This window comes from Amphiura filiformis, chromosome 8 (assembly GCF_039555335.1).
Source record: "Amphiura filiformis chromosome 8, Afil_fr2py, whole genome shotgun sequence".
Taxonomy (NCBI): domain Eukaryota; kingdom Metazoa; phylum Echinodermata; class Ophiuroidea; order Amphilepidida; family Amphiuridae; genus Amphiura; species Amphiura filiformis.
In genome coordinates this window covers 44,646,121-44,934,478 of record NC_092635.1, presented here as the reverse complement: position 1 = coordinate 44,934,478, position 288,358 = coordinate 44,646,121, and the positions used below count along the sequence as shown (strand labels likewise).

Below are 288,358 nucleotides of genomic sequence, written 5' to 3'. Positions count from 1 at the left end.
TGAAGTCAAAAAAACAAACAAACATATATTGATTTATGCAACAAAAAAAGAAAAGAAAAAGAAAAGCACGCCCAAGCTTTGAGACATACTATCATTTGCCCTTCTTCCCATCATGCACTATTCCAGGGGGTATGACGTAGTCCATCAACCTCATAGATCGTGTGCATCCGATGGTCTTGGCAATTGAATATTATGAATACAAAACCCACCCAAGTCCATACTTTGGCCAAATTGAGTTAAGCATGGGAAATTGTTGCTATACATAGGCCTGTCATATGAAAGATCAACTCAAATTCATCCTCTGTGTCTATTGAGCATGTGAATAATAGCATGTATGAAAGAAACACCCAATTCCATGATTTGAGTCTTGTAACACATTGATTGAAATCCAGTATGTATAAAAGTCCACTTGTAACACATTCAATGCTGGAGAGTGCCTTTTGAAATAAAACATGGGTTTAATAAAGGAAAGTGCGTGGTTTATATTACATGGCAGAATGCCTATCAACATTATACATACCTTTGTGCTTTATTTTGTATTATCTTACTAGTGGTAAACTCATTCTAACATTGTTGTCTTTGTATATGATTCAAAAAAACCAAAAAAAAAGTCCAGCATTTAAAATGAACCCCACGAAGTCCCTGAAATGCTAATCGTCATACCTAATACAGTTCAATCCACTCATTTGCACGTAAAACTTACCATATTGACCAGGTAAATCTAACTAAAGGAATTAAAATGATACACAGTTTTTTCTCTCAAAATCACTTCACATGGACTTGGGTGGGTTTTGTATTCATGTATTCAATTGTTTTGTCTTAATATGGGCATACTGGTTCCATATATGTGAATTTTTGTAAAGGCCATCGATGTTACTAATGAATTATTAAATACACGGGTGACAAAGATATAGAGCGATGTAGAACATCTGTGGAAGAGATTGTTGTTTACGTATTTGTTTTTCATCTCTGAAAAAATGAAACGGACGCCGGCCGTATATGATCACTGCGTGCCCCGTCATTAGTTTTTTTACCTCTAGGTTTATAAAACGTGTTAAAGGTTAGTAGGTTTCAATAAGAGGAAACTTTTTTTCCCGACGACCCCATGTTAGTAACTCCCCCAAAATGTATTAGTGATCGTGCGCCATTATTCGTGATTACTTTTTCTGAAGACGGCACCAACCAAAATGTCCACATTCCAGAATGTAATGAACAGAACTCTGTACACCCGCGGGAGATGGCGTGTTTTGCGACACCCTACAGGCGGAAGTACCCCCTGGAATAGTGCATGACGGGAAAGAGGGTAAAAGGTCTATATGTAGCGGTGGATCATTGCGCTCGGGCGCAGAGAATCCACTGTTGGAGTTTCTGCGTTCGGAAGCAAAATAACATATTTTCTTAGTATATGTAGCGGTGGATCTACGGCGCGTTAAAAACAATAAACACTAACCGCGAAATGTTGATATAAAACTAGTTTGCCCCGCAGGGCTACAAAGAGCCGCTAAACGCGAAATATGGATATCCAACAAGCTTAAACTATAAATTAGCCCCCGATAGAGGGCAGGGCCTGAAAAATGAGGTAAGAAAAAGATAACTTGAAATGTAAAAATGGGTGACGGGCTGTCTATACTGGGTGAAGTCAGCAAAGATAAGCATTAATAACCTGTGATACTTAAATTAACGCTGCTTTTTCAAGCAAGCGTCCAAATAAACCTTCAAAATCTCGAAATGTGCCAATTTTGTCATATCAGCCATTTGTGGCAGGTTTTATTCCATTTACGAGCATCTTTAAATTGACACTACATCACAATGCATTGACCAGGGATACCCTGCATTGACCGATTTCAATTCCGTTTTTTAAATTTTCATGCTTTAGTAAAGCTCATTCATGTAGAAACATTAAATAACGTGTGTCTGCTGCGCTTATTTTTGAGGTGATATGCCTACTTATAGTGTTGAGGACTGTTGACACTCATATGGATTTTTGGTTTTGGGGTTTAAGTCCCAGGTCCGTTCTCCCTGATCAGGAGGGCTCCAATGAGTTGACCTCCAGATCACATTTGACCTCAACTCTTGCAAGAAACATATTACTTTTATCACGTAATTTGGAACAAAAGTAGCATTTTTAAAGATATTCACAAAATGAATCCCTATAACCCCTACATGACCTTGGGCCATTCGTTATTCTACCCAGGTTTGGTTATCATACTATGTAAATTAGAGTAGTATATCTCAGAGTATCATAGTATTTATATTTTTTTTATAAACTGACCTAATATGTGACCATCCAGCACAACTGAGCCCTGAAGTCGCCAATCTTCATTTTTGAGATATTCAACCAAAATATTCTGCTTAAAATTAGCTTTAAAATAATGTATATCATGTCTAATTTTATTGTCTATAGTACTTGACATTTAAGTAGTGAAAAATCAATAAAACAGTCAATAAATCCTTTGTTTCCTATTGTTTATTGTTAAGTTCAATGGAGCATATCTCAATAGTGGCACTGGAGACATCCGGGCTCACTTGTGGTGGATGGTCACATATCTCCCACATGCCTTTTGACCCTTATTTGTTTACATCGCATATGAAGCTTTAGTCAGTGGTTTTTCTGACCAACTTTGGTCAACTTGAAAATTGGCTGAAGCGTTTGCTACAAGTAGCATCTTATAAGAGGGTAGATAAGAATCAGATGTAGGTAAATTCGATAAGCCTTTGCGAGTACACCTGAGAACTCGTCATTTGACGTCATGCCGACTTGCAATGCGCAGTAACGATGTTCAATAAACGATGTGCGCATCGGTGCAGATCGGCGTGACGTCAGTAGTAAATACGCCTTCCAGGACATCTTCCGGGTCACGAGGTCAAAGGTCAAATCAGGTCAAAGGCCACGAGGCCACTTCCGGGTCGTAGGTCATGAGGTCAACCGGAAGTGATCAAAGGTCAACAGGAAATGCTGCCATTTTGAATCGAGAAAAAAATATCAAAAAAAAAATCAAAAAAAGGGGATAAATAGGAGAACCGGTTTTATCCGGTTCTAAATATTGTTGTCCAGATTGTGATAAAATGCGTTTAATATTATCAAGAATCAATACTGAGATTTCACTGTAACTATCAAATTGAATCAATTGACAGTTTCCACATTAAGGTACAGATATGGACTGTTCAAGGTACCACAGGGCAATACTGAAATGACGCGCATGTGAATGACATTTTGTAAAAGATGGGCTAGTGCAACTTTTAAAATATGGTCAAATCTTGTTCAACTGCTCTTAACATGGGATAACAAACAGCGCACAATGCTTTAAGTGTTAAAAATCCACGGATTAAGTTTAGATAAATGACTATAGGGTTTTAAATTGTCGTTATTTGTGACAGCATCAATGGATTCGCACAATTTTAACATTGAATATACCCAACACGCCAACTGTGTTTTTGAATTTTTAAATTCGGTTGAAAATATATTGATTTATGGAAATATGAAAGAAAGAAAGAAAGAAAGAAAGAAAGAAAGAAAGAAAGAAAGAAAGAAAGAAAGAAAGAAAGAAAGAAAGAAAGAAAGAAAGAAAGAAAGAAAGAAAGAAAGAACTTGAAGGGAAGAGAGAGAAGGGGAGCGAGGGAGTGATAAAGTTAGTGTAGGCCTAGGAAAGAATAAGTACAGAGAAAGAAAAGAAAGGAATGATAAATAAATGTAATAATAATTATTATAGAAATTAAACACATAACAGCACTAAGCAGACATTCGATGACATCAATGCCGTTATGCGTTACATAATTAAAACACCCAGTCAGATGTATTTCGCACCTGCCAAACACAAGTCACCCAATTTCGAAAACTGGACGTTGAATGTACACTCTCATGAATATTGATTAGCAACATTTTCCAATATGTCAGCGCTCTAATCGGAACCAATAGAACAATAAACCCTGCAGAGCGTTGGCCTCAATGGTATCGTACGTTGGTATCAGAAAAACTTCAAACATAGGAATATTCCATACCTGTGCTCTCTAAGCGTACTTGAATTCAGCTGACGCCGGTACAGCGTTCAGACCTTGCGACAACACTCATCTCACGCGCGAAGTTTCCGACTTTTGTACACTGACGCTCACGCTATTTGTGTTATTTTTGAGTTTGCTCACGCGGTACCTGATTAATAGCGTCGATCCCCATAGGCAACATGCCATGTTTCCGCGGTATAAGAAAAACGAAGATTATAGTGCATCGAATACCGCCCAGCGCTGGTTTTTGACAAATCCACGAGTGGGAAAAACCCTTTGTAAGCGTTGATCATGCAAAGTTATGAAAAGAATTCACTAAATCAAGTTAACCGTTGAACTTGATCAATGATCCGTCTAAGCAAATAGACCTACCAGAGGAGCTCAGAGACCAAAGTGTTAACAAAATAATCAAAATCCCAAAACTTGTTTCAATGTTTTGGCGATTTTTCAGTTGTATTTTATTAAACCGTGCCGTACTGTACACGTTGTAAGCCTGGGGTTGTATTAAAGCATACATTATTCGAGACCACATGGCCACACATGTTCCGTCAAGTTCAAAACTGGTATAGGTATGTAGTAATCATGATATTTAATCATTAATACATGTATGTATTGGTAAACGATACAAAAAAGATTCAGACGAGCGGTTATATTAATTTTCATGTTGTGATTGTCCGGGGTGATACGCAGGCTTTTCACATATATTTGATGCAATCAAAAACGGCTTACTCCGGTGCTCATAGCACTCAGTGCTCATAGTAAATTTGTTTGTTTCTTTAAGGGATCTAAAATGAGCGTTTATTGTGTTTCGACAGTATTTTTTGTGGGACATGAGAGCACCTCAGACCTATCGAAGTGCATTCTGAATACGAAGCATGTCTTTCTGATATCAAATAATTTTCATTTTTTTGAACATTACAATATAATACAAATTTTATGACAAATTATAAAAATTGATATTTTTCAAATTTTTGATATATAACAGTCCTCGAAGTAAATTATATAAATCTAATGATATATTCTTAAAGTGTATGTAGCAGGAAGGAAAAGCCGACAGTCAATTGAAAATTTTGACCTTTCATATTGAAGATATGGATTTTTTCCCAAAAAGACCTATTTTTTTTTTGGTGTTTTGGGAAAAAAATCCATATCTTCAATACGAAAGGTCAAAATTTTCAATTGATCGTCGGCTTTTCATCCCACCTACATACACTTTAAGTATAAATCATCAGATTTATAAAGTTACCTTCAAGTACTGTTAAATATCAAAAATATCAATTTTAATGATTTGCCATAAAATGTGTATTAAATTGCGAATTTCAAAAATCAAAATTATTTGATATCAGAATGACATTCTTCGTATTCAGAATGCAATTCGATATGTCTGATGTGCTCTAATGTCCCAAAATAAATACTGTCCAAACGTTCATACCCCAGCCCTTAATATTTATTCGCTCTATGTGGAGAGACATTTGCAGTGGCATGGGTCCAACTTTTACAGGAGTCTGTATATACCGCACGGGTTAGAAATTTATTGGCGTGTGTGTGAAGGTGGTGTCAAATGGTGTCAAATAATTTTTGATGGAAAATGTGCTTTCCTTGAGTTTAATATGGCGCTCATAATGTAGTGAATTAGTCCCGGGGGGCACTCAACTTTGGAAGTGACGGTATGTGCCTGTCAATAGGCCCCCTCTTTTGAAGTCGACTATACCCGATGACCCCCTTTTTAAAAAGTCATACCCGATGACGTCCCTTTTTTTAATTGCGGCTACCCAATGACCCCCTTTTTTGGTTGCGGCTACCCAATGACCCCCTTTTTTTGGTTGCGGCTACCCAATGACAACAAAATAATGCCGAAACTTTCAAATTTTGCTCCATTTTTTCAAAATTATGCCGAAACTTTCAGAATTTTGCTCAATTTTTTCAAAATTTTCTACCCGATGATGACCCTTTTAAAAAAAATCTGATACTCAATGACCCCCTTTTTTCAAAATATTATACCCAATGACCCCTTTTTGATTTTGTTTGTACCCAATGACCCCCTTTTTAAAGTAACGCTTTGTTACCGATATGCCCCTACTTCGCGACACCGGTAGGCACATACCCGTCACTTCTAAAGTTGAGTGCCCCCCCCCCCCGGAATTAGTCTAAGACTAGTATGGTTGGTTTCTTAATTTCTGAATTTGGGCAACATTACTCTGATCCAGACTTGACATTTATTATGGACTATTTTTTTCACAAATTCCAAGACTGGTCTGGAAGGGGTCTGCATAAACCGCACGGGCTAAATATTAATTGGGGTGTGTCGGCAGATGATGTAAAATAATTGTTTCATAGAAAATGTGCTTTCCAAGAGTTTACATTATGGCGCTGATAATTTAGTGGATTAGTTTAAACTAGCGGATTTAAGGAGACTGAATTTGACTTTTGTTGGGGTAAAATTTCCGAATTTTAGCAAGATTATTGTGATATTGTCAAATTTATTGAGGTTTGAGGTGATATTTACTGAATCTTAATACCAATAAGTGTTCGTCAGAACTGAAATATAATGCACGTGTAATCTACCAGTTCTGAAAGTGGGAGGAGCTTTAATTAAAAAATATGAATCTTAAAGGTAGACACTCTACATTCAAAAAAATTCAGACTGTTGAGTTCGGTTTGACCAATATGTGACCGGGGTTACTTAGATTTAAATATAGCACACCATTTTATTTTGAGTGATTTGAAGTTTGTTTTTAAGCCGTTGACTGAGTCCGGAATAAGAAGATGAATAATAAAACTGAGATTGAATTAAAGCCGAACACATAATTTTGCGGCAGTTTTGGATGAGACAGCAGCCATTGCGATACATGAATTTCATCCTGGAATTTGCCTTTTGAATAATACTGTTTGCAATTGCTTCCCCAGACACAGATTAGTCAATGTTAATACCCAGATATTTCACAGACTCCTGGCCTTTGATAATCTAGCCAGAACATTCAACAGAAAAATTTTTCAACATTTTTTATTTTCCTTTTGGAGCCGAAGATATAATACATTCAGTTTTACCGAGATGTAAAGACAGTTTTTTGTCTACCAGCCACTTGCTGCAAGACTCAAGAACTTGGCCTAATTTTTGTGATATGGCTGTTGTTTTTAAGAGACCTAATTTTGACAGTTTTGTGGGTGCCGATTTGCCCTTTGCTGGTTTTTCTAGTGCAAAAAATAAGGAAGTAGTCACTTAAGCCTGTACAAATAATACCAAAATGACATATTCTTTCCCTGGAATTGACAAGAATATGATCGATTATTGTTGAAGAAGTATCTGTAACACGTGTTGGTGAAACTATCAACTGTTTCAGATCAAACAAATTCAAAACATCAATATAATTCTTATCTTATAGAGATACTATATTTATTACACTTAAGGCTGTGGCAATGGGGCATCTGTGGCCATCAATCACCGAATAGCTTTCATATAATACAGTTCCTGTGTCTATATTTAATATCCTGTATATATTATTATTATTACTATTTTTATTACATTTAAGGGCTGGGGTATGAACGTCTGGACGGTATTTATTTTGGGACATTAGAGCACATCAGACATATCGAATTGCATTCTGAATACGAAGAATGTCATTCTGATATCAAAGAATTTTGATTTTTTGAAATTCGCAATTTAATACACATTTTATGGCAAATCATTAAAAATTGATATTTTTGATATTTAACAGTACTTGAAGTGAACTTTATAAATCTGATGATTTATACTTAAAGTGTATGTAGGTGGGATGAAAAGCCGACGATCAATTGAAAATTTTGACCTTTCGTATTGAAGATATGGATTTTTTCCCAAAACACACAAAAAAAATAGGTCTTTTTGGGAAAAAATCCATATCTTCAATATGAAAGGTCAAAATTTTCAATTGACCGTCGGCTTTTCCTCCTGCTACATACACTTTAAGAATATATCATTAGATTTATATAATTCACTTCGAGGACTGTTATATATCTAAAATTTGAAAAATATCAAATTTTTATAATTTGTCATAAAATTTGTATTATATTGTGATTTTCAAAAAATGAAAATTATTTGATATCAGAAAGACATGCTTCGTATTCAGAATGCAATTGGATAGGTCTGAGGTGCTGCTCTCATGTCCCACAAAAAATACTGTCGAAACGCAATAAACGCTCATTTTAGATCCCTTAAAGCTGTGGCAATGGGGCATCTGTGGCCATCACCGAATAGCTTTCATATAACACAGTTCCTGTGTCTATATTTAATATTTAATATACAATATATATTATTATTAATATTTTTTTTACACTTAGGGCTGGGGCAATGGGGCATTTGTGGCCACCACCGAATAGCTTTTATATAGTACAGCTCCTGTGTCTATATTTAATATCATATACATATTATTATTATTACTATTTTTATTACATTGAAGGCTGTGGCAATGGGGCATCTGTGGCCACCACCGAATAGCTTTCATATAGTACAGTTCCCGTGTCTATATTTAATATCCTGTATATATTATTATTATTATTATTTTTATCGAGCAATCTGTTGTTGATAGGGTAACTCAAAAAAGACTCTGCTACTTTGGTCACATCCAAAGAATGACACCATCACGTTATGACACCATCACCATCACCATCACCATATCTTTAACATAGTACTATTCCTGTGTCCAAATTTAATATACGATATATATTATTATTGCTATTTTTATTACATTTAGGGCTGGGGCAATGGGGGCATCTGTGGCAACCACCGAATAGCTATCAATAGTAATGTTCCTGTGTCAATATTTAATATACAATATAATTATATTTTCATTACTATTTTTATTACATTTATGGCTGGGGCATTAGGGCATCTGTGGCAACCACCGAATAGCTTTCACATAGTACTATTCCTGTCTCAATATTTAATATACAATATAAATTATAATTACTATTACATTTAGGGCTGGGGCATTGGGGCATCTATCGCAACCACCGAATAGTTTTCACATAGTACTATTCCTGTGTCAATAATTAATATACAATATATTATAATTACTTTTTTTATTACATTTAGGGCTGGGGCAATGGGGCATCTCTGGCAACCACCGAATAGCTTTCACATAGCACTATTTCTGTCTCAATATTTAATATACAATATATATATTATAATTACTATTACATTTAGGGCTGGGGCATTACGGCATCTGTGGCAACCACCGAATAGCTTTCACATAGTACTATTCCTGTGTCAATATTTAATATACAATATATATTATTATTACTAATTTTATTACATTTAGGGCTGGGGCAATGGGGCATCTGTGGCAACCACCGAATAGCTTTAACATATTAATGTTGCTGACCATAAAAATATCTGTTTCAAAATTCCTAATATTGTATTTTTGTTTTGCTATTTTTATACAATATCGACAGATTTCGCTGATCCGATAGTACGCTTGATAACATCATTGCAACAATGGCGGAATCATCGAACACATGCTTCAACGAACAATGCGCCATATGCCACAGTGAATATCACCAACCTAAACTTTTGAACTGCCTGCACAGTTTCTGTCAGCGATGTCTTGTGGACAAAGGAACTGCAACCGTTGAAGGTCGAAATCAAGAAATCCTCTGTCCACTATGCAAAGAAAAAACTTTGGTTCCAGAGAGAAAAGTAGAACTAGAGCTAATTGCGCATACACATATACGCGACCTTAGCAATAGCTAATTAACTAGGCCTATAGCTAATTAGCCCAGCTATATAGCATGAATGCATAAGCAGTAGTATATTATGGTGATTTTACTGAGAGATCTTTTTTGAAATGCACTAAAACTTTGGAATTTGGCTAGAGACCAAGGTTAATTCCATAGCTCACCTATAGCATGTCTGAGTTCAAAAGGTCCAGCAATGTATAATTCATTGGAATATACATGTATTACTATTAGTTTGTAGTATTATAATTATAATCATAAATTATATTACATTATTATTTTCCATAATATTACAGTATGTGAAATCATTTTGATAAGGCCAAGTAAAATAAAAAACATGTTTCAAAAAAGGAGGAAGAGGGGCTTTTTATTTTTATCGTAAAATTGTTGCAAATACCCATAATTAGAACTGTTTTAGCGCACACAATAATGCCCGAAAAAAGGAGGAGGCCTCTTTTTATATCTTGTTCAAAGAGATAGGCCTCCTCTAATTATCACAAAACCTTCCAAAAGTGTTTCTTGTATATTAGCAAGGCTATAGAAAGCATCTTTACTCCCTAGAAAGTTATAACTGAATTTCAAAAAATAAAAATATAATTGAAGAAACCTCAAAAAAGGAAGCGGGAGAAGACGCAAAACATGATTATTTTTTTATTTGGCCTAACCAAAATTATTCAATATATTCATGTAAATATTTCTGTGCAACTTTGGTCATGCGCTATTATAGTGTATTTTGCTACATACTGGAAGTAATACCTACATGACCTTTGACCCCAATGACCTTTGACCCAATGACCTTTGACCCCAATGGATGTATGCAAGTAATGTCATGTTATATTATAATTTGTGGAATGACTTAGAATTTGTAGTAACAGAACAGAAAATCACATCAGCCATAATGACCTTCGTATGACCTTTGACCTCAAGGCTAATGCACGTGTCAAGTGACATCATCTTGCTGTGTAATTCGTGTAAGGATTAGTAGTTTTAGTAAAAATAATAGGAAATAACATTTTCGGTCATAATGACCTTTCCATGACCTTTGACCTTGAGTTGGTCATGTGACATTTGTGTCAGCAGCTATTGGTCCTGATGACCACGTAACATTGTTGTACTATATATATTTGCGACAGCAGCAGCATGTTAGGGTATTTGGTCATATACCGGAAGTATCCCCTTAATGACCTTTGACCCCGATTCTGGACAATAACTTTTAGACACTGGGTATAGCTGATGCATGTACCAAAGTGCCATCATCGTGCTGTGTAATTTGTGGAAGGAGTAGCGTTTTTAGTGAAATCACGTTTTTGGCCATTGACCGGAAGTGGATGACCTTTGACCTGAAGTTGATCATGTTTCATTTGTCCCCCCACCCAATGGTCCTAATGACCAACTATGGTCAACATGGCTCAAAGCATATGGCTACAGTGGCTCATTATAAGATTGACAGAAAGAAAGAAAGAAAGAAAGAAAGAACTAGACTTAGCTGTGGTCTAAGACCACGAACACAGCCGTGTTTTGACGCCTTAATGACCTTTGACCTCAAAATATATAAAACGCCCATAGACATTGGCTAATGTCAATGTATGGGTGCAAGTGGCACCACTTTGCTATGTTATTTGTGGCAGAAGGGGGAATTTTGAAGGTTTTTCGTTTCAGACCGGAAGTGACCCCTTAATGACCGTTGACCCCAAATGAAAAAATACCACATGTACAATAGGTAAACACAATTTACGTGTGAATATACCATCACCCTCCAATGTTTTTCTTAGCAAATAAAAAATTTTGAAGGTTTTTCGTTTTATACCGGAAGTGACCCCTTAATGACCTTTGATTGAAAATTTGTGAGGACCCCATAGACACTGGGTAATAACAATGCATGTGTGCAAGTGGCGTCACTGTCATACGTAATTTGTGGAAGAAGAAGCATTTTAAAGGAATTTCGTTTTATACCGGAAGAAGCCCCTTAATGACCTTTGACCCTAAATGAAAAAATACCACAAATGCACAGAGTAACTACAATTTATTTGTGAACATACCGTTACTGTCCTATGTTTTTCTTAGCAAATAAAATTTTTTAAAGGTTTTTCGTTTTATACCGGAAGTGACCCCTTAATGACCTTTGACCCCAAATCTGTGAGGACCCCATAGACACTGGCTAATAACAATGCATGTGTGCAAGTGGTGTCACTCTCCTACGTAATCTGTGAGAGAAGAAGCATTTTGAGTTGAAATCACGTTTTTGACCCCTATGACCCCTGTTTGACCTTTGACCCCACGAGTTTCATGTGACATGTAGGGGCATGGTCAATGATCATTGTGACCAAGTTAGGCCAAAATCGGTGCAAGCATGTAAGTGCTAGAGCAAATGTAGTGGTCGGCAGAAGAAAGAAGAAGAAGAAAGAACCTGTAAGAAAAAAGACACAGCCGTGACTAACGTCACGGCTGTGTAACTAGATTAAGCTGTGGTCTAACCCACGAACACAGCCGTGTTGTTATCCCTAACGACCTTTGACCCCAAAATATATGAAAACGGCCATAGACATTGGCTAATGTCAATGCATGGGTGCATGTAGCACCACTTTGCTATGTTACTTGTGGCAGAAGGGCATTTTGAAGGTTTTTCGTCTCAGACCGGAAGTGACCCCTTAATGACATTTGACCCCATATAAAAAAATACCACATATGAATTGGGTACCCACAATTCATGTGTGAACATACCGTTACTGTCCTATGTTTTTCTAAGCAAATAAAACATTTTGACGGTTTTTCGTTTTATACCGGAAGTGACCCCTTAATGACATTTGACCCCAAATAAAAAAATACCACATATGAATTGGGTACCCACAATTCATGTGTGAACATACCGTTACTGTCCTATGATTTTCTTAGCAAATAAAAAAAATTGAAGGTTTTTCGTTTTATACCGGAAGTGACCCTTAATGACCTTTGACCCCAAATCTGTGAGGACCCCATAGACACTGGATAATAACAATGCATGTATGCAAGTGGTGTTACTGTTCTACGTAATTTGTGGGAGAAGAAGCATTTTAAAGGTATTTCGTTTTATACCGGAAGTGGCCCCTTAATGACCTTTGACCCTAAATTAAAAAATACCACATATACACAGTGTAACTACAATTTATGTGTGAACATACCGTTACTGTCCTATGTTTTTCTTAGCAAATAAAAAAATTTGAAGTTTTTTCGTTTTATACCGGAAGTGACCCCTTAATGACCTTTGACACCAAATCTGTGAGGACCCCATAGACACAAGATAATAACAATGCATGTGTGCAAGTGGTGTCACTGTCCTACGTAATCTGTGAGAGAAGAAGCATTTTGAGTTGAAATCACGTTTTTGACCCCTATGACCCCTGCGTGACCTTTGACCCCACGAGTTTCATATGACATGTAGGGGCATGGTCAATGATGGTTGTGACAAAGTTAGGTCAAAATCGGTGTAAGCATGTAAGTGCTAGAGCAAATGTAGTGGTCGGCAGAAAGAAGAAGAATAAGCTGTGGTCTAACCCACGAACACAGCCGTGTTGTTACCCCTAATGACCTTTGACCCCAAAATATATGAAAACGGCCCGTAGACATTGGCTAATGTCAATGCATGGGTGCATGTGGCACCACTTTGCTACGTTACTTGTGGCAGAAGGGGCATTTTGAAGGTTTTTCGTCTCAGACCGGAAGTTACCCCTTAATGACATTTGACCCCAAATAAAAAAATACCACATATGAATTGGGTACCCGCAATTCATGTGTGAACATACCGTTACTGTCCTATGTTTTTCTTAGCAAATAAAAAACATTGAAGGTTTTTTCGTTTTATACCGGAAGTGACCCCTTAATGACCTTTGACCCCAAATCTGTGAGGACCCCATAGACACTGGGTAATAACAATGCATGTATGCAAGTGGTGTTACTGTCCTACGTAATTTGTGGGAGAAGAAGCATTTTAAAGGTATTTCGTTTTGTACCGGAAGTGGCCCCTTAATGACCTTTGACCCTTAATAAAAAAATACCACATATACACAGGGTAACTACAATTTATGTGTGAACATACCGTTACTGTCCTATGTTTTTCTTAGCAAATAAAAATTTTTGAAGATTTTTCGTTTTATACCGGAAGTGACCCTTTAATGACCTTTGACCCCAAATCTGTGAGGACCCCATAGACACGGGATAATAACAATTCATGTGTGCAAGTGGTGTCACCGTCCTATGTAATCTGTGAGAGAAGAAGCATTTTGAGTTGAAATCACGTTTTTGACCCCTATGACCCCTGCGTGACCTTTGACCCCACGAGTTTCATATGACATGTAGGGGCATGGTCAATGATGGTTATGACCAAGTTAGGTCAAAATCGGTGTAAGCATGTAAGTGCTAGAGCAAATGAAGTGGTCGGCAGAAAGAAGAAGAACTAGACTTAGCTGTGGTCTAAGACCACGAACACAGCCGTGTTGTGGTGACCCCTTAATGACCTTTGACCCCAGAATATATGAAAACGCCCATAGACATTGGCTAATGTCAATGCATGGGTGCACGTGGCACCACTTTGCTATGTTATTTGTGGCAGAAGGGGCATTTTGAAGGTTTTTTGTCTCAGACCGGAAGTGACCCCTTAATGACCTTTGACACAAATAAAAAAAATACCACATATGAATTGGGTAACCACAATTCATGTGTGATCATACCGTTACTGTCCTATGTTTTTCTTAGCAAATACAAATTTTTGAAGGTTTTTCGTTTTATACCAGAAGTGACCCCTTAATGACCTTTGACCCCAAATATGTGAGGACCACATAGACACTGGGTAATAACAATGCATGTGTGCAAGTGGTGTCACTGTCCTACGTAATTTGTGGGAGAAGAAGCATTTTAAATTTATTTCGTTTTATACCGGAAGTGGCCCCTTAATGACCTTTGACCCTAAATATAAAAATACCATATATACACAGGGTAACTACAATTTATGTGTGAACATACCGTTACTCTCCTATGTTTTTCTTAGCAAATAAAAAATTTTGAAAGTTTTTCGTTTTATACCGGAAGTGACACCTTAATGACCTTTGACCCCAAATCTGTGAGTACCCTATAGACACTGGATAATAACAATGCATGTGTGCAAGTGGTGTCACTGTCCTACGTAATCTGTGAGAGAAGAAGCATTTTGAGTTGAAATCACGTTTTTGACCCCTATGACCCCTACGTGACCTTTGACCCCACAAGTTTCATATGACATGCAGGGGCATGGTCAATGATGGTTGTGACCAAGTTAGGTCAAAATCGGTGTAAGCATGTAAGTGCTAGAGCAAATGTAGTGGTCGGCAGAAAGAAAGAAAGAAAGAACCTGTAAGAAAAAAGACACAGCCGTGACTAACGTCACGGCTGTGTAACTAGACTAAGCTGTGGTCTAACCCACGAACACAGCCGTGTTGTTACCCCTAATGACCTTTGACCCCAAAATATATGAAAACGGCCATAGACATTGGCTAATGTCAATGCATGCGTGCATGTGGCACCACTTTGCTATGTTACTTGTGACAGAAGGGGCATTTTGAAGGTTTTTCGTCTCAGACCGGAAGTGCCCCCTTAATGACATTTGACCCCAAATAAAAAATACCATATATGAATTGGGTACCCACAATTCATGTGTGAACATACCGTTACTGTCCTATGTTTTTCTTAGCAAATAAAATTTTTTGACGGTTTTTCGTTTTATACCGGAAGTGACCCCTTAATGTCCTTTGACCCTAAATAAAAAAAATACCACATATACACAGGGTAACCGCAATTCATGTGTGAACATACCGTTACTGTCCTATGTTTTTCTTAGCAAATAAAATTTTTGAAGGTTTTTCGTTTTATACCGGAAGTGACCCCTTAATGACCTTTGACCACAAATCTGTGAGGACCCCATAGACACTGGGTAATAACAATGCATGTGTGCAAGTGGTGTCACTGTCCTACGTAATTTGTGGGAGAAGAAGCATTTTAAAGGTATTTAGTTTTATACCAGAAGTGGCCCTTACTGACCTTTGACCCTAAATAGAAAAATACCACATATACACAGGGTAACCACAATTTATGTGTGAACATACCGTTACTGTCCTATGTTTTTCTTAGCAAATAAAATTTTTGAAGGTTTTTCGTTTTATACCGGAAGTGACCCCTTAATGACCTTTGACCCCAAATCTGTGAGGACCCCATAGACACTGGGTAATAACAATGTATGTGTGCGAGTGGCGTCACTGTCCTACGTAATCTGTGGGAGAAGAAGCATTTTGAGTTAAAATCACGTTTTTGACCCTTATGACCCCTACGTGACCTGTGACCCCACGAGTTTCATGTGACATGTAGGGGCATGTGCAATGATGGTTGTGACCAAGTTAGGTCAAAATCGGTGTACGCATGTGAGTGCTAGAGCAAATGTAATGGTCGGCAGAAGAAGAAGAAGAAGAAAGAACCTGTAAGAAAAAAGACACAGCCGTGACTAACGTCACGGCTGTGTAACTAGACTAAGCTGTGGTCTAACCCACGAACACAGCCGTGTTGTTACCCCTAATGACCTTTGACCCCAAAATATATGAAAACGGCCATAGACATTGACTAATGTCAATGCATGGGTGCATGTGGCACCACTTTGCTATGTTACTTGTGGCAGAAGGGGCATTTTGAAGGTTTTTCGTCTCAGACCGGCAGAGACCCCTTACTGACATTTGACCCCAACTAAAAAAATACCACATATGAATTGGGTACCCACAATTCATGTGTGAACATACCGTTACTGTCCAATGTTTTTCTTAGCAAATAAAATAATTTGACGGTTTTTCGTTTTATACCGGAAGTGACCCCTTAATGACATTTGACCCCAAATAATAAATACCACATATGAATTGGGTACCCACAATTCATGTGTGAACATACCGTTACTGTCCTATGTTTTTCTTAGCAAATAAAAAAATTTGAAGGTTTTCGTTTTATACCGGAAGTGACCCCTTAATGACCTTTGATCCCAAATCTGTGAGGACCCCATAGACACTGGGTAATAACAATGCATGTGTGCAAGTGGTGTCACTGTCCTACGTAATTTGTGGGAGAAGAAGCATTTTAAACGTATTTCGTATTATACCGGAAGTGGCCCTTAATGACCTTTGACCCTAAATATAAAAATACCACATATACACAGGATAACTACAATTTATGTGTGAACATACCGTTACTGTCCTATGTTTGTCTTAGCAAATAAAAAATTTGAAAGTTTTTCGTTTTATACCGGAAGTGACCCCTTAATGACCTTTGACCCAAAATCTGTGAGGACCCTATAGACACTGGATAATAACAATGCATGTGTGCAAGTGGTGTCACTGTCCTACGTAATCTGTGAGAGAAGAAGCATTTTTAGTTGAAATCACGTTTTTGACCCCTATGACCTCTGCGTGACCTTTGACCCCACGAGTTTCATATGACATGTAGGGGCATGGTCAATGATGGTTGTGACCAAGTAAGGTCAAAATCGGTGTAAGCATGTAAGTGCTAGAGCAAATGAAGTGGTCGGCAGAAAGAAGAAGAAAGAAAGAACTAGACTTAGCTGTGGTCTAAGACCACGAACACAGCCGTGTTGTGACCCCTAATGACCTTTAACCCCAAAATATATGAAAACGCCCATAGACATTGGCTAATGTCAATGCATGGGTGCACGTGGCACAACTTTGCTATGTTATTTGTGGCAGAAGGGCATTTTGAAGGTTTTTCGTCTCAGACCGGAAGTGACCCCTTAATGACCTTTGACCCCAAATAAAAAATACCACATATGAATTGGGTAACCACAATTCATGTGTGAACATAACGTTACTGTCCTATGTTTTTCTTAGCAAATAAAATTGTTTGAAGGTTTTTTGTTTTATACCGGAGTGACCCCTTAATGACCTTTGACCCCAAATCTGTGAGGACCCCATAGACACTGGGTAATAACAATGCATGTGTGCAAGTGGTGTCACTGTCCTACGTAATTTGTGGCAGAAGAAGCATTTTAAAGGTATTTCGTTTTATACCGGAAGTGGCCCCTTAATGACCTTTGACCCTAAATAAAAAATACCACATATACACAGGGTAACTACAATTTATGTGTGAACATACCGTTACTGTCCTATGTTTTTCTTAGCAAATAAAAAAATTTGAATTTTTTTCGTTTTATACCGGAAGTGACCCCTTAATGACCTTTGACCCCAAATCTGTGAGGACCCTATAGACATTGGGTAATAACAATGCATGTGTGCAAATTGCGTCACTTTCCTACGTAATCGATGGGAGAAGAAGCATTTTGAGTTCAAATCACGTTTTTGACCCCTATGACCCCTGCGTGACCTTTGACCCCATGAGTTTCATGTGACATGTAGGGGCATGGACAATGATGATGGCTGTGACCAAGTCAGGTCAAAATCGGTCCAAGCATGTGAGTGCTAGAGCAAATGTAATGGTCGGCAGAAGAAGAAAGAAGAACTAGACTAAGCTGTGGTCTAACCCACGAACACAGCCGTGTTGTTACCCCTAATGACCTTTGACCACAAAATATATGAAAACGGCCAAAGACATTGGCTAATGTCAATGCATGGGTGCATGTGGCACCACTTTGCTATGTTACTTGTGGCAGAAGGGGCATTTTGAAGGTTTTTCGTCTCAGACCGGAAGTGACCCCTTAATGACATTTGACCCCAAATAAAAAAATACCACATATGAATTGGGTACCCATAATTCATGTGTGAACATACCGTTACTGTCCTATGTTTTTCTTAGCAAATAAAAAAAAAAAATTGAAGGTTTTTCGTTTTATACCGGAAGTGATCCCTTAATGACCTTTGACCCCAAATCTGTGAGGACCCCATAGACACTGGGTAATAACAATGCATGTATGCAAGTGGTGTTACTGTCCTACGTAATTTGTGGGAGAAGAAGCATTTAAAAGGTATTTCGTTTTGTACCGGAAGTGGCCCCTTAATGACCTTTGACACTTAATAAAAAAATACCACATATACACAGGGTAACTACAATGTATGTGTGAACATACCGTTACTGTCCTATGTTTTTCTTAGCAAATAAAAAATTTTGAAGGTTTTTCGTTTTATACCGGAAGTGACCCCTTAATGACCTTTGACCCCAAATCTGTGAGGACCCCATAGACACTTGGCAATCACAATGCATGTGTGCAAGTGCTGTCACTGTCCTACGTAATTTGTCGGAGAAGAAGCATTTTAAAGGTATTTCGTTTTATACCGGAAGTAGCCCTTAATGACCTTTGACCCTAAATAAAAAAATACCACATATACACAGGGTAAATACAATTTATGTGTGAACATACCGTTACTGTCCTATGTTTTTCTTAGCAAATAAAAATTTTTGAAGATTTTTCGTTTTATACCGGAAGTGACCCTTTAATGACCTTTGACCCCAAATCTGTGAGGACCCCATAGACACGGGATAATAACAATTCATGTGTGCAAGTGGTGTCACCGTCCTATGTAATCTGTGAGAGAAGAAGCATTTTGAGTTGAAATCACGTTTTTGACCCCTATGACCCCTGCGTGACCTTTGACCCCACGAGTTTCATATGACATGTAGGGGCATGGTCAATGATGGTTATGACCAAGTTAGGTCAAAATCGGTGTAAGCATGTAAGTGCTAGAGCAAATGAAGTGGTCGGCAGAAAGAAGAAGAACTAGACTAAGCTGTGGTCTAACCCACGAACACAGCCGTGTTGTTACCCCTAATGACCTTTGACCCCAAAATATATGAAAACGGCCATAGATATTGGCTAATGTAAATGCATGGGTGCATGCGGCACCACTTTGCTATGTTACTTGTGGCAGAAGGGGCATTTTGAAGGTTTTTCGTCTCAGACCGGAAGTGACCCCTTAATGACATTTGACCCCAAATAAAAAAATACCACATATGAATTGGGTACCCACAATTCATGTGTGAACATACCGTTACTGTCCTATGTTTTTCTTAGCAAATAAAAAATTTTGACGGTTTTTCGTTTTATACCGGAAGTGACCCCTTAATGACATTTGACCCCAAATAAAAAAATACCACATATGAATTGGGTACCCACAATTCATGTATGAACATACCGTTACTGTCCTATGTTTTTCTTAGCAAATAAAACATTTTGACGGTTTTTCGTTTTATACCGGAAGTGACCCCTTAATGACCTTTGACCCCAAATCTGTGAGGACCCCATAGACACTGCGTAATAACAATGCATTTATGCAAGTGGCGTTACTGTCCTACGTAATTTGTGGGAGAAGAAGCATTTTAAAGGTATTTCGTTTTGTACCGGAAGTGGCCCCTTAATGACCTTTGACCCTAAATAAAAATACCACATATACACATGGTAACTACAATTTATGTGTGAACATACCGTTACTGTCCTATGTTTTTCTTAGCAAATAAAAAAAATTGAAGGTTTTTCGTTTTATACCGGAAGTGACCCCTTAATGACCTTTGACCCCAAATCTGTGAGGACCCCATAGACACTGGATAATCACAATGCATGTGTGCAAGTGGTGTCACTGTCCTACGTAATCTGTGAGAGAAGAAGCATTTTGAGTTGAAATCACGTTTTTGACCCCTATGACCCCTGCGTGACCTTTGACCCCACGAGTTTCATGTGACATGTAGGGGCATGGTCAATGATGGTTGTGACTAAGTTACGTCAAAATCGGTGTAAGTATGTAAGTGCTAGAGCAAATGTAGTGGTCGGCAGAAGAAGAAGAAAGAAGAAAGAACCTGTAAGAAAAAAGACACAGCCGTGACTAACGTCACGGCTGTGTAACTAGACTTAGCTGTGGTCTAAGACCACGAACACAGCCGTGTTTTGACGCCTTAATGACCTTTGACCTCAAAATATATAAAACGCCCATAGACATTGGCTAATGTCAATGTATGGGTGCAAGTGGCACCACTTTGCTATGTTATTTGTGGCAGAAAGGGGCATTTTGAAGGTTTTTAGTCTCAGACCGGAAGTGACCCCTTAATGACCTTTGACCCCAAAAAAAAAAAATACCACATGTACAATAGGTAAACACAATTCACGTGTGAATATACCATCACCCTCCAATGTTTTTCTTAGCAAATAAACAATTTTGAAGGTTTTTCGTTTTATACCGGAAGTGACCCCTTAATGACCTTTGATTCCAAATTTGTGAGGACCCCATAGACACTGGGTAATAACAATGCATGTGTGCAAGTGGCGTCACTGTCATACGTAATTTGTGGAAGAAGAAGCATTTTAAAGGAATTTCGTTTTATACCGGAAGTAGCCCCTTAATGACCTTTGACCTTAAATGAAAAAATACCACAAATGCACAGAGTAACTACAATTTATTTGTAAACATACCGTTACTGTCCTATGTTTTTCTTAACAAATAAAAAATTTTGAAGGTTTTTCGTTTTATACCGGAAGTGACCCCTTAATGACCTTTGACCCAAAATCTGTGAGGACCCCATAGACACTGGCTAATAACAATGCATGTGTGCAAATGGTGTCACTCTCCTACGTAATCTGTGAGAGAAGAAGCATTTTGAGTTGAAATCACGTTTTTGACCCCTATGACCTCTGTTTGACCTTTGACCCCACGAGTTTCATGTGACATGTAGGGGCATGGTCAATGATGGTTGTGACCAAGGTAGGTCAAAATTCGTGCAAGCATGTAAGTGCTAGAGCAAATGTAGTGGTCGGCAGAAGAAAGAAGAAAGAAAGAAAGAACCTGTAAGAAAAAAGACACAGCCGTGACTAACGTCACGGCTGTGTAACTAGACTAAGCTGTGGTCTAACCCACGAACACAGCCGTGTTGTTATCCCTAACGACCTTTGACCCCAAAATATATGAAAACGGCCATAGACATTGGCTAATGTCAATGCATGGGTGCATGTAGCACCACTTTGCTATGTTACTTGTGGCAGAAGGGGCATTTTGAAGGTTTTTCGTCTCAGACCGGAAGTGACCCCTTAATGACATTTGACCCCATATAAAAAATACCACATATGAATTGGGTACCCACAATTCATGTGTGAACATACCGTTACTGTCCTATGTTTTTCTAAGCAAATAAAACATTTTGACGGTTTTTCGTTTTATACCGGAAGTGACCCCTTAATGACATTTGACCCCAAATAAAAAAATACCACATATGAATTGGGTACCCACAATTCATGTGTGAACATACCGTTACTGTCCTATGATTTTCTTAGCAAATACAAAAAATTGAAGGTTTTTCGTTTTATACCGGAAGTGACCCCTTAATGACCTTTGACCCCAAATCTGTGAGGACCCCATAGACACTGGGTAATAACAATGCATGTATGCAAGTGGTGTTACTGTTCTACGTAATTTGTGGGAGAAGAAGCATTTTAAAGGTATTTCGTTTTATACCGGAAGTGGCCCTTAATGACCTTTGACCCTAAATTAAAAAATACCACATATACACAGGGTAACTACAATTTATGTGTGAACATACCGTTACTGTCCTATGTTTTTCTTAGCAAATAAAAAAAATTGAAGTTTTTTCGTTTTATACCGGAAGTGACCCCTTAATGACCTTTGACACCAAATCTGTGAGGACCCCATAGACACAAGATAATAACAATGCATGTGTGCAAGTGGTGTCACTGTCCTACGTAATCTGTGAGAGAAGAAGCATTTTGAGTTGAAATCACGTTTTTGACCCCTATGACCCCTGCGTGACCTTTGACCCCACGAGTTTCATATGACATGTAGGGGCATGGTCAATGATGGTTGTGACAAAGTTATGTCAAAATCGGTGTAAGCATGTAAGTGCTAGAGCAAATGTAGTGGTCGGCAGAAAGAAGAAAGAAAGAAGAAAGAAAGAAGAAAGAAAGAAGAAAGAACCTGTAAGAAAAAAGACACAGCCGTGACTAACGTCACGGCTGTGTAAAGAAAGAAGAAAGAAGAAAGAACCTGTAAGAAAAAAGACACAGCCGTGACTAACGTCACGGCTGTGTAAAAAAAAAGAAGAAAGAACCTGTAAGAAAAAAGACACAGCCGTGACTAACGTCACGGCTGTGTAAAGAAAGAAAGAACTTGACAGAAACAGACCTTAGCAATTTTGCAAATTGCTAAGGAACTACTTCCCAGCAATCCATTTCTCAAATCCAGTTCGAGTCAGCAAAAGTTCAAATCACTTATCATGATAGCGCGGGGTGACGTTCAACAATGCCAATCGTGTCCAAAGAAAGGTGCAATTCGAGCCAGATGTCTGGATTGCAAACATTTCCTGTGCGCAACTTGTGAGAACGCTCATAGAGATATGTTTATATTTCGACATCACAATGTGATACCGAAAAGTATCGAAAAAGAGCAGCTCGTCTGCGCGAAAATGTTCCAAACATCCTGGGTTATCGCTGGTATTTTATTGTAAGTTGTGCTTGCATGTGATATGTCAACGGTGTAAAGAATCGGACCACTTAACACATCACCATCACATAACCAAACTAGCTTTGAAGCAACGTATTCCAAACCTAAAGCAAGTTGGCATGGAATTTAGACACGCAGCCGCTCTCGCTGAGCAGACGGCAAATCGCGCGTACAATGCTCATGTCATGTCGCAACTTTTGTTGGAATCAGATAACTGTGTGTTTATGAATCTTTATCCTACAATTCACACTGCAGTTGATAAGTTAACTTCAAGCAAACCTGGTGCATTATCGAGAGTTCATAATGCTATAGAACATCAAGAAGTAGAAGAAGAAGAAGAAACTGGCGAGGAAGAGAATGGTGATAACGAAATTGAACATAAAGAATCAGATGAAGAGTCTGACAGCAATGAAGAGTATGTAGATGAGGATAATGAAGGAACTTTTCAGTCTTCTACTCAAGAAAAGCCTTCATCGAATGATACCTCGGAAATGTCGTCATCATCTGAGAGTGTAAAATCATTAGCTGATGCATACAATACTGCTGCTGCTGCTGACGATGGTGATGAATACGATTCTGAAGACGACGACGTAGCACTTTCATCTGTTTGGTCGAAAATGCGCGACGAATCGTTTGCTACAAACTATACTCAAGCAATTTGGCGCAAAGTGGGAGAAATTGGCAAAAGTAATCCATTCAGAAACGCAGGGGGAGTGAGCATAAGTCCTATCAACGGATATGTTGCGATCGCCGATCATACCAACAATAAAGTAGACGTATCTTCCCAAGGTGGGGACTTTAAGTTTACTGTACGAAGTCAGAAACCCCGCAAAGGAAAGGCCAAAGGTAAATATTTCTACCGCAATGCAGAGGATGTTGCATTCAATTCAAGCGGACATTTGTTTGTAGTGGACCAGACTAAATTCATTCAGAAATTTAGTATTACAGGTGTGTATATGGATAAGTTTAGCATTCTGGAGGAAGACACCCTACCCACAACGAAAGTGTGTGTGTCTTGCATTGTGATTGATTGCAAAGATTGGATCTATGTTGGAGATTGTGCACGCTCCGTAGTGTCGGTGCTTAACGACAGTGGAATACATATGCGCACCGTGAAAGTGTCGGTACCGCCAATGTTTCTGGCAGTCAACCAAAACATGGAAGTGCTTGTCACTCAAGGTCGAAAAAGTTCTACAGTTCTTCTCCTTCCGATGAGTACAGTGGACGGTCCAACGCGATTGATTCATGTAGCAAATGCCGCCAATATCATGGGGGTCGTTTGGGACAACAACGGAACGGGCTTCTTTGTTGCATCTCAACAAGAAAAACGCGGGAATGGACAGGTTCATTATTACGGTAACAACGGTAACTTTGTGATCTCTATCGTTGACAAACTAATCAACCCACTAGGATTGGCGCTATCATCAACCGATATACTCGTTGTTGCTGATTTACTGAACGTGAAGATATATCACTTAAAGGAACCCGAGTAGAGCCAGTCATAATAATAGCAAAGACGCAATTACAGTTTCTGTCAAAGAATGACGGCACTTGTTTTCATTTTCAGAGCGAGCGTAAACACTGAAGTGGGGTTCTGAGTGGCTGATTCAATCGTCTGACAATCATAACAACAGACGCGGTAATCTGATTGGCCGATTACGCGTCAAAACGTTGGTCGGCGCAAACAGGGCGCTCGCGTCAATCTGAGCAAGGGACTGCCGTTCTTATCTGAAACCGAGTGTACGTGTAGGGATTTTCTTGACTACCCTCAATTCTTTTTTAAATACCCCTCAAGGAACTTTTTTTTTTACGCCTCAGTGGACTTGAATATACTTCAGCTAATACAAATTTTCCTGGTAAAGCCTTTCCGGCAATGGGACGGCTCGGAAAGTTTGGATGAAAACCTTTCAAAACGTATTGAAATCTTTTGGTCGTTAGTACACTAACAATATTATTCTACGTCTTCCTCCCCCTTCCCCATCTTAAAAAGCTGGCTACTTTTATTAAACTTTATTGTTGTAGTTCTCAGCAGACTTGACTCGGATTTTTAAATTTTCCCCATAGAGATTGTACAGTGACTCGAGTCATTTCACTCGACTCGACTCGAGATATTGCTAGAAATGACTCGAATCGACCATGAAATGACTTGACTCGTTACAACTCTGGTTCACAGTAATGTTCTTTGACATACAGGATGGTTTTCAAGGATACATGTGGATAGTCCGAAGATTCATTTACCCGAAAAACCAATAACTTGCCAATTAACTCTTGCCAATTAACTCTTTACATATAAATATAAACGACCCTTGTATTGAGATCGACAAATAAGCTACCGTTAGTTCATCGACAAACTATGAATCAGGGCAAGCCTGCTTTGAATGTTAATGAGAGCAAAACGCCCTCTGAGAAGATCACTGCACACTGGAAACGGAGAGATCAGAGATTTGGTTTTCGCAGAGAAAGTCTACTAATTTGATAATGGAATGACTATATATTTGCAATAGGAATATTGAACTTAAGATTTATTTTCAATAATAAGAAGGAAAGGCTCGACAGGTATGATATAATGTTACAGTATGCAGAAAACATTGACCTTCCATACGTGAACCTGGCAGCATGGCATCAGATTCGTTTGTTCGTGGTCATGAACTTCATTTCCTCGTGTGATTAGTTATCAATTTACACTAATCGAACCTAATTGTTGCATGGCTACCAGGCTTTGCAGCATGATTGTTTTTAAAAGTATATAAATAAGAACAAGGGAAGAGGCTTACGCATCATATACACCGGAACATGGAAACATTCAAACATTACAAACTAGCGCACGAGATCAAATTAATGATGCTTAATCGTTATTCTTAATATATCAATATAAAAGGGGAAAGAAGAAAAGGCGCCTCGCACACTGGCACAATTAAACATGAATTTACAAATGGAAACATAACATGCATAGGCAGATATACCAGAGTAAAAAGTCCAGACATACCTACCTGTGCGGCCGGACTTGAACCCCAGACATCTCGCATCTCTACCACTGAGCTACACAGATTGTCCCTGCTAAACAGGACACAAGGGCTCTGGTATGAACGTTTCGACAGTATGTTTTGTGGGACATGAGAGCACACCTATACTTTTGTACATAGCCAGAATTTCCCAAATTTGCATGGGCGCCCTCACATTATGACGTCATAGCGATTATGTGGGGAATGTTTGTACTTATTTTGGTATCACTTGATAGATGAGACGCATAGCTATACATTACTATCAAAATTATAATGGTATATGACGTTTATAACTGAAAATTGCAACAACCTCCTCTTCGTAGTTCGTGTTGCAAAATATGGCTCAGTATAGTTCTAGGGTTAATATTTATATTTTTACTAATTTTTCATAACACTTTGTGAACTTGAGTTTAAAAAAAAACAACAATTACAAGTAGAATTTGTATTGTATTAGAATTAGAAGGTAATTTAACAGTAATTATTTCTTATTGGTAATATGTTAAAATATCATTCCTTGAAAAACAATAAAATACATAAGAATGATTTGTAATTGAATGGAAAATAGCTAAAATATTACCATTTGTTCGTCATCTGTTTCACTTCAACCAGTCGTAACCCCGGAAGACATCATCCTATCTTGATGGGTTAAACTTAATTGTGTAGCTAAGGGGCTGTTCAATAATTATGTGTACCCCCGGGGTGGTGAATTTTCAAAATGGTCTGCCAAAATCGCTTGCCCCCCCCCCCTTTGGCCGAGACAAAAAACGTGTGCTCCCCCCTTTCGACTTGCCAAAAACCTTTGCCCCCCCTTTTGACGTGCCAAAAAACCGTTGCCCCCCCCCTTACACATGCAAGATTTTGGGGAACACGAGCAGGAAATTTTGCATATTTGAATGTGTTCTGAACGTTCTCCTACACCTTTTTAGGGCGTAATATAGAAATGGTGCCGAAAATATTTGTGCCAAAAATTGCTTGCTCCCCCCTTTCGACCTGCCAAAATTGCTTGCCCCCCCTTTCCCTGCCAAAAATGCTTCCCCCTTTTGGCTTGCCAAAAATCTTTGCCCGCCCCCTATAATTCACCAGACCGGGGTACACATAATTATTGCACCACCCCTAAAACTTATGCTTCGTTTAAGGGAAGGGGTGAACGTTTTGACAGTATTTATTGTGGGTCAATTGATCGTCGGCTTTTCCTCCCAACTACATACAATTTAAGACTATATCATTAAATTTATAAAATTTACTTCGAGGACTGTTATATCTCCAAAATGTGAAAAATTTGTATTATATCGTGAATTTCATAAAATGAAAATTATTTGATATCAGAAAGACATTCTTTGTATTCAGAATGCAATTCGATAGGTCTGATGTGCTCTCATGTCCCACAAAAAATGCTGTCGAAACGCTCAAAACGCTCATTCCAGTTCCCTTAAGGCAGTAAAAATCTGAAAATGCATATTTTTACTTATTTCAAAGCAAATGGCCCTTTAAATGTTTTCAGTAAAATGCCAAATGTGTGGGACCAATAAGTTAATACCAGTTGCTGTTTTCGTAAGTTTTACTACATCAATGTGAAACCTAGTGACCAAAAGAAAATCGAAACTAAAAATCAAGAATGTGAAAAGGCCATAGACACTCATCTGGTATCAAGCAAGCTCAGATTATCACGAGTACCGTCCAACACTAATTTGGGAAGCCCTTGACCTTCAGCTACACCACATTTCGCCATACTGCATTTTAGAAACGCTTGCTGTTAGAATAAGAAAAATTTTAATGCTAATTTATTGCACATTCTAGGGAAGCGTGGTTACCGTTTTAAAATAACCGAGTGAAATGGTTTTCAAGAAAATATTTTTCCTGTCAAAACTGAAGCATCCTCTGTACAAAAGAAAATATGAATATTAACTGCACATCATATATAACGATTCGTGATACCCAATTGTGGCACATTTGATGTCGTTTATGAGGCAGAGAATTTTATTTCAATTTTATATACGCCAAAATATTTTTTAATTGAGCGAGAATGGCGATAGAAAAACGTTGAAAATTCCATGTATAAATTACATTAGACCCCACCAATGATTACTGTTTCGTTTTTATGGTAATCTAATCTTTTATTTCCTGAAATAAAATTAGGGGTCTAATGTAGATTAATTGTATAATTGATGAAAACATCGACGTGTAAAAAAGAAGCTGCAAGAAAAATGGTAGGCCACGCCACATTGATAATCTATGCTTTTAGTATACGGCGAGTTCGTAGCGCACGTGTGAATCTAAATCGATATACTATTGTGCGTGTATATAGCCTCATTTATTGTCCTATTTCTGTATATAAAACACGCAGTTATCAACAATTGAGCATTAATGTTTTTAAACAAATTCCAAAATATGGTACGTTTTCTGTCTTTGCTTGTCACGTGGTATGTTGAAGTAGTGAAGTTGCGATTATATTTTTAAATTTTCATCATGACACCGTCAAGCCATGATAGCCGAGCGGTCTAAGGCGCTGGTGTTATGTCAATATTGTATATGGGTACATTATAGCGGCTCAGTGCAGCGTGGGTTCGAACCCCGCCGGCGCCTCTGACAAAATATTTTTTTTTTAAATTTCATATTATGTTAGGGAAATGTGGCTGGGAGAATGTATGTATGGCGAAGAGTGGTGTGACCTTCAGCATTGATAATACGGTAATCCATATATTCAAACCGTGCAAGGTATCTATGAATAATTGATCAGGTGACGTATTTACCATTTTTTATCAACTCTAAGGATGTAGTGTTTCGCCTGTTTTGACGAATGCAACCATGTTTGAATAACATTCTTATTTTCATAAAATGATATATTGTTCAATTATTATTATTATTGTAAATAATGTAATGATAGGCCTCATATGTTTCAATAAATGTTTCATCGAAGGTATAAAGTATATAAATCATCCAACTTTAGCTGTGCCAAAAAATCTTTTCCCCCTCCCTTTTTGACGTGCCACCCCCTCCCCTTTACGAATGTAAGTGTTTGGGAATGCATATTTAAAACATAAATTGTCTTACCATATAATGCAAGCAAGGAATCTTACATATTTTATATATATGTTCCTAGTGTTTTCATATTTTTGTCCATTTTAGGGCGTAATATAGAAACGGTGCCCCAAATATCTCTGTCAACCCCCCCCCCCCCCCTTTAATTAGCCAAAATATGCTTCCCCCTCCCGGTGTACACATATATTTGGCACCCCTAAATTAGTCAATTAATCTAGCTGGCCATGCGTCAAAAGTTGGGCACTTAAATAGATTGGAGTTGTGACATTTTACATGATAATTTAGTACCAAGGTTGATGAACAATGATCATATAGCAATTAAATAATTAAGTAGTTTGCGTAATGTCACTAGCCAAATCGGCATTGGAAGTTTGCAATGCATTGTGGGACAGTTTTTGCAGTTTTGGGACATAATCATTACAGCAATTTCCCCGATATGTCAGAGGTCAAAGTGTCCAAAAAAACCCGGAAGTTACAATAGTGATTAGCTTATTCATTAATTAAACTAATGAGCTGGTTTTTGGGTCACTACATCTTTTTCCATATAGACTTTATTAATGTAGCAACAAGTAATTAGTAATTTTTAATTGTCTAATTAACAAATACTGAGGCAATGAATGCTAAACATGATATCACTTGGCTGAGATCAAGTACAGAAACAAGTAGAAATCCATCAATAATGTTTATTGAGACAATAGTGTACTAAATCACCATTGTACAACATTGTGATCCTCCGCCACATGATCCTCCGCCATATGAGCCACCCCTGACTAATTAGACTTAACGAGTTACAGTAATTAATACAAATGAAAATCATTAATTTTTGTTTCAGAAATTGAAAGGCCAATGTCTAAGGAAAAAAATAATACTAAACAAGCTCATAATAAATATCAAATAAACAAACTACATGCATGTAAATGCGTCTTGATGAGTAAGAATGCAACAAAGCCACCCTTTTTAGGTGCCCAGTATAAAAAACATGACCCTAGATGCAAAACAGTTGATTTTCAGAAAGTGTCAAATGAATAGATAATTTGTACTCTTCCTTGATTTATGATTATTTGTGACTTAAACTAGTTAATGAAAGTATTTTAACCAGCTAATTAGCAATAATTTATATTTTTGAATGATTAATTGAGTATAATAATAACGAAATGTTGATCACCCTGTATACATAAAGGAAGCATCGCTCTCTCCCGCGCACCCTATACAAACTATATTATTTTCTGGTGGGCATTTTCAAGCCCTGTTTGATTTTGACCTCCTCAGATTGTAAAAGTGCTCCTGAAAAGAAATTAGCGATTCAAAACTATACAACTAAAAAGTTAATTGGTTCACCCTGTATATCTTCTCGCACACCCTGAATAGTCATGTTCAGGTCATTGTAATCTATATTATGTTCTCAGGTTCTTTATGCTTTCCAGCAATGGTATACTTTTACATACCTGATTTGGTACATAAAATGTTACAACCATTTATCTCAAAACTCGTGTTTTCACCCATGAAAATAGCATGACACACATTAGGGTCCCAATTTATGACATTATTATGTTTTGTTGAATCCAAGTGTGTAAAAATATTGGATCCAAAACATAATAATGATAAAATTGATGCTTTACGCCCAATATTTATTGGTCTCGCTATGAGTTTTAAATATTGGACTCGACTACGTCTCGTCCAATATTTTAAAACTCATAGCTCGACCAATAAATATGGGCTCAATCGATCCAATTTTATATCACACATGGCCAGCTATCAGCCAATCATCAACCAAGGAATCAATCCAAAAGGCCGGCGGGGCAATGCAGGGGTAAGACTTCTCGGGCAGGTTACCCAATCCATTTCCAATCAAGTAATCAATATAAATAATGAATATCTACGAATCAATTAAATAATTCACCAAGTATTCAATATGAATTGATCAACCGAGGTCAATTACTAGTAGTAAATTATGATTTTCATTGTTAGTAGTAAAATTAGTAAAATATTATGAATGTAATGATATTCAAACATAATTATTTTGGTTTTTATTGACAAATCAGGCGAAACACCAAGTCCTTAAAGTTGGTAAATACGTCAGTTGATGAATTATTCATAGTACCTTGAACGGTTGGAATATATGATAATACAATGTACCGTGCAGAATTCATATCCGTTGAACTTGATCAACAAACAGTAGACCTACTCCCGGGACCTACTATTAAAGTGTTAGGAGTTCAGAGTCCAAAGCGAAAACAAATAATTGCACTATGCATGCTATAACGTGTTATTCGGGATTCCGAATGGTTTGACGATTTGTACATTCAAGTGTACTTCAACTATATCGTACTGTAACTGTGTGTTCTAGGGCAATCGTTGTGAGGAAGTTCTGTCAAGTTCAAAACTGTTAAATGGTAGGTAGTCATGGTAGTGTAGTATTAATTTTGTCACGATATGTATTCATTGCTAGTATAGAGGTCGTCGAGCCTTTTCAAGCGTAACTTATAACAATAGTGCTTGGTATATGATTGTACGCATACACCATTGTTCATTCACTGCCAGGTATGTTTGAACTCCCACGTAGGCCTATTGTTAGAGTCTATACATGATATAGTGATTTCGATTTTTGGCTCTATTTAGCGCCGAGAGTTTGCACCAGTGCTTGGCCAATGCTGATAACGCTAATTAGCAATAAGCTATTATGGGTAATTAATAGTGTTATAGTTGTATACCATAAGGCCGTATAAAATTAATGTTTTGGTTCTCGTCCAGAGGATTTTCATGAATTGATGAGGGAGGGAGGTGTTTTTTTTTTTTTTCAATGTATAATTAGCATTGTCAGTAGTTTTCGGTCTTCTCCAACAGTGCTCGAGGAAACGATGAGGCCCTTTTTTTTTTTTTTTTTTTTTTCTGAGGGATAAACCCCTAAACTACCACAAAAAGACTTGGCAGTGATGCTTGTTCTCTAATAAACTTATTTATATGTATGACGATTTCATAAATCATTCCAAAGTCTAAAAAAATTGAAAAATCTAAAAAAAAAAAAAATCTGACAAATCCCAGAAATTGAGGAGGGAGGGACGAGAACCAAAATATTAATTTTACACGGCCTAATGGCCCCGGGATATTGGCTCACCCAGAGGCGTAGCAAGCGAGTGGACAGGGTGGGCCCTGATGATTCAGGGGCCCGAGCAAAGGCGAAAATGACATAAGTGCTGATAAAGGAGTCATTAAAGGGCCCCGCACAGCTCCTTGTCCACTGGCTCGGAGTCAGAAAAATTTGCAAAATATAGGTCACAAACACCCATTACCCCTCATTTCACTCATTTTATCATTTTTTAACTTCACCTAGGATTATTGGGGGGGGGGGGGGTGGGCTGAATGGTATTCCAGCCCCTGCACCAATAATCAGTACTCCCATATTATCCACAAACCCACATCCACATGCACAGGACCACCCCTACACACCTCTCACACAACACACTCAGCCCACACCTCCTCTAACACAAAAACACACGCACACTCCATTCTACCAAACCCTACATCCACACGAACAAACTCACCCCATGCTTACACACCCCCACATCCACACACGCACCCCGCACGGCCAAACACACACCTACAAACTTAAAATAAAATGAAAATAATCTTTATCGTGATGATATTTTGTGCGCATTGAGCTTTACGGAATTATAAATATCAACACAAAATAAAATTCAAATAACAACCAAATTTATAATAAACATCGATCAAAATACTATTAGCAAATTAAAGTGTACCGCCTAACCTTTTGGATGCTGTTCCACCATTGGTCATAGGGAGTGTCCCTTTGGAGGTGACGCGTAAGTAGAGGTGTTAAGACCCCCTTTTCAGCATCGCTGTCACCCAAAGACCCCACATTGTTTTCCAAACAAATGCTCACATTTTTCCATTTTGATGTACCACCCAATGGCATTTCCATTATTTGAACGTCAACTTTCATTTATCACTGATTTGAAAAAACAAAGTTATTTAGAACTGCAAATCCTAAAAGTGTCATTATGGTCCCCTAATTTAGGTCCAAACGGTCCGTCTCTCACCCAATGACCCCATATTTTGCACATTTTGTTCTCCCCGAATGCCCCTTTAAATACTGTGAAAGTGTCAGCCCTACACCTATATCAATTTCATAATGAACTGTCCCCCGGGAGGTACCTTCTTTGTTCCTCAAGGTGAGGTAACAATAAAAAATAAAATTTCGCGACCTTGAGCAATGAGCATGTTGAGCTAAATTAGTCAATAGCAGGTAAACAAAGTACCCTTTAAAAAAACCCCAATATCTCAGCAACTAAATCAGCAACCTAATGCCAAAATTAAACATGCTCTCTGACCCAATGACCCCATATTTTGTATATTTTACTCTCCCCGAATGCACCTTTCTGTCAGCCCTATACCTATATCCATTTCATACTGAACTGTCCCCCGGAGCTAAATTAGTCAATAGCAGGTCACTAAACAAAGTACCCTTTAAAAAAAACCAATATCTCAGCAACTAAATCAGCAACCTAATGCCAAAATTAAACATACTCTCTGCCCCAATGAACCCATATTTTGTATATTTTACTCTCCCCGAATGTACCTTACTGTGAAAGTGTCAGCCCTATACCTATATCCATTTCATATTGAACTGTCCCCCGGGAGGTACCTTCTTTGCTCCCAATGGTAAGGTCACAATAAAAGAAATTCGCGACTTGGAGCATGTTCAGCTAAATTAGTCAATAGCAGGTCACTAAACAAAGTACCCTTTTTAAAAAACAATATCTCAGCAACTAAATCAGCTATGACCTTCTTATGATATACCGTAAAATTCCGTCTACAAGCATATATATGCCTCTAAACGAGGTTTTTTTGACACAAGAGACAAGAGGCAGACACTCTCAACAAAAACGTTATTTGGAGTTTGAACAACTATATTACTGATTAAGGCGGCTGTACAAACATGTATATTTGTAAGACCAATCTATTGCAATGTTTTTGAGAAGGGTATTGGCCTTTCATATCTTTCGTTAAAAAACCCTCGTTTAGAGGCATATATGCTTCTAGACGGAATTCTACGGTAGGCTAATAAACCAACTGGTTATAAATGGGTTGTATCAAAAACAATAGATATTTGAATTTTGTTTCAGTTTTAGAGGGGTCAATGTCAGACCTTTGTGCTGTTGAAAAAAATAGTTCCATTTTCAACATGTTCAAGGACCAATGTGGATGTAAATTGTAACTATCTGTCAATGTCTATGATTCAGTCAAAAAAGACTTGCAGCCCCTCGGTATAATGAAAGACACCCCTATTTCCAATAATGTGGTCCTGCCACAAAAATTTCACAAACCTTGACGGCCCGGTTCATGATGTGTACAAAAGATAGAGAAATATATTTGTTACATCTGAATTCCGAAAGAGTGTATTTTGAAATAATTATTAAAAGCGATAGAATTTTTTTTTGATTTTATAGTTTGACTTTACAAATAACATCAGAAAAAGGGTAACAAAATCATACTTTAACATGTTTACGTAGATACTGGTTAGGGCTACAAAGTACCCCTTTTAAAGGCTAATATCTCATCAATTAAATCAACTATGATCTTCTATGGTGCTACAGACCACGTACCTATATTACTTATAGGGAGATATCTACTAGGAACCACGCATTCTTGGAAACCTCGCTACGCTCGCTATTCGAGGGCCATTTTGCGACTCAATCGTGAGTAGTTTTTTCGCTCGCTATTATGTGGGCCATCGTGGTTTGCGACTCAATAGTGAGTAGTCTTTAACAAAGACTAAATGTGTAGTAGCAACAAAATTGGATTGTTTCTTTCCGTTTTGACTTCCGGAAGGTCACCCTGGGTCCCTGAGAATGGAAACAATAGCACGGGTTACCGATTCTAACCCCCGTGAAGTCATGGCAAAATACAAATATCTAATTTTGTTGCTACTATTGATTAAAGACTTGGCTATTTAGTGTCATTATGGAATTAAAAAAAAAGTCATAGCTGATTTAGTCGTTGAGATATTGCCCTTTGAAAATGGTACTTTGTATACCCTTACCAGAATAATGCATTAACCTATGATTTTATCACTCTTTTTCTATGCAATTTCGAAATTATTACTAATAACTTCAAAATGAACTCTTTCAGATGCAGATAAAAATATACTGCTCTATCCTAGCTTTGTGCACCTCATGTACCGGGCCGTTGAGGTTTGTGAAATTTAGACGACTTTTGTGGCAGGACCAAATACAGGGTCTGGCATTTTGCAGATAATACATTTTGAGTATTAAAAATCCCTTAAATTGAATGAAAACATCCCCATTGGACCGTGAAAGTTGGAAAATATTTTCGTTAACCGAAAGAAGGTTTGACATTGACCCCTCTGAAACTAAAACAAAATACAAATATCCAACTGTTTTTGATACTACTCATTTATGAGCAGTTGGTATCAGTCATGTATTCACTATTTATAAATAGCAATATATAAATTCTTGATAGAGAGCAATGGAGGTTGCCATTATTCTAGCACAGTGGGTTGTCTTCCTGTACTTTTCAATGGTAAGGCAGTTGACTTCAGCAACTTGTCGCTCAAAATTTGGTGTGTTTTACCGAATAAAAACCATTATAAAATAAATGGCGCTCGGTAAATTTTTAAATGCTTTCGGTAACTTTTCTCTAAAATCAGTTTGTCATAACATATGCAAGTTACGTGATCCCCAATCTTCAGATTTTTGGCACATGCCATTTTTGTGAAAATTCATGAATACCGACATCTTGTTTTCCTATTCATTTGTATGGAGTGAATGCTTATCTAGATATTCTTTGCTGATACGATGTTGTGTAATGGCTGCGCGCGCCAATGTACCCTATGGTGATTTATAAATAGCTATATAAAAATAGTGAATACAGGACTGTTTATAGCCTATCCATAGGTCATAGCTGATTTAGTTGCTAAGATATTGTCATATACAAAGGGTAAAGTGACCTGCTACTGACCAATTAATTTAGCTGAACATGCTTCAGGTCGCAAAATTGAATTTGTTTCTTGTGGTCTTGGGAAGCACAACAGGTACCCATGACCAATGGTTAAACACCAATCAAGAGGTTGGATGTACACTCAGTCTCTTTTAAACTAGCATGGAATGACCCGTTTGTGAATTTGGCCGCCATCTTGGACTCAAGTACAATTTGGTAGTGACCCCAGATCTAATTTGGCCATCATGCTTCAATGAACATACAAGCACTTTTGAAGTTTTACAAGTTGTACCCCGGGAGTTGTAATGACTCATCATCATGGATTCATTGTGTCATTTCATCATTTGTTTCAAAGTAGTCAAGAGTGTCATTTTGGGTCATATGGTGAGTAGGTTTAATGTATTACCTATATTTTGTTAAATAAAGTATTATAATTTTTCTGAGACTGTAAATAATTATTCTCTAAACTGTACATTTGTGTGCAAAGTGAGGGCGCTATTTACACATATTTTAAATTTAAATTAGTAATGTGACTTATTCTGAACATTTAATGAACAAAATTCTTGAAAATTTCCTTGCCATTTGTTAGCATTTTTCTGATGTTCTAATACCATTATACAAGTGTCTGCACATTGTAAAGATGCAAATAACATTTAAGATAAAAGGGGACGGACCCGTACGAGCCCGAACTTTACCAACACAATTTCTCTTTTTTCAGGAGAAATACGCATAAAAAATTGCAACGAGTGTCAACTTGTAATGTAATAATTATTCTTTTCGAATGGAGTTAAACTTGTTTTTGCAATAGATATGCCCTTTAATGTTATTTCAATGAGCCAGTTTAAATCCATACAACCTTTATTTCAAACAATCAAAATTATTTGATATCAGAAGGACATTCCTCGTATTTAGAATGCAATTCGATATGTCTGGTGTACTCTCAGCTCCCACAAAAAATACTATGCAAACGTTAATATCCGATTCCTTAAGCAACCATACATATATCTGTTTTATGTCATTTTAACAATATATTTGTCTGCTTTTTATACACACTTTACAGATTTGACTAAGCTGATAATTCTTTTGCTAGCATCGTTCCAATGGAGGAATCATTGAACACAAGCTTGAATGAACATTGTACCATATGCCACGGAGAATATCACCAACCTAAATTACTGAATTGTCTGCACAGTTTCTGCCAACGATGTCTTGTGGACAAAGTATCTGGAACCGTTGAAGGTCAAAATCAAGAAATCCTCTGTCCACTATGCGGAGAAAAAACTTTGGTATCAAATGGAAGGATAGAACTACTTCCCAGCAATGAATTTCTGCAGACTAGGTCGAGTCAGCAGAAGGTTCTCGTCTTGATTGCTCGCAGTGAGGTCACCCAATGCCAATCGTGTCTAAAGAAAGCTGAAATTCGAGCCAGATGTCTACATCAGGATTGCAAACATTTCCTGTGCGCAACTTGCGAGAAAGCTCATAGAGATATGGTCGTATTTCGAAATCACAATGTCGTGACGCTGAAAGATATCGAAAAAGGTAGCTCGTCGTCGTTGCGAAATTGTTCAAAACATCCTGCGCTACCGCTGGTATTATATTGTGAGCCATGCTTACAGGTGATATGTCAACGGTGCAAGGTGTCGAGCCATTCAAAACGTGGCCATCATGTAGTCAGACTAACAGGGTCGATAAAGAGTCAAAGGAAGGCTTTGAAACAACGGATACCCAAACTGAAACATGTTGGGACGCAATTCAGACGTGCAACAGCTTTCGCTAGGCAGACCCAACAGCGGATTGAGCGTTATAGAAAGAACTCGGAGCAGATGGCAAGTCGTGTGGTAATTGCTGATGTAATGTCGCAGCTTTTGTTAGAATCAGATGATTGTGTGTTTATGAAACTGTATCCGAATGTCAACTGTGCCATTAATAAGATAACTGCATGCAAGCCAGGTGAATTGCCATGTGTTCATAATGGCACAGAAAATAAGGTTTCTCATATCAACATGCATCAACCAGAAAATCAGGATAACGGTTGGCTCTCTAATAATGAAAGAGATGCAAATATTAACAGAGATGTGGAAAGGAGAAATGGGCTAACATCGGCCAGGTACAGTGATGAGGAATCAGTTGAGCAAATACCGGTGGTGTCCATTGATGGAGAGTCGGATGAAGCATCTGTAAAGGATGACGAGTATGCAGGTGATGATGATAATGATGATGATGATGATGATGATGATGATGATGATGATGATGATGATGATGATGATGATGATGAGGAGGAGGAGGAGGAGGAGGAGGAGGAGGAGCAGCAGCAGCAGCAGCAGCAGCAGGAGGAGGAGCAGGACGAAGAGGAGGTGGTGGCGGAGGTGATGGTGGAGGAGGCGGAGGAGATGGAGGAGGATCATGGTGCTCTCCAGTCTTCTATGGAAGAGAATAACAAAAGGGCTTCAAAATCGTTGAAATCGGTATCATTTAATGATACCGCGAACATAAACACATATGACTTAATAAGCGATGACGATGACGGTGTTGGTGATGATCACGACGATAATAATGCTAGTGATGGTGATGATGAGGATGATGACAATGACGATGATGTGACATGCGACCAATCGTTTGCTACTGCAGAACATACTCACACAGTTTGGCATAGAGTAGGAAAGATCGGAAAGACTTTTGAATTCAACAACGCAGGTGGAGTTAGCGTAAGTCCTATCAACGGAGATGTTGCGATCGCTGATCATACTAATAGCAGAGTCGATGTATTTTCACTAGTCGGGAACTTTAAGTTTACCGTACGAAGTCAGAAACCACTTACAGGAAAAGGGAAAGGAAAAGGTCCCTACCGCATGGCAGAGGATGTTGCATTCAACTCAAGTGGACATTTGTTTGTCGTGGACCAGTCTAAATTCGTTCAGAAATTTGGTATTGACGGTGCGTACATGGATATGTTTAACGTTCTAGACGAAGACATCCCTCCCAGAACGAAAGTCTGTTCATCTTGCATTGCTATCGACACCAAAGATCGGATATATATCGGAGATTATGTACGTTCCTTAGTGTCAGTTTTTACTGTCAATGGAAGACATATTCGCACCGTGGAAGTGTCGATACCGCCCATGTTTCTGGCAGTAAACAAAAACATGGAAATACTAGTCACTCAAGGACATAAGAGCTGTACAGTTCTTTCCGTGCAGATGAGCACAGATAATGTCCGGACGCGGAAGTTTCATGTAGCAGATGTCGCCACTGTCACGGGGGTCGTTTGGGACAATCAAGCAACGGGCTTCTTTGTCGCATCCCAAGAAAAGCAGCGCAGAAAAGGACAGGTTCATTATTACGCCAGCAATGGTAACTATGTGAAATCTATCGCAGACAAACTCATCAACCCACTAGGATTGGCGCTGTCATCAACCGATATACTCGTCATTGCTGATTTGCTTAGCGTAAAGTTTTACCATTTTAAGGAATCCGAGTAGAGCATGTCTAGCAAAAAGGATTATTCAACTCATTACCGGAAAAGAGGTGCAAAGAGTAACTGAGATATTGCTTTATGAGATAACTATCGACAATAATACATTTGTGAGATATTGCTTTATGAGATAACTATCGACAATAATACATTTGTGAGATATTGCTTTATGAGATAACTATCGACAATACCGTAATACATTTGTGAGATATTGCTTTATGAGATAACTATCGACAATACCGTAATACATTTGTGAGATATTGCTTTATGAGATAACTATCGACAATACCGTAATACATTTGTGAGATATTGCTTTATGAGATAGCTATCGACAATACCGTAATACATTTGTGAGATATTGCTTTATGAGATAGCTATCGACAATACCGTAATACATTTGTGAGATATTGCTTTATGAGATAGCTATCGACAATACCGTTATACATTTGTGAGATATTGCTTTATGAGATAACTATCGACAATACCGTAATACATTTGTGAGATATTGCTTTATGAGATAACTATCGACAATACCGTAATACATTTGTGAGATATTGCTTTATGAGATAGCTATCGACAATACCGTAATACATTTGTGAGATATTGCTTTATGAGATTACTATCGACAATACCGTAATACATTTGTGAGATATTGCTTTATGAGATAACTATCGACAATATTACATTTGTAGGAAACGCACAGATTTGTGTGGCGGGGGACACTTAAGGTTAGCAACTATTTTAAACAGTTGCGATTTGGTAGTTCACAGCATCTTGTGAATGGTAGTGAGCTTTGGCAAAAATTGCATTGATCATTTCATAGCGAGTGTGTAGAAGAATTCAAATATCATAGACATATTTTTGTAGGTGGTCTTGAATTATGTTGTAAAGGGGGCTTAAACAACAATTTTGTAAAACGTACATAACTTATTAACAACAATAAATCAAGAAAGTTTTCAAAGTATATGATTTATAGAATGAACTTTTGCAAAACATCAAAGTGTTATTTTTCAATAATATATTGATTTTGATAATAGAAAATTATTTTTTGGCTGCTTCGACCAAGAATACCTCGTCTACCCTTAACAAAAAGATCAAAAAGAAATAAGTAAAAACCAGTTATACAGGGTGAGTCAAAAAAACTGCAATAGAGCAAAGAATCGATATTTATGTAAGAACCAAATCGAACTTTCCCAATATTGAAAGATTATATAAATGCTACACTCAATAGCCACCTTCTGTGAAAATATGAAGTGAATCGCAACTACCGTTGAATTTTGATGAGTCCTTTTGCTGCGATACCCAATTTCGTTTTTGTCCACGAGGTACCATGTATTTTGAATGAGAGCAAACAGTGCGCGATAAAGGCACCATATCTGAAACTGACTTTAACTTAAATAAGGTTGATTTTTGCGTTATTTTGATTTCTTTTTTCTGTTCAAACAAACTTTCTAACATTACTTTAAGTCCTTCATACCTCACTCGACTCCAGCTCCAGTTTTTTTAATCCCAATATGTCCAACTTACTGAATATTTTTGTAATTCACTCCATTTCAATTTGCGCGCATTTCATTTTGACATTTGAAAAACCCGCCTACAAATTTGTATGTTTTTGATAGAGAACAAACATCTTTAAAGTAAAGGAAAAATTAAAATAACAATAAATAATGTTTCTTCTCCTTAAACAGGACCAAGGGCAATAACACTTTGGGTGCTCCATTTTATTTTAATGCCAACGAGGTTAAGAAAATGGCAGTTGTTCCAAATCTACCTTACACAGAGTGGGCTGACATTCAAATTTTAGATGTCTCGTGGACAAACATTAAATTTGGGTAGCGCTATAAAATTTGTCATAAAAACAAAACGGTTAATGTTAATTCCTCAATTTTTCCACACAAGGTTACTGATGGATATACCATATATAAAATGTTTTCAAACCTAAAAAGTTCAACTCGGTTCTTAAGTAAAAATGGATTCTTTTCTCTATTGCACTTTTTTTGACTCACCCTGTATATGACATTGTGATGGGCACCCTTTTAATTATGCAATAAAGAGAAAACCCTCTTTCTTTTGCAAGAAACTTATCTTGATCAAAGGTTGGAAAATGCTTTGAGGAAAGAGTGGGCGATAGAATCTTTTAGTTCGTTTGGAACATTTCACAGTAGAGGGGTATCAATCGTCTATAGAAAAGACTTAGATGTAAAAATCGAAAATAGTCATATTGCTGACGATGGTAGAAAAATTTTGTTGAATATGCTAATCCGTAAAAAACCTTGCACTTTAATCAATCTATATGCACCAACGAAACAAAAATACAAAGATATTTTCTTCAAGAAAACATTTCATTGGATTAAAAGAAATGCTAAGTACAATGTTATTATTGGTGGTGATTTAAATTGTACTCAAAACCATAATAAAGATACTAAAAACATGAAAAGGAAAAATGTACCATGTAAATATCTGCAAAAATTATTAAACATTGTAATTTAATTGATATCTGGAGGCATAGATGGCCAGAAAAACGTCAATTCACATGGAGACAAATATCACTTGGTTTATTTTCTAGGCTAGATTATTGGCTGATTCACAAAGAGTTCATCGATGTTGTTAAAACTACTGATATTAGACCCTCTGTAAAATCAGATCATAATGCTATTTCATTAAAGTTACAAATGGGAAAAACAAATACTGGACCAGGTTTTTGGAAATTTAATTCTTCACTCACAAATGATAATAACTACAAAAAAGAGATTCGTGAAGTTATTTGTTCTTGCCAAAAGGATTGTACCCGGCAAAAATTATCCAATCAACTTACTTGGGAATTATGTAAAAGAAATATAAAAGATTTCACTGTAAAATACTGTAAAAAAAAGGCCCGATGTAAAAAAAAGCTTTTGGAGAAATTAGAAAATGATGTTAAAGAATTAGAAGAGAAAATGGATAATGTTGGAAATGTATTTAAGAACAGATATATTGCAGCAAAGTCAAAACTAGAAAAGCTGTATAAAGAAACTACTAAAGGAGCTATAATAAGGTCAAGAGTCAAGTGGTTTGAGGAGGGTGAAACCAATTCTAAATATTTCATGGGGCTCGAAAAACACAAAGCAACTAGAAATTCAATTACAGAACTTAAGTTAAAAACGGTAAAAAATATCACAGACACAGATGACATTCTAAATGAATCTGTAGATTATTATACTAATCTGTATAAATCAAAAGAAATAGAAGATAAAGATATTGATGCCTACATTAACAAAACTCGTGTAGAAACATTATCAAATGAAGAAACAATCGAATGTGAAGGGCTACTAACAATTGAAGAATGTACAAAAGCAGTACAAACACTTAAACTTAATCGATCACCCGGAATTGACGGATTAACTCCCGAATTTTATAAATGTTTTTGGTCTGATATAAAGGAAATGGTTACGAACTCCCTAAATGAAGGTTTTGAAAGAGGTACATTGTCTTTCTCTCAGAGACGAGGGATTATCAACCTACTTTACAAAAAGGTGATAAAAACAATTTGGATAATTTTCGACCTATAACTTTGTTAAATTATGATTATAAAATATGTACTGCTGTGCTCTCAAATCGTGTCCAAAATATTCTTAAAAAGATTATAAGTGAAGAACAATGTGGATATGTTAAGGGTCGTTTCATTGGACAAAACATAAGAATTATTGAGGATGTTATTGAATATTGTAATGGTAAGAATAATGAATGCGCTATATTATTTATTGATTTCCAAAAGGCTTTCGATTCGTTGGAAATAAATTTTCTGTTGAAGTGTCTAAAAAGATTTGGTTTTGGCTCGCAATTTTTAAAATGGATAAAAACCATTTATGCTAATATAAATAGCTGCATTTCAATGAATGGATGGTTATCAAGATCATTTGAATTAAAAAGAGGTATTCGTCAAGGCTGTCCATTATCGGCCTTATTATTTATTATGGCGGCGGAATTTATGTCAATAAATATTAAAGATAATGTAGATATTAAGGGTGTCTCTTTCAAAGAGGAACCAGACCTACAAATTAAAATTGTTCAACTAGCAGATGACACCACTGTATTTGTAAATGATATGGATTCTGTTAAAAATGTTATGGAAGAAATGGAGAAGTTCAGTTTTCTTTCAGGAATAAGTATTAACAAACAAAAACTGAGGGAATGTGGCTGGGAATAAATAAACCCTCGAATTTAATTCCAGATTTTAAATGGACCGAAGGTCCAGTGAAATGTCTTGGTTTATATTTTGGGAAGGATAAGAAGATTACTGAGGACCTTAACTGGAAACCGAAATTGACCAAATTGCAAAAAACCTTAATTAGCTGGAAAGCGAGAAAACTAACATATTATGGTAAAATAACGATTATCAAAACGTTGGGTATCTCACAAATACTTTATAATGCCAGCAATCTAAATGTACCAGAGTATGTTGTTAAGAACGTAAACAAACAAATTTTTAATTTCCTTTGGGGTTCAGAAAGAGAAAAGGTTAAAAGAAAAACAATAACAGGTTATATGGAATATGGTGGTTTGAAGATGATAAACTTAGAGCATCAAATAGCTGCTTTAAAAATAAAATGGATTGCTAGAATTTTAGATGGAAATAACAATAACGCTATATGGAAGAAAATATCACAGCATTGGTTCAAACAGCTTGGTGGCTTGTCTTTAATACTCGAGTTTAATTGTAATGCGAAAGACATAAAAGAAATCGTGTATGACAAAATGCCTCTGTTCTATAAAGAGGTTTTAAAAGCTTGGTATACACTGCAAAACAGACAAAGGAAAAACATTTCTGTAAACAATAATACTGTATTATGGGGCAATACAAATATAAGACATAAAAATAAAGTTCTTTTCTTTAAGGAATGGATTGATGCAGGTGTAATACGCATGAAAGACATTGTTATAAATAATAGGTTTTAAATTTAAATGAACTATCTCAAGTTATCAAAAATCCACTGAACATGTTCTTATTTCACAAATTAATTCATGCGATTCCGGAAAACTGGAAAAAAGAGGTCAGGAGTAATTCTATGCCCTCCTGTAAAGAAAAATCGTTCACTATTTTTGAAATTCAGAATAAGCAATTTAAACATATATCCATTCTTGAAACGAAAGAAATTTATAGTATGTTAAATACTGATCTGGAGAAGCCTGTGTGTATTCAGTATTGGGAAAAACATGGTGTGTATGCAAGAGTGTGGGAAAAGGTATTTCAATTTAAAATTCGAAACAGAATTGAAAATAGATTGGGGCAATTCCAATTTAATGTGTTATACAATCTTATTCCATGTAAAAGGAATTTGTATTTATGGAAACTTAGTAATTCAGATACATGTGACTTTTGTAATAGTACAGATAATTTGGAACATTTCTTTATGTGTTCAAATAACAACGTATTCTGGATTAAATTTTCAAACTTTATTTGTCAAATGGAAAATTGCAACTTGTTTAAAATAAACCTGGAAAACATTTTATGTGGGTGGGATATTGAAAATAATGAAAAACATTTAGCTAATATTTTAATTGTTTTGGGGTGTTTTGCTATTTACAAATCTAGAATAATATACAATGATACTGGAAAATCTGTACCTATATTGATGTTATTTATTCAGGAAATAAAAAGAATTGATCAAATAATGTTGAATACAAAACGAAAACTGAGGATAAATATAGATAAAGAAAAATGGAATTATAGTAAAATATATTGGAATATTAAGTAATGATACTACATTTATAATAATGGTAAGAAGAAAGAAAAAGAGAAAGAAAGAATATAGAAAATTTCATAAATAAAGGCGTAAGCTAGACAATTTATTTGTCAAAGATAAAAAAAAAAGAGAAAACCCTTATACCCTTGATTGTGTACAATAACATAATAAGTCAGATCTATTTTTGTTCTGAGAAATCATAATCTCAGGTCAATTCTACCAGGCAGTGCTGCAATGTCAAATGGTGATGTATTTGATTATTATTCCAGTTTACTGTTTACTATAAAACTAATAATAAAAGCTGAATGAAAACAACATTTGGGCTGCAGTTCTTTACGAGAAACACGGGGGGAAAGCACTGTAATAAAGTGCTCTCAAATATAGAACAATTGAAGATATGGATATTGTACATAAAGGGGGTCTCCGGCAATCATAACATTATGCCTTATATGTTAGAAAAATAATTATCAAGCACGAATCACGTGGTTTTATTTAAAACAAACTCATATTGATCATAAAACAGTCGGCTCTCAACACGCGATATTCAAAATTCCCGCGCCGAAATAGTCTAAGTGCAATGACGTAATGGTTGTTTGTGCTCAATTGTCGTCAGCCTTCATTGTATTACTGGGACGTCATTGCACTCGACAATTTCGGAGCCCGGGAATTTTGAATATCGCGTGTTAAGAGACCGATGTTTTTATTCGTTTTTATGGTCACTATGAGTTTGTTTTAAATAAAACCATTAAATAATGTTGGTATGGTTTATAACTCAATTTGAACAACTTTGATTTTTTTCCCTGTATAAAGTTCGATGACCTCTATGGCGGCCATATTGGACAAAATATTTTTGGCCCTCCCCCCAGAATTGTTCACCAGACTGAATTCGGTCGTGCGTCTTGAATTCGCCATCCAAAAAAAGGTGGCGATGTTACGTTTTTCCAAAGTCGACTCAAATTAAATGATGATACCTCTGCCAAGCAAGATGTTATTGTCATGCTTGTGGTCTCATTTTATTTAAGAAATAAAGGGTAATGCATTATCCTTTACGCAAATAATGTGTCCGAGGCAGTAAAAACGTAAATAATGGGTGAGGCGCAGCCAAACCCATTATTTAAACGTTTTTACTGCCGAGGACACATTATTTGCGTGTAAAGGATAAAGCTGCACCCTTTATTTCTATTCTATTACCACAAAATAGTGCGATTTAAAGAGAAAATATCATATTTTTTGCCCAAATATTTCAAGTTATTTACCTCAAGGTGGAGCGCCTAAGCGTAGCCAAAGCGTAAGTGATAGCGAGTATTGCAGAACGCGTAACCAAGCGTAATGCTTTGCGTAGAATGCGTAACGACGCTAATATACTGCATCGCGCTTTGCTGTGCGCTTTGATGCGTAAAGAACATAAAGTTCGTTGCCCTGGCCACTTTATTGTTAATTAATGTTCATACATACACGCTATGTAACGGCGCGTGTGATTGGTCGAGAGCCGGGCATAAACAGCGTTTATGCCCGGTGTCCCGGATGTGCGATCGCCGGGTAGGAAAAATGAAGGAAAATCATGACTTTTAATAATGTTACTTGTAATTTTTTGTTATTATTTTGATGAAATAAGAATTACAAAATGTTCTTGCATGTATGAACGGGGTTCATTCATATATTTTCATGACTAAACGGTTGTTTATGCCCTCGGGCCGCAAGCGGCCCCTCAGGCATAAACAACCGTTTAGTCATGAAAATATATGAATGAACCCCTAAGTCTTTCACGTGACGCGTTTCAACAAATCACTGTGCGCGATTTTGAATAATGGGTCGTGGGGATAATAGAATGCTAAATAAAATGCACTTTCAAACCTGTAAAAAGAAATTCTTCAGCCTTTGTAATACTGACACTGTGCTTCATAGGATTCAGAATGGGCAGGGTGGCGGAGGTGGGGGATGTGGTACACATAAACTCTATGGGATTGATATTTTTAGTGCATAATCTGCTTCTGTAAAGGCTGTAAATTGGATTTTGATTCTATTTAGCATCTAAAAGACTCATGATCTTACAGCTAAACAATTCTACTAATAGTTTTTAATCATTTATGATTGGTTTAGTCCAGAAAATGCAAAGTTTTCCATACAAAACTACCCGTTTTCATATTAAACACTGTAGTAAGTAATGCCGATGTCTTCAAAATCTAAAAGTTACTGTAAAATCTTAATTACTTATCCTATCATAGTCGAAGTATAGATTTTCTGAAGGGAAATTTAATGAGGAATCTAAATATGGACTTATTTTTTCTGTATGGTTTAGGGGCAAAATGTTTCAGTTCAAAATATGTTGAATTGTAAAAAATTCTAACATACTTTGGGACACCCTGTATTCAGAGATTACTAAGCAGTTGTGATTTTGGTTTCTTCCAAAGTCAGTAGCCTCCCCCTATCCTCTAACCAAATGAATGTTGTTTCCTTCCAATTTATTACTGCAAGTTGGCAATAAGCAATGCATTTTTTATCCGAATCTTTTTTATTCCACCTTGTATAACTTGAAGGTCACCCTGTATAATGAGTTGAAATGTATATTGCTTATGCCTTCAGCTTTCCAAAAATGTTTACTTTTGCTAGTTTAGGGTTGATAATTGTGGAGATAATCTAATTAGAAACTCGATTGGTATAAAAATTCAATTATTTGCGATGTAACGCTAAGGGTGGCGAGTTTAGGACACGCGGCCATACTACATCTGAGCCAAATTTCACACTTTTCACAAAAATTTAACAATTGTTTTGCTATGATTCACTATTATGCAGCACTATAATAGTATACCGTTTGCGCGCGCTCTATTCCGTAAACAGTAAGTATAATAAATAGACTGCTTTCTAGCACAACCACTTGTAGCATAGTGTGTAGTGCCTCGACTATGGATCGATAGGTTGCTGGTTCGAACCCCGGTCGATCCCAGGTAGAATTTTAAATCTAACTTGATTCGATTCTTTTTATTAAGTAAGAGGAAATAATAGTAGCCTAGTTAGTAGTAACTCCAACGGAACGCAACACAACGCTAGTAAGCATTTCGTAAGGTATGAAGAGGCACGATTCGTAGCGCTTGTTCGGGTACCCGTCGGATATCGTGAAAGTGTGACAAGAGGCTGCAGGTTCATAAAATTTGTCTCAAAGTACATGTATTCTATAGACGAATCCAACGAGCCAAGTCATGGTCAGTATTTGGTCGGCCATGACCGGTTCCCCGCAGCACCAAACTGGTGTTGTGACTGCCCAATTCGGTGGATTAAAGCCGCTTAAAATTCGATGTTAGATTCTTTTGTGTTGTAAACTGTCATAATTTTTTTTGTCTACGTGTAACACGGGTGATAGAATGCAGTTTAAAATATCCTCCGTGAAATTGGATTCGTCTATACAATCATTTTGTGTGACTATACAGGGTGTCACAGAATGATCTATACCGAATATGGAATTACTGATGAAACATTTTAATATGTGTTCAGATATTTGGGTTAAAAAACATACTTTTATGCAATTTTTACGACAATTTTTACCCAAAAATGTCATTAGTACAGAGAATATAACTTCCTCAAGGATCCTCCGCAGTCAATTTTAATCTTCTCCGTTACGTAGCTGCCAATATACTGTGGACATAAATATATGCTACGACACTAAGGACATACATTCTCTATACTTTTATGACAAATCCATCTTTGCCGGCATTTAAAATGATGAAACTCAGACACCACAACAGTTATCTTCAAAACTGCCAACAAAGAAACAATAGTATAAGATCAAGCGTAACAAATCCTTTATTTCATACAAGGATTACTTCGTAATATCATAAATAATGGATAGATATCGACTAGTTAGGAAAGTAAGAACAAAAGTACCTGCATAACATTTTCCAAATAACTGAACAGTTAGTAATTTTACAGATATTTTCAAAATGGGTTGTTTTGTGAAAACCCTAAATTCACCATTTTTACGCAATGTCCTGTAACTTATATTAGAAACGTCCAATTGCTAAAATCTAAAATTTCTAAGAAAGCTAAATATATGTAAATCTTAGAATTGAAAACAATACCGCCAATAATAATGCTCTTCATACCTAAAAATTAAACTTTCCTGGTATAGATCATTCTGGGACACCCTGTAGAAAGAGTCCTCACTAGTTGATGAACTTATTGATTCTTACTGATATTTCTGCGCAAGATACGGTACTATATTCACGATGTCAATATCAGCAAATGGTTCCTAATTTCAATGACTTTTATCTTTAGTCAAATTAAAACAAAAACAAAAATAAATCATTTTTGATTTGTTGATTTGTTAAAACTTGAAAAGTTGAAAAAATGAAGAAAAAAAAAAGATATCCTTGGATTGTCTGATTTAATGAATTAGTTTTGAGCCGACCCTGCTTCATCTTTATTATATTCTAATCTTACACTATTCATCAATGATGCATTTTGAAAATAGAATAAAATGGTAATTAGGCCTACCTGAAGGCTACTTTTCTTGAATAATTTTACCTTGCAATAGAAAGGTACAATAGAGGTTATCCACTTCACTCATGTGTGACTTCTAACAAAAGGCCCTGGTTCCCGTAGTATTCCTCATTCAAACCAATTTAACGCATGACCTTGGAGTTATCTGCATGACTTAGGCGGGCTATTTTGAAACAGTTATGGTTGCACATGCAGGTACTTCTTTTGAAAGTCCTACACAAGGTATAGCAGTCGCTGATAGGATATGCAACTTATAGAACACGGATAACCTCTATTCTAGGAATTCTAGGAATAGAATTTATAGCTACAACCTTGAAAGAAGTAAAAATGTTCTAACATCTTCTCTGATCAAGCGTATGACAAAATTAACAAAAGTAATGTTCATCAATACAGTCTGCCACGTCCAGTCTGCCAGTCTGCATAATAATAGGAACTGCTTTTACTAGGTGCTTCTCACTAGCGTTCTGACTGACTAGGTAACTCATAGTCATAAAGAGAAGACAAAGAGACTAGCTCGTTATAGATCCAGTTATCAAATGTTTCATATAAAAACGTCTCTATACTTGCACACACACTATACACTATACTGTTCATCAATTTGTCAATGGCCGAATTAAATGAAAACTACGTGGTTTGCGAGTACGAAAGAGGAACTACTAGACGTGATTTTATTCGGGAAAAAGTTGAGTATCCGGAGGACCGACAGGTGAGGCATTTTGTGTGTTTTTTTCCCGTTTCATTCTGCGTGTTAAATGTATGCTAGATATAAAAGATTCTATCAGTGTTTCGCTAAATCAGAAAATCAAAATTCAAAAATCTGATATTTGCATTTTTGTGAAGAGAATGGGACGGTGGTGTACTACAGGCTGTATCAAAGAAGTCATTGGTACCCATTAGTTTTTGGTGTTTGTTGACAATGCTGCTGCTTCAATAATATATGCGAAATTGGATCCTCATGAAATGCTCAGAATTTACGAAATTTTTATGACCTTTTATAAAATTCATCTATAAATAAGACAGCTCCTATATATGCAGGGCCGGATTTACCATTGGGCCAGATGGGCCCGGGCCCAGGGCTCCCAAATTTTGGGGCCCCCAAAACTGCACTGTGCAGTGTTTTCTACACAATGAGTTGAAACTGGATTTATCTACATAAATTGTGAAATTTATGACTTGTTATCAATCCTGATGAATCTATTCCAAGAGGCAAGTGTAGCTAACAATCGGGCTTATCACCCTGATCGGAACCGACTGTAACGAGGTCTTTAATAATGGGTCATCTGCCCTGCCTTTACCAGATCGATGAGCCACGGGGAGAGTGGAATTCGATTTTTCTTTTGGTCCTGCGGGGAATTGAACCAGGGACCTTTCGCACCAAAGGATAAGACCTTAACCAATGGACCATGACAATTAATTTCTTTGAGTAATTTTATAGTGTTTTTATGTATATTTTATATGTTTTTTATGTCTTTTAATGTAAACAATGCAAATGTAATATTTCATGTAATTTGGCCTTCGGGCCACGAATTTGAAATAAATTTAATCTGAATCTGAAACCCTAATGAAAATAAGGTCCATATTTTGGTGCTATAAACATACATCTCATCAAATGTTTTTAGCATACTTAAATTGTAATGTTCAATATAATATTTTAAATGTATACGGTATATCAATGTGATATTTTTCAATTGTTGCAACATTGTATTTTCAAAGCCTTGGGTTTTTCATTGTTAATGTGGATAATGCTGCATTAACTTGCAATTAAAACAGCTGCACTCGTTTTGTAAATAAAACATTTCCTCGAATTCATATAGGGCCTATGCCTCATTCCAAACATCACAAACAAAAACATACGTAATATCTACGTTTTATCTATTGCACTTTGCATCGCCAATAACAATAAATGAAACCTACAAAGAAACCAAAAGTACAAACAAATAAAATCTACAAAAATGAAATTTATTTGCTACTCTCATTTTAGTACATTTGGAACTGCGATTTATCAAACAGTTTGGGTATTTCAAGTATAACAAACAAAATAAAGAAGAAAAGAACTAGAGGGCTTTATATTTGTACACAAATACGGCTATACCCGCATTTTATCGGTGTAGACAAACTTATAGTCCTTATTTGCTTCGGACTTAAAATAAAGAAATTGTACAAAATCGGCCAATTGGGCAGAAAATGTGTAAAAAGTGAATGTCCAAGTCACAAACTTTAATTTAATGTAGGCTGCGCTCTCGTATAACTTAAAATAAAGAAATTGTAAAAAAGTCGCCCAATTGGGCGAAAAATTGTGTAAAAAGTGAAAGTCCAATTCACAAACTTTAATTTGACGTAGGTTGCACTCTCGTAGCATTTAAAATAAAGACATTTTTATAAGTCGCCCAATTGGGTGGACAATGTGCAAAAAGTGAAACTCCAATTCACAAGCTTTAATTTAATGTAGGTTGCACTCTCGTAGCATTTAAAATAGAGAAATGGTTAAAAGTCGCCCAAGTGCAAAAAGTGAATGTCCAAGTCACAAGCTTTAATTTGACGTAGGTTGCACTTTCGAATAACTTAAAATAAAGAAATTTTTATAAGTCGGCCAATTGGGTGGAAAATGTGCAAAAAGTGAAACTCCAATTCACAAGCTTTAATTTAATGTAGGTTGCCCTCTCGTAGCACTTAAAATAAAGAAATTGTAAAAAGTCGCCCAATTGGGTGGAAAATGTGTAAAAGTGAAAGTCCAATTCACAAACTTTAATTTGACGTAGGTTGCACTTTCGAATAACTTCAAACAAAGAAATTTTTATAAGTCCCCCAATTGGGTGGAAAATGTGTAAAAAGTGAAACTCCAATTCACAAGCTTTAATTTAATGTAGGTTGCACTCTCGTAGCACATAAAATAAAGAAATGGTTAAAAGTCGCCCAATGGGGAGGAAAGGTGTAAAAACCGAAACTCCAATTCACAAGCTTTAATTTAATGTAGATAGTACTCTCGTAGTACTTAAAATAAACAAATTGTAAATAGTCGCCCAATTGTAAAAAGTGAAAGTCCAATTCACAAACTTTAATTTGACGTAGGTGGCACTCTCGAATAACTTCAAATAAAGAACTTGTAAAAAGTCGCCTAATTGGGTGAAAAATGTGTAAAAAGTGAAAGTCCAATTCACAAACGTTAATTTGACGTAACTTCAAATAAAGAAATGGTTAAAAGTCGCCCAATTGGGAGGAAAAGGTGTAAAAACTAAAACTCCAATTCACAAGCTTTAATTTGACGTAGGTTGCACTCAAGAATAACTATATGCCTATTTTTCAATAGATCTCACACATCTCTTATGATGCTATGCACTCAACCGTGTAGTATAAACACAGACTGCGTAGAGGCTAGACTTAATCCATAATTTTACAAATCTACCTTATCATATTATTACAACACTTTATTTTGGTGCTCTATCCCAAGGCGTCTTCAGGGCCGGATTTGCCATTGGGCCAGATGGGCCCGGACACAGGGCCCCAAATTTTGGGGCCCCCAGAACTGCACTGTGCATCTTCCTTTTTAGCCCGAAAAAGATCATGTTTTGGGCCAAAATAGCGTAAAATTGCAAAATTTGCGCGCTTCGCACGCACTTGCCAATTGTATAGCAAAATTCACCTTCATTTTGGGCGAAAATAGTCTGAAATTAAAAAAATATATCCTAGACAAATTTATGATCGTCTCCCTCTAACTTGTAATGCTCCCGCGGCCACTGTCGATCTTATACCTAAACCAAAACTTGGCCACTTGAGTACACATGCCTTCCTCACAGTTAGTTTGGGGCCTCCAAATTTTGGTCTGGCCCAGGGTCGCCAAAAAGATAAATCCGGCCAATATGTTCCATTTTGATGTGTCAGTCTTCTCTATAATCTCTGGAAACTGATGGGTACCAATCATTTTGATACACACTGTGCAAACGTAAGTTGCAAGTGATAAGATGGAAAATGAACTATTATTGGGTCAAATTTCACAGTTTGTCCATACGCACACTTGTAACTTCATATATTTTGAATAAATTTTGAATCAATTTATTTGATGTATAATAGTAGCCTAAGCCTTGAAAGTTCTTTAACAATTAAAACCAAAAGGAACTGTTTTGGGGTCACTATGTTTGAAAACAATCATTGTAATTAACAAAAGTTTTAGCTTCGGATATACTCAAAAATGGCATTTTGCTGGATTTAATTAAAAATTCATAATTAAAAGAGTAAATGAGACTATATTTCAATTTTTCTTTTTGATTTTGAAACCATTAGTCAAGTTACATTAAGAGGTTTGTTGCAAAAGCCCTTACATCCACGAAAGGCGCGATATAAGAGAAATAATAAAACAAATAGGAAGGCTTGAAACTTGTACCAAACATATTCCTATGCCTACTTTTTTAAAGACTAGGAAATTTACTGCAGTAAGTTTATTTGGCGCGCGATCTCAGTTAGTCATTTTCTGATGGCTGTGCCTCTTGCAGACTCCCTCCATCTGGAATCCAAACCACCGTTCGCTCTCTTCACATCCCTTAATAATGGTTTTCTCAGCAATCCTATTGATATGTCTCGTGGAATTTTCCAAGGCTGTCCATTTCACCTTTTTTGTTTCTTTTTGCTATTGAAATTTTAGTCCGTAGTAATAATAAAATCAAAGGGCTCAAAGTTGGCAATATTGAAAAGAAAATTAATTTGCTTGCAGATGATACAACCTGTTTTTTACAAGGGGACTTGGAATCTATAGAAGTTCTTTTCAGCTGCACCCTTGATAAATTTGCATCATTTTCAGGTTGTAAACTTAACATGTCAAAATCAAAAGCCATTCACATTGGAAGTTTGAAAGGCACTAATTTCCATCCACTTGAGAATGTAGTGCTGAAATGGATGGTCAATACCTCAATTTTAGCCCTAAGCTTCGTCAAATTGAGCAAACCATGAAACATGTTGCTTCCACAACTGCATTGGCTTAGGAAGATTTTCAACATGGGATGCCGGGAGGGGGGGGCTGAAAATTGAAAAATATTTGGTGGGCAAGCCTGGGGATGTCCAAGGAGGTCCTCCCCCCTCTGAGGCAGAAAAGTTAGGAAAAATATAGGTCACAAACACCCATTTTCCCTTTATCTTATCACAATTTGTTAATCTAGAAAGGTATTTCAGCCCCCGCACCAAAATTATTGAGGGGGCTGAACCCCCCCCCCAGCCCCCGGTTCCTAAGCCTATGATTACAGTTGTTTTTATTTTCTGTGCTTTGTACCCTGTTCCAGCACTCCGTGTATCAGCGGGTACTAATGCTCGTCGAACATTTCGCGAAATTAGGGGTATTTTCAGATAAAGAAACGCGATTTGTGAAACACCAAAAAAAAGGGTAATTTTTCATACCACTTGTTCGCCAAATGGATAAAAGAGTGCTCGTTATTTACGTATCACATGTATATAAATCATCGTAATTTCATTATTCTTTATTTTACGAATCCTATGCACAACTCATCTCAGTTTCATTATTCCGTTTGGCGCACATTACACATCACATCACATCAATACGACGCATGCAACCGCGAGTACCGTGCGCGCGTGCAACCCAACCTATACGCGTCAGAAAGGGATACCGTATATCAGAAATGTCTTTCGCGTTTTGGCAAAACATTCGTGAAATCGTTCAAAATAGGAGTATTTTTATACTGAAAAAAGGGAGTGTTTTCAGAGTTCACAGATAAGCATGAGTACCCGCGGATACACGGAGTGCCGGAACCGGAAACTGAACAGTATGTTTTACAAGTTCATATGGAATGGAGTTTGCACCGAAGAGCCAGTTTGGCGCGTCGATTTGTCAGTAAATTATAAACTCACTCTCAGGGGTCGTATTTAAGGAGTTTGCGCGTCCAGGGACTCCTTATTTTTTTGATTTTGGCCATTTTGGACTCCTTAAATCACAAGTTGAAAGTGACCAAAGGGTCCTATAAAAACTGTATGGACTCCTTAATTTTACGATGCACGGAGGCATAAATCAGTAAAAGAATAGAATTTCGGACAGATGGACTCCGTAAATTCTCATTGGACCCCTTAAATGTTGGTTTTGCAGGTACCAAAGGGTCCAGAAAAATTAAATTGGACCCCTTGATTTTTTGTGCTCGCGCTATCCCTGCTCACTCTAACTTGTTCATCAAACTAATCTAGAGGTCCTTAAAGAACCATGCACTTAGACGCTTCCGTAATATGCTGCATTGTACGTATAAATCGCCACAAAAGATGAAAAAAGTGCACGGGAATAGTTGTTACATGTTAACTTACGGCACTAATCATAAATCTGTTCAAGGTAACCTCTGACCTGACCAGGGGAAGGTTAGTAGTCTCCAAGCCAGTACGTAGTGACGTAGTGCTCACGCAAAACATAGACTGGGTAAACTTCCGGTCTATAACAGACTGCCCTAATCGCTTGTGATTTACGGCTTTTTTTTCCGGGGATTTTGACACTCACTGCACTGGATCGTAATAATTACAATTTCAAGCATAGACGTTTAGGTAAGAGGTACAACAACCCGTATAATTAATAATATTATGACAAACATGCAGCTATTTAAGGGTAGAGACAATAGAAATTTTTACCAAAGGAACATATTCTTGTTTATACCATGATATTGTTGCATCTCAATACTATCACAACTTCAGTTGTGTAACTTACCTAAAAAGTGGTTCTTTTGATTAAAAATACAATAAATAAAATCACTCTGCGCATTTAGTACTGACCAGACTATAGTAATATTTTTTTTCTGTGTACACTATAGAAACATGGACGAAATAGAGCACGACTTGCAACTCCGTTTACCGACGTGAGGACAGTGACAAGAAATAAGTCCTTATATAAATACGCGATTTACGTAGCCTATATCACTAGCTATCGTTGGTGGCAGCAGCATTTTTCTGTAATTATATATTCATATATTCATAATGTATCAAGATGGCGGTCGAGTCCCGGTTCTCTGTCTCTAATTCTGTGGTGGCAGCAATATTTTTCTTCAATCACGTGATAATGGCACCGGTGATTATACACGGGGGAAGCCGATGGTGTCCCCACTTACTTGCATTGCGCTGGTATATGAGTTGCAACGGCCTGATAGAAAACGCTTTACAATATTATGCAATACTAGCAGCTATTAATCATGCTTCAGTGGGCAAGTACCTCTCAATTTAAATGGTATTGAAATTTGTCTTGTCCGGGGGAGCTCAGTGGCGTTTTTTTCTAGGGTATATGGTGAAGGTGACTGATGCGTAGTAGGCCTATGTTGGGCTGTAAAAAACCTGTTCAGTGATTTCATCCGGAGAATGTAGAAATCCATGAATCAGCAAAATTTAGATTTTAGCACCTTGCCCAGCACCTTTGTTAGTTTCGATGTGCAAACATTAAGCCCTTTATTAAAGATAAAATAAGTTATTTTACATGAATCTGTAATTTCTCTACTTAGTAGAAATTAGCTACATGCATTTGAACGGGCGGGGCTTCAACTGTATCAATACTGCTGCTTTCCTCGGTTCTTGCCAAAACGTTTTAAAATATCTAATGACAATGATTTATCCTTCACTTTTGGGCATTTTATATACAATTTAAATTTGTTTTACCATTTTATACTTTCGCTGGGATCACTGAATAACCCTTAAATTAAGACCCTCTTTTCGCTATCACCCAGAACACATGGTTTGTCATCCACCACCCTCTCGCCTCCCACATACACACTTTTTCCCATTGGATCTATCGTCATCCTGATTCAGACGCTTTTATTGTTTCATTTACAACTTTTATTATATTTATCCCTGATGATGTTGCCGAATAGTCTTTTGAAATTAGTAGGCCATGATGCAGTCATGGTCCATGGCACACCACTCCACGCCATACATAAATTCTCCCAATCACATTTCCCCAATATGAAATTTTTAAAAAGTAAAATTTTAATTTTAATTCTTTTAAAGTTTGGCAGAGGCGGGGTTCGAACTCACGGCTCACCGCTTTGGCTAGTATCACGTATACCATACGTCCAGCGCCTTAGACCGCTCGACCACGAAGAACTTGATAGTGCCATCGTGAAAATTTATACCTATAATATTAATAAATCGCAACTTCATTACTGCATCATATTTTGGAATTTTATCTGCTTAAAACATTAATGTGTATTATAATAAAGCTACCATTATTTATATTGTTGAATTCTCAAGCGCATAGAGACAATTAATACGAGGGTCCTATGAATAGGCCTACATACACAATACATAAAATCGATTTTGATATCGGCCATGTGCTCTGCTGTGCATGTGGTTTCCCGCAGTGGCGGAAGTTGTATTACGAAGTGCATCCGAACTCCATTTTGAAGCAAATGATTTTGACAAGGCATTGGATTGTTCCAGTTTGCATCCTAAATCCACATTAGACCCCTAATTTTATTTACAAAATCAAAAGATTAGATTATCATAACAACAAAACGGTAATCTTTTGTCGGGTCTAATGTGAAAATTACATTAAAAAAATGCAGTTTTTACAGAATTAATTTTCACTTAATTCAAAAAAAAAAATGGCGTATATAAGATTGAAATAAATTCTCTACCTTCTATACTAGATCAATTGTGACGCAAGTTGTTATCAAAAATTGTTGTGATAGATGTACAGTTAATATTCATATTATCCATTACCTATCTGATGGTACAGTTTTTACACAGAAAATATTTATTTGAAAAACCTGCCACTCGGCTTTTTCCGGAAAGGTCACAGGGTCGCCGTGACCTGTGCAATAATTACAATTAAAATTATTCTTATTCCAACAGCAAGCGTTTCTAAAATATATTATGGCGAAATGTGGTGTAGGTCCATGGCAAAGGCGATTCGACCTTTGTGGCATTAAACCCAGTTAACAGGAAATTAATCCAGTAAATCGATTCAGTAAAGCAAATAAGCTCATGCATTCGATCACTAACGGCAACCAGCTTCGGTCGATTACCCCAGCTGCAGCGTGTGTAAACTCTAATTTGCATAGAGGCTGTACGTGAAATTATTGATTGGCTCCAAACAAAGGATTTGAACCGGTGCACGTAATCATGGCGCAGTGCAGTCCATTCAATCAAATGTTGTCATCAACCTATTTGATCGCAGTGCATTGTTATGTGTGTGAGACGAACTGTCGCGGTTGATTGCAATCAAACAAACGATGTCTTATGTATTACTTTGTTCCGTGATGAAAATCGTGATGTTTTATTTAATCACTCTCGAAAAATGTATTTCTTTTGTAGGCCTATTACTTTGTTTTGTGATGAAAATCGTGATGTTTTATTTCATCACGCTTTAAAACAAACGATTTCTCATGTATTACTTTGTTTCGTGATGACAATTTTGATGTTTTATTTCATCACTCACGAAAAATTGATTTCTAAGGCTGCGTTCACATAGAAGTATACGGTATACGGTATTCGCTATACGAAATACGCTCATTCGATCAGGCTGAGTTCATAGAGGAGTATACTATGTGAACTCAGCCTGATCGAATGAGCGTATTTCGTATAGCGATTAGCGAGATAGGCATGATAGGTCAGTTTACCAATTTTCTTCCTCTAATCAAATGCTTGTAACTTTACTTCTTGAGGTCACATTGCATTCAATGAGGTGTCATAATGTGCAGAATTAGATAGTGCATCTATTTAAATAAAAATGAATTTACCCATTTATGGTTTAGTTTTAAAATTAGGACGGTATACGCTGCACTAAAATCGAACACGCACGATTCCCACTATACTACTATACGCAGGTATACGGCATTTCGAATAGTCTGAATAGTGCCCTCTTATGTGACCCGGTACTATGAAATTACCTTGCTCGATTTAAGCTATACGCGTACACCTGCAAAACGTGCACCGTATACCCGAATAGTATACTTCTATGTGATCGTAGCCTTATGTGACCCGGTACTATGAAATTGCCTTGCTCGATTTAAGCTATACGCGTGCATCTGCAAAACGTGCACCGTATACCCGAATAGTATACTTCTATGTGAACGCAGCCTTATGTATTACTTTGTTTCGGGATGAAAATCGTGATGTTTTATTTCATCATCACGCTCTAAAACAAACGATTTCTTATGCATTATATTTGTTTTGTGATGAAAATCGTGATGTTTTATTTCATCACGCTCTAAACAATAATTATAGTTACATGCATTTCAAGAAAAAATCTTATTAAAACGGTAGGCCCTATGTTGTTTAGAAAAAATGTAGAAAGTGATGATGATGATGATGTCGATGATGATGATGATGATGATGATGATGATGATGATGATGATGATGATGATGATGATGATGATGATGATGTCTCCAAAAGTGTCCCGGTTTGTTTTTTCTTGCCCTAAATCGTGCGTATCTATTAATAAGGCCCTTCAATAATCAATAATCAGTCCCGTGACGGCCTCCACTAACTAGCTACTAACTTGGGTTTATGGGCGCTGATATTTCATGTTCACTGTCACTTATTTATCAGAAAAGTGCGACCCTTTGTCAATCACCTACAGTACCCAATTTCGGCATACTATATAAGAAACTCATCATGATTGCCAGAGAATAGTTAAGATGTAGCTTGTACCGTTTTTTTGTGGCATCCTTCAGAAGTGAGCGGTCCGATACCAATATTTTCAGTCAAATCTCCATTCAATTAACACGGGGAGTTGGCTAGCTATGCCTTGCCCTCACTCATATTTTACAAAAGTGCGACTATTTCTGAACATCTAACCTAGCTGTAATTTTAGGTCATGTTAGAGAAATATATTTGCTAGAAGTTTGGAGAATAGCTAACATATTGGCTGGTTATTTTTCACACAGTGATGTTAACTAGGCAAGTGCCCATTCTTGCAACGTACATCATTTGTAGGGGTCACGCGTCAATGGTGAGAGCACTGTGTATTGTGTATAGGAAAACGGACAGTAACTGCAGTATGCCTCATTAGTAGATCTCATATAATTGAAGTGCTCCCCCGAATAGCAAGATAATGGCATGCTTATGCTTAGTTTTGACATGTAAGAATACAAAATGATTTCCTGAGTTCTTAATGGGGAGTTATAAGCTCCATTGCAAAGTGAAAGCAGAGCGTGGTGTGTGGATGTGAGGGGCATGTGTTGTGTTTATGGCCCAGGGTTTATGGGGGAGGGGTGGGTTAGGCAATTAACAGCTGCCTGGTATCATTCAACATTTCTGATACTGTTACGGCTTGAAATTTGAAGGCAGCGGGACTTAAGATGCTCTCAGGAACAACTTTTACCACCTGATGAACAATCTCAAATGCTCTACTTTGCACCAACATGACAGTATAGATTAGGCCCATGAAAGTCAATTCCGAGTTTATCGTCCTTTTTTCCAGGTTGGTGAGGTGACTTTTTCATTTTTCACTATTTCATCAGATTTCATTATTGACCTATAAAATGCGTGTTGATTTAAAGCCAAACTCATACATGTGATTTATGACATGTTTTTATATGGGTAAGGACTAGGAAAGTTAGAAAAGAGCCTGGTTTTGCTTCCAAGTTATGAATATATGTTTTACAAACAAAAATATATGTTTCCAATTGCTAAAACTGGTGAAAACACTGATCCTTTGGAAATAATGAATTATTTTGGCATTTTTGAAAATTTGACGCGGGTATTTTTGGTTTCCAAAAAGTGACGCGGGCGGGGGACGATAAACTCGGAATCGACTTTCACGCGCCTTATAGGAAATATATTCCATAAGTTAATGGTTTTATAGTTTATTATTTCGGTTTACCAAAAGTGAAGAAATAATATCAGTAATAACTGTAAAAAATGGTTTATGTCCATTTGAAGCCAAAATAATGGGATGAATTAAAAAAAATAAAACGCACTATATATTATATCTTGGAGCTGTGCATAGTGATAAACTAAACCAAAAAACATATATAACTCACGATAATAAACTCTCTTTATTTCCCATTCATTTATCTAATGTAAATAACAAAGAGACGCTTATTATACGACAGACTGAGCACTGCTGTTGCACAATTGATCAAGATCCATAAACTTCTGAACACATTACAGTAGAATCAAGGACGTTGGTTCGAATCAATTGTTTCAAATCAATAGGAAAGAATCTGAATTCCAATACGCTTACGGCATTCTGTCAAAATCGGAAAGTACAACATGACACGTTGTAACTACAATCCCCTGCACTACAAGCAGGTTGCACCCATCACCTGTGTATGTCTACAATCATAGATTTAATACAATAGCGCTCTTTTCAAACATACTAATCTTACAGTACAGATGTGAGTGATCAGCATGATATAGTTCAATGCATAGGTACCGCGTGAAAAATTGTCCATGACTATTTATTAATAGATAGGCTATGATGTGGGCACAAAATAAAACAACTCATCTTTTATTTAGGTAGTGGTCAAATAATTCTTTTGTACTCCATCCATTTGCATATCTTCTGGAGCGTGCCTATAGAGGAGATGATTTGAACTAATGACCTATGTGCAAGCACTCTATAATACTTATGAAACGTATGAAACTTGAACGTGGGTGGGGGGGTTATCTTACAATTGCTATAGTGCCCATATTCATGACCTTTAAAGATGTCCGGATCTATGTTTGTCTTTATTACAATTTAAAACAAAAACAATCAATTATCATGCCATAGATAAATTAGGGTTTTAAAACTTATTTTCGTGCTTCACAATGTCAATTGTCATGAATACAGAAGAATAGTTTATCTTACAATTGCTATAGTGCCCATATTCATAACCTTTAAAGATGTCCGGATCTATTTGTGTCTTTATTACAATTTTAAAAAATCAATTATCATGCCATAGATAAATTAGGGTTTTAAAACTTATTTTCGTGTTTCACAATGTCAATTGTCATGAATACAGAAGAATAGTTTACTGGTTTGAATAAGTCACACACACAAAAAAAAAAAAAAAAAGGTGAAACTGTTGGGGCTCGAACCACTAGCCTTTCGTTTCACCGTCTGAAGTACTGTCCATTACACCACGCTGTCATGTTGAAATAATTACGGGATTCCGTGATATATGGGTGCGCATTGCATTCTCGTGATTATGAAAGTGGTAAATCTCTACAGACGATTTACATTTGCTAAAATCAGTCAAATGTAAATAATGTTAGAGCTAACAAAACGTAAAATAGTAAAATTAGATGTAGTTTTTAACAAGCTTTCAAACAAAACACTTTAAAAATAAAAGTTGACACCAAATCGGCCTCAATTATGAATTTTGTCAACGGTTTACCATTTCTAAATTAAAGAAACTCCTTGTATTAATATTCAGTATTAGACTAGGGTAAACCGTCAAATCACTATGTGATTCAATGGGACGATTTACAATCGCACTTTACCATTTCACGCAAATAAAATGATCAATTTTAAAGATATCTCTGCATGAGTAGGCCTACTTCATAAGCGTACTAATGCGATTTTTTTATTGGTTCGTTTTGTTTTGTTTTTTGCTTGGGGGGAGGGCGTTGGTCTGAAAAAGGTGAAAAAGGTCGTTTTTGACTATATTGCCCTGCACTGCAGCGTTCACGCGATACCTATGCATTGAACTATATCATGCTGATCACTCACATCTGTAAGATTAGTATGTTTGAAAAGAGCGCTATTGTATTCAATCTATGATTGTAGATATACACAGGTGATGGGTGCAACCTACTTGTAGTGCAGGGCGATATAGTCAAAATTGATACAATTAGTTGTTTTATTTTATACTCACATCATAGCTTATGCACTAACGAATATTCATTGCAAATTTGGAGTGATTCTATCAAGTAGTTTTAAAGTTATAGCCAAAAGATTAAAAACAGATGTTAATTTTAGCGATTGCCTCAGACAATCCCCGAAATATGTCTTGAAACATTAAAGCGTCTTTAGGGGAAAATAAGTCCCCCACTCCCCCGTGCAATGTTGAAACGTGCAAATGTGTTCAGCGTGTCTCCAAAGTGTCGCAACATTGAATGATGGGGGGTGGGGAAGGAAAAAGTGTTAATTGATGGCCCAGCTTTCTTCTAATTCCAAATATTGAACATTTTTATCCACATTACAAATACACTTTTGATTTCATTCAAGATGCCTAAAGCGTTTCAAGGACATTTTTCGGGGATTGTAGATGTTAAAGTATGGCTGGTGGAGTAGTCAGTTTTGCAATATTTTCGCCATTTTACAAAATACAAATATGCTCATAAGTTTGCCAATAGCAAAGATCAAGGATCTGGAATAAGTCATAGTCGAACCGGAATATATTTGCCAACTATGTTCTACGTTTGAGGTAAGTTCATAATGTTCTTCATAGCAAGAACAGAAAAATCACTGGCAAAAATGCAACTTTTTACTAAAACGCCATATTCCGCGATAGTCCATATTTACATGACTTTGGCGAACACTTTTGGTTCTCGTTTAAATTCTACCGATAGCACAGTCGATCTAATGTTATCTGCGGTTAGAGGACAGTTTAGAGAACTCTTTTTGCTGGTTGTTTGGTTAAAAAAACCATAATTTTTAAAATATCAGGATTCAAGCAGGCGACCCGCATGGTGTGCAAAAGACGTTGCAAATTGTCAATGAAAGAGCTTATAAATTAAAATCACGGACATTAAGCTCCACAATAGGCATCTACATTCCAAGCGGAAACGCTTTTCAGAAATATACCCGTCTTTTTCAGCAATCGCTGAAACCTAAATATGCAATTCCAGGCGATTTGTAAAAAATAGCGTCAGCATATTTTACTATGAATTTGGGACACCGAAACAAATGCTTGCATTGGTGCCAGACCTATTATAATGATACGTAGTCAGTTTTGCAATATTTTCGCCATTTTACAAAATACAAATATGCTCATAAGTTTGCCAATAGCAAAGATCAAGGATCTGGAATAAGTCATAGTCGAACCGGAATATATTTGCCAACTATGTTCTACGTTTGAGGTAAGTTCATAATGTTCTTCATAGCAAGAACAGAAAAATCACTGGCAAAAATGCAACTTTTTACTAAAACGCCATATTCCGCGATAGTCCATATTTACATGACTTTGGCGAACACTTTTGGTTCTCGTTTAAATTCTACCGATAGCACAGTCGATCTAATGTTATCTGCGGTTAGAGGACAGTTTAGAGAACTCTTTTTGCTGGTTGTTTGGTTAAAAAAAAACATAATTTTTAAAATATCGGGATTCAAGCAGGCGACCCGCATGGTGTGCAAAAGACGTTGCAAATTGTCAATGAAAGAGCTTATAAATTAAAATCACGGACATTAAGCTCCACAATAGGCATCTACATTCCAAGCGGAAACGCTTTTCAGAAATATACCCGTCTTTTTTCAGCAATCGCTGAAACCTAAATATGCAATTTCACGGCGATTTGTAAAAAATAGCGTCAGCATATTTTACTATGAATTTGGGACACCGAAACAAATGCTTGCATTGGTGCCAGACCTATTATAATGATACGATAATTAGGCCCCCAATAATGGCTTTCATTTTAACCGTTATTTATTAAACTGAGATTTTTACTTTTTGAGAAATTAATGAATTTATCGAAAAACTTTTCGGAGAACGCTACTTGAATGATCCCATGAGCCTTGTACTCTGTTGTACTGTTTACAAGCTCTAATTGAAATTACGTTGCACTAGCTTTTTGTATCATGGTCCAAAGTTTATATTAAGATGTAGAACCATTTCAGATTTGACCCCTAGTGACCTCTAGAGGTCACGAAAGGTCACATAGGGGTAAAAATGTAAAAATGCTCCAATCTTGTCGACAGATACAACAAATTATTTGTCTGATCACAAGGATTTCAAAAATGTACTATCTACGACCTATCGTTACAGAGTTATTCTACAAAAACCTCATTTTTGGGTAAAAATGACACATTTTGGTTGTAAATTTCAGCATAGAAATCTTAGTTTCAATGCTGAAAGCAAAGGAAAACTTAGACTCCATTATAAGAAATGGACCATTGATCTTGATGCTCATTACACAGCCGTGACGTTAGTCACGGCTGTGTCTTTTTTCTTACAGGTTCTTCTTCTTCTTTCTTTCTTCTTTCTGTCAACCATTAAATTTGCTCTAGCACTCACATGCTTACATCGATTTTGACCTAACTTGGTCACAATGATCATTGACTGTGCCCCTACATGTCACATGAAACTTGTGGGGTCAAAGGTCACGTAGGGGTCATAGGGGTCAAAAACGTGATTTCAACTCAAAATGCATCTTCTCCTACAAATTACGTAGGACAGTGACGTCACTTGCACACATCCATTGTTATTATCCAGTGTCTATATGGTGTACACAGATTTGGGGTCAAAGGTCATTAAAGGGTCACTTCCGGTATAAAACGAAATATCTTCAAAACATTTTATTAGCTAAGAAAAACATAGGACAGTGATGGTATGTTCACACATGAATTGTTTTTAACCAATGTATATGTTGTATTTTTTGTTTGGGGTCAAAGGTCATTAAGGGGTCACTTCCGGAATAAAACGAAATACCTTTAAAATGCATCTTCTCCCACAAATTACGTAGGACAGTGACACCACTTGCACACATGCATTGTTATTACCCAGTGTCAATGTGGTGTACACAGATTTGGGGTCAAAGGTCATTAAGGGGCCACTTCCGGTATAAATCGAAATATCTTCAAAACATTTTATTAGCTAAGAAAAACATAGGACAGTGATGGTATGTTCACACATGAATTGTTTTTAACCAATGTATATATGGTATTTTTTATTTGGGGTCAAAGGTCATTAAGGGGTCATTTCCGGTATAAAACGAAATACCTTTAAAATGCATCTTCTCCCACAAATTACGCAGGACAGTAATGCCACTTACACACATGCATTGTTATTACCCAGTGTCCATGGGGTGTACACAGATTTGGGGTCAAAGGTCATTAAAGGGTCACTTCCGGTCTGAGACGAAAAACATTCAAAATGTCCCTTCTGCCACAAATAACATGGCAAAGTAATGCCACGTGCACGCATACATTGACATTAGCCAATGCCTATGGGGTTTTCATATATTTTGGGGTCAAAGGTCAGTAAGGGGTCACAACACGGCTGTGTTCGTGGTCTTAGACCACAGCTAAGTCTAGTTCCTATTTTTTTCCTTCATTTTTATTGATTAAATTAAATTTCTCAAGCCAGTCATATGAATTCTGTTCATGGCAGTTTCAAGATTGTGATTTGTTTGTGTGTCTGGGTGTTTTGTTGGTCCTTGTCACGGTCTTCCTGTTCACTGTCTTTTGTGTTTTGCTTTGTTTCTTGAAAAGTTGAAAAAATAAAATGACAAAAAAACGCTGGTATGTCCCATTATTCATTTTTTTCTTTTAGGAGCGTGATGATGGTTTCCTTGTGTTTGACTTTGGAGACGTCATTGCCAAGCATAGGAAATGGAAAGAGTTGCTTCCACGAGTCAGACCATTTTATGGTAAGAATGATTTATTTACGACGTAGCCTTACATTAAAAATCCTTCATTTGTTTTGTTCGTCATGTCCCGGTCGTTTAAGAAAATGCCCAAAAAGATCAACAGCTTACCTTGTTGTCAGCTTCATGTAAAATGTCATATTTTGTCTTGAATGGACGTCTTTTGGCAAACCACTAACTAATTAGCACATCTATACTAAAAAGGTGTAAAATCTTGAATTTGGATGATTTTATGATATAATCCGAATGAGAAAATCGCTGCATATGCCTTTAATTTGACGTTAATAAATCATGCAAACTATAACCACTCCCCCTGCGATATGCCCCATGGGGCATTAGGCCGCATCTCCCCCAGCCCCCTCATTACGGGAAATTCCACCGTTGCCTAAGGGGCTATGCAATATTTATGAGCCCTGGTGGGATAGTATGTTCGTCAGTCGCTCGCAAGTATTTGATCAAAATGCTACAGTATTTTTTCGCATTTTAACATAGGCTGTCAGCAATGAGAAAACAAATGTTCGTTCTCGATCTTAACATAAACTACCAAATCACAGAAAATTTCATCAAGGTGGTGCATAGCATTTTGCTATAATTTTACCTGTAATTTTAGCCGAATTGTGGTTGTCAACAGCTTACGTGACTGTGAGACGAGAACAACTATTGGGAATCGTTTGTAAGAACCAATTTCAACCAAAAATGTGACATACTTCCCTTCAGTGTCTTAAACAATTCAAATGAGTTTGAAATGCAGCTACTCAAAAGCACAATAAAGAATGGCTCTACCGTGTCTATTGACACGATGGAATTCCACAACAAAATCCCACAACTATAAAATTTGCGAGAACACTGAGACACGAACCAAGTTTGTATTTTCTTTTTTTGGCGTATTTAAATCCTGAAGCCTATTTGCTCAAGTCTACCATTCAAATAGCAGAATTGTCAAGCCCCTGCACACCGACATCGCCCGGTTAATAATTACATTATACAGCAGAGACACTGAAATGAAGACCCGGGATTGATAAACGTGAATGTGCTACGCACGATTTGATATTAGACGATAAATCTTTGGATACCGGGGTAGAAAATGATGAATATCTCCGTAATTGATTTCGTCTAAAGAAGCCAGATTTGGTTCCTTGCACTTGAATATACGTGTTCAATGGATATGATAGTCGTTAGCTAGCGTCTTGAGAAAGAAGCGTGCGTCTTGAACTCAAAAACTTACAAAAATATTCTGATTTTATATGTGCCGAACTATAGTGCAGCGTAGGCTAGCTGCACTCACTCGTGCAAGCAGTCTAAAAGCATATGACCACTGACCTCATCAATGGCGTGTACATGCTCACTCACACACAGAGAGGTCAATTACCAGGCTATTGTCAGTAGCCTTAGTCGGAGTCCCTCGACTCATTATGCGTCTCAAAGGTCGGAACAAAATGGCCATGCGTGACTGTGGATTCAACCTACCATGGCGATTTCTGCCATGAAGATATCGGGGCGATGACACTGTGCCCCGTCGCCTGATCAAAAAGTAAATGGTTTATGTGGATGCTTAAACACGTACGTGTACTGTAATACTATGCAAAGACAATCTGGTTTGGGACCGGGATGCCAACGTACGTGACCCGTTTCCACAAAACCCGGAACATTTCGGTAGACCTATTTTGAGAGTCATGCCTTCCTTCGGGAGATCTATCACCACCATGTTTTTAGTTAGCCCCTCGGCTATCAAAATATGTTGGTTTGTCATTCATCTGGTGGTGGGTATGACTGTGGGGATCAATGTGTGCTCTCATGTCCCAAAGTAATACTGTGCAAAGGAAGGAGACCGAGCCCTTAAAAGCGAATATCGAATTCGAATTCATGGGGTTGTGTTTGAGTAGAGAATCATTAATATGGGAACACACGATCAACAAGTATTATAAAAGTGTCATGAAACTTTTTATTTGTTGCATTTTATTCTATTATAAGGGCTCGGATAGCAACGTTAGCTCAGTATTTTTGTGGTACATGAGGGCACATCGGACACATCAAATTTCACATTTAGAATGTAATTTGGTGTGTCCGATGTGCTTTCAGGTCCCACTAAAAAAACTGTGCAAACGTTGATATCCACTTCTGTAAATTGAACAAATGAGATCTTTCTATCACTGACTTCATGATGTACTCTTTTGTTCCACAGCCGTTAAATGTAGACCGTATACACCTATCCTGAAAGTTATGAATGCTTTGGATATCGGGTTTGACTGTGCGAGTAAGGTAGGCTATTATAATATTCTACACATCGTCAAGTATTTTTTTCAGGTAACAGTCGGTCATAAAAGTATACTATTTCAAACTTCATATTGGCAGTGCGAAAGCGGCGTAATGATAGGGAATGGTGCATTGGTATGGGCTTCGTTCGACTGATGATCGTCAGTTTGAGGGTTCGAACCCCAGTGACACCATCGTTTTATGCACGCATAAGCAAGAGTCATTACCAAGAGTACCTCCATTCACCTAGGTGTATTAATGGGTATGTTGTGCGTGACGCGTGGCGGATCCCATATTTTATATTATACCACATCATAACCGAAGAGAAGCCAGATCCAAACGTTTCGAAAAGAGATGGTCGCGTATTCAGTTTGCGAAATGAAGTTTTCTGTTTTTTTGTTCTAAAAGGTTATAACAACCAAATATCTACAAATTGATACCAAAAGGAATTCATTATAATGAGTAACAGTTGAGTTATGGTGGTTTGTATATTCCATACCTCTTATTATTTTCATATTTTACGCTGTTACGCATGGAAAATTAACATTTTTTCACATTGTATGCCTATCTACCTGACAACTAATGGTGTAAATGCTTTTAAAATAACACTAGAAATTTAGAGTATTCAATTAGCTACATACTGATACCAAAATGAATTCATTTTCATCAGTAAAACTTGTGTTTTGGTGATTTGTAGTAAATACACTATTAAATCACAGCGAGATGTAAATTGGGTGATGTTATAGCTCATTAAAGTTTATCACTAGGTGTATTGCAACTTGTTGTAATGGATCGACAGACTGTCGCGCATTGACGATAAATTTTGTGGAAAAAAGTATACTTTTTATGGAAATATTACAATATTGCTTTTTAAGGCAGCAGGTTGTTACCTGTTGCTTAAAAATATTTATGTAAAGATAAATATTAATTAATGATCGTTGGGAACTGGTGGCTGGTTCAATGTGTATGTCTTTTCTCCCGCTACCAGTTCCAATCGCAGGGAATTTTAAAAAAGCAGGATGTTCTAGGCACCGAGTACATTCATCTGAACAAGTCACGCAAGTTATCCTGATTTATTTTAATTTTTTCCTCCCCAGCTTGAAATTGAGAGTGTTTTAAACATAGGAGTAGATCCGAATCGCATCGTGTATTCGCATACCAGGAAGCAAGTGTCGACCTTGGAATATGCAGCCAATAATAATGTTGATCTTGTTACATTTGACGATGAAAATGAGTTGATGAAAATCAAACGAGTGTTTCCGAGTGCGAGGTAAATAAAAGTTAACGACCATTTTAAGAATATGCACAAAAAAACAACAAAAAAACAAAAAACCTCTCAGTGCTTCAAACAACTCATCTCACAATATTGAATATTGTGTTCATTCAAGAGCATAACAATAATTACTCGTTTGCTTTGAAAGCACATAAATAATATTTTTAACTTAAAGCAAACTATTTAAAGGCACTTAACACTTAAGGCGGATATTACCTTGCGGTTTTTGCCCTTAAACATTGAGACAAAGAAAGCGGACACACAATAGGAATGGTATCATGCGTGCGGTTTTTGCCCTTAAACATTGAGACAAAGAAAGCGGACACACAATAGGAATAGTATCATGCGTGGGTTATATAAAGGAGGCCCCGAGTCTTGATATAAGGGGTGTAATTTCCACCCCATGTGCATGATTTTACTCGGAGGTAGAAACACTTAAATCTTTCGTTTTGATACATTACCAGGCTAGCGGCACTCTGTACAAATTGCCTATACCGATCCCGACGACACGATCTGTGGCACAGTCGCATCCCCTGCTTTGTACGTGTTTACCCAGGTCACGGTCTGTCTACGTGACAAACAGTCAGGGTCAGAGGACAGCGCAATATGTCTGCTGCCATACCGTAATAGATATATCAGTCACCATTTTGTATCGTTCGCAGAGCGTGACGTCTGCACAACAACATCCTAATATGGGCATAATGGCTCCGCCCAATGAACCATATACGGCGCTGTCAATCATCCTTTTCGTAGCTATGTCACATTATTATCTCATTCATATCATTACATATTCACAATCACCTTTGTCGAACAGACTCTTACGCAGGTACCGAGCTCACGCTGTCCTCACTTATCGAAGTAGCGCCTCTCTTAATTTAGTACTCTCAGACATTACTGGCCTTACCTCAAGAACCGAATGATGCGATTATTGGCTTCCTTGACTCATTTGACTCGCCTACAAAATCAAAATACAATGCCGTATTGGCTACAACTGGAAACATTTGTTTCCTGCCATCCCACCCACCTTATAAAGTGGGCTGTTCTTGAATCGGTCAGTTTTGAACCGGTATGGTTTGAATTGGTCTCGTTTCCGGAGTTGCATACTTGACCGAAAAACAGAGCAGGGGAATCACCTTGAGAATTTCTCAGAGCTGGTAGCTTTGTTGATAGCAAATTCCTTGCAGATATGAATTCTGCGGTCCACAAGATCGAGAGACTGAGACTTTTAACGCATCAGAGTAGGTTGTATAATCTGAGGAAAGGATGCACATGGGCGGACATAACCTTTGTAAACTGTAAGGAGATCTTCTTTGTCTAGCCCGGCTCCTTTCAGTTTTCTGAGCATGAACAGCTTTCTGTTGGCCTGTTATAGCCTATGTAATTGAATAGTTGTAATGATTACTATAGTCATTCACCTTCGTTTTTCGTTTAACAGGCTTCTTCTTAGGTTTGCTCTTTATGACCCCACGGCCAAGTATCCACAAGGTCTAAAATATGGTTGCAAACGAGAAACGGCATTGATACTACTACAACTTGCTAAGACATTGAAACTTAATGTTGTCGGAATCCAGTGAGTATTTTAAGACTTTCGTTCATCTGTTCTTAAGGGATGTACTACTCACCATAAAATTCGGGTTATAGCTTGATCATCCAGTAGTTAAACGTATTTTAGCTCACTGCGACGACGAATCCGGCTCAAACGGACCTACATTAAACCTCATCTATAGGAGACATTGGATCTTAAAGCCATAATGTACGATCTATATATGAAATTGGTTTGTTTTTTCCAAACCTGATTTTTTGACATATATGTTTACACATGTCCCAACTTGTTTGTAGGTCAACAGCGCAAAGTTCGACATAAAGTCATAATTTCATGAATTATGTCCTCCCATAGAACTGCATGTTCAACGGCCAAAATAACCAATAGGGTTTCTTTCACTTTAACCTGTTTATTTCAGCTCAAAATGGACAGAAACCCTTCCAATTATTATTACTAGTATTATTAATTTCAGCATTTTGAGTATAAAATAACAAATTTAAAATTTGAAGGAAGTCGTACATTTTGGCAGTAAGGATCTTTTAAAAGGGGCAGTGCGGGACTATATGAAAACTATAAATTGTGCACTTTAAATTCCCAACTCCGTTTATTGTATATAGTTTTTATGATTTGCCGATTTGCATATAACTCGAAAATATATTATGTTTGTAAATGGACCAAATTTTTCATACACATTGGGCGGCAAAGGTTGTGAATGACTCTGGGAACAATATTCTAGCGTTGAGTTGAAATTCTCTTATTTTGTTCATTCCATCTGTTCAGGTGTCAATAATTTCATAATACATGTATTACTGGGACGTGTGTTTTACTCTTAAAATAATATTAATATAATAAAGGTATTGCTTTTAGCCGCCTTCATGCATCTATTGTCTCGTAAACACGGGCGATCGACAATTAAATTTAAATTAAATCCTACATTTTACAAGGAATTACCCGGGGCTTAGAATCGATCAGTCCTGTTGGTTCAAATAGCGAGTACGAGTATCGCGTCGAAGCGCACGAGCTGTACCGTGTTATATCGTGTCATATCACACGACTAACATTAGCTAAGAACCAATCAGATTGCAGGAACTTTCTAAAATGTTAAATAATTGTTCATCCACCTGTCTGAATCGTGTTCTGAATCAATAATCGTTTTAGTCAATTGAGATCACTTTTTTTTGCAAAAATTATATTTTTTTAAACTTAGTTTTCACATAGGAACTGAAAGCAAAAAACCTTCCAATTACCAAGAAGCTATTGCATATTCAAGGGAATTGTTTGATGTCGCCGAAAAGATTGGGTTCCAAATGTCTATATTAGACATAGGCGGAGGATTTCCGGGGCACGCAACTTCAACAGGCAAATTTAACGACGTAAGTAATCGGAATTTTTTCTTAACATTATGAATACATATCATTAGCATAATAATTATACACTCTTAGACTATTATGCAGAGGATGATTTAAGGAAGCCCCATCATGCACTGCAGACGTGTTATCACTAGAGTTTCAACTGCCACTTTACTTTTCAAATCCCATTGAATTCTGTGCAAAAGATGTTGTTTAAGAATTGTGCGTGTGTCATTATTACTTGGTCGATTTCAGAACAAAAGTGATGTATGCATAAAGGATAATTCACACCTTCTGTAGGTAACATAAAATGTGAAATCGACTAGCATTTTGAATGCGTTTTTATTGTAAATATATCAGTCCAAATTCAAATTTAACCATGCCCGTCAATGCAATGTGCGAGCAGTGGTGTCATGTTCACATCCCAGCCAGAGGATGATTCACGCCACTGTGTTGACTTGCGGTTAGCACAGCTGTGTGAGTGAACATGACAGCTAGGATTTTAGGAAATTGTAAAAAAAACCAAAAGTGTTCTTTCGTAATTATTTTTAGTTCTTCATAGAACTATTTATTATGAAGCTAATCTAGAGAACTACTCTAAGGGAAGGCAGAGAGAGATACCGGACTTGGAGTCCCAGAGGAGGAGGAATAAGGAACGGGAAAGGGAATGACTAACACGTAATGAACCAGATGAAACAGAATTCCGATATGAAATTTATTGTGATTTTACATCGTCAGATACACGGATCAAAATAATTAATGTGTGTATTAATAATAATAAGCCTTACCCGTGTTAATATATTGCTGGATAACCGAGTTTGATACACTCGCTCATTATGACAACAGTAAACTCGTTGTCATAAACCAAATAAGTCATAAGCCTAAACACCAGGAAACGAGAGGATTGCGTCCACACGGTTGGGAGAGCCAACAAGAAGTGATATATTTATCTAAACATGGGCAATACATCGCCCCACGTCTTGCAATTGATGGACGAATAATACGGCGTGCAATCGATGCACGGGCATCATGGCTTACGGTCATTATGACCATGCATAGACGAATTATCGTCACAACACATTTTAAGGTTCAACGCATTGGACAGCCGAAGGTTCTACTTGGAACCCTTTTCCCACAAAAAAATACTGTGCAAACGTTGCTATCCGATTCTTTAAATGATATGCAGCATAATCAAAATGATTAATAGCCATCATGATGTTTGATGGAACTAATTGAAATGACCAGAACATAGCGTTTTAGCACATATTATTGTTGTGACGATTATTCATTCGATAATTGAATATTGATCATAGTGCAGTAAGCCATGATAACCATTCATCAAGTGAACGTTTTTATATCCGTGCATCAATTGCACTGACTGAAGCGATGTTTTGTTTGTGCTTTGATAAAGACTTCACTCCTTGTTAACCCTGCAACCAAGACAGACGTGCCCAGGATTGGCTCATGATGATTAGTTAGATTGGTCAACATGATGACGAATATATTGTCATCATGTCTTGCACGTGAATCATTGTTCAATTATACTTATGCTACGATGTAACTCTGGTAAGACTTATTAACACACACCTGATGTATTTTGATCAGTTTGTATGATGATGTAAATTCATAATAAATTCTTAAACTTAATTTCTGTTTCATTTGGTTCATTTCGTGTTACTGTTAGTCATTCCCGTTCCCGTTCATTCTCTCATCCCTTGGGACTCCAAATCCGGTACCTCGCTCTGCTTTCCCCTTGGACTAATTCCCCAATTTAGATTCATAACAATATCGTTCGGAGTTCAAGTTACGCATAAATTATTTTTGAATTAGCAGACAGGGGATAAACGCTTTACCCATAAAGTGCAGCGTATCAATTTTTTAACGGTGCAACTGATAATATACCAGTAATGATAGAATTATAGGTTAATGAACGCGTATTACTTGTTGGGAGAGAAATTAGACAAAATAATGCACGCGCGCTGATGTTGAAGGGGGGAGTGCATTAGACGCATCAACATCAGCGCAAGTGCATTATTTTGTCTAATTTCTCGAGCAATAAGTAATACAAGTTTATTAATTTATTTCATACACGAGAAGAAAAAAGCACGTGATTTTTACTTTTTTATATAACAAATTATCACTAAAAATGTTGGAAAACAGGACCAAATATAAATGCATCAACCCGCCCGAAAAATGAATCAATCCTACGCGACGCGAACGCGCGCGAAACACTGCGCGTAGTACGCGGAGTGCACAATATACACAATCAATGCATGTTTCGTACTTTTCTAACAGCTTTTCTGATTGGCTAAAGGAGTGTATGAATGTGCATTAATATCTGCGAATCTCTTGTTGATGTACTAAATTACTACTATTCTTTTCTTAATGTAGTACGCAAAGGCCGTATCAGAGGCAATTGACGAATACTTTCCAGAAAGCTGTAAGGTTGACATTATGGCTGAGCCAGGCACTTATTACATGAAATCAGCTGTGACTGTGGTGGCGTGCATTATTGGTAAAAGACAGAGAACAGAAGAGGATGCTGGTACATCTTTAATTGTAAATGGTATTAATAATTAATGTTCTCCAATTTGAAGCTGGTTAACCTAAACATTGGGAAGCTAACATGTAAACAATATTGTACAAAGCAAATTCAGAAACAACAAAATTGGGTCACTGGAACAACATGGCCATTTCCATGATTTCGAACAACATGATCGGAACTTCTGAACCTGGCGCAAGTTTTCCTTCATAAATCAACTGATTTGTTCATCGTACATTTCCTCAAAATTAAGCAGGCCTCAGCTCCAAAACCTGAGAAATTCACTGCAGGTACTGATTTGGTAGGCGTCTACATTATGTGGACCAGTGTAACATTTTAAGATTTCGGATCTGAATGGCCCTTTTCAAAATATTTAATTATTTCGGGCACTGTATTTGATCTAGCTTTCAATATAATTCTACAAATAATGCTCAATGAAATTCCTGCTGTTTGCAAAATGTTTTTAATTTTAGCTGTTTATTTCTTTGACAATTTAGTTGTATTTGCCTAACCTAGTCTCTCTAATACCCAGTCTATATTGCACTGAATCACATTCGATATTCAGTCTATATCACACTGAATATATGACATTAATAGCGCCCCTGTTGGTACAATGTTACATTACGGTTACCGTTAGTCAATATTATTATATTGGAGTCTCACTTGGAGTCCCGTTTGGAGTGTTTAGTCGTCGTATGGGAGTCGCCGGCCTAGTATCAACAAAAAGCAAGGCCGCTGGGCCGGCGCCCCCATACGACGACTAAACACTTTATGTCATACATTTTATTTATTTTTTACTTTTTATCCCATAATTTCCATCATTCTTCAGGCCCTGTCCTCTATCGGGAGCTAATTCATAGTTTAAGGGGGTACTACACCCCTGGTCAATTTTGAGCCTATTTTTGCATTTTTCTCAAAAATTACAGCACATTGGTGACAGGTAAGATATGTATATTATAGGGGCAAGGACTACAACTGCTGTACTGAAAATTCAGCAACTCAAAGCATGTAGTTATTGATTTATTGATCAAATATTGGTTTTCCCTCATTTTTGACTGTAACTCCACAACTGTTGTCTGTGCTGAAATAAAATTTCAAGTGCAGTAATTGTAGGCCTTGCCCCTATAATATACATATGTTACTTGTCCTCAATACGCTACAATTTTTGAGAAAAATGCAAAAATAGGCACAAAATTGGGCAGGGGTGTAGTACCCCCTTAAAGCTTGTTGGATATCCATATTTCGCGGTTAGTGGTTCTTGTTTTAACGCCCCGTAGCCACCCAGCTAGCCTCATACCTCATCCAGCTATTTTACTTACCAAAATACTAGTTTCTACTATTCTATGTTGTCAAATATTAACGTTTATTCTTAGTCAGTGGGAGTGGTCTAGTTCGTAGACACATTTCTGATTGGACAATCGCATGATTTCGGGTGCCGTCTATCAGGCCGTAGACGACCCCACGTCATCATGCGTCTTGATAATGCGTAACACGCGTGTAGAGGTGCGAGTATGTATCGCGCTGGATGCGTAGACTAGTGCGGAATACGCGAACGCGCTAGCAGTACGCGCAACAGAATACGTGAAGTTGTAAACAAGTTTTGTTCATTTTATAATGAGGGGAGTTTTTATGACGGTAACTTAGTTTTTGCTTTAAAAAATTGTTTACAGTTATTAAAATAATATTTAACTGACTAAGAATGAGAATAAACGATAGGAATTTTTATTTTGCCTATCCTCTACCTATGATAGACGACAGGCAGGTCCAAAATTTTTATCGTAGTGGATACCGGCTGCGCCGGCATCCACTACTCAAAATATTGGACCTGCCTGTCGTCTATCACACGGTAGAGGATAGGCAAAATAAAAATTCCTATCGTTTATTCTCTAAATAGCGGAACCCCATAGTTCAATTATGGTACGAGAACCGCTCTAGTACAACAGAGGGCACTATTTATGCTGTATATTCAGTGCAATATAGACTGAATATCAAATGTGATTCCGAGCGATAAAGAATAAATATTAGAGAGACCCCAGACAAACGAGAACAATCGGGGGCAAACATAATAAATGAGGGGGCAGGAATCCAGCACCTTTTGGTATGTCTATGAGAGAGACCAGGTTGATTTGTCGCACTTAAAAGTCCACCGCGAATTTCTTAAACGTACAAACATCAAAGAAAGTAAATCCTGGCCCGGCAATCATGGCAATACGTCTTAAAGCAATAACATTTACTGATTAAGACAACCTAATTGTCAAAATTCAATTCAGAGTTTTAATTCATTCGATTGAAATTATGGCGTTACCTCATGTTAGCATCACGAGATTTGTATATCCCTAACCCTAACCCTATCCCTTACACCCTAACCCTAACCCTATCCCTTATACCCTAACACTAAACCTATAACCCTAAACTCTGGCCTTCAACCCTATAACCCTAACTATAAACCCTAACCGTAAACCATATAACCCTAAATTCTAGCCATAAATTAATCAAACTCTCCTATGGCAGAGATTTCTCGTTGCGTGTGTGAATCTATTAGATGTCCATAACATATTGAGCCGATCGGCATCATTACTAATTACTACCATCGACTAAGGCCCGCTACAGACTTCGATTATAGACCTTTTTCCCTATTTCCCATCATGCACTATTCCAAGGGTACTTCCGCCTATTGGGTGTCGCAAAACACATAATCTCCCCGCGGGTTGACAGAGTTCTGTTCATTATATTCTGGAATACGGGCATTTCGGCTGGTGCCGTCGTCGGAAAAAGGAATCACGAATAATGGTGCACGATCACTAATATACATTTGGGGGGGGGGGGGAACAACATTTCTATGAGTTATTGACATGGTGTCGTCGGGAAAAAAGTTTCCTCTTATTGCAACCTAACCTTTAACACGTTGACCTAGAGGTGAAACACTACAGTGCAACAGAGCATAAATGCCCAAAACAGCAATTTTGGACAGATTGGCACATAATTTAAAATCTAGGTTAAAGTGAAAGATGTCACTTACAACATTTTTTGATCAAACTCTGATCTTCAATAAGACTGCAAAATTTGACACGTTTTCGTACATTTTCATATAATTAGCATAATAAAAAGAAATGTATGAAAAAAATGAATTTATTTTTTATTGTCAAAAGTAAATATGTTATAAGAATCAAACTTACAAGAAAGAGTGATTCTTGTCAAATCCTGCAATCTGTCAGAGAAAATCTGCATATTTGTATTAATTTTTTGAATTAATGGACATAATTGATTAATTAATAAACATTTTTTTAATGATTTACCATAACTCCAAACATGTCAAGCAATATGTCAAATTAAAGCTAATGAAATGCTTTATAAATTGGTCAGAGCACATTTTGCAAAATGCATTTAGTATTTTAGATACAAAATTCCAAACATTCTATTTCAATTTTTTGCTATACACGCACAGGGGCTGTACTTTTAAAATATGCGCCTAATCAACAATGAGTCTTTCACTCCATTGTTAAAGTACTGTGCTCCCTGTAGCATTATGGAGTGACCATGTCCTAGAGTGTGATGGTTTTGTAGCAGATGACAGTGCTCATTCAAGCCTATCAAGGTCAGTTAGTAGCCACTTGCTGAATGGCTGGGCATTATCAGCTATCAAAGAGATGCATTATGCAGCTGCCAATCACAATAGAGGTTTGATAACATTTTGCTAAAAACCCAAAAGTGATATAAGGACATGGCTGTGCATGTTGGTACTTGATTGTTTGGATTCTTACATGTTGAAAATCCCTTGTAGTAGTATTTTTATGTATATATAGTGTATATTGTTCATAAATTATGTAGCTTTTAAATTTTGGGCATTTATGCTCTGTTGCACTGTAATGACGGGACACGCAGTGATATACGGCCGGTGTCCGTTTCATTTTTTTTTTTCAGAGATGAAAAACAAATATGTAAACAACAATCTCTTACACAGATGTTCTACATCGCTTTATATCTGTATCACCCGTGTATTTAATAATTACATAATTAGTAACATCGATGCCCTTTACAAAAATTCATATATGGAATCAGTATGCCCATATTAAGACAAAATAACTGCCAAGACCATCGGATGCACACGATCATACCCCCCTGGAATATTTCATTTCATTTCATTTCATTTCATTTTATTTTATTTAACACTCAATATACATCAAAAATTGCAAGCAAAAAGAAAATACAATAGATTGCACATCATGGATAAAATACATTAAAATCTACTGTACATGTATGTAATTCAGGGTACCAGAATAAACTATTGCACGAGTTGATAATGGAAGAAATACCAATGAGTACCAAGGATAGCCAAAAAAGCCTTCCGAAGAAAGCTTAATTCCATTGGGGTCCTTAGTGCATGATGGGAAGAAGGGATAAAGTCTATTCAACGTAGAATATCCAATGTAACATATCTTCGTTAATCAATCTTTTCCCATTCTATTTCCAGTAAAAGTTCTAACGAATGTTTGATGGCGTAAAATCGATAACATGTTATATAGAATGTCTGGTGGAGATATAATAGCATGAATTGAACTTTTTCCCTCTATCCCACAATGCACTATTCCAGGTCGGCATGACGTAGTTCATCAACCTCATAGATCGTGTGCATCCGATGGTCTTTGCCAGGCCTTTGCAATTATTTTGTCTTAATATGAGCATACTGGTTCCATATATTATGCGGATTATCGTAAAGGCCATCGATGTTACTAATTATGCAATTATTGAATACACGAGTGATGCAGTTACGGAGTGATGCAGAACATCTGTGTAAGAGATTTTGTTTTACGTTTTATTTTCATCTCCGAAAAAAAGTGAAACGGACGCCGACAAAATATCACTGCGTGTCCCGTCATTAGTGTTTCACCATTAGGTCTATAAAATGTATACAAAGTTAGGTTTCAAAAACAGGAAACTTTTTTTGGCGACGACACCAAGTCAATAAGGCATAGAAATGTTGCTTTTTCCCCCCGAAAGGTATTATAATTTGGTTCATCTCAAGTTTGGAAGTGACGTACGTGCGTATTTTGTTCGCCACAGTATCGAATCGCGCGCGTTAAGTTAAACGCCCTGAGTGTACACGCACGCGTACAGGAGCGATTTGTCGGCACGCCTGCGGCGCAACCGCGAAAGAGTATTGACGTCACTACCAAACTTGAGGTGAACCAAATTATAGTGATCGTGCGCCATTATCATGATTATCGGGGATTCCTTTTCTGTGATGAAGGCACCAGTCGAAATATCCGTATTCCAGAATGTAATGAACATAAATCTGTACTCCCCCGGGGAGATGATGTATTTTGCGGCACTCATACCCCCCTGGAATAGTGCATGATGGGAAAGAGGGGATATTATCGAACATTCGTTAAAACTTAAACGTTACTGGAAATAGAATGGGAATAGATTAAATACCGAAGACATGTAACATCGAATATTCTACATCCACTAAAAAGGCTGTATGGGCTTTTATTCTTGCCATTTTCTTTTAATTTTGTCAAAATTAAAAGGGCACATATAGTGAAAACTAATATTTTGTGGGAACAAAAATAAAACTGATATTGCTTTAATTATTAGTTTGTTTATTGTTATATGCCTTTGTCTAGGATCGTCAACATGGTCAAACAAATTGAATGCAACCATAGATTCTGAAGTATATGATAAAACACAGACTTACTACGACTACTATCTGAATGAAGGCCGATACACATCGTTTTGTAATGCTGTCTATGAGCCAATACAAACTCCACAGCCAGTAAAGGTAAATATCTAGGAAGAACATGCATTACACAGTGTCATCGCCCCGATATCTTCTGGGCAGAAATCCCCATGATGGTAGGTCGAATCCACTAGTTCTTCAATAGCCACGCATGGCCATTTTGTTCCGACCTGTTTAATAGTTTCGAGACTATGGGCCAAGGGACCTCCGACTAAGACTATTGACAATAGCCTGGTTCGTTTCTTCCCCACTACGCATGTGCGGCAGCCCCTCATCTGCTTGTTTTTGTTCTGCGCATATAAAATCCGAATTTTTGTAATTTTCAATATACAGGCTTGGTTTTCAATACGCAGACTGACGATTACCATGTTCTTTCAACACATTCATGTGCAAGCCTTACAAATAGTTTTTAAAGAAACCAAAAACAACCGGAGATATTCATTATTTTCTACCCCGGTATTCAAAGATCTATCGTCTGAATATCAAATAGCAGATACACCACTCTACGCCATGCACAACAGCGAGCGCGAGCAATCAAATCATTGCAACCATGTGGTCTAATCGTTCAGGAATTCTATAGAGACAGTGAGACACTGCTTTTTTATTGTCCCCCTCAACAATAGGATTTACTAACAATAGGGTAGTTACCATTGATTAGGAGCGAATTGGAAAGGCAACTCCATTTTGGCGATTAGTGGTGTGATATCATACAGGGCGTATTTCTATTGGTTAGTTTACTGCCTGTACTAAAATCATTATTTACCCGGTGTTGACGCTGTGCATTATCATTTGCAAGTCGACGAGATTTTACATTCGTCATTGAAATTATGTAAATTACCTAAATGGAAATAACCTTTAAAGTGTTTCCGTGAGAGTAAATGCAATATATCGTTATTATATTTATATACAAGCAAAATAGAGAGGATTTACTTAGTCCTTCAATTATAAGACCAGATATTACAAAAGTCTTTCAAATGCGTCAAACGCATTTCAGATGAATTTCATAATTGTAGGCTATCTTGTGTGAGTGGTTAATGTTATACGCGTGTTTGTGGTTTTTTTAAATCAATATTACTATTATTGTGATTAATTACGAATAAACATACTTTCTGTCATTTTAAGGACATTTCAGATAAACCTACGTATAGTGGTACTATATATGGTTATACATGTTGTGAAACAGATGTCATAATACTGAAGACTTCTCTTCCTGAAATGGACGAAGGCGATTGGTTGTTATTTAAAGGTCTGTAAAATTGGTATATTTATTTGTTTATTATCTTTGTAAAAAAGAGTAAAGTAGAAAAGGTTCTTTTTCAGATCCAATTATGCTGGTACCTACTCAGAAATATATCAATTCATATCAGGAATCTTGATCACTCTGTTTGATGAAACGGCAACACTGTTTGGTCTTGACGACGTTTCCAAACTTCCTGGTTGCCGTTTATTGATGAGTTGATCGTAGATTTTGTCAAGTTTGTAAGTCCCCTCGTCTTTGTTCGTGGTGTTCTGCATCCTACTTCTTATCCAGATTGCCTCCTTCAGCCAGCGTGTTGTTTTGTCTGCTTCCTGGTCAATGATCTGTGTTCTGTTATTGCTGATTTATGAATTTAGGTGTCATCAAACATATAGAAACACCGCAACAGAGTGATCCTGATAGGAATTGAAATATCTCTGAGTAGGTACCAGCCTAATTGGATCTGAAAAAGAACCTTGATTGAACTATGAACGATCCTGATGAATATGTTTCAAGAAAAAATAGCAATTTATTCAACGGATTCAAGGGAATTTTGTTCCCTCTCAGTCCTCATCCAGATGGCTTTTCCATGCTTAACAAACGCGTGGCTCAAGTCCATATCAGGACGTCATATTAATTATATATTTCCGAAGAGCTCCATAGCTTGTCCGCTCCAAGGCAGATTGTTGAATTGTATATAGGAAGCTTACTGAAATGTTGAAATATTTTATATGCATGTTTGATTGTTTGTTTGTTTCCTGTTGCTTGTTTTGGATTATTTCAGATCTTGGTAACTACACGCATCTAGTGACGTATTTCAATGGATTTAAGCGCCCATTTTGTTACTATGCGATACCGGATAATTGCAGGTACGATAATGTAAGATGTATACGTAGATACTCTAGCTGAATTAAACACAGACTAACTTAATTCTACATTCTTTGGATAATAATTGTTAATAGGGTAAAACAGTGAGGTTTCAAAATACTTTTTTTATCGGCTAGTCTGCATGAGTGACTGAAAAGCGACATTTCTCAGTCGTCAATTGAGAATTGTTTCTTGCCAATGAGTATGCTGAAGCGGGTCAATGAGACAGAGAGAAAAGTCTGATATAGAAAGAATTCTCGAACGACACCAATGTTTCTACTAAAGTCTATCATTGTTTGCATATTTTGATAAAGTAGCATTAATAAGCATATCTTTAAAAAACAAAACAAATGGGTTTCTCATTTTATCTAGACAATTGCGTCACGTCATCGAAGACAACGTTACCAACCACAACGAAGCGTTCAATGGAAATGATCTGCTGCCCGAGGACCTAAGCCTTCTTGAATAATTCTTAAAAGACTCGGATTTTGTATAGAATGGTGTACACACAGCTGGGCGTAGCTCATACGCGAACTGCGCTTTGCGTATTACGTGGCTGACGCGCGCTTTTGTGAATTTACGCGAGCGTAAGGTTGGACTTTATGGACTCGAGCAGTAACAATAAAAATTCCTTTAAAAAAGGAATGTGGCGCCCAATGTGAACTTGGACGTGATATGGTGAATTCCATGGTGTGTAGATTTGGTATTATAATGATTTTTCTAGGGAAGAGTAGAAGATGATCAAATGCAAGAGAAATGTGTTTGATTGGGGAAGGTGTTCTGACAATCCAAATATAAAGTTAGTCCACCTCAAATGACCTGTAACAATTTGTGATTGACATTACTTAATTCACCTCGGATGACTTTGATCTGACATTCAACATTTTCGCGCTTACACCAATCATATCCATAACATTTAACTCTTACAACCTCCTGTCAACTCTCTAATTTAAAACTCTAAATTTCTGTCTGTTTGCCTTTTCTGTCTTATTTAGTACACTACAGTTTGATAAGCAAACATTGCTGGGTAGATAACAGGATTTAGTTATTTACTTAATCCAATCATGGAGGTAGTAGCTAGATTCTATGGTAATTAGCAAACAAAAGCCATCAGTTTAAGATCTTATCACTATGGACCACAAGAGTCTCATCCCAATGGCATAGTCCAATAACCTCAATTACATAATCATAGTGCAAAATTTGACCTCAAGTTGCAGAGTATGAGTTTGTGGAGAAAGGATGAATGTACAAATGTATTAGGGTTTAAGAACTGTTCCCATGATAGATGAGCATGTTGTGGATCCTAGTGTATGGTCAAATGTCACCGTCTATCGGGTTCTAAGGCACACGGTAAACTGGTTGAACGCATACAAAGGTCAGGATTTATTTGGTGTTTTTATAAATCCTAATTTTGTATTTTAAACAAAGTATATACGCTCACCATTTTATCCCGTGTATATCAGAAAACAATAATAAAATAAAATCCAAGCAAATTGTGGTTTTATTTCTGAGGTGGGCATAATTTTAGCAAAACAATTGCGAAGTCAATCTAGCAAGAGTGAAATTAAAAGCTTTTCACAAAGTAATGCCTATATTGTGGCGCGCCTCCGTAGAGGGCGCCACAAAAACCGAATAATTCTTGCCTATTACGAGATGATCATAGTATAAGGGTCGATACTATCACCAGACAAAATCAGATATTACAGTCAGGCGATAGGTGCGACCAGCAAGTTTTAAAAATAAACGACTGATAAAAAAATAATACTAATGCTAATACTAATACTGATATCGAGAATTTTTGAAGACTTGAAAAAATTACTTTCGCACTGCTTTTCTTGTTGAATATTCTAAGACACCCTTCATGCAAATTCTTGGCTCCATTTGCCAAAAATCAAGTTTTTCACAATTTTTTTAATTCTCTCCGGGAATAAATGATTAAATTGTTACACCTTACCTACCCCATTGTATAGTCTGGATTGTAGCTCTTGGAATACTTTCACAAGAGCGAAATGAAATGGTCATCTTTGATGGCCGGTCCTACCCCGGGGAATGTACTGGGTAAAATTTTATCACTAAAATGAGCGCAAAGAATGGATCTACGATTAGCTTAGGTCGTTTGGGCGTGAAACGCGTGCGTTGTTTTTTTATGACTGATAAAAAATCTTGGGGAGATTAGTACAACCCCCTTCGTAGTTTTAGGGTTAATAAAGATTGACATGATGAAATGAAAACTAGAGCGATAACCGCACCATAGATGAACCATGTGGCTTCGGCAGTATATTGTGGTAGGCCTATACCACTGCCACCCGGAGTCTGTAATGGACATAATCTCGAAATGCTACGAAGGTATGACCGCCCGAGTTACCGCCCGAGTGGTGTTAATGAAAGAGGAAAAGTAAAGAATATAAACTAAACTAGAGCAACTGTGCCCTTTGCAAGGGCATGAGGTAAGTTAGGCGGATGACTGTGATGATCTGATCAAGCAGCAATACTGTGCTGGATAGTATTAATTTTAATAAGACTGTTTCATTAATTGCCGTTTTAATGGCTGGCATTTTGAAAACTACACCACATTTCGCAATAATACATTCTAGAAACGCTTGCTGTTAGAATAAGAACAATTTTAATGCTAATTTATTGCACAATTTAGGGAAGCGTGGTTACCTTTTTAAAATAACCGAGTGAGAGGGTTTTCAAGAAAATATTTTTCCTGTCAAAACTGAAGCATCCTCTGTATAAAGGAAAATATGAATATTAACTGCACATCATATATAACGATTCGTGATACCCAATTGTGGCACATTTGATGTCGTTTAAGAAGCAGAGAATTTTATTTCAATTTTATATACGCCAAAATTTTTTTTAATTGAGCAAGAATAAGGATAGAAAAAACGTTGAAAATCCTATGTGAATATTACATTAGACCCAACCAAAGATTACTGTTTCGTTTTTATGGTAATCTAATCTTTTATTTCCTGAAAAAACATTTTGGGTCTAATGTCGAATATTCACATACTTGATCAAAACATCGAACGCTATAGTATTTGACTGACCATGTAAATGTACTGAGACACAAGCACGTGTCAAAATCGATATAATGTATTGTCCATATAGACGCCCAGTTATCATGTTTATTGTTGGATTTTTTTTGTATAAAACACGCAGTTAACAATAATTGAGCGCTAATAATACACATAAATGTTTTTAGGCAAATAAAATTCCAAAATATGGTACGTTTTCTGCCTTTGCTTGCCACGTGGTAGGCCTATGTTGAAGTTGCGATTATATCTTCAAATAAGTTTCAAATGAATTCCAACAAGACAAGTGGCCGAGTGGTCTAAGGCGCTGGGTTCATAGTGTGTCCAAAGCAGTCCGCCGCCGTGAGTTCGAACCCGCCTCCGCCAAACTTTAATGAAGTAAAATTAAAATTAAAATTTTACTTTAAAAAAATTTCATATTGGGGAAATGTGACTGGCAGAATTTATGTATGGCGTGGAGTGGTGTGTTTGAAAACTTGACTTTTGACCTCTTTATGACCCCCTTAATAACCTAAAATGAATTTTAAAATATTTAAAACATGTTAAGAATGTCATAAGGATCATTGCATTTAAATTTCAGCTCAATTGAAGCATTTTGAAAACTTGACCTTTGACCCCCTTTATGACCCCCTTAATGGCCTTAAATGAATCTTAAAATGTTTTTAAAATGTTTAGAATGTCATAAGGATCATTGCATATAAATTTCAGCTCAATTGGAGCATTTTGAAAACCTTGACCTTTGCCCCCTTTATGACCCCTTAATGACCTTAAATAAATTTTTTAATGTTTTAAACATGTTTAGAATGTCATAAGGATCATAGCATTTAAATTTAAGCTCAATCGGAGCATTTTCGGTTAAAATGATCTTTTTTGACCCCTGGATGACCTCTGACGTTTGGAAATATTTTTATTATATTCTTTATGTTTTCCTCTTTCATATGACACCACTCATGGGGTCATACCTTCGTGGCATTTAGAGATATGTCCATTTCAGACCAAATGGTTAGTCAGTTAGTAAGCTAGTAAGCTAGTAAGTAAGCTAGTAACATTTACTCATAGGCTGATACCATTTCATGGTTCAGCAAAAATATGATCAAATAAGATGCTACCTATTTATTTACCAGGTCACGTAGGGTACTTGCTCAATACTATACATGTATAGATTATGCCCATATCATTTTCCCATTGAAAAGACAACATTTATTTTCAATATACCAGTTATTTCATTTGTGGCGGGATGGCCGATTGCCAAAAAGGAACAGGACGAGCCTTTGTTTTTATTAAAACTGTCTCAATGAGTATCTTAAAATGAAATAGACTGGAATTTGATTATGAAAGTCAGGTGGCCGGGTTGACACCAGTTCCTTAACAGGAACACGAAAAGTTTTGTATGAGACGTGGGCAAGTCGTGGGGGCAGAACCCCACCGTCAGAGTATCTTTTACAAACAGAAGTGCATCTAAATAATCCTCCACGTAGGTCGTTCCAATTTAACTTCAACAGTACTTTATTTACTTATTTCCAGACTTCAACATACAAGACAAGTCACACCCCTATCCTATACTTTAGCTTCCTACTCCTACCACTACCTCTGCAATACTACACAGCTAGCACCCTCTCTCATCTGCACAGCAAGGACGAGAATCAATAGGAAAAAATCCGGGGAAAAAATGTGTTAAAATGTTATTTCGGTACCAAATGAAAATGTTGGCATAATAGCTCAGCGCATGCTAATAGTAACGACACTTGCAAACACATGGCACGCATGTATTGGCAAGGTATCATCATAAAATTTATCAAATATCATATAAACACAACTTCTTTTTGCCAAATGAAAATTTGGGCAGCATGCCTCCCCTCTAGGTGCTGACCGGATTTTCAATAATACATAAAAAATGTCACACCTGCGGTATGCATCTTTATGTATCATCACCATTTTAAGATTACAACATAATAAGACAATATGATTCCAGCAGACTGTGTTATAACAAAATATAATACAAACCATTAGGCCCCCATCATCAGGCCTCCGGTTGGTCACTCCTCTGTACTACAAATAATAACTCGCCAAAATAATATCCTCTCTAATACCACAGTACTCCTCAGACTTAGTTGATGTATCTCTAAGGAATACTACTCTATATTAGTTGACACTCCACACAGGATTAACCCCGGGAACTCGCAGGGCCGGCGTTAATCCTTACTACTCCATATTAGTTGCTACTCCACTAAGGATTAACCCAGGGAACCGCAGGGCCGGCGTTAATCCCTACTACTCCATATTAGTTGATACTCCACTCAGGATTAACCCCGGGAACCGCAGGACCGGCGTTAATCCATACTACTCCATATTAGTTGATACTCCACTCAGGATTAACCCCGGGAACCGCAGGGCCGGCGTTAATCCCTACTACTCCATATTAGTTGATACTCCACTCAGGATTAACCCCGGGAACCGCAGGGCCGGCGTTAATCCATACTACTCCATATTAGTTGCTACTCCACTCAGGATTAACCCCGGGAACCGCAGGGCCGGCGTTAATCCCTACTACTCCATATTAGTTGATACTCCACTCAGGATTAACCCCGGGAACCGCAGGGCCGGCGTTAATCCCTACCACTCCATATTAGTTGATACTCCACTCAGGATTAACCCCGGGAACCGCAGGGCCGGCGTTAATCCCTACTACTCCATATTAGTTGATACTCACTCAGGATTAACCCCGGGAACCGCAGGACCGGCGTTAATCCATACTACTCCATATTAGTTGATACTCCACTCAGGATTACCCCGGGAACCGCAGGGCTGGCGTTAATCCATACTACTCCATATTAGTTGATACTCACTCCGGATTAACCCCGGGAACCGCAGGACCGGCGTTAATCCATACTACTCCATATTAGTTGATACTCACTCCGGATTAACCCGGGAACCGCAGGGCCGGCGTTCATCCCTACTACTCCATATTAGTTGCTACTCCACTCAGGATTAACCCCGGGAACCGCAGGGCCGGCGTTAATCCATACTACTCCATATTAGTTGATACTCCACTCAGGATTAACCCCGGGAACCGCAGGGCCGGCGTTAATCCCTACTACTCCATATTAGTTGATACTCCACTCAGGATTACCCCGGGAACCGCAGGGCTGGCGTTAATCCATACTACTCCATATTAGTTGATACTCCACTCAGGATTAACCCCGGGAACCGCAGGACCGGCGTTAATCCATACTACTCCATATTAGTTGATACTCCACTCCGGATTAACCCCGGGAACCGCAGGGCCGGCGTTAATCCCTACTACTCCATATTAGTTGTTACTCCACTCAGGATTAACCCCGGGAACCGCAGGGCCGGCGTTAATCCCTACTACTCCATATTAGTTGATACTCCACTCAGGATTACCCCGGGAACCGCAGGGCCGGCGTTAATCCCTACTACTCCATATTAGTTGATACTCCACTCAGGATTAACCCGGGAACCGCAGGGCCGGCGTTAATCCCTACTACCCCATACTAGTTGGTATTTCACTCAGGATTAACCCCGGGAACCGCAGGGCCGGCGTTAATCCATACTACTCCATATTAGTTGATACTCGACTCCACTCAGGATTATCCCCGGGAACCGCAGGGCCGGCGTTAATCCCTACTACTCCATATTAGTTGATACTCCACTCCGGATTAACCCCGGGAACCGCAGGGCCGGCGTTAATCGCTACTACTCCATAGTACTAGTTGATACTCAGGCCTGTAGGCCCATGTATATCCTACTGAAAGCAAACACATGCACAAAGTCCGTTGGAATCAATAAAATAAAATAAAATTAATAAATAATAAATATTGCCCATCACTTACCACGTCTTTCCGTGAACGCTTAATATTCACATAAATATATATGAATATTTAAATATACTTTTTCACACAACGCATAGGCCTAAATAAGATTATAGGCCCTGTACATGACAATCTAATAATAAAAACCTAACTATCCTGAAGTAGCATTTGGGTGTGACTTGTACATAAATACTATGATCTAAATGTTAAAGCCTCTATGATTTGAAACAAATTGTAATTTCGTTATAAAGACTGCTTTTGGTTGAGGCCAATGTTTGTATACTAAATAATAAGCATGAATAATGTCAAAGGTCAGGCAACATTGCAAACACGTAATAATTTGTGAAAAGTGAGAGAGAGAGTGTGAGTATTATTTTCCAAACGAAAATAATACAACGCGAAAATATAGTGATCCCTATTAATTATGCACAACATGCCGCGTCTAAAATAATTAATTGAATTCCAGATCCGAAAATATAGCACATGTACATTGTATATGCACTCCTAGTAATGCACCTGTAACTGTACACGCACCTTTGACCTCGAAGACATTAGCCTGCACGTAATCCATGTCGCCGCGCAAGCACCCACACAATGATGGAAACCATATTTAAAGGGCATTTCGTGATCCACAGCCTCATCCCCCACTTTTCTCAAAAAAAGTTGAGATTTTTATATCACTGGAAACCTCTGGCTACATAATGTTTATGTACAAAATATTTCTTGCAGATTAATTCGTTTAGCAAAGATATCGTGAAATTCGAATTTCGTTCTGGTGCACCAGAACGAAATTACAACGCATTGTCTATGGAGCAGTGTAATACACATAATCATGCATAACTCGCGAACGCAAAATCGGAATCAACTGAAATTTTGGGAATAGGTTTTTTACTTGGATATCTAATGAAAAATGACATAAATAGAGGATGCTAGGATCACGAAATACTCCTTTAATTACACAAATAAAATAATTCACAACACCAAACTAATCCAGCTCTTTCTCACTTTCCACTTTACCTAGAAAGCTGAATTGCACACCATAGTAAGGGCAAAGGTATGCTGTCTTGTTTAGGACCTGCGATTATAAAATACTATAATGACAAATCATGATTTTAGAGGTGCATTTGAAACCATAAACAACAAGAAATTTGCCTGGATGCGTACTGCATACCGTATACACGTGCGAGACAACATGACAAAATCACTAAACTTACGTATGATGAAAATCGTCCAAAACACATTTTAAAATTGATTTCACGATCTCAAAACCACCTTTACGCGTTCTATACACAATATCCTAACGTAATGTGGAACGATTAAATTCCGAAAACATTTTAATACTTTAAAAATAATGAATTTAAAAATACGACTAAGAAAAACTGTGTATAATTACCTGCACAGCAAGGACGAGAATGACATGCGGGAGCCCAGCCAGCTAGCACGTACGGCGCGCTGATTGGCTGACGGTTTAATTGTTTGAATGGAGCATGGGCAGAACGCCCATTAGATGACGTAATGCAGAAATGAAATTTAAAGGAGTACTACGCGATTTGGGTAGGAAAATGAAATGGGGATTACCTAAAAATAATATTATGTGTTGACTTGATTTACCAATACCGTTTCACATTAATAACATTTTCAATACTTTTTATACACAAAACAATACAGGATAGGATAGGATATTATCTTTGACTCGCTGCGCTCGCAACATGATACAAAACCATTTAAGGATTGGAAATTGGGATCCTAACAATTTTGCACACTTTTGGACATTTTACCCCCAGCGCTCATAATTATTGCACAGCCCATAAGTATGTCCAAATAATTTAGCCCAATCAAATTATGAAATCAATGTTGGTCAAATCATGTTAAAACCCATACTAATGTATTCTTGTATAGTTTCACCAATTTCCGATGTACAGCAGGAAAAAGGTCATTAATAACAATAATTCGGATATTTCAAGGGACAAAAATTGAAAATTTTGATTTCGATGAAAATGGTCTCAGATTGCACCGCTTGCAAAAACATTTAAAACTAGTATTTTACAATACTCAGGTAGTTTACCTTTATCAATGTAAAATTTATTGAGCCCTGTTGACCTTGACCTATTTTGTGATTTGTACACGAAGTCCAATGCCTGATTTTGTCCTAAAACAATAAAACAGATAAGTAATGATTATTTTATTTGTCTAAGATCGTGCAAATAAATTACTATATACTACTACATAGTATTTATCATCATCATTTTATAGCTAGGTTCATGCTATTCTCTCATTTCCACGAAGTTCCTGCAGGAGTACGGCGGGTCTAAATTAAATGAAGTATTTGTTAAGTAATTATTGTGTCTACATACCGTTTTTAACTGGCTGGTTGGTCGGTTTTTATGACACTTAAGGGATCGGATAGACATGAGAGTACATCAGGCATATCGAATCGTATTCTGAATAAGAGGAATGTACTTCTGATATCAATATAATTTTGATTTTTTTTTTTCCTTTTAAATGGGCGATATAATATAAAACACATTTTAGGCCCTGTGGCAAATTATTAAAAATGTATTTGATTTCTTTTAAATTTTTCATATTTAACAGTCCTCGAAGTAAAATTTTTGACCTTTCGTATTGAAGATACAATTCGATATGTGTGGTGTGCTCTCATATCCCACAAAAATACTGTGCAAACGTTGCTATCCGAGCCCTTAAGGAATTAACAGTATATAAAACTAGCATTTTGTAGAGACTGCTGACAGGTTTACGCAGTGGCTGTGCAGTATTTTTTTTTCTGGGCAGTTCGGGGAAAAGTGAAATTGGGAGCAAAAATTGGAAAAACTGCCTACACTGGCGATTTTAGCCCCAAATAGGGCCGATTGGGCCTAAAATAAGGAATGCTTTTTGTCCTGAACATGCTTTTTGTCCTGAACATGCTGAAGGGGTGTGGGGGCTACGAGGTTAAAGAAAAATTGGGGACAACGTCCCTTTCAATTACTCAGGGCTAGGGTACATAGCAGTATTATAGTTATGATATTTCAGCTTATTTATCCAATTTGTTGATGTCATTAATGCTCTACGTGCTAGCCGTAGGTTCTGGAAGCCCCGCCAGAGCAGTTCTTCAGGGGTGAACCAAACCTGCCTGGTTATCAAATTAATCAGTGACAAGGTTATGTCTGAATTTTACAGGTGCTACTTGATGCAATAACATTAAAGCATCAATTAGCCCCTTTCAAATTCAGAGATAACCTTGTCACTGATTAGTTTGATAACCAGTCGGGTTTGGTTCACCCCAGAAGACCTGCTCTGGTGGGGCTTCCTCTTTAATATCAAGAGCTATCTCAAGTAAGAACCACTGAACCAATATTAGGCTTGTTTGTAGTCGTTTTAATGCACTTTTCATGCTGCTTTTGAATATAGTCATGAAAATGTGCAACTCTGAAATTTTAAAGAAAATTTGAAACTTGTCATCTGCTGTCGACGACATGCGTGGAGAGGGTTAAATATCCACTTTGTGCCACAGACTCGTGGCATCTCCGGGGACATCTCACGGTTCGTTAGGACAGTGGAGCGGTTCAAATCTTTCGTAATGTATTTGTAACGTATTTTGTAATTCCCATTGTTATATGGTTCCGTGCAGGCTTAGACGAAACCCACTGGATTACTTGCATGCTACACTCCATAAACTTTGTTTAGGCATTCAACACCTTCTTGCCTTCAACTTATAACCTGTCTAGAAGTTAAACGTTATGTATCAAAACAGTATCCATCAATACCATAAAACATGATTAACATCGAAAATGTGTTTAGAAATGTGTTTCAATGCTATTAAAATGCTGTTTTTACAGTGTATTGATTTGCTCCGAATGACCTTGATTTTGATAATTTCAGCTCTGAAAGACCCCCGAAATTGCTCATTCTCACATTTTTGTTTTTAGGCGATTTTGAACGAGAAAACCAAGAAAGACCCTTGATATGACTGTTTGCAGACATCCTTTTACTTGTTTGCAACTCCAAAAGACTCCCTTTTACCGGTTCGCCCAGCTCCCAAAAACCCCACCACCTCAAAATTCTAGGGGAGCATACTCACCAAAAATTATGATGTGCCCCCCCCCCCCCGGTATTCTAAACATCAATCAGTCCTCGATTTCTAAACACTGTTTTGCGGTGTATTGGACAATGCAATCCAACATTAGTTCTGGTCCCACAACGCATTGAACCAATTATGGCACCAAAGGCTTGCCATAGACTCCTTATTGAGTTACGGTATGGGATCAAAGGTGGGCTGCAGTGTTTATAATTGAATGGTTCAAGTTTAGGTAGCGCGTAATTAGAGACTGTCTGGTACTAGCCGCAGAGGAGTTTTTGATATAGCTTAAAACTTCTATATTTGCATAATATACACAATTTACTTACAGGTAGACCACCGAAAATGGACGAATTAAATGAAGACTGCCTGGTTTGCGAGTACGAAAGAGGAACTGCTAAACGTGATTTTATTCGGGAAAAAGTTGAGCATCCGAAAGACCGACAGGTGAGCATTTTATTCTGCATGTGAATGTATCAAATCAGAAAATCTAAAAAAAAAAAAAAAAATCCGATATATGTCTATTTTTGTGAAGAGAATAGGACGGTAGAACGAAGTGGTAAAACGGAAAACGACCTATTTTAGGGTATCATTTCATTTTTAGTATTAAAGTACTATGGAAGTTGTCCATACGCACACTTGTAGCTACAAAAGGGTGGTGCAATATATATATAATTATGTCTACCCCGGGGTGGCGAATTATAGGGGGTGGGGCAAAGACTATTGTTTTGCTGGTCGAAAGGGGGGGACAATCGATTTTTGGCAGGTCGAAAGGGTGCAAGCGATTTTTGGCACAGATCATGTTTTTGGTACTGTTGCTATGTTACGCCCTATAAAAGGTGTAGGAAAACATTAGGAACACGTTCAAATGCACAATTAAAGACAAATTAAGATTTTAAATTTAGGTTTCCCAAAATCTTGTATATATAGGGGGGGGGGAGATTTTTTGGCATGTCAAAAGGGGGCAAAGATGTTTTGGCACGTCGGAAAGGGGAGAGAGTTTTAGCAGACCATTTTGAGAATTCACCATCCCTGGCTGGGGGTACACATAATTATTGCACCTCCCCTCAGCTACATCCCAAGAGCCCCATGTACACTGTGAGCCCCATGTATTTGGATGGCGCTTCATATGTATCTACACCTGTCGTTTCATTCGTTTTTGTCATGCATTTTTATACGAAAAAGGGCCTACCTGACCATTGACTGCAAATTTTTTTTTTTTTTTACGCTGGGATCGCTACTAGCTGCTACTAGTGGTCCACGGTGATACTCACATACTGTTCAAACATAAGACAAGTTAAATGGCGTACTTTGACCACACTGGTCAACTTAAGCAGAAATTTGCTATTGTATTATGTTGAAATAGGAAGGTAAATATACGCGGGGCAAATACCAGAGCGAATACCTTGGTGACTGTTTTGTTTAAACTCTTCAAGAACCATAAACTAAATACGATTCAAACATGAAATTTTATATCAGAGAAAATATTTCATTCACCTTTGATTAACTTCTGAAAAAAAACACCCAGGCATGTAACTGAATTCACTTAAGGTTAGCAACTATTTTAAACTGTTGCGATTTATTAGTTCACAGCATATTGCGAATGGTAGTGAGTTTGGCAAAAACTGCATTTATCATTTCATAGCGAGTGTGTAGAAGAATTCAAATATCACAGATATATTTTTGTAGGTCCTATGGTTTTTGAGTGATGTTGTAAAGAGGGCTGAAACAACAACACTATTGTAAAATGTACTCATTAGCTCTCATTAACCACAATAAATCGACCAACAATACCGAGTCTACCCTTAAACCTACTTTAAAGGGCATATATAATATATTATATATTGCTCGGACAACAATCATCCTAGGTATGGATGGTCATTTACTTCTTCCAGTTCTTCTCCGCAGAAGTTGAACTATTATACGCCCTAAAAGTGCAGGAAAACGTCAAGAACACGTTCAAATAATTTATGCAAAATGTTGTGCTCGCTGCCCTTGCGTTATACGATTAAGGTGAAGTTTGGTTTCCTAAAATTCTTGCATCTGTAAAGTGGGGGAGGGGGGGGGAAGATTTTTTTGGCACGGCCAAAGGGGGGAATCGATTTTGGCATACCAAATTCACAACTCTGGGGGTACGCATAAATATTGCACAGCCCCTAAATATCGGGTTATACAGAGGTTATGTGTCATATGAAAAAAACACAAATCACTATTAAAAATGAGCTATATAGATCTTTATCCTTTCTTCCCATCATGCACTATTCCAGGGTGATATGACGTAGCACAACCATAAGGCCAATAACAGATCTATGGTTTTGCGACACTATGGCAGAATACGGCGGAAGTACTCTGGAACAGTGCATGATGGGAAGTAGGGAACAGGTCTTTGTATCATCATATCTCTGATATCGCGAAGTCGAGTTCTAGGCATTCTTGAATGGGCAACGCAGAAGTCATTCAAAATCAAAAATGTAAACATTGCATTTACTTTCACCTCTCAAAAGTGAAAATGATTTGGCTTATGTGATATTTGTCCAGGAAAAGCATTCCTGCACACACCAGGTATTTAGCTTTTGCCTAATTTATATGTAGCCCATATAATACGTGATACAGTATAGGCTATACTTTTACAGCAGTTTTCGGAATGTCCCATTATTCATTTTCTTCTTTTAGGAGCGTGATGATGGTTTCATTGTGTTTGATTTTGGAGATGTCATTGCAAAGCATAAGAAGTGGAAAGAGTTGCTTCCACGAGTCAGACCATTTTATGGTAAGAAGGTTTTATTATAGCCTAGGTCCACAAACATTAACGACGTACATTAAAAAATCCTTAATTTTTATGTTGTTACTTGATTTAGCTTGATTCGTTTCTTATATTTTAATTTTTTTTTTCGTTCCGGTCGTTTAAGAAAATGCCCAAAGAGTTCAACAGCTTTGTTGTTAGTAGAAATATCACAGCTTCATGTAAAATGTCTTTGAATGGACGTCTTTTGGCAAAACTACTAAGGCTAGCTAGCACATCTATACTAAAAATGTGCAAAAATATGAATTTGGATGATATTTTCATGATTTTTGATCACCCGAATTAACAAATCACTGAACGCTCCTTTCATTTGGTTATTATAGTGAGCCTTATTGTAAATGTGAAGGCAAAATGTTCAATAGCGCCATCATATCATAAACTTGATAAAGCATCGTCCATCATCGCAGTGCGACGTCAGTGAGAATTACTAGCTATTACTATGTTCGTCATTCGCAAGCATCAATCAATTTTGTGTTTATTTGCCCAAAATGCTACAGTATTTTTTCGCTATTTTAGCATAGCTGTTAGCTGTCATCAATGAGTAAACAAATGTTCCGCTTAAGTTTAATATATCGAGTGTCAACATGCGATCGAACGTGACTCCCGACATGAGAGAGACGAGAGGAATTATATAAATGGAATAATTGTAAAGACAAAATTTATGATTACTTATCTCCCTTCAGTGTCTTAAAAGGCGGCACATTAAAGGGATCAGCCGGTCATGATATGTTTTGCCCTATTATCATTGTTAATGAATTAGTAAACATACCTGGTTCATTTAAAGTACAAAAAAAGTACAACAAACCTCTCCGTTATATTAAAGAAATAAAATCAAAATATCTTTAAATTTCACGGTATCGGGGCGGCCATTTTCGATCATTTCTTGACGTCACTACAGCCCAAGTATCGATACAGCCGAGCGGGCAATGTGTGACTTTTAACAAAAGGAGCTGATTCCGTGGTATTCCTTATTCAAACCAATTCAATGCATGACCTCGGAGTTACCTGCATGACTTTGGCGGGCTATTTTGAAACAGTCATGGTTACACAACACATGTATACTGTTTTCGATTTTCTTGTTCCGTTTCGCGCTGATTTCCGTGTTGCCAATATCAATTATCACACGACCTAAGCGCTCACCCAATGTGTGCAATGTGACGTCACTACAGCCCAAGTATCGAAACATGGCGACTTCCACTGATGACTTTAATTAATTACACTAATTAGCAAAAGTGTTTGATTCTAACAATACCGTCAATGTAACTAGAAAGGCAAGTACTACAATATGTCCTTTTGAAAAATATCGTCCGGCTGTTTCCTTTAAGGGGGTACTACTCAAAAAATAATAACACTCTGGTAACAAAAGTTATGTATATTATTGGGGCAAGGAATCCAATTACTTCACTGAAATTTCAGTGATTCAAGACTAGCGGTTCAGTATATATGATAGGAAATGAGGTACATCCTAGCGGTACCTTATCATAAATAACGAACCGCTTGTCTTGGGTCACTGAAATTCCAGTGTAGTAATTGGATGCCTTGCCCCTATAAAATACATAACTTTTGTTACCAGTGTGTTATTAGTTTTTGAGAAAAATGCAAAAATAGACACAAATTTATTAAGGGGTGTAGTACCCCCTTAAGAATGGCTTTATACAAAATGATGTAAAATCCCACAACTATCAAATTTGCGTGAAACTGAGACACGTACCAAGTTTGTTTTCTTTTTTGGCGTAATTCTGAAGCCTATTTGCTCAAGTCTACGATTCAGTCTCAAATGTTCAAATAATAGAAATGTTCAAGCCCCTGGCGCCTGATCAAGGAGTAAATGGTTATGTGGATGCTTATACGTGTAATATAATACTATGCAAAAACAATCTGGTTTGGGAGCGGGGTACCAACATTATATATACGTGTCCCGTTCCCACAAAACCCCGAACATTTTGGCAGACCTACTTTTGAGATTCATGCCTTTATAGACATAATCTGTTTGTTTGCTATTAATCTGGTGGTGGGTGTGACTGTAGGGGTCAATCAAAGGTCAAGACTGGGGTCAAATTTCAAACTGGCTCTTTATAAAGTATAGTTTGACTCATCTGCAAAAGGTTAAAGCCGGGGGATGAGGTAGACAATGAAAGCGCTCCGATTTCATAGAAAGTTATCTCTAATTGTTCGCCATGTAAAATAAAGCCAAATAAGGAATAGTTTGCGCTGTCTTAAAAAAAATTGAGCAAGTTTAAAATTTGACCCGTGTATTGACCTTTAATTGACCTCTGCGCTAAAAACCCACCACTGTCCTGTTATAATAATCTGCTTGTTTGCCATTAATCTGGAAAACGGTTACGGTTCGCTATCTCTAAGGTTCGCTATCTCTAAGGTTCGCTATCTCTAAGGTTCGTTATCACTAATTACGAAAAAGGTCCGCTATACCTAAGGTTCGATATCACTAATTTTGAAAAAGGTTCGGTATTTCTAAGGTTCGATATCACTAATTTTAAATAAGGTTCGCTATCTCTAATTTTAAATAAGGTCCGCTATCACTAATTTATTTAAGGTTCGCTATCTCTAAGGTTCGCTATCACTAATTTAAAATAAGGTCCGCTATCTCTAATTTTAACAATCCCGGTATCCCTAAGGTTCGCTATCTCTAATTTTAAATAAGGTCCGCTATCTCTAAGGTTCGTTATATCTCTAAGGTTCGTTATCTCTAAGGTTCGCTATCACTAATTTCAAATAAGGTTCGCTATCTCTAATTTTAAAAAAGGTTCGCTATCTCTAATTTTAAATAAGGTTCGCTATCTCTAATTTCAAATAAGGTTCGCTATAGGTCCTTATTTAAAATTAGAGATAGCGGACCTTATTTGAAATTAGAGATAGCGGACCTTATTTAAAATTAGAGATAGTGGACCTTATTTAAGATTAGTGATAACGAACCTTAGGTATAGCGAACCTTAATCGAAATTAGTGATAACGAACCTTAGAGATAGCGAACCTTAATTAATTAGGGATAGCGAACCTTAAACAAAATTAGTGATAGCGAACCTTAGGTATAGCGGACCTTTATTGGAATTAGTGATAACGAACCTTAGAGATAGCGAACCTTCAATAAATTAGTGATAGCGGACCTTATTCAAAATTAGTGATAGCGAACCTTATTTTTAATTAGTGATAGCGAACCTTATTTTAAATTAGTGATATCGAACCTTAGAACTAGCGAACCTTATTCTAAATTAGTGATATCGAACCTTAGAAGTAGCGGACCTTTTTTTAGGTATAGCGAACCTTTTCTCTATTAGAGATAGCGGGATTCTGATTTCCATAGACTTTACACGTTAGTGATAGCGAACCTTAGAGATAGCGAACCTTAGAGATAGCGGACCTTAGAGATAGCGGGATGTCACCTGGCCAATCTCAATGTTCAAAAATAGCCTATAGGACTATAATTATACACGGTACAAAAATGGCTGTCATTTTGATAGTTTATTTAATTACTTAATCTTAGTAAAATAATTTTATGATTATAAGAAGAGTAATTTTATTACCATTTCCCTGGTTTTGTGGAAATGGGTCGCAACTTTACTGCAATACGGGAGCGAAAATGTTCTTAACAGCATTGGTTTTGATGTCAGTGAACTTTCACATGGTAGCCTTTTCATGATTGTTATAACATCCTTAACTTCCCAGACTTAAGGAACATTTCTCATAAACATACATTGCAAAAACCGCAGAACAACACATAATAAACACTTGAACACGTTAATGGCTAAGGCTTGTACTGTACAATGAATGAAGGTACTACTCTCTATTCCAGAAAAATACAGCACTATTTTTGGGAATTAAAAAAATATTATCTTGTTTTCCTAAATGAAACCTAATCCTAATCGTTCAAATTTTAATAGTTGGACAATTTGAGGAAAATCGGCCAAAAGATGCAACTTTGCATTTTTTTCTTATTATTGTAGTCACAAAATTATAAGACTTGGAGCAAGTCTAAGTACTCAAAATCTGGATTATAGGCTAAGAGTGAGCTCAAAATTTTAATATTTTGTGTTATTTTTGATAATTGGTTATGGAAAATATTAGAAAATGTGTTTTCCAAAAGTTAAAATGCATAACTTGAAATTAGACTTTGTAAAGTCTTAACGAGCAATTTGAGACCATATTTGCGTTTAAATCGGAACATTTTTCAATTTTGGCCCATTTTAAGCCCATTGCTTATGACTCAAGAACGGTATGTCGCAGTTGAGTCAAACTATACTTTTTCTGAATCCTTGAAATAGGAATAATTTGGTGTGCTTTTTAACCAGATTTGAACAATTTTGAAATTTGACGACCACTGTGTTGACCCTTGACCTTGAATATGGCCGGATTTTTGAATGTGTTATAATACCATAAAAGGAAGCTAAAAGGTTTGGTAAGTCCAGTATATACCAGGGTTTAAAACCCTTGATATATACTGGACTTAAAACCGTTTGGCCGTATACACGCGCGTTTTTCATGACGGATAAAAAAACCTTAGGGGGAATATCGAATTCGAATTCATGGTGTTTTTTTAGTGGAGAATCAGTTATGGGAACACATGATCAACAAGTAGTATAAAAGTGTCATGAAACTTTTTATTTGTTGCATTTGTTCTATTTTAAGGGATCGAAAAGCAACGTTTGCATAGTATTTTGGTGAGACACGAGGGCGCATCAGACACATCAAATTTGCCCATTTAAAATGTAATCTGGTGTGTCGGATGTGCTCTCAGTTCCCACAAAAAATAATGTGCAAACGTTGATATCCAATTCCTTTTAAAAGAACGCCAAGTCTGTAAACTGAGCAAATAATCTTTCTATTACTGACTTCATGATGTACTCTTTTGTTCCACAGCCGTTAAATGTAGACCATATACACCTATCTTGAAAGTTATGAATGCTTTGGATATTGGTTTTGACTGTGCGAGTAAGGTAGGCTATATAATGTTCCACACATCGTCAACTAATTCTTTCTTCTTCAGGTAATAATCAAATTTGAAACCTACATTTAGCAGTAGGAAAGTGGCATAATTTTAGAGCATTAAAGAGGAAAGTGGTGCATTGGTATGGGCTTCGTTCGACTCATGGCCAAACCCCAGTGATATACCATCGTTATGTGCGCTTATAGGCAGGATTCCTTACTTAGAATGCCTCTCTCCACCCAGGTGTATAAATGGGTACGTATAACCACATCTGGATGGTTGTGGCTAATCCAGGCCAATTTTAGGACAAAATTACCAAATTGACCCAAGCTAGAAAATCCTTAGAGGGAGCACTGGTTGACATAGATTTTATCTTGTCAAACCCAGATACATGAAATTGAAAAGTCGCAAAAATACCGTCAGGCAAACTATGCAAACCCATTTGAAATATTGATTAAGTGCAAGGTAAATAAAAGCTACCTTTTGCACAGCAAGCTATGGCAATATGTACAAATACTGTCTCCTTTTGATGGTCATGCAGGTACACCGAGGGCATTTCCGTATTTCGGGGGCATATGAGTATGTACAAGCTTGCAAGAATTTTTCACAGAGGGTTTTCTTTTTGAGAAAAAAAATCAAACCTTCACCTATTTTTGTACACACTCTGAATTTGATAAACTTAAACTCCATTTCTGACAAACGACCGCGTGGTACCATACGTGGTACCATTTGCACTTTGTCTAATCAGTGATCAGATAAACACTCTTTTCTGAGTAATCAATTCTTAGGTGAATAAGAGGCATCCTAATGTAAAACAACTCTTTTTAGAGCCACCAAATAGAAAATGCCAGAGCTATTAATCGAGATGAATATGTGTTTGTCACCAGTTAATCCTTGAAAAATGTAGCTGTCTTACATTAAAACTAGCAGCACATTGCAAGTATTGCCATGCAACACAAATAAGTTAAAAAGTTTTCAGTGTCTCTATTGCTAAATCCCAGATTTGATCATTTGGTTAAATTAAGCTGAGAAACTTAAGAGCAATATAATTATTGTAACATTTGCTGAGGAGGATGCCCTCAATTTGCTTGTCAAAATTCTGATTTTTACACAATTGTAACCTACTTTAATGAACTTTAATACCTCCAAAAATACACGCCTTGAGTGATGTATTTGTAACAAAATTTTAAATAAAATCACCAAACGCGAAATTTGATTCATGTGATCGAAATATAAATCGCACTTACGCACGGCTGAAATAACTCGTTGGGTTGAATGAGTCGATGGACCTCCGATAGCTTTCGACTAACTGACACGCATTGACGATAGCGCCAGAATGGAGTAGGCCATTTATTGTTTAGCTGAAAATGAAAAGGGCACATAGTGAAAACTAACATTTTGTGGAAAATGTATGGGGAATAATTATAGTTTATTGAAATGTTGCAATATTGCTTTAAAAAATGCAGGGTGTTCTATGCTTGTTTGTTTGTTTGTTTGTTTGTTTGTTTTATTTCTTATTTTGCCTGGGTTACTCATTCAGTGGATGTTTTAAGGTATCCTCTGTTCTTCCTTGAGGCCCAGGGGCCTCCGGCCTCACCGCGCCGGTACTACAGAGTGCATACATCTCAACAAGTTATCCTGATTCATTTTATTTTTTTCCTTCCTAGCCTGAAATTGAGAGTGTTTTAAACCTAGGAGTAGATCCGAAACGTATCGTGTATTCACATACCAGGAAGCAAGTGTCGACCTTGGAATATGCAGCCAATAATAATGTTGATCTTGTTACATTTGACGATGAAAATGAGTTGATGAAAATCAAACGAGTGTTTCCGAGTGCGAGGTAAATAAAAGTTAACGACCATTTTAAATTATGCAAAAAAACTCTCAGTGCTTCAAACAATTCACCTCACAATATTGAATATTGTGTTCAGTGAAGAACATTACAATTATTTTAAAACCTTCCGCTTCAAAAGTACATAAATAATACATAAGGTCGAAGCAAACTTACTTTTAAAAGCACTTATTACTTGAAAAGTCGGAGGGAACCATGAACTTGCGGTGGTTGTACTTAAATATTGAGACAAAGAAAGTTGACACACATTAGGAAAGGCATGGGTTCTATGAGATCCCAGGGTTTCATATAAAGGATGTAATTTCCATTCCATGTGCATGACTTTTCTTGGGAGGCCGAAAACATTTTGAATATGGGCCACAACTCACGAACCGCTACACCCACGGATTCCGTAATATAAATGCGAATATGGCTTCCTTGAATCTTTTCCTGAAACATTAAGTAATACACTGCAGAGTTTTAGTTAGTGTTAACTAAAAAACGTGGATCCTATAATAAACTATATAATAGTTGTAAAATCATTATAAGTACTTCGTCCGTATAAGTCAAACATTTGTTTCTCGTTTCACAGGCTTCTTCTTAGATTTGCTATTTACGATTCCACGGCCATGTATCCACAGGGTCTAAAATATGGTTGCAAACGAGAAACGGCGTTAATACTACTACAACTTGCTAAGAGATTGAAACTTAACGTTGTCGGAATCCAGTGAGTATTATAAGACTTTTTTCATTTGAGGGATAGACTACTCATCACACAATTCGGGTTAGATAACTTAGATTGATCATCTAGTAGGTATTATTTTTTCAAATCACTGCGACGATCCGGCTCCATTAAACCTCATCGATGGGGACATTGATTTTTAGGATCTTTTAAAAAGGGCAGAGCGAGAGCTTCCTCGGTCTTATATTTCAGGACTAAGGACAAATATAAATTGTACCAAAATTTAAATCTGTAAATATCAGCTACAATTTATGTATTTTTTTATGATTATACAAGTTGTGTCATTCGAAAATAATTATACTAATTATACTATGTTTGCAAATGAAGTGTTTGTCATACACAGTGGCTCTGAGTACAATTCTAGTGTTGAGTTGAAATTCTCGTATTTTGTTCATTCCATCTGTACAATTATCAATAATTTTACTGGGACGTGCGTTTTACTCTTAAAGTAATATTTGTTCATCCACCCGTCCGTGACCCTGTCGTATATGATACTGAATCAATAATCGTTTTAGTCAATTGAAATCACGTTTTTCTTCTTTCAAAAAACGGACATATTTTTTTAAATTCAGTTTTCACATAGGAAGTGAAAGCAAGAAACCTTCAAATTACCAAGAAGCTATCGCCTATTCAAGGGAATTATTTGATGTCGCCGAAAAGATTGGGTTCCAAATGTCTATATTAGACATAGGCGGAGGATTTCCGGGGCATGCACTTTCAACAGGCAAATTTAACGACGTAAGTGATCGGAATTTTATCTTAATAATTATGATCATATATCAATTATACACTCTTAGGAAAAAGGTTTGGTGGTCCTACAGATAGGACATCAGCACGGATTTAAGTAAATTGCATTGCAAGAACCCCAAGATTGGTCTATCTGGCCTAGTTTACAGAACTTGTTTTTATGTCTAAAATGATTTATTTTCCTGGCCTCTTTTTAGTTCTTCATAATAACTATTTAACTCTCTCCACGCGGGTGTCGACTGCAGACGACAAGTTTCAATGTTTTTAATAAAACTTAAAAATGTAAATTTTCATGATCATATGTGGAATCAACATGAAAAATGCATTCAAATGAGTACAAACAAGCCTAGTATTGGTTCAGTGGTTCTTAAGATAGCTCTTGATATTTTGAGAAAATATTTCAAAACTTGGACTTATTATGTTGAAGCTTATGGCTATCACACAGAGCAGATTCTAAGCACTGGACAGCTGAACTGAAGAACCTGTTTTAGGTTATATTGAAGTATTGAATATTGTTTAAATCTAGTTAATTTATCTATTTTCTGTTTTTATAAACAGTCAAATAACTCACATTCTGACAACACCTGTCTAAATGGTGCATCCTTCGTGTAAGAGAGCACCAAACAAATCCTAACTCTAATCCTAACCCTAACCTTTTCTCAAATGGCATATGTTTACCTCATTACCTTAAATGATATGAAACATAATCAAAATGATTAATTGCCATCAGTTTATGATTATGATATTTGATGAAACTAATTGAAATGACCAGAACATACCGTTTTAGCACATGTTAGGTGCATGTTATAAACTCCTCAACAAAATCTGTATTTCAGATTATTTGTGACAGATCACATCGTGCTGTATATCCATGGACAGCTAATTTATTCCCCTTTACAATGACACCACATTTAAAACAACCACCTTTTTCCCGGCTGGGGTCTCAATCAGAATGTGCCAAATTGGCCATTATTCTGTGGTCAAACAACACCAGTCACTAACCTCAATAGTGGGTGGAAATCATACGCAGCCACAACAGCCTGGCACCTCCTCCTCATGCTGCTCACCAGCCTGGTCACACGTTGCTGTGGGATGGCATTTCATTCTTCAACCAAGATTCGTGGCAGGTCATTCAATGTGGTTGCATTGGCTACTCTGGTATCACTCATGGGATGATGGCAGAAATTGATATACTGCCCTCTATAGGTATAGCAAATTCAAAAATAATTTATGCGTAACATGAATATACCAAACGGCGAATACGGATTCGACTGTCTGCCGAACTCATATTGAATATAGTATAGTGCATTTTGATGCGCTATGTTATTGGGCATAATCGCTGAAACTGATAAGTACCAGTAATTTTGAAAGAATGTGCAGAAATATCTGCGCATCTCATGTTAAATGTTGACATACTAAATTAATGCTCTTTTTACTAACAACTCTTCTTTTAATAATATAGTACGCAAAGGCCGTATCAGAGGCAATTGACGAATACTTTCCAGAAAGCTGTAAGGTTGGCATTATGGCCGAGCCAGGCACATTTTACATGAAATCAGCTGTGACTGTGGTGGCTTGCATTATTGGTAAAAGACAGAGAACAGACGACGATGCTACTACGTCTTTAATTGCAAATGGTATTAATCTTTTGTCAATACAATCTTCTTCAATTGAAGATGGTTAAACGAAATATTGAAAAGTTAACGTGTAAACAATAATTGAAATACAATTGTATTTTTTTGGTATAAAATGTTAGTTTTCACTGTCAGATAATTATGTCCTCTTTTAATTTGTGGCCCAAACAGACGAGCCAATACAAAGAAAATCGCTATTTAAAACGCATATGTCGCCAAGGCGAGCCACTCATTCGAATGATGCGACTCGAGTCGGTTCTTAGTCACGACTGTCTGCACGCCATGTACGTACTGTGTTATGCACATCGTGCACGCGTTCGACTAACATTTCCATCGTAATAATTTACCGTCTTATTATGACGGTTTATTCAAACTCTCGGATTTTAACAAATCAAGTCTTGATTTTTGCAGGTTATGTTAGTGTACTATAAAAGTACATAACAATCGTGTAAGAAACAGAATTTTGTGAAAATATTGAGGGCGTCCTCCTCAACAAATGTTATAATATGGCTGTAAGGCGGGATAGAGCGGAGTCATGGGGTAGAGTTCTGGCTCATTTTATGACAAATCTATTATGTTGTAGCTGAGATTATGATCTTACTAATTCCATAGATTGTTATCCATATACCATGATACTTGGATGAGGATGACAAACATACAAAACTTTCCACGTTTTTGAGATCCATCCATAAAGTCATATTTTCTCGAGCAACAAAAAGTCCACCGCCATTTTTCCACTACAAATACTAAAGAAAGTAAATCCTGGGTACGGCCCGGACTTCATCCGCAATAATGTAGCACTTGCCAAAAATCAAAGAGAAGCTATTCACTTTGCTCATGTGTGACTTCTAACAAAAGGTAATATATCATTCAAACCAATTAAATGCATGACCTCGGTATTACCTACATGATTTTTGGGGGCTATTTTGAAATAGTCATGGTTGCACATGCAGGTACCTAAACAAGGAATAGCAGTCGCTGATAGGATATGCAACTTATAGAGCACGGATAACCTCTATTCATTCTAAATTAGTCAAACTGAAATTTCTCGTTACGCGCGTAAATCTATGGTATGTCAATAACATATTTAGCCGATCGGCATCATTGACCGTCATCCGACTTATACTTGCATTCACGATCTAGACGCTGGAATGAAGAAATTAAAACGGCACAAATCCGATAGTGACAACTAACATTATGTGGAAAAAAATATAATCGATTTTTCCAGAAATCTTGCATTATTACTTTAACTGTTGTATTGTTTATTTCATATATCTTTATCTAGAATCGTCCAACAAACTGAATGCAACAATGACTTCCTACGACTACTACTTGAATGAAGGCCGATACACATCGTTTATTAATTCAGTCTATGAGCCAATACAAACTCCACAGCCAGTAAAGGTAAATACCTAGGAAGAACATGCATTATGATTTGCAAGTCAATGAGGTTTTACATTCGTCAGTGAATTATGGAAATTACCTAAATGGAAATTACCATTAAAGTGTTTCCGTGAAAGTCCTAAGTTACGCAAGATATTGCCATTATACAAGCAAGAAGAGGGGATTTACTTGGTCCGTCAATTATTAGACCAGACATTACTAAAGTCTTTCAAATGCGTCAAATGCATTTCAGATGAATTTCATATAGGCTGTATTAGTAGAATTCAAAGACTTATGATCTGTGTGTGGATTTTATTTTATTTTCGTGTTTTGCTTTTTGTATGCGGGCGTGTGGGTGTGCCCATGTGGATGTGTATAAAGTTATGTAAAATTGATTCATTTTAAAGAAAAGTTGAACAATGGTGGCGCTATTTATCTTAAATCTGGTTTCCATCTTTACAAGGGGTAGACACTTGTAAAATGGTATTAGAGTATCAGCAAACAGACTAACAAATGACGAGGGCATTTCACTTTTTATCATGAAATGTAAGGTATTGCTCATATTATTTGGCTGATTTAAATTTAAAATATATGTATATAGCGCCCTCAATTTGCACACAAATGTACAGTTTATAGAATAAAAATTACCACAAAAAAGCAGAAAAAGATGAATAATTTGATATAGAAACGAAAATCTATGTTAAAATTTGCTACAAAATATAATTGTATATACAGTTTATTAGTGTGATAGATATTGGTATAATTCAGGTCTAGAATTGAACATTAATTTTGTTAGAAAAATTAATAAATGATCACATCAAACAACCGAAAAAGTAGGTTTAAAAAAAACAACCAACCAAGCAGTCACAAGAGATCATTTCTCTATTTTCAGCCAGCATGTATATAGAATGCTCTTGTGTGGTGGGTTGTAAGTGGATAGACGGGGTTGTGTAAGTGTAATTAACACTATGCGTGTGTGCTTTGGTTTTTGAATCATTGTTCTTATTATTGTGGTAATTACGACAATAACAACATTGACGCAGAAACGAATGCGGTTGGTACTTCTTGAAACCGTGAAACAACATACTTTTTGTAATTTTAAAGGAAATTTCAGATAAACCTACGTATAGTGGTGCTGTATATGGCTATACATGTTGTGAAACAGATGTTATAATACCAAAGACTTTTCTTCCTGAATTGGACGAAGGCGATTGGGTGTTCTTTAAAGGTCTGTAAAATTGGTATATTTATTTGTTTATTATCTTTGTAAAAAAATGCTACTTTATTCACTAGCAAGGAATGTCGGTTATTTACCTTTTTCAAAAGCTAGAGTTTCAACGGATTCATCCTCTGTGATTAAGGGACCTTTATTCAGCCCCAGTCCTCATCCAGATGGCTTTTCCATGCTTAACAAAGGCGTATCTCACATCCATATCACGACGTCATATATATTTCCCTGGAGTTCCATAGGTTGTCCGCTAGCAGTCATGGGAGTAAGGCAGATTGTCTAGGAAGCTTACTGAAATGTTGAAATATTTTATTTGCATGTTTGATTGTTTGTTTCCTTTTGTGTATGTTTGATTGTTTTGGATTTCTTCAGATTTTGGTAACTACACGCATCTAGTAACTTATTTCAATGGATTTAAACGCCCATTTTGTTACTATGCGATACCGGATAATTGCAGGTACGATAATGTAAGATGTACAGGTATAGATACTCTATAATAACCACAAACTAATTTAATACTACACTCTTGGGATAATAATTGTTAATAGAGTAAAACAGTGAGGTTTTAAAATAATTCCAGGATACGTTTTTATCGGTTAGTCTGCATGAGTGGCTGAAACGCAACATTTCTCAGTCGACAATTGAGAATTATTGCTTGCCAATGAGTATGATGAGCGGGTCAATAAGACAGAGAGAAAAGTTCTGATATAGAAAGAATTCTCGAACGACACCAATATTTCTACTAAATTCTATCAGTTGTTTACATGTTTTGATAAAGTAGCATTAATTAAAGCATGTCTTTAAAAATCAAAACAAATGGGTTTCTCATTTTATCTAGACAATTGCGTCACGTCATCGAAGACAAAGTCACCAACCACGAAGAAGAAGAATTCAATGGCAATGATCTGATACCCGAGGACATAAGCCTTCTTGAATAATTCTTAAAAGACTCGGATTTTAAGGATCGATATGTTACCAGACAAATCAGATATTTAGCCTTTGCACATTAATTGGTCAGAGTATTATATACATGTATTGTTTTCAAAATTTGTCAGTATGTAAAAGACGACAATTGTTCACTGAAATGTAGACTTCTCCGTAGTCCACTTGCCAATTGTGCATACTCTGGCTATTGCATTTAAGCTTAAAACTCTGATTCAATTGATTTGTGCACAATTAATAGATTTTCACATCTGATCTTTTCAGTCACCGTACTCCCTCTGTTTGTTAGCTTAACTCGGGCTTTCGCGGTTAATAAACGGGCAGATGCTGAAATTAGAATTGTTCAGTATTAAAGTACCATTATAGTTATAACTTATATGTCATTATGATATGTTGTATTCAATAATAACAAGCCTACGTATACTTTACTTTTATTGTCACAAATATAATTATATAAACTTTTACATAACCATTTTATACTAGTATTTTGATATAATAAATATCAGTATAATTTCGAGTTCAACTGAATGCGTTCATCATGATTAATAACATATTTTTATTTATCAAAAATTGACTATGGCATAGTCTAACGGAAATGAAGTTCATGCATCGACCCTCTTGTATTACTGTAACATCAATAAGAAAGAAAGACCAGCTTACAATCTCAAAGTGTTACCATTAAATAAAACAACAAATAAACACAAATACCGACCGGCACACAACCCAACTTGAAAAAAAAACCCAAGGGAATGTGCCAGCTTGGGATTCGAACCCACGACCTTCCTATCTCTAGACGGATGCCCTATCAATTAGGCTACGAGCTCCCACTGATAAACGGTAGTTGAAACTGGGTACTGATGTAGGGAGTTGAGGTATACATACAAAGAAATAATACCAAGGACATAAGTACAGGAGATCATTACTGATGCTGAATCGTTTCCCCAGCATTATAATGGCGCTACGCATCCTGCACACACAATGTGGAACACGATAGCTCGCTACAAGAGGAAACTGAATATAATTAATAAGAAAGAAAGAACAGTTTACCAAGCCACAATATGTGATGCGATCAAGCAAAATCAGTCGGAACTCGGCAATAATAAATTTTCAGTTTTTTATAGGATAGCAAAAAGGATTCACAAACCTGGATTTTGCAGAAAACCCCATTGAAATTGAACATCCAGTTCCAGCGATATGAGCAATTAAGGAGTCTCCAAAACAAGAGGAAACAAAAGAAAATATTTCCTTTGTTTGGCTATATCTCAAAATCAAAATTTCCGAGTTCCGACTGATTTTGCTTGATCGCATCACATATTACAATAAGCAAGACAAGTAAACACAAATCCCGACCGGCGCACATCCCAACTTGAAAAAAAATCAAGGGAATGAGCCGGTATGGGATTCAAACCTCCCAGCAAACACAAAAACGTTTTAAAAACATTTTTAATAAGTTATATTTTGGCTTTTGGTTTAGGTAAAAACGTTTTAATAACATTAAAATGTCGGGTTATATAAAGGTCATGATAACGTTTTAAAACGTTTTGTATGAAAACACACTACAACAATATTTTTAAATGTTTTCAAAAAATGTTATTGTAAACTATTTTTGCAAACATTTTTGCCAAATATTGTGTCAATACTTAAATAACATTATGTTAAAATATTTGAACCCAGCAAACACAGAAATGTTCTTAAAATGTTTTTTCAAAACCTTTTAATAACCTTTAAATGTCGGGTTATATAAAGGTCATGAAAACGTTTTTAAAACGTTATTGAAAATATTTTGGGGAAACATTTTTCGCAAAATATTTTTTCAACCCCAAAATAACATTCTGTTTAGAATGTTTTGTATCAAGTTTTCAAGAATGTTTTTGGAATGTTATTAAAACGTTTTTATACCCTTGATATAACCCGACATTTAAACGTTTTCTGTAAAACATTTTTGTTTGCTGAGCAGTAGATTATCAAAAATGTTTTTAAGGTTATGAAAACGTTTTATACTCTTAATATACCCTTTATATAACCCGACATTTAAACGTTTTCTGACAACCTTTTATAACTTTTTGCGAATGATGTCGAAAACGTTTTGTGTTTGCTGGGCTACGACCTTCCGATCTCCAGACGGATGACCTATCCGTTAGGCTACCAGCTCCCACTGATAAACTGTGGTTGAAACATCAATCTAAACATCATTAAAGCACATTTTTGATGAACAATCATTAAAGTTGAATAATTGAACCCTGTAAAGATTGCTTTATAGCACCCCCGTTGATGCTTAGCTGCTTTTGCCTGTATAAAATTGTATTAAAAGATGACAATTTCAAAGAGTAAATTCGTTTGTTGCAATGATCCGCATAATCCACCACCTACAGTCTTTCGTAGGGTATTAACTTGTAAGTGAAGGTGTAAGTTTTGATCGATCTTATCGTTTCACAAAGACTTACAAATGATCTTACTTTTGATAAAACGTAGGAACGTTAAAAGTTGGACTCTGCTAAAAATTAAGGTTTGAGCCAAAGTAGCGCATCATATGACAGTATTAAAACAGAGCTTCGAATAGTGATGTATACAATGTAACTTAATTAATTTGGACTTGTGTTGATACAGGTCAGCCACATTACTTTACAGATCTGTGCCACAGGGCCACACTCACCAGAGGCACATAACCATATAATGTAACTTATTTTGTTTAACTTACGAGTATTTGACAATTTGCCGTTGTCGATTAATAAAAACTGCTCTTCGTCGGATTTACTGGCAGATCAAATGCAAAATGAATATAAGCGTAATCCCAGCAGTGCACGCTATAACAAATGTTTTGCAGATCGACACCGTAAGTACAGGGTGAGTCAAAAAAGTGCAATAGAGAAAAGAATCCATTTTTATTTAAGAACCGATTTGAACCTTTTAGGTTTTAAAACTTTTTATAAATGATATATCCATTAGTGACCTTGTGTGAAAAAACCGAGGAATTAGCATTTACCATTTTGTTTTTATGACACATTCTATAGCGATACCCAATTTTAATGTTTGTCCAAGAAACATCTAAAATTTGAATGTCATCCCACTCTGTGTAAGGTAGATTTGGAACACCTGCCATTTTCTTAACCTCATTGCATTGAAATAAAATGGAGCACCCAAATTGTCATTGTCATTGGTCTAGTTTAAGGAGAAGAAACATTATTTGTTGTTATTTTCATTTTACCTTTACTTTAAAGATGTTTATTCTCTATCAAAAACATACACATTTGTAGGCTGATTTTTTCAAATGTCGAAATGAAATGCGCGCAAATTGAAGTGGAGTGGATTATAAAATATCCAGTAAGTTGGACATATTGGGGTTTAAAAAAACTGGAGTTGGAGTCGAGTGAGGTATGAGGAACTTTAAGAAATGTTAGAAAGTTTGTTTGAACAGAAAAAAATTAAAATAACGCAAAAATCAACCTCATTTAAGTTAAAGTCAGTTTCAGAGCTGGTGCCTTTATCGTGCATTGTGTGCTCTCATTCCAAATACATGGTACCTCGTGGACAAATAATGAAATTAGGTGTCGTAGCAAAAGGACTCATAAAAATTAAACGGCAGATGTGATTGACTTCATTTTTTCACAACAGGTGACTATTGAGTGTGGCATCTATAGACATTTTCAATAATTGGAAAGTTCAACGTGGTTCTTACATAAATATCGATTCTTTGCTCTATTGCACTTTTTTGACTCACCCTGTAAATAAGCCTTGTTTTGTGAACAATGTGTATTTCCCATTAGAGATTCCCATTACATGTGATATTCAAGCTTAAATCCCTTAGTCTTTACCTGGATAATTTGAGTGTCTTGCTTGACACATCGGTAGGCTGTCAACTTCTTACATTCGTCTAAACCTTGCTATTTGCCTATTTCCCGTGGTCTCCTGTGGGGTTAGATCCTTTAATTTGACGTATCAGGTACACGGTAAACTTACAAATTGAAAGACAAGATTCTATGGCAATAAACTCATTTGTCTCTTTGGCGAACAATCGTGTTTCAGTATCTTTATCTCCTGGAAAGCACAGAAGGTTTGGATTTAGCATTTTTTTTATGTAATTGTGGATTCTATAATCTTTTTCAGTTAGAAAATTAGAAACGCCCCCGGGAAACGCCTCAACGGTTGGAATGTGGGAACATTTTAGGACCATTTACAAAACTGTGTGTGTATAAAACATTATAATGAGTGCCAAAAAATTAATAACGAGAATTAGAAAAAGGAGGAGAGAGACAGGCAAAGACAGACAGAGACACAGGCAGGGGAGACAAAGATGAATAACATTTATATTAACGATGGATTTGTTTGCATTTTACATTGCTTGGCATATCTGATATCAAAATTACGCGGTTTTAATTGTTTAAAGTCAGCTTTGCAATCGAAAGAAAAAACATTTTCAATCAACTGCCTTTGCCTTGAAGTAGGCATATTCTCCGTTAAACAGTATTAAATTGATAAGAAATCACCATTTTTCTATGACTTTGTAGAATGGCAATTTTGCATGTTAAGAATGCCTCGTGGCCTCGCGGCTAGGATCCAGGAATATTAAAGCGCTGAATGTGTTTGTCTTTCCTTAGCTACGGAGCGTACAGAATGCCACCGCTTTCGGAGAAACTTTAAAAAAAAACAATTCACAAAATTGTGACAAAGGGATTAATGGCTATACACCCTTATTGCTAAGGAAATATTTGAACACATCGTTATTCGTGGAAATGAGCAAACTAATTGATATATTCAATGTTTATATTATACTAAATTTCGTAGGCTACATAAAACTCGATAATTTTCAAATATGATATAAAATTCTACGACAGTTAAAAATGAAATTTGAGTAGCGTAACTTGAGACACATATTATTGCATATAGAACTGTCCATTTTCAATCAACGATGACACGGCTGTAATAAATACTCGCAATATACTGTTGTTAGAGCAATTATTTGTCGTTTATTGGAAACCAGTTCAGTGTACCGGAAGCAGTATTATTATATATTACAATATTTCAATTGTGGCCATTTTCTTTCTTTTGACAGTTATACCCATCTTTCCGTGCATTACCGGTATGTGATGTTTCTTTGCTTTTGCTCTTTGGTTTCTAAGTATTAATAATTCATGAAACGTTGATTCAACTTGGTTGAAAGGGAGCTGAAGGGGTTTTCATGAAAAGCGTCTCGAAATATTTGGACAACATTTGACACAAACTTGCAATGTGCAGCTTCTTGCTGTTTCAGACAAATCTTCAATCCTCTTTGGATACCTTTAGCATTACAATCATACATTTTGGAGTATATTTGTCCTGCTAAATTCATTCTGGCGTAATATCTCCTTCCTTGGAAATTGCCATTCTTGTGTATCAACTCCTACTTCCCACGCACGACTACTGACTGGAACATCCTGACGGAAGACATCACGACAGCACCAACTCTGCACAGTTTCAAGAGGCGGCTCGCAAAGTAATTTTTTTCGCACACTCTCACATTATTCGCGCGCACATTCGACCTGACCTAAAGTAATTCCACCAAAGTTGGCGATAGTACGACTTTTACTAGTTGAAGCTGCCGACTCAACCATATCCAGGTCTAGATCCAGATCTGAATTAGTGTACCTACGGTATTACGCTTTTCTAGACAACTGTGATTATCGATTACCACTGCCACCTGCTATATAGCTCTTTCTAAGAACACCCCCTTCATGGATACCTTAACCATAGATCCTAGAAAAGATTTTTAACGGTTTTACTTTAGAAATACACAGTATACAAATATTGACTGCTATGAGGGCATGGTTAAAATTATAGGTTCAGGTGATCTCAAAACCGTGACTATGCCCCGAGGCGTAGCCGAGGGGCATAGTCATGGTTTTGAGATCACCGCGGGCCTATAATTTTAACCATGCCCCGAATAAAAAGCAGTCAATATTTGTTTTATATACCAAATCTTACGATTCTTGTCATCTGTTTTTGGGAAGAGAAATTAATAGTTTCAATGTGAACGGCACACAGATTACAATCTGCGATTTTGTGCTTAATTATAGCGCGTGAAAACATTAACGCGTGCGTAATATCATTTTACGCTGGGAAAAACGCGCAGTTTGATCGTGACGCACGTGACCGGTCCATAGTTCATTTCCATGGACCGGTCCATAGTTCATTTTGCGGGCATAGTTAATTCAATGACTGCACTTTCAACCAATCAGATGACAGGAATCTATATATGAGGTATATAATTTATACTATGGCTGTGATATGAGGAAACGTTGGAACTGATACAAGCAAGCACTACGATCTGAAATCAATATCATATTTTATCACCTGCTAAGTATCAAAGTGTGATTTAAAATTATATTTTCCGTTTTGACATAACTTAAGGGCTGGGGTATGAACGTTTGGACAGTATTTATTTTGGGACACTAGAGCACATCAGACATATCGAATTGCATTCTGAATACGAAGAATGTCATTCTGATATCAAATATTTTTGATTTTTTGAAATTCGTAATTTAATACACATTTTATGGCAAATCATTAAAAATTGATATTTTTGATATTTAACAGTACTTAGAGTAAACTTTATAAATCTGATGATTTATACTTAAAGTGTATGTAGGTGGGATGAAAAGCCGACGATCAATTGAAAATTTTGACCTTTCGTATTGAAGATATGGATTTTTTTCCCAAAACACCAAAAAAAATTATGTCTTTTTGGGAAAAAATCCATATCTTCAATATGAAAGGTCAAAATTTTCAATTGACCGTCGGCTTTTCCTCCCTGCTACATACACTTTAAGAATATATCATTAGATTTATATAATTTACTTCGAGGACTGTTATATATCAAAATTTGAAAAATATCAAATTTTTATAATTTGTCATAAAATTTGTATTACATTGTGATTTTCAAAAAATGAAAATTATTTGATATCAGAAAGACATGCTTCGTATTCAGAATGCAATTCGATAGGTCTGAGGTGCTCTCATGTCCCACAAAAATACTGTCGAAACGCAATAAACGCTCATTTTAGATCCCTTAAGTTATTCAACTTCTGTTCATATTTTTATTTGAAATATTATGTCGTCATTTAAATAATTTCCTTTTCCCAATTCAACCTTGGAGGACTGAGGAAGTTTGATCAAATCACTTAGACTCGTATAATATTTAGCTGTGGGATATTGCTTCATTCAAAACAGTCCTGTATAAAATGGTAAAGTCAATCCAAAAACACCCCATTCTATAAAGTAGACCTTCTCGCCTGTAATGCATGAACCATGTTATCGGAGATGTCCTTTTTTGTCGTCGCATATTTTATCACCTGCTAAACATTAAAATGCAATTTAAACATACATTTTCCAATTTTCTGTTCATGTTTTATTTGAAATATTATTTCGCCATGGAAATCAATCTTTTCCAATTCAACCTTGCGGATGTTTGATGAAATCACCTAGACTCGTATAATATTTAGCTGTGGGATATTCTTCATTAAAAGCAGTCCTGTATAAAATGGCGAAGTCAATCCAAAAATATCCCATTCTATAAAGTAGACCCTCTCGTCTCAACGCAAGAGAAAATTCAATAGTCACTTTTCCGAGTCTAGTCCAAATAAATTCGTTTAAAATACAACGCATAAAAACCTATAGTGTGATTGAATTAAGAAATAGTACCCAAATGTAGTGAATAAAAATTCCATTTCCACTTTTAGACTTTACTCTCTTCACGCGGGTGTCGACTGCAGACGACAAGTTTCAAAAAACTTTTAAAAATTCAAAAATTTCAGAAATGTAAATTTTCATGACCATATCTGGAATCAGCATGAAAAATGCATTAAAATGAGTACAAACAAGCCTAGTATCGGTTCAGTAGTTCTTAAGATAGCTCTTGATATTTACATTTATGGTGATATTGAATTCCAGTTATAAAACGAGCTGAATAGGTAGTAAGGTGTTCTCTTATCTTTAATAATCAAAGAAAAATTGGGTTCATTTTTGTAGTGTAACAAATAATAAATTTGGATAAATATTTCTAATATCATTCGATATTTGTTCAACAGTTGCTTATCGTGTTTGAAATGATACGGCCACATGAAGAACAATATAAAGAACAATGACTTGCACTCTATTGCAAATATTGTGTTATTTTCAATAGCAGGTGCGTGGGTGCTTACCCATAAAACATTTTATTATAAGCTGACAATCTCAAAGAAACAAGTGCAAATCTCATGTAACAATGATCAGCCGAATCCACAAACGAATCAAAAATGATATCGATTCACACTTCAACCTGAAATATTTGTTTTGAGTAATAAGTTTCTGACGATCTATTTTGGGCCCGTTTCACAAATACTTACAGTAGATCTTACGTTTGATATCACATGTGTTTTTTGTTATCAATACAACGTAGGAACGGTAAGATCTGTCGTAAGTCTTTGCAAAATAAACCGCTGTTAAAATTAATGGTTTGAGTCAAAAAATCTCAATGATAGCCATATTGTTAAAACAGAGCTTTTGAATGTATCCGGTATTACTTGTTTAAGTTGTTTTGTTTAACAAAATAAATCGGCTGACTTTTCACCGGTGTTGGTTAATGAACATCTTCTTTAGTTTGGATGCAAAATAAATCGAATGCAAAATAAAAATAATGGAAAATATAACCGCAATTCCAGCAGTGAAAGCTATAACAATTGTTTAGCAGATCGACAACATGAGTAAATAATCCTTGTTTTGTTGACAATGTGACATTAGAGATTTCCATTACATGTGTTATTCAAGCTTAAATCCCTTCGTCTTTACCTGGATAATTTGAGTGTCGTGCTTAAAACCTCAGTAGGCTGTCAACTTGACGTTTAAATACCAAAAGGTCGTAAGTACGTAGTGATAACCAAGTCTAAACCTTGCTATTTACCTATTTCACGTGGTCTCCTGTGGGTTTCTTCATGCTATAAATTGATAGTGTGCATGGTAAATTTACAAATGGAACAAGATTCTACGGTAACCAACTCATTTGTCATTTTGGTGAACAATGGCGTTTCAGTGTGCTTTTAATTATCGACAGTGCAGGGTTTTCGACTGAAGGTTTTGTTCACTGTCTAAATTTTGCCTTTAAAAATTCTAATGTTTGATCGATGGGTATGGGTCCTTCCATCCTTTCATTAAGATTTTTGTTAGTATGCTATTTGAAAATTTAGGTTTTTTAAAGTTATGTGTATATGCTTCCTTGAGAGATTTCAAATGATATTAAATCAAATTTAATAACATTAAATTGAATTGAAATGAGCGTTTTGTTTTTAAGAGTACGCGTGGGGTGTTAGTGTGGGTGGGGTGTGTAGTCTTTTCACGAGGATTGCCAATGTCAGGAAAGTCTACATTGGTATCACTTGTGATTGAAATTCTGCTTGAAGCTTTGCGTCTACCCTGTAAACAGTAAACAATAAATATAATCCATTGCATGTGAGTGTGTGGATGGTGCGTGGTGGGTGGGGTGGTTACGTTTTTATTTCCCGTTTTACATATTTAAAAAATCGTGGAGTTTGTTTACCACTGTGGAGCCCCCAAATTTCTTGAATAGCGAACGATGTAAAAATACATTCAAACGCAGTTCCACGTTTAACATGAGAATAATACGCACATACACGCATAATCTCCCAAGTTGATTACAAACGCATACACACGCCTCTACAGGATGTAAGTTGTAAACAAGTTTGGGAGCATTTTCAAAACTATGTGTTTATGTACATGAGTAACCAAGTATTCCCCAGTATTCATTGAGATACGAGTGAGACAAAGATAGATGAAATTTATACAACGATGCATTTGTTTGCTCTGTTACATTTGCATTTGCTTGACATATTAAAATTATGTGGTTTTAAAGTCAGTTTTGGAATAGAAAGTTAGTATTTCAAATCGATAGATTTTTTCCAAACTGGTTTGATATATAGTTTGAAACAAAAGATAACGTTTCAAGTAATCTCCGTTAATCGGTAGTTGTTGTTTTTTTATCTTTTATTTTATTTGCTTTGTTGATTTCATCACATTATATATTTACATAACTCATTTGTTCTCACTTTACTAATTTCTGACTTTACTGATTACTACAATTACCACATAAGCTTTCTGATTCTTAATTCAGAATGTAATAGACTGATCAAATCGGGATATTTCAAACACTTATTATTTTATTGATAATCGTATTACATTTTCCGGCATGGTAGTAACCAAAGATAACATCTGCTTGTGTGGTTTTAATTTTAACATTGTAGTGTTGCAAAATTATTTTGTCCACTTCGCTCCATATCTTTTTATTTTTTTTGCAACCAAAAAAAAAGTGTTCAATATAATCTACTTCGTTACAAATTTCACATACATTACTATTTTCTTTTCCTATTTTGTTAAGAAAGACTTTTGTTGCATAAATATTACTGGTTATTTTCCAATTTAATGTCATTAGCCTAGGTTCTTTTGTTGGCAGAATATTTTTCCAAATTTTGCTCCAGTTGAATTTCATGTTTTTGAATTTATTTTCCCAAAAGGTTTGACATATTGGTTTAGTCGATACCTTTGATATCATAGCTTTCCTATATAATTGTGTGGTGCAATTCATTAATGCAACAAAAATTTTCCATCATAAAAGTATATATCCTTGTTAGTAACATTCTGAAGTTTATTTTTGCATGTCGTTAAAATTGCTTGTTTTAGAGCTAAATATTGTATACAAACACTGGCTGGCTGTGGGAACCTACTTTTGATTTCATCTATTGAATGAAAGACACCGTTTAGATCATACAAGTCTGAAATACATATTATACCTCTTTTAGCCCACTCCTTGTAATAAAATGTCTTACCCCTGCTAATTATACAAATATTGTTCCAAATAACTTCACCTCCCCAGTTAGTCGGTAGTTGATAAGAAATCAACATTTTTCTATCACTTCACAGAATGACAATTTTCTTGGCAATTGTGATTACCACTGCATGTCACTAAAGAACACCACTTTCACGCCGTTACTTTAAAATGTGTTACAGTTTACAGACGAATCCAAAGAAGCAAAGTTATGGTCAGATTCCATCCGGCCATTACTAGGTCCCATCCGCATCAACCTGAACTATGGCTGCGCTGCCACCAGCCAAAATATGGCTGCCATTGAGGTGTAGGAAAGCGTGAAATTAGGAGACGTTGGAACTGATACAAACAAGCACTACGATCTGACGGCTTGAAATCAATATTATATTTGCTAAGTATTAAAGTGTGATTTAAAAATAATTTTTGCTTTTGGACATAACTAAATTTATTCAACTTCTGTTCAGTTTTTTATTTTAAATATTATTTCGCCATCTAAATAATTTCCTTTTACCAATTCAACCTAAAGGACTGAGGAGGTTTGATAAAATCACTTAGACTCGTATAATATTTAGCTGTAGGATATTGCTTCATTCAATACGGTCTTGTGTAAAAGTCAATCCAAATATGCCCTATTCCATAAAGGAAGACCCACTCGCCTATAATGCATAAACCATGTTATCGGAGCTGTCCTTTTTGTCGTTATAAAACTGAATACAATAGTCACTTTCACGAGTCTAGTCCAAATAAATTCATTTGAAATACAACGCATAAAAACCTATAGTGTGATTGATCAGAAAGGAAGTACCTTTGATCAAGGACATAAATGTAGTGAATAAAAACCCTTGGGAAATCTATTTGCACTTTTAGATTTGTGTATCCTGTATACATTTATGGCGATGTTGAATATCAGTTATACAACAAGTTGACCAGGTAGAAAGGTATTCTCTTATCTTTACGAAAGCAAAATAAGGCTTATTTTTGAAGTGTATTTAACAAATAATAGATTGTGATATCATTTCTAATAGTAATACGGTATCATTAAACAGTCAAATCAAATCTTCTTCTGAACCACGACCTTTTGAATTTGAAATCAGCAGGGTAATGAAAAGCACATGTCGCTAACCTGATCGATCTTCGATTTGTCACGTTTGTATAGCGACTTTCGTGTAGTGCACATCTCAAAGTGGATATCAGAATCAGTCACTTCCTCCATGTATGCAACCAGGCTTTTCTAAAATTTTACCATGTTCACAGTAGCTTTGTGAAAATAATAATCTTATTACCATACTGTGACGATGCAACTAGCGCAAGTCTTGAAAAATGGTTTATTATAAGGATATTTCGTTTTGGCATTTGTTCGTCGGCATTTGGTTAAACATTTGCGGAAGAACCATTAACCCTCATTTCTGCACAGATTATCTTTAAAATGGACATAGCAGTTCTCAGGAATTTGAAAGTGCAATCAGTGGGTGGAATTTAGAGATGGTTGAATCCGGGACCTCTGATATTTTGGAAGAGTCTGTATTGACCGTCTGTGCACAATGGGCGGGAGAAAGCTTACTTTATTAAATGTTATGTTATGTTATGTTATGTTATGTTATGTTATGTTATGTTATGTCATGTTAGCTTATGTTAGCTTATGTTAGCTTATGTTATGTTATGCTATGTTATGTTATGTTATGTTATGTTATGTTATGTTACGTTATGTTACGTTAAACGTTACGTATATTATATTATGTTATTAGTGAAGACTGAATTAAATTAAATCTCAAAATATAACTTTCCCTGTTTAAGTTCAATGTTTAGACGGTAATACTCGTTTTACGCCGCAATACGTAATGAGTCGCTGACGTTCCTATGAGACACAGGGAAAAGATATAAAAGAATAATTCTGGACTGGTTCCGATATTCTTTACTAAAATTATAACAGTTGCTTGTATAATTCGATGAAGTAGGATTATTTTAGAATCTTTAAAAATCAAAACAATCTGATTTCTCATTTTATCGAGACAATTGCGTCAAGTCATCGAAGACAAAGTCGCAATCCACGAAGGGACATAACATTGTAATGAGCTACTACCTGATGATCTCACCTTCTTGAATAAATCCTAAAAGACTCGAATTCTATGTGTAAATTGTACCAAGTCGATATGTCACCAGACAAATCAAATATTAGCCCTTTGTACATATCATATATTTGCATTTGTCAGAGTATTATTTTTTTTCTTTAAAATTTTTCACAGTATTATAAAAATTATATTCTGAAAGATAACGGCTTTCACCGACAAGAACATGTCTTGACCCTCTTGTATAACAGTAATCTAAACACCATTAATACACTTGTTTAATTTAGATTGGAATATAATTATCATCCATATTATCCGTGCCCTTTGTGGCTTATTACATCTTTAAAAAGCTTTTACCTAATAATCTATTGTTTGTAGGTCCTTCACCTCTTCTGACGTCACGCCATCTTGTTTCTTTAAACTTAACATTGCATACAATGACTTTGAATTACCATTTTAAATACATTATAGTTTTTTGGCAGCTTTTGGCTGAACAATCACCAAAGTTGAATAATTGCACCGTGTTGCGAAGATTGTGTTATTTTCACTTGCTTTATAGCAGGTGTTTGGCTGCTTACCCATGTAAGATTTTTTATAAGGAGACAATTTCAAAGAAATAGGTAATATCCGTATGTGACAAGGATCAAACGAATCCACAGACGAATTGAAAATGATGTCGGTTCACATTTCAACCTACAGTATTTCTTATGGTAAAAAGTTACAAGTTTCTGTCGATCTATCTCGGGTCTGTTTCAAGAAGACTTATGACCAGGGACAGGTGATTTGCGCGTAACTTTTTCCGCGCAATCTCCGCGCAATTGGCTATTTTTTTCCTATACATGATTTGCACTGAAAGAGAGTTCCGCGCAATCTCCGCGCAATTGGCTATTTTTTCCGCGCAAATCACTTGTCCCTGCTTATGACGTATCTAACGTTTGAGATTTTAAGTGTGGTAAATTAAACGTATACGGTAAGATCGATCGTAAGCCTTTGCACAAATGGGCCTCTGTTAAAATTAATGCTTTGAGTCCGCAAATCCCAATAGACATATTATTAAAACAGAGCTTGAACAATTTAATAATTACAGAGTAACTTGTTTTATTTAACTTTAATATTTGACCAAATAAATCTGTGTACTCGCTGTTAATAAAAACTCCTCTTCGGGGAAATGAGCAAATTAATTGATAATTATTATTATTCAATGTTGTTCTTATTCTAAATTTGGTAGGCTTAACTCGATTTCAAATTTGATAAAAATAAAATTTGAGCAGCGTAACTTGAGTGGATAAAATTGTCCTCTAAGACAATCCATCTACAGTTGTAATGAATACTTGGAATATATTATACTGTTGTGAGAGCAACTATTTGCCTTTTATTGGAAACGAGTTCATTGTACCGGAAGCAGTGATATTATTTAATCAATCATGAGCGCTGCCTTTCTTTTGACGTTTATTCCGCAAATTTTACTTAAATTTTTCTTGGTTGTTGGACGTCAACAGTATAATTATTACGTTGCTTGAAGAAAGGGTTTGTCATGAAACGCGACTCGAATTATTTGGGCAAAATTAATCGATAAAGATTTGCAATATACAGCTTACTACTGTTTCAGACAAAATATAACCCTTCTTTTTGGGTCGTTTTAGCATTCTAGGATTCTCACCGGTGTCGGTTAATGAAAATCTTCTTCAGTTTGGATTTACTTACAGATCGAATGCAAAATAAATATAAAAATATAACCGTGATTCCAGCAGTAAAAGCTATAACAAATGTTTACAGATCGACAACATGAGTAAATAATCCTTGTTTTGTTGACAATGTGACATAAGAGATTCCCATTACATGTGCTATTCTAGCTCAAATCCCTTCGTCTTTACCTGGATAATTTGAGTGTTTTGCTTAATTCCTCAGTAGGCTGACAACTTGACGTTTAAATACCAGAAGGTCGGAAGTGCGTGGTAATAACAAAGTCTAAAACTTTCTCTTTGCCTATTTTACGTGGTCTCCTGTGGGTTACTGTATGTTTTAAATTGATAGTGTGCCCGGTAAATTTACAAATTGAACAAGATTCTACGGTAGCCAAGTCATTTGTCATTTTGGTGAACAATGGTGTTCCAGTGTTGTTTTAATTATCGACTAGACAGTGCAGGGTTTTCAAGTGAAGGTTTTGATCACTGTCTAAATTTTGCCTTTAAAAATTCTAATGTTTGATCGATGGGTATGGGTCCTTCCATCCTTTCAGTAAGACTTTTGTTTATCATCGTAAATTGATCAGTTAGTATGCTATTTGAAAATTTAGGTTTTTTAAAGTTATGTGTATATGCTTCCTTGAGAGATTTTAAATGATATTAAATCAAATTCAATAACATTAAATTGAATTGAAATGAGCGTTTTGTTTTTAAGAGTACGCGTGGGGTGTTAGTGTGGATGGGGTGTGTAGTCTTTTCAGGTGTTGTCAGGAAAGTCTACATTGGTATCACTTGTGATTGAAATTCTGCTTGAAGCCTTGCGTATACCCTTTAAACAGTAATTGAGGTTTAAAATCCCCGCCAAGGATATATAATTTCACATTTCATGGGGTGGGATGGGATGTGATAGGATTGGATGGGACCAAACTATGGCTGCCATTGAGGTGTAGGAATGCGTGAAATTAGATTTTTCTATAGCCTACTATGACTATATGAGGAGACGTTGGAACTGATACAAACAAGCACTACGATCTAAAGGCTTGAAATCAATATCACATGTTATCACCTGCTAAGTATTAAAGTGTAATGTAAAAATAAATTTTGCTTTTTGACATAACTTCTGTTCAGTTTTTTATTTTAAATATTATTTCGCCATCTAAATAATTTCCTTTTACCAATTCAACCTAAAGGACTGAGGAGGTTTGATAAAATCACTTAGACTCGTATAATATTTAGCTGTAGGATATTGCTTCATTCAATACGGTCTTGTGTAAAAGTCAATCCAAATATGCCCTATTCCATAAAGTAAGACCCACTCGCCTATAATGCATAAACCATGTTATCGGAGCTGTCCTTTTTGTCGTTATAAAACTGAATACAATAGTCACTTTCACGAGTCTAGTCCAAATAAATTCATTTGAAATACAACGCATAAAAACCTATAGTGTGATTGATCAGAAAGGAAGTACCTTTGATCAAGGACATAAATGTAGCGAATAAAAACCCTTGGGAAATCTATTTCCACTTTTAGATTTGTGTATCCTGTATACATTTATGGCGATGTTGAATATCAGTTATACAACGAGTTGAACAGGTAGAAAGGTATTCTCTTATCTGTAAGAAAGAAAAATAAGGCTTATTTTTGAAGTGTATTTAACAAATAATAAATTGGGATTAATATTTCTAATGATAAATTCTATTTCAAATCTTCTTCTGAACCACAACCTTTTAAATTTGAAGGCAGCAGGGTAATGAAAAGCGCATGTCGCTAACCTTATCGATATTCGATTTGTCACGTTTGTATAGCGCCTTTCGTGTAGTGCACATCTCAAATTGGATATCAGAATCAGTCACCAAATTGGATGTCAGAATCAGTCACTTCCTCCATGATTGCAGTCACCATTTCACCATGTTCACAGTAACATTGTGAAAACAATCTTCTGTGACGATGCAACTAGTGCGAGTCTTGAAAATGTTGCTTTGGCATTTGTTCGTCAGCATTTGGTTAAACATTACAGAAGAACCCTTACCCCACACTCAGGCACAGATTATCTTTAAAATGCAGAGATGGTTGAACCCGGTTCTCATTTTATCGAGACAATTGCGTCACGTCATCGAAGACAAAGCCGCAATCCACGAAGGGACATTACATAGTAATGAGCTGCCACCCAATGATCTCACCTTCTTGAATAAATCTTAAAAGACTCGAATTCTATGTGTAAATTTTACCAAGTCGATATGTCACCAGACAAGTCGAATATTAGCCCTTTGTACATATCATATATTTGCATTTGTCAGAGTATCATTTTTTTCTTCAAAACTTTTCACAGTATTATAAAAATTATAGTCAGAAAGATAACGACTTTCACCGACAAGATCATGTCTTGACCCTATTGTATAACAGTAATCTAAATACCATTAATCCACTTGTTTGAATTAGATTGGAATATAATTATCATCCACATTATCCGTGCCCTTTGTGGCTTATTACATCTTTAAAGTGCTTACACATAATAATCTATTGTTTGTAGTTCATTCACCTTTTCTGACGTAGCACCATCTTGTTTCTTTAAACTTAACATTGCATACAATGCCTCATTTCAAATATATAGTTTTAGTTTTGGTTTTGGTTTTGGTCACGTGGTTTCCTATTGTCCTGCCTAACCACTTGAATCACAAGATATCGAACTCATTGTTTCTACCTTTTGTTTAAAACTAAACATTTGTGGCAGGTAGTTTCGGTTTTGGTTTCAGTTTCTTATAAGTGGTGTGACAAATAAAATTACAGGATTTTCGAGTTACCTGATCTAAGTATACAAAAGAAATGTTTAAATTTCGCAGTGCAATATTCACGAGCAGAGAAGTCGAACAAAGCAGTCTACATTTGAAAGCATTGATTTAGTTTGAAAGCATTGACAAGAGACTACGAAATCAGCCTAAGCTGATTTCACTGTGAAAATATATAGACCATCGAAATATTTGCATTCGACATTACAAAAGGGGCAACTATTGTAATTGTATAGGTGCTATAAACAAAATCGATTCATGTCCTTAATCCCATGTACCAGAATCGATGGAAGGCCATTATATGACCTCTAATAACCTAATAACCTAATGACTTTTACTGAAGCAATTTTACTGCAAAAGTAGAAGATAGAGGGAGAAGAGATGTGTGATGTGTGTGTGTGTGTGTGTGTGTGTGTTGGGGGGGGTGGAGGGCAAAGGGATATGGGCCGGGAGAGAGAGAAACATATGAGAGAGAGCATTGGAAGTGAAAGAGAAGGGGAGGAGAGCTCGAGATGAAGATATCGAATGTAGGGGGGGAGGAGGGGGAAGGGGTAATTTAGGGAAGATGTGGTTATATAGGGAGGGAGCCCCTCTTAAAGAGGTATGGGTTGTGCTTCCGGGGATAATAAACTAATTCATAATCAAATCATCTCCATGCATCGTTTATGTTTCATACAAACAAACAAATCCCCCACCCCACCCCATCCTTCAATATACGCGCATGTATATGATTTCTAGGCCTACATGTAGAACTCGTGAGTGTAATATGCCACCTACCGTCGACAGAGAGCATCAACTGTCGTCCGCGGGATAGATTTCCGATATCAATCATGATAATACTTATGTTAGCACAATAGGCTATTGTATACTTCTGGTTATATACCCTATACTGTGTCCTCCCAGCATAATAGTGTTATGATTACAGACCAGATCAGCTCTACTTTTTAATCCCTTGATTTTTGGTTTCTGAACAAAAGAGAAACCAAAACTATATATTTGAAATGAGGGAATGACTTTGAAGTACCATTTTAAATACATTATAGTTTTTTGGCAGCTTTTGGCTGAATAATCACCAAAGTTGAATAATTGCAATGTGTTGCTAAGATTGTGTTATTTTCACTTGCTTTATAGCAGGTGTTTGGCTGCTTACCCATGTAAGATTTTTCAATTTCAAAGAAATAGGTAATATCCGCATGTGACAATGATCAAACGAATCCACAGACGAGTTGAAAATTATATCAGTTCACACTTACAGTATTTCTTATGGTAAGAAGTTACAAGTTTCTGTTGTCTTTGTGTCCTCTCTTTTATAAGAGGAATTTGCCATCTTAGGATTTGTTTGCAGAGAGGGAGTTTGGCCCGTTTTGTCAAATGTGTTTGTTCTTGAATATCCTTATTGCACGTTGTATATTGTATATTTTTATATACAGCAATTCAGCTTTTAGTTGCGAATGTGTTTGAATAATAATAATAATAATAATAATAATAATAATAATAATAATAATAATAATAATAATAATAATAATAACAATAATAATAATAACTTATGACGTATCTAACGTTTGCTAGTCCAGAGATTTTAAGTGTGATAAATTAAACGTAGGAACGATAAGATCGATCGTAAACTTTTTGCGCAAATAGGCCTCTGTTAAATTAATGCTTTGAGTCCCGCAAATCCCAATGGCCATATTATTAAAACAGAGCTTGAACAATTCCATAATTACAGAGTAACTTGTTTTATTTAACTTTAATATTTGACCAAATGAATCGGCGTTTTCGCTGTTGTCGGTTAATAAAAACTCCTCTTCGGGGAAATTGATAATTATTATCCAATGTTGTTCTTATTCTAAATTTAGTAGGCTTAACTCGATAATTTTCAAATTTGTTAAAAATGAAATTTGAGCAGCGTAACTTGAGTGGATAAAATTGTCCTCTAAGATTGACCATTTTCAATCTACAGTTGTAATGAATACTTGGAATATATTATACTGTTGTGAGAGCAACTGTTTGCCTTTTATTGGAAACCAGTTCATTGTACCGGAAGCAGTGATATTATTTAATCAATCATGAGCGCAGCCTTTCTTTTGACGTTTATTCCGCAAATTTTACTTAAATTTTTCTTGGTTGTTGGACGCCAACAGTAGAATTATTTATGAAACGTTGCTTGAAGAAAAGATTTGTCATGAACAGCGACTCGAAATATTTGGGCAAAATTAATTGATAAAGATTTGTAATACACAGCTTACTACTGTTTCAGACAAATAATAAACCTTCTTTTTGGGTCAATTTAGCATTACAGTTATATATTCTGTACTGGTTTCAAATAAAAGGGAAATGATTGCTCTCAGATCAGTATATTGCGAGTATTCATTACAACCGTATCATAATTGAAGGAAAATGGGCATTCTTAAAAGGACAATTTTATCTACTATTTGTCTCAAGTTACGCTGCTCATTTCATTTTAAAAAGTTCCAGGACTTTATATAAAATTGGAAAATTATCAAGTTTTATATAGCCTACCAAATTTGATAGTTTAAAAACAACATTGAATATTTTAATTAATTTGCTAATTTCCACGAATAGCTCTCAGAAATTTCCATAATTCCAGGGTTATTAATACCATTTGAAAACCCTCAAAGAAGCATACCCAACTTCAAATGGCATATAATTACTTTACAAAATAGCAAAATATTATGGATGAATGGATGGAAGGACACACACCTGCTAACCTGCTCTTAAATAATAAAACATTAGTGAATAAAGTATATCGCAATATACAAACGGAAGTCAGCAAATAAAGATTATACAGATATATATGTAGCTGACGTGGTATCAATAATTATCAAAACATGTCAAATCCACAAAAAGGCTAAAGATAGACAGTGCTCAAAACCCTGCGCGGTCCAGTCGATAATTAAAAGCACACTGAAACACCATTGTTTTACTAAAGTAACAAATGAGTTGATTACCGCAGAATTGTGTTTAATTTGTAAATTCACCGTGTACCTGACACACATAGGGAAATAGCAAGGTTTAGACGAATGCAAGAAGATCGTAACCGCGTAGTAGTAACAAAACACTTACGACCTTCTGGTATAAATAAGCGTCAAGTTGACAGCCTACTGATGTGTCAAGCACGACACTCGAATTATCCAGGTAAAGACTAAAGGATTTAAGCTTGAATAACACATGTAATGGAAATCGCTAATAGGAAATCCACATTGTTCACAAAATAAGGATTATTTACTTACGGTGTCGATCTGCAAAACATTAGTTATAGCTTTCACTGCTGGGATTACGGTTGTATATTTATATTTATTTTGCATTTGATCTGCAAGTAAATCCAATCTGAAGCAAACATTTTATTAACCGACACCGGCGAGAAGTCAGCCGATTTATTTTGTCAAATATAAGAGTTAAACAAAAACAAGTTAGTTAAACAATTAATACCGGATATGTTCAAAACCTCTGTTTTAATAGTATTGCTATTATCATGATAAAGCAAATGAAAATAACACAATCTTATAGTAACATAATGCAATTTTTCAACTTTGGTGATTGTTCAGCATAATAACTTTCATTTATTTAAACTGGCAACCCAAAGTCATTGTATGCAAAAGTTTAAAGAAACAAAATGGTGCTACGTCAGAAGAGGTGAAGGAACTACACACAATAGATTATTATGTAAAATCCTTTTAACGATGTAATAAGTCACGAAGGGCACAAAGAATATTGATGATAATTATATTCCAATCTAATTTGAACAAGTGTTTTAATGCTTTTTAGATTGCTGTTATACAAAAGGTTCGATCTGCATGTCGATAAAAGTTATATTTCTACACATATAATACTGTATCAAATCTTGAAGACATAAAATAATATTCTGACCAATATGGAAAGGGCTAATATCCCAGCAAACACAAAAACGTTTTAAAAACATTTTAAATAAGTTATATTTTGGCTTTTGGTTTAGGTAAAAACGTTTTAATAACATTAAAATGTCGGGTTATATAAAGGTCATGATAACGTTTTAATACGTTTTGTATGAAAACACACTACAACAATATTTTTAAATGTTTTCAAAAAATGTTATTGTAAACTATTTTTGCAAACATTTTGCCAAATATTGTGTCAATATTTAAATAACATTATGTTAAAATATTTGAACCCAGCAAACACAGAAATGTTCTTAAAATGTTTTTTTATAACCTTTTAATAACATTTAAATGTCGGGTTATATAAAGGTCATGAAAACGTTTTTAAAACGTTATTGAAAATATTTTGGAATGTTATTAAAACGTTTTTATACCCTTTATATATCCCGACATTTAAACGTTTTCTGTCAAACATTTTTGTTTGCTGAGCAGTAGATTATCAAAAATGTTTTTTAAGGTTATGAAAACGTTTTATACTCTTAATACCGTATACCCTTTATATAACCCGACATTTAAACGTTTTCTGACAACCTTTTATAACCTTTTGCGAATGATGTCGAAAACGTTTTGTGTTTGCTGGGATTTGATTTGTCTGCTGACATATCGACTTGGCAAAATTTACACTTAGAATCCTTTACGATTTATTCAAGAAGGCAACGACCATCTGGTAGCACTATGGACCACAATGGCCTCATCCCAATGACATAGTTCAATAACCTCAATTAAACAACCATTGTGCAAAATGTGACCTCAAGTTGCAGAGTATGAGTTTTTGTACCCAAATTTTCAAAGGTCATTCAATGAATGTACGAATGTATTGGGGTTAAAGAAATGTGCCCCTGATAGATGATCATGTTGTGGATTCTAGTGTAGCAGCTTATTTCCATGTAATGTCCCTTCGTGGTTTGCGACGATGACGTGACGCAAGAGTCTAGATAAAACATGCAAAATGAGAAATCAAGTTGTTTTGATTTTAAAGATGCCAAAATAATGCTACATTATCGAATTATAAAAACAACTGGTAGAATTTTAGTGAAACATCGATGCTAGTCCAGAATAATTCCTTTATATCTTTTCTCTGTGCTCATGGGAACGTCACGGACTCACCATTCTAAATTAGCATTACAATTATACATTTTTGAGTACATTTGTCCCACTTAATTCATTCTGACAGTAGGAAGTAATTTCTCCCTCCTTGGAAATTGCCATTGTTCTTGTGCATTTGAATTAGTGTAACTATTACGTTTTTCTTGACAATTGTGATTACCACTGTCACGTTCTAAGAGTGCCATCTTCATGGACCACAATTGTGATTACCACTGTCACGTTCTAAGAGTGCCACCTTCATGGACCATCAAGCATAGAACCTAGAAAAGAAAAAGATATTGGCTTTACTTTAAAAGGCATCAAAGTTTATACCACGACTAGTTTGAGACGCTGGAACTGATGCAAACATGCCTTGAAAACAATATCATATTTTGTCCCCTGCTAAGTGTTAAAGAGTGATTTAAAAGTATATTTTCCGTTTTGACATAACTAAATGTTATTCAACTTCTGTTCATTTTTTTATTTTCAATATTATTTCGCCATCTAAATCATTTCCGTTTTCCAATTCAACCTAGGAGGACTGAGGAAGTTTGATGAAATCACTTATACTCGTATAATATTTAGCTGAAGGACACTGTTTCATTCAAAGCAGTCCTGTATGAAATGACAAAGTCAATTCAAAAATGCCCTATTCCATAAGGTGGATCCTCTCGCCTATAATGCATAAACCATGTTATCGGAGCTGTCCTTTTTGTCGTCGCATACAAGAGAGAATAAAACAGTCACTTTCCCGTCCCGAGTCTAGTCCAAATAAATTCATTTGAAATACAACGCATAAAAACCTACAGTGTGATTGAATCACGAAAAGGAAGTCACTTTGATCAAGGAGCCAAATGCAGTGAATAAGAACCCTCGGGAAATCTATTTCCACTTTTAGATTTGTGTATCCTGTATACATTTATGGCGATGTTGAATTTCAGTTATACAACGAGCTGAACAGGTAGAAAGGTATTCTCTTATTATCTGTAATATACATTAATCGTAACAAATAATAAACTGTGATAAGTATTTCTGATATCAATCGATATAGCGCAGTTTTATCAAGTGTCTGGATCGTGTTTGAAATGATACGGCCCCATGAGGAACAACATTGAGAACATTGAACATGAAATGGTCAAATCTATTTATCTTCGATTTGTCCCGTTTGTATATGTAGCGCCTTTCGTGTTGCGCACGTCTCAAAGTGGATATCAGAATTAGTTCGCTTCCTCCATGTTGCAGTCAGGCTTTTTTAGATTTCACCTTAGCTTTGCGAAAACAATAATCTATGCATACTGTGACGATGCAACTAGTGCGGTTCTTGAAACTGTGTTTAATTTGGTAGAGAAAATTCGTTTTGGCAATTGTTCATTGGTATTTGGTTAAATCTTAATGGAAGAACCATAAACGTACATTCCTGCACAGATTTTCTTTAAGATGCACATAACACTTTGATTTATTTTTCAGGGTATATCTAAAAACCCTGACAAAGTTCTACTACTCCACTGCTTTACATGACTTAAAGTTGGGTAGATGCGTTCATTGACCATTGCTGAGAATTATAATGAATTATGGAAGTAAACGCCCAACTACTTCAATAATATTGATGCCACTTGCAAATAAGTGGACATAGCGGTTCTGTTTCATTCAAAAAATTGTTTCATTGTGCACTCTTTGAAAAATACTTTGGATGTATATTTTGGAGAGAGTAATGGACCAATATTATGTCTAGCACTTGCAGGACTCGTCATATCGTTATGAATTCGGCAGAGTGACAAATCGAGAGTTTTGAGCACTGGCTGCTCTGGGGAAAGATTTAATATTTTTGTTACTATGCGATACCGGATAATTACAGGTACAATAATGTTGGGGAGCACCCTCAATTCAAAATAGGATTTGCCAATCCGAAGGGTCTAGAAAAGAAAGTATCTAATCCGATTTTCTAAAAGGTTCTCTAGTCCAAATAAAAGGTTCTCTAATCTAGTTCGATAAAGTAAAAAGATTATCTAGTTCAAAACATGATATGCCAGATGTATTCTAATTGTTTTCCGCAATATGTAATGTGACGGGTGATTGTAAATAGGGTATCGCAGATCATTCATGAGATACTTTAGATAAGTCTTAATCAACAAACCTCTTTAGTCTTGTTAGCGAATTGAGAACGGTGAGTCGGTAACGTTCCCATGAACACAAAGACAAGATATAAAGTTACAATTCTTGACTGGCACCGATGTTTCACTAAAATTCTATCAGTTGTTTTTATAATTCGATAAAGTTGAAATGTTTTGGCATCTTTAAAATTTGATTTCTCAAATCTAGGCAATTGTGTCATGTCATCGAAGACAAAGTCGCAAGTCAGGAAGGGGCATAACATGGAAATCGATATGTCACCAGACAAATCAAATATTAGCCCTTTCCATATTTCCATTGGCATTTGTCAGAGTATTATTTTTTATCTTCAAGATTTGCCACAGTATTATATGTCTACAAATATGACGGCCTTCACCGACATGAAGATCGCGCCTCGATCCTTTTGTATAACAGCAATCTAAAAAGCATTAAAACACTTGTTTAAATTAGATTGGAATATAATTATCATCCACATTTTCCGTTCCCACCAGGGCTTATGAAATCGTTAATAGGCTTTTACCTAATAATCTATTGTGTGTAGTTCCTTCACCTCTTCTGACGTAACACCATCTTGGTTCTTTAAACTTAACATTGCATACAATTATTTTGCCATTTTAAATAAATTAAAGTTGAACAATCACCAAGTTGAATAATTGCACTCTATTGCAAAGATTGTGTTATTTTCAATTGCTTTATAACAGGTGCCTGGCTGCTTACCCATATAACAACTTCTTACAAGGTGACAATCTCAAAGCAACAAGTACAAATCTCATGTAGCTATGATCAGACGAATCTATAAAGATATTGTTTCACACTTCAACCAGAAATCTGATCATAGTTACATGAGATTTGTACTTGTTTCTTTGAGATTGTCACCTTGTAAGAAATTGTTATATGGGTAAGTAGCCAAGCACCTGAGGTATTTGTTTTGGCAATAAGTTGCAAGCTCCTTTTGATCCATCTTGAGCCCACAAATACAATATATCATAAGATCGATCGTAAGAAATGTGATTCTGTTCAAATGAACGCTTTGAGTCAAATTATCCCAGTATATGATGCCATAATATTATAACAGAGCTTGAACAAGTTTAGTATTAAAATGTTACTTGTTTTGTTTAATTTTTTGACCAAATTAAAACAAATCACTGACTTGTCGCCGTTAATAAAAAATCCTCTTCAGATCGGATTTACTGGCAGAATAAATGCAAAATAAAAATAAGCGTAATCCTAGCAGTGCAAGATATGACAAATGTTTTGCAGATCGACACCGTAAGTAAATATTTGTTTTGTGAACAATGTGGATTTCCCATTAGAGATTCCCATTACATGTGTTATTCAAGCTTAAATCCCTTCGTCTTTACTTGGATAATTTGAGTGGCTTGCTGTCAACTTGACGCTTTTAAGCATCAAATTGACAACTTGGCACTTTTAAGCGTCAAATTGACAACTGGAAACCCCTATGTATGTAACGTCGCCCATCTCATAATTGCTGCTTTATTATGGTGATACATGGTATAAAGTCTCATTTTCTATTATGTACGTTTCTCTTGTATCTTCTTTTCTTCTTTCACGATCTTCACTTTTTGTTGTTGTGGATATCAAAAACTTCTTACCCAGGTATATATAAATGCCAGATGGTTGAAAGTGCCAGAGATTTCCAGACGACCTTAGAGTTGCTTGCATTTTACACATTACAATCTTGGAGTTCAACAATTAGTTAAATAGCGAACATCGTAAATATGCTTTTAAACGTAATTCCTTACATTTTACATACTAGTATACACGCACAATCTACCCAGTAAGTTGATTACAAACACATACACACCCCTCCACGGTAGGAATGTGTGAACACTTTTCGGACCAACCACATACCTATGTGTGAATATACGTGAGTACCCAGGTAAGAAGGGGAGAGACACAGACAAGGACAGATAAAGACACAAGACAGACAAAGATGACATACATACAACGATGCCTTGCATTTGTTTGCTCTTGACACATGTAATCTGCTACCACGAAATGAGTGTAAAATCGCAAGTTGGTAGTGTCGAAACGCCCTGGCTACTGCGTTGGTGTTCTTTGTTCACACGCACCTGTTCAAGTCAAAAGTATGTCCTTTGTGAATGGGGGCACAATAGCTCACAATAGCCCTTGCACGAAGGACATACTACTGTCTTGTACAGGTAACAGGTGCGCGGGAAACAAAGAACATCAACTTAATCAGCCGGTATGTCACGAAACTACCAACTTGCGACTTATGCTCACTCATACTATACTCATTCGTTGTAGCAGATCACATATAATATCAAAATACCATGTTTGTTTAGCTTTGGAAGAAAAAGAAAAAGCATTTTAAATCGATTGATTTTTTTTGTCAACGCTGGCTTGGTAGTTTGACTTGATTTGAAGTCAAATCTAGTAATCTCCGTTCAACAGCAGTTGATAAAAAAATAAAAATTACCTATTAAAATTACATGTATAATATTGTCCATCCATCTTGGGCTGGTGTATGTTTTGTCGATAGCATCCAGGAATATTACCGGGGCCGATGCCCCAGAAGTTAAACATTAGGCGCAAAATGTTTTTTGTATGTTTCTAGCGAGCGTTATGAAAGTCACGCCGCTTTAGTAGAGACTATTACTAAAATCCAAAACAAAATCAACGAATTTTGAGAAAGGGATTGATATCACTTATGAGAAAATAACACATCGTTATTGAAGAAATGATGTATAAATTAATTGATATATTCAATGTCATTATTATTAGCTTACTAAATATACATTTAAAATAATTTTCAAAGTTAATGTAAAGAAATTTGAGTAGCGTAACTTGAGACAATAGTGGATAAAATTGTCATTTTTAGAATGCCAATTTTCCATCTATGATAATATGGGTGTAATGAATACTTTAATACTGTTGTGATTGACCATTATTTACCTTTTATTAGAAACTAGTTCGATATACCGAAGCAGTATATTTATTTAAGATTCGTTGGATTTGCCTTCGTTTTTTACTGTTATACCTGTCTTATCGCACACAGTTTATGTGAAGATTTCCAACTTTCATTGCTGGATCTTTAGTGTATCAATTATTCATAAAACGTAGACATGCGTCTTAGTAACAGTGGCTAAAAATACCGGGGCAAAATATTAACAGCAAAAAAGCCACCTGTAGATCTGTTTTAGACCACATGCATACTTTTCCTAAATTTGAGGCCATTTTAGCATGAAAATCGGACATTTCTGGTACCAAGTTAGCAGGAGGACTTTTTTCCGGGCCCAAAAATAAAATTCTGGAAATGACCCAAGCGAGTAATTTTGTATGTTGAAATGTTGCTTATATATGTGTCTGAATTATGTAACCATTACGCTTGTCTACAGAATTGTAATTAACAATGTCACTTTCAAAGAACGCCACCCTTTAAGCATAGATCCTAAAAATAAATAAAGTGGCTTTGGTTTAAAATGCACCACAGTTATGACTCGAAATCAATCATATTTTATCACCTGCTAAACATTAAAATGCGATTTAAACATACATTTTCGAAGTTAATCTTTTCCAATTCAACCTTGCGGAAGTTTGATGAAATCACTTAGACTCGTATAATATTTAGCTGTGGGATATTGCTTCATTCAAAGCAGTCCTGTATAAAATGGCAAAGTCAATCCAAAAATGCCCCATTCCATAAAGTAGACTCTCTCGCCTATAATGCATAAACCATGTTATCGGAGATGTCCTTTTTGTCGTCGCATATAAGAGATAATACAACAGTCACTTTCCCGAGTCTAGTCCAAATGAATTCATTTGAAACACAACGCATAAAAACCTATAGTGTGATTGAATCACGAAAAGGAAGTCACTTTGATCAAGGACCCCAAGTCCCCAAATGTAGTGAATAAAAACCCTTGGGAAATATGTTTCCGCTTTTAGATTTGTGTATCCTGTATACATTTATGGCGATGTTGAATTTCACTTATACAACGAGCTGAACAGGTAGAAAGTAGAAAGATGTTCTCTTATCTTAAATAACCAAAGAATAGTGGGGTACATATTATTGTAACACGCAATAAAGTGTGATTAATCTTTCTGATATCAATCGATATAGCGCAGTTTTATCAACAGAGCGCATCGTGTTTGAAATGATACGGCCCCACGAGGAACAACATTGAGAACATTGAACATGAACTAGTCAAATCTATTTATCTTCGATTTGTCACGCTTGTGTATATAGCGCCTTTCGTAGCACACATCACAAAGTGGATACCTGAATCAGTTCACTTTCCTCCATGTGTGCAATTTGGCGTCTTTCATTTTTAGATATCAACGTAGCATTCTTTGTAAAAAACTTCATTTTGACATTATTTTGGTTATACCTTTACGCAAGAACCATCAAACCCACATTCTTGCACAGATTCTATATATGCACATAAACAGTTTTCTTTCTCGGGGTATATTGAAAAAGATGTCAAAGTTCTACTACTGCGTTGATGAACGCGACTTTTAGTTTGGCAGATGCGTTCATTGACCACTAGCTGCCGAGAGCCCGAGATTGATCATGAATTATGCATGTAAAATGCCCAACTGTACTTCAATATTATTGATGGCACTTGTAAATATGTGGACGGTGTAGTTCTGTTTGATTAGTTTCATTCAAAACATGTTTCATTCATTATTGTGTATGCTTTAAAAATAACTTTGACTCCGGGCTTTGGCGGTATTTTTGGATAGTTCGTCTGACCAATAATATTGTCAACCACGGGCAAGGCTAACTGCCATGATTGTGTGGTCAATGAAATAAAAAGGGCATTATACCCGAAACAAATGGTAATGAAGCAATGTCTCACAGTACAACATATCAAAAATGATTAAGTGCCTTGCCCAAGAACACCACAAGTTGGTCGCGATGTGACTCGAATCCGCGACCCTGTGGTTATGGGCCTGATCACATAACAGCTACACCTCTGCTACACCACCATGTTCCCACTTATATTTACATATATAAGACAACAGTATATTCTATATGATATCATTTACAGATAATATATTGTTTGTAATTTTCTTTTAATATGTAGGCTAGATACTCTAATGACGTTAACAGGTGCGTATATTTTCGCTTTGCAAAAACAACACGTATTTTTGAACGTTATAAATGGCATATATGAATTCATTTTGCATTGTTATATGAAATCAGATTTTAGTAAATTTCTCTCTCTTGACCCCATTTTTTACACATTTTGGTGACAGCAACAAATATTCGACAATTATGATTCATTTTATGAGTGCAAATAGCTCTCTCATTTCCTTTATTGCCTGTAATTTGTCTCAGATGTCGTTATTTGCTCATAAATGTAACGGCGTATATTGATAATCCATAATTGCTTGCTGCTAACATTACCATTGAAAGTAATTTTTCAAATTTGATAGTGCTAAGTAGTATTGTATTCAATATGCGCGTTTTGTTGAAACCAAATCAGGAAAACCATTTAAAAACACAAAATGATATTTGCAATTGTTGATCTGCAATTGTTGATCGTTTTAATATGAATGTGTTATAATGCCAGCTTAGTAGACGGCTGTCGACAACCGTGTTATTTTATGAATAATTCTTCTATATAATTCTTCTATTTACTACAAGAATACTGCTTAACAATGTGCAGACTATTGTTCTCATTTGGGAACCAAAGGCCTCACACAGTATTGTTACTATGCATACATCCACTGTTTGCTTTGTAATGGTGCATCCAACTGAAATTACTATACCTATAGCATCACAACCCATTGCAATATCGCACAGGTAAATCAGTAACATGTGTTTATGGACTTAACATGGCTTGGAAACAAGCTCTTCAAATATTGAAGAATACATTTGCACAGATGGTGTCTTGAAGTTACAAACAAATTTGCTTCATTAAAATGAGCTCATGAACCCGATGAACAATTCATGAACTTGTTTGATTTGGCATGTTTGGACTGTCAGTAGTTGGTAAAAACTGGTCGAAAATAAAAACATGAACTTTTTTTGTATTCATGATAATTTTCCTAATGGTATTTCATGCGCACACAAACTCGAGCCCCCTTATAGATTGCAATTTTTGTACAAATCGCATTCAATTAAGTTTTCAAAACTAGGAATTCTGAAATATTTTTTTATGTAACCAAACCATTAGCTATGTTGATTTAAGAGGACGCTAAACTCAAAACACATGAATGATCTTTTATTGTTTATACGCATGATCTGCCACTCTGTTCACACCTATACTTATATATCTGTTTTATGTATTATGTAAAATTAATGTCGGTATAATTCAGCTCTTTTTAAACATATCTGTACATCGGTTTATGTTCGGTTTTCACAATAATAAAGACGAGTCCTAGATATCTCCGATTAACATCAAAAAACCATCAAAAAGTTGACGCATTTCGAAGCTGTATGTCTATTTGTAAGCATCCGGAATATAGATACCATCAACACCTACATCAAAGTTAATATTTGTAGTTGTGTCTCGGCAATTCTCTTAAGCTCAAGTGTTCTATAATTATGTTATGTTTTCTTCTTCAACACTCTCCTGATATCCGCTACATTAAAGCACTCTCAAAATTATATGCTTCGGTAATTACTAGTAGTCCATTGGAAAAAGTACACTTAAAGGTATATAAAAGGAAACTTTTATAGAGCCATAATAGTCATAAAATATGTTTTGATCAAAGCTACACGGTATAAAAGTTATATAGAATATTCTATACATTCAACACTTGGGGTACGATACGATGGCTGAAAAGAATATTCCCTTCCTGATTTTGAGACTGTGTTTTCGATGTACTTGCAACGTCTCACATCCAAGAGAAGCGATCAATTCCATAGTTGCTCACATATTCATCGTAATTTAGCAGCAGTAATCGTTGTTGTTCTCGTCCTTATTTCATCTCACATGTCGCTCTGTATCATCTCAATATCTAATCGAACAGAATCCCATAATTGCCATACATTCGCTTGGGAATAACATGCACGCGGCACGCTGTAGAGGTGCAGTTTGGTTACACTAGTCGCTAGCTAAGTCATGGACCAATGAGCTGGGCGTTTGCTTGTTGTACAATATAATACGAACACGTCTATTGGGTAAATAACCAATGTCACTATAGCGCATAGTAACACCTGTAGGGTTACTTGCTCAAGTAAAGTGTGTTTAGGCAGCAAGCGAAAAACAAAGCTAAGATGATAATTGTTTTCCAGGGATTAATAGCCGGTGGCCAAAAACTTGCATGACACTGTTCTACATTTGTATGCTCTATTTTTACACACCTCGTAAAAAGTACCATTACGCTTAGAAGATATTTTAATGTTAAAACACTGGTTACGAGTCTTAACTCTAAATTGTAAACAAAGATAAATAATCAAATTAAATTACTCAGGGCACATCGCACACTCTTAAGAATAGTAAAAAGTGTTACAGATACATCAGGCTGTTCTGAACATTTTGATACATTAATTGGCATAATGGCACTTAATTACTCAATTTTTTAATAAAATGAAACAAGTTAAATTGTCTAAAATGACATAATTGTCCGTTGACGTTTTCTTGAAATACGGCAATTATGAACACAGTGGCTCGGTTCGAATCTCTAGTGTTGCATAATAATAGTTTTTGCGACGGATTCCATAATCCCCTTTTGTTAGACTTCAGACTAGCCAGACAGATCCGATCCCAGTTGTGTTTCAATTGTGAAAAACGGAATATACTATGCATAAGGGCTTGAATAAAGTTTGCACGTTATTTATGTGGGACCTGAGAGCACATCAGACACACCAAATTGCATTCTGAATACGATGAATATCTTCTGATATCAAATAATTTTTAACTTGCTCTGAATAGAAACCTCGACGACAGAGGGCAGAATTATTGTCTTCGGTTATTCAAACTCATATTCTGGGTTTTTTCATTTAAGATTCAATCGTTGGTTTTGCCTCTCTTCTGGCGGCTATGCCTGTCGTTTCACACGAAGTTTGTGGAAAGTGTGCTTATTTTTATTGTTACATCCTAAGCGTATCAACTATTCATAAAACCTGAACAGGGCGTTTCGAGAACAGTGCCTATAAAATGAAGAGCTTAGTTTCAAAACCCCTTACAACCACTTGCCGAATTTTGAGAACACATCAAAAAAATCATCAAAAAATCACTGATATATGGGGATTTGCAACTAAGCTCTTCAAATACAAGGGCAATATTAGCAAAAACAGCCTCCTGTGGGGCTATTTTGCTTCTATCTCCATGTAAGCATTATCACGAATTCTAAGGTTTGGTTTGAGGGTTTAGGGTGAGAGTTTAGGGTTAAGGGTTAGGGTTAGGGGTATAAAAAATGTTGATGCTTACTTGAATGAAACACCACTATTTTAGACCACACTTAATCTAATTTAATCAGACTACGCTTGAAATTGATAATATCTGAGTGATACCGAGTCAGTAGGAGAACTTTGTAACTTCCCCCTCTTTGGTGCTTCGAGTACATTTTGTCCCGCTAAAGTAATTCTGGAAGCGAGTCAAACAGGACGTTGTTCCCTCTCTTTGGAAATAATTCATTTTTGTCCTTGAAAGGATGTTCTTGTGTCTCTGCATTGTAATTACCGTTATCATTTTCTAAGAACACCACCTTCATGATCCCTTTATGCATAGATCCTAAAAAGAAAAATATAGTGGATTTGTTTTAATATGCTTCACTGTTACTATGAGGAGACTGTGGGACTGAAACAAACACATAATATGATCTAAAACTTCAAATCAATATCATATTGTACATGTTGTAAATACATTTTCCTATGTTCTATAACACTCATTTTCTGTTCATGTTTTATTTGAAATATTATTTCGCTATTGAAGTCGTCCTTTTTCAACTCAACCTAACAGGACTGAGGAAGTTTGATGAAATCACTTAGACTCGTATAATATTTTGCTTAAGGATATTGCTTCATTCAAAGCAGTCCTGTATAAAATGGCAAAGTTAATCCAAAAATGCCTCATTCCATAAAGTAGACTCTCTCGCCTATAATGCATAAACCATGTTATCGGAGATGTCCTTTTTGTCGTCGCATATAAGAGCGAATACAACAGTCACTTTCCCGAGTCTAGTCTAAATAAATTCATTTGAAATACAACGCATAAAAACCTATAGTGTGATTGAATCAAGAAGAGGAAGTCACTTTGATCAAGGACATAAATGTAGTGAATAAAAACCCTTGGGCAATCTATTTCCACTTCTAGATTTGTGTATCCTGTATACATTTATGGCGATGTTGAATTTCTTTTATACAACGACCTGAGCAGGTAGAATGGTGTTCTCTTATCTTAAATAATAGAAGAAAAGTGGGGTACCTTAATTGTAAGAACTAATAAATTGTGATTAATCTTTCTGATATCAATCGATATAGCGCAGTTTTATCAACAGTGCGCATCGTGTTTGAAATGATACGGTCCCATGAGAAACAACATTGAGAACATTGAACATGAAATTGTCAAATCTATTTATCTTTGATTTGTCGTGTTTGTATAGCGCCTTTTGTGTAGCGCAACACTCAAAGTGAAAACCAGAATCGGTGCACTTCCTCCATGTGTGTAGTCAGGCGTTTTTAGTTCAACGTAGCATTTTCAACGTAGCAGCAACGTAGAATTTCTTGTAAAGATATGCATATTGAAAGGAAATTTCGTTTGGACATTTGGTTAAACCTTTACGTAAGAACCATAAAACCCACATTCCTGCACAGTTTCTATATATGCACATATACATTGTTTAGATTTTTGTGTGACAAATCCATTAAAATATACTCACTGACTTGAGCTTTCGCCATCCAGGCTGATGGCTTGATCACAAGTGATCTGGTCCACTGCATTTCCCGCGGTGTTTGGATGCACTCTCACTCCTCGGGATCAAAGTTTGTTTTAGCAGTGGATCATATACGTGACTCAGAGAAAAGAGCCGTCATCGCGGTTGATTGCATTAGCCCCCTTCTTGCGGATCTGAATTGATTCTCGGATTCTTCTTGATATAGCATTTGAGTCTTTGTCTAGTATGCTGGCCCCCTCCCAATTGATAACATGATTTTCTTGGGCGACGTGATCTGTGATCGCTGACTTATGTTGTTCAGAACAACTCCAAAGGATTTTTCAAAAACACAAAATCTCAACAGCCATGCGACCCACAAACACACTCAAAAGCATTCTTGTGCATCCCAAAGACAAGAAAGACATCTTAGAAACTAGTGACGCAGTATACGAAATCCCCTGCAAAGGTTGTGATAAGTCGTATGTGGGAGAAACAGGAAGGCAATTCGGCGTCCGTCTAAAAGAACATCAAAAATATTCTGAAACGGTCAAAGACACAAAGTTCACCAGAGCAAATAGAAAAGTGTCAACATCTGAACAACATAAGTCAGCGATCACAGATCACGTCGCCCAAGAAAATCATGTTATCAATTGGGAGGGGGCCAGCATACTAGACAAAGACTCAAATGCTATATCAAGAAGAATCCGAGAATCAATTCAGATCCGCAAGCTTAAGAAGGGGGCTAATGCAATCAACCGCGATGACGGCTCTTTTTCTCTGAGTCACGTATATGATCCACTGCTAAAACAAACTTTGATCCCGAGGAGTGAGAGTGTATCCAAACACCGCGGGAAATGCAGTGGACCAGATCACTTGTGATCAAGCCATCAGCCTGGATGGCGAAAGCTCAAGTCAATGAGTATATTTTATTGGATTTGTCACACAAAAATCTAAACAATTTGATCTACAATCCTACCGAAGCATCTGTTTACGGATGCACATATACAGTTTGATATTTTGTTCTCAGAATACTACTGCGCTGATGAATGTGACTTTAAGTTTGGTGCGTTCATTGACCATTGCCGAGATTAATCATGAATTATGCATGTAAAACGCCCAACTCTACTTCAATATTATTGATGGTACTTCTAAATAAGTGGACTGTGCGGTTCTGTTTGATTAGTTTTATCAAAACAATGTTTCATTCGTTGTTGTATATGCTTTGAAAATAACTTTGACTCCAGGCTTTGGCTGTATTTTTGGATAGTTCGTCTGACCAATAATGTTGTGAAGCACGTGCAAGGCTATCTGGCATGAGCGTGTGGTCGATGAAAGAAAAAAAGGCGTTCTACCCGAAACAAATGGTAATGAAGCATCGTCTCGCAGTACAACATATCAAAAATCCACTAAATTCCGCCTTGGGGAATTCATTTATAAGTGTCTGCAAGGAGATAATGTTTATATAAGGGTCAACATATGAAACTGTTCTGATCGGTAAAGCATAATTATACAAACTTACATATTATGTCCTGTTTTTTAAATGGCACAGTTTTAATACCCTATCTTCGTCATATAGTTTCAAGCCTGTAAACAAAATGGTTCAAGGTCATCATCGGGGACAAGTGTCAGAATGCTCCAAATTTCTTGAAACTTGTTCACATTTCATCGTCTGGTCATACCATGTGGTTGACCTGTGCCTAGTGTAACGTATAATTGGGGCAATCAGTAACATATTTCTAGTAAAACAATAAAAGGATCAGGCATCATTCTGCGTAGTCCGAGTAATTGTTTTTTCATCAAACAATTGATGGAAAGGAAGATGATTAGAAACAAGGGGTAACTAACCAAAAAATGGATGTTATTGACAGCAAGATCATATTAAGCAGGAGGTTAACAGCTGAGAGAGTCGTCCTAAAAAGCAAACTCTTGACAGAAAAAGGACGTATACTTTTTATATATGAATGATTGATGAATAGATGATTAAACATGTTTGCACACGTCGACTGTTGGGAACACAAAACGGTCACTTGTACACTGGGATATGAGTATTGTAATGTGAAAACCCTGGAATCCGACTTAGAACGTTGTCGCAACGTTGTCATAATGTCGTTAAGCTGTAACAACGTTGCTACAACGTTATACAACGTTGTGGTGTTACCAGTGTACATTTCTGCAATGTCCAATCAGATTTTACATGTACTCCGGGCATACTGTGATCAGATTTTGTATAAGTAATGGTACTATACCTCTGAATTTCAAATGCCCTTGGCTTTACATGTACAGATTATAATACTCATATATCCCAGTGTATAAGTGAATGATTTGAAAAAGCACTTATCATTTTTGTGCTCCAAGTAATCAACCCAATCATCCTGGTCCCCTACATTGTAAGTAATATTTCTAAACTTCCCCTGTATATTGTGATGTATATTTGCAAAATGCATAGTAAAAACAACACAAAGGACATGACAATTACTCATTTATATCCAATCATGGTTAACTTTTTTTTATTGTGAATGAAAAGCCAATACACAGTTTAAAATGAAAATTTACATAATAATATTTAACCTATTAGATATTGTAATATAATTATTATAAACAGTTTTCAAATATAAACAATAACAATGGATCCAGCCCACATTATAGTAGAGTTCCAAGCAATACTGTCAAGCTTAATTGATCGCGGACCAATAAGAGTTCATTCATTGACAAGACCAATAATAAAACCAACCAATTTATTGGCCAGTAGACAGACAGTAAAAACAATTACTCCACACGTCATATTTACAAAGAATAGCCATCACTGCACTGCCGTGAAGGCATATAAAACATAGGATTTCATATATGAAAAATTTACACCAAAAACGCCCACTTATCACTATTTTCAACACAGTTTATTTAATCACCAGCCAAACTTATTGATTGCTTGAATTACATCAAAGAATATTGTGTAGTATAATACTATTAATCAATTCAAAATATCTGTTCATAACGTAGAATTTAAAAATTAATTGATTTATATCAATGCATTGCTTCCATATTTTTTAAATTCCGAACAGCAATAACTGTAATGTTAGATAATATAAACTATATTCCGCCACTATATGATGAAAAATAAAATTAAAGAACAATAGGGAGAAATCAATGATGTTGAAACATAATATATTTGTCTGATACTCTTACCATGCTTAAAAATAAAATACGGGATTTTAGACAATAATCACGATATATTTGAAGACTCTTGGTCAATTCCAAATTAGGCAATAGAAACAAATTAGTTCGATCTTTTGACCAACCATTGATGCTTGGTCGATCCTGATTATTTTTGAAATCCATTAATTGACAATATTGTTAATCATGATAACATGTGATTATTTACATGTATTGATATTGACGAATATAAATTTAGCATTAATTCTGATTAATTAGTTGTCAGTTCATTAATAACAAGCAGCATCGATGGCCGATCCTAAGATCGAATAAATTTGTTTTTGGTGCCTTAGCAATATTTTTTTGTCACCAATAGCCTTAAAATATACTGTTGTACCTTAAATATTATACCATGTGTTATTTTAGGTTACAATATCATGTATTATATGAAGCAAGTTCCTGTATAAGGTATTTGGTAAAGGTTCATGCTTGTGTTTACAGGCCAGAGTGTACATCTCGCTTTCGTAGCGACTTGGGGCCAGACTCCTCAGTGAATAATGTTGCTCCATCCTCCCAAACAACGAGTCTGTTCACCTTCCCAGCATAAGCCGGTACCCATTTACACCTGGGTGAAGTGAAACATTCGGGATTAAGTGCCTTGCCCAAGGACACAACACGTTAGCCGCGATGTGATCACTTAACCGCCACACCACCGTGCTCCCACTAATATGTATTTAAGACCATAGCATATTTTATATGATATCATTTACAGATAATATATTGTTTGTAATTTTCTGTTAATATGTAGGCTAGATACTCTAATGACGTTAACAGGTGCGTATATTTTCGCTTTGCAAAAACAACACGTATTTTTGAACGTTATAAATGGCATATGTATTCATTTTGCATTGTTATATCAAATCAAATAAGTAAATTCTTCTCTCTTTCTCTTAGCAAAAATATTTGACAATTACAATTTATTTTGTGAGTGAAAATAGCGCTCTCATTTCCTTCATTGCCTGTAATTTGTTTCAGATGTCGTTAGTTACTCATAAATGTAACGGCGTATATTGATAATCCATAATTGCTTGCTGCTAACATTACCATTGTAAGCAATTTTTACAAATTTGATAATGATAATAAAAGTAGCATCGTATTACTGAAAATGCACTTTTTGTTACGACCAAATCAGGAAAACTAATTAAAAACAAAATATGCTGTTTGCAATATTGTATTTAAAATGAAGGTTTAAAATTACCATTGTAATTGTGCAAATTTTGGTACAAATCACTTTAAAAGTTCGTGAATGCAGATTGTCACATATGTTTGTTGGGTGTGTATAATCTTAAGATCATTTAATATCATTCACTTATTACACATCAGGTTCAAATTTGAGCAAAATTTAGCTTTAAAAACTAAGTATTCTGAAATAAAATCATTTTCATGTAAACCTAGCTACATGTATGTCGATTTAAAAGGACGCTAAACCCCAAAACACATCAATAATGTTTTATTGTTTATACGCATCATCTGGCACTCTGTTACATACCTATACTTTAATATACATCTGTTTTATGTAAGATTTATGACGGTATAATTCAGCTCTTTTTTAATCATATCTTTACATCGGTTTATGTTTGGTTTTCACAATAATAATGGCAAGTCCTAGATATCTCAGATTCAAATTAAAAACCATCAAAAAGGTGACGCATTTGTCTTATTTATCCGGCATTCTGAATATAGATACTATCAACACACACATCAAAGTTAATATTTGTAGAGCTTATTTCCAAACCGTGTTAAGTCCACAAACACATGTGTCTGATTTACCTGTGCGGTATTGCTATGGGTTGAGATACTATAGGCAATATAATTTCAGTTGCATGCACCATTACAAAGCAAACAGTGGATGGACGCACAGTAACAATACTGTGTGAGGCCTTTGATTGAGAACAATAGAGTAACAATGAGTAACCAGCATTGCTGTGGTAAATAATGTCTTGTTGATGGTACAACTCATTGTTGCTAATGTCAAACTTGTCAAAGTATAAATTGTGATTGTATCACAGAGGTAAATGAGAAACTTGTGGTTGTAGACTTAACACGGTTTGGAAATAAGCTCTTCATTTGTAGTTGTTTCTCGGCAATTCTCTTAAGCTTAAGTGTTCTACAAGTATAATTATGTTATGTATTCTTCTTCACCACTCTCCTGGTATCCGCTACATTAAAGCACTCTCGCAATTATATGCTTCGATAATTACTAGTATTCCTTTGCAATTGTGAAAAAGTACACTTAAAGGTAAATGAAACTGTCATGTAGCCATTATAGTCTTACAAATATGTTTTGATTAAAGTTACATAGTTCTATACAGTTAACATTTGTGGTCCATACGATGAGCGACAGGATATTCCCTTCCTGATTTTGAGACTGTGATTTCGGTGCACATGCAAATTCTCACATCCAGGAGAAGCGATTAATTCCACAGTTGCTTACATAATCATTGTAATCTAGCAGCAGCAATTGTTGTTGTTCTCCTCTTCAACCCGTCTCAAATGTCACTCCTTACTATCTCAACATCTAATCGAACAGAATTCCATAATTGCAATACATTCACCTGGGAACGAGATGCACGCGGCTCACTTTTATAGAGGTATAGTGTGTTTACACTAGTCGCTAGCGAGGTCACTGACCAATGAGCTGAGCTTTTGCTTGTTTCAAAATATGATACAAACACGGCCATTGGCTAGCAACTAATGTCACTATAGTGTATAGTAACACCTGTAGTGTTACTTCAGGAAAGTGTGTTGAGGCAGCAGGCGAAAAACAAAGCTAAGATGATAATTGTTTTCCCGGGATTAATAGCCGGTGGCCGCAAACTGAGATGATACTGCTCTACATTTACATGCGCCATACCGTTACGCTTAAAAGGCATAAACACTCAAGAATACTAAAGAGTTTTATATATAGATATATCAAGCTGTTCTCGATATTCGTGTGACACTTCAATACGCGGATTTAGAGTTTCTCAACCGGAAGTCAATCTGTGCCGAAATTCCTTCCCACAATGCAATAAGCGTTTTGCATAACAATAGATACCGTTCGGAAGTTAATCAATATTCTTTGTTATGCAATACGCATATTGCATTGTGGGAAGGAATTTCGGCCCAAATTGACTTCCGGTAGAGAAACCCTAAATCCGCGTATTGGCACTTCATTACTAAAGCTATTAAAATGACAGATAAATTGTCTAAAATGACAAATTTTTCACTGAAATTTTTCTTGAAAACATGTCAAGTTTGTAATTTATAAACGTATAAAGGTGGGAAATCACCAAGGATTGAACCCGAGCTAGTGCATTGCTGAAATAGATTGTAATGTGACTCGAAACTTTTCTTGTTGTAGAATTCTTATTATTATTGAGTGCTTATTTTTAGGAGACATTATCTCTTGCCGGTATTTAAGAGTAACGCTATTTTTTGTATTGCTTTTTATTATTCCCTGCATGATCTCTTCTCCTGATACATTTTTATATCAAACAAAATAGGAACATCAACCTCAAATAATAATACTTAACTTACCCTACAACTTCTTACTTATATTTATATGCATAATTATATTAAAATACACACTCATTAGTGTGCTTGTATAATTAAAGACCGAATTAAAAAGACTAATTTGCGTCTGACGTCATGACAAATGCGCGCCGTGATTGGTTGCTGACCTGCGCAGTATGGCATTTTTGGTCTAATTGACAGGACGTCATACGCAAACTAGTCTTTTTAATTCGGTCTTCAATTATAGTTTATATTGAATGAAAACAATCCGGTTTTGATAATAATAAGATGAAAAACATCTGCCCTAAAAAGAAAACTCATAAGCATAACATATGAATAGGTATGACGTCATTTTCCTGGGCAAAATTGTCTTTTATTCGAGCATATTTGGGATGCGATCAAGCAAAATCAGTCGGAAATGTTAAATTTTCAGTTTCTTATAAGATAGTAAAGAACATAATTATTTGAAACTTTTAAACTAATTCACACAAGCAAAATGAAAAGTCACTCAGAACATAGTAAAGAACATTTACAAAGCTGCATTTTGCAGAAATCCCCACTGAAATTGAACAACCAGTTCCAGAAATATGAGCCATTAAAGAGTTTCCAAAACAATAGGAAACAAAAGGAAATATTGCCTTTGTTTGGCTATCTCAAAATCAATATTTCCAAGTTCCAATTGATTTTGCTTGATCGCATCACATTTATCTTTTTCAAAACTTGGCACAACAAGCGCTAAGTACCAAAACATTTGAATTAAGTCTGGACTTTAACAATACGCTGTAATAGGCTTTTTCCATATATGTAACCCACACTTCTTCTGTGAAAGATTTAGCTAATGTCTCCACGGTGGGAGTTTGGGTCCACGGAGGGAGTGTGGGTTCGAAATAGAAAATTGGATAACTCCCATATTGGTAAAGATCATAATGATCAAGTCTAATCAATTTAATTGAAAAACATGCTCTCTCTGTGGAAGACTTTTCTTAAATCTTCTATATGGGTATAGCATATTTCAAACGGGACAACACAATTCTTCGCGCACAATTCTTCTATTGGCTAAAGCCGTACATTAGTTTGAAAATGACGAGGTAACAGTCCATTACATAATAACAATATTATATTCACTCAAATTGTGTCCATTTGGATTTTGAATCTAGAATGTAGAGAAAACATCATAATAATATGTGCAATCTACGTAAGAAAACAAAATATCAAATTACTTGCGACTACAGTTACTCTAAAATTCGCATAAGACGCCTAGGACGTCCTAAAACATGAGCCTTTATGACAATAACAATTGAGTCGTTTAAAAGTAGGTTAAACAAGTGGTTGGCCACATCTAAAGGATGCACAAGACGGAATAACATAATCAGTGATGTGATTTGAAAACGTATGGGCCTATTTTTATAAAGAAAATAAATTATTAAAAAATATTTGTCATCGTAGAAGAAAACTGCCTCATGCTGATGTGACATCTTTGGTATCATTTAAAGGCATTTCAAATTGTCTTTATTATTCATATTGAAAATTGTACTTTTGTGCTCCTGTTTAAGATAATTGTACACAGTTTACTTTAATGTTACTAGTCCCCCCTCAAGTAGTGGAGTTACTATGGCAAATTACTATCCTATGTCAAAAGTTGCTAAAAAGGTTGTAATGATTTCACTCGAACAATTGACTGCATAATGTAAACGTAATATGAAAACAAAAACACACATGGAGATTTATTTGAGTAATAGTATAAAACAGGTCTCTTTCTGCGGCCCAATAACTTAAAATAAGACTAAGTTTGTTATTTCTTTGTTTCTTTGTTTGTTTCTTTAGATGGTCGCTTCTTGCAGAGCCACATATTGAAAGTATTCCTGGTAAGTCATAACACACTTCCTATATGGCTTCATATCCGAAATTATTATTTAAAGCTTAGGGTTTAAGATGTATTACCCATGTTGATCTAAAAATCATTATCATGCGTGTAAGACTTACGAGCGTATTTATCTTTCTTCTATTATGGCATACATTTCTCGTTTATCTTACCATATAAAAAACATAAAATAGCAACGTTGGTACCAATTAGTATTCTACAAGTCTTCTTTCATCAAAGATGTTTCTGCATGAGTACAGGTTCTCAGACACATTTTAAAATGATAAGACTCTTATAACTCTTGTACCTTATCGGACGGTTATTTGACGATAAATCTAGTTCAGCCTAGTCATGGGTGGAATCTTAATTGAAGTGTTATACGCACTTTCGCATTGCATTCTGGCATAAGGTATAAGCCATGAACCAAATTCGCGTAACCATATCTTAAATTATATCTTAGAGGGCGTGTAGAGCTGTGTATCAGCCTCCATGTACTGCGGGGGTGCGTTGCCGCTGTGTGGAACTATAATACCGGTGACCAAGGTCACTCGGCAGATGCGAATACATCATAAGATTAAGACAGCTACCAAGGTGTGGCAGATATAGCAAAGCATCTGGACAGTGTATCATATGTAACCGCATCTCAGAGTTATCGTGAGCACAATAGCAATGCAGCCGCACAGTACAGGGAGGTTGATACATCCCATTATTGTTACGCGAATCTGGCCCCTGGGTTCTGAACCAATGTTGCATCATCGATATATTTGACACCCTGTAAATCACATTCGAATACTTTTGACACCCTTTGTAGCCCTTTGCTTTAAAACGTTGTCACCGTCCATGAAACAGTCTGACATGTCTATTAAACCTGACTTCTCGTCGCTTGTCGTTTTTGTCGGGCGCTGGTCCGTTGTCGCTTTCCGTAAATTTAAAGATACAGGTCAGTCGGTCAAGGAGAGTCAATATACGTCAATCGATATGTTTTAAGTCATGTGAGTCATGTTAAGATTTCATGTATTTATTTGGATCATATCTGGTCAAAATATTTACACAACATGCAGACTAAGAAATCGAATTAATAGGGCATTGGGGTGCTTTCCTGGCTTGTATGATAAACAATACGGTATATTTTATTTCATGCGCACGGCATTTAATGATTACTTTTTCCTAATAATTAAGGCACTTTAATACCAATTACACAATCAGGTTTTAATCTCTAAGTGCATTCTTAACCCTGGTCTAACAAAGGGGGTAGATGCTACCCCCACCATACTTATTATTCCCTGCAGTCGTAAAACCCGCTCAAACAAACCCCCAAACGGCTCCGTATAATTGCCCAACTATCCTTTGCACACAATCTGAACCTATCACATTACACGGTTTTAATCTTTAAATGCATTCTTAACCCCTAATCTAACAAAGGGGTAGATGCTACCCCCACCATACCTATTCCCTGCAGTCGTAAAACCCGCTCAAACAAACTGCCAAACGGCCCCGTGTAATTGCCCAACTATCCTTTACACACAATCTGAAGCTACCATATTACCCGGGGATAGGGTAGGGCGTACACATTTGATGGTGGGCGGGGAGGAGGTAATTGTTGAGGCATAAGTACATTTTAAGATATTGTAAAATAATAGACACGAAAATTCCTATGTTACAAAAATGGTTTCCTAATATTATTATAGACTAAATGATTATTAATTATGTTATTGTTTATGTTTATGTTATTGGATGATTACTTTTCCATTATTTTGTAATGGCTTATATTATTAATTCAAATAAGACACTTTTCATGACTAATTAATATTTTCATATTTACAGGTATAAGCTTGTATAGTTTAACTACCTATTTAGTTTTTGTGGAGCGGGTTTTGTGGAGTGATATCTTTTTAACATAATTGATAATTCAATAGCAATCACTTATTGCTTTTGTTGTTGTTGTTGTTTTGTTGAGATTACACAAGCCTTATTATATCTGTTAAAGCTATGAGGTATTTTCAGAATGTGAGCCTTTGTAAGTTGCTCAAAATTAGCATTCAGCAAAGCGGTTTGCAAACTATGAGTTGTGAGACTCTTGCCCAAACATTTCAAGGATATAAATTTCTTCTGGAGGAAAATCTTTTCAGAAGAATTAGTTGTAATTATTAAAACAAAAACAAAATGTTACGAAAATATTTGAGTTAATTTGTGGGACCAGCTTAATCTTCAACTTAAAATAAGAAGGAAATTTGAGCAAAATTGAATATTCAATAAAGAAGTAAAAAAGTAATAGTATGGTGTACTTTATGTTACATCTACCATTAGACGATCGCAGAGGTTTTCCAAGGACATTACCATTTACTCAAATCTGGTTTGACACTTTTGTTTGACAATCGTGAACTAATTCTGAGCAAATTTACAATAAGTTGTCATATTTGCATGTTTGATTTTGTTTTTCTAAAACTAACAAAATATGGACAGAAGTTGATTTTGTGTCCATTCATCATGTTCATGGTATTAAGTGACGGTATTAGTGTCTGATATATGAATAACATGTTCAATTTGAGGGTAATGACCGGAGGTTTTGATACAACAATTTATTCCGTATTACGTTGACAAGCTTTACGCTAAAAAATACATAAGTTCCGAACAATAACGTCAATTCTTGTGATATAGGCATACACGACATGGTATCCTAAGTGTAATTATTAACAGAAATGGCAGTTGGACAATAATCTTTTAATTATTCACAATACCATCTTGACCACTTGGCATTCTGTATACAATGTGTCGTTTTGTCTTTTTCTTACTATAAAACAATTTACTTCCAGTTTCCTAATCTCCTATTGTTCTTACCATGTTCAGCTATTCCGATAGCTCAAGAATGTTCTTGACTAACCCTCTTTTGTGGGTATCCGCTAGTCCTAAACCTTAAACATCATTTTCCGAGGCGCGGAAGTACACCAAATTGGTGTCGGGTGACCTTTGACATTCTTTTGTGGCGAGTGACATGGTCTTTCAATTCACGCCGAGTGTCCTTGACAGGCTTGACTATGCTTCAGTGGTCATGAAAGAATTCAAAAGATAACCTCTGCCCCAATAATCCCAAGCTATTGTCTGAAACTGCACCTCGGAGATGTATGGTAAGAACTCAGTCCTCAAATAATAGTCATATAACTACCAAAAGATAAATGACTGACTATCATTGAGGACTGAGTTCCGCAGTCTAGGTATCAGCCTAGACGTGTTCGTTACTTTTTCGTGAGGGCAAATTCTTTCTTTTGACTAGTATAAGAGGTGATATAATGTCGTCGACTGCAGAAACCAAAATCAATACAAAAATACAGAATAAATAAAGGCTAATTATATAAATGCTTACATTTGTTTGTGTATTTTATGCCGGGATTTTATGTTATTACAATGTAATGTTTGCAATACCGTTTAGTAGCCTCTTAAACATGTGTATTCCATGGATCTATCCAGGTCCCTATATATTATTTTAAGTGTTCCTCAATATGTTTGATTGTATATTCTGGTACACACTGGTACATGATTTGATCTGATGGTGCACAGCGCGTAACCCGACTGCGATACCTACTTTATCAGCTGTTTACCAGTTATTAAAACTACATAGGGCCGAACCATGATAAGGCACTATAGCGCTGACGATTATTAAAATGGAAGAGGTAGCATTTAGATGCTTGCATTCATTTATTGTTTTTGTAATAGTATGTCTGTGTTTATTTGTTTGTATAATGGTAAAGGAATGGTCTGGTGGTTAATATCTTTACACGGTCTGTCGAGTCGTTCCTCTTGTCTATAGTCACGGCCTTTTCGGTAAATACTGCCCGCGATCCTGGGCGATTCATCCCTACATGCGTCACGCCATGCGCAAATCGTTACTACGCATTCTTGATCGCTAACGATGTGCGTATCAGCGTGACATAATAGGGCTTAAAATCGCAAAAGCTTTCTGAAAATGCGAATTCCCTAAATCGTTAGATAGTCATTTACTGAGGGATTTCAAGATTCAACGTGGTCAGTCACCGTCAGTCTGTCTTTTTAACTACAATAACACAAATATAAATATTAAAGTTACTGAATTATAAAGAAATTAGAAGAAAAAACTCAATCGTTGTCGCTAGTCGTCATTGGAGTATAAACTGAAATTAATCCAAGTCTTACGAAGGCTCGTCACAAGCGATTTAAGTATGAATGCAGCCTCAAGCTGTTGCGTTGCTCATGTTTGTCACATTATACACACATATGTCTGGTGACATTTTTTCAGGGGTATTGACATTTAAAATAAAGTGTGTTGCTTTTCTCATTATTGATTTAGGCACTGTTTAAATGATATTGTTATTGAAGTTTTGCCCAAGAAACGAGCGCGTACAACATTGATCTTAACTAAAAGGGACATGCGGGTATTTTTATACTCTACGTATCTATAAATGAAATGGGTCACTTTTGATCATTATAGATGGTAAATCATCCTGTATGAATCGGCCAATCCTATCCTTATCTGCGTGCTTTTGCAAGTTGAGCATTGCTTACGAATTCTCGGTATTCACAATACGATGCGCCATCAGCGGTTGCTTTTGCCAGTCCAATTTTGACCTCCAGGGTCGATATCGCCGTTCTACGTATAGTCACCATTGGATTTGCTCGCGAGTGCGATAATTATAATGTTGAAAACAATTCTACGTAGCATTCCGTGTGATGAATAGATAGAACATGGATCTACTTAATTGTAAATTGCTGTTTCAGTGTACATTCGCGTGTCACATAATTATAATAATATTATATTGACATTTAAACACATAATGACATATGTTCCTGTACTGTATTCGCATTACGCGGGCTGTGGATGTCGACTATTTCCCACAATGCACTGGGTAGTTTGGCCTCTCCTCAGCAACCGCTGGAGGCGCTTCGTATCGTAAATACCGAGAGAATTCCACTGCCTTGCTCCCACAAAAGGGTTAGAACTGTTAATTTCAGTGATGTAAAACTACGATAACCATTATAAAAAAATGGTAAATGGAAAGTGGGGAACAAGGTTCAGTCGCTCTATGTCCCTCTAATTAGACGGCCATGGTTTTGGGTATGTAGGGGTCACTTGTGCTTGTATAGTTGTACGCATGTGCATTGCAATGAGAGCCAATGCCTGGTGCGCTTTGTTTCAAAGAAGCAATAAAATCTTAATGTGATTTCAGCGAATTTGGCACTGATTAAAATATAGCCTCCTCATATCTGTGTTTCAAGTGCTATAATTACATATAGTGTAATATTAATACAATGATAATAGTCTTGTGACATCGCTTCACATTACTCAGAAAAAATGCAGAGAATATTGTATACGTGTATTCTCCCAGAATTGTGTTCTTTCCTGCAAAAAACACATGACTTAGTTTCCACGAATTCAATTTGTACTCATTTACATGTATTGATTTCAACAATAACGTTAATTGGCAATATGAATATATTACAATGAAATAAATCATCCGATTTAGCAATGATTACTACCCATTACCAATAAATCCATTAAATCTTACAAATCAATCAATCATAACAGATTTAGTGAGAGAGAGATAAAAAAAAGCCGATGATCAGCTTTAATGATGAGTAAATCATGTTGTGATTTAATTAGAGCGTAAATGATAAGGACAATTTGGTCGGGGACTTAAACAGGCTGAACGCATGTTTTAGCAAGTTATAACACGTCTTATACCTAACGGGGACGGGTTATGTTACCTTCAAAGGTTTCTTAATTAAAAAAAGTTGAATAATACTTTTTTTGGTTTTGCAATAGGGCTATTATCTCGTACTTCCACGTATATATAATTTAAATTACTAATCCTCACAAGGACGATTCAATACCGCATCATAACCAGAAAACATTTTTACAATAAAATCTTTACGTTATTGCATAAAACGTTTTTTCATTAAATATAAGACTTTTTTTAGATATAAATAATGACATCCTTGTCTTGTTTTACAACAATTAATATCATGAAGCTTCAAAACAAAATCAATGAAGGAAACTTAATATCCAATAATCCAGACGATATGTTGTCAATAAAAACCGGACACATGCTTTGAGTTACATTCAAATAAGTGGGTTAACGTAAAGGCTTGCAGGTTGCCTTTATAGACAAGTCTATGTGATCGATGATACCGCACATTGAATGCTCTGCGTGCTAGCCATGCGCTTCAATGGAAAAGATTCAAGTTTTGAAACATTTTCTCAAAATATCAAGAGCTATCTTAAGAACTACTGAATCAATACTAGGCTTGTTTGTACTCATTTTAATGCATTTTTCATGCTGATCCCAAATATGGTCATGAAAATTTACATTTCTGAAATTGTTGAATTTTTTTTTAAAAAATTGAAACTTGTCGTCTGCAGTCGACACCCGCGTGAAGAGAGTTAATACAGCGTCCATCGATCTGTTATTCCCTTACTGTGTCTTTGTATGTTTGTAACATGCTTTGTTCTTCTTATAAAAAAGGGTACCCAGTGGTCGTACACACTTGATTTATTTCCATTGCAACTAACCAATAGATGAATGTTACATGGTTACATCGACCTACATGTAACACAGAACAGTTAATTCAATAGAGGTACAAGTAACTTTTTCCGACGGCTGCAAAAAGAGAGAGAGTGACAGACGACGACGATGATGATGAGTCCTCAATCTGCTGCAAATTATCGGATGTCCTGTGTCCATATCCTGTTTCTGTGTCTGCATAATTATTGTTCCTCATCCACCATACATTTGTCTAAAACAATCAGAAAATTCAGCATTGTTAACTTTAGGGGATGGGACATGCTATGATTATCAAAAAAAAGTACATTTATTGCACGTTACTTATTATAGCACCAAATTATTAAAATAGAAAGTTCCCGTGTTTGGATTAGCAGCCATCTTAAAAGGAAGACTAAACTCTGTTTCAGGTTTTTTAGAAAACAGATACACCTGTATTTACATAATACACTGCAGTTCATACCACTAATTCAAGGTCATTTACCAAACTCAATTGAATGCAGTGGATGCTTCGAAGCATGTTACAAACATCGGTCTGTTACGCTTGAGTACACGGGAACTCGCTATTGAGAATTTCAAAAAGAGAACTGCTGGACTCAATTTTGAACTTTTGATCATAAGAGCAAGATCTGCAGCCATTTTTAAAACACAGCAGTGGTGACCTTAATCACACTTGAAGATGCGCATACAAAATCTAGCTATCGTGACAAATACACCTTCACATTTAACACCTAATCTAATATACAACTACACTACTCAAAAATATTAAAAGATATACTTTCTGATATAAGTTCTGAAGTTCCATGGCACAGAAAAATATTCTGTTCAACACCATGAAAACAGAAGAGAAAGATTACAAATCATGATTGTCAGATTCTGATCTTTTAATATTTTTGAATAGTATATACTACCTACTGACAATATCAATCAAATGTTGGTATTAATAATTGCACTTAAATATTGTTTTCATAAATATCACTTGGACTCCTTTTTAAAGAAATTGTTGTATATAAAACGTTAGGTAGGTATAAATTCACATGTAAATATTTTTCATTTGGTTTATAATTGCACCTTTAAAAAAACATCAGTGGATTCTGCGCAGGTATGAAAGTCTGTGGGCATATTTGAATGTTTAATTACATGTATATTGTGCGGTGGTATATTTGTGGGTTGGGGAAGGTGTCTCAGTGCGCTAGGCATTACGACACACAAGTAAATCAAATGTGTTTGGTGTAAATTCAGAACAAATTTTTGTTTGCGAGGCTACTCAGATTAAGGAAAAGCTTTAGTCTCACATTTATAATTGCGATATTGCTTCACAGCCATTTTGCAAAGACTACACCATGCGGTTAAAGGGTGTTGGCAATGGCCTGCAACCGCGGACGTTGGCCAGGATACACACCACATAGGTGCGGACACATTGCATCAGGAGGTGAATCGGTGTATATTGATATTCTATGTAAATTTAGAATATTTTTGAGGCTACCGGGAGTAGCAAAGACTACTCCGTGGCCACCGGGTTATGTAGTGCGTGTATTAGGGGTGTGTCGGGGCGGGTGGGGTGAGGGAGGGGTTGGTGAGGGAGGAGTTGGGGTGGGTCTGTGGGGGTGAAGGTGGGTATATGTGTAGACATGTAGGGGTGGGGTGTGGAGCTGGGGTTGTGTGAATTTACCAACTTGGGTATTTCCACCTGTGTTATATCACATTTTCTATATCGGATAACATTTCTAAGATTGTAATATAATTTTATACGTGTTATATATTTCATGTTTTGCTTTATAAACATAACACTCATAAGCTGAACAAAATAATACATATAATCATAGTATTGCATCTCTTTGGGTAGTTATCAATTACATGATCCCTATTGAAAAGGCCATATATAGCATCTATGAGATATTGAATGTCGTTATTACCACACACTCGTCGCCAACGCAGACTTATTCATTCAATTCAGATATTTGAGATGGTATTGTGACATCGCTGCACCTTGTTAATACAGGTGATGTAGGTAATGATAGCGTTGGTTTATAGAGTGCAAAATTGTTCAAAATCAGTATAAGGTTTCAGAACATCATGAAAAATAATCTGGGTGGGAAGTTGGAGTCCGAGTGTGAGATTTCCGTGTGTTTTGCCTCAGCGATATACGTGTGTGTGTGTGAAGGACGGTATGAATTATGTGGCTGATGGTTTACATGCTTTTACTGCTAGTATTATTGTGTATATTTTTATGGCTTATGATATCTTCAACCTAATTTCCATAACTTCTTTGATGGTATTTTAACGGTCTAAAATTTGGCATGGAAAATCGGAGGGTTGAAACTACAAAATGTTCAAATTACCAATACATGGGTTTGTCTGATACCCTCAATCTGATTGTATAATTTATTTGTTGGTGTTTAAAATTTATCCACTGACGGGTGCATTTAGGCAAAAGGAAATTAACGATTTAAAACCAAAATTTATGGAAAATTATCTGAGATATCAAATGGTGAAGTGTTTTCAAGTAATAATCAGCCTCAAATCCTATATAGTTGAATGACGGTAATAGTTTGCAAACCAGAAAAAAGTTGCTGCCAAGTAGCGCAAATTTTGCGAGTCACTTTTTGTTTTTTCTTCCGCGTTTTTCGGATGCGCAAATGATCTGGCGTAATTTCAAGAAGTCTTCAATGTTGCCTCCGTCTGATCAAGGCAAACTGAAAATGTTATATCAAATTTTGTCACTTATATCGATGTAACCACTTGGAATGTTTGTACGCTTTTTCGTGGTTCATTTGCATATTTTTGGCTACACTCCAAGTTCTCTCGATCGTCAACAACACATTTTTTAACGGATCAGATTAATCATGGATCCTTACAGGTACACACCACTACACCACCACCACCACCATCAGTACACACCACCACCACAAGTTGTATAAATAAATAAAGAAACTTCTCCCTACTTTAGATCTTTTCCTAGATTAGGAGCTGAAGCCAAAATTCCAATTGTTGAGGCGGCTGTAAACACAGTAAAGAAAACAAGACAAGCTCGGTCTATAACCATAGCTGCAAATTTCCAATCATTGACGACGTCGTCTTCTTCGTCCTGTTCTCTAAAGCGTTCACTTATAAAGCGCAACTCTTCCAAAATGGTTGCACATTCACTTGACACAAGACGACCGCCATCTTTTCTTTGTCTTATTTGCTGATCTATGACCATTGGATCGTGTTCGTCTTCGGCATAACTGGCATATTTTATACCAATAAGATCTTGGGAATTGTAGAAATTGCGTGGATCTGTACGTATCCCGTTTCCAGGGAAATAACTCTGTGTCTGACTTTTCCCGCGTAGAGGAGACCTTTCTAAAAGTTCAATTTCCCGCCTCTTGGGGTCCTTGGATTTATCACCTTTACTGCTAGTATCTTTCCCAGGGCGTTCCATGCGTAGTAACCATGCCATCCATTCAAGAATGACAAGACGTACCTACGGGTGAAAAACAATAACATTATTATTAATTCATCATTCCAAATTTTTTATTTCATAATCAAACAATTGGGAATTTGAAAAGAGTGCCCGTGCGGTTAATACTAAAAAGTGAAGCAGACCCAAAGGACAAAATGCTCCACAGCGTACGAACGTACTTATTTTCAGTACTGAGGATACAAAGGTAAAACTGAATTGGGGCCTAGGGAAGAAGAGCGTCGTAGCAACCATATCCAGTTGCTCGTTATGTACAATATTAGCAGGATTAAATTGAATCGTGTAAGGCAATATTGGCAATGGATTGGTGGCACACAAACATAAACATTGAGGCCAATCTTCGTGGTTGATATGAAAGGGTGTCATGTACTGTGACCTGACCACTCATCAGATTGCCCACGCCTAATCATATATCTGAAGTTATATATATAATTGGAAAATTATCTCAAGATGGCCAGTTTACCTTAAGGATTTTTATAGAGTTTTTAGAAGAGCCTGTTTATTGGATAATGATTATATGTGAAATAATCTGCAAAATAGTCCGTGTGTTGACATAGAGGTGAGATCTTACACGGGGTCATCATTCTTTTCTCATTTTTATAAACCAATGTCCATTTTCTGTGACCTATATCTGTGCATATATATGTGTGTGGGGATGGGGTGTTTGTAATTACTATTAATTTTGATGCTTATGACAGCCAAACTATTTTTTAGCGGAAACCCTTGTTCTGAAAAACACACATTAGTCGGTGGACTTGTTCCATTAACCCATATTCATGTAGTAAAATCTATTAAGTTTCTTAAAAGCTACTTATTTATTTGTTGAATTTAAAGAACAGTGACCCATGATGAACAACCGTGTTACCCTATTTTATGGTCATAATTTTCATACTTTCGTAATCCGCGTTTCTTATGATATTAATAATTTTTATCGAAGAAAAACCTTTGTATGTAAGTCATATTGTTCGCTTTTTTTTACATTTACCTGTTTAACAAAAAACCTGTACAACCATTTTCCCATTTAGAATAACCGCAAAACCCTTATAACCACTTTGCCAATTTAGAAGTAATAATTTGATTACGGACATGGGACATTGAGTTACAATACTATAAATGAATTATTTCATATAAACATGTAATCAACAAGTGAAATAAATATATATTATTATTCTGCAGGCAAAACAAATTCAGAAGTACAGACTCTGCTATTTCAGCCGACACGAGTAGACACGCATTATGTATTACCTCTCTCCACGCGGGTGTCGACTGCAGACGACAAGTTTCAAATTTTATTTGAATTTTTCAAAAATTTCAGAATTGTAAATTTTCATGACCATATTTGAAATCAGCATGAAAAATGCATTAAAATGAATACAAACAAGCCTAGTATTGGTTCAGTGGTTCTTAAGATAGCTCTTGATATTTTGAGAAAATTTCTGAAAGGTTAGTCTTTTTTATGTTGAATCTTATGACTAGCACGCAGAGCATTAAATTCAATTCACAGAATACTATTAGAGAGAAAGAAGGGTCGATCGATAAAAAAGACATCGCGACAAGTAGAAAACGCAAGGCGTAGCTAAAACGAAGCGAGCAACCGCCCCGAGTAAAACTACTCCAAAAACAGCACTTGGATTCTACGCGCCAACGGGCGTACAAATGAAAATATGAATTTAGATTATTTCAAATCAATAGTAGGGACGATCACTTGAATAGGTAATAAACAATCTGCTGTTGCTAGAGGACGGGCAAACAAGGCGGCATCTGCTTAGTATCTTACTGATTACAGTGATTTAAAATCGGAATGATGAATCTCTTTTATGACGTGTTATTTTAACAGTGTGACGGTACATCTGTTTAACTGAAGCTGATTTTGAGGTTCAAATAACTGCAAAATAAACTGGGACAGGTGATAATGTATAATGTACTTTCGTCATATTTTAATGTTTGTTAAATCTCACTTGTGTTATGTGGTGTGACATATTCAATTTTCAGTGTCTTATTGGGTTGTAAGAACATTTGCAGAGCTACATTGTGCAGAAAACCCCATTGAATTTGGACAACCAGTTCAAAAGCCCGGTTCAATAGATATGAGCAGTTTTGTGTCCAAAACAATAGGAAACCAAAAGGAAATACTTCCTTTGTTTGGCTATATCTCAAATCAATATTTCTGACTTCCAACTGATTTTGCTTGATCATATCACATATTACGACATTTTAAGTTCACAGACCATTCCAAGGCACAGATGATATTCAACGATCAGAAAAAAGCGTACTATAATGTCTCAATTCCGTACTAATCTATATACAAGTTACAATGGATTGCATGTACTGTATTTTTGAGGAAACGGTTTTAAGAGATATATTTATATGACGGTAATGACGTTGTTAACTGTAAAGGATAATCAATCGAGGTGGAAAATACAACAGATTGTTATGGCCGGTCTGTAGAGTGCAAAGTTGCCAATGATTGATACGATCCACGGTGTTTTAATTTTCTTACACACTATTCTTTTTCATACGATCATAAAAAAGTCTTGTATCGTAAGACATATATGTATTTTAAAGAAACATTCGAGAACAATTCTATTTGCAGATTTAAGATTTGGCATTCTCTTAATAGCACTTTCAAATTTGTCGCTTAAAAGAGAAATATAGGTTTTCTATCTTTATATATTCCGTTACAACTTTAGTTTTACGTAATATTTCTTTGACGATAGTTATGTACAAATACAACTCAATTTACATGCAAGGAAATTCTTTTGATTATAGCATTTAATGATAAAAACCGAGTGGAATCAATGAATGATGTTTCATCCACAGTTAGCGTAATTTCTTTGTAAAATATTAATTTCCATTACAAAGAGGATTTTTCAGCTGTCAGTTAAAAATCTCGCTCGGGAATACAATTTTTTTCCAGATATTATTATATAATGTCAAAGGTATAGTTTGACATTTCAGGTTATGCATTTGTGAGGAATAAAAAGAAAGAAAAATGTCTAGTATTGAACATTAACCGGTGTTTGCCGAGTACCGAGTAAAGATCGATTATTCCTAATGTGTCTTTAACAGTATTTCAGAAAGCGTTTAAGTTTAAGGTGTTGGTTGTTAATCGATATTTGCGTCGTTGAATTTCTGCTTAGCCTACCCAGCAAACACAAAAACGTTTTAAAAACGTTTTAAAAAAGTTAAATTTTGGCTTTTGGTTTACATAAACACGTTTTAATAACATTAAAATGTCGGGTTATATAAAGGTCATGAAAACGTTTTAAAACGTTTTGTATGAAAACACACTACAAAAATATTTTTAAAATGTTTTCAAAAATGTTATTGTAAACTATTTTTGCAAACATTTTTTGCCAAATATTTTGTCAACACTTAAATAACATCATGTTAAAATATTTGCACCCAGCAAACACAGAAATGTTCTTAAAATGTTTTTTTCAAAACGTTTTAATAACATTTAAATGTCGGGTTATATAAAGGTCATAAAAACGTTTTTAAAACGTTCTTGCAAATATTTTGGGCAAACATTTTTCGCAAAATATTTTTTCAACCCCAAAATAACATTCTGCTTCGAATGTTTTGTATCAAGTTTTCAAAAATGTTTTTGGAATGTTATTAAAACGTTTTTATCCCCTTTATATAACCCGACATTTAAACGTTTTCTGTAAAACATTTTTTGTTTGCTGAGCAGTAGATTATCAAAAAATGATGTTTAATGTTATGAAAACGTTTTATACCCTTAATATACCCTTTATATAACCCGACATTTAAATGTTTTTTGACAACTTTTTATAACCTTTTGCGAATGATGTCGAAAACGTTTTGTGTTTGCTGGGTAAGCTGTATTTGTTTTACAAGTAGATGTACTATTAGCATGCAGCGGTACCAAATTCAAATGATTAACATATGCATGCACCACGTAAGAATGACGAACAGTGGTATAGAATATTTTATAGATATGCAAACTATTCCTAAAATGTCATTTCAAATTTCAAATAACTGCAAAATATGCTGGGACAGATGATAATGTACTTTCTCGTGTTTTTAATCAGTCAAGATATTGTTTAATATCGCTTGTATATAGCCTATATATTACGACAGATTAAGTTTACAGACCATTGCAAGACACAGGCTATGATAATCAACGATCAGAAAAACCGCACTAGTTAACTCTCTCAATTTGGCACCAATCTATGCACGATAGACTGTACTATGGCTCTAAGGAAGCGATTTTTAATTGATGTATTAAATATGACGTTGTCGAATTAACTGTAAAAGATTAAGCAGTTGACGTAAAAGTACAACATATTGTTATAATGGGCTTTTCCAGTTGAAATCATACACCCCTATGGAAGACTTGGTCTTAATCACCCACACAGGGAGTGTGGATTTCAAATGGGGTTACCTGAATGGAGGTTCAATTTAAAATGTACACCCTCTATGTGGAAAGATTAAGGTCCAGTCTTCAATAGGGGAGTATGGATTTTAAATGGAATAGCCCGTTGTTATAATCTACAAAGTGGAAAAGTGCACAAGATTAATACAATCCACCGTGTTCTAATTTTCTTCCAAACTCTTGTTACAATTATGAATAAAAGTCTGTCATCGTAAGAAACATAAATTACAAATATTCTTTTTGGAGATTTACAGATTTGCGATTCTATTAATAGTACTTTCAAACATGTCGCTTAAAAGAGAAATATAGCTTTTCTATCTTTATATATTCCGTTACAATTTTACTGTTATGTAATTTTTCTTGGAAGATATTCATGTACAAATTCAAGTCAATTTACATGCAAGGAGATTCTTTTGATTGAAGCATTTAAAGATAAAAACCGAGTGGAATAAAAAGGGAAAACGATAGGAATCAATTGAATGATGTTTTTCCACAGTTAGCGTAATTTCTACGTAAAATATTAATTTCCATTACAAAGAGGATTTTTCAGCTGTCAGTTGAAAATCTCGCTCGGGAATACAATTTTTTTCAGATATTATCATATAATGTCAAAGGTATAGTTTGACATTTCAGGTTATGCATTTGTGAGGAATAAAAAGAAAGAAAAACGTCTATAGTATTGAACATTAACCGGTGTTTGCCAAGTACCGAGTAAAGATCGATTATTCCTAATGTGTCTTTAAGGGCGTACTACACCCATATATTGGTTTGATTGGTCTAAATAAATATTTTTTCATTTATAGCTAGGCGATATATGCACGGATCATGTGAAATAAAAAAAAAATATGAAAAAAAGAAGAAGAAAAGTGCTTTTAAACAATTGTAGTAAGTCATTTTAGCCCTATATATATTTTGTTTACTGTATCCTAGTTACTCAGATGCGTGTTTCATAACAAACCATGATTTATTCTATTCAGCATGTTCAAGTAGGGTACATTAATAGAATACATTAAATCCTTTGTTATACTCTCTATAGAAAATCTAGTGGTGCATGCAAAATATATAAACACTTACACAATGGATGTATATTCATTAGTCAATAATATTATAATGTGTTGTTAGGAGAAGAAAAGGCTATTAGGTCACCGTATGTCAGGTTATAGGTCAATTGGTTCAGGTCAAATTTAAGCATGAATTTTGAATACACATGTGAGAGTTTGTGATATCATAATGAGGAATAATTTTGATATTCTGTCTTTAACTGGATATATATCGAGAAGTGCAAGGTGGATATACTAATATACCTTGGGATGTAAATGGTGAGTACAATTTAGAATGCCTAGTTGAGATGGATTTCACAAATAAATATAAAATAGTTACCAAAATCACAAAAGTTAAGCTTACGGAAAACTACCCAATATGGTGGTATAGGTGACAAGAAATACAATTTTTTTTAACATTGCTGTAGTATGGTTGTGGTAACCTGCTACCTGTGGCTTAATTAAGTTTCAGTGAAATAATGTCGCAAGTTAAAAATACAAAATATAGCTCAACATTGAAAATAGAAGCATTTTAACCAGTTCCTTTTTTGATAGTTGTGGAGCACCAAGTTCATGAAGTCATAAAAGAAATCAGGAACCACTTATTCCCATTTTACATATCAACTTTATTTCCCTAACGTGTTAGCAACACATATCCAAAATTTTAACGAAATCCGTTGATAGTAAGCTTTCCAAAATGAAGTGAATTTAAATCATCAGTGATGTACCACCTTTTGGCTTCTACTTTTAAAAGCATGTAAGCTACGTTGATACCGATGCCACCAATAAAACGAGAAGATTTGCCCCTTCATTTTGCATACCACTTTGTCCAATTTTTTTTTGTAATTTCTTCAAAAATGCAAAAAATGCAAAAAAAAAATCAATGGGTGTAGTACCCCCTTAACAGTATTTCAGAAAGCGTTTATGTTAAAGGTGTTGGTTGTTAATCGATATTTGCGTCGTTGAATTCCTGCTTAACCTAAGCTGTATTTGTTTTACAAGTAGATGTACTATTAGCATGCACCGGTACTAAATTCAAATGATTAACATATGCAGGGGAGTATGGATTTTAAATGGAATAGCCCGTTGTTATAATCTACAACGTGGAAAAGTGCACAAGATTAATACAATCCACCGTGTTCTAATTTTCTTCCAAACTCTTTTTACAATTATGAATAAAAGTCTGTCATCGTATTCAAGAAACAAAAATGACAAAAATTCTATTTGAAGATTTAGGGATTCGTGATTCTATTAATAGCGCTTTTAAATATGTCGCTTAAAAGAAAAATATAGCTTTTCCATCTTTATATATTCCGTTACAATTTTACTGTTATGTAATTTTTCTTGGAAGATATTCATGTACAAATTCAAGTCAATTTACATGCAAGGAGATTATTTTGATTGAAGCATTTAAAGATAAAAACCGAGTGGAATAAAAAGGGAAAATGATAGGAATCAATTGAATGATGTTTTTCCACAGTTAGCGTAATTTCTACGTAAAATATTAATTTCCATTACAAAGAGGATTTTTCAGCTGTCAGTTAAAAATCTCGCTCGGGAATACATTTTTTTCAGATATTATTATATAATGTCAAATGTATAGTTTGACATTTCAGGTTACGCATTTGTGAGGAATAAAAAGAAAGAAAAACGTCTGGTATTGAACATTAACCGGTGTTTGCCGAGTACCGAGTAAAGATCGATTATTCCTAATGTGTCTTTAACAGTATTTCAGAAAGCGTTTAAGTTTAAGGTGTTGGTTGTTAATCGATATTTGCGTCGTTGAATTTCTGCTTAGCCTAAGCTGTATTTGTTTTATAAGTAGATGTACTATTAGCATGCAGCAGTACTAAATACAAATGATTAACATATGTATGCACCAAGTTAGAATGATGAACAGTGGTATAGAATATTTTATAGCTATGCAAACTATTCTTCAAATGTCATTTAAAATTTCAAATAACTGCACAATATGCTGGGACAGATGATAATGAACTTTTCTCGTGTTTTTAATCAGTCAAGATATTGTTTAATCTCGCTTGTATATAGCCTATATATTACGACAGATTAATTTTACAGACCATTGCAAGACACAGGCTATGATAATCAACGATCAGAAAAACCGCACTATTTAATTCTCTCAATTTGGCACCAATCTATGCACGATAGACTGTACTATGGCTCTAAGGAAGCGGTTTTTTAATTGATGTATTAAATATGACGTTGTCGAATTAACTGTAAAAGATTAAGCAGTTGACGTAAAGTACAACAGATTGTTTTAATGGGCTTTTTCAGTTGAAATCATACACCCCTATGGAAGACTTGACCATAATCATCCACACAGAGAGTGTGGACTTCAAATAGGGTTACCTGAACATGCTGAATGGGTGACTCCATTTTAAATTCACACCCTCTATGTGGAAAGATTAAGGTCATGTCTTCAATAGGGGAGTATGGATTTTAAATGGAATAGCCCGTTGTTATAATCTACAGCGTGGAAAAGTGCAAAAGATTAATACAATCCACCGTGTTCTAATTTTCTTCCAAACTCTTTTTACAATTATGAATAAAAGTCTGTCATCGTAAGAAACATAAATTACAAATATCCTATTTGGAGATTTACAGATTTGCGATTCTATTAATAGCTTTTTTAAATATGTCGCTTAAAAAAGAAATATAGCTTTTCTATCTTTATATATTCCGTTATAATTTCACTGTTATGTAATTTTTTTGGAAGATATTCATGTACAAATTCCAGTCAATTTACATGCAAGGAGATTCTTTTGATTGAAGCATTTAAAGATAAAAACCGAGTGGAATAAAAAGGGAAAATGATAGGAATCAATGAATGATGTTTTTCCACAGTTAGCGTAATTTCTACGTAAAATATTAATTTCCATTACAAAGAGGATTTTTCAGCTGTCAGTTAAAAATCTCGCTCTGGAATACATTTTTTTCCAGATATTACTATATAATGTCAAATGTATAGTTTGACATTTCAGGATATACATTTGTGAGGAATAAAAAGAAAGAAAAACGTCTGGTATTGAACATTAACCGGTGTTTGCCGAGTACCGGTAAAGATCGATTATTCCTAATGTGTTTTTAACAGTATTTCAGAAAGCGTTTAAGTTAAAGGTGTTGGTTGTTATTCGATATTTGCGTCGTTGAATTTCTGCTTAGCCTAAGCTGTATTACAAGTAGATGTATTATTAGCAGTGGTACTGAGTTCAAATGATTAAAATGTGCATGCACCCCGTAAGAATGACGAACTGTGGTATAGAATATTTTGTAGATATGCAAACAATTTCTAAAATGTCATTTCGAATTTCGAATAACTGCAAAATATGCTTGGACAGATGATAATGTACTTTTCTCGTGTTTTTAATCAGTCAAGATATTGTTTAATCTCGCTTGTATGTAGGTTATATATTACGACAGATTAAGTTTACAGACCATTGCAAGACACAGGCTATGATAATCAACGATCAGAAAAACCGCACTAGTTAACCCTCTCAATTTGGCACCAATCTATGCACGGTATGCTGTACTATGGTTCTAAGGAAGCGGTTTTTAATTGATGTATTAAATATGACGTTGTTGAATTAACTGTAAAAGATTACGCAATTGACGTACGTACAAGTACAACAAATTGTTTTAATGGCCTTTTCCAGTTGAAATCATATACCCTATGGAAGACTTGACCTTAATCATCCACACAGGGAGTGCGGATTTCAAATGGGGTTACCTGAATGGTAATGGTATGTGGAAAGATTAAGGTCATGTCTTCAATAGGGGAGAATGGATTTTAAATGGAATAGCCCGTTGTTGTAATCTTCAGCGTGGAAAAGTGCAAAAGATTAATACAATCCACCGTGTTCTAATTTTCTTATAAACTCTTTTTACAATTACGAATAAAAGTCTGTCATCGTAAGATACATAAATTACAAATATCCTATTTGGAGATTTACAGATTTGCGATTCTATTAATAGCGCTTTTAAATATGTCGCTTAAAAGAGAAATATGGTCTTTCTATCTTTATATATTCCATTATAACTTTACAGTTATGTAATTTTTCTTAGAAGATATTCATGTACAAATTCAAGTCAATTTACATTCAAGGAGATTCTTTTGATTGAAGCATGTAAAGATAAAAACCGAGTGGAATAAAAAGGGAAAATGATAGGAATCAATGAATGATGTTTTTCTACAGTTAGCGTAATTTCTACGTAAAATATTAATTTCTATTACAAAGAGGATTTTTCAGCTGTCAGTTAAAAATCTCGCTCGGGAATACAATTTTTTCCAGATATTATTATATAATGTCAAAGGTATAGTTTGACATTTCAGGTTATGCATTTGTGAGGAATAAAAACGTCTGATATTGAACATTAACCGGTGTTTGCCAAGTACCGAGTAAAGATCGATTATTCCTAATGTGTCTTTAACAGTATTTCAGAAAGCGTTTAAGTTAAAGGTGTTGGTTGTTAATCGATATTTGCGTCGTTGAATTTCTGCTTAGCCTAAGCTGTATTTGTTTTACAAGTAGATGTACTATTAGCATGCAGCGGTACCAAATTCAAATGATTAACATATCCCTTTAAGAATGACGAACAGTTTTGTAGATGCAAACTATTCTTTAAGGGCTCGGATAGCGACGTTTGCCCAGTATTTTTGTGGGACCTGAAAGCACATCAAACACGCCAAATTGCATTCTGAATACAAGGAATGTCCTGATATTAGATATATCAATTTGGAATTTTTGAATTTCGCGAAATAAAACAAATTTTATGGCAAATTATTAGAAACTGATATTTTGACATTTAACAGCCTTCGAAGTAAACTTTATAAATCTAATGATATGTACTTAAAGTATATGTAGCTGGGAGGGAAAGCCGACCATCATCTGAAAATGTGAACCTTTTTTCATTGAAGATATACATTTTCCTTCCCAAAAGACATCAATTATTCAGTGAGTTTTGGTGAAAGACCCCTTTTGTCCCCTCCTATAAAATCAAGTGCACAAATACGACAGTTATTGTACCAGAAATGTCAATTGGAAGTCAAAAAGTCACATTTTGTTATCAAGAAATACGAAAAAAATAAGAAAATAATTTGATACCACTTTGGACACTAGAAGAGGTGAATTTGATATCCCTAGCGGACTAGAAGAGACTTTTTAAACATGATATCCGAGAGCGTTCTCAGAGAGCGTCATGTTTTGGACTTTTCAAGCAATGTCAGAAGGATAAAATAAAAACCCATTGTTGTACAATTTCTTCCAAAAGATGCAATCTGCTTTTGTAAAATCAAACAAACAAGTGACATTGATTTACACCGATACTATACAATATATATATGGTACATATTTTTTTTTCATTTTTCTGTACGTTCATAGCCACGCCGGGCGTTTTGTGCATTAGCAGGCAAGACATTGACGAGGCAATAGCCTCTGTGGCAGTTGAGATTGGATTTAGAATATCCTCTCTGTTGATCCAACTCGAGGCTAACAGTAAAATTGTTCACGTGACTTTTGGGGAGTGGCCTTCTTTTTCTTATTCTTTAGCTTCAATTATGTTTCTTTCTTTTCTTTCGATATAGACCAGCATATTAATATAGGCTTTTTAGCCTGGCTAGAGCATTTTGGTTGCCCCTGGTCTCATCAGGACCCAAGTGTGTCAAGCAACCGTTTAAACAAACTTGAGAGTTGAATTGATATGTTTTGGTATTCAGTCATATACAAAAACAATAAGTAAGTATGTTTAAATTACAAATCCACAGTGACATGGGAACAAATGAAGATTTTCAATTTTGATTTTCGCAATTGTCAAAAACAAAGATACGGGGGGAAACATAACGCTTTCAATTTTGACTCCCAATATGTCTTATTAACGAATACTCGTATAATTGCTGTTCTTTAAACAGGTGTAAAATCTGAATTGTCAAACGGCAAGAAATTAGAACAACAAACAAGTTCACTAAAGTAGAACACCAAATTAAATTGCAAGATGTTGAAATATTCTATTTTCCACCTGGTTTTTAAGTCTCGGAACTTTTGACACTTTTAGTCTCCAGTCTGCCGCGGGATTCCATAAGAGAGTTCAAATACAAATATGAATTGTAAATAGATGGGGAATTGTGTCAATTTTACTATGAGCAGTGACACTGGCCTATACTTTTTATTGCAATTGATATGTACACTGGCTACAGGGTAAAATATTTATTTCTTCCCATCGGATTTTCACATTTCAAAGGACCTACTTTTCTACATAACACCATTTTTTCTTTTAGTTTAGGATACACAAGGCTGTTGACTATAATAATGAACCTAACAGCTGTTGATTACAGTTCAAGATAATAATGTAGAAGCTTACCAAATTTTGTGTAAATATTAAGGGTACTACACCCCTCGATAATTTGTGTCTATTTTTTGCATTTTTCTCAAAACTAATAACACAGTGGTAACAAAAGTTATGTATATTATAGGGGCAAGGAATCCAATTACTACACTGGAATTTCAGTGACCCAAGACAAGCGGTTCGTTATTTATGATAAGAAATAAGGTACCGCAAAGATGTACCTCATTTCCTATCATATATACTGAACCGCTTGTCTTGAATCACTGAAATTTCAGTGTAGCAATTGGATTCATTGCCCCAATAATATACGTAACTTTTGTTACCAGTGTATCTTTATTTTTTGAGAAAAATGGAAAAATAGTCACAAATTTACCACAGGGGTGTAGTACCCCCTTAAGGTTGTCATATATTAATTCATATACCAGCTACCTTCGACTATATTTATAAATACGTATTTATAAATACGCACGTGACCCATGGGCACGACATACCAAGACCAGCAAGCGTAACAAAAACCTCATGCCATTGAAAAGGATAGGAACTCTTTAGATAAATATCATCAAATTTAAGTATTAATTGAATAGCAAAATTATTACACATGGGGGGATTCCGAATTTGTAATTATGTTATCAAAAACAACATTTTGAAAGTAGGCCTATTTGGAGACGGAAATAAATATTTATCGACGGAAACGTTTGCAATATAATCACAACGTAGAACAAAGTAGACAATGTTGCTGCACAGTCTCGCGTTGTTAACCGCCTTTGCATTCAAATGTACAAGACGACCATCCGCTATGTAGAAGGTGACTTCGAGACTTACTGTCTACAACCTGTTATGGTAGCGCGGAGGTGGTCATGTCACGTATTTATAAATATAGTCGAAGCACACTGTATACCGGTGGCAAACAGGGTTGTGTACATTTAACAGTGTAGAATGGTTTGTTATACGTAGTTGACAATAACAATTATTGTAATACACAGCAAAAATTGTGATTAGCAATTAAATATTTTTAATCGCTATTAGTTTGTAAACTTTTTTAAATGCTTAACATTATTTAAGTATTAATGGATAGTGTCAAGCAAATTTCACATTGAATAGTCGTCGTTAACCCAGCCCTACAGAGTAGCGTAGCCATGATTTTAGTGTGAGGGGACAAAGCTAAATTTTCGTCCACATTTGTCAATATAATTTGGTCCATAATTAGTCATTTTAAAGATACTTTACTCTTTGGTGTCTCCATTTTATTTTCTGGGGGCAGTTTCCCCGCCCGGCTACGCCCCTGTCCCTACAGCCATAACCGGGCTAACTAACCTGACAATCCAAACCTAACTATAATTCTAACAACTTACTAAATCGGAAGTGATTCTAAAATCTTGCTTCGAAAGAAGAAACATTTTCAAAATTGTATCCACCAAAACGAAAAATACGTTTCAATATTATTACCCAACATGATATAATAAGTCACCGACTTGTAACCGCGTGTAATTAGGAAATATCATGGTAACATCGCATCCAGCGACTTAACACTTATTTTCATTAGGTTGATGTCCTTAAGCATTCAGTAAGTCAAAGCTCGTGCAAATTTGCACACTCCGCCCAACTGTCAACTATAATCATGACGATTGTTACGTCGTTTGGAGCTATAATACTGTCCGACTTGTCACAAAAAACATGCATCTCACTGTCGCTCAGAGGATTACCTGGCGGGCTGCGAGAATTCCCATGAAAGAATTATATTAATAGTTGTTTGTTATGTATCTGCATGTAGAGTGGTTTGGGAGTAAGGTAACTGAAAGGATACTTACTAGACACTGTGTTGAAATGAATTTGTTATTTATAAGTTCTACACCATAAACACATTTTAACGCTACAAAACATTAAAGCGGTATTTAGTTTGTCATGTTTTGGCGCAGCCGGATCTGTTAAATTGACGTTAATTGTATTCAACGAATTGACTCATTGTACATCCTAACCCACACATACGCACCTAACACACCCCTTAAGTCGGATGCGTCCACCCCCACTTCCAGTCACAACACACACGCAGTAACTATATAACACGGCGTGGTCTTAACAATAATGGCCGTGAAACAGAACCTAAAAAGCAAATATGAGACCAACGTAGATTTTCCTGACCTCAGATATCCTTGTAAATAGATGAATTCTGAATCATCACCGGAAAAAAACATAGCTATATCTTACTTGTGTGGTTCGTGGTGATTCGCACACTGACACACACACCCCAAACCACCCCACATCCCTACGCACACTCCCACCCCACACACCCCAATTTTACACCCCTACTACATAACACTATATAACATAGCCACTCCCACCTCACATCACCCTTAAATACCAGCATATGCATAAACTCTCACACACTGCTTACGTACACCCCATACACACACACCCCATCCTAGTCCACCACTGCCACACATATCTTACTCCGTCTATTTTTGTCATTTTTTAACATGCAAGACGAATTTTCTTCTCATTTCCAATTCACGCAATACTTTAACTTTTCTTTTCTTTCTTCGCTCTTTCTAGATTTCCTGTGTGTTTGATACTTAAGAACGCTTAAATCTCAATGCCAGTTCAAATTAATTTTGGATCATTTTACAGCCCCGTCAGTATTTCCGTATCTTCAAGACCGCCTTAGAAAGAACAGTCTTATGAATAAATCATCAACTTGGTTAAGGGTACGCTGAGTTAAAGATTTTTTTAGAATGGTTATTTCTACACGGTTCTTTTGCTTTAAACAATTTCATCTGGGACGATACGATTCGATTTTTCCGAATCAAGGACACAGAATGCGCACAATGTATTCCCCGCTTTATGTTGTGCAATTGCATATATCGATGGATGAGAACCAGAAAGCCTTAACTCACAATGTGTTACATTGTGAGTTACGGTTTCTGGTTCTCAAACCACGATATACGCCCTGTATAATGAAAAGAGTTGATTGGTTCTTAATTTTGCCCGTTAAGTGAATTACATCCATCAAAGTTGATACGAATCAATTTGGAATCAAGAAGATAAGTTGGGAAAGGTGCAATGATTATAATGTAACCCGGGGCAATGAATTTATGGGAAGACAGGCATTTTTGGCGTGCCCAAAGGCAAAGGGTGGATCATTGGCATAAAGTTTGGAGCATTATTTTCTATGCACAGATGGCTCACTAAAAAGTAAAACGAGTTAATCTGAGTAAACGAGTACAAAAGCGTCGGAAGGCTCCCATCACATAATTACACATTAAGGTTTGAAATTTGGGTTCTCCAAAATTTGGTACGTGCAAAATATGTGCAGAAAACGATATGTTGGCACTCAAGGCAAGACTTTTTGTGGTAAATAGCCAAGCGAATTTTGGCAGACCATATCAAAAAGGAAATTCAATTCCGTACATTCCACATTATATATAGCATACATGTATAACATAAAACTAAAATAAATAAAACTGAAACTGAAACATGCATAATGTCCTCGCTTATTTCACACAATCATAACAAAATAACGGAAATAGTGATATAATGACGTAAGAACTGACGTCGATTATCGAATTATTGAAAGCTATAGCAGACACGATGGTGATGAGCTATAAAGTGTTTAATCTATACAATGTTTTTGTTTTAACACCAAAGGCCTTTGCGTGCCATCATGAGAATGGCTATGTATTATTCCTGTTTAGTTACGGCAGACATGTTTGTTTTGTATCCTCTTATAATTATTTTGAGAAAATACACTTGTTTAAATTATAAAATAGTGATTAATGAACAGAGTATCATATTTAAAATTGTAATTGGAACTGACTTTAAGTGTTTAATCGAATACTACTTGGCTTATGGTCATAATATTCCTTCCCTTACAAAAATAGTAGAGATACATTTGCTTTTGTAGTTTAATGTCGATACCTGCCTCCGTTTAAAAAAAATCTTTTTGCATAATTTAGATATGTTAGACGAATACCGAGCAATGGTAATACACAATTCAAAACAAAATTCTGCTGACTTAAAAATACTTATGCTCATTTTATGATAATTTAATCTTTTGATCACAGCATTACTGAATATTACTTTTAGTTAAGAATCGATGACGTCATCAAGGTCAAGATTAATGCTGATTGGGTAAGTCATATCTTGGTTCACTATTTTAAATGGCAAGGACGTATTTTGTCTCACAGCAAAGTGACTTATATAACTGTGTTTACAATAACTTGAAACGAAAATGAATGATAAGTCGGTGGCAAAATATAGAGAAACCTATGTTATTTATATAAATACCCAAAAAGAATTATGAATGGTCATAACTTTGAGCATGGGTAATTATAGTATGTATATCTACCTCGAGTCACCGACACTAGCTTTGAAGTTCAGCGTGTGCTGCGTTGGCTTAGCATAGTTTCTTGCATGTATACATATGCAGCACGTTGATCGCGCGCGTAAACATATGTACAAGCACCAAGTAACACTAAACTAACGCAGAACAGAACTTCAAAGCTAGTGCCGGTGACTCGAAGTAGATATACAGACTATAACATCAATATGATTTATATGAACGTAAGGAAATATTGTTAGCTGTAGTATTATATCAACATTTATGTAAAAACAAATCAGAATGATCGACTGCAGACGACAAGTTTCAAATTTTGTTTAAATTTGTCAAACATTTCAAAATTGTAAATTTTCATGACTATATTTGGAATCAGCATGACAAATGCATTAAAATGAGTACAAACAAGCCTATTATTGGTTCAGTGGTTCTTAAGATAGATCTTGGTATTTTGAGAAAATATCTAGAACTTGGACTTTTTATGTTGAAGCCTATGGTTAAGATGCAGAGCATTAATGATTGAATGATATTTTATGCGATTTCAAACAGATTACGTGGTGTGAATTGCATAGCCCAGCGCGTGTCGTCGATCAGTAAGAACAGAGAAGATGAAAATATCTTTCATGGTAAGAGCCAGCACTGACTGCGGTCTTTTCAATTTGCAGAGCATTATGCGTGGTTGATACTCATTATCAGGTGTCCTTTGATGCTGAAAATTATTTGAATCGCACTAAATTTCATTCAATCGGTAATTTCTGTATTATTCCGATTTCCTTTTAAACAAGTGTGGTGTTATACTGCAGTTAACGAAATTCTCCACACGCTCATATCAATTTTATTGCTTTTAGTTAATTGTGCTCACTGCCTCTTAAACGATCTACTCATTTTTAAATAGAAAATTCCCAAAATTGACAAGGCAACCTACTCGCTGTAGAAGTGACGTAATAATCGGATTAACTAACATAGCAATAGATTAATACAATTTTTGATTATATCGCCCTGCACTACAACGTTCACGCGGTACCTAAGCATTGAACCATATCATGCTGATCTATCGCACCTGTAAGATTAGTATCTTTGAAAAGAGCGGTATTATATTCAATCTATGATTGCAGACATACACAGGTGACGAGTGCAACCTGCTTGTAGTGTAGGGCGATATAATTGTATTCATCTATTGATGTGGTAGTAAATCCCTATTACGTCACTTCTACGGCGAATTCCGATGGTGATTTAGCAGATTTCTATTCAAAATGACATGTCGAGGTCATTCACAGAGATCATTCACTAAACTCGGTTGAATTCTCTTTTTCCATGATTGAATGCAGCATAATAGGTGATAGATAGTTAAAAACAGTAGTCTCGCTTAGCTACACGGATTGCCTTTTTTTAAATATACAATGGATTCTTGTTAAAAATGACCCTTTTTAGTTTATCTTATCCGAGGGGATATAATAGAGCTTTTTCAAAATGAAATGGTTAATCTTGTCAAATAATGGGTTGGAGATCTTGTCAAATTAAAATAGTTACTTGTTAAAATAAAACGGAAACTATTCATTTTGATAAGATTGTCACTTCTTCATTAAAGTGATAATGTACCAAATAAAAATGAGCAATATAGCTCATCAAAACGAATTTTTATGGGATCAAAATTAAATGAGTAGGGATTATATTCAGAAAAATGAATAGTGTGAAATTAGAGTGTAGCAAAGACTTTCTGAGTTTTTTATGTGTTTTGAACGTTTTACAAGTGTACTATTTTTTACTATTAGACACCTTAGAATTAAACCATAGTGATTGAACATATTTTAAATGAAATCCTGGGGGGAAATCTCCTGTTGGAAAAATCAAAACCTTAAAATAAATATGACAGTCTTCGGTTGAACACATCTCCCCATAAATTATATTCTAGCTACGAGTCTACTCGATAGCCCCTTGAGTGACGTAGACAACGGCCGTAGGTCAAACTCGTTTTCTTAGCCTTAACGAATCTTTAAAAGTTTCCGGTTTGTTCAGCGGTCTCGATTTCTTAACTGTTCATTTACAATTCACCAATTTGAAAATGTCAAGCTTTGTCTCGCAACTCTACTGCATACACTATCAAAACGGTTACTAGTATTTAAATTCTTACACAGTGATGTTTACTTTTATATAGCAACTGTTGATTAAAATAAATTGTGTAAAATTTTACCTAAATTTTGTGTAAACATTGAAAAGATGAGTCAAATTTGAAATAAGTTGTCTAATTATTCTATAAACAACAATCTTATAAACTTGTGTGAAATTTGTTGAGACATTTGAGGTTTTTAGGTCCGATGCACGTGAATAATGAGCAGAGTGAAATATTGCTTCCTTGCCCTCACTCTCCCTCCTCTCCCCTTCAAGTCCAAGCAATATTTATGTAGACTGTTGTCCAATCATCTGCCACTCCATTCAAAACTCAACATTGTTGAAAGCAAAATAAGAATGAGAATGCGTGAAATGCATACATTGTTCCAATCTCTAATTTTTGCGCATGATAGGTTCATAATTAACAGTGTAGTCTTTCCATTTTACTACTACTACTACAGACTATACTAGCTAGAAACATTCAAAATTCTTGTTTCGTATTGAGAGTTTGTGGTTTGACAAGGGTTTTACATCAAATAGACAATTTTGGTTAAGCCTAGCGTACAAATTATGCATACGTGTCCAATAATATTGAATGAATTTTGAAAAACACCTTACAGCGTACATAAAATTTACTTCGTGAGAGCAACCTGCTCCGAACCTGCAGTAGATATATGTCATTCACACACTTTTTATGTCAACACATTTTAAATGTTGTACCACACGAATCCTACATAACCCCTACCAAAATGCACTTAATCCAGAGTGACACTCGAAGTTATAACAGGAATGTCGAAAGTTGCTCAACACATTATTAATGGTGTTAATCTTGTTGCTGGAACCCTAGGCATGATTCGATGGATGTGCCGACGCTCGACAATCATTTCATTAATGATTGGAAGTCGTGAATGCACATCAAGTGATGAACTCGGAGGTATCTTAGAGACTATATTTTAGAGGTCATGTACTTCTACTTTTCGGTACGACGAATATTAACAAGTAGTTGTATGTTATTCAAGTTGCGTATGTGGGTGTGGGTAGGTGTCTTTTCAGATTTTATTTAGTGTGTTCAGCTTAAAGGCACATTCAGTGATCCTAGCAAAAGTGTAAAAAATTTGCTAAAAGTGAAGGATAATTCATTCAAATTGTCATTAGGTATTATTGCAATGACAAATTTAGTAAACAATGAGGGAAACAACAGTATTGACAAAGTTGAAGCCCCATTCAAATTCGTCCATAGTTCATTTCTCTACTTTTAAGTATAGAGACATTAGAATTTCATGTAAAATGTCCAATTTTTGCCTTTAATACATGGCTTTCGATTTAATCACGTGCAAGCAATGTTAGCACATCTTGGCTACTATCAAATGTGCAACGAATTGAATATTGATGATTCTTATGATTTTCCGAATGAGCAAATCATTGCATGCACTTTTAAGCACGATTTCATATGATTAATAATACAGGCAGTCAGTGTATATAACATGATGGAGGGTCTCTTGTGTTGAATGAAAGAAAACTATTGTACACTTTCCAGGATTTGTTTCTCTGCTAAGTAGTATGTTCCTGGAACATCATTGAATAATGTTCTTTTATCACTTCCCTGAACACTGTAATGGATATTACGTTTTTCCAAGTTGAGATTGTTATAGAATGGCCAGCCACACGCACACACACCCACAAATACACCATAAGCTCATAAAATCACAATCGCCCACCCCACTCTTGGTGATGATAAGCACCACCACCGCAAACAATATCACCATAAACACATCTCACCCACCCTACTCCCATACCCACCCAAGCCAACCGCATACCCTACACACACCACCAACCGCCACACACCTCACCGCACACCACCCTCGTACTTCACCCCAACAAACAAATGGAGCTTAATGATAAAGGGACCATAACAATTGCATTACAATCCATATTTTGTATGCATTATCTAAGGCAATATAATAAAGGATGAAAACCACAACATGAAAATCACGATTATAATCACAATTTTACCTGTTAACATCACATATTCAACAGTATTCAACTTTAGTAAATCAGAAGGATGTTAAACTATATGCGCAAATTTCACACAAAATGCTTGTGGTATACCGTAGTGTACTCCCGAAATTGATTTATTTGCTGGGCCTCTTGACTCGAGTATAGAGTTGCCCAAAATTAATAAGGAGATATGTTTTGATGTTCCGTGTGGTCGAGTTATGTCAGATAACCTTACCAGGCAAATTTGAGAATTTTGCACGACTATATTTTACGGCAGAATAGCTTGATTAAAAATCCACTCAACCTTAACATCATAATAATTTACAGTCACACTCAGAGCTAATAAATTCCGAGACAGAGCGAGGATTATACGTATTAATGAAAATAAGTAGAAGGTACAATTGCGAAGCTTCAGCTCTTTTATATGTTGGGCTGATAAGAAACAGGTCTATATATTCTATCTAAAACTTGCTACTAGTAAATAAAAATGCTAAACAACTGGTTTTTTTTATAATGCAGGATATGAAGATTTTCTTCAAAAATAAAATTGTCAAGAAACGGGTAACTCTTGCAATAAAATAGGTTCTCCTGGGTATTCTTGTATTGAAAACCAGGTTTTAATAATGTAATTCTTCAGGGAAAACAATGTATATTTTCAATGTATGATACAATAAAGAAGTTGCAAAAACATGTGTAAATTTATAATCTCTTATATCAATAAAATGTATGTGCAATATAGTATTTATATTGTATACCGTTCCCACAAAACCGCGGAACATGCCAAAATTTAAGGGGTACTACACCTGTCCAATTTTATGCATATTTTTGCATTTTTCTCAAAAATTATAGCGCATTGGTGACAAGTAAGATTTGTATATTATAGGGGCAAGGACTACAACTACGGCACTGGAAATTTTATTTCAGCACATACAACAGTTGTGGAGTTACAGTCAACAGTGAGGGAAACCAGTATTTGATCAATAAATCAATAACTACTTGCCTTGAGTTGCTGAATTTTCAGTGCAGTAGTTGTAGTCCTTGCCCCTATAATAAACATATCTTACTTGTCAACAATGCGCTAAAATTTTTGAGAAAAATGCAAAAATAGGCACAAAATTGGCCAGGGGTGTAGTACCACCTTAAATGGTTGAGATTGTCATAAATTATATCATTGTTGTATAAAACATGGATTAGACACCAATGTTGTTTTGGTATACCATGTGTATTTTGTAAACAATATGGTACAAGTTGTCATGGAGTTTTTCAATGCACTTATGATATAAGAAATAACAGCAATAATATTTTCCTAAATACGAAGTACTGAATATGGATTAACAAAAATCAATTGGTAATTTTTCTGAAATGCTTTTGTACGTTGATATACAGCGGGTACCAAAACCGATGGATCAATTTTAAAACTCAATTTTAAAAATAGTTCTCATCTTTACGTATGTATCTTATGAAGGTCTTAACACATTACATGTTCCAGGTTTTGTAGGAACGAGTGCGGGTCAAATGTGACCGGCTACCACGAAATGAGCGTAAAGGCGCAAGTTGGCAGTTTTGAGACATCCTGGCTGCTGAGTTGATGTTCTTTGTTTGCCACGCACCTGTACAAGCCAGTAGTATGTCCTCCGAGAATGGCCCATTGTGCCCCATTCACCAAAGACATTCAGACATACTATTGGTTTGAACAGGTGCATGTGAAACAAAGAACATCAACTCAGCAGCCAGGACGTCTCGAAACTACCAACTTGCGACTTTCCGCTCATTAAGTGGTAGCAGGTCACAAATATCCTTATTTGTAACATGATCTATTTGTTTGTATCGATGTGAGATCGTTTTATGTAGACTAAAAGCACAGAGTAACTTTGTCCATTAGTATGCCCATTAATAACTCCATTGACCATGTTGACATGAAACATAAAAGGCGCTAAGAATATTTTGTTTTCATGACAAACGTAAAAGCACTTGGAAGGGAAATGTATATGATTATATAAAAATATGTGCGCACAGTTTACTAATCTGCAGCGCACAAATTATCATTGTGACCGTACAGCACGAATGAGCCGTAAAATTCATAATTGTATTCTGAGTTACAGTGTAAAATGGGCATGAAGGTCGTATTCATAGGTACCTTAATTTGGTGCTACGTGTACCTCATTTAATGTGATACACGTAGCACCTAATTGAAATATCTATGAATATTACCTTCATGTCCATTTTACACTGTAACTCAGAATACAATTGAGGACATTTACGGCTCATTCGTGCTGTACGGTCACATTTGTGCAAACAGATACTAATCCGTTCAAACAATTTACTAATCTGTACGAACCGTCAGTTTACTAATCTGTTCGAACCGCTTACTAATCTCTGTGAACAGTTTGCTATTCTCTGTGAACAGTTTGCTAATTTCTGCGAATAGTTTGATGATCTCTGTGAACAGTTTGCTAATCTCTGTGAACAGTTTGCTAATCTCTGTGAACAGTTTGCTAATCTCTGGCAATAGTTTGCTAATCTCTGGGAACAGTTTGCTAATCTCTGGGAACAGTTTGCTATTAATATGTGTGTTCAATTTAACTAATCTGTAAGAACAGTTTACTAATATCTGCGAACAGTTTGCTAATCTCTGTGAACAGTTTGCTAATCTCTGTGAACAGTTTGGTAATATGTGCGCACAATTAAACTAATCTATAAGAACAGTTTACTAATCTCTGCGAACAGTTTGCTAATCTCTTTGCACAGATTAATCTGTTTGCACACATTGTGCACTCAGATTAGTAAAGTGCATTTATTTTTTATTTAATAAACAAAACTGAATTCATTAACTATACAGATTAGTAAACTGTGGCACATTTTGTTGTACATCCCTGGCTGGGTTACGTACAGTTCGGTCATATTGAAGGGGAAGGTATTTCAGATACATGATTATGTTTCAATATTTGTGTATATCTCATATAATATTTAACCATGACCCCAGTGAATGTTAATGCTACAAAATGCCTCTTAAAAGACATTCCATTACCAGCTAAATTGAATGGGGTGACCTTGACAAATTGATGTTGTAATATATAAGGGAGAAATATATTTACGAACCGCAGTGTTTGATTGATGAAACAAATTCCAACTTAAGAATTGTTTACTTACCCAATTGGGCATAGGCGGTGTGAATTTTGGATGACGGTGATGAAGATTTAGTGTAAAAATAGTAAGAACTACAGATGCCGCTACCATGATCATTGTGCAGGTGAAATATTTAGCTGAAATATGAATTAAAACAAAATGTTAAGAAGCAAGTTATGTATTGTAGAATATGATTACGATTGTAAAGTTGAAAACCAAGTGGAAAATCTGCCTTCACAGGGAAAACGACTTGGTTTAGTTATTACCCAGCAGATACAACCAGCAAACAGATTCAAAAATATGTCTCCCATGATACTTAGGCACAACATATAAATTGTTCCCATGGGGCTATCGGTGCCCCACTAGGTACCGGTGGCTCTTTTTATCGCACACTGAACATTGACACAGTGCTTTCATTTTGTATTCAAATGAAAAATGACAATGATACAATTTATTACATCACCATACAGGGTATGATATAAAGAGTCATCGGTACAACCGGGCACCGATAGCGCTAGGACCAAATTCGACGTGGTACCTTATTTGTACTGATTTTTGAATAATGTGAGTCAACTGATGCACCTGCCGGCTGCCTAATCCTAATTGCAATTTCTTTACAGATAGTGTGTTTTACTTAGGATGCTAATGGGCTATTCCAAACATTAAAGCCACACCCTAAGAAAGACATGGGATTCCCAAATATTTTCACCAATTTTTGGTTTAGGAATTCCCCAAAATGGTCATTATTCTCGAAACCCAAATGAAGACAATATTACCCCCCCAAAAAAAAATTGCCTGTCTTCTTTAGGGACACTGACCATTTTTAAGCATTATTGTTTTGGCATCGGGAATTCCTCAGAAAAGTGGCAGCATACTGATGAAATCCTAAAGAAGACATGGGAATTCCCAAAAAAAATTAATGATCGCCTTGACCTTGAAATTCCAAAATGACCGCCGAAATGCATAAATTCGGCTATTTTGAAATTTCAAGGTCAAAGTTGTTCAGTTGAATGTGTCATGTCAGAAAACATATTTAATACTAGACACCAAAATCATTGAAATTGGATAATCTTAACCGTTTTAGTAAAAATGCACCTAGCCAAAAGTGCGTTGACCTTTGTCACGTTTCTGACCATAGCTACGTAACCAAAGATCGCAGATAGGGCAAACTATACCTTTTTGGATTTCTTATGGCCAGGGAAGTAATTCGGTATACTTTTTAAAAGAATTGAGATGATTTTTAATATTGAACCCTGTTTTACCTTACTTGACCCCTACAAAAATGCATGACACTTTGAAGAGGGCAGCCCAGGCCAGATTTGTTCAGTTCCCGTCAGGCATGCCAAAAACAGTTTAAACCTTTGTTCCAAAATTTAGTCAAGAATCATTAGCATTCTAAATGGATTTCGACTGGAATAGCCAATTTAGTATTATTAATAAATGGTAAAAAGAGATATTCATGTATAAATGATATATAGATGATTGAAAAGGGCTCTTATCTAATTCATAAAACGTTAGAATAGTAGAGTAGAGAAACACAATCGATGCAACCTTTCACGCCTTTTCGTGCAATGCATTGCTTTTATTTGATCAGGCGGGTTTCAATAATTTTTTAATGGAAAATCTCTCAAACAAATCGCCTAGTTGGATAACTATAACGTATTTAATGGGATTGATATGCACCTATTCAACGTATCACATGATAAGTTAGACAGCTACTGTTTACAAAATTGAAAAAAAAAGTGAAATATGACGGCCTCCTAGAAACGGGAACATCAGATGGATGAACTCGGCCGTTCGTTGACGTGTAACGCATTAGAATGGGAATGCTTGTGTACACCTAATATTTGTGGTGGCCTCATATATGATTGCCCAGCTTTTGAGCTTTATAAGCTTTATTTATTAGAACTTGGGGCAAAACAGAGAATGGTAAGTATTGATGGCTGGAGAAAATAGCGCTGGCACCTATCATAAATGTGTCAGGCCCAGGAAGGGTTGCAACTTACGAAGAAATGTTTTTAGTGATACATACATGAACGTGATGATAATCCTAACAGTTGTGTGCTAAGACAGCTATTCGCTGTAGAAATGACGTAAGGTATAGCAATAGATGAATATAATTTTTGACTATATCGCCCTGCACTACAACGTTTACGCGGTACCTATGCATTAACCATATCATGTTGATCACTCGCACCTGTAAGATTAGTATCTTTGAAAAGAGCGGTATTGTATTCAACATTCAATCTATGATTGCAGACATACACAGGTGATGAATGCAACCTGCTTGTAGCGCAGGGCGATATAGTCAAAAATTGTATTCATATATTGCTATGGTAGTTAATCCGATTATGACGTCACCTCTACAGCGAATAGTCAAATAAGAATGATAACGAGCAAATCAAGTATGCGTCTTTAATTAGGGATTCATTAATATAATTGAGGACATGGTCGATTGTTTATGGCCCAGACAGACTCCGATTATACATTCCCCAACATTCGGTGAATGTACTTGAATGTAACATTCTCACAAATGCGATTTTTTTTCTATGGTATCACGATTGTATTTGTTTAGTCTATGCCCGTCTCTTGACCAATCACGCACAAATTCAGATTTATTCTGTTACATACAGCCCGTCACCCATATTTAATCAATATCTACTGCCGGTAGTTGGATCATATTTCATTTAAAAAAATAAATAATTAGTTATTATTTGGGCAAAAAGAATTCGTGAGGATGATGTTGTTGTGGTTGCTGTTCGGTTTTTGTTTTTGTTGTTGATGATGTATATAAATGGGGAAATTGAGAACATTTTGTGTAGCCTATGTTATATACGCTAGAAAAAAGTTGTGAAATGACATAAAAGAAAAATGATTTTCATTCCTTACATATAAGTGGTACAGCCATTGATGTTTCTGGCATAGCTTCTGCTACAATCATCATGAAGACAGTCAGTGACAATAAAATAGTTACATCTGAAACATACAAAATTACTATTAGAATACAAATATTATAGGGACAGCACCGCGGGCCAAAAAAGTTAAGACATGTCTGTGGCGTATAGTGGCAAAGAGAAATAATTGCAAATTATTGATTAACGAGTTAAATTTAGGACAAGGCAAACACATCGCAGGCAGTCTCGATTAGGATAGCGACTGGTTGTTCATACACGCCCTTGTCATCTTGTGCGATGAGTTACAGATAAAGGTTGGAAAAGAAGAACATATTGGTGGTTATTGTTATTCCTTCCCCTGTCTGGATTGGATTAGATTTTCAAACATTTATGATTGTCAACTTTAAGAATAATAACTAACTAACTCTGGGGGTTTACTCACGATGTTGTTATAATCATACTTTCATGATATGCATAGAATGTTTTTGTTGCTTACAAGAACACCTCCATTATGGTTCTGTTTTAAATTTCTGCCCCAATAATTTATATTATAAATATTGTAGCACACAATTCCGGTTGACATGGATGGCTCAGAATCTTTTATCTATGTACAATATATTTGTTTCACTGAAGCATAAAAAATGTAAAATCATATCTTATAAAGCCAAATACATTTTAAAATATCTTTTTAAAGTAGACTGAATTATGTAAACAAATGTTACAATTTTTAATCACCCATTATTTAATAGTTATTAACTCTTCACCCATTATTTAACAGGTATTAACTTTTTTACCTATTTTTTAACAGCTATTAACTTTTTTAGTATTTATTGGGGGCTAGGGGTTAGTGTTAGGGAAACACAAATCTCCCGAAGACGCAAACTACACGCATAGAAAATATTTGGAGGGTAATTATTGTGAGGTAACCGGCTTCCTTAACTTTCCTGATTATGCCCAGAATGTAGTTTTAAGTAATGCTAACTCAAGATTTATTAGCAGGACTTACCCGGGAGTACCTAAAGCCATATTATAACATTTGAAATTCTGTTTTCACACGATTATATTGTACTTTATTAAACCAACATACCCTGCAAAAATTGAGACCCTAGGTGCTGTAGTTTTGCCAAAATCCGAGATTTTGAATAAAACGCAAGAACCGTCGTTTTATTATCACGATGGATATATTAATCGATCGCATACTCGAGGTTCGTAACACAGTACATGGTACGTACATGGCGTGCGAGACGGTGATCTACACAACAAAGGATCGTACCGTAATCAGACCGAAGGAGTAATACGTATTGGTGACATCGGCCTGGTAGTAAATTCCAATTTTCTTTGCTTTGCCTCAGTTGTTCGGCTCAAAATTAAAAGGGATATATCTGACAGTAAAAGCTAACATTTTATGGCAAAGAAATACTTATCTATTTTGTATGAAAATGTTATAATATGGCTTTAATTGAATGGGTTATTACAACTGCATTTTTAATTCTCACAAATTTAGTGTGGCATAGTGTAGTAAACTTCAACTTCAACTTCAAAGATGGGTTCCCCTATGAAATATTTACACTGATTACGAAAATTAACGTGAGCTTAAAATTTTGTGGGGGAAGTGGTTAAATGTTGATAAATCCAAAAGACGTTAAATTGGGTTGGAGTTGCAACAATTGCTTTAGGGTATAAGTATTTCCAAGTTGAAAATATCAGTAATGTCAACAAGACGAGCCAACAAAAAAAAAAGGTGTGTATTTACTTTGTCTATATTAGGTGTCCAATATGGTGCCTGGCCAAAGTTATTGTGGGCCTTTGTTGGGCCTTATGGTACTTGGCCATGGCCACAAAAATTATTGGGTCGTCATAGTTCCGGAGCCACTGATAAGTGATTTTGTTTGCTCCAAAGAAAACACCTTGGACGAACTTACCAAAAGAAAGTTTTTCGCCACTATCTGGTGGCAAAGTAAATCCTAGTAGAGTAAGTGCTGATAGTAATACGCACGGTATAAGAATATTAATTGAGTAATATAAAGATCGTCTTCTTAATTTCATGTAAAATGTCACATCCGGATATGGATCACCGTAATAATATTCTTCGTGGCGTGCAACAGGCATTCCTAGAAAAGACACATCAAACGAATAAATGTTATTAAAACCATGTTTTGTTTTAAACCAGTGTACTTCGGTTATATTTATAAATGCGCTTTTATAAATACGCACGTGACCACCTCCGCGCTGTCATAACAGCTTGTAGATAGTAAGTCTCGAAGTGACCGTCTACATAGTGGGTGGTCGTCCCATACATTAATGCAAAGGCGGAACAACATGAGACTACTGTACAGTAAAATTGTCTATTTTGTGATTATATTTTAAACGTTTCCGTCATTATTGTTATAAAGTGTTTAGAGATCAAACTTACCAAGTAACTCCCATTCGCCATTCTCTTGGAACGCGTCTGTATTATTGTCACCAGGCTGAAGGTCTAAGCTATTTCCATCATAAGTCCATGAACTGAATTTAATCTCACATGATTGTTCGTCGAAAGGAAAATAAGCAACATCAATAGTACATGTGCTTTTTAATAAACCAGGGGGCACCCATAGGCAATCGCCATTGCTATAGACAACAATGTTGGCATGGAAGGTGGCATCAAAACGATCATCGGCACTGCAAAAATAACAAAGAGAAAACGGAAAGGCATTATATATGACGTCAATTATATAAACCACTCAAATATTCAGTCTTTGAGATGATTTTTTTGTGTACTAGTTAATTTTGACAACAACATAATCATACCAGAGGGAGTGTCCCTTGGTTGGAATTACATCAAACAAATCTTTTCTTGTTTAGGGGAATCCCCAGATCCCAGAAATGTGTAGTGACAACAACAAGATCTGTGCAATGAGTCTCGGCATTACGCCAACAGTACGCAGTCATCCCGAAAGGCGGATTTATTTTGATCATCGTTGTCAAGCTGAGAACTGATTCAATTTATTCAATAAGCTTCTAAAATCTGTCAGGTGAAACAGAATGGAGATCTGTTGCTGAAGAGCATATTGCCGTGGAAATACAATGTTGGAACTAGACATTACTTCAGAGAATCGTCCAGAACTTTGCGTGTAACTTGTATCAAGTCTGGTATCAAGTCCAAGGAGTTGGTAATATTTACAGTAGGATAGTGTATGATTACAAAATAATATGGTTTATACACCAAGTGTCACAACGCGGTGTTACATTACAGTGAAATCTCCAAATGTAACAAAAACCTTTATGTATAGTGATCAATGGCATGAGGTCTTGGTATGTCGTGCCCATGGGTCACGTGCGTATTTATAAATACGTATTTATAAATATAGTCGAAGCATACTGCTTGAGAAAAAACTATTTTGGCTCATACCATTAACCTTGAAACATATTTCAATCCCCAATCAGCATTAATCTACTAAGTATGTTGTAAATTTTTAGCAACATATTTGTACAAAATTGAAAATAAAATTAGTTCAAATAAATAGAGCAATTTGATAATATGTGACCATCCAGCACAACTGAGCCCTGAAGTCGCCAATCATCATTCTTGAGATATTCAACCAAAATATTCTGCTTGAAATTAGCTTTAAAATGGTGTATATCATGTCTATAGTACTTGACATTTAAGTAGTGAAAAATCAATAAAACAGTCAATAAATCCTTTGTTTTCTATTGTTTATTGTTAAGTTCAATGGAGCATATCTCAATAGTGGCACTGGAGACATCCGGGCTCAGTTGTGGTGGATGGTCATATATTCACTATAATAATGTCAGTATTCGAGTGTCAACGTCGTAGAGAATCTAAGTGGCGATCGGAAGGCTCATGGTTCAAGTCCTGATTCAAGAATGGCAAGATTCCTCTATTTATTTAATGAATCTAATAATAATTTAGAAAAAAATAACTAGTAATGGACTAATGGTTTGACGGTCTCCCGGGACTATCCGATGTCTTAAAATGTCATATATTTACCACTTAATTAGTAAATTGTAGCAATATAATTTTAGCAACATATTTGTATGATTTTATTCATTTACTTTTTCTTTAAGTAATTTAAGCAATCAATAAACTTATTTTATATTTTGTATCTTACATTATGGTCTATTTTTCTCATAAAGTATAATTTTTTATATATTATTTTAACTAATATTTCATGTTTGCAGACGACAGTTTGTCCATAACGCGGGAAACTATAACTTGGGTCGTATTTCAACTCGAGGTTTGAGATGACAGAGTCGCATGCATTTTATAGAAGCAGCAGATATTGACCTACACATGATCAATAAACGCATGCATTAAATGTTACGACTCAAAAAATAAATTGACATTCCCCCGTGCAATATGATATTTCACGCATGGCATAGAGTTTTGAAGACAGCGTAAGTAATGTGGGTGCTTAACATGGGAATATCTCTATGTTCAGTTTACAGATCTTCAGTTACTTAACATTTTTACAAACCTAAAGTAGTTGACACATATATTTCAGAGTAAAGTAGGGATATCTAGTTACATTTTTAAAGACTAGAACACATGTAATGCCTTAAGGCCCTGCATGAATTATATTGTACAAGTCAGCAAAGGCGCCATAAATTGCAGTTGCCTTCGACTTGCGTGTTGAGAAATGTGGCTTTTATGTTTAACAAATGGTAAAAAATCTAGGCCGAATTCTTTGAGAGGTGAGTGAAAATTTTGTGAATTAGAGGGATTTTTAATCCTTATATTGGGCTATTCCGTTTAAAATCCACACTACCCCTGAGGAAGATTTTGGAAATATCTTCCATAGAGGGAGTATGAATTTCAATTGGAATCGGCATATGAGGCAGCTCCATTCGATTTTAATACATACACCCTCTGAGAAAGATTCGACATGAATGTTCTACAGAGGGAGGAGGAGTTTCAAATGGAGCTGCCTAATGTGTCAATTCCATTTGAAAATCCTACTCCCCCTGTGGAAGGTATTCCCAAAATCTTCCACAGAGGGAGTGTGGATTTTAAATGGAACAGCCTATTGGTTAAGGTTCACATCATCAGAATCGTAATTAAGATATCTTATGTCATTTTGTTGCAATGTAGTAGGTTTCCGCCGTACTTGGAACACATGGCATAATCGTATTAATGGTCTCAGGAAGCGCAAGATATTGTTACATGCTTTCACCATTTATTATATAATATAATATAACTCAGTTCGTAATTGTGTCTAGTTGAAATGAATGGTTGGTACTATGATTTGGAGGCGTAGAATAAGTGAAAAACTAAAATGACGACTTTTACAATGTTGTATTGGATTTTTGACAACCAAATTATTAAAGGCTTAAGGTTATACAAAGAAACGTATAAAAAACGTATAAAACACGTATAAAGTTGTTCTCTAAAACAGAGTTTTCTCAGTAATCAAATATCGCAGCAAGTGAAATGTTGGTGCATTGGATGTAGCTTAACATTTTTCTTGTGTGTTTATACAAATTTTTAGAATAAATTTGAAAATCCTTCGTTTAAAGCCGTTTTACGCACCATGTTCACAAGATCAAAAACGCGTTCCATGACGTTTTTTTCAAATGTGCACCCCGTATAAAACCACGCCGAGTGATTGTTTTCTTCTTTTTTGCATTGTACTACAAATCGATTAAAGAAATAATGTTGCCATAGGGAAGAACCAAATACAGTACCGATTAAATTTTAAAAGCCCGTTTTGGGGGAACATTTTCGAGAATCTTGCCTGAGAAAACACTGTCTTGTGAAATTATCGATATCTTGATTACGGGACGTTAATTTAGACATCTGAATACCTACATTATTTCTCAACATTCTGCCAATTGCTATCCCATTTGATTTTCACTCCAAATTGAAGCTAGTATTGCAAACAACGAGGTTTTTCCTCCATCAGTTCGTTCAAAATTTCAGCGCCGACATGCGTGTTTATTCTAAGAGCCATTGTGCGGACGCGATTGTAATCAAGTAATTGCATCAAAGTATAGTTATATATCCGCTTTGAGAACAAGCAATTGCGTAAGCTGATGTATGGACGAGTGGATAGAGCGTTGGACTGGGAATCTGTTATGAATCATTTTTGTGGGTTCGAGTCCCCGTGTGGCTGAATTTTCTTTTTTTTTCTCTTTTCTCATTGTTACTTCCTTTCTTTCCTCTTTTCTTTTCCTTTTCTTTTTTCATTTTTTTTTCATTTCTTTCTTTCTTTTTCGTTCTTTTCTTTATCTCTCTCTCTCTCTTTCTCTTTTTCACTATTTCTTTATTCTTTCTTGCTTCTTTCTTTTTAGTTTTATTTGATTGATTCGCTGACTGTGAATCGTGATTGATTGTTTTTCACTTTATATAATTCAGAAATTTATAGGCCTGCTAAGTCTGTCTTGTTGAATATTCTTCCCAAATTCGATTTGCAAATAATTGCTTTTTGATGTTGTTGTTGATGTTATTGTTGTACCCTATTACATTGTAATCAGGGGAAAAGCAGCATTGATTTATTTCATCAAACATATATGATATCAGGGCTATAAATTCAAAATCAATACATTTTCCAGGGCGACGCGTAGCTTGACGAAGTGCCCCCAATCAATTTTAAAATTTATAAAATCCTTATGAAAATTGCCGAAAACGGCTTGTGCCCCCCGGCATCCGACCCGGCATGCCGCCCCTCATGACAACCCCCCCGACTCACGAGCTCCGGGCACGAGCTAAGCCAAGTTTCTTGTCTTGACCGTGGATCGATATTCTATTGTAAGTAGGCCTACGTCCCAGTACGCTTGTTCATTTTCTGCATGGCTGTTTCTGTTATGAACTTACGCCCCTCTGAAATCAAGCGCGTGAAAAACTCTCGGCTAACCTTAATCGGAGATTTTCTGTAGAAACTATGTTGTGTAACTGCACCATCAAACGGTCAATAGGCTGATGATATCAAAATATAACATGTCTCTTGCATGAAACATTTAAATAACCCGCTCTGAAAGTCTAAATTGCTATCCCCTACTGCTAGTACCGTACCCTGTCGAATTCGGCAGCTTTGATGCGCGATTAAGGACACATTACAGGTTGAATGAGAAAGATTTGCAAAACCTGCTACTATTCAGACTATCAATGAGTAACGATGCTCTAGTGATGAATGTTCAATCCTTACAAATTGGAGTGAACCATACTAGTGCTTCGTCCTTTGGGTAGGACGTTTCCCGTAGGTTCCGTGTATAACAGAGTATAGGTTTGTTAAACTTTCTTATACTAAGGTTTGTATTCCATGTCTATTCCTATCCACCCATTGCAGTTTTGATATTCACAATCTAAGAACAGACATGATAAGCGCCACGGTTGCACTTATGCACGAAGTGAACCGTTTCCGGTGTCTTCTAAAAACAGAAGCATTTCGAGATGTTTTACATTACATGAAAGGGCATTGGAAGGCATTTAAATATGAATATATAGACTTCAAAGAGCTTTACACCGAGCTTTAAAAGCATTAATTTTCACGTTGCTGATGGGTTATATCTCATTAACATTAATCAACTAAAATGAGACGTCGTACTAATCAAGATGATTGCTTTTAATGATACGATATGTGTCACCGGAACTCTTCAAAAGTCCATTACAATCATGTTAAGCTGTGTAACGATTGAAAAACACATTGGAAATATCTCACAGCTTAAAACCAGTCCTCTGGTATTGCAATATGGTCGTTTAATAGTTCTCAGGATGCCCACATGTAAATATAATACGAGTAGAGATATTCATCCATCTTTCCTCATATGTATTTATAATCACATATATCAAATTTTATCAGCGAGGCACACAAATAACATTCCTGACCTCTTTTAACCATTTCACTCAGACAATCTTTAGTTGTTGAGGATTGTATAATATGCTATGGGATGTAATGTCCAAATGGCTTCCCCTCCCCAGATTTATGCAAAGCTGCGTGCTTAATTAATCTGTCATTGAGTTTGAGATTACTTCAAGATGGCGAGTTAACTACATTCCAAGGACGACTATGTCTAGAATGACTAGCCTCCAGCGAAGTCTGGATTCCTGTTAAATATGTTGAGGAAAGGAAAAAACATTTGAGGAAGCAACTATCACTAAGATCTTAAAACATTACAATCTACCACTACACAGTTCTTTAATTCCAATATGCTTTTACACATAAAGAATGACCTTTGACAGTGTTGGGTACAAAAACTCGACTCCAGAGTTTGAGGTCAAGTTTGTACTATATGATTGTTGAATAGAGCTTATGGAAGTATGACATTTGAATTGAGATTATTTTAGTTCATGGAGGTATGGTGAGAATCTAAGAAGATGACCTTATTGGTTGGTATGACAAATATCAACGACCAACATGGTGACATATTAGCTGCACATGAAGCGTTACCAACTCTTCGTGCTTACTAGGAAAGCTCTGCACTACCAAATGTTTGTGATGTCAAGGAACCTTTTGTCAATAGTTTATACTTTTTTATATACAAACTTATGTAAATAAACTTACTTCTCAGTAGTGTTTTCGCAAATATGTGGAATTTTCAGAGCCTTGGCGGGAATTTTGTTTTGAAGGTTTTGAATGTATGTATGTCAATTGGCATTCACATTTTACATACATATGTATTATTTACATTGAAAGTAAAATATTGCATAAAGAGGCCTCAATACTATGCTACATGAAAAACATTTCCGTCGTTGAATTAAAGTACCTATATAAAGAGATCCGTAATATGTGTTTTTCAGAAGTAGCCACGAATCATAAGAAAGCACGTAAAGCGATCGATCCAATGTATGTGCGCCAAGCGATCATTTCGTCAGAAATGCAACAATAGCGAGTTTCGTTTTGGATGACGGATGATTCTGCGACGGCAAATTGACACCTCGAGTCATGTGCCCTTGCGTCAACTTTGCATTTTCCTGTTTTTATTGTCTTCCAGTTTGTAGAACACTACTTTGGGCAAATCTGCGTTGTGGTGAAAATGACAACTTTTAGGCGACGGTCGTGGTAACTGATTTTTACCGTCGCGTCGCAGAACCCAAGGTCGTCGAAAAAGAAAGCTCACTATATGGTCTCACAACCTACTTATCTCAAAACATCAATTTTTAAACCCTCTGTCACACCACAAATAAATAGTTGAACACCTCTGAAATACATTGCATTCACCAATATATATGCTTATCGAATTTTTTCGAATGCTTCACAGCTGAACGTTTTTTGGTTGTGTTAGAATATCCTTTTTTTTTCTTACTTATTCTTCAGTTCGGATTTCTTTTTTGAATTTTGATCTGTGAATTATATTACCATCATGTGTAATAACGATCGGCCCTATTAAGATCAGGTCAAAAAAGGGCTGGTCATTTCTGAACTAGTGCACTACATTTGACAGCAAATAATCAAAGGCAACCAAGAAGGCATATTATTATAAGTGCAGATATTCCGACATGATCATTTATAGGTTGTTTAAATATTTGAACGACAATGTGACCTCATCTCTAATTTTACCTCAACATAAACACCAAGAAAATTAACATGTGAACTTCGCATCAGTATTTTATGTAGATCTCTAGCGGTATTATTTCTATTTACAAAGATCTTAGAGAATGGTTATCGTTTTAATGCACACAACTAAACCGAGTAGTATATTTACCGTCTGAGTAAAGAGACCACTTCAAGTGGTGCAGGAACGCAGTGGTTGATCATTCACGTAAATATAATCACTCTCGTGTTCATTTTAACGTTTTAGCGATCTTCCGGTTGTTCTCTTTTGGACGGGAAACCTATTTTATAAGGGCATATGATTATTCAATAAGAGGTAATTTCCATTTAAAGGCGACGGGTGGCCCCTTCCCCATTTGTTTTAAATATTTAAAGCACAGGCATACTTAACATTTCCAAATACTTTCTTGGCGGTTTTATGATTTAATTATTAGCTAAAGTTTACCTGGAAGGTTATTAGGAATCAAGTTACATGCCTGACAAACTGTGGTGCTTTAGTTGTGTGATTTTAGGCAACTTAATCAAATCTCTCTGATTTTGACTTACATTCGTGTGAAATATACGGAATCGGAATCAGGAAGTCTTCTGATCATGTTACTAGTTGTGACATTAATGTTGACATCTTAGTCAAATTAATGTGATTCCCTATTCACTCTTGTGCGAATTATCGGATTAATAGATCCGTTTCGAGGTTTGTTAGACACTGTCAATAACGTATTAATCAATTCATGGTAGCAAACATTGTGCATTTAAATCAATGTCTGTCTATCAATACACAGTTCTTTAATTCTATAGTAAAATTAAACATTATCAAACATAGAGAATGGTATTTGACGTAGTTGGACCGTATTGGGTACAAAAACTCCAGTTATGATTGTTGAATATAGCGTATAGAACTATGTTATCGGAAATGATGTTATTTTGGTTCATGGAGGTTTCTGGTGAGAATCTAAGAGGATGACCTTATTTGCTGGTAATATCGATATCAGCGACCAAGATGGTGACATATTAAGCTGTACATGAAGTGTTACCAACTCTTCGTAGAAAGCTCTGCACTACCAAATGTTTCTGATGTCAAGGAACCTTTTGTCAATAGTTTATAACTTTTTGTTATATACAAACTTATGTAAATAAACTTACTTCTCAGCAGTGGTTTCACAAATATGTGGAATTTTCAGAGCCTTGGCGGGAATATTGTTTTGAAGGTTTCAAGTGGCATTCACATTTTACATACATATTGTATTATTTACATTTAAAGTAAAATATTGCATAAAGAGGCCTCAATACTATGCTACATGAAAAACATTTCCGTCGTTGAATTAAAGTACCTATATAAAGAGATCCGTAATATGTGTTTTTCAGAAGTAGCCACGAATCAAAAGAAAGTACGTAAAGCGATCGATCCAATGTATGTGCGCCAAGCGATCATTTCGTCAGAAATTCAACAATAGCGAGTTTCGTTTTGGATGACGGATGATTCTGCGACGGTAAATTGACACCTCGAGTCATGCGCCCTTGCGTCAACTTTGCATTTTCATGTTTTTGTTGTCTTTCAGTTTGTAGAACACTACTTTGGGCAAATCTGCGTTGTGGTGAAAATGACAACTTTTAGGCGACGGTCGTGGTAACTGATTTTTACCGTCGCATCGCAGAACCCACGGTCGTCGAAAAAGAAAACTCACTATGGTCTCACAACCTACTTATCTCAAACCATCAATTTTTGAACCCCTGTCACACCACAATCAATTTGTTGAACACCTATTCACCAATGTCTGTGTTTATCGAATATCTTTCTTTCCTAGTATCCAGATGCTCTAAAGCTAAACATTTTAATAATGGGTTGCGCGGGAATTTCCTTTTTTTTTCTTACTTATTCTTCAGCTCGGATTTCATTTTTATAATGACCAAAAGTTTGATCTGTGAATTATATTATCATCATGTAATAATGATCGGCCCTATTAAAGGCAAATTAAAGGCAATCAATTATTATTATAAGTGCAGATATTCCGCCATGATCTCATTTAGGTTGTTTAAATATTTGCACACGATGTGACCTCATCTCTAATTTTACCTCAACATAAACACCACAAAATTAACATGTGAACTTAAACCTCGCATCTGTATTTTTATGTAGATCTCTAGCGGTATTATTTCTATTTACAAAGATCTTAAAGAATGGTTATCGTTTTAATGCACACAACTAAACCGAGTAGTATATTTACCGTCTGAGTAAAGAGACCATTTCAAGTGGTGCAGGAACGTAGTGGCTGATCATTCACGTAAATATAATCACTCTCGTGTTCATTTTAACGTTTTAGCGATCTTCCGGTTGTTCTCTTTTGGACGGGAAACCTATTTTATAAGGGCATATGATTATTCAATAAGAGGTAATTTCCATTTAAAGGCGACGGATGTCCCCCTTCCTCATTTTATTTTAGATATTTAAAACATAGGCATACTTAACATCTCCAATTACTTTCTTGACGGTTTTACTTAATTGAATTATTAGCTAAAGTTTACTTGGAAGGTTATTAGGAATCAAGTTACATGCCTGGCAAACTGTGGTGCTTTAGTTGTGTGATTTTAGGTAACTTAATTTAAATTTAAATCTCTGAGCTTTGATTTTGACTTACATTCGTGTGAAATATGCGGAAACGGAATCGGAATCTGGAAGCTTTCTGATCATGTATAGTTTTGACATTAATGTTGACATCTTAGTCAAATTAATTCCCTATTCACTCTTGTGCGAATTACCGGATTAATAGATCAGTTTCAACGAATGTAAGACACTGTCAATAACCATGATAACTTATTAATCAATTCATGGTAGCAAACGTTATGCATTTAAATCAATGTTGTTCTATCAAAACGTAGTTTTTTTAATTCCAATATGCTTTTAAACATAGAGAAAGATGTTTGACTATGACCTTATTTGCTGGTATTAGAAATATTAGCGATCACCATGGTGACATATTAGCTGTACATGAAACGATACCAAATCTTCGTGCTTACTAGGAAAGCTCTGCACTACGAAATGTTTGTGATGTCAAGAAACCATTGTGTCAATTGTTTACACCTGTTTTACAGACTTAGAAGTAAATAAACTTACTTCTTAGCGGTATTTTCGCAAATATTCAAAGCACTGACGGGAATTTTGTTTTGAAGGTTTTCAATGTATGTATCCCAAGTGGCATTCGCATTTTACATATACATGTACTATGTAATGTTTTATTTACATTCAAGGTAAAGTGTCTCAAGATGGTCTCAAAGATGTGGCAGATTCGAATCAGTGCATTTTACGCGGGTGCGTCGCCAGCGTACGGACATTATCGACCACGCCCGCGAGATTATGTTAGTGCACGCGATTCGAATCTGCCACTGCAAAATCCAACATGGCGTTACTCTCAACTTGTTTTCACGGTTACCACGAAGAATGAATCCGGGAAAGCAATCGATCCAATATATGTGCGCTATTAAGCGATCATTTCATGAATTCATTCGTCAGAAATGAAACGATATGGTATCGCTACGTACATATCTCAAAACATCAATTCTAAACACTCTACCACACCACACACACAAACAGTTGAACATCTCTAAATCACATTTCATTCACCACTATATGTGTTTATCGAATTTCTTTCCTAGTATCTAGATGCTTCAAAGTGAAACGGTTTGCTTCAGGGCTGACACATGTCTCGCATAATACGTCGGATCTATAGCCGACTTGCTAGCTACATAGCGATGGTCTAGCTGGCGAACAGAGTCACGTAATCATAGAACAAGTCTATTTTTAAAGAGAGCGAAAAATCCCCAAATCCCGGTTTTTCTCATTTGCTATTAATGATACAACTTCATTAATAAGCACAAATAAACAAATCATTAAATAATGCTTGATTTAGAGGCATATGACCGCCAAATTAAGGAAATTCAGATCCGTGTTTGCCATTCAGCATATTAGTACTTTTTAATACAAGAGATAAAAGGGTCGAATAGATTTGAACGCTCATTCAACTATGAAAGATATCTATCAGTACGCTTGTTAAGGCTCAGTAGTGAGAAGACTTTGATCACATTCAAAGTGGAAAATTAACTGATTAAAAATTGATGTCATTCTGGTGGTGGCATTCACACAAAATGCGATGGACATATTCAATGGCATATTGCACAGCAGTTTCTTGAGATCCGAGTTTGAGGACATTTTTAACGGATCTTGACATATTGAAAAGGAAATGTTGCGATTTTAAAAACAATGACCATATTCCTCTTGGATGAAATTTGTTAATTGTCTTTCATATATGAACAGAAAATGCATAATCATATATCATTGTATATGCAGTGGGTTGCGTGGGAATTTTTCATTTTTTTTCTTACTTATTCTTCGTTTGGGATTTCATTTTTGAATCAACACAATTGGTCGGTGAGTAACTATCATGTAATGATGATTGGGCTTAATTACGACGGGGTCAAGGGCTGGTCATTTCTGAACTAAACCACTACATTTGACAGCAAAGATCACAGACAATATTTGCATACTTTGTGATTTCATCTTTAACTAAACATCACATCTGTATCTTATGTAGATATTTATCGGCATTATTTCTATGTACAAACATCTTAGAAAATGGTTATCGTTTTAATGCACACAACTAAACCGAGTGGTATGTTTACTGTCTGAGTAAAGAGACCACTTCAAGTGGTGCAGGAACGCAGCGGGTTGGTCATTCACGTAAACATGGTAAATATAATCACTCTCATGTTCATTTCAACGTTTTAGCGATGTTCCGGTTGTTCTTGTGCATTGAAAGTGTATATGATTATACAATATGATGTAATTTCCATCGGAAAATTGGAAAAGGGAGGACCCGTCGCGACGGGTCGCCCCTTTTCCAATTTTTTGATATTTGAAACAAAGACATACTTAACATTGCCAAATACTATCTAGACAAGTTTTACTTAAATTGAATTAATATCTAAAATTACCTGGAAGGTAATCAAGTTACATGCCTGAGAAACTGTGTTTTGTTCGTATTATTTTAGGCAATGCAATAACATCTCTAAGAGTTTGATATTTATTTGTGTAAAATACTAAGTATTCGGAAACGGAGACATTTGGAGGCATGCTGATCATGTTACGTAGTTTTGGCGTTTACAAAGCAATGCTCACTCACTCTGACTTTGCCATTAATGTTTAAATTTTAGTCGAATTAATGCGATTCACTTGTTACTTGTGTGCGAATTACCGTATTATAATACACCCGTTTCTAGGAATGTAGGACACTGTCAATAACTTATTAATCAATTCATGGTAGGAAACTTTATAATCCTGTATTTAAATCAATGTTGATATATCAATACAACGTTCTTCAATTCTGCTTTATCACAGCTGCCATGGAGGATTCCCGGGAAGCGGTCGATCCAATGTATGTACACTAAGCGATCATTATTTTCGTGAACTCATTCGTCAGAAATGCAACAATATGGTCTAGCTAGTCGCTATACATGTATATCTCGAATATCTCAAAACATCAATTTTGAAACACTACAAACAAATAGTTGAACACCTCTGAAACCAATTGCATTCACCAATGTATGTGCTTTATCGAATTTTCTTTCCTAGTATCTAGATGCTTCAAAGGTAAACTGCGCTTGCTTCAGGGCGGACACATGTCTTGCATAATACGTCGCATTTATAGCCAACTTGTATGACTTGCTAGCTACATAGCGGTGGTTTGACTAGCGAACAGTTACATAATTTATTGAACAAGCCTATTTGTAAGGAAAGCAAAATATCGCGAATTAGTACGTCCTTCCCCTTTCGCTTACTCATTTAATGTAGCTTCAGGAAATCCTTGTTTACCATTCAGAATAATATGTTTTAAGAGATACTAGTAACATGAGTGAAGGGGTACAGTAACTTTTTGATAGAAGTAAATGGCGTGCTCTTGTAAAGACCACAATACCCAAATCCTGCGCCATCTCACCAAGGGGGTGACACTAAATTCACGGTTGTTCTATTAGCAACGCAAAACCTATGAAAAATTCCGCTGGTTTACTAGCTAGAAAGTGAGGCCAGTTATCGATCCGTTATGAATAATTCATGTTCGACCCCTTGGATCATGTTAATTGCTATTGGCAAATATCAACGTTGTTAGTTTTGCGAACTTTGCCTGTTCAATGAGAGTATAGCGCGCCCTCAATACATCTGGGCGCAAACCAGGCGAAAACGATCCAGTTTAATGAAATGGCGGACGGATATTCCCATCAGGCACCAGTGATATGTTTGTTTCAAAGAAAGTCTACTAATTTGATATGAAATGACATTTTGCAATAGCAAAGTCAAAATTAGGACTTGAGGTCAATAACATGAAGGAAATACGTGACAGAGGCAAGGTGTGAAACACAAGTAGTATTTGAAGTTAAAATAACCTTTGATACCCGACCTGACCTTCCATAGCTTTCCATCATGGCGCCTTATTCGTCTTTATGTATTTCTATATGCTCTCAAGTAAAATAAAATACCAATATGCACTAAGCAGACAGAATGTTACTTGGCTCCCAGCATGAATTATTGATTTTATACGGAGGTAAAGAAATACACAGTTGCCTGCAAGCCGTGCACCATACTCCAAATACTTCGGTAAATCTGAATAATGGTCACATGTAGACATATCATGTTTTCGGGAAATCACGTGGCAACATTTTAAGATTTCAGACTTGTTTACTAGTTAAATTGTCATTTGTACTGTTGATTATTTATCTTTGTTAATTAATATATCTTTTAAATGCTGATAAATCGTGGTTGGCTGCCTATATTATATGTTAAATTCAATGTTTTATGAATATAATTCTACCACGCAGAGGGGGTCACACAGCATAATTTCACACTACACGATTTAGCTAGATTTGGAGCTCTGCACTTCAAATTCACGTCAATTTCAAAGTTTATACACTTAATATATTTAATATAATACTTATTTTTTTGTTATAACAAACTGGAACACGAAATGTACTAGCTTATTACCTATACAGAAAGGGATTTATACACATTCACTCAGCAATTTGACATGCCTGGCGCATCAAGACATTCTCTGTCTGGATAACATGACTGTCGCCCTCAATACGTCTGGGCGCAAATTTAAATAACAATACGCTATTTACATATGAATGCGGCTTCATGCTAATGTCTAGTGCCGCTTCCAGGCCTATTCCGTGATCTCACCTAGAGAGAGAGCGAGTGAGAATGAGTACATTATATTTTGACATCAAAGAGTCGAAGTCAGCTCAAGATGATATAATAAAAGAGAACACATTCAGATATGATCTCATTTTTGATGCTTAAACATTTGCACACAATGTGATCTCATCTCTATTAATAGCTGAACATAAATACCAACCAATTAACATGTGAACTTAGAGACCTCTCATCTGTATTGTTATGTAGATCTCTAGCCATGCTAGCGGTATTATTTCTTTTTCACAAAGATCTCAGAAAATGGTTATCGTTGTAATGCACACAACTAAGCCGAGTTGTATATTTACCGTCTGAGTAAAGAGACCACTCAAGAGGTACAGGAAAGCAGTGGGCTGATCATTAACGGAAATATAATCACTCTTCCGCTCATTTCAACGTTTCGTCTAGCTTCCGTTTATTCCCTCTCTTTTTTTATTGGGACGCAAGACCTATTTTTATAAATGCATAATTATTATTCGATAAGAGGTAATAAGTGCATAATGATTATTCAATAAGAGGTAATTTCCATTTAAAAGGCGACGGGTGGCCTCCTTTCTATTTTTTAATATTAAAACATAAGCATACTTCACATTGTTAAATACTTTCTTGACGGTTTTACAAAAATTGAATTATTAGCTAAAGTTTTCTGGAAGGTTATTAGGATCAAGTTACATGCCTGACAAACTGTGCTTTGTTAGTGTTATTTTAGGCAATTCAATAAAATCGCTCTGATTTTGACTTGTATTTATTGTGTGACATATTCGGAAATGGAATTAGACTCTAGAGGCACTGAGATCATATTACCATAGTTTTGACGTTTGCTATTAATGTAGGGTTCACTACGCCTTTGTCACTAATAGTTAAGTCTTATGAATCACAATTCGCTCTTGCGCGAATTGCCGGATTAATAGATTTGTTTCTACGAATGTAAAACACTGTCAATAACTTATTAATCAATTCATGGTAACTTCATAGTCCTGCATTTAAATCAATGTTATCTATCAAGACGCAGTTCATTAATTCCAATATCACAGTTACCACAATGAAGGAATCCTTGGAAGCGATCGGTCCAATGTATCATGCGCACTAGAGCGATCATTTCATGAATTCATCCGTCAGAAATGTAACGATATGATATGATATCATTACGTACATATCTCAAAACACCAATTTTTAAACCCTCTGTCACACCACAAACAAACATTTGAACATCTCTGAACCCCATTTCATTCACTAATATAATATGTGCTTATCGAATTTTCTTTCCTATTATCTAGATGCTTTAAAGTAAAACGGTTTGCTTCAGGGCTGACATACGTCTCGCCTAATACATTGTATGTAAAGCCAACTTGCTAAACTACATAGCGGTTGTTTTGTGAGTCACAGAATTAACTGACAAGTCCATTTTTCAGGAAAGCAAAATATCACAATTATATCATTCATGAATAGATTTGAATTCATTGGTTGATTAAAAGCGATTCACGTGACCTAATATATTTATCTGTTTCTTGCAAATGAGTCAGAGGCCACGCTTACGGTAATTTGAAGTAAACCCATGTGACTGTAAGTGCAAGTGCAAGTGTAATGCCAATCCAACGCACAATTCCATGAATACAAGGTAGGCCTTACCCTTGGGTCACCTAGCACCGTAAGTAGTCCTATGCTCAGCGGACCTATATCAGTGAATAATCTTTTAACCAATCAATGAACAAAGAATCTATGAATGAAGGATATGAAATAAATTATGAGCTACTTCCTTCAAGGTTCCAGGTTCAAACTATTGGCCCTTGATGACATTATAGTACTATTTTCCTTCGGGCTAGCCCCCACAGGAAAATAGTTACTATTGATTTGACTTCGGGCAATAGTTTTAAGCAGAGACTCTCATAGCAGTATATATTTGTAAAATAGTGTCACTTTCCTCTTTTCCTTACTCCCTTAACTCAGATTCATTAATAAGTACAAATAGAGAAATCACAACAAAGTGCTTGCTTTTGGGGGAAAATAGTCAAATCAAGGATATTGAGGTAAATCCCTTGTTTGCCATTCAGAATAATAAATACTTTTTTCATACAAGAGATATAAGGATCTTATAGATTTGAACTCTTACATAATTATGTAAGATATCTTTCCGTATGTTTTAGTGAGAAGACTTCGATCATGATTTAAATTCTAAATTAGCTGATTACACAGTTATAAAAGTACAAACAAGGTAAATGTGACGCACCAACCAATGGGGGGAATAACACAAAAAAGTATGAAACAAAGTTAAAACCGTAACTTAAAAAGTTATAGATCGATGTCGTGCTAGTGGTGGAATTTACACAAAATACAATGGACATATTCAATGGCATCGCGCTGCAGTTTATTTGAGATTTGAATTTAAGGTGATATTTACAAAAACAGTCTTTTTAACGCTTCTTGTCACATTGAAAACAGGTTAACTATTCAAAAAAATGGCTATGTTCCTCTTGGAGCGAATTTGTGAATAGATTTGTCTTCTTTTATGTTAATTGGGAATCCAGATGTAAATAAGGGATGTACGAGGTGTAGGAATATCCATTTGTTCTTACTTTGGTCTTATTAAGATGGGGTTAAGGGCTGGTTACTTCGGAATTAGTGCACTACATTTGACGGCAAAGAAAGGGTCAAAAACATTTCAAGAAGGCATAATAATTATTGTAAGTGCACATATTCTGACATGATCTTATCTCCATTGTTTAAATATTTGCACACAATGTGATCTCATCTATAATTTATAGCTAAACATAAATACCAAAATATTAACCTCACATCTGCATTTTATCTATCTCTAGCGGTATTATTTCTATTTACCAAGATCTAAGAGGATGGTTATCGTCTTAATGCACACAACTAAACCGAGTAGTATATTTACCGTCTGAGTAAAGACACCACTTCAAGTGGTACAGGAAAGCAGTGGGCTGATTATTACGTAAATATAATCACTGTTATGCTCATTACAACGTTTCGTCTATCTTCCGATTATTCTCCTTTTCTCTTTTGGACCCGAAACCTATTTTTATAAGTGCATAATGATTATTCAATAAGAGGTAATTTCAATTTACAGGCGACGGGTGTCCCCTTCCCCCATTTTTTTTTTTTTTAATATTTAAAACTTTGGCATATTTCATATTGCTTAATACGTTCTTGGCGGTTTTACATAATATTGAATTATTATCTAAAATTACCGGGAAGGTTATTAGGAATCAAGTTACATTGCCTGACGAACTGTGCTTTATTCGTGTTATTTTAGGCAATGCAATAAAATCTCTGGGAGTTTGATATTTTATTTGTGAAATTTTCGGAAACGGATTCGGAATCTCGAGGCATTCTGATCATGTTACCAGTTTTGACGTTTAGTAATGTTCACTGTGACTTTTGTTATTAATGCTGACATCTTAGTTGAATTAATGTGATTCCCTAATCACTCTTGTGCGAATTATCGGATTAATAGTTCCGTTTCTATAGTAGGAATATAAAACACTGTCAATAACTTATTAATCAATTCATGGTAGGAAACTTGATAATGCCGCCTCGATCAATGTTGATCTTCATGATCTTCATTTTGTTTCTCTGTAATCGCACCTTATACTTTTAAAGGTTCTTGTATTTTTGTTACTTTTTTTCTATTGTATATTTTCTTACAACGTAACCTCGATCGCAGTAATTCTGTTTGCAGTATTTGTTTTTGTTTACTTAACCAATGTGTTTTCTTTCATTTGAAACATTTGATACCAATTTTGGGTTGGCAATCACTATTCCTGTTTTACACAACCATTCACACTCACCCCTCACCCCATAACCCCACATCATCACAAAAGCGACCCCCTCAGTGAGCATATACCTACACCCGATCGAACATCAGCCATATATGCAACATTAACATAGTATTTTGTACTTCTGCAGTGAAGCAGAATTTCAATGACAAATGTGACACTAATGTAAACTTCCTCGATCTCAGTTTTCCTCGTAAAATTGTTCTTAAATTATACTGTAGCATACAGTAAGTTTTCTTTTGTAGTTATTGAAACATTTCTTCTAAGCGTTGGATCTGATTACTTTTGAAAGTCTTTGTTTAAAGTAAATTCAATATTTTAAGCTGTTCATCTGGACTTACTATTTATGATGGCTGCAGTATCACGTCACATCCGAGACGCATCGTCAAGCCGAATGCGTTGTGGCCGAAATGTTGACCCGTGACACAGTTGCAGTGGCGTCACGGGAGAATCACCGAGAACATTTTTAGTGAACTTTTTTGACGCTGATATCGATATCAAAAAAGCTCCTCCGCGACTCTCGCGTGACGTCACTCCAATTGTGCCACGGGTCTGCATTTCAGCACCAGCCCATAATGCATGACAATGCGTCTTGAATGTAGCCATTATAGATAGGAAGTTTAAAATATTTACTTTATCTTTCTACCTGGAAGAATCAGAATATTCACAAATATAAGTCTTTGTTTAGTTATTACCAGTAAGTCCTTTATTAATACAAATGTAAAGGAAAAAACTATCGATTACTATATTCATTCCCCTAATGCAGCGGTACCATGAAGTATATATATATATATATTCAACGAGTGCAATTTGATAAAATAACATTCATGAAGCAACACATGAAGTAAAACATGGCCTCTATCATTTTATTCGAACACAATATAATATATCCAACGAGTGCAAATTGATAAAATAACATTCATGAAGTCAAACAACATCTTAAAATTTATATTGTCATCATTCAAACACCATACATAAAATAAATCCAACGAGTGCAATTTGATAAAATAACATTTTTATGAAGAGACACATGACGTTCACAACGTCTATCTAATTTTATATTGTTATCATTCGAACACCGTAAGTGCAAAAAAGCTATACAGCTTAAATTGCATTTCTACATCAACGTACTCTTTCACCTCAGAACTATTTAATAAATGCACCAGTGTTCATTTTGGCCTTCTAATGTAAAACGCAAACATCCGTTTGGTGCTTGTTTCAAGCGTCTATTTTTACAAGAGCGTTATATAGTTGCTCAAGTTCACAGAAACTGTTAGCAGGATAAGGTTACAATACAAATATAAATGTGTTGCTTCGGGGTGACCGCTTTCAATAGTATATTCCTCTACTCATTACGAGTTATATACGTAAAGCATCACATGGTGAATTCTAACAAAATTACGTATAGTGTGATATCTACAAAACAAAGTACTCCAAGAGAAATCGTGCTCGTAATGATTATTATCTGCAGCGAAAAGCCACGATCTTCCAACTTTACTAATCTATCACTGGGGTACTTTATATTGTATTGCTCACCGAAATAGCATGACAATCAGACATTGAAATTAATATATTTATGACAATGCAAGCTCACCTTTTAATATGTAATGCTTATATTTAGTTCTCGCCTGAAGTATTCCCCAAATGTGTTTTTATATGTTCAATGAAATTAGAGTATGAACATTTCGGTCATGCAAAGAAATTCAGACGGCAAATGGTTGTTAAATGGATTTGATACACTCATGCAAAGAAATTCAGGAAGAACAAAATATTAATAATGTATTGAGGTGCCTAATAATATTGAAACTATTTAGAACAAGATATAGTGTTGGCTTTACGAATGATTCTTCTTTTACTTAAATTTGCAATATTGTACGTGCCAATTCAATTCATTTTTAAATGATTTACATCTAAAATTAAAACGTGTCTTGATTACGTAACACTACCAAATTTAATTACCTGTATGTGACAAATGTATGTAATGTGTGTGTACGCTCGTATGTATGTGGTCAGGGGTATCCAGGGGTGAGAGTGTGCATATTTTGGTATGGCGACGAAACCCCAGACATATGAAACAATCACTATTCCTGTTTTACACAATCATTCACACTCACACCTCCCACAATAACCCCACATCATCACACATGCACCCCCATCCCACCCGCTGGCGAGCACATACCTACACCCAGTCGAACATAGTATTTTGTACTTCTGCAGTGAATCAGAATTTCAATGACAAATGTGACACTAATGTAAACTTCCCCGATCTTGGTTGTCCTCGTAAAAAAAAATTTTCTTGGTTGTCCTCGTACAAATATATTTAATATACTTTATCTATCTACCTGGAAGAGTCAGATTATTCACAAATATAAGTCTTTGTTTAGTTATTACCATTTGTAAGTCCTTTATTAATACAAATGTATAGGAAAATACTATCGATTACTATGTTCATTCCCCCGATGCAGCAGTACCATGTAGTATTCAACGAGTGCAATTTGATAAACCAACATTCATGAAGCTACACATGAAGTCAAACAACGTCTTAAAAATTTCTATTATCATCATTCGAACACCATACATGAAATAAATCCAACGAGTGCAATTTGATAAAATAACATTTATGAAGCGACACATGACGTTAACAACATCTATCTAATTTTATATTGTTATCATTCGAACACCATAAGTGCAAAAAACACCTATACCGCTTAAATTGCATTTCTACATCAACGTACTCTTTCACCTCAGAACTATTTAATAAATGCACCAGAATTCATTTTGGCCTTCTAATGTAAAACACAAACATCCGTTTGGTGCTTGTTTCAAGCGTCTATTTTTACAAGAGCGTTATATAGTTGCTCAAGTTCACAGAAACTGTTAGCAGGATCAGGTTACAATACAAATATAAATGTGTTGCTTCGGGGTGACCGCTTTCAATAGTATATTCCTCTACTCATTACGAGTTTAATATACGTAAAGCATCACATGGTGAATTCTAACAATGACGTTTTTCAAAGTTGAAAATCTTTTAAAAACCAGATTGTCTCAGCATCAGGGAAACTTGGGCATTCATGTGCAGCCAAGTCTGGAAAATTATCCTATCAGTTCCACTTGAGCCATATCAAGTCCTCTTGAAAGTTTATGCTATTGATTTGGGTCATGGTATTGGAATGATGTAGGAGTTGTTGTGTTGTTATAGCAACAATCCCAGATTCTTGGCCATTCAGATGGCACTTTAGTGGGGTGCAGCCAATCAGGTCTCTGCTTTAATTCCATTTCTTTTGTTGTGTTCACACCTTTCTTAGTAAGCCACTTGCATTTGCTCCTCCGATCATGCTGGACCAACAAAAAATGGTTGTGCTCTTGGTGGTGAAAAATAATACTGTTTGTCTGATGTGGTAGTATTTTATAAAGTATAGGATTGATAATGATATGTTACTTAAGCAGTGGATGTGATTATTTTATTAATATTTAAGTGTATAGAAGCGTAAATCAACATCCACAGAGCAGCAACTGGTTTCATCATGGTCACATTGGCATTGGCCACCGGCTTCATGTTAGAATCAGCCAACGGCTTCAATTTATTTACAAGCAGGCAAGTAATCAACAAATTTATCGGTAATACTTTGCATGAGATAATGAACCCTAGTTACAGTCAAGTATTTTATAAGTTGGATGTTATTAATTAAATCCAAGTCTCCAAAATATTTAGTGTTGGCTGTAATTGACAAGTATTATATATACAATATATACCATTTTCTTTTTGGCATTATTAGATCACATATGCAAATGATTGGGAATGATTTACATGGATTGCATGGTGCTCGAAAAGGTCAACCTGTAGTATGCAGGCTGGTTCTATTACTGGAGATACAAATTTATATTATTACTGAATATAAGCCTTTAAGTTAAGAATAGTAATCATGGTAGTATACCTTAATCTTCAAGTGTCTATTACTAGATAAATTCTAGGAGTTGCGAATGTTGGAACATCAAGCTTACCAATCATGTGATATAATCAGGCGCAAAGGTTTCAAACAACGGGGGGAAGGCACATGTAGTTTCTTTTTGCTGTTTGTTTCTTTGTGGTTATATTTCAGGAGTAATGATGCCCCGCTGATCTTGCACATCAATTGCAGTGAGGTTTGCTTCAAAAGACAAAAGACCTGTCTAAGCTGTTCGGGTTATCCAAACAATAGAAGGACTCTCAACGCATAAATAGGCGATTAAAAGGCTGTGAAGAGTTTCCATGTGCTTCTTTTGTCCAGTTTGCCATCAACATTTAGAAAACTAGTTAAGACCCAGGACACGATCATATCAGTAAGCAGATATTTTGTTGCGGGTCTGAGTTATCCGAACTAGAGTTTGGTTGGCTATGTGAATACTCGCAAGTTGTGCAAGCTGATTTCTTGCATTCTTCAGTCATGGCAGCTGTGCATCATCTACATATAATGCGCCACAAAAAGATAAGAAGAAAAGAAGAAGACTGAGAACAATAAATTTGCAAGACCGGTAGAACATTTGATACAATGAATCAAGCAGACTTAGATTCTCATTATTTCCACAATCAAGAAGAACAAGACTTCATTCTAGATGAACAATTTTAATCGGATACCAAGGTTTTCTTTCTACAAAACCTCGCTAGTTTCTTGTTCTACCTTGGCATCAATATCAGTCATTATTCTTCTGCAAATACGGTCAGTCGCAAATAACGTTAATCCAGTGACTCAACTAGACTCGCAATTCCTAAGACTCTGAAATTTGACTTTACATTATATTTAAAGCAGCTAAATCTGGTTATGTAATGTATGTCTGGGTGTAAAACATTCAGTAATTAATAGAAAATGGTAACTGTGTGGTTAACTGGTTATGTGCAAATAAATTGTTCTTTTATAAGGCAAAAAGACAAATCTTAATGTTCATCGGCACACATTTTCTAAATAAATAGACAATGTGCATTGTATCTAAATGATATACAAGATATCTTATACTGCATAGGTTTGCTTCCGATGAGCTATTGGCTTCTATGAAATATCAACAAGGAATGTGCTATTTTAATTATAAGGTATTTTGTTTATGCATCAAAAATTTATTGACCTGATATGACATCCTTGTTAAGTTTGAAAGTTAACCTGCCTTCTATAGGTACATGTAAAGATAGCTCTTTTTTACAGATCCTAATATGTGGTAAGAATTGCAAATCTGCTCAAAAGACTAGGTCAATATTAATGCAAGAGACAATTTTCATTATTTACAAGTTGGAAATTGACTTCATAATGACGGTATTAATTAATGACGTAAAAATATGTCTTATGTCTCACTTTGTTTCAACTTAAATAGAATTGTCTTAAGTATGTGAAGATGAAATATGTAGGCTCTATTTGATATTACTATTAATAAATCTTCCGTCAAAAAAAAAAAAAAAAAGAAGAAATTGATAAAGTCTAGATTAGAGTGCCAGGTTGCTCGCAAGACAACTATAAGCACACATATCATGTAAGATAGGTTAAAACATCAATAGACCTATAATAAAATTATATACATTAAGTATTGTTATGGATGGATTGGTCCTTACATTATATGGAACATATTTAATAACCTCTTGGTAATTCAATATTTGTTTTATGTTGTGGTTCAAGTAATTCAAACTTCATTGTATTATTTTATATTTTCTTTTACTACAAGAAGGCACAATGTGTAAGGTGAATGAAAATAAGAAAGGAGAATATAAGATTGCAATTGGTATCAACTATCAAGTTAAAGGAGAGGTAATTATTCATTGAATATTCTCTATTGTTTACATTGATCTGTTTAAAATATAGAACATTTATTTAGTTCTGAAACTTTTCATATGCTTAATGTAGACTTTTTCTCACGAGCAAAGTGCAATTTCTACTTAAGTGACATTGACAATGAACCCAGGCCACTTGACCAAAGAAACTTCAAGCAAATGCTTGATTAATTTGTAGTACAGATATTTTTTCAGTTCCTGAAAATATTAATAGTAGATATTAAACAATTCAATTTCTACAATTTTGCTGTACTACTGGGTATAAAAGGGGCTGGTTAAGTTAGCAACTATTTTAAACTGTGTAATTCAGTAATTCACAGCACCTTGTATTGTATTGTATTGATCATTTCATAGCGAGTGTGAATAAGTTACAATGTAAATGTCACAGATACTTTTGTAGGTCATGTACTGTTCTTGAGTTATGTTGTAAAGAGGGCTGAAACAACAACACTTTTGTAAAATGTACATAACTCATCAAGCAAGTTACAGAGTATTTGATTTGTAGAATGACCTTTTGCAAAACATCAACACATTAATTTTCAATAACATATTGATAGCGAGTGTGTAGAAGTCAAATGTCATGGTTATACTTTTGTAGGCCCTGTTGTCCTTGTGTTGTAAAGAGGATTTAAACGGCAACACTTTTGTAAAATGTTCATAACTTCTCAAGCAAGTTTTCAAAGTTTTATAGAAGGAACTTTTGCAAAACAAAGTGTTATTTTGCAAAACAAAGTGTTATTTTTAAATAAGATATTGATTAATCAAGATTCAAGATTTGGCTGCTTGGACCGACAATACCGCATCTACCCTTAAATTGCTTCAACAAGAATAATTGTTGATTATTGTGGGTGAGCAAGCCTATACAGTGCAATGCACTTAGATTATTTTGATATTATTAGCGGTGGCAACTTTATTTTGTTCAAAATTTAAATAAGCAGAAAAGATAAATAGTTTCTGGGTTAGTATGTTGCCTTGTGATATCTGTTTCAACTAGTAGTATAAGGTACATATGGACACTATTCATGATCTTATCATTAAATGTGTCCTGAAATTGGAACTCTTAGAGTTCTGTGTTACTTGAAGGTTAGAGTTTGGTCAGATAGGCATTTTTACAAATTCCGGTTTCAAAATCTTACAATGAGCACCCATTTCAGGTTTTATTCTCAAGTCAGATAAAGACCAAAATATCTCTTGATAAACATATATTTCAAGTTACAGGGAAAGAAGAATTACGCATCGCACACTAGCACAATTAAGCATGAATTTACAAATGGAATTCCCTTGTTTATATATTTCAAGGTCGGTTGAAGAAATTCCAATAAGATAATTTTGTCGAATTGTGCATTGTTCATTTAAAATAATGTATGTTACTTAGATAGTACATTACACTTGATTATATATGGAATTGTTGATCTATCTTTAAAAAATATACATGTACATTGTATTTGATAAGTTGTGCTATACACGCTTGAAACATGCGTGATTGTATTGTATTGTAATTATAGCTTAAACAACATTGCGTTCTAATTTTATACATATTTTGTGTATAATAGACATATTGATAGAGGTAAAATATTTAAAGAACAAGTAATGTTAAACCGATACATGTATATGCCTTTATGCTATGCATGGGCTCCCGATTATTTGTTTCACAACATAGAGTTTGATGATAAGCATCGGAAAATTATTGTCCTTTGATTCAATAATCTTTGTGTCTATATTATTAGGGTGCACCAGTGAATTGTCTGTGTTTTCTTGTTTTGCCTGGCTTTTTGAGATTATAATCGTTAATAAGTCTATATATTCATGTTTGCCAATAGCTTACATGCATGTCTTAATTATTTTATTTTAAATAAACCATTGTTCATACTTTGGTCTATATCTATTATATTGTTTCGCACTGGTGTTCAATAGATTTTTGTTAAGAAAACCGCAGAATGAGTAAACCAATATTTGTCTGGTCTTGGGGCCTACCCCAATGCCTAGGTGATTCTTCACTACAATTATTGGTGGACACTAACAGTAAATTAAGAGTTGATAGCCTTCCGTTGTCATCAGAGGATTGAATTGGTTCAGGTTTTTTTGATGCATTTTGGTGCATCCCGATCTTTTGTTTTCCACCTTTGTTAATTTGCTTTTTGGGGGAGGGGGAGGGGGGGAATTATGCAAGTTTCTCCATTGAGAAACTTGTATGGCATTATTTCTTCTTTTGGAGATTTCTGTTTATTTAATAATTGCGTTATAAATATTGTTTTCCAATTCAATCCTCTGTTTGATCCAAAGAGGTATCTGTATTTGCTTAAGATGAAATTTGGTTAAATGTGATACAGAAGTCAATTCTTGCATGTCCAGCCTATATGGTTGGCTTGTTGTACACATTTTTCCAATAATTCTTGTGTTGTGTTATTAATAATATTTATTGGAAGATAAATAACTATTTATATTATGTCTTAACTGCTATGAAAGTGCTATGATTATTATATTATTATTATATTATGAAATCTATCATTATTTATCATTATTTATCTCAATTATATTTATGTATATGAATATAAAATTGTTGAATGGTCATAAATAGCTTAATAAATGGTCCTCATGATCGGGAGGGCAATGCGGAGTCTAATCATTGCTTTGGTGTTGTGTTTTCCTGATGTCTCGAGACAATGACGTTTTTCAAAGTTGAAAATCTTTTAAAAACCAGATTGTCTCAGCATCAGGAAACTTGAACGCATTCATGTGCAGCCAAGTCTGGAAAATTATCCTATCAGTTCCACTTGAGCCATATCAAGTCCTCTTGAAAGTTTATGCTATTGATTTGGGTCATGGTATTGGAATGATGTAGGAGTTGTTGTGTTGTTATAGCAACAATCCCAGATTCTTGGCCATTCAGATGGCACTTTAGTGGGGTGCAGCCAATCAGGTCTCTGCTTTAATTCCATTTCTTTTGTTGTGTTCACACCTTTCTTAGTAAGCCACTTGCATTTGCTCCTCCGATCAAAAAAAACAAAAAATCCCACCCACCCTCCCAGTAGCTGGAAGGGTAATTCAGTTATCTCATTTGTCCAAGATGCTTCAATAAAAGTATGTCAAATTATGCTACTCTCCGCTTTGTCTGGAATTTTCTTCAAATCCTGAAGAATCTTGTCAGTAGATTGTCTCCACTTTCTACTACGCTTTGTGATGGCTTTATGAATGCTTTGTATGGAGTTCTTCAAATCCTGAAGAATCTCGTCTGTAGATTGTCTCCACTTTCTACTACGCTTTGTGTTGGCTTAATAAATGCTTTGTATGGAGTTTCTTCAAATCCTGAAGAATCTCGTCAGTAGATTGTCTCCACTTTCTACTACGCTTTGTGATGGCTTTATGAATGCTTTGTATGGAGTTCTTCAAATCCTGAAGAATCTTGTCTGTAGATTGTCTCCACTTTCTACTACGCTTTGTATGGAGTCTCGTCAATACCTGATGAAACTTGTCTGTAGATTGTCTCCACTTTCTACTACGCTTTGTATGGAGTCTCGTCAATACCTGATGAAACTTGTCTGTAGATTGTCTCCACTTTCTACTACGCTTTGTATGGAGTCTCGTCAATACCTGATGAGACTCGTCTGTAGATTGTCTCCACTTTCTACTACGCTTTGTATGGAGTCTCGTCAATACCTGATGAAACTTGTCTGTAGATTGTCTCCACTTTCTACTACGCTTTTAAAGGGAAATGTATGCTTTTATGGATTTTCTTCAAATCCTGAAGAATCTCGTCTATAGATTGTCTCCACTTTCTACTACGCTTTGTATGGAATCTTGTCAATACCTGATGAGACTCGTCTGTAGATTGTCTCCACTTTCTACTACGCTTTGTATGGAGTCTCGTCAATACCTGATGAAACTTGTCTGTAGATTGTCTCCACTTTCTACTACGCTTTGTATGGAGTCTCGTCAATACCTGATGAGACTCGTCTGTAGATTGTCTCCACTTTCTACTACGCTTTGTATGGAGTCTCGTCAATACCTGATGAAACTTGTCTGTAGATTGTCTCCACTTTCTACTACGCTTTTAAAGGAAATGTATGCTTTTTATGGATTTTCTTCAAATCCTGAAGAATCTCGTCTGTAGATTGTCTCCACTTTCTACTGCGCTTTGTATGGAGTCTCGTCAATACCTGATGAAACTTGTCTGTAGATTGTCTCCACTTTCTACTACGCTTTATGTAGAGTAATTTATGCTTATTTGAAGTATCTTTTTGGCTTGATTGTTTTGGTCAGTGGATTATTTCATTATTAATATGTTTTTTATAGTAAATTTTGGCTGACTTTTCAATAATTACCAGCTTATATAGGGATTTAAAGATTTAATTCATTGATAAAGTTGGCATTGTTTCTTCTTTTGGAGATTTCTGTTTATTTAATAATTGCGTTATAAATATTGTTTTCCAATTCAATCCTCTGTTTGATCCAAAGAGGTATCTGTATTTGCTTAAGATGAAATTTGGTTAAATGTGATACAGAAGTCAATTCTTGCATGTCCAGCCTATATGGTTGGCTTGTTGTACACATTTTTCCAATAATTCTTGTATTGTGTTATTAATAATATTTATTGGAAGATAAATAACTATTTATATTATGTCTTAACTGCTATGAAAGTGCTATGATTATTATATTATTATTATATTATGAAATCTATCATTATTTATCATTATTTATCTCAATTATATTTATGTATATGAATATAAAATTGTTGAATGGTCATAAATAGCTTAATAAATGGTCCTCATGATCGGGAGGGCAATGCGGAGTCTAATCATTGCTTTGGTGTTGTGTTTTCCTGATGTCTCGAGACAATTACGTATAGTGTGATATCTACAAAACAAAGTACTCCAAGAGAAATCGTGCTCGTAATGATTATTATCTGCAGCGAAAAGCCACGATCTTCCAACTTTACTAATCTATCACAAGAGTACTTTATATTGTATTGCTCACCAAAATAGCATGACAATCAGACATTGAAATTAATATATTTATGACAATGGAAGATCACCTTTTAATATGTAATGCTTATATTTAGTTTTCGCCTGAAGTATTCCCCAAATGTGTTTTTATATGTTCAATGAAATTAGAGTATGAACATTTCGGTCATGCAAAGAAATTTGGATGGCAAATGCTTGTTAAATGGATTTGATACACTCATGCAAAGAAATTCAGGAAGAACAAAATATTAATAATGTATTGAGGTGCCCAGTAATATTGAAACTATAGTGTAGCATTTACGAATAATGCTTTGATCTTTTTTCTTTTACTTAAATTTGCAATATTGTAACGTGCCAATTCAAATCATTTTTAAATGATTAAATTTGAAATCAAAAATTGTCTGGATTACGTAACACTACCAAATTTAATTACCTGTAAGTGACAGATGTATGTAATATGTGTGTATGTGGGGAGGGGTATCCATGGGGTGGGTGTGTGTATGTTTTGGTATGGAGACGAAACCCTAAACATTTGAAACATTTGATACCAATTTTTGGGTTGGCAATCACTATTCCTGTTTTACACAATCATTCACACTCACCCCTCCCACAATAACCCCACATCATCACACAAGCACCCCACCTACCCGCTGGCGAGCACACCCCCACACACCCCCCACACACCCACATAACTTAATAAACCAAAGAAAAACAACACCAACAAAACAAAACATGGTAAACAAAAAAATCTCATGAGGGGGTGTTTTTTTTTAATTCAGATTTACTTCCTGTATTCTACACTTAGATTTAGTGCTGTATGATCGTTAACTTTTTATCTCATCAATAGATTCGCCACATTTCACAAAATTATGGTGACCTATCACGTTACACAAAATCGATTTAAAAAAAAATTAAAGTAATATTCAGAAAATGTTCGAATAGAAATCCATACGATGAATTCTTATTGATAACTTTTTCCGCTTCTTATACATTCTTCTGAAATGCTCATTCAATATTTTTCACTATTCCCTGCTACTTTTGTTGAGTTTGCATGATATGCTAGAGAATGAACCCGGGGAATGAACCCGACAATGACGCTGAAAACGAACCATATATAGACAACAAACAACATTTTATTGTATTGCTAGTATTCAGGCCTAGAGCAGCTATTATTGAATGTTTCAATTTCGTTGCAATTGCTACTCGTATTATAAAATATGACGATTATATTTTGTGGGTACAGAATATAGGTACATAAAAAGTATTTAAATCCAGGTGCAATGAGTCAATTTAGATTTGGTTAAGCAATTTTATAATATCAACGGAATTTTGGATCCATGTATATAATTAACTATCAGTGACCTTCAGAAAGAAACCCGATTTTATATGTTACTTTATAGCATGGTGGGGTGCGTGTATGAATATCAATGAATTCGCTGAATGAAAAATTGAAAATAATTTCATATTTCCCATTTTGCCTCAATCAGATTTTAGTTGTCATGAATAATGCTGAAATAACAACACATCAGCCATGAGATAAATTGAGATTTTACGCCAATGAGTCTTATCTGCAATAGCTGCCATCATATGTCACATTGTAGATTTGGTATGTTAAGCACTTTGTATTAAAAAAAATTACAAAGAGCAGCTATAACAAAAGTACTTTTCATTAGCTGGGGTTTCAAGGCAAGAAGGCCTCGTCTGCAATAGCTGCCAGATGTTATATTGTTAGATATGTCATTTTGAGCACTTGGTAAAAACTTAAGTTGCATAGAGCAGCGATACAGATGGGCCAATCTTGTCCCAACCCTTGAAATGTTACTTTACTTTTAACTATTTAAGGCCCATTTCGTGATCCACAACATCATCCCCCCCCCCCCCAAATTATTCCAAACTTGCATTTTCAACTTCAGGTAAAAAACAATAGGAAATATTGTTTTAATTATCCATACCCAAAATCCTTTGGAAAGGAACCGAAACAACGTAAATGAGCATATCGTCACTGCGTACGTTCGACGTAGTTTCGGTTTTATTTGCAAAGGATTTCGGGAATTTACTATTTTAACGGTTTCCTTTATACAGGATCCTTACCTGTTATACATGAGAATATCTGGATGCCAGATCCTTGTAGGCGGTATTCGTACAGCTGGTATGGCTTTATATATGGTGTCATTCCAGACTAAGGACATATCTTTCCATTCCTGAAATAATAAGGTAAATATCTATATAATAATACGCTATTCTCTGTAGATCTGTAGATCTGTTTGTCTGTCTGTCTGTGACTGCTAATGTGAGGCCACCGTAGGTCATACGGGGCTCAAACTTGGTGGGTGGGTGTAGTTCTGTCCCGGCAAGAAGAAGTTTATGTTCGTTAAGTCATCTGACCCCGGGGCCCCCTCCCAGGGGTCATCTGAGGTCAAATTACTAAAAACTGTCGCGTGAAGCCGTTGTAGGTCGTTCGGTGCGTAGTTCTGTCTTTGCAAGAAAGTTTATGTTCATTAAGTCATCTGACCCTGGGCTCCCCTCCCAGGGGTCATCTGAGGTCAAATTACTAAAAACTGTCATATGGGCATGAAACTTAGTGGGTACAGACAACATTTAGAGCCAAAATTTTGGAAGGTCATTTTGGGGTCATCCAAGGTCACCCACGGGTCATCTTAGGTCAAATTAGTGAAAACTGTCGTATGGGCATGAAACTTGGTGGATACAGTCAACATTTAGAGCCAAAATTTGGAAGGTCATTTTGGGGTCATTCGAGGTCACCCGTGGGTCGTCTGAGGTCAAATTAGTAAAAACTGTCGTATGGACATGAAACTTGGTGGATAGAGTCAACATTTAGAGCCAAATTTTTGGAAGGTCATTTTGGGGTCACCAGGGGTAATCTGAGGTCAAATTAGTAAAACTGTCATATAGGCATGAAACTTGGTGGGTACAGTCACCATCAGCCAGGTATCGCGCCCAGCCGAGAACCGCTAAATACGTTTCTACTTTGATCAGCTCGTAATCGGCGGGCCTTATAACATCGCGGATTAATATCAATATATTTTATTTGGAGGCGCCAGAAGTATTATAAATTATTAATTGAAGTCCTATACTTTGTCTACTTTCTTTAGCACGCAAATTATAGACCAGGCAGATCAACTATATCACTCTTAACGTGTGTCTACTTTTCGGCGTAGTGATAAAAGCCTAATAATTCCCGCCGATTATGAGCTGATCAAAGTATTCAATGAATTACTTATGTAAATAATTTTTTTACGAACGATCATTTTCATCTATATCTAGTTATAATAAATAAAGAAATCATTTGAAATGAACACTACGAAAATCTGCAACAGTTAGCGTCTTCTTTTATCTTTTTAATGTGGTATCTTAATGTAACAACCTTATCTGTAACTGTGAACAATATTATGTTTTGGCGTACTCTGCAAGTGGAAAATAAAAACTAATACGGTATGGACACAATCTCGAAGGTTACTGCAGCCATGAGCCAAGTATCGTAGGCCAATTTATTCTTGAAAAATATTTATTACGACTGGTAAAAGTGCTCTACAAGTGTCGAATTATGCTGTATAAGTCCAGAATATTACTCACATTTTAGAGGAGGTGTAAGACAACCCGTCTAAGCTGTGAGTAATATTCTGGACTGTACAACATAATTTGCCATAAAGTTCTCAAGATAATAAATACAGTGTATTGTCTGGTCATTTTAAATACTCACCACCTGCATCCAGGCATTTGTAGTCACGATCTGGCTTTTTTCATTCTGAAAAATATAATAAGAAATATTATAATAACGAGTTCCGAAAATACAAGCAGGTAGTGATGTAAAATCAATGGATAATGCACTATTTTATTTTACAACATTATGGATATCACTAATAGGCAAGCCAGTTAAGCGAATGCCCTGGTGCCGTGTGTCATTACCGCTCATGCACTGATCAACCACACGATAAAAAGTTCGGGAAGCACCGTAAGAAAACTTGGCAAGTGGTGGCAAGAAAGTTTCGCACCACGTACGTCGAAGTTCACTTTTCAAAGGGCGAACTTTTGTTACGAAAATCAAAACGACTGGTAAACATTTCTACTAAATGACCTCAAAAGGTCAAATCTTCTCATTTCGTCTGTGAAAAATAAAATGACAAAATTGCAACAGTGACAGTCACCCTTACGAGTGAAAATACAGCTTATTTAGCCAGTATCAACATGGTGTCCTCGGTTTGAATATTTTCCTAACATATTGGACTAACTCCACAGCTATATGGTTTTTCACAATATAACAGTAATGGAAAAAAAACTGAAATTGTTCGTCATTTTTCGGCACAAAAATTTTTGGAAAAAAATGACGTCACGGACATAAACAACAATCTCCTAATTAGCACATGGTCGCCATTCCGCCAGCTAGCTCGTCCTGTGATTGGTCCTTTAGTTATCTAGTTATTATTCTATATCGATGCTAATAGGAGCTAATAGGCTTGGGCGATGCATGTAAATACGACGAGGAACTATTTGTTTGTCTGGCATCTGAAAAGACTGCTTTAAAAATCACTGAAATAGACCAAGCTATATAGCAAAAAGGAACATTTCGGGTTTTGTTGCTTCGAAACGGTATATTTTCTCTTATTATGACAATTCTGTTGTTCAATTACCAATATTCATCCGCACGGCATCGGTATTTAGTAAATATTCGCCCTATTGTAACTTTCATCTTTGAGGGCGCATTGCCATTTTAAGGTGTTTACGGCTCAATACGTTAAAACAAGAAAAGTCTCAGGTCAACCTAGGTTGAGTTTTTTGATCATTGGCATCTAAATCATCTAATTTTACCTGATATTGGTGGCGTTTAACTGTGGGGGTTTTGAATATGAGAAAATTCCACCCGAAATTAGTCATTTTCCCATTGAAAACTGTGTAACAGATAATTAGTGGTATTATATTATATTTTAAGGACAATTCCGGATCTGTAATTTATTGTTACAAGCTTTTGGGATCACAAAATTTTCTAGTTCGATAATGTATAACCAACTACTGGTACAAAATCATCTGTCCCTCCCCATCCCTGTTCCCCTCCTACCCTCATCCTGCTCTATCTTATTCTCCCTTTATCTTATCTCTCTCTTTCTTCTGCATATAGAATATATTACATGTATAGACAATGTGTCTAAGTACTAAACCCAGTAAAATATATTGCTACGGTTTTTATACAGGTTGTTCAACCTGTTTAACCATATGCCTATATAATACAATTCATATCCAGATAATAATATGGAATCATATAAGATTAGACAATATGAAAAATATCACAATTTGCTCATAAAAATGATTTAAATGAAGCTATAACAGAAATGAAATTTGCCAGTGTAGCTTGATAGAAATAGTAGCTAGATATTTTAGAAGTTGCCGTTGGCTTAGAATCAGATCCAATCATGTTAAGAAATGTTTTCATAAAAAAAGATCTATGGCAACGTAATTAATGACACTGAATAGAAAAACATGTGGGTGCAGTGTACGGTAACAGCTAAAAGGTGATATGTTTTTATGAAAGAGCTTTACATGGATTTTATTCGGTTGCTTATAAAATTTAAGCAGAGAAAATGCACAATTCTAATTGCATTCAATTGTCTTGATTATGATTGCTCCCATGACACTATACACATTAATGGGTGCATTTTATTAAATCATTGTAAGCAAAGATTGCCAATAACATCTGTGTTGAAATATATTCAGCAATCACCAATTACATTTTAATGCTTCGCGTGCTAGCCACAGGATTGAACATAAAAAGTCAAAATTTTGAGATATTTTTTCATAATATCAAGAGCTATCTTAAGAACCACTGAACCAATACTAGGCTTGTTTGTACTCATTTAAATGCACTTTTCATGCTGATTCCAAATATTGTCATGAAAATTACTAATTCTGAATTTTTTTTAAATTTTTTCAAAACAAAAATTGAAATTTGTCGTCTGCATTCGACACCCGCGTGGAGAGAGTTAAAATGTTTATGTGCTGATTTTGACATACCGCTTGCGACAAAATTATGATAGCACTAATGTGGATATAAATCGTTTTTTTGAAAATATTATTAATAGGCCTTCTGAAAATTTTACAGTCTACTTTATACTTTTTGGTTCTTCTTTAATAATACTTGTTGAAAAAAATCGTTAGATGTTTTATTTCCTCTGTGAATAATTATATTACGTTAAAGCCTTAAAGTTGGCCTTTAAATTCGACATATTTATTTAATTGGTCTTCGAAAGGTATGTTTATTTCAGTCGCTCTTCATTAAATGTACAAAATTAATAAGGTCTTCTTATTTTGCTCTAGTACATCTGCGTCTGGACATACAAAGCACCCTCCAACATGTACCCCCACCCCCCCCCCCACACACACACCCCCACAAAATATTCAAAGCATCTAATTATCATGTGTGATTGTGTGTCCCGATTTCTGGTACGTCAGTAAACAAGTGTGCTTACTGAAGTGTGTTTTCCGGTACCAGGATCTCCGCGTAAAAATATTTTGACTCTAGTTCAATAGACGTAGTATTATACAGTCCCTATACGTACTCCCACACAAACATTCAGACATCACGTAATTTCTCCTTGACAAAAGGCTATCCTTGTTTATAATAATCATCTCATTGTTTTAGTTGATTTCAATGATTAATTCTAACCTTCTCAATGCTGACTTGAAATGTTAAGTACCAATTACAGGCTTTGTATGTAAATTTCATTAAAATAACAATTTGACATAGCGTAATATGCTGACCCGTGCCAATAAGATATTCAAATGAGTAGAACAAAGGTACCGAGTAGTACCATATTGCATCTGCCATTAGGGAAGACGATGTATTTTAATGCTTCGCGTGCTAACCACAGGATTTAACATAAAAAATCCAAGTTTTAAAATATTTTCTTCAAATATCAAGAGCTATCTTAAAAACCACTGAACCAATACTAGGATTGTTTGTACTCATTTTAATGTATTTTTAATGCTGATTCCAAATATGGTCATGAAAGTTTGAAATTTTTAATTTTTCAAAACTAAATTTGAAATTTGTCGTCTGCAGTCGACACCCGCGCGGAGAGAGTTAAAGTCTGCAAATAATTATTATGCGAATTCTCTTTCCGCGAAACTTATACCATTGTACAAATAATTACGAACTTCTTATCCCTTACATGCAATCTTTTGCACTCTTCCTCTGTCCTGATATTAAAATACGCAATCAAACCGTTCAGATGATTAACTACTGACGTATTAAAGATCCGTTAGGAATTTCTTTTAGATATTACTTCTTCATGTTGATCCGATATGAAACCCTACTGGGAGACAAGATTACTGACCGACCGTACGGATAACTGATCACGAGCACTCGTTTGAGGCGTGTCGATTGCTAACTCTAACAACCCTCTTGTGTTATTGTAAAGCCGCAGACGTAATTAAAAATGAAATTATATACACTTTGGAGATCTCTAAGCGTGCTTTAAGAATACTGTTTAAGCTCCTAATCGCTGCTTCACGCATTGAGAACAAACATGTTTTGTTATTAAATTATATAAGCAACAGTACATCTAAAGGTGATGTACTTGATGTAATTAATTAAATCAAAAGCTTGTTCACTTGCGGCTCAGGTCACGCTTTTAAATAATAAAAATAAATATAATTAAATTAAAACCAAGTTCATTCTTAAACAGGTGTACTTTTATAAAATTGTATAACACCGGACGTTGGGTTTCGTTAATTAGACAGGCTACCCAGCCTTTACATAACTAATTTTGATGGTTCGATTAATTAAATCAGTTGCATTACTAATGTAATTAAATAAGCTGTTATTTTATAATCCGGAACATGAGAGACAACCGACTATGATTAACACCATGCTAGAAAACACCTATCCAGATTTTATCGATAATAACCAAACATCACACCAATACAACATTTTGATGATGTCTTTAACATGTTTTCTGTCAAAAACTCAATATCATTCATGTGATTGAACTTTGAAATAATATAATAATTGAATATGATTGACAAGGTCGGTGATTATAAAACAAAGCCGATTTTACGTAAAATACAAATGTTGGTGATCGATTGTTATAACTGCAAACAACGCCTTGACACTTGCATTTGTCACATAAAATATTGTCACACCCGATATTGGTATTAACCGTGTATATTGGATTTCATATGTGTCTGGGATTAAGTGCGTTGCAGACACGAATCTATGAAGCGTGGATACCATGTGTAGTCGGTGATGGTGGTAAAATATTGAGTTATGTTCATGTGTGTTATTAGGAATATGAAGTGACCGCTTCAGTATACAGCAGTGGTTTCTTTGGTGGCCCGAGGAAATAGGAAATAAAGGAAAATGGAGAGAAAATATGAAAGAACACTGTACCCATTGTGTCTCAGCTAGTGTCGATCTTGAACTAAGCCTGTTTAGAAATGTCTTCAAACATTATAATATATTCATGAGAAATATAAATATAGGTGTGGTGTTGCCTGAAGGCACAATCTAAGATAGTAAGATAAGAGTGCTAATGTTCCGTACCCAAATTTTTGGATACTTTTTAAAAGCATTGGGATAATTTATGATTTTTACCACTGTTTAATTGACCTTAATTGACCCCTGGCAGTTTGAAGAGGACAGCCCAAGTCAAATTTGTTTAGTACCCTTCAGGCATGTCACTTTCAAACCTTTGTTCTAAGATTTGGTCACGGAACATTAGCATTATTCTCTTACTAAGACACATATTCTCACTTGAGACATGTCCTTCAGCAAGTTATGTCTAACATTGTCTAACCTGGAGACATACAGGCAATATTTAAACCCACAAAGTCTTGTCTGCATGTTCAGAAACCTCAAATGTTGTATATTTAACGTGCCAGTCTGTCGAGTAAGGTAGTGTTTACGGAAATTTCAAGGACACTTTACACAATCCACCTTTGCAGAGTGTATGCCTTTATACAATGCATGGAGTTCACGTCTTGAAAAGGGTGAAATAAGGACCCCAATAGGGACCCACCCACAAAAGTCTTGCTCGAATGTCCAGAAATCTAAAACGTTGTAACAAGTTGATGTCCAAGTCTGCCAAGCCCAAGTACATACTATACACAATAAAGTTGGAAAGTACAAAGACCTTTTCCCAAATCACCATCACAGAGTGTATTACAGTGGAGTTGACCCACCTTTAAAAAAGTATTACTCGCATGTCCCAAAACCTCAAAAGATGTAACAGGTTGATGTCCATGTCTGTCAAGCCCAAATACATACACAGTAAAGTTATAAAGTTCAAGGACCTTTTCCGAGTCAACTTCACAGAGTGTATTTACAATGGAGTTTATTTCTTTAAGGACCCCAATGAGAACCCACAAAAGTATTCTCCGCATGTCCTGAAACCTCAAAGTTATAAGAAGTTAATGTCCAAGCCTGTCAAGCAAGGGCATTATTCCTTAGTAAATATAAAAAGTTCAATCGGGAAGTTCAAGGACATTTTCCCAAGCTACATTCACCATGTTCACAGTGTATTACAATCTTTAAAAGGGCCCACAAAATTATTTTCCGTAATCCAGACTCCTCACGAGTTGTCATAATTGATGTTCAAGCCAGGAAATGCAAAAGATAATAAGTTCATGGACCTTTTGCTAAGCCAGCTGCACATAAGTATATTACAACATTACAACAACGTTCACATCTTTTAAAAAGGGTGAAAAAGGGCTGCGAAGGTGATTGCACAGCTGATGTGCCAATGATTTTTTTTCTTACATAGAGATATTGTATATATACATAGAAACATGACATTCAATCGTATATCCTGTGTTAAAACTGGCTTCAATTCATATGCTTTTGATTGTACCTTGTTATCTAACCATGTCCACCCATGGCTAAAGGCTGATTGCGCCCCTGATCATGCTGGTCAACAAGTTATATAACCATGTCCATTCATGGCCAAAGGCTGCATTGCGCCCCTAGTCAACAAGTTATCTACCCATGTCCACTCATGGCCAAAGGCCGATTGTGCCCCTGGTCATGCTGGTTAACAAGTTACATACCCGTGTCCACCCATGGCCAAAGGCTGCTTGCGCCCCTGGTCAACAAATTATCTATCCATGTCCACTCATGGCCAAAGGCTGATTGTGCCCCTGGTCATGCTGGTCAACAAGTTATATAACCGTGTCCACCCATGGCCAAAGGCTGCTTGCGCCCCTAGTCAACATATTATCTATCCATGTCCACCATAGCGAAAGCCTGATTGCGCCCCTGGTCAACAAGTTATATAACCGTGTCCACCAGAGTCCAGAGGCTAGCTACTTGTTCCGACTATTGCTCTAACCATGCTCATCCGACACAAAGAGATGGTTTCATCATTTTTGTCTATATTTCCTCTCACATGCATAACATTTGTCTTCGTTGAACCCTAGTACTACGTGGGGCTGCTGTACCAATCCCCAAGGTTTTCGTCCTGCACAAAAATTCGCGTGTGTTTACGCCCAAACGACTTAAGCTAATCGTAGATCCATCCTTTGAGCTCCTGTTAGTGATACAATTCTTACCCCGGGGGTAAGACTGACGATAAAAAAAATGAGGGGGTGGGTGAGGCTTACCATAGGATTCTACAGTAAAATCCATGATTTTCGTTTCGTTCTTGTAAAATTATTGTAAAGATATATCGACTTAGGTTTAAATAGTTATTTCTTTCATATTTTGGAGAAAATCCGGTAAAATCGCATGATAGCATAATTCTTTACAAAAAATATATTTTACATATACTTTTGTACTTAGCCAGAGTTTGCCAATTTTGCGAGGGCGCGCTCAGCTGCTCACATTATGACGTCATAGTACTATTATATGGGGAATGTTTGTACTTATTTTGGTGTCACTGAATACAAAAAACAATAGCTATACATTAGTGCCAAATATAACAGTATATGACATTTATAACAGAAAATTAGGGCGGGTTGTGACAAACTCCTCTTCGCAGTTTGTCTGTTTGTGTTACAAAAAGTGGTATACATTTTGTATCTTCTCAGTCAATGCTCTCATGTGCCCAGTGGCTGGCTGGCCAACGGCTGGCTTCATCTCTGGTCTGTATTTCCTCAACCACTGCCCAGTGGTAACCAGATTTCCTATTTATATGCCACTCGTCTTATGAACTTCAAACCTTGCATGGTTTTTTTTAAAGCGAATTATGTATTTTCTATGTCCAACTTCAATTTCCAGGCGTAGATCATACATCAGTAAAGTTTGATGGTAAACTAATAGAATTCAGTGGTAGAAACTGTCTTAAACACTAGCTAATCCTTATGACAAGTAGGTCAGAAAGTTAACCCCTAGTAAGTTCCATACATTTTAAGTGAAACCTAATTACCACAAACTCGAGCAAAACAAATCAATTACACGTGAAGGATAACTTTTACCTAACCAATATCGACAGTAATCAGCAGCCACAAATCATCCATGGTGCTTACCAATCATAGTGCGAAATCATACCTATTTTTATTAGTTAAAGTTATTTACATGACTTTTGGAATACCAGTACTGGCATCCGCATTAGATGCCCATGATTACTTCGTTGTCTAATTTGATCGGAGCGGTAGATAAGAATGTTAAACATACGAATGTCATCAGTAGTAAAAGTTACTTACTACTTTATCAACATCGATATCAACGGAGGTAAATTATTTTATCTATCTTAACATTAGCCGAAGATAAATTTCCATTAACTCGATTGCCGATATTTAGTTATCAAAACTAATGTCAGAATGTGATAAATACTTCATCAAGACTATTAAAATATGTCAGCTGTGGAATACCGTAAATATCAAGGCCATTGTATTACTCAAATACATTCGATCAGAAAAAAGATACCAACATTTCCATCAAAAATGGATACTGTTATTTAATTAACACGTAAATTAACTTAATAAGTTATAGTATTTCTAAGAGTACATCGTCGTTTATCACTTTGCGGGTGCAGCCAGTCCTTGTGTGAGTGGTCGATTTTTCGTCTGTTGTGTCTCTGACTTCATCAAGACTGACCAATGTCTTGATGAAATCGTGACGAAAGCTCGATCACTCGCACAGGGACAGGTTGCGTTGGTTCTGTGATAACCGACTGCGTACTTGTACAAATACTAGAACTTATAAAATCCCATCCAGAAAGCTTAGGTTTAACACAATAGTTGTGCATACACCTTTCCATTGATAATGTTCAAATCTTCCATATTGCGTAACAATGTTTTGTAATAGATTTTGTAATCCCCACTGTTACGTTCCAAACTTGCTGGACGAGGCCAATTGCAGTGCTAGGATGCGTAAAACATCTCGATTTAAAGACGAATTGAATGTAATATACCCAGGCTTAATATATTCTGTAACTCATTTGGTTAAATTCCAAATTATCTTGGTAGCCATTTTGTGGAAACCATAATATATTATAAAAAGTTTTGTTGTTTAAGGACGCTAATTACAAAACACTTGAACTTGAGTCATCATGGCCATTGTCATTCATCATGATTATAATTGTTCAATTTTTTTTCTGGTAAGTTATTATTTTCGCTACAAAGATTCAAAAAACGTTAGTTGAGTATATAAAATAACGTGTTCGACCTTTTGAAAGGTTGAGGTTGAACAATTTTATTTGTCTCTATAATATCCATCTTGACCAGACTAAGCAAACTTAAATCCGTAAAGGTACGCTCTTATCGAAATTGTCTATAGGGTTCTGCGTAACAAGAATGCAAATACCAACACCTACGTAATATACAGCTGTACTTGAATTCTGTAGAAAAGCACCCACCTGCCGAACATATTATCAACTTGAATGTTACATTCCTCTAACTTTAAGGGGTACTACACCCCTGTGGTAAATTTTTGACTATTTTTGCATTTTTCTCAAAAAAAAATTACACACTGGTAACAAAAGTTATGTATATTATTGGGGCAAGGAATCCAATTACTACACTGAAATTTCAGTGACTCAAGACAAGCGGTTTAGTATATATGACAGGAAACGAGGTACATCCTAGCGGTACATTATTTCTGATCATAAATAACAAACCGCTTGTCTTGGTTCACTGAAATTCCAGTGTAGTAATTGGATACTTTGCCCCTATAATATACATAACTTTTGTTACCACTGTGTTATTAGTTTTTTAGTAAAATGCAAAAATAGACACAAATTTATCGAGGGGTGTAGTACCCCCTTAACAGAAGCAAAGTATTCGTCGAATAATATCGAGAAAAGCCATATCAATTTTAAAAGTGCCTACAGCTGATGATACATAAGAATTTAACATACTTTCATTTCATTTCGTGTGTAAGTACCTATTATGGTGGCAGGAAGTACTGTATGATGTGCCTAAGAGAAGTATATGTCTATTAGAGAGGTTTAGAATATCATACACCTGTCAGATTACGTCTACGTGAATTACATATATAAAGTGCTATTGGGTTGTTCCATTCGAAATTCATACACCCTCTATGGAAGACAGTACCTTAATATCTCACGCAGGGGATGTAGATTTCATATGTAGTCGACCATTCCGATAGTCCCATTTGAAATGCACACGCCCTGTGTGTTGTTCTTTTGAAGATGAATCTTGATTTTGAGAATGCCTATTAGACACTATCACTTTCAACACAGCTCATCAACCTCGTTGAGGATTGCATGTGGGGTACGATTTCATAGTACGAGAAGAAATTGTAGCCTACAAAGTTCTTTGAAAAATTAAGCAACTTTGATCTAAAAACCAAGACAAATTGGGGTTACATGATACTTGTGATTTACACACGGGTAATGCGTCAGGAACGCATGAAGGCCAGATGGGCTTACGTTACAATCAAAAAGACATAACACCAGAGCATTGATTGTAAATTGAGCTACATGTATTTTTGATGTATACCTTCAATGTCAATCAGAAATACCAATACAAAGTGACACATGTCAAGTACTTTATGATACATATCAGCTAGTGACAGGACATTAATCATTAATTATTTGTTCTCTTGTACATCACACAGAGATACATGTGGCTTTCGTGTTGATCATCATCATCACAGCAGCCAAATGATTTGGCATGAGACAATGCACTAAGAAGAGGCACCAATCCAAAGTGACACTCAACATGTCAAGAAACTTATGATACATATCAGCTAGTGACAGGACATTAATCATTAATTGTTTGTTCTCTTGTACATCACACAGAGATACATGTGGCTTTCGTGTTGATCCTCATCATCAGAGCAGCCAAATAATTTGGCATGAGAAATGTGAAGAAATGTGACTACATGTATCAGCAAGGTTTTGAACACAAATATTCACATACATAAATAATAGACGGAAACAAATTCACTGAACATTAAGGATTTGAACCTGATCACGGTCCGATTTAACGTTGCAAACGTTTTACTTCATGCTGAAGAAAATTTGAAATATTGTGACAATATTGACTAATCATGACAAAGTATAGTGACAGTTTGTGTCCTGAGAATTTCGATAGAAAAGAAATGTTTTGTAAACAAATGCGAAGTGAACTGATGACTATATATCACATTACCATGATTACACCATGCAATTAACAATGATGTGATTGCGCAATATGTGCAAGCGTACATATTCGTAAATTGCAATATTCATTCAGGCCATAGAATAAGAAGAATCAAATACAGAAACATAGATAGATATATACTTCTGGAGTCACATCAAAATCATTTCAGTTGTTTTTTCATTGCTATATGTTTACACTCTACTTTAGTTTAAAAAAGTATGCTTTCAACAAATCATATGTACTTACATACGTCATTTTCCCTAGCATATTTTTGTTTATTATTACTTTGCAGCGGTTTTGCCCTTTTTCTCTCTTTCTCTCTCTTATATTTTCTAAATTATTTGATGTTTCGGTGAGAACTAGAGAGTAGGTATAATCAAATTGTTTTGGCTCACTGAGTCTACCGTGTTTCACTCTCGTCGCATGTATAAGTACAATTGATTTACTCTGAAGTTAAATGAGGAAACAGGGGATTCCTCTTCATGATAAGCGTAGCTTTACTAATAGATGTCTCTGGATACCTCTTTGTAAATGTGCAAATATGACAAAGATATTGACAGAAAGACAACAGAGATGCGGAGTGTTTTAAAAGACAACACCATTTGTTATTCCTCTCACGCATTTACATTCATTTGAATACCCAATTTAGTTGATTTAGTTGTTTCAAGAGCTAAAAGCAACGTCTCCTACACATTTTAAAGCTTTTTGATAGAAACAAACCCCTATAAGGCATTTACACCTTCGAAATCTCCTTTTAAACGATAAAACGTTTTTCATAAATGTGCATTACTTCATTGGCTGCAGAAAGCGGGTCTGAGTTTTTATCACGGTCAGACCGAATTTATTGACAAAAGAAAAGAATCCTGAAAGTTTTGATACTAATCGAACAAGATCTTTTTTCATGTGCAATGAAAAACATTCGAATCAAATAAATTTTCAAATTCCTTGCAATAGGAGACGGGTGCATTTTTGTATGAAGTATAACAGTAACAACATACTCCGCAAGCCTTAAGATCGAAAACGGCCTAATTAAGATAAACTTCGAAATTTTAGGACAAGTTAGTTATTCCTTTCCGGACGAGCAATTAACCTAAAGCAATTCCTTCAAATTTCAAATATTTCAATACCTTTAGTACCTTTAAGAGTCCATGAATGTGTATTTTGCCAATTGGTCCACTTCAAATCGAGATGGGCGTTCAGAATCACTAACTATAATCACGATCAGACCAAATTTGACAACCCTAAGTACACAACTTCAATTTAAAGTGTCATGAGCTAAGTAATAGAGAATATCAGTTTCTTGCTTTCAATGTAAAACACCGTTGTAGTTGCAATAGGATGTGACAAATTTGACAATTGACGGTTGTGTCGAGTTTCTCGACGTGCCTGTTGTATGATGATCCTGTCGCATCTGAGATTTCTCACTTTAGTTCTACGCGAGCGATATAGCTTGCCAGAGGGTGAGAACCGATTAAGGTCAAATCGTATGCTGTTAATAGGATGTGCAGATAGGTAACGGTTTCTCAAGAGAGCTCACGTCTCTTGGTAATATGTGAAGAGGATCTTGACGATGCTCAACTTGACGGTGTTTTGATCGTAAAATGCCTCTATAGATCACACTTAACTATTGGGGCTGACACATACAGCAATTAAACGGGATTTATGTGTGGATAAACGTACAAATCAAGACTACACAACGAAAACATATCAAAGGATTGTAATATATAGGACCTGATGGAAGAACATTGACTTCTATTGAGTGTTGAATAGGTTACTGAGGTGAGACTAAAAATGTTTCGTGTAGTGTGTGCACGTTTTGTTTTGGGAGTCATCTCACGGTATTTCATTGGGTATTATTTTGAAAATCTAGAAACGAAGAAATCGTCATGTATAAAATGCCTATAAACATATTTTGACAGAAAGACAACAGAGATGCGGAGTGTTTTAAAAGACAACACCATTTGTTATTCCTCTCGCGTATTTACATTCATTTGAATACCCCAATTTAGTTGATTTAGTTGTTTCAAGCGCTAAAAGCAACGTCTCCTACACATCTTAAAGCTTTTTGATAGAAACAAAACCCCTATAAGGCATTTACACCTTCGAAATCTCCTTTTAAACGATAAAACGTTTTTCATGAGTGTGCATTACTTTATTGGCTACAGAAAGCGGGCCATGTCTCCTGAGTTTTTATCACGGTCAACCGACTTTATTGACAATAGAAAAGAGTACTGAATGTGTTGCTGCGAATAGAACAAGATCTTTTTTCATGTGCAATTAAAACATTAACTGCATTATCAGTGATTCGTCGAATCAAAGGAATCTTCAAAGTCCTTTCAATAGGAGAAGGTGTATTTTTGTATGAAGTGTGACAATAAAAACATACTCTGCAAGAAATAAGATCGAAAACGGCCTTATGAAGATAAAGTTTGAAATTTTAGTACAAGTTGGTTGTTCCAATCCGGACGGGCAAGTAACCAAAAGTAATTCCTTCAAATTACAAGTATTTCAATACATTTAGTACCTTTAAGATTCCATGGATGTGTATTTTGTCAATTGGTCCACTTCAAAGTGAGATGGGCGTTTAGAATCACTAACTATAATCACGATCAGACCAAATTTGACAACCCTAAGTACACAACTTCAATTTAAAGTGTCATGAGCTAAGTAATAGAGAATATCAGTTTCTTGCTTTCAATGTAAAACACCGTTGTAGTTGCAATAGGATGTGACAAATTTGACAATTGACGATTGCGTCGAGTTTCTCGACGTGCCTGTTATATGCTGATCCTGCCGCATCTGAGATTTCTCACTTTAGTTCTACGCGAGCGATATAGCTTGCCAGAGGGTGAGAACCGATTAAGGTCAACCCGTATGCTGTTAATAGGATGTGCAGATAGGTAACGGTTTCTCAAGAGAGCTCACGTCTCTTGGTAGTATGTGAAGAGGATCTTGACGATGCTCAACTTGACGGTGTTTTGATCGTTAAATGCCTCTATAGATCACACGTCTCTATTGGGACTGACAAATACAGCAATTAAACGGGATTTATGAGCGGATAAACGTACAAATCAAGACTACACAACGAAAACATATCAAAGGATTGTAATATATAGGGCCTGATGGAAGAACATTGACTTATATTGAGTGTTGAATAGGTTACTGAGGTGAGGCTAAAAACGTTTCGTGTAGTGCGTGCACGTTTTGTTTTGGGAGTCATCTCACGGTATTTCATTGGGTATTATTTTGAAAATCTAGAAACGAAGAAATCGTCATGTATAAAATGCCTATAAACATATTTTCTGAATAATCTCCTAGAGTTCCTTTGTAAGTGAGATAAAATCTTCACCAAACTAAGCAAACATAGTTCCGTAAAAATATGCTCTTATCAAAAGTGTATTTACCACTCTGCGTAACAATGAGGCAAATAGCAATACCTACGTAATATACAGCTGTACTTGAATTCCATAGAAACCAGCCACAGGCTGAATATACACATTATCATCTTGAATTTTTACATTCCTCTTACTTCAACATCAGCAAGGAATTTGTCGAATAATATCCAGAAAAGCCATATCAATTTTTAAAGTGCCTACAACTGATGATACATAAGATTTTAACATAATTTTATTTCATTTCGTGTGTAAGTACCTATTATGGCGGCTGGAAGTATGTGCCTAAGAGAAGTATGTGTCTATTACAGAGGTTTAGAATATCATACACCTGTCAGAATACGTGTACGTGAATTACACGTATTAAGTAATGATGCTTTTCTTTAAATGAATCTTGACTTTGAAAATGCCTATACAAGTTAGCTGTGACTTTCCGTACGAGCAATTAACCTAAAGTAATTCCTTCAAATTTCAAGTATTTCAATACATTTAGTACCTATAAGATTCCATGAATGTGTATTTTGTTAATTGGTCCACTTCAAATTGAGATGGGCGTTCAGAATCACTAACTATAATCACGATCAAACCAAATTTGACAACCCTAAGTACACAACTTCAATTTAAAGTGTCATGAGCTAAGTAATAGAGAATATCAGTTTCTAGTTTCTTGCTTTCGAAGTAAAACACCGTTGTAGTTACAATAGGATGTGACAAATTTGACAATTGACGATTGCGTCGAGTTTCTCGACGTGCCTGTTATATGTTGATCCTGCCGCATCTGAGATTTCTCACTTTAGTTCTACGCGAGCGATATAGCTTGCCAGAGGGTGAGAACCGATTAAGGTAAAACCGTATGCTGTTAATAGGATGTGCAGATAGGTAACGGTTTCTCAAGAGAGCTCACGTCTCTTGGTAATATGTGAAGAGGATCTTGACGATGCTCAACTTGACGGTGTTTTGATCGTAAAATGCCTCTATAGATCACACTTAACTATTAGGACTGACAAATACAGCAATTAAATGGGATTTATGTGTGAATAAACGTACAAATCAAGACTACACAACGAAAACATATCAAAGGATTGTAAAATATAGGGCCCGATGGCAGAACATTGACTTCTATTGAGTGTTGAATAGGTTACTGAAGTGAGGCTAAAATTGTTTATGTAGTGCGTGCACGTTTCGTTTTGGGAGTAATTTTATGGTATTTCATTCGGTATTATTTTGAAAATCTAGAAACGAAGAAATCGTCATGTATAAAATGCCTATGAACATATTTTCTGAATAATCCTAGCGTTGCTTTGCAAGTGAGATAAAATCTTCACTAAACTAAGCAAACATAGTTCCGTAAAAATATGCTCTTTTCAAAAGTGTATTTATCGCTCTGCATAACAAGAAGGCAAATAGCAATACCTACGTAATATACAGCTGTACTTGAATTCCATAGAAACCAGCCACAGGCTGAATATACACATTATCATCTTGAATTTTTACATTCCTCTAACTTTAACATTAGCAAGGAATTTGTCGAATAATATCCAGAAAAGTCATATCAATTTTAAAAGTGCCTACAGCTGATGATACATAAGAAGTTAACATAATTTTATTTCATTTCGTGTGTACCTAAGTACCTATTATGGCGGCAGGAAGTATGTGTCTAAGAGAAATATATGTCTATTACAGAGGTTTAGAATATCATACACCTGTTAGAATACGTGTACGTGAATTACTCATATTAAGTAATAATGCTTTTCTTTAAATGAATCTTGACTTTGAGAATGCCTATTAGACACTATCAGTTTCAAAGCAATTCATCAACTATTTTGTCAACTTCACATGGCTTAAGATTCCATATAAAAAACAATAATTTGTATCAAAGTTTTTTGATAAACGAAACAACTTTGATATTAAAACTACGTGGACACTGAAAATAGGAATATGTGTAATCATTTCAAAACATTTTAATATGGATATTTTACGGAGTTTTTGATTTGGAAAGGCTTTTGATCATCGTGTTTTTCATTTATTCACCTGAAGATCGCCTTTGTGTGAAACACCGTGTAGTGAAATGTAATAATATCTGTGTTTATATTTTAAAATAGCTCTACCATTTATTGGTATCGAGCACTGTATAGCTGTCTGTGATACTTCTACTTCTTGATATTTTAAATCATATAATTATATAAAATGCTCTTAGTAATGTTTTGGTCTCTATTTAACATTTACGGGGCAGTGGGTTAAAACAGTTCTTGAATCAAGATACTTGTGAATTAGCCACGGGTAATGCGTCGCGAAAGCAAAAGGCCAGATTGATTTACAAATAAAAGCAACAAAAAAAACACCGCAGATTTGATAGTGAAGTGAGCTACAAGTACATGCATTGTTGATGTATATTTTCAATAGCAACTAGAGGCACCAATCCAAAGTGACACTCAACATGTCAAGAAACTTATGATACATATCAGCTGGTGACAGGACATTAATCATTAATTGTTTGTTCTCTTGTACATCACACAGAGATACATGTGGCTTTCGTGTTGATCATCATCATCAGTGCAGCCAAATGATTTGGCATGAGACAATGCACTAAGAAGAAATGTGATGTTGCAAACGTTTGTACTGAAGAATATTTGACATTATTGTGACTGAAATGACATGTCATTTCAGATTTGGATAGTAATGATTCGTGCTGAAATCTTCATGAACTGTGGGGAAAGAGGTTTTCGTATAATTATATCGCATAGATTATACCGCGCAAATAGCAATTCTTTCATTGCACAATATGTGCAAGCGTACATTTGAATTTAGATATTCATCATTGCCATAGTTTACAAAGACCAATTGTATGTGTAGATATATATCTGGAATCACATCAAAATCATTTCAAAGATATGTTTCATAAATCATGTTATTTTCCTCATGAATTTGACTAATACACCCAAGTTTATGATGTTGTTTGTTCGTTGCTCTACGGCTTCATTTTATTTGTACGAAATTTAAAAACGCATTTGACATTTCATATGTGATATTCACATACGAAATTTGTACAGCATATCTTCAAGAAATTGAATTTTATTACGTTATAGCGGAATTTTCCACATGAATAAGAAATGGAATCTCACTGCTTCCCGTCATTTTGCAAGTAAGTTAGAATGTGATCATCAATTCATTTCCTTTCTCTTTTATTACTCCCTCACTTTTTCTGTCTCTCTAAGTGAGAAGTAGATAGTAGGTATAATCAAATTGTTTTGGCTCACTGAGCCTACCGTGTTTCTCTCTCGTCACCTGTTTTAGTACAATAAGTGATTTACTCTGAAGTTAAATGGGGAAACCGGGGATTCCTCTTCATGATAAGCGTAGCTTTACTAATAGATGTCTCTGGATACCTCTTTGTAAACGCGCAAATATGACAAAGATATTGACAGAAAGACAACAGAGATGCGGAGTGTTTTAAAACACAACACCATTTGTTATTCCTCTCACGCATTTACATTCATTTGAATACCCAATTTAGTTGATTTAGTTGTTTCAAGAGCTAAAAGCAACGTCTCCTACACATTTTAAAGCTTTTTGATAGAAACAAAACTCCTAGAAGGCATTTACACCTCGAAATCTCATTTTAAACGTTAAAACGCTTTTTATGAATGTGCATTATTTCATTGGCCACAGAAAGCGGGTCATGTCTCTTGAGTTTTTATCACGTGATCACGGTCAGACCGAATTTATTGACAAAATAAAAGAATCCTGAATGTTTTGCTACAAATAGAACAAGATCTTTTTCATGTGCAATAAAAAACATTAACTGAATAATTCGCCGAATCAATGAAATCTTCACAGTCCTTGCAACAGGAGACGGTGCATTTTTGTATGAAGTATGATAGTAATAACAAGCTGTAAGAAAGCGGACTAATTCAGATAAAGTTTGACATTTTAATACAAGTTAGTTGTTCCTTTTCGGACGAGCAATTATTTAAATTCCTTCAAATTTCAAATATTTCAATACCTTTAGTACCTTTAAAATTCCATGTATGGGTATTTTGTCAATTAGCTCACTTCAAATCGAAATCTATAATCACGACCAGACCAAATTTGACAACCCTAAGTACACAACTTCAATTTAAAGTGTCATGAGCTAAGTAATAGCGAATATCAGTTTCTTACTTTCAAAGTAAAACACAGTTGTAGTTACAATAGGATGTGACAAATTTGACTATTGACCATGTTGTTGGCGGTTGCGTCGAGTTTCTCGACGTGCCTGTTATATGTTGATCCTGCCGCATCTGAGATTTCTCACTTTAGTTCTACGCGAGCGATATATCTTGCCAGAGGGTGAGAACCGATTAAGGTCAAACCGTATGCAGTTAATAGGATGTGCAGATAGGTAACGGTTTCTCAAGAGAGCTCACGTCTCTTGGTGAAATGAGAAGAGGATCTTGACGATGCTCAACTTGACGGTGTTTTGATCGTAAAATGCCTCTATAGATCACACTTAACTATTGGGACTGACAAAATACAGCAATTAAACGGGATTTATGTGTGGATAAACGTACAAATCAAGACTACACAACGAAAACATATCAACGGATTGTAATATATAGGGCCCGATGGAAGAACATTGACTTATATCGAGTGTTGAATAGGTTACTGAGCCGAGGCTAAAATTGTTTCATGTAGTTTGTGCACGTTTCGTTTTGGGAGTTATTTTACGGTATTTCATTCGGTATTATTTTCGAAAATATAGAAACGAAGAAATCGTCATGTATAAAATGCCTATAAACATGTTTTCTGAATAATCCTAGAGTTCCTTTGCAAGTGAGATAGAATCTTCACCAAACTAAGCAAACATAGTTCCGTAAAATATGCTCTTATCAAAAGTGTATTTACCGCTCTGCGTAACAAGAAGGCAAATAGCAATACCTACGTAATATACAGCTGTACTTGAATTCCATAGAAACCAGCCACAGGCTGAATATACACATTATCATCTTGAATTTTTACATTCCTCTAACTTAACATCAGCAAGGAATTCGTCGAATAATATCCAGAAAAGCCATATCAATTTTTAAAATGCCTACAGCTGATGATACATAAGATTTTAACATAATTTTATTTCATTTCGTGTGTAAGTACCTATTATGGCGGCAGGAAGTATGCGCCTAAGAGAAGTATATGTCTATTAGAGAGGTTTAGAATATCATACACCTGTCAGAATACGTGTACGTGAATTCTGTTTTTTTAATGAATCTTGACTTTGAGAATGCCTATTAGACACTCTCAGTTTCAAAGCAGCTCATCGACTTTTCAATGAGACAACTTTGATACAACAACTACCGGGACATTGAAAATAGGAATACGTGTAATCATTTCAAAACATTTTACTATGGCAAGGAAAAATTAAATCATGAATCTTTAATGCTCTTTCTAATGCTTTTGGTCTCTATTTGACACCCACGGGCCGGTGGTTTAAAATAGTTCTTGAAACACGATTCTTGTGAATTACCCACGGGTAATGCGTCGAGAAAGCAAAAGGCCAGATTGATTTACAAATAAAAGCAAAAAAACACACCGTAGATTTTATAGTGAAATGAGCTACAAGTACATGCATTGTTGACGGCAGGTTCGTTTTGCATACCTGCATACTGCATATTTTAGAGTTTCTCAGTGGCGAGTATATTAAAGCTACATAGGAGAGCATGTTTTGGTGATGTTGGTGCGAACTTTGTGGTGGTGGCGTGTATGGAGAGGCCGGGTGGATGGGTGTGTATATGCACTTCCATTTAATTTCTTGATATTTTTTCATTTTGATAGGTTAATGAGTGTTATGTTTTAACTTCGATAATATAAATTGGAGAAAAAAGAACCCAAGATATGTAGTAGATGCACTGTCACCTTAATAGTTGTACTGGACCTCCCCAAGGCTATATGATCATTAATCAAACACTTTCCTAAAACCACATGTGTATGGTTTATCTACCATTTCGTTTTTGTATTAAAATGTATCATTGCAAACAAGCAATGTATTGTATCATTTGTTCTCAACTATAAAACAGGAAGTAACTTTATTGATGAGCCCCTTTAGAATTGAATAACAAAAAGAGGGAGCCTTCCCTTTTATCAAATGTTTACTTTTATGAATTGCATGGCACCATTTTGGGCCGAAAAAAATCAATGTTTTGGTTCTCGTACCCTCCCTCCTCAATTTCTGAGATTTGTCAGATTGTTTTTAGTTTCTAGATTTTTCAAATATTTTGGAATGCTTTGGGAAAACTTCATACATAGACCGAAATAAGTTTATTAATATTTAAGTAACAAGAATCACTTCCAAGTCTTTTCTAAGGGTTTATCCTCATTAAAAAAATGACATGTTTGAGAAGAGAAAATAAAAGGGACCTTTTGATAAAGGACTTTCCTAAAGACTAGGAAAAGATTGGAACCACCATGACTACTAACATTGCAAATTTTACATTAAAAAAAACCACCTAGTTCATGTACACTCATCCATGTATAAAAGTACCATACCTCGTCCCCATGTCCCCCTGTTAATACTAATAGGCCTATGATATTAAGTTTAAATTATACCCCTCCCCCAATACCGCTTCACCAAATGTTAGGGTTCAGGTTATATATTTTGAACACAAACTATTTCCAATATTGGCATATTTAGATGTCTGTATGGTGTCAAGTCATAGCTCACAAATCTGGATTTCATATTATGTCCCATCATTCAGTGGGACATTCCACCTTACTGTAGTACCAGGGTATAAGCATAGACCATCCAAAGATATATGCATTATGGGATATGATGTCACAAATATACACTCATAAATTGACATAAACAATGTGTATATTTTGTTTTGGAGAATATTTGCCAAGAAATAGTTCATGTTAAGGTGATGCTGACTGAATCATTTAAGACTTAATGTTTTTTCCAAATTGAGATGCAGACACCTAGAAAATTGATTCACACTCATAACACAAAGCTCGAGCATTGCACAGTCATCCAATCTAATTTATAGCATCTCTCGCAAATTTTGAGATGTCTGGCCAGGGTCAAACAAAAGTATTTATATATCACATGTGCTTATATTTTGTTTACGACATATGCCCAATCTTGCAATATTTGATGCTTACAACTCACCACTAAGAAACTCTAGAAATATGCAGTATGCAGGTATGCAAAACGAACCTGCCTTATTGTTGATGTATACTTTGAATAGCAAGTAGAGGCGCCAATCCAAAGTGACACTCAACATGTCAAGAAACTTATGATACATATCAGCTAGTGACAGGACATTAATCATTAATTGTTTGTTCTCTTGTACATCACACAGAGATACATGTGGCTTTCGTGTTGATCATCATCATCAGTGCAGCCAAATGATTTGGCATGAGACAATGCACTAAGAAGAAATGTGATGTTGCAAACGTTTATACTGAAGAATATTTGACATTATTGTCACTGAAATGACATGTCATGTCAGGTTTGGATAGTAATGTTTTGTGCTGAAAACTTCATGAACTGTGGGGAAAGAGGTTTTCGTATATATCGCATAGATTATACCGCGCAAACAGCAATTCTTTCATTGCACTATATGTGCAACCGTACATTTGAATTTAGATATCCATCATTGCCATAGTTTACGAAGACCAATTGTATGTGTAGATATATATCTGAAATCCCATCAAAATCATTTCAAAGATATGTTTCATAAATCATGTTATTTTCCTCATGAATATGATGTTGTTTGTTCGTTGCTCTACGGTTTCATTTTATTTGTACGAAATTTAAAAACGCATTTGATATTTCATAATTATGTGATATTTACATACGACATTTGTACAGCATATCTTCAAGAAATCGTATTTTATTACGTCACAGCGGAATTTTCCACATGAATAAGAAATGGAATCTCATTGCTTCCCGTCATTTTGCAAGTAAGTTAGAATGTGATCATCAATTCATTTCCTTTCTCTTTTATTTCTCCCTCACTCATTCTGTCTCTCTAAGTGAGAAGCTGAGCCTACCGTGTTTCACTCTCGTCACCTGTTTAAGTACAATTGATTTACTCTGAAGTTAAATGGGGAAACCGGGGATTCCTCTTCATGATAAGCGTAGCTTTACTAATAGATGTCTCTGGATACCTCTTTGTAAATGCGCAAATATGACAAAGATATTGACAGAAAAACAACAGAGATGCGGAGTGTTTTAAAAGACAACACCATTTGTTATTCCTCTCACGTAGTTACATTCATTTGAATACCCCAATTTAGTTGATTTAGTTGTTTCAAGCGCTAAAAGCAATATCTCCTACACATTTTAAAGCTTTTTGATAGAAACAAAACCCCTATAAGGCATTTACACCTGCGGAATCTCCTTTTAAACGATAAAACGCTTTTCATGAATGTACATTACTTCATTGGCTACAGAAAGCGGGTCATGTCTCCTAAGTTTTTATCACGGTCAGACCGAATTTATTGACAAAAGACATTGACAGAAAAGAATCCTGAAAGTTTTACTACAAATCGAACAAAATCTTTTATTTTTCATGTGCAATGAAAAACATTACCTGCATTATCAGTGATTTGCCGAATCAAAGAAATCTTCAAAGTCCTTGCAATAGGAGACGGTGCATTTTTATTTGAAGTATGACAGTAATAACATACTTTGCAAGCCATAGCATCGAAAACGGCCTAATTAAGATAAACTTTAAAATTTTAGTACAAGTTGGTTGTTCCAATCCGGACGGGCAATTAACCAAAAGTAATTCCTTCAAATTTCAAGTATTTCAAAACCTTTAGTACCTTCAAGATTCCATGAATGTGTATTTTGTCAATTGGTCCACTTCAAATTGAGATGGGCGTTCAGAATCACTAACTATAATCACGATCAGACCAAATTTGACAACCCTAAGTACACAACTTCAATTTAAAGTGTCATGAGCTAAGTAATAGCGAATATCAGTTTCTTGTCTTCGAAGTAAAACACCGTTGTAGTTACAATAGGATGTGACAAATTTGACAATTGACGATTGCGTCGAGTTTCTCGACGTGCCTGTTATATGTTGATCCTGCCGCATCTGAGATTTCTCACTTTAGTTCTACGCTGAGACTACGCGAGCGATATAGCTTGCCAGAGGGTGAGAACCGATTAAGGTCAAACCGTATGCTGTTCAGATGTGCAGATAGGTAACGGTTTCTCAAGAGAGCTCACGTCTCTTGGTAATATGTGAAGAGGATCTTGACGATGCTCAACTTGACGGTGTTTTGATCGTAAAATGCCTCTATAGATCACACTTAACTATTGGGACCGACAAATACAGCAATTAAACGGGATTTATGTGTGGATAAACGTACAAATCAAGACTACACAACGAAAACGTATCAAATGATTGTAATGTATAGGGCCCCGATGAAAAACATTGACTTCAATTGAGTGTTGAACAGGTTACTGAGGTGAGGCTAAAATGATTTTATGTATTGCGTGCACGTTTCGTTTTGGGAGTAATTTTACGGTATTTCATTCGGTATTATTTTGAAAATCTAGAAACGAAGAAATCGTCATGTATAAAATGCCTATAAACATACTTTCTGAATAATCTCCGAGAGTTGCTTTGCAAGTGAGATAAAATCTTCACCAAACTAAGCAAACATAGTTCCGTAAAAATATGCTCTTATCAAAAGTGTATTCGCTCTGCGTAACAAGAAGGCAAATAGCAATACCTACGTAATATACAGCTGTACTTGAATTCCATAGAAACCAGCCACAGCCTGAATATACACATTATCATCTTGAGTTTTTACATTCCTCTAACTTTAACATTAGCAAGGAATTTGTCGAATAAAATCCAGAAAAGCCATATCAATTTTAAAAGTGCCTACAGCTGATGATACATAAGAATTTAACATAATTTTATTTCATTTCGTGTGTAAGTACCTATTATGGCGGCAGGAAGTATGTGCCTAAGAGAAGTATATGTCTATTAGAGAGGTTTAGAATATCATACACCTGTCAGAATACGTGTACGTGAATTACACATATTAAATGATAATGCTTTTTTTTTCTGAAAATGGATCTTGACTTTGAGAATGCCTATTAGACACTATCAGTTGCAAAGCAGCTCATCAACTATTTTGTCAATTTTACATGGTTTGAGATTTCATAGTAAGAAACAATTGTAGCAACGTTTTCTTAAGAAACGAAACAACTTTGATATAAAAAAAAAACCTACAGGAACTCTAAAACAGGGAAGGATACGTGTCATCATTTCATTTCACAATATTTTACTATGCCAATACTTTAAATCAGGAATCCTTAATGTTCTTTCTATTGTTTAGGGTTGTATTTGGTACCCACGGGACGGAGGGTTAAAATAAGTTCTTGAAACAAGATGCTTGTGAATTACCCACGAGTAATGCATCGAGAAAGCAAAAGGCCAGATTGATTTACAAATAAAAGCAAAAAACGCACCACAGCTTTGATAGTGAAGTGAGATAGTGAAGCACATGCATTGATGTACTTTAAGTATACTTTCAAAAGCAACTATAAGAGGTACCAATCCGAAGTGACACTCAACATGTCAAGAAACTTATGATACATATCAGCTAGTGACAGGACATAATCATTAATTGTTTGTTCTCTTATAAATCACACAGAGATACATGTGGAGTATGTGGTTTTCGTGTTGATCATCATCATCAGAGCAGCCATATAATTTTGCATGATGTTGTAAACGTTTGCACTGAAGAATATTTCACATTATTGTGACAGAAATGACTTGTCAGGTCAGGTTGGGATAGTAAAGTTTTGTGCTGAAAACTTCACGAGCTGTGGGGAAAGAGGTTATCGTATATATCGCATAGATTATACCGCGCAATTAGCAATTCTTTGATTACACAATATGTGCAAGCGTACAGTCAAATTAAAATATTCATCATTGCCATTATTTACGAAGACCAACAGGAACATGAGTAGATATATCGTACTACTTATGGAATCACATCAAAATCATTTCAATGACATTTATCATAAATCATGTTATTTTCCCCATGAATTTGACGAATGTGCCAAAGTTTATGATGTTGTTTGTTCGTTGCTCAATGGTTTCATTTTACTTGTACCAAATTAACAAAGCATTTGTCATATCATATGTGATATTTACATACGACATTTGTGCAGCATATCTTCAAGAAATTGAATTTTATTACGTTATAGTGGAATTTTCCACATGAATAAGAAATGGAATCTCACTGCTTCCCGTCATTTTGCAAGTAAGTTAGAATGTGATCATCAATTCATTTCCTTTCTCTTTTATTTCTCCCTCACTCTTTCTGTCTCTCTAAGTGAGAAGTAGATAGTAGGTATAATCAAATTGTTTTGGCTCACTGAGCCTACCGTGTTTCACTCTCGTCGCATGTATAAGTACAATTGGTTTACTCTGAAGTTAAATGGGGAAACCGGGGATTCCTCTTCATGATAAGCGTAGCTTTACTAATAGATGTCTCTGGATACCTCTTTGTAAATGCGCAAATATGACAAAGATATTGACAGAAAAACAACAGAGATGCGGAGTGTTTTAAAAGACAACACCATTTGTTATTCCTCTCACGCATTTACATTCATTTGAATAACCGAATTGAGCTGATTTAGTTGTTTCAAGCGCTAAAAGCAATATCTCCTACACATTTTAAAGCTTTTTGATAGAAACAAAGCTCCTATAAGGCATTTACACATTTGACTCTCCTTTTAAATGGTAAAACGCTTTTCATTAATGTGCATTACTTCATTGGCTACAGAAAGCGGGTCATGTCTCTTGACTCGTAAGATTTTTTATCATGGTCAGACCGAATTTATAAACGATAGAAAAGAAACATAAAAGCTTATTACAAATCGGAATAAGCTCTTTTTATTCATGTGCTATAAAGCAGATTAAAGGAACTATATCAGTGATTCGATAACTCAGAAATCTAAATGGTTTTCCCAATTAGAAACAGTATATTTTGTGAGACGAATGCTAATTCTGGAATCTATATGACAGAAAACTACTTAATGAGTATAAAAGTTGAAATTGAAGTAAAAGTCAGTAGCTGCTCCTTTCCGTACGGGCAATTAACCTAAGCAACAAGCTAATTAAATAACGTTTGGCATTTTTCCGCACTGCTTGATGTTCCTTGTGACAAAATATTCTATGATAGACTTATCCCTTACTAATTGAAACTATTCCTGCTCATTTCAAGTATTCCAATGCTTTTAGTACCTTTAATATTCCATGAATGTGTATTTTGTCAATTGGCCCACTTCAATTTGAGATGATGTGTTCCGAATCACTAACTATAATCACGATCAGACCAAATTTGACAACCTTAAGTACACAACTCCAATTTAAAGTGTCATGAGCTAAGTAATAGAGAATATCAGTTTCTTGATTTCAAAGTAAAACACAGTTGTAGTTACAATAGGATGTGACAAATTTGACAATTGACGATTGCGTCGAGTTTCTCGACGTGCCTGTTATATGTTGATCCTGCCGCATCTGAGATTTCTCACTTTAGTTCTACGCGAGCGATATAGCTTGCCAGAGGGTGAGAACCGATTAAGGTCAAACCGTATGCTGTTAATAGGATGTGCAGATAGGTAACGGTTTCTCAAGAGAGCTCACGTCTCTTGGTGATATGTGAAGAGGATCTTGACGATGCTCAACTTGACGGTGTTTTGATCGTAAAATGCCTTTATAGATCACACTTAACTATTGGGACTGACAAATACAGCAATTAAACGGGATTTATGTGGGGATAAACGTACAAATCAAGACTACACAACGAAAACATATCAAAGGATTGTAATATATAGGGTCTGATGGAAGAACATTGACTTATATTGAGTGTTGAATAGGTTACTGAGCCGAGGCTAAAATTGTTTCATGTAGTGCGTGCACGTTTGTGTTTGGGAGAAAGATTGCGGTATTTCATTTGGTATTATTTTGAAAATCTAGAAACGAATAAATCGTCATGTATAAAATGCCTATACATGTATTTTCAAAATAATCTCCTCAGATTTCCTTTGCAAGTGAGATAAAATCTTCACCAAACTAAGCAAACATAAACTGAGCTCAAAAAGAAACTTATAATTTTTTACAACTTGTGAATCACAAGTCATATCTTAAAATACTGTCAATCAAAATGAACCAAAATTACACACAGGATTACCTTAATACTCTACTCAAAACACATGTCAGTAACCAAGCAGTTGTCCAACTGACACAACAGCAAAATGCACTGTCATGGGACAGCTTCCTGGACTTCCTTCACTTTTACAGCCCAACATTTGGCATCCAGGACAAAAAATCTGTGAGAATGCACACAAGATCCTTGCACAGATGATAAAACGGTACTGCTTTCTGCTTTTCATACATTTTTTTCATGAAACAGGGCTGGGCTGTGAATGTGGTCCAGGAAGCTGTCCCATGTCAGTGCATTTTGCTGTTGTGTCAGTTGGATAACTGCTTGGTTACTGACATGTGTTAAGAGTAGAGTATTGAAGTAAATCTGTTTGTAATTTTGGTTCAATTTGATGGACAGGATTTCAAGATATGACCTTGTGAAAAATTATAAGTTTCTTTTTGAGCTCAGTTTAGTTCCGTAAAAATATGCTCTCATCAAAAGTGTATTTACCGCTCTGCGTGAATAAAGCAAATAGCAATACCTACGTAATATACAGCTGTACTTGAATTCCATAGAAACCAGCCACAGGCTGAATAAACACATTATCATCTTGAATTTTTACATTCCTCTGACTTTAACATTAGCAAGGAATTTGTCGAATATTATCCAGAAAAAACATAACAATTTTTAAAGTGCCTACAGCTGATGATACATAAGATTTTAACATAATTTTATTTCATTTCGTGTGTAAGTACCTATTATGGCGGCATGAAGTATATGCCTAAGAGAAGTATATGTCTATTAGAGAGGTTTAGAATATCATACACCTGTCAGAATACGTGTACGTGAATTACACATATTTAGTAATAATGCTTTTCTTTATATGGAACTTGACTTTGAAAATGCCTATTAGACACTATCAGTTTCAAAGCAGCTCATCAACTATTTTGTCAATTTTACATGGCTTAAGATTTCATAGTAAGAAACAATTATTGTAGCAACGTTTTCTTAAGAACCGAAACAACTTTGATATAAAAAAAAACACCTACAGGGACACTAAAACAGGGAAAGATACGTGTCATCATTTCATTTCAAAATATTTTACTATGCCAATACTTTAAATCAGGAATCCTTAATGTTCTTTCTAATGTTTAGGGTTGTATTTGATACCCACGGGACGGAGGGTTAAAATAAGTTCTTGAAACACGGTACTTGTGAATTACCCACGGGTAATGCATCGATAAAGCAAAAGGCCAGATTGATTTACAAATAAAAGCAAAAAACGCACCACAGCTTTGATAGTGAAGTGATATAGTGAAGCACATGCATTGATGTACTTTCAGTATACTTTCAAAAGCAACTATAAGAGGTACCAATCCAAAGTGACACTCAACATGTCAAGAAACTTATGATCCATATCAGCTAGTGACAGGACATTAAATCATTAATTGTTTGTTCTCTTATAAATCACACAGATACATGTGGTTTTCGTGTTGATCATCATCATCAGAGCAGCCATATAATTTTGCATGATGTTGTAAACGTTTGCACTGAAGAATATTTCACATTATTGTGACAGAAATGACTTGTCAGGTCAGATTTTGATAGTAATGTTTTGTGCTGAAAACTTCATGAACTGTGGGGAAAGAGGTTTTCGTATATATCGCATAGATTATACCGCACAAATAGCAATTCTGTCATTGCACAATATGTGCAAGCGTACATTTGAATTTAGATATTCGTCATTGCCATAGTTTACGAAGACCAATTGTATGTGTAGATATATATCTGGAATCACATCAAAATCATTTCAAAGATATGTTTCATAAATCATGTTATTTTCCTCATGAATTTGACGAATACACCCAAGTTTATGATGTTGTTTGTTCGTTGCTCTACGGTTTCATTTTATTTGTACGAAATTTAAAAACGCATTTGATGTTTCATATGTGATATTTACATACGACATTTGTACAGCATATCTTCAAGAAATTGAATTTTATTACGTTATAGCGGAATTTTCCACATGAATAAAAAATGGAATCTCATTGCTTCCCGTCATTTTGCATGTAAGTTAGAATGTGATCATCAATTCATTTCCTTTCTCTTTTATTACTCCCTCACTCTTTCTGTCTCTCTAAGTGAGAAGTAGATAGTAGGTATAATCAAATTGTTTTGGCTCACTGAGCCTACCGTGTTTCACTCTCGTCGCATGTATAAGTACAATTGATTTACTCTGAAGTTAAATGGGGAAACCGGGGATTCCTCTTCTTGATAAGCGTAGCTTTACTAATAGATGTCTCTGGATACCTCTTTGTAAACGCGCAAATATGACAAAGATATTGACAGAAAGACAACAGAGATGCGGAGTGTTTTAAAAGACAACACCATTTTGTTATTCCTCTCACGCATTTACATTCATTTGAATACCCAATTTAGTTGATTTAGTTGTTTCAAGAGCTAAAAGCAACGTCTCCTACACATTTTAAAGCTTTTTGATAGAAACAAAACTCCTACAAGGCATTTACACCTTCGAAATCTCCTTTTAAACGATCAAACGTTTTTCATGAATGTGCATTACTTCATTGGCTAAAGAAAGCGGGCCATGTCTCCTGAATTTTTATCATGGTCAGACCGAATTTATTGACAAAAGAAAAGAATCCTGAAAGTTTTGATACTAATCGAACAAGATCTTTTTTCATGTGCGAAGGAAAACTTGAATCAAAGAAATTTTCAAATTCCTTGCAATAGGAGACGGGTGCATTTTGTATGAAGTATAACAGTAACAACATACTCCGCAAGCCTTAAGATCGAAAACGGCCTAATTAAGATAAACTTCGAAATTTTAGGACAAGTTAGTTATTCCTTTCCGGACGAGCAATTAACCTAAAGCAATTCCTTCAAATTTCAAATATTTCAATACCTTTAGTACCTTTAAGAGTCTATTATGTGTATTTCGTCAATTGGTCCACTTCAAATTGAGATGGGCGTTCAGAATCACTAACTATAATCACGATCAGACCAAATTTGACAACCCTAAGTACACAACTTCAAATTTAAAGTGTCATGAGCTAAGTAATAGAGAATATCAGTTTCTTGCTTTCGAAGTAAAACACCGTTGTAGTTACAATAAGATGTGACAAATTTGACAATTGACGGTTGCGTCGAGTTTCTCGACGTGCCTGTTACATGTTGATCCTGCCGCATCTGAGATTTCTCACTTTAGTTCTACGCGAGCGATATAGCTTGCCAGAGGGTGAGAACCGATTAAGGTCAAACCGTATGCTGTTAATAGGATGTGCAGATATGTAACGGTTTCTCAAGAGAGCTCACGTCTCTTGGTAATATGTGAAGAGGATCTTGACGATGCTCAACTTGACGGTGTTTTGATCGTAAAATGTCTCTATAGATCACACTAAACTATTGGGAATGACAAATACAGCAATTAAACGGGATTTATGTGGGGATAAACGTACAAATCAAGACTACACAACGAAAACATATCAAAGAATTGTAATATAATAGGGCCCGATGGCAGAACATTGACTTCTGTTGAGTGTTGAATAAGCTACTGAGGTGAAGCTAAAATTGTTTCATGTAGTGTGTGCACGTTTCGTTTTGGGAGTAATTTTAAGGTATTTTATTCGGTATTATTTTGCAAAACCAGAAACAAAGAAATCGGCACGTATAAAATGCCAGTAAACATATTTTCTGAATAATATCCTAGAGTTCCTTGACAAGTGAGATAAAATCTCGACCAAGCTAAGCAAATGTAGTTCCGTAAAAATATGCTCTTAACAAAAGTGTATTTACCGCTCTACGCAACAAGAAGACAAATAGCAATACCTACGTAATATACAGCTGTACTTGAATTCCATAGAAACCAGCCACAGGCTGAATATACACATTATCACCTTGAATTTTTACATTCCTCTAACTTTAACATCAGCAAGGAATTCGTCAAATATTATCCAGAAAAGCCATATCAATTTTTGAAGTGCCTACAGCTGATGATACATAAGATTTTAACATAATTTAATTTCATTTTGTGTGTAAGTATATCTATTATGGCGGCAGAAAGTATGTGCCTAAGAAAAGTATATATCTATTAGAGATATGTGTACGTAAATAAAGTGATATTCCTTTTTTTCGAAATGAGTCTTGACTTTGAAAATGCCTATAGGCACTATCAGTTTCATAGCAGCTCAACAACTATTTTAATGATTCCACATGGCGTAAGATTTCATAATAATTGTAGCAAAGTGTTTAAAAAATGTAGCAACTTTGATATAAAACCTACCGGGACACATAGTTCTCGAAACACGACACTTGTACTTTACCCAAAGGTAACGCTTCTAGAACGCAAAAAAGCCAGATGGACTTAAAAGCAAAAAAGGGGAAAAAATCACATATTTGATGGTGAAATGAGCTACATGTAGTTTTGATGTATACCTTCAATAAGAACCGAAATATACCAATACAAAGTGACACTTGACGTGTCAAGAAATTTATGATACATCAGCTAGTGACAGGACATTAATCATTAATTATTTGTTCTCTTATATACCACACAGAGATACATATGGTTTTCGTGTTGATTTTCATCACCAGAACAGCCAAATAATTGGCATGAGACAATACACTAATAATGAATGTGATGCTGTAAACGTTTTATTTTATACTGAAGACTAATAGACTTGTCAAGACAAAGGAGTGACAGGCTTTGTTACTGACGCTTTGTCCTAAAAATTTAAACAAAAAAACTAAAAAGGAAATGTTTTGAACCAAATGGGAAGTAAATGTCGTGAAACTGAAGAGTCTAAGAGCTTATCCTCTATGTTTCATAACGTCGCCTAATACTATGATTATGCAATATGTGCGAGCGTATAGATATTATTTTGTAAATTGCAATATTGCATGCCTTTGTTAACGGTGGTCTTAACTCTGGAATTATGGTAACTTTCTAAAACTGTATTCTTTTATATACTTTAGACCAATAATTTATCAGTTATGAGGCCCGAAAGTTTCTAAATTCCAGGGTTAAGACCACCTTTAAGAAGACTTAATGCAAGATGTTGGTAGACATATCATTCCAATTCTAGAGGCAAATCAATTTAAAGACATTTACAAAATACATATCTTGTTGTTTCTATCAATCTGATGAATCTATCAAGCTTTAGATAAAATAGATAAAACCTCCTTTCTTTTTATCTTTTCGCAAGTGATTTAGAATATTCATTTCACCTTTTTGCTACCTTTCTCTTTCTACTGTTACCTTCATTTTCCAAAGCCTTTGACGTTTCTGTGAGAACTAGACAGAAGAGGTTTAATCAAATTGTTTTCGGCTTTTGGCTCACTCAGCCTACCGTATGTCATTCTTGTCGCATGTTTAAGTAGAATTGATTTACTCTGAAGTTAGATGGGGAAACCGGGGATTCCTCTTTATGACAGGCGTAGCTTTACCAACAGCTGTCACGGGATACCTCTTTGTAAATAAGTAATATAACAAAGGGGTTCAGTGGTGTTGGCAGAAAGACAACAGAGTTGCGGAGTGTTTTAAAATACAACACCATTTGTCGTTACTTTTACGTATTAACATTCATTCAAATACCCCAATTGTTGGGTTTTTTAGACCAAATGTGACCTAATGAGGATAAAAGTTAACATTTTAATCAAAATTAGAGGTGTCCTTCCGAATACATACTTATGTCATTCCAATGGAGCGTCACATTTATTTTGCACTGCTCTTTTCTTCGTGTTTCTTGTGAAAAAAGAATAATGATAATTTTGTAGATTTGTCTTTCACTATAAAGCTATAGCTAAAAATGTCATTTCAAGTATATATATTACCTTTACGATTCTGTGCGTATTTTGTTAATTGGTCCACTTGGAATCGAGATGGGCGTTCAGAATCACTAACTATAATCACGATCAGACCAAATTTGACAACTCCATGTACACTACCTCAATTTAAAGTGTCATGAGCTAATAGAGAATATCAGTTTCTTGCTTTCAAAGTAAAACACCGTTGTAGTTGCAATAGGATGTGACTATTTGACAATTGACGATAGCGTTGAGTTTATACGTTGATCCTGTCCCCATCTGAGATTTCTCACTTTAGTTCTACGCGGGCGATATAGCCTACCAGAGGGTGCAAACTGATTAAGGTCAAACCGATGCAGATAGGAAACGATTTCTCATGAGAGCTCATGTCTATTGGTGATATCTGAGGAGGATTTGATAATGCTCAACTTGACGGTGTTCTGATCGTAAAATGCCTCTGTAGATCACGCTTAACTATTGCGACTGGCAAATACAGCAGCAGTTAAACGTACAAATCAAGACAACACAACGAAAACATATCAAAGGATGGTAATTCATAGGTCCCGATGGAAGAACATTGATTTCTATTGAGTGTTGAAAAGGTTAATGAGGTTCATGTAGGATGTGCGACTGTGCGTATTTCATTTTGGGAACAAGTTTTCGGCATTTCATTGTTTTGTTTTTCTTTTCTTTTCAGAAAAGAAAAACCTCTTCATTCATAGAATGCCTATGAATGCCTATGAACATATTCTTAATCTAAATTTTATCTCATTGTTTCTTTACAATTTCCAATTTGCTCTCTCAGTTATATTATTTTTATGTCACTTACTTTGCAACTTTGATTTTAAAAGTAATCTATTATTTGAAGGTTTGGTCCGTAAGCTTCGACTGTAATCTGGTATTATCTTGAAATGACCTGAACATTTTTCCTTGCTATACTTCTCCTTTAATGGTTTTAGAAGCAACGTCGCGAAGATGAAATCGCATTGTAGTCAATAACGTAACCTTCACATTTAACTTTACTTTACTACCGAGAGAAATAACATCCATATAAGAATGGCTGGGTAAGCGATCTACCCACTGGAATTAATATGTGTGAGTAAAGTTGCGAAACCGGATACCTGTGTTCAGAATGTTTATAATTATCATATAAATATATGTCCTGAATATGTTTCCTTAACTATACTTCTCCTTCAATGGTATTGGAAGCAACGTCGCGAAGAGTAAATCATTTTGTAGTCAATAATGTACCCTTCACATTTAACTTTACCTGACTACCGAAAGAAATAAAAGAATGTCTGGGTGAACGATCTACCGGTCTGGAACTCATGTGAGTAAAGTTTGCAAAACCGGATACTCGCGTTCAGAATGATTTATATATCAAAATATAAGACCACATTCATATTCTAAACATGAACAATCAATAAAAGAAATACTCTGGTAGGAGGCAAAACCTGATAGACTTTTTAAGGGCTTTAAGATAACAGTTTTCCTCAGTTTCCCAATTGACAATGAATTCCCCAGTCCACAAAGGTCATCATCCTCATGGTCTTTGCACTTGCAAATTATTTTATCGTCAATAATAAATGCTGATTGGCTTGATCCATTGGCAAGGCCTTCGGATCAAATATGTTCTTGAAAAATGGCCTTAATACGACTACTATTATGGCATTTGAAGCAACGTCATGAAGATGAAATCATTTTGTAGTCAATATGTAACCTTTACACATTTAATTTTACTTCACTACTGCTAGAAATAACATTCAAATGGCTGGGTGAACGATCTACCCTCTGGAAGTAATATGTGTGAGTAAAGTTTGCGAAATCGGATACCCGCGTTTAGAATTTTTTTATATGTCAAATGTAAAACCAAATTCATATTCCAAACATGAACAATCAATAAAAGAAATACTATGAGATGAGGCAAAGCCTGACTGACTTTTTGAGGGTTTTAAGATAAGTTTTCCTATGTTCCCCAAACGACAATGACTTCCCCAGTCCAACAAGGTCACCGTGTCCTGGTCTTTGCACTTGGAAATTATTTTATCGTCAATGATAAATGCTGATCAGTGGCGTAGATGTCTTTTAACATGGGGAAGGGGCAGATAGGGTTGGAAAAAAGTTCAGTGAATCCAGCACATTTTAGCGACAGTATATAGCTTATGATATAAATGCCCTTGGGAAGTAGTATGTGTGAGTAAAGTTTACGAAACCGGATACCCGTGTTCAGAATTTTATATATCAAATATAAGACCAAATTCATATTCTAAACATGAACAATCAATAAAAGAAATACTATGATAGGAGGCGAAACCTGACTGACTTTTTAAGGGCTCTAAGATAACAGTTTTCTCAGTTCCCCAGTTACTTCCCCAGTCCAACAAGGTCATCCTCCTTATGGTCATGGTCTTTGAACTTGCAAATTATTTCTTAATTTTATCATCAATAATAAATGCTGATGGCCTTGTTCCATTGCTAGTGTAAGCAGTAAAGCAATTACTTTTTTTTATTTTTAAATATGCCTAAAAACCATAAAAGGAACATTTTTAATAGAAAATATCAGCTCATTTTACACTTTTCTGTTTATTTTGTGTGATATGTATACTTTTACATAATCATACTAGATATAGTCCGCTTCTTTAATACAACGCTATTTTTCTTATCTACCGTTAATTGAAAATTGTGTTTCTATTAAGTAAAAGGGCACAACACATCCGTGGTCTAATGAAGTTTTGTCTATCCCACATATAATCAATCCAATGTTCACTCCATTGCTTATTGTTTATTGCTTATTTCCTTCCAACACGGCGTTAATAAGAGCAAGCAAGATTTCCAATCCACGTTGAAATTACTTCACTATAGCCATGGGACTCCCAGATGTGTTAAACGATGGCACTCACTGGACTATATAATGTTGCTCTGTTGTTAGGTTAGCAGTGCCAATGTGTACCTCATACGACATGAGGAACAAACTCGGTCAAGGGTTTTAAGCATATGATATAACCCCAGGATTTAACCTGTAATGCATATCCGTTCTTACGTATGTTACTTATATGAATGGTTTATTTTTTTATACTTAAATTGCCTAGCAGTTCTTACTTTAGTTACAACTACGAAAAAAAATTGGAACATTAATCATATATTTTGTTAACGGGAAAAGGAAGAAACCCTGCTCGCTTAACCTTTTCTCCCAGACAATGATTACCATAATGCTAACAATTTGCTCGCTCCAAACCATCTGGAATACAGGTGAACAAATACCTTATTATTACTATTAAATCCGTATTACTACATGGTTAACATTGACACTTGATGATGCGGTAACCAACATTATCATTTACATGGCATCGCCTAACCTGACAAAATATTTAAAGTTCAATGCCTGCAAAGAATAATATTTATGCATGCGACAAACGAAGCAAAGATTCTTGAAAATTAAGAGAATAATATTCAAAATAAATATCCTGTAGCATAATTTTTTTGATTTTATATCATGTATTCTAATTCTATTGCGTCATTGAAACAAGTACCCTGGTAATGTGCGTTTTCCGGGGACAGGGTGTCAGCTCGAAAATATTTCGACAATCAAACTTTAGCACATGGTATTTTATTGCCACGCCCAACTACAAATTTGCTAATACGACACAAGCCTACATATGCACGCACGCAAAGCCACAAACAAACACGCCAACGCCCTTAACAAACAAGTAAATAAATTAATACACAAACGCTCAGCATCTTGTAAATATCTCTCTTCACGCGGGTGTCGACTGCAGACGACATGTTTCAAAAAATTTTCAAAAATTCAAAAATTTCAGAAATGTAAATATTCATGACCATATTTGGAATCAGCATAAAAAATGCATTAAAATGAGTACAAACAAGTCTAGTATTGGTTCAGTAGTTCTTAAGATAGCTCTTGATATTTTGAGAAAATATTTCAAAACTTGAACTTTTTCCGTTGAAGCGCATGGCTAGCATCCAGAGCATTAAGGAACGGTATTAAAATACTTATGTTTTAGTAGTAATATAGGGCTAATACTTTAAGCTGGAATACACTTCTTGTATATATATGTATAATGTCAGCTGCATTTGCAATTTAGTCATCCTTGTTAGAGATAACATCTTGAAAATGTAGGTGGGGTAACCATCATGTAGTTAGACTCCATGTCAGCTTGTACAAATTACTAAATCATTGATTTAAATACGAAATTGAGTTTATCAGGCTATTCCATTTAAAATCCACACTACCCCTGTGGACAATTTATCTTAAGTCTTCCATAGAGGAAGTATGAGTTTTCAATAAAATAGAAAATTGGGTAACTTCCATTTGAAAAACGTACTCCAGGTGCGGATGATATAGATAAAGATAAGTAAAGCCAGAATACAGAGGAGTATGGGTTGCAAAATGATTAACCCTGACTAATTACATTGGAAAAACATACTCCCCCTGTGGAAGATATTTCCTAAATCTTCCACAGGGGTAGTGTGGATTTTAGATGGAATAGCCCATTACTAGAGAACATTAATGATATCTACTATTTCCTTAAGCCTAATAGATTTTTTAGCGCTGAGAGGCAATATATTTTCCCCAAGCTTTAAACTGCTGAAACCAGTTAATCCACTAGGAGCCAGTGATTCGCAGAATTATAGCTTTTACATTTAGTGACGTTCTATCACTATGGACCACAATGGCCTCATCCCAATGGCATAGTTCAATAACCTCAATTAAATAATCATAGTGCAAAATTTGACCTCAAGTTGCCGAGTATGAGTTTTTGTACCCAGATTTTCGAAGGTCATTCAATAAAATGTACAAATGTACTGGGGTTAAAGAACTGTGCCCTGAGAGATGAACATGTTGTGGATCCTAGTGTATGTGCAAAGAACTGGTCGCATCATAATTAGCAGTCATATCTCGTGCTTAACATTCTGCGTGATATATAGCTTAACATATGTGTCATTCCGAAATAGCTATCACTAGCAGGATATGATATACGATGTCATTACTCACTTTTGTAAATAAATACTTCTGTCGAGCTGGAATTTGTGGTTTTATTCCAATCCATATATGAGAATAGACATTTGACAACATCGCTTATTAAAGGAAGTATAAACTGGTATAATTATGATACTTTTATCGAAATGGAATAATTGCCTCATTTAATCAACTTTGGATCAGAAGAACTGCAGAGCAAGTGAAACGAATAAGTTATAATAAAAACGAATAAGTTATAATAAAAACGAATAAGTTATAATAAAAACGAATAAGTTATAATAAAAACGAATAAGTTATAATAAAAACGAATAAGTTATAATAAAAACGAATAAGTTATAATAAAAACGAATAAGTTATAATAAAAACGAATCAGTTATAATAAAAACGCCAAATTCAATTTTAGATTTGCCATGATTTATTCCATTCTAATTTAATTGAACTTATCATTATAAGTAGTCATTTTCTCAAGCTATATGGTGTTGTTTTTGTTTTTTTGTCGTGACTATCACTACGCTCCGCCTGCTTATAGTACATTTGTCTTGATTAATAGGGTACATATAAGGTGCATGAATGTAAATATTATTTCAGAGAAGCTCAGAGAGAAGCTGTGCTTAGCATGCAAATAGAGGTATCAATCTGAAAATAGAATATTTAAAGTTATATTAGACTGAGGTGGTAAAGTGCTATTCAATTTAAAGTAAACACTCTCCCTGTGCAAGATTGGGCAATATCTTCAACAGGGGGAGTATGAAATTATAACGGAATTAGCACAATTAATCATCTCTATTTGAAACTCATCCTCCCTCTGTGGAAGATTCAGATTGAATATTTCTCAGAGGATGTATGACACTCAAATGGAGCTGCTAAATGTGTTGATTCCATTTGAAATTCATACTCCGCCTGTGGAAGATATTGCCAAAATCTTCCACAGGGGGCGTGTGGACTGTAAATAAAATAACACAATGTGGTTTTATCAATGGAAACTATGAAATAGAATAAGATAACCCTCTAGCCCTTATGATATATCACTGCAACCTATATTCAGTAAAAGTTAATCAATAATAGATTGAAAAGTTTAATTTGTCGAAAATTCATCGAAACAATCATCTCCATTCTTCGACAATCTACGTTCAAGAAGAAACGAATTGATCGTGTAAATTGATTACTCTTGGTCTATTGATCTACAACAAGGACGCAGATTATTTTTTGTACATATTCTATATCCTAACAAGGATCCCAATGAATTAGAAAAAGATGCCTTTACCGTAAGCAAACATAATTAAGAATATTATCCTTTAATTTAGCCAGCGTTAAATTTGACCAGTCTTTCATGAACCTATGGAATTACTTACATGACAACCCATAACATTTGCATTATATATTGTTAGCGATAAATCAAAGTACGTAGTTTACTAGCTGCATGCTTGGAATAAAATCAAAGCACTTTTTTACCTTCTAAACTCACTTTCGAGTCGAGTTATTCTATTTAAAGTACACATTTCATATGGAGGAAGATTTGAGAAATACCTTCCACAGAGGGAGTATGAATTTCTATTATATCACTTTACCTATATTCAATAGCAGTGGATCAATAATAGATTGAAAAGTTTAATTCGGCGAAAATTCATCGAAACAATCATCTCGATTCTTCGGAAATCTACGTTCAAAGAAGAAACGGTTAATCGTGTCAATACTCTTGGTCAGTTCTACAAGGACGCCGTTTTTTACTCATTTTATATCTTAACAAGGACTCCAATGAGTTAGAAAAAGATGCCTTTACCGCAAGCAAACATAATTAAGAATATTATCCTTTAATTTAGCCAGCGTTAAATTTGACCAGTCTTTCATGAACCTATGAAATCCCTTACATGACAACCCACAACATTTGCATTATATATTGTTAGCGATAAATCAAAGTACATAGTTTACTAGCTGCATGCTTGGAATAATATCAAAGAACTTTTTTACCTTCCAAATTCACTTTCAAGTCGAGTTATTCTATTCAAAGTACACATTCCTCTGGAGGAAGATTTGAGAAATACCTTCCACAGAGGGAGTATGAATTTCTATTATATTACTTCATCTATATTAAATAGCAGTGGATCAATAATAGATTGGAAAGTTTAATTTGTCGAAAATTCATCGAAACAATCATCTCAATTCTTCGACAAGCTACGCTCAAGAAGAAACGGTTAATCGAGTCAATTGATTACTCTCGGTCTGGTCTACAAGGACGCAGTTTTTTACTCATTTTATATCTTAACAAGGACCCCAATTAGTTAGAAAAAGACGCCTTTACCGCAAGCAAACATAATTAAGAATATCATCCTTTAATTTAGCCAGCGTTAAATTTGACCAGTCTTTCATGAACCTATGGAATTACTTACATGACAACCCACAACATTTGCATTATATATTGTTAGCGATAAATCAAAGTACGAAGTTTACTAGCTGCATGCTTGGAATAAAATCAAAGCACTTTTTTTACCTTCTAAACTCACTTTCGAGTCGAGCAGCTGCAAACATGTTAAAACTCTTTAAAATATGAAAGAGAAAAGAAGTTCGCGAGCTTATAGGCTCTTGAAATTTAGCAAACAAAGATCTTGCCCGCATATAGTAGTGTATCATGTTTACCTACGCGGCTAATATCGTGCCAGTATCGTTAAAATGTAAACACCTGTATCTTGAAGAAAAAATTTATAAAGTATTTAAGTACACACCTGTCACGATCATGACTGAGGAATGAATGAGATTTCTTGAAAAAAGAGAAGAAGAAGTAAGAAAACATGCTCCTTCTAATGTCCCAAAGATACTTGATTCTTCGTTAGTTTGCAATATAAGCTTATTGGTGGGTTACGTGACAGTATTACAGTGCAGAACAACCTGAACATATTATGTGATATAGCTATGATTTGGTTTTGATTAAAGTGTTGTAAATTTAGTATCACCTGCGTTTGGTTTGTGTCGGGGATGTTTGAAAAGGTGAAGGACTGAAGAGGTGTATGGAGGTTGTGGAGTGGGTATGTGTAGGCCTACGCGTGGAGTGGGATACGTAACTAACACATGGGTCAGTCCATGTCAAAACATACTGAGTGTACACCCACCCTCTTGGATTTTGCTCTCCATTGGCTCAGGGGTACCTTTCATGGACCCCTAGGTGAGGTCACAAGAAAAAAATTCAAATTCAATTTCGTTTCCGAATGGCGGGCCATCTAAGTTTGGCGACCTTGACCAAAATTGGGAATTTAAGGTGTCCAAATGACAAAGCGCTCTCTTTGAGAGGCATTTTCTTCTTAATTAAATCAGTTGTGACCCTCTTTTTGAATGTGGTCACTCACTGGCTGTGTCTGAAATGCCTAATGCCAAAAAAGATTGATTTCGGAATTTCGTTGGGATTTCAGGGGGGGGGTCAAAATCAGCACTTCGTACTGTTCAATCAAATTATCTTTGATTTTTAAGGACCCATGATAATGTCACAGTGCACTTATAGGTCCTAATTATGTTCAGAATGGATTAACCATGTGCCAATGTCTATGAGCAATTCAAAAAAAGAGAAATTTCTAGACCCCCTACAGAATTAGGCCCCCTAAAGTGGTTCAGCCACAAATGGCGCTTAAAATCGGCAAATTTTGACACCTAATAACTTTAGGTGTACACCAGATATGAATTTCTAGTCTTTTGCATCTGAAAGAATGTAGTCTAATGTTACTAGGAACATAAGATTTGTTTTGTATTTTTTGTGTTTTGATACTAAGTTGATGGTGCCAAAAATCCCAATTTTTGACAGGTTATGGGTACAAAATGTCAATTTTAACATACCCTTGTTTCTATTTTTGATCACTTTATAGCAAATTGTCTTATTTATCCTGTTATTACATAGTTAACAACATCCGATTTTGGTGATTTTGGTGTCTAATTATGTTTTCTTGCATGAGAAATACAACTACGCAACTTAAAAAACTGTACAAGGAACCAATGACCTCCTTATTACAATATGGATGCTTTTGGCAGCCATGTTGCAAAAGAGGGTCATCGGTTCCTTGTATAGTTTATTAATTTGCTTAGTTGTATTTCTCATGCAAGAAAACATATATAATAAATTACCAAAATCAGACGTTGTTAACTATGGTCAGAATTCAAAAAGGTCGTTGACCTATGAACATTTTTCGTCATAGCGCCCTCCTGAAAGGTCTGACACATAACAAACTATACATTTTTGGAATCCTCATGACCATACGAGTAATTTGATATATTACTTGACATAATTGGGAGCATTCTGAAAATTTGACCCCCATAACCTGTACTTTGCATGTGCATCGTTGCCAGGAAGTGCATTTTTGACCAAATTAAAAATCCATACAGAGGATTAGAAAGTAGTTTTTTCTTATTACTTGACTCAAGAGCAACTTGAAATATCAGGATAAATAATACAAATGGCTATAAAGTGATCAAAAATATAAAAAAATATCATACTAAAATTGGTATTTTGTACCGTATCCTGTATGCATGGTATGTTAGGCAAAAATGACTATTTTTGAAAGCGTCAACTTAATACTAAAACACAAAAAAATACAAAACAAATCTTATGTTCCTAGTAACATTAAACTACATTCTTTCAGATGCAAAAGACTAGAAATTCATATCTGGTGTACACCTAAAGTTATTAGGGGTAAAAATGTGCCGATTTTAAGCGCCATTTGTGGCTGAACCACTTTAGGGGTGGCCTAAAATTCTGTAGGGGTCTAGAAATTTCTCTTTTTTTGAATTGCTCATAGACATTGGCATATGGTTAATCCATTCTGAACATAATTAGGACCTATAAGTGCACTGTGACATTATCATGGGTCCTTCAAAATCAAGATAATTTGATTGAACAGTACGAAGTGCTGATTTTGACCCCTCTGAAATCCCAACGAAATTCCGAAATCTATCTTTTTGGCATTAGGTATTTCAAACACAGCCAGTGAGTGACCACATTCAAAAAGAGGATCACAACTGATTCAATTAAGAAGAAAGTGCCACTCAAAGAGAGCACTTTGTCATTTGGACCCCTTAAATTCCCAATTTTGGTTGAGGTCGCCAAACTTTGATTGCCCGCCATTCGCAAACGAAATGGAATTTGAATTTTTTTCTTGTGACCTCACCTAGGGATCCATGAAAGGTACCCCTGAGCCAAAGGAGGGCAAAATCCAAGAGGGTGGGTGTACACTCAATCTGTTTTGACATGGACTGACCCACATGCTTTGTGTGACTATCACAATAGTTTTGAGCTGAGACCATGACCCGATCCTGAAACTCAATACTTGTTTCATTCAGGCACTAAAAATCGTAAATAAAATTCGTTATTTGTTAATGTTTGTTGTGATCGTTTTTTAAGTTTTCAAACAAAACATTATATAACGGTCAATTCTAGACCTGGACAATACCCACAGCTATCACACTAATATATATTAAATGTTTAGATATTTTTAACATAGATTTTCGTATCTTTATCAATTTATTTATCATTTTTATTATTTGTGGGCAAATTGAGGGCGCTATTTACATATGTTCTAAATTGCATTTAGCCAAATGATATAAATTATTCTTTACATTTCATGATAATAAGTTCTTTGAAAATTGCCTTGCTATTTGTTACCCCTTTTCGGATGTTTTAATGCCATTATATCAGTGTGTAGACCTTGTAAAGACGAAAACACGATTTAATTCAAATAGCGCCATCAGTTTTCACTTTTTCTTTAAAATGACGTAGTTTTACATGCCATCAAACAAACAATGCTTGTATGAGCTTCTTTTTTTTAACTGGGAGCGTCTTTGTATGTTTATTAGTGTGCGTGAGTCTGTAAATAGTTGGTTGGGTGTGGTTATAACGAACATACGGTATGCTATGTATGACTGTTGAAATATTTTTGAACTGAGACCCAGGATCCGGAAAACGCACATTACTAAGATAGTTGTTTCATTAAGCATCAAATTACACTGCCACGGATAATAACTGAATATGAGCCGTATTAAACTTAATCACGAAAATGTGAAACTCTGAAATTTATATCTCACCGCTAGCTCACTTTCTATCTTCTGCTAACCCCCCTCCCCCTTAAGAATGTATTTGTGTGTGGTGGTGGTGGTGGTGGTGGAGGGGGTACGTGTGTGTGTTTGTTGCTTTTGTATACAGATGGATAGACTAAGTACTACCATATGTTGTTTATGACTGTCGAAATATTTTTGAGTTGAGACCCTGGCTCCGGAAAGCGCACATTGCTTGGGTATTTTGTTTCATTGAAGCATCGGAATTCAAAATTCGTATCAGATGTACTTTTTCTTCAGAGTACGGTGTGTGTTGTGTATGTGTCTACAAAAATCATGAATGTGTGTGTAACTATCATTATGTTATGTGGGATTGCTGAACTAGTTTTGACCTGAGGTCCTGGCTCCGGAAACGCATCATAGCATGGTACTTATTTTCAATAAGGCACTAGAATAATTATATATTTAAAAAAATCAAGATAAATATTCGATCTGAATTGATTGTTTGTGTGTTGGGTGTGTGTGGTATGGTGCTTAGTGGTGGGATGTTTGTAAAGTATGCTTGTGTATGTTTGCAATTACCAAATATCATGCTATGTACGACTTAAAATATTTTTGAGCTGACAACCTGTCCCCGGAAAACGCACATTGTAGTAGTAATCTTGTTTCGTTGAGACACCAATACTATTTGTATTTGCAAATTTATCTATAATGTTAATACCAAACGCATTTAACTTCCATGAAATTAATCTTTCTTTCTTTGTTAATTATAATAGCTACAACAATCTGTGTTTATTTATACACATTAATATGAAGTTTTAGCTAGAATAATGAAAGTAAATATTTAACCAAGTAATGAAGATAAATGTCATTGACACAGTATGCTCATCAGTTCAAGGTCTTTTCACACATAGCAAAGTCGCGAGAAATTTCCTGGCGATATAATGGGATTCGTCAAATGGCAATGAAAGGTATCAAGATAATGAGGTAGAAGGTATTTATACCAGAGTCACAAAATGCATACTAAGCCCGTTTGTACTAGGTTGAAGGTTTTATAGTGTGTCCCAAAATAGTTCATACCCTTTACATTAAACTTTCCATTATATTTTGAGTTTTTGTTGAACTGCAACATGATAAACTTATCTGTGATATCAACTTTAGAAAAAAAATACTAATAAAAATAATAGCTGAAAGTTACTAAAAATAAAACAAACATTGAACAAAAATGTAGTGATATCTTATGTGATAACATTGTAGAGGTTGTAGCATGTAATAATCATATGGAGACAGCCTGTAGTGTAGATTTTAAAGCATAATCACGAAAATGTGAAATTCAAAATTTTATCTCGCCGCTAGCACATCTGCGCGAAAAAGAAATTAACACTAGTGTGTCTTCAGTATACCCAATTGCCCTTGAAATGAAACTCTGATAATCTTGGAGTTAAAGGGTCATTCACATGTATACTTAGATATAGTAGCGGATACAGGCTGTATCAAAATGATTGGTACCCATCAATTTTTAGTGATATAAACATCACTGCCACATCAAAATGCAACATAAGATCAACATAATTTGTTGATGAATGTGATAAACAGTCATATAACTACAAATTATGTTCATTTTAAGAAGATTGCATTTGGAAGAGGCAGGCTTTTCAATAACCATCAATTCTGATGGGTACCAATCATTTTGATACAGCCTGTATATTGATGCTCAGTATACATCACTTTCTAGATATTTATTAACTTGTAAACAAATGAAGTCCAGGTTTAGGCACGATTTGGTTTGGAAAATAGCACTAGGTTCTTGTGATACATTTTTCAAAAAATATCAAAAGCTATCTCAAGAACCACTGAACCAATACAGGGCTTGTTTGTACTCATTTTAATGATTTTTCATGCTTATTCCAAATATGGTCATTCAGATATACAATTCTTAAATTTTTTAAATTTTTAAAGAAAATTTTGAATTTGTCGTCTGCAGTCGACACTCGAGTGCATTAAGCATTCTCATCTGCGAGGACACAGTTCTATAACCCCTATATCTTGTACATTCGTAGAATGAACTTTTAATACGTTAGGTACAAAAACTCATAGTCCATTATATAGCATGAGGTGAAGTTCGGAACTCTCAGTGTTGAATGTTTGTTAATTCAATGTGGAATTGGAAATGAGGCTATTTTGGCATATGGTGTAGGTATCAGAATGTGCCAATAAATGTAATCTTATAGACATAAAAAATGGCAACCATTGCAAAATACGATTCCTTGGAATCTGTTTAGCATCAGTGTAGCTTGTCTACCTTCATATGAAACGATTTGGTCCAGCAAATTGGCCATTACATTACATTCAATAGGACTATTGGGATTAATAAAAAGACGCCTTTACATGACTGTGACGTTTAATTAGCAACCTTCTATCACACGTATCTTCGTTTTAATAACATTTGAATTGCTAGGTGAATCAATCGGTCAAGCTAGATTTGAATTCATTCTAATAGTTTCATTTTATTCGGTGTATCTATACTTTCATTTTATACATTTATTTTTCTGTATTATTTATCTATTAATTTATTTATTTATATATTTATTTATTTATTTATTTATTTATTTATTTATTTATTTATTTATTTATTTATTTATTTATTTATTTATTGTAAGAAATTACAGTGAAACCATCACTAGATACAGTGCTCAACTATAAAATATAGGAACGAAACTTATAATTATACTAGTGAAATTAACACATAGCAATACAAATTTGTTTCGTATAGATGATTTGACCCATCCACACTCTTCAGTTGCAATGTAGAGAATGACCACATTGAATACATTGCAACATTCTCCACGTTGCAACTGAAGAGTGTGGATGGGTCAAACCATCTATACGAAACAGATTTGTATTGCTATGTGTTAATTTTCACTAGTATAATTATACATTTCGCTTCTATATTTTATAGTTGAGCACAGTATGGTTTCACTGTAATTTCTTACAATATAAATAAATAAATAAATAAATAAATAAATAACAAGTATAATTATTTGTTTATTTATTTATTTATTTATTTATTTATTTATCACGGTAACTATTTATTTATCATTGATTTTTGCATATATTTATTTGTATAAAAATTTAAAATTTTAAAATTTTACAAATAAAAGGTAGTAAATTTACCTATATATATGGCCATTTTCCTTTTTCATAATATAGTACCCTATAGTATAACAAATACAATTCAAAGGGAACACACTAGGTATATGCATTTCATAGTTGGGTGGAACTTGAACTCATGTAATCTTGAAAGTTTACTCATACTTACCACATCCATTAACTGGTTAAGAGTTAGTCCCAGCTTCACAACGACTGCATTACCCCCAGGGTCGGTGGGCAATGCCAAATCTCTCTGTGGGAATTTTTTTTTGTCCAGGAGATAGTCGAGCAGCTCACGTTCCATCGATCCTGGTCGCGTGTCTATGTACCAGATGGTTAGAGATAAAGCGAGACAAATCAATGGTAACAACAGATTCTTCAATGTACCATCATCAATATTATACCAGGTCCTATGATAAAAGGGTGTATCTTATATATACTTCATTAACATGTTACTTACTTTTGTTATAGCTTAAGTTAATGTTTTTTCAATGACCTCACATGGTTAAAGGATGTAACTTGTAAGGACAATAAGAGAAAGATACATTCCTAGAAATACCAACGTAATAAAAAAAATACAGTAGCAACAATATATATTCAAAGTTAGACTACCTTTTGAATAGAGAGAGCGTAAACAATTCAAAGTTACACCTTCCGGAACAGAAGTCGTTACTCAGAAGGCAATCGTCAGACGACACGGCAATTTGGCTGGACGACCATCTCCTTGGAATGGAAGAATTTACATTCCATGGTGTCAACAGCCAAATTAATCTCTCTCTACGTTGCAAGCTTTTCCCATGTGAGTCAAATAGAAAAGTTAACCTCAACTATGACAAAGGGAAGCATGTTGTTAGTGATGTAACTAGAATAAACACCCTTTTACCATAATCATGATAATAGGGGCGCATTTGTATTTCAGTAAGAATTATCATCAAAATGGTGAACAAAGCCAAATACAATCTAAAAATCACTGAACGGTTTGTTGTTTTTTGTTGTTTTTTTGTTTGTTTTGTTTTGTAAATGGTACTCTGATTAGAGAAAAAATAAACCACTAAAAAGTGATGTTATTAATTTTCAGAATCTTAATTCATTCTACAATTGATTTTACATTTTAAATTTGATTAAAAAAACCATGTTGATGAAAACATTTGTAAACACCAAAAAATCTATTTTAGAATGTAAATCTTTAAATTCATTATAACTTGTAATCGTCCAATAATGTTTGCACAACACAACCTTAATTTTCTTCTTTTGGTAGATTCCAATTGCCTTTTACAAACGATAGTGATCCTGGCAATTGAATGTTTTTATTTTTTTATTTTACATGTGATAAATTTTGATATAATATATTTCATTTAGGCAACCTTAACTACTTTTTTTTTCAATATAATTCGATTTTACGGTGCTAACACTGCAATTAAAACATCAATCAATAACAAATGCTGTAATCAAATTGCGATATTAATTGAATTAAATTAACAATATAATGTGCTTATTTATTATCTTATAATAATTAATTATAAGATGAAATGGCAACAGAACATGCCTAGTATGTGTGGATCAAGAGGGGGTATATCATAACCATATCACCAGCAAGACAGATGCAAAGGGCTTTTCCATATATATACCTATACTCTTGATGTGCTATACGTGTTCATGCATACAAATTAAACAGAACTTACACAGATTCAGTTGCATTTAATTACCCAGATTTGTTGCAAATAAATCCACTGCGGGCATAGATATCAATCATTCACAGTTAAAGATTATATATAGGCTGAGTGCAACACTCAATACAATAAATTCAGGCATGACGTTACTATATCCACTATCAAGTTGAGAGATGGACTTTTAATTCATGGGAACTTAATAAAAAAAGGCATAGATATGTTAATGAAAATGGTAAGCTAAGATGTACATAAGAGCTGCATGAGAGGAATTATCCCATTAAAATTAAAAGAAAGAAAATCAGGTTTGCTTGGGGGAGAAAATAAAAGGAACAATTAAAGCCAGATGTCTGCTTCGCATTAGTGGAAATGTTCAGCATTCGTTTTGCTGATGGACACGTTTCAAGTTTGGCATTTGAGAACTGTCAATTACTTTAATACTGATCAACATGCAAACTGACACTAAAATTATATAACCTCTGTCAGGGATTATTTCCTTTTAAGAATTACTTTTTCATGGAAGCGCCATTTTAGAATATCTTAAATGGCATTATATAATATAGCAATCTCGGTCACCGCTAACAAGAAGACATGGTTCAGAAACCTTTAAAATAAGTTGCTCCCGACAAGGCCAGAAGGCAGGAATCATACTGGCATCGTATAATTATAGTACTACTTCTGCTCCGGGCAGACTACTGCTTACAACAAAATAAGAAAGCGCGCCAAACGATGTCGCGTGTACTAGTAATCTGTTGAATTTGGATTATCTCGACAATTCAGTGATCAAAGGCTGTGCTTCAAATCTGATATAAATGTTCACTTACTCTAATTGTAATAAAGATGCAAATAAAATGTATCAATTAACAAATAACGCTGATTAATTTCTTACTTAGTGAAGAGCCATTTATAGTTTGCTTAAAAGAACAACAAGTCCGTACTGTCAACATTACTACTGCTATGAAAAATTTGGCCACAATGCTAATGAAATACTTCCACGTAAAGAAAAAAAACTGGAACGATAATGGAATTCGTGAAATATTAGCACTCGCCTCATTCAAGACATCCAAGTTTGTATTAAATCAATAGCGCCAGAAGTGATATATAGTATGCCTCGGGACATTGGTATGCCCGGCCGACTACTCAGGTATAGTCTCCACATTGATGATGAGAGAAACGTGAAACTTGAAGCTTCCCTATATTGTCGAGACCAGCTGCCAAAAAGAAAACTGTCGCTAATGAAATAGCTCCAGAATTAAAAGAAATCGATGAATAATTCATGTTCAATTTACATTTTCTATAAATTAAGAGCCCAAACAGCTCGGAGCGTACAAGTTCAATATCCGATTCTTGTATCATAAAATATACAAATTTGGACTACTTTCATCTACGATCCATATCATTGCTTTTGTAGCAATATTTCGTCCGTTCAGACATGGATTCTTAGCGAGCTTGAGATGCTTTAGTGTTTGTGTATCGATTATATAAGCTTAAATATGATTTACCCAGTGTCTAATGGAAAGCCTTACCAGTTCGCCTGCATGTGTGTATTCAACGAGACAAACCTTAATCTAAGCAGGGTTTGTAGCAACACCCTTCGGTTCTTCGTGCACTGTGCTAAAACGCAAAATCAAAGCAACCAAATGGCTCTGTTGTGGGCTCACGATTTGTGCACTGTCCTAAAACGCAAAATCAAGGCAACCAAATGGCTCTGTCTAATTGTGGGGTCACGCTTTGTGCACTGTCCTAAAACGCAAAATCAAGGCAACCAAATGGCTCTGTCTAAATTGTGGGGCCCGCTTTGTGCACTGTGCTAAAACGCAAAATCAAAGCAACCAAATGGCTCTGTCTCATTGTGGGGACACGTTTTGTGCACAGTGCTAAAACGCAAAATCAAAGCAACCAAATGGCTCTGTCTAAATTGTGGGGCCACGCATTGTGCACTGTGCAAAAACGCAAAATCAAAGCAACCAAATGGCTCTGTCTAATTGTGGGGACACGCTTTGTGCACTGTGCTAAAACGCAAAATCAAAGCAACCAAATGGCTCTGTCTCATTGTGGGGACACGCTTTGTGCTCTGTTCTAAAACGCAAAATTAAAGCAACCAAATGGCTCTATCTAATTGTGTGGTCACGCTTTGTGCACTGTGCTAAAACGCAAAATCAAAGCAACCAAATAGCTCTATCTAATTGTGTGGTCACGCTTTGTGCACTGTGCTAAAACGCAAAATCAAAGCAACCAAATGACTCTGTCTAATTGTGTGGTCACGCTTTGTGCACTGTGCTAAAACGCAAATCAAAGCAACCAAATAGCTCTATCTAATTGTGGGGTCACGCTTTGTGCACTGTGATAAAACGCAGAATCAAAGCAACCAAATAGCTCTATATAATTGTGGGGTCACGCTTTGTGCACTGTGCTAAAACGCAAAATCAAAGCAAGCAAATGGCTCTCTCTAATTGTGTGGTCACGCTTTGTCCACTGTGCTAAAACGCAAAATCAAAGCAACCAAATGGCTCTCTCTAATTGTGTGGTCAGCCTGGTCACGCTTTGTGCACTGTGCTAAAACGCAAAATCAAAGCAACCAAATAGCTCTATCTGATTGTGGGGTCACGCTTTGTGCACTGTGATAAAACGCAGAATCAAAGCAACCAAATAGCTCTATCTAATTGTGGGGTCACGCTTTGTGCACTGTGCTAAAACGCAAAATCAAAGCAAGCAAATGGCTCTCTCTAATTGTGTGGTCACGCTTTGTCCACTGTGCTAAAACGCAAAATCAAAGCAACCAAATGGCTCTATCAAATTGTGTGGTCACGGTTTGTGACCATATTAGCGATATAATGACCCGTCCTGCCGCGAAGTAGGACATGCATTACATATCATCAATCTCGAGGGTATGGATAGTTGAAACCTCAAGATCATGACTTTCTTTTTGCTCTTAACTGTTTTATGTTGGACACTGCAATCTTGGTTTTCATAATATTTTTCTCTTTTGTATTTAGCGAAACAAGTCGATGATTACATGCATGTTCGATTTTAAGCCGAATTTTTGCTGATAATTTGTTTCTATACTCATCAACGTGATCAAGGACATCATAATTTCACGACCTAAGGCTCAATGCAGACGTCATTGTGACGTCATATAGGGAAACTGTTGTAATTATTTTGGTATCAATGGATTAAAGAGGCTCTTGGTTATATATTTGGGTAATATAACAGCATGAGATACTTAGTTAAGAAAATTTAAGAATTATGCAAAATAGATGCGTTAAGACAATATATTATGTGTAAAGCATTCTTTTGGTGGATTTATGCACGCCAACTATAACGTTTAATTTTCCCATCAACATGCGTGTTCTACGAATGTCAGTGAATGGGTAGTTTTCCTATTCAACTAAAAAGTAGATAGTGTCTTTATTTTTACATTTTAATCAATGCTTTAAAGTGCAAAATTTTAGCATTTTTTTCAAAAGCCAATATGACTTGAGGTAAAAGCTTAAAGTTTTATAACTTAATTTTTATTCACATCGTGAATGTAAAATCGATTTTGTATGAAGGGGTACGTGTGCGCATGTATTGATGGGAATGTAGATTTGCAAGTTGTATGTCATGTGAAGGTAAAGGGTGGCTTGCTGGTTATCGGTGTAAGGCTGGATGGATGTGTAGATTAGTCATGAAAACGTGAAAGGCTTCATTTGGTTATAAGTGTATGATTTCTTTTCTCACCAATGCTTAATTTCAAGGCTTAATGAAACGTGAAATTTGTTCCCCCAAGACAAAATGTAGTATCTGTGAACACGTTACAATACAGGTACATCCTTGTTACTTGGGCGACAGGTGTTTTTTGAATCAATCTGCACTCCCAATGTAAAACGAAGTATCTGATAGTAATAAGCAAATCAGATATTGTCTTTTTACTTGGAAGGTTGCTTATGAATAAGTCTGTTCTCCCAATGTAAAACAGAGTATCTAATGGTAATTAGCAAAGCAAATACTATCTCTTTACTTAGAAAGTAGTAAGTGCTCTCCCAATGTAAAACGGAGTATCTGATGATAATAAGAAAAGCAAATACTGTCTTACTACTTGGGAGACTCTGTCTGCTCATAACATCAAATGCAGTATCTACGTGAAAATGGGCTATTCCGTTTGTAATCTACACTCCCCCTGTGGAAGGTTTACCTAAAGTCTTCCACAGAGGGAGTGTGGGTTTCGAATAGAACAGAACTTCCATTTGAAATAGTCACTATGAGTTGTGGAAGATATAGGTAAATCTACATACAGGGGGGAGTATGGGCTTCAAAATGATTAACTCTGACCAATTACATTTGAAAAACATACTCCCCCTGTGGAAGATATTTCCAAAATCTTCCACAGAGGTAGTGTGGATTTTAACTGGGATAGCCCAATAACATAACAGATATTGAACTGAAGGCATATGTTTTGAAATAAAGTGCCCAAAAGTAAAATGTATTATCTGCTATCAATAGATACAAAAAGCAGATATATGGAAGAAAGAAATCATACACCCATCGTAAGCAATTAATTCATAGCGTCTTTCAAACATGTATCTTGTTATATGCTTTTGCGTTTCCTGGAGCTTTAAATTCAAAATGCAAGCAATGTTATTTTAAACAAAAATCACATAAATTGCCCGATCCTGCAAATGGATTGCTAATTAACTGATCTCTATAACGGCCATATATTGTCGCATCGCATCGCAGAAAAAGACACTATAATCACAATTAATGCACATAATACGTCCAAAGTGCTAATTTGCATTTTTTTCCTGATAAATGATTGATTCAATTTAACTCGACAAAATTCACAAGCCTGCTCTATCAGCCAACATGAGGTTTTTTTTACATTCTAAGAGCGCGCAATCGAGCGAGAGATGCCAGAGACAGTAGCGAAACCGGTCGAACATATTTTACGATACACCTAGGCTTCGGATACGGATACAAAAGGCTGTTATTTACCACACATGTGTTATATCAGAGCTTGGGAACAGCACAGTCCATTTTTAAGGCAAATCGATATTAAAAAAGATTCATGCCAAACATCTAGCAGCGAAGAATAACATTTCCAGTAATGCGTAGCGTCGTCTGAAGGATAAAGTTATGTAGTTTTCTTATATATAAACTTGCAAACTGATTATATAGTCGAAAACAAAAAAGGAGGGTTAAATAGTGTGTACAATACGTAATATATAAAGAGGCGTTCACTGAAGACAAGTTCAGTCCCAAGCATGTACGCAGTCAGAAATGCAGAGATGAACCATGCCCCATGCGAGTCATGCAGTGGTGTTACATGGTGATTATCTGTAAGTAGAACCATTAGATTGGTTTAGATTTGTCAACAAAAGCTGATATATAAACATAAAATTGAAAAGGAGGAAAATGGCGAGCTATTTTGCAGATGACGAACGGTCGGTCTCACCTGATGGGAGCTCATCTTCGGTGGCGCAATGTGCTGATACCCAACGTGAAATCAAAATGCAAGAAAAAAATGCAAGAAAATGGAAAGAAGAAACCAGGTCGTCATAGCAACAATATACCATGATAAAATCAACAGTATTCTTGATTATATAATGTTGAAGAGAACTCTGTATATTATACTCAGATTTGTGCATAGCTTTTTTTTTTGAATGTGTGAAACGAATCCAAAATAAATAACAGCCATTTGACGTGCAAGTGAAATGTTTGCGTTTTCTGGCATAAAATGTTGAGATGACAAAATGTGCATAAATATGAATGAAGTGTAAACAATATTCTTAAAGTACATTCATAAATACATTCAAATTTATTAATGCAAATCTGATTTTATTTCTTTTCTTTTTTAGTAGCGTGTGTTCAACAACTTTATGCAGTCAATATATTCACATTCAAAGCACGGTTTCTGTTAAATGTATTATATTCATATTCAAAATGTGTTGTCCACAAAAATGTGTTCCATTAAAAAGCTTCACAAACCTCTGAATGCATACGTCATGTACGTGACGAAAAATATTTTGTCACTTTTTAGATGCAGACAGTTTCGTTTTATCACACATTATAGTAATTGTCACGCGCAAATCGAAAATAGTATATAAAAAATTATAACGTTCCTCTCTAAACCTAAGTATAAACTTCATCTAGGGGAGAAACTGCTTTCTACAAATTAGAAATAACAAACAAAATTATTAGTTTCCGTTTATGTCGCCATACGAGGAACAGGGTATAGAGTCGTGCGCGGGAGCAACATAATCCGGTCCGTATAAGAGGGAAAAATCGAACACGCAATTAACCCGAAGCCAACTTGTTTCTGCTTTATCTTGGTTTCATCTTGGGGCGATTTTTGTACAAGTGTACAAGGAAAAAGGGGGTTGATTTCCTAACAACATAGTGGTGGCAATGGAAACGGTATCTATAGGTACTTAGCTCTATCTAGTAGTGGCATTATAAGGATTGCTTGCTAGCTTTGCATGCGTGAGTGTAACGAACAGAAGGGATTCGGACTCGGGTCGTCTTCGTGCAGTGCAACGCAATTGGAGCTGTGGGTTTTCTTGCTGCTCACTGCTGCTGTAAAGATACTTTTTTTTCTGTTAAAATGCCGTGGTAAAAAATAGCCATGAGAACAACATTCAAAATATACAATGAAATAGAAACATACCTCTTGGGAACAGAAGTAATATACATCCCGTTAGAAAAGCAAATTTACCCGGTCCTCCGTTTCTTGATATCATCTCAAAAAGTAGCAAAAACGTATGTGTAGACTACCCATATAACATATTAAATCAAAACCATCACGTTTATGTTGATCAATACAAATTGGTTAAGGCAGCATTAAGTTATCGTATTATGTATTTATCCATAACATGTGTGTCTGGCGACTGGATGAATGGGTAACAGCAGCACTTTTTCGTGTGTGTGTGTGCACCAACTATACGTCAACCTTATTCACAGCTCAGAGCGCCAATCACGATAGATTCCGCTTCACTAAAAACTTGCTGATTTACACGCATGCGTTAAGCACTACCAGACTGGAATACGAACCGGACGGTAGAGTTGCATGCATGCTCTACCGGATATTATGTTTTTATGAATTTAAGGTCTGTTCCAGACTGATGACATGCCCCATGTGAGACAAGAAAAGTGATAAATGTACACTCGATGATTTGCTAAGTGTTTTTACAAGGGTCATGGCATATTCAAAAATTTCCTATGCATGGGTAATAGAATTCGGAGATTTGTGTCTTGCGTAACAAAGAAATGATAATGAAGATGAAAACCGCAATATCAGAGGTTTTGTATTGTCCTCTTTGTGATATGCAAATTCTACCAATGCCCCGTCCGCTTTATTGAAAGCTTCCGTATTGTATAATTAAATTAGATAAATTGCATTTTTCTAATTTCCTTTTTTCGTTGAAACCGAATCTGTACAAGCTTTCTTAAGTTTCTTGCCAATTTTACTATAACTGTGGTGATGAAGAGGTTAAGAAATTATGCCGATGACCGCTGGGAAGGTAGACAAGTAGGTCGGCAGGTGGACTAACAACATTTTTGACATTAACAATTACATGATACATATTGTTGTAGTTATCTATGTTTCCTCTGACGTCTGTAACACATCATTAATGCGTTGATTTTTTTATATTGTCAATAACTATCAACATGTTAAATTCTAAAATTCTTCATAGGTTAAATATGAAAGTATGGTTTAATACAAACATAATGATTTTCAAGGTCACCTTTTAAGTACTACTAAATATTATTGCTGCTGTCATTGACTGGACTCATGAATAATAAGCTACGTAACATACCTACTTATCATGTTATACTTATAAGAACGCCTCACAAAAAGCAATCAAAGCAAGCAAAGTAAGCTTTCCTGTACTGGGCTGTACATTCACATGACACGTCATGAATGGTTTATCCAAAGTATATGCCTCCGCACTTTACATATTCCCGGCATTATTCTGTGTCTCAAATTGATGCGTTCAATAATCGGTGTACAATTAGTGTTTATTGAGTGTTACTCAAAAGTGTCTTTTTTTTTTTTTTGTATATATCAACACTTGTTTTTACAGTGTAGTTTTTTAAATGCAATAAAAATGGGAGAGGACTTGGTGTGATATTTTCTTGTTATTGCTGTGATTTGTTGATTACTTTCTCAACATTGACCCAAAAAGAGAACAATTATTTCGCTGAAACTGTATCTGTAAGTTTCTAGCTTTTACTCTGTTGTTGCTATGAAAAGGTTTAAAAAATGATGCCAATCTCCGCTGGGAATGTAGACAAGTCGGTCGGTAGGTGGACTAACAACGTTTTTCGACATTAACAATATTACATGATACATATTGTTATAGTTATCTATATTCCCTATGGCGTCTGTAACACATCATTAATGCGTTGCTTTTTGTTGTTGTTGTCAATGTTATTCGACTATAGTGCGAGAGGTTGTGGGTTCAAGCCCTGGTGGTGGTAAAGTACGCTCTCGTGGGAAAAAGTGAGCTAGCTTGAAATTCCTCTGGGCAAGGAACTTACTGCTAATTGTCTCATTGTAACCCGTACGAAACTCGGTGCGCTGATCCTGGTTGCGATTGATATTTGTGGAATATCTAGGGTGTACGCTCTTGAAGTCCCTGTGTTGTTGTTAAATGGTTTATGTAATGATGTGGGGCCGTAGTGATCAGCGACAACCTGTAAAGTGTGCTGAGGCTTGTGGATCAACGTCTAGGTGTTGTGCCTGTGCGTAGCACACAATAAATCACTGCGCTTTTTTTAATGTTAAAATTCTTAAATTCTTAAATTCGTTATAGGTTAAACATGGAAGTATAATAATAGACATCCATGGTTTGATATAAACATAATGATTTTCAAGGTCATCTTTACTAGTCCTTACTAAATCGTATTGCTGCTGTCATTAACTGTTATTGAAGGGACTTAAAATAATTCATGAATATAGTAAGCTACGTAACATACCTACTTATCATGTTATGTTTATGAGAACGCCTCACACAAAGCAAATAAGCAAGCTAAGTAAGTTTTCCAGTACCGGGCTGTACGTATATAATTAACATGGTCACGTCATGAATGGAAGTATATTGCACTCTAGGCCTCTGTTCTTTAGATATTTCCCGGAATTATTCTGTGTTTTCAAATTGATGCTTTGGTGTACATTTGATGTACAATTGGTGTTTATTAAGTGTTACGCAAACGTTTTTGTATAATAACCTCTTGTTTTTGCAGTGTAGTTTTTCTGAATGCAATAAAAATGTTTTAAAAAGGCTTGGCGATGGTCCCAGGCTTGGTGTGATGTTTTCTTCTGATAGCTGGGATTTGTTGAACATTGACCCAAAAGAGAATAATAATTGCTATTATTTCGCTGAAACTGAATCTGTAAGCTTCCTAAAGTTTCTTGCTTTTGTAGACTGTTGCTACGAAAGATTAAAAAATAATGCCGATTACCGCTAAGAAAGTAGACAAGTAGGTCGGTAGGTGGACTAACAACATTTTCGACATTAACAATTACATAATACATATTGTTGTAGTTATCTATATTCCCTGTGACGTCTGTAACACATCATTAATTCGTTGATATTTTTTTTAATTGTCAATGTTATTAATGTGTTAAATTTTTAAATTCTTCATAGGTTAAACATAGAGGTATGGTTTAATACAGACATAATATTTTTCAAGGTCACCTTTAAAGTACTTAATATTATTGCTGCTGTCATTGACTGGACTCATGAATAGTAAGCTTCGTAACATACCTACTTAATACTTATCATGTTATGTTTAAAAGAATGCCTCACACAAAACAATCAAAGCAAGCAAAGTATAAGCTTTCCTTTACCGGGCTGCACGTATACAATTAACATGTTAATCATGAATGGAAGTATATTGCACCGTAGGCCTTCGTTCTTTACATATTCTCCGGCATTATTCTGTGTCTCATATTGATGCGTTGGTGTGCAATTAGTGTACAATTAGTATTTATTAAGTGTTACTCAAAGGTTTTTGTTGCATCAAGTTAACACTTGTTTGAAGTGTAGTTTTTCTAAATGCAATTCAAATGTAAGAAAGGGTTTGGTTCAGGGCACGGTGTGACACGTGATCTGTTAATGACTTTCTTAACATTGACCCAAAAGGAGTACAATTGCTATTATTTCGCTAAAACTGAATATGTAAGCTTCTTACGTTTCTTGCTTGTATAGATCGTTGCTATGAAAAGGTTTAAAAAATTGATGCCGATGTCCGCTGGGAAGGTAGACAAATAGGTCGGTAGATGGACTAACAACATTTTTGATATTTTTTTTTATTGTCAATAGCTATCAACATGCTAAGTTCTTAAATTCTGCAAAAGGTTAAATATGATTTAATACAAACATAATGATTTTCAAGGTCACCTCTCAAGTACTATTGCTGCTTTCATTGACTAGACTTATGAATAATAAGCTACGTAACATACCTACTTATCATGTTATACTTATAAGAACGCCTCACAAAAAGCAATCAAAGCAAGCAAAGTAAGCTTTCCTGTACCGGGCTGTACATTCACATGACGCGCCATGAATGGTTTATCCAAAGTATATGCCTCCGCAGTTTACATATTCCCCGGCATTATTCTGTGTCTCAAATTGATGCGTTCAATTGGTGTACAATTAGTGTTTATTGAGTGTTACTCAAACGTTGTTTTTTTTGTATATCAACACTTGTTTTACAGTGTAGTTTTCTAAATGCAATAACAATGGAAGAGGACTTGGTGTGATATTTTCTTGTTATAGCTGTGATTTGTTGATGACTTTCTCAACATTGACCCAAAAAGAGTACAATTATTTCGCTGAAACTGAATCTGTAAGTTTCTAGCTTTTACTCTGTTGTTGCTATGAAAATGTTTAAAAGATGATGCCAATCTCCGCTGGGAATGTAGACAAGTCGGTCGGTAGGTAGACTAACAACGTTTTTGACATTAACAATTACATGATACATGGGCCTATTGTTGTAGTTATTTATATTCACTATGACGTCTGTAACACATCATTAATGCGTTGATTTTTGTTGTTATTGTCAATGTTATTCTACTATGGTGCGAGAGGTTGCGGGTTCGACCCCTGGCGGTGGTGAAGTACGCTCTCGTGGAAAAATTGAGTTAGCTTGAAATTCCCCTGGACAAGGAACTTACTGCTAATTGTCTCGTTGTAACCCGTACGAAACTCGGGGCGCTGATCCTGGTTGCGATTGATATTTGTGGAATGTCTAAGGTGTACGCTCTTGAAGTCCCTGTGTTGTTGTTAAATGGTTTATGGAATGATGTGGGCCGTAGTGATCAGCGACAACCTGTAAAGTGTGCTGAGGCTTGTGGATCAACGTCTAGGTGTTGTGCCTGTGCGTAGCACACTATAAATCACTGCGCTTTTTTATAACGTTAAAATTCTTAAATTCTTAATAGGTTAAACATGGAAGTATAATAATAGACCATGGTTTGATACAAATATAATGTTTTTCAAGGTCATATTTACTAAGTAAAATAACAGACGTCCATGGTTTGATACAAATATAATGATTGTCAAGGTCATCTTTACTAGTCCTTACTAAATAGTATTGCTGCTGTCATTAACTATCATTGAAGGGACTTAAAAATAATTCATGAATATAGTAAGCTACGTAACATACCTACTTATCATGTTATGTTTATGAGAACGCCTCACACAAAGCAAATAAGCAAGCAAAGTAAGTTTTCCAATACCGGGCTGCACGTATATAATTAACATGGTCACGTCATGAATGGAAGTATATTGCACTATAGGCCTCCGTTCTTTAGATATTTCCCGGAATTATTCTGTGTTTTTAAATTGATGCTTTGGTGTACAATTGGTGTACAATTAGTGTTTATTAAGTGTTACGCAAACGTTTTTGCATGTTAACACTTGTTTTTGCAGTGTAGTTTTTCTGAATGCAATAAAAATATTTAAAAAGGCTTGGTCCCGGACTTGGTGTGATGTTTTCTTCTGATAGCTGGGATTTTTTGATGACCTTCTCAACATTGACCCAAAAGAAAATAATAATTGCTATTATTTCGCTGAAACTGAAACTGTAAGCTTCCTAAGTTTCTTGCTTTTATAGACTTTTGCTACGAAAGATTAAAAAATGATGCCGATTACCGCTAAGAATGTAGACAAGTTGGTCGGTAGGTGGATTAACAACATTTTTGACATTAACAATTACATGATACATATTGTTGTAGTTATCTATATTCCCTGTGACGTCTGTAACACATCATTAATGCGTTGAATTTTTTTTTAATTGTCGATAGCTATCAACATGTTAAGTTCTTAAATTCTTCATAGGTTAAATATGAAAGTATGGTTTAATACAAACATAATGATTTTCAAGGTCACCTTTCAAATACTTCCTAAATATAATTGCTGCTTTCATTGACTGGACTCATGAATAATAAGCTACGTAACATACCTACTTATAATGTTATACTTATAAGAATGCCTCACAAAAAGCAATCAAAGCAAGCAAAGTAAGCTTTCCTGTACCGGGCTGCACATAAAATTAACACGAGAACCTGAAGTATATAGCACGGTAGGCCTCCGTTCTTTACACATTCCTCGACAATATTCTGTGTGTTCAAATTGGTGTTTTGGTGTACAATTGGTGTACAATTAGTGTTTATTAAGTGTTATGCAAACGTTTTTGCACGTTAACACTTGTTTTTGCAGTGTGTTTTTTTTAATGCAATAAAAATGTGGGAAAGTGCTTGGTATAATTTACGGCTTGGTGTGATGTTTTCTTTTGAAAACTGTGATCTATTGATGACTTTCTCAACATTGACTCAAAAAAAAAGTGTACAGCTGATATTATTTTGCTGAAACTGAATCTGTAAGCTTCCTTACACTTCTTGCTTTTATACACTGTCGCTTTGAAAAGGTTAACAAAATTATGCCGATGACCGCTGGGGAGGTAGACAAGTAGGTCGGTAGGCGGACTAACAACCTTTTCGACATTAACAATTACATGATACATATTGTTATAATTATCTTTATTCCCTATTTGACGTCTGTAACACATCATTAAGAACTATTAAGAAAATATTAACACTTGTTTTTGAAGTGCAGTTTTTCTAAATGCAATAACAATTTATAAGAAATGGCTTTGTTCCGTCCGGGCTTGGTGTGATATTTTCTTGTTATAAGCCACGGTTGTTTGATGTGATCATTTTTTAGTTTTTCAAACAAAACATCATGTACATCCCAATTTTTGGCTTAAACAGCTTAAAATGGTATCATGCTAATGTATACAGATGTTTTTGAGTCATTTTCAACTCTAATTTCCCCTTATTTACAACATTATTCACTTTCACAGCATTTTTAAAGCTTTCTTGGATATAAAATGTATCTATTTATGACAAGATTGGTGGCGCTATTTAGATACTGGAAATTACTCTATCAGGCTTTTAATACAAATAATTCCTTTTGCTTTTTGATGAAATATGTTAATGAAATATCTGTGTTGCTGTTTCAACTATTCCATCTGTTTTAATGGCAGTATTGATTACCTACCCCCTTGCAAATTAAGATATGATTTATGATAAACAGCGCCACCTATAGTTTGCATTTTCTTAATAATGAAGCCAATTCGATATACATCAAACAACCGTGAAGCCTAGCTGTGATCTAAGCTTTCTTAAGTTTCTTGCTTGTATAGACTGTTGCTATGAAAGGTTTAAAAATGATGCCGATTACCGCTAAGAAAGTATAGTTCGGTAGGTGGACTAACAACATTTGTGACATTAACAACTATTACATGATACATATTGTTGTAGTTA

At 35.6% G+C, this 288,358-nt stretch overlaps 4 protein-coding genes across 8 annotated transcripts; 3 read left to right on the top strand and 1 right to left on the bottom strand.

Annotated features, from left to right (window-relative positions):
* Positions 1–31,378: 31,378 nt before the first annotated feature.
* Positions 31,379–41,703, top strand: LOC140159098 (uncharacterized). The gene is made up of 2 exons (XM_072182445.1): positions 31,379–31,590; positions 37,236–41,703. The coding sequence occupies exon 2, from the start codon at positions 37,276–37,278 to the stop codon at positions 39,655–39,657; it is 2,382 nt and encodes a 793-aa protein (XP_072038546.1). The 5' UTR covers positions 31,379–31,590; positions 37,236–37,275; the 3' UTR covers positions 39,658–41,703.
* Positions 41,704–50,302: 8,599 nt separating this feature from the next.
* LOC140159096 (ornithine decarboxylase 1-like) lies at positions 50,303–85,650 on the top strand. 3 transcript variants are annotated; one of them, XM_072182443.1, is made up of 11 exons: positions 50,303–50,573; positions 67,250–67,346; positions 69,526–69,602; positions 70,694–70,866; positions 72,305–72,439; positions 73,620–73,785; positions 76,153–76,306; positions 81,928–82,082; positions 83,163–83,286; positions 84,062–84,146; positions 84,517–85,650. In XM_072182443.1, exons 1-11 carry the CDS (start codon positions 50,472–50,474, stop codon positions 84,611–84,613), a joined length of 1,365 nt encoding a protein of 454 aa, XP_072038544.1. In that variant the 5' UTR covers positions 50,303–50,471; the 3' UTR covers positions 84,614–85,650. The 3 variants fall into 3 exon arrangements, with proteins under 3 accessions (XP_072038544.1, XP_072038545.1, XP_072038543.1); XM_072182442.1 differs by having other exon boundaries at positions 50,305–50,573; positions 76,153–76,327; XM_072182444.1 differs by lacking the exon at positions 72,305–72,439 and having other exon boundaries at positions 76,153–76,327.
* Positions 85,651–95,268: 9,618 nt separating this feature from the next.
* On the top strand, positions 95,269–111,807 carry LOC140158274 (ornithine decarboxylase-like). Of its 2 annotated transcripts, XM_072181383.1 has the most exons (11): positions 95,271–95,537; positions 97,764–97,860; positions 102,769–102,845; positions 104,503–104,675; positions 105,259–105,393; positions 105,981–106,146; positions 107,618–107,792; positions 109,075–109,193; positions 110,277–110,400; positions 110,773–110,857; positions 111,239–111,807. In XM_072181383.1, the coding sequence occupies exons 1-11, from the start codon at positions 95,436–95,438 to the stop codon at positions 111,336–111,338; spliced, it is 1,353 nt and encodes a 450-aa protein (XP_072037484.1). In that variant the 5' UTR covers positions 95,271–95,435; the 3' UTR covers positions 111,339–111,807. The 2 variants fall into 2 exon arrangements, with proteins under 2 accessions (XP_072037485.1, XP_072037484.1); XM_072181384.1 differs by lacking the exon at positions 110,773–110,857 and having other exon boundaries at positions 95,269–95,537.
* A 36,373-nt stretch (positions 111,808–148,180) lies between these two features.
* LOC140159095 (neuronal acetylcholine receptor subunit alpha-7-like) lies at positions 148,181–281,487 on the bottom strand. Of its 2 annotated transcripts, XM_072182440.1 has the most exons (11): positions 281,192–281,487; positions 279,980–280,012; positions 273,051–273,202; positions 225,501–225,545; positions 223,871–223,980; positions 192,919–193,166; positions 192,428–192,616; positions 190,501–190,587; positions 187,636–187,748; positions 163,732–164,252; positions 148,181–161,021 (listed from the first exon to the last, which is right to left on the bottom strand). In XM_072182440.1, exons 1-11 carry the CDS (start codon positions 281,262–281,264, stop codon positions 161,003–161,005), a joined length of 1,590 nt encoding a protein of 529 aa, XP_072038541.1. In that variant the 5' UTR covers positions 281,265–281,487; the 3' UTR covers positions 148,181–161,002. The 2 variants fall into 2 exon arrangements, with proteins under 2 accessions (XP_072038541.1, XP_072038542.1); XM_072182441.1 differs by lacking the exon at positions 279,980–280,012.
* Between the last annotated feature and the right edge of the window lie 6,871 nt (positions 281,488–288,358).

Excerpts from the sequence above, each read along its gene's own strand:
- LOC140159098 (XM_072182445.1), top strand. The coding sequence starts at position 37,276 with ATGGAGGAATCATTGAACACAAGCTTGAATGAACATTGTACCATATGC.
- LOC140159096 (XM_072182442.1), top strand. The coding sequence starts at position 50,472 with ATGGCCGAATTAAATGAAAACTACGTGGTTTGCGAGTACGAAAGAGGA. Across the intron at positions 72,440-73,619 it reads CTTAATGTTGTCGGAATCCA|TTTTCACATAGGAACTGAAA; the intron begins GTGAGTATTTTA and ends TTTTAAACTTAG. Across the intron at positions 82,083-83,162 it reads AAACTCCACAGCCAGTAAAG|GACATTTCAGATAAACCTAC; the intron begins GTAAATATCTAG and ends TGTCATTTTAAG.
- LOC140158274 (XM_072181383.1), top strand. The coding sequence starts at position 95,436 with ATGGACGAATTAAATGAAGACTGCCTGGTTTGCGAGTACGAAAGAGGA. Across the intron at positions 95,538-97,763 it reads AGCATCCGAAAGACCGACAG|GAGCGTGATGATGGTTTCAT; the intron begins GTGAGCATTTTA and ends TTCTTCTTTTAG. Across the intron at positions 110,858-111,238 it reads GCGATACCGGATAATTGCAG|ACAATTGCGTCACGTCATCG; the intron begins GTACGATAATGT and ends CATTTTATCTAG.
- LOC140159095 (XM_072182440.1), bottom strand. The coding sequence starts at position 281,264 with ATGATATCAAGAAACGGAGGACCGGGTAAATTTGCTTTTCTAACGGGA. Across the intron at positions 273,203-279,979 it reads CGAAGATGAGCTCCCATCAG|ACACGCGACCAGGATCGATG; the intron begins GTGAGACCGACC and ends TCTGGTACATAG. Across the intron at positions 223,981-225,500 it reads CAAATGCCTGGATGCAGGTG|GAATGGAAAGATATGTCCTT; the intron begins GTGAGTATTTAA and ends TTATTATTTCAG.